The 288,358-nt window shown below is 37.4% G+C and overlaps 1 protein-coding gene across 2 annotated transcripts; it reads right to left on the reverse strand.

The window, feature by feature from the left end:
• Positions 1-18,807: 18,807 nt before the first annotated feature.
• On the reverse strand, positions 18,808-138,931 carry LOC149151323 (serine/threonine-protein phosphatase PP1-like). Of its 2 annotated transcripts, XR_016263357.1 has the most exons (5): positions 138,590-138,931; positions 53,131-53,690; positions 52,707-52,928; positions 22,246-22,361; positions 18,808-19,127 (listed from the first exon to the last, which is right to left on the reverse strand). XR_016263357.1 is itself a non-coding variant. In XM_089444237.1 (4 exons), exons 1-4 carry the CDS (start codon positions 138,765-138,767, stop codon positions 19,125-19,127), a joined length of 963 nt encoding a protein of 320 aa, XP_089300363.1. In that variant the 5' UTR covers positions 138,768-138,931; the 3' UTR covers positions 18,808-19,124. The 2 variants fall into 2 exon arrangements, 1 of the variants encoding a protein (XP_089300363.1); XM_089444237.1 differs by lacking the exon at positions 22,246-22,361.
• Positions 138,932-288,358: the final 149,427 nt, after the last annotated feature.

Below are 288,358 nucleotides of genomic sequence, written 5' to 3' on the forward strand. Positions count from 1 at the left end.
TTTCATACTCTCGATGGACCCTGCTACACGAAAAAAGAGAAATACATGAAAAAATGTGATTGCAATCACATATTTTCATGTATTTCTCTTTTTTCGTGTAGTAGGGTCCATAGAGAGTATGAAACATGGGTACTCCTTGGATGAGGAATTAAATTTTGCATCCAACGACTGCTCCTACTTGAAATTTGAGTAAATCATGGGGAGAGAAGTTGAAAATACGAGTTGAAAAAATAGTTTTTTTCTTTTTTCCCTCTAAAATTTGATGATGTAATCTAATCTTATTGTATTATATCCATAATTATTTTATAAAGGATGCCCATTTTTTATCTCAAATTTTCTCTAATGGGATATATGGGTGTCAAAAACATAACCAACAGAGGGAAAGGATGGACCAACCACAACAGAGAGACCAGAGCTAAGAAAATCCAATAATACTTTGAAATAAAATATCAAAATTGGAAGACAAGTACCTTTGAAGTGTCAATAGATCCAATATTTCCAAAAGAATCTTGCAAGGTCCCCCCCTACATTGCAGTCATGGCTCCAAGGGTAGAGAAATTGAGAAGCACAAATCAATGAAAGGTCCCTGAAGTCTTTAGGAATTCGATCATGCAACCCTTAAGTGACAGAGAGACAAAAGAGATTGAGATTTGGCTAGCTCACATCAAGCTCCCAATCGAATCAAAACCAGGAAATTCACCACTCCAACTCGAAGGATACATCCCCCTTTCAAGTTGGGACGATGTCATAAATCTAGAGAAAGCCTCTGTTACACCCTAGCCCATAGACTCCAGTTTCTCTCTAGAGTAATACTATGACTCCTTTGCGAATGAACCAGGGGGATTCCTTCACACGAAATGAAATTAACAAGACTCTCATGCAAATTACAAGTTCTAGAGACCTAGATGCCTCTTGTCATGCTGCTTCTTTGCATTTTAATCCGAATTCCTGTAGGTTCACACACTACAATAATCTCATCCAAATTGAATTTGATTAACTTCCACCAACTTGAAGGATTTAATCGCACAAGGGAAATTAAAATTTGGTACAGTCCAAAAGCTAGAGGAGCTACATGGAAATTTTTTAGGGACATGGCAAGCATGTGGTCAACATGCCCAATGCCTGCTACCTCGACCACAAGACAGGTGATATAATCATTATTTTCACCTTTGATATTCCAATATTATATGAAACAGAGGCTTTATAAAACTTTGATATGGAATGTTGAAATAATGCACCCGCAGATATTCTTCCACTGCCTTACACTTCCACTAATGAAGCTAGGATATAAAACCATGAGAGAGTGCCTTATGGTATTGTCTTCTATCCTAATAAACCATTGGTGACAAGTTGGCCATCCTCCAGGAAACAGGCCAGGTTGGCTTGCACATCTGATTCCTTATTTTGACTCCTGAGGATGTGGAAGAAAGAATTATGAGGAAAATTTTCTAGTAAGTTGAGGATTATGTTAAAAACAAGACTTAGTTGGTTGTTCTTAGGGAGCAATTTGTTGTGAAGGTATTGAATGGTAATAATGGAGTCTCATAAGATAGTTATCTTGGAAGAGTTCCTTTATTTTCAATTTGAAGCCCAAGTGGAAGTCCATACATTTCCGCCATGTTGTTTGTCTTTCTTTCGAGACCCCAAGAGTACCTAATTTCATGGTTTTCTTCGGGATTCAAATGAATCTCCCCCCCCCCTCCTGCCACCCCTAAATTCAGCTCTTGCATTTTTATCAATGTTCTTATGATCAGTTCCATGGAAAATATACATGTTTTCTCTCCTCCTCTCTCAGCATTCATGGCTTTTGGGTCTTAAACCCAAGATCTGGATCAACTGGAAACCCTTAGGCTCTTGGAACACTTCTTTGTACACATACAAATTTTCTCCTCTCGCTAGTGTTCATGATCTTTAGTGCATCCCTCCAAAGATGCCTTTACCTTTACCAATTCATCTCCTTAACAATTCTCTCTTAAGAAGATCAGTACGAACTTCTAGTAGAACTAGTCAATATCCTAGTTTGGTTAGAACTTACCAAAGAGAGATTAGATTTGCCTTTAATCACATTGATGATATAGGACTTCTCATCCTTCATTGAGTAGTATCTGCTTTTTCTCCTTATGAGCTTCTAAACACTACACCACATACATCAAGCAATACCACATCCATCTGCACTCCATCAATATAACGTTATTTTCTTATGGATATGGTAGCATTGGACAGGTGCTCTAGTCTCTAAGGTGTCAAAGAGGCTAAGGAACACTAGAACTCCAAAACCCAGAAAAAGTTTCGAGAGAAAACACTTAGAAACCTATAAATTAAATAATTGATCAATAATTAAAAAATTCCTAAGCCTAACTTAGAAAATTAATTAATTAATGGGTGTTAATTGAGAAAATCATTTTTTCTCTAGAGACTTCCAAAAAAGTGACTTGACAGAGTTTAAGATGATCTGAGCCATCGATCATGATTTGGTCTTGGTCATTGATTCTCTAGAGAGAGATTATAAGATCAAGTCAAAGGGGCTTAGAGAAGACAGTTTTTCCGGTTGTGAGCAAGGCAGTTCAAATTCCCTAGTTTGCAGTATTCAGTGAGGGCGCAGTTCAAGCCCAGGAAGAGCATTGGAGAGAGGGAGCAGCATAGATTTGGGAGCAAAGGTCCATAGGATATTTTCCTCAGTTTTCCAGTGTCAAGGAGGTAGAAAAAGAGGAGGTTGAATTATCTGCCAAAGAGGTTGATTTGTGCAGTGCCAGTTAGCTAGAAACCCCAGTTCCTGTAGCCAGAAGAAGATCATTTTAGTTTCTAGAGGTTGGATTAGTGTCTGAAAGGCAGAGTGAATTCATTCTAGAGAGACAGAGGGAGGCTAGACGTCCCAATTGGAGTCAATTCCAGGGTTGTGCAAAATTATTCCGAGCAGCAATGCAAATTTATGGAGGAAGTGTGAATTCCATATGGAGGTGTGAGTTTCCCAAAAAGAGGTCGAACCAATTGTCAAGAGTGTCTCCAATATATTTTTCCAGTAGATTGCCGAAGATTTGCTAGTTGGGCAACCAGTTGTAATTATTCTCTCAAATTACTGCATAATAATAAAAACCCTCATATGTTGCACTGATTTTCCCTTCAAGGTTTTTCTGGGGACAATTGTCCAAAAAGAACAATGTTATTATTGTGTGTGTGCGCATCTATTTATCAGTTCATGTTTTATTTCCGCGATGTATTTTTATTGGCGAAGAATTGCAACGTGAATTATTCCCTATTTGTCGTTAATAATTTAACAAAAGACAAATAGACCATTAAAGCTAGAAGAATAATTTCCCATTGTTGCAATTATCACATATAACTCACACTTATAGAAAATTTGATCTTACAATGCTTAGTAACCATAATCTTTGCACCCTTATTTTCCCATCCCAATGGATATAAGTGAGGATGGTCATGATCTTCAATTCAAGCTTGCTAACTATATTATATGGTGTAAGGGTGGCCCATGAACACCATGCACATTTTTCTTCCTAACTTGGATCTTGATATGGAAGAGTTAGTCATCTCCTTCTCTTCCTTGGAATGAATGTTCCTCGGGTTCACCTCCGTATGCAATATATTTCTTGCAATATTTCATCTATATCTTGATTTCTCTGTAGCCGTGGGTTTGAATCCATGACTAGCATGTTCTTCTTCATGGCATCCTTCTTTCAATTCCTTGGATTCAACTCTTAATTTCGCTTCCAACACTGTTGATATGACCATTGATATTAAAATGGTTACAGTGTTTTTTTGGATCTTTGCATTTAAGTGTAATTGTCATTGTCTTCTTATCCTTTCATTTCCAGTTCTTATTTCTCTCCTTTGAACCATTTTAGTGATATTTCTACTTGGAACCACTTTCTTGTTTATTATTTGTGTCCATATTCTCTACATATTGTGCTTGCAAACAATCCTCATCAATGATTTTCGGTTTAAAGAGCATTTCTTGCCTCCTTAAATGGACATGTAGACCACCTAGACAATTGAGTGTGTTTGGGTTCTTGGGTGTCTAGGTTCTTGAGAGATATACCCAACATAGTGGCTTGTTTTTATCTCAGTGGGTGTACTCTTGTACACTTTGCCCTTAACTTTTTCCAAAAGTAATGCCAATGGATTGAGTGTTCCTCTTCATACCCAATAAGGTAGAACTAGGACTTATTGAGGATTTTTAAAACCTCCATGTGGCTTTCCCATCAAGTTTGGGCATGGGCCTCTAACTGTGGTTAGGAAAATGATACCTCTTTCTCTTCTCCTGTGTTATTAACATTGAAATTGATTTCTAATTTTTGAAATCATTGGTTCAACTTAGCAACATCAATCTCACCTTAGTAGGGGCTAATGTCCACTTTTGCTTCCACTTTAAAAAAATATTGGGAAAAAGTTATGCTAAAACTTGATCGCTAGTTCTCTAGCTCCATTTTCGGCTCCTTTCTTGGGTCTTCATTGTCTCTGTAATTTTCACACGGACCATCTTTTAAGTTAGAGCTACCAACCTCCTTGAAAGGTCCAAACTTTCTTTCAAGAGTTACAATAAGGATTTTCATGTTTCGAGAGATGTCAACAATATGTGCTTCTAGTTTTGAGAATCTCTACTATGAGTCATCCCTTGGATTGTTATAGTATTCATTTTCCATGGTTAAGGTCTTGAGACTTCTTTCTTATGTCAATTCCTATATCTTGCAATTTCCTACAAAAACCCCAAAGAATATTGCTCTGATACAAATAGTATCTAAGAACTACCATGGATATTCCACTAGAACAATTCATCCCAATAGATTTCAAAATTTTATGCAAACTCTTGTTATGTGAAGTTTTACTTGAGATTAAGATTTAATATTACTAGCTTAGAGCAAAAAATATTGAAATAAAATTAGACTAAATTAAAAGAAGCTAAATCAATTAACACACAATGAACACAAGATGTACCCTAGGAAACTAGATATGTGAAAACCCAATGAAAAGGTAAGGACTATAACTTAATGGCTTCTTCTAAGTGATTAAAATATATATATATATAAAGTTGAACTCACTATGGAGTTGCCATGGGCACTATGGCATGTATGGCTTTTACAAGGTCCTTTACTTCGTCTTCTATGCTCCAATATCCCACTCCCTTGCTTTTCTCAATTATGGAACAATAAGCAATACAATAAGAATGGGAACCCTTTCTTTCCTAGCAACCCAATATTTAGAAATGTTATCATAGTTGTCCAAGGTAATGGTTATGGGTTTTGCACACATTAACTTCCAATGTTTTTACCATCTATAATCTTCTTGAAATCCCACATGTGACTAGCTCCACATATGTGAGTAATGGGTGCTAATGTGGTATTCACTTGGTACCATGGTAATCAATGAGATAGGTCAACTTGCAAGAGGCATAAATTCCTCATGTGAGCTCCAATTGAGATGATATTTCATTGTTGGAAAGCTCCCAATGTGTAAAATAGAACCAAGTGGCTAGGAACCTTGTTTACAAGGTTTTGACCCTAAGAATGTCATTTAATGCCTCAAACAAGGTTCAAAAGCCTTTGGACCCCAAAATATGAAAACATGACCTACCTTTAAAATGGCCCTATAAACTAATAGTACCATTCTCCAACCACAAGTATTAAAATAGATGACAAATTTTACATTGATCAATTTAAAATTAGTTTCCCTTATGAAGATAATAGCTTTGTTCCACAAACAAAACTCCCAAAGACAATATCATAAACTTTCCAAGCTAAAGGACCCATATCATACTCAATTTCATCCACATACCTCACAAAGATGACTATATTGAATCTACACTTAGTGATCTAAAATGGCCTCCTTACATAACCATGCCAAAGGATGGGGATTTAGATGTTCAAAGGTCTTCAATCCCAATCCTTTGCACTTCAAATCAAAGATGAGATTGCTCCAACTTTCTAAATCAAACAAAGTCTTAACCAACGTATTTTTTACTTACACTCTAACGTGGAAGAGATTCTCCCTTCTAGATTTTATCTCCTCATTTTCATATCTCCCACTTACTAACCACTAAGTGACTTGAACTAGTCTTGATCTAAACTCTCAAGTTATTCAATTTGTACCAATTCATCCTCTCCCTCATGAAATTTGTTGGTTATCAAGAACTTGTTTCATCACTTATTTGTTATGAGTCATGGAACTAGTCCCTAACATTGATCTATAGTATGCCCATTCTTTTAGCAATGTTTATATCTCATTGATGTTGTTGGTTTTCCTTCCTTCTGACAAGTGACGTTTGCATGCTTCTTTCCTCCTCTCTTCTTGTGAGTTGATTCCTTGGAGCTAATCAACTAAGCCTGTGAGGAATTCCCCTCACTCATCAACTTCTTGCCTTGAGCTTCAAGCTGCAAGGATTTCATTCTAGCATCCTCAATAAGTGCTATTAATAAAGGGATAAATTTTTCTTCCACTATGCCCATCTAGATGGCTTGTCATTAAGAAATAGCAACATATTCTTACATAATATAGCTTTAACTCCATCATAGGTGTCACCACTAAATATGTTGTTCTCATTCATATTCTAAATAAGAGCATTGTTTCGTCAATTGGTGCTTGAAACAAATACCCAATCTATTACTAATGGTTCTTTGCCTTTATGCAGCCTCCATTATTTCCCACCAAAGCTTGTCCTGTTTCATCATCTTGTGTCATTCAGAGTATATCCTTAGCGCAATGATAAAACCATGGAAACAAAATAGACTTCCAACAATAATAATTGATTTTTAAGCTTCTCAACATCCAACATACTATCATATGGGGTCTCCCAACCAAGCACTCCAACCAAGCAGAGGATGTCTCGCCATCTTGAGTCAAGAAAAACAAGTCTTTTGCTCATTGATAAAGCATGGCAACAAAATAGACTAACAATTGTTGAACTTCCATGTAAGAGGCATAAACCAAGGTATGTTTTCACCAATACCAAATGGAGGCAGTTCTTTTAGTTCTACTTTCACATAATCAAATCCCTTACCTCACTTCAACTTTAGCACAATGACTATTCATGCATATTCTCCCTACTTTGTACCCTTATGGAGAAGCAAGCTTGGAATTCTTGCTTATTTTCTTCATATGACTTTGCAACATAAGTTTTTCCATACTTGTCTCACTTTGCCTTAATGGGTCTCTACGCACTACAAATTGTTCATGAGTTTGGGTCATGCAAAAATTCCACAATGGTCAAGATAACAATAATTGTACCCATTCTTATATCAAATCATGTGAGCCAAGATCGCCCAATGGCACTCATGAACAAATTTCTCAAATCTATTATTCAATTACATACAAAACCCATGAGATCATGCAAAATGCACAAATAAATATGCATCTACCTCTAAGGTTTTAAACTAGGGAAAACCCTTGCAAAGAAAAAAATTATAGTGTTTAATTACTAGACAAAACATCAATTACAAAATGCTATGTTTTGTTGGAAAGGTGAAACCTTCAATTCTTGCAACAAAATTTACATAAATAGTTGTTAACCGCATGGGCTTGTCTCACATGGTATGTGACTTGTCTCTTTGTGTATATTTCCTTTTGCAAACTTGTCAATATTTTAAGAATGCATTTTGCACTATCTTTGTGAGATCAATAATCTTGCAACTCTTCTTTGATTCCTTCTTAACATCAAATTGAACTTATTTCCATGGGTGTGGAGCCAAACATGTGCTTACCAACTCTCCACCTCTACGCTGACCAAGAAATCATTAATGTTGGCTCCTTCACCCTAACAATTTATTGGCAACATAACAATTAACCACTTGACATGTGTTTGTTTGTCACTCAATATTTTCAATTTTTCGAATCATCTTCAACCTTCTTTAGATGTGGCCTATCGTTTATTGTCACCTAGCATTCTTGATAATCTTGTCTAGGAATCGGGTTGCCATTAATTGGGTTTTGTTGGTCCATTGAGAATGAGTCCCAACAAGTTTTTGGCTTGCTAATTTTTCCTATCTCTACGAAGTTCTACATTGTCAATTAATTGATCAATAGCGCCAATTGACAGTCAAATATTTTCAAACTTGCTTTTCCTTCAACAACTTTTTTCAACATTACCATCCTTTAATCCCTCGAGGTGCAAACCTTTCCTCAAGTTCGAGAGGCGCATTCTATAGCCCAGTGTGACCCCGATGTGTAAGTATGTCACATCCGTAAAAAATAATAAAAATAATTTTAGCTAATGTCGCCTAATCCTAAATTATATATAACTTTTTAATCTTATTAATGGACTAAGATTAATTATTAAAATATAACTATTTATTTGAATGGGTAGTAAATTATCTCATGCTTTTAATAGTTAGTTTATCATATATGTGAAGTTGAATGAATCATAAATTTATCTTTAACAAAAAAAATTACCGCGTTAAAATTCCAAATTAAGTAAAATTTTAAACAATTTTACTCTTTACTAAAGTCAATGTCATTTCTTAAATCAAAGGAAAAAGGTTAATTCAAGACAAAGAATCGAAAATCTTGCTCCAAAATCTTTTAATATTTCTTTTTAACGTAAACATTTAACATGTAACATTTTTAATATAATGCCAACCTTATTTAAAAATCAATCTAATTATTATTATCTATAAACACAATATAAATTTAAAATCTAAAGAGGTTTGGTAGATAAACAAAACTATAAATAAACTAGAGGTATGGTAAATAAATAAAACTTATTTTTATATTTACTCCATAAACATCTTTATATTTACCAAAACTCAAACAAAAAATATTTAGGTGAAGCCTATGGGCAAAATACCATTTTAATACCATGGTCAAACCACCATATTTATAAAATAGGTATGGTAAATAAATAAATATAAAAGAGGTATAAAAAGGTATGGTAAATAAAAAAAATATATCAAATAAGATTAGAAATCAACATCTAATTATATACCAAGTTTATAGGTCAAATACCATGGTAAGCCAAAGAGTTATGGTCAATAAGTAAAAATATAAATAAACATTTTTTTTTATATTTACTCCCTAATCCACTTTATATTTATGAACTTTCAAAAAAAGAGGTTTTATATAAGTGAAGCCTATGGACCAAATTATTATTAATACCATGCAAAAAAAACATTGTTTAATATTAATATTAAAATATTATTATTATTATTATTAAAATTAAATCTAATATTCTTATTAATATATTATAATATTAATATTATTAAATTTAATAACTTTAGATTAATATAACATTAAATTTGTTATATTATAATATATATTAATATATCATGATATATATTAACTCTAGATATATATGGGAGGGAAGAACAAAAATAGAGTGATAGAGGTGGAGAGATAGGGGGAGTCATAAGGGAGAGATATAGATAAACTAAAGGAGAGGGAGGGGGAATTGAGAGAGAGGGGGAGAGAGAGAGCGAGAGGAGTGAGAGAGGAAGAGAAGGGTAAGAGAGGGAGAGGGAGACAATAAGATGGAGATGGGAGAGAGAGAAGGAGAAAAAGAGGGAGATAATGAGAAGATTGGACGGGGGAGAGAGAGAGATGGGGGAAGAGACAGGGAGGTAGCAGAGAAAGGGAGAGAGAGGACTTGAGAGAGAGGAGGGAGAGAGGGATAGAGAGATGGAGTTGGAGGGGGGAGGAGGGAAGAATAAAGACATAGAGAGTAAGAAGTGGAGCAAGAGAGGGAGTGACATGGGAGAGATGGAGAGAGAAAATGTATGTTTAGGGGTGAGATAAAGAGACAAAGGAGAGGAGAGAAGGGGGAAGAGAAGGAGAGAGAAGAAGAGAGGGAGGGATAAAGTAACATAGTTGGGGAGAGACAGGGTGATGGGGGAAGAGAGAGGCTTGGAGGGCAAAGAGAGAGAGAGAAAGAGGATTGGAGGGGAGACAGAGAGAGAGAGAGAGTGTGTGAGATGGAGAAGAGAGAGGGAAGTAGGAGAGAATAGGAGAGAGAGGGAGGATGAGAGAGAGGATGAGAGTGATGGGACAAGAGAGGGGATTGGTGGGCAAAGAGAGAGAGAGAGAGAGAGAGAGAGTGATGGTGGAAGAGAGAGGGAGGTAGGAGAGAAATAGAGAGAGGAGGAGAGTGATGGGGCAAGAGAGAGGATTGGAGGGCAAAGAGAGAGAGAGAGAGTGTGTGATGGTGGAAGAGAGAGGGAGGTAGGAGAGAAATAAAGAGAGAATAAGGATGAGAGAGAGGAGGAGAGAGGGGAAGTGATGGAGGGATAGAGAGATGGAGTTGGAGGGGGAGAGAGGGAGGGAAGAAGAAAAACATAGAGAATGAGAAGTGGAGAGATAGAGGGAGTGATAAGGGAGAGATGGAGAGAGAGTGTGTATGTTTAGGGGTGAGATAAGTAGACAAAGGAGAGATGGAGAGAAGCGGGGAGAAAAGGAGAGAGGGAGTGATATAGTAACAGAGTTGGAGGGTAAAGAGAGAGAGAGAGGAAGGAAGAGAGAGGATGTGAGAGAGTGGAGAGAGGGAGGGAAAGAGAGATGAAGTTGGAGGGGGGGGGAGAGGGAGGTAAGAAGAAAAACATAGAGAGAGAGGGTGTGATAAGGAAGATGGAGAGAGAGGGAGAGACAACAGCAGGGGGAAAGAGAGAGAAGTGGGGGAGAGGGAGAGAGACAGAGAGAGATAGAGAGAGAGAGATTGGATAAAGAGAGTGTACGTTTTGGGGGTGATATAGAAAGACAAAGGGAGATAGAGATATTGATGGAAGGTGAAGAGAGGGACGAAGAGAGAGATGGAGAGGGAGGGACAAAGAGATCGATAAATATGGAGCGAGAGAATGTGTGTGTTTTGGGGGGTGAGATAGAGAGACAAAAAAGGAGAGCTAGAGGGAGATATATATATATATATATATATATATATATATATATATATATGGAGGGGGGAGAGGGAAGAATATTTCTTGCACTAGACGCATTAATTTCAGTGTAGATGGAGCTTTCTAATCCTATTTGATTGTTTGCACTAGATACAATGATTTTAGTGTAGATGTTGATTTCTAATGATATTTGATTGCTTGCACTAGATGCATTGATTTCAATGTATGATTTTTAATCATATTTGATTGTTTGCATTAAATGCATAGATTTTAGTGTAGATGTGGTGACTTCTAATCATATTTGATTGCTTGCACTAAATGCATTGATTTCAGTGTAGATGTTGGTTTCTAAACCTATTTGCTTACTTGCACTAGTTGCATTGATTTGAGTGTAGATGTTGATTTTTAATCTTATTTGATTGTTTGCATTAGATGCATTGATTTCAATGTATAATTTTTTTTTTAATCTTATTTGATTGCTTACATCAGATGCATTGATTTCAGTGTAGATGTTGATTTCTGATTTGATGTAATTGGATGTATGATGTTACATTAATTTTAAAGTGATTGGATTAACAATGTGCATTGATTTCAATGTAAGCACAAAAAATTATTGGCAATGTACATTGATTTTTGTGTTATAGTAATTCAACTTATTAATATTGGAGAGCAAGAGAGACAAGGTATGATGTTTAGTACAACAGCTCGAACTAAATATTTAAATGGTTTACGATTTCAACTGTCCTTTTCATATAATCGATATGAAAAGATGACAAAACTAATAAGGGTGACAATAAAAATAGTAGAAGAAAATAGTTTGAGATTGATCACAATAAAGACTATTTGTAATTGACTACATTCTTATTATTCACATTTTCTATCATTCAACACTATTACATTGTCACTTTGAATTCAAATTTTTTATTTCATCATTAAAGTTATTAACAATATTTATCTCAACAAATTGAGGTAACTAAGCAAATTTAAAATTAAAATAATCTCAGACATATTTAAAGACCATACATCCAAAATGGCCTGAGGGAAGAAAAAAAAAACACATACCCCAGAAGTTAAGCGTAAAGAACATTTTTTGACCCAGATAGACCATCGTCTTAATCACAAATATATTGTGCCTTTTTCTTCAGAACATTGCATTTTGGCCTTTAATCCATCAACAAAAAAGAAAAAAAGAAAAAAAAGGATCAAAGATGCATCCTAAAAAAAAGAAAAAGAAAAAAATGATCGAAGATCGAAGTTTAGGGAAAAAAATGATCAAAGATCAAAGTTCAGGGAAAAAAGGATCGAAGATGCATCCTTAAAAAAAAAAAAAAAAAAATTGATGGTACAAGGGTAGCATATTTAAAATGATTATATTAATATTAGATGTATTTACATATTATTGATAAAATTAATCATATATTCGATAGATTTTTTTTGGCTGCACACGACTGAAACCAGCCTAGATCCATCTTAAATCCAGATCTATCAAGTGCCAAGAGGGATCAAATTTCTCAAGGTGCAAACCTTTCCTTAAATTTTGCACTCAAAAAAGAGGTTTGCACCTCGAGAGATTTGATCCCTCTCGATGCTTGATAGATCGGATTTAAGATGGACCTAGGATGATGTATACATCATTATATTAGAATAAAATGTTTCAAGAAGAAATATATTCACAAACTTGTAACTTGAGAGTAAACTTATAACTTCTAAAATAAAATTTATAACACATAATTAATAGAAAAATTTATAACCCATGGAATTAATAATTAAATGTATACTATAGAACTGTAAAAGTTAATATATAACCCAAAAAAAATCATTAAAATAAGTTTTAATTTTTAAATATATTATGCCCACGGGGCATAGAGCAAGCAGTGACAGGGTGTTCTGTTAAGGCACTCGGTGGTGTAAAAGTTACCGATTCGAAATTCCGTGGGCAAAAATCCAGCTATGATAAGGCTAGTGTGCCCCAAGCCAGGGGCAATCCCCGGGTGATTTTAATGGCTTAGAAACTTTCGGGTTGTAACTATACAAGCCACAAGTTAGACGTGTTAGTCATCTCAAAACTCATATTACTCACAACTTAAGCGTGTTAGTCATCTCAAAACTCACATTACTTTATATATATATATATATATATATATGAGAGAAACATAATATCATCATGTCAAGATAATAAATCAAGTCTCCATTTTAATTCAACTACCAATCAAAATTGGGCTGAAAAATGTTTAACCGAGTTGAATCAATTGCTAAATTAATAATTAAAAATAGATCTCAAACATAATTGCAAAACATGAATGTATTTAAGAATAAAATTAAAATAAATATATGCGTGGGATGTTAAATTCAATCCTATTCTAAATGAACTTTTTAAAATTATATGTGATATTAAAATCATATTTATTTACTGTTAGGATCAAAGATATCAAAATCGAAAAAATTATATAACATCAAAATCTTATTTATTTATCATTTGGATCAAGGCTTAAAATTAATTATTAAAAGGACTTTAAGAATGTTTTTATTCATCTCTTTTCAGGATCAAAGAGTTTTTATTTGTCTACTTTCAGGACCAAAGTTTAAAGTAAATTTTGAAAAGACTAGAGGTATCGATTTGCAAGGCATCCATCAATGTACCTACCATTTCTTTATTGGAAAGATATGCAAAATAAAACCAAAAGCGGGTAGAAATTTCTACACTGTATAACCGAGTTAATTCAACATGGCAAAAAGGATTAGGGTTATCTCAAATAGGGCAAAAAGGATTACAAATTTATTAGTGTCAATTAACCAAAGTATTCTCATTTTATTGGTCTCCAAAGCTCATTCTCAATTCATAAATTTATATCAAATAAATCTGTAAATTCCATGGATTTGCTGAATTAATCATATCCAAAATTAGGATCTCGTTCATCAAACAGAAACTATACCAACAATAAGTACTACCAATTCTTTGTGAACACATGGTCAATGTGAAACCGTCAATAAGTGTTTAGGTCATCTCCAATATTTTACCTCAGATAAACAAAATCAAAGGTGCTAACAGCTACATTTAACATAAAGAAATATCATAAAGCAACTAAAACGCTAATGTATAACTCTTTATTGTTATGAACCACCAAATATTAAACATTATATTGAACATTTTAGAGCCTCTTACAATCTGGAAATATATATTTAGAGAATCAGGAAAATTAATCCAAATATTTGAAAGAACACTTCAGTGCAAAATAGAATAAAGCCACCAGCAGATTAGCATCTTTGAATAAGACCACAATCTTATCAACAAGTTTCTCTTAAAATACAAGGCAAGGAAAGAAAAGCATGCTTCTAAATTCTATGGTCCTTACCAAATCAAGAAAAGAATTGGATATGTTGAAATGTGTAACTAGGTTCGGTCTTCATAATGTCTATATAATCATGATTTTATGTATTTGTGATGTAAAGAGAAAAAGAAATTTTATTATTATTATTTTGAAGCATAGATTTCATGCTCAAGGTTATTGTATTTGTAGATCAAGCACCTATTGAGTGCTTCTAGGGCTTTGTCATAAAGTCTAGGAGTCAACAGAGTCATTCTAATATGTAAAGACCCTTTCGGGCATATTGTATCTACTCAAGAGAATTTATTTGAGTCAAAAACACCCTTCAAGACAAGTCGGCCTAGTAGTCAAACAAATTGGCCTACACAGTGACAAGTCAACCTCATGAAAGAGTTGTTTGACCTACATAAGGAACCTATATATAGAGAAGTACTCGACCTCATTAAGGAGCATCCAAGAAGTTTGATCATAAGCACAAGAAGCACATGTATGACCAGCGAAGGAGAGAAGAATAAGAGGAAGAAACCGAAGTTTTTTAAGGACTGTTTCTGGGCATCATCATTCTTCACACGTGCAAGGAAATATTGGGCACATCTTGCTGCAACATAACAGAAGTTACAGTCACCTTAAGGAGCCAAATATTGGAGTCAAAAAGATCTAGTTCCCAGGCCGAATCATCAAGGAAAGAAGTCCAAGCCAAGCGAAGAAGAAAAACACCCTAATTCTGCCCCAAACTGTCCACACGTACAAAATTGCAGGGATTTCAGAAAGGCTGAAAAGTACAGATCTGAAGCAGTGACCGAATTTCTGAAGTGAAGCCAAAATCTAGAGCATTGAAGCAAGTTTGACTAGCATTGACTTTGTGAAAGAAAGACTCATCAAGAAGAGATTTGACGTAGTCTTGGAGTGGTCTTTGTCAAAGGTCATAGGTCCTGGAATTCGTCATCTGAACATTCTATAAGAAGAGAAGTATTCTTGTGGGTTTTCCTCAAGAGGAGAGATTTTGGCCCTGGCTAGCAGCCTATATCTTGTGTTTTTTTGTCTCTTTGATCTTCATGGTTTGGTAGTTGTTTGATGATAAGAACACAATAATAATCAAGTGAAATAAGATGCTAATATCAAGTACATCAAGTTAAGTAAAAGAACATCACAAGCAATTATCAAAGTAAGAGAAATCACCTAATTAAGCTGCCCCTAGATTTCTCAACAGGAGATATAGCATACATCCTAAAAATATCCTTTGAAAATAACATATATGTTGTCTTCCACATTTCACTTCTGCCAGAAATAAGCCGAACTTCTAATTTTGAATGAAGAGCATATCATATTACTGCTAGAAGGAATTTACGACACCCGTGCAAAAGATCTTCATTCTAAACAGAGAACAAAATATCTAATTAAATGACATAGCTTTCCCATGGAAGAGTCTTGGAAAAATTAAGAAAACCCCACTTCCCATGCTTCAGGATAAAGCATCTCTACGCAGGGTTAGATCCATTCAGTTTGTAAATAAAAACAATAGTAGCCGAACCTCTGATTTTCAATCAAGGGCATATGATATTACTGCTGCAAGGAATTCTACACACCAAATGATCTTCATTCTAAACAAATAACAAAATATCTAATTAAATGGCATAGCTTTCCCATGGAAGAGTCCTGAAAAATGAAGAACACCCCACTTCCCATGCTTTGAGGATAAAGCATCTCTAAGCAGAGCATATGATATTACTGCTACAAGGAATTCTAGGCACCTAATGATCTTCATTCTAAACAAATAACAAAATATCTAATTAAATGGCAAAACTTTCCCATGGAAGAGTCCTGAAAAATGAAAAACGCCCCACTTCCCATGCTTTGAGGATAAAGCATCTTTAAGCAGAGCTAGATCCATTCAGTTTGTAAATAAAAACAATATTAATTATAGTTAATGTAAATTACCGTATGGTCATTAGGTAGGATTATAACTCTTCACACATGACACCATGAATAATATATATTCCTGCCCTCATAACATTCACCAAACTCCACGTTAAATTTTGTAGTTCTGGTCTTTGGGTGCACCACAAACTAACTTTCAGAAAAAGAACTCCAACCAAGCGTCAAATTTGCAGCACTGTACCAAGCTCTAAACCCACTTATGGCTCCAATAAGTGGACCGTTATCTAAAGGAACATCATTCAACTTGATAGCTCATGCTTCAACCATAATGCTTACAAAGCAATTTCTACCCATTGTATTCTGTAATAGCTAGTCAGTGAACCCCAAGATGGGCTGGAAACAGAGACTACTTCAGATATTCACATAATGAGTAAACTATTAAATCAGATACTAATATACATTAGAACTTTGAAGTGAACAACTGAATCAGCGGGACCTAGGAATAAGTCATATTTGCTCATTTATAGGATCTACATCCTTAGTTAAATTAAAATGAAAAGTCACTGATAACACCCGTATTTGAACAGTGAGATTCACTACACAGTTCCACCCTAAGTCACCGGATTCGTCCTAAACCCCATGCGAATCCCGAATCCGGCGAATCCAACACGATTCGGTCCGGATTCGTGTCCAAATCACAGGACACGTCGTGTCCAAGGGCGTGTCGCGATTTTCAAAAGCGTGTCGCGATTTTAGGACATGTGTCCGGTTTCCAGGACTCACTAAGCTCAGCGCGGGAATGAAAAGGGTGTGTTTGCTCATTAAAATTGTCATTTGGCAAGTGGTTTGTGCTGTTGGCAAGTGATTTGTGCTGTTGGAGCAAGGAGTAAAGCATTTTGGCAGCTTCATGATTATGTCTAGGCCCTAGTATTGATATGCTATTCATGGTAATGTTAAATTCTTAAAGTAAAAGTGACATTCTCCTTAATCTTCATTTTCATCCTTTTACTTAAATTTTTAACATTACCATGAAATGACTCAGGATGTTTGAGAGTGGTTCCGGCCTCATTGGATTTCATATGGAGAAAGTAGAATTTTAGATTTCATTCAAAATCCAGCAGACTTATCAGTTTTTCAGGATTTTAGGATTGGGGGATTGCAATGTTTCCATTGAATTTTGTCATGTATTAGGGTATGGAACTCGTATTTAATCAAGAGCACCAAACCAAGAGCTTTTGAATATGTCGCTCCCGCTCCCAAGTAACACTGTTCCTGATGATATGGGTCTGGACACCACTGTTGAGTTGGCATTGGCCAACATGGATCTCAATGATCCAATGCTAAAGCCTGTTAGATTTGATGACTTAGAGGGGTCAACCTCCATACCAGCAGATGTAGAGGCGACTATGGATACAGCGAAGTAGGAGGATGTAGAGGAGAGCAGTGGGGACCATGATGATGGGGACAGTGATGCTGATTCTGATGCTGATTGATGCCTTGAGGCTTGTATACCTGTAGTTGTTTTATATTTTCTATTTCTATTTGCCATTGGCATTGCACCAACACTACCTATGTAACACATTTTGAGTTTATGACTTAATGAGAAAACTACAGTTGTCAGTGTGTTTATCTTACTATCTTGTAGTTGTAAGTTGTCTTTCAGTTATGAATTATGAATCATGATTTAAATTTTTAATAGATTTATCATTTATGTGACCAGTACCACTGACATTTATTTGAATTTTGTATGTACTATGCATGCTAGTAACTATAGATGAAGATCTATGTTTGAAATCAATAAATTTGTATCATTAATTAAAAATTTGTGTAAGAAATATGATGATATCTAATTTTTAATACATATGTATATTTTTTAATATATATATATATATATATAATAAAATAATATATAATGTGTCCTAACGTGTCCTGTTCCGGGGGGTCAGCGTGTCCGAATCCGACACCACGAATCTCGAATCCTACATGTCCCGAAACCCTGTGTCAGGTGACTTAGGTTCCACCTATTATATCCAGTACGGTTTTATCGTTGGACCCCAAGAAGGGTTAGTTATTGAAATGCATTTTATGTATGAGATAATAATTCATTATTAAAAATATTTATTCTCTTATCTCTGTTCTTCCTCTCCTAAAGACAAACATGAATGTCAAACACATTATTTACTGATTCCCAAAGCCATAACAATCAATTAAATGACCATTTGTAGATGAATCTCAGCAATGGAAAAATGAATTTAAAGTCATCATCTCTAAGGCACAAGGGTAATGCTCCATACATTCATTGTTTTCATGTATATTATATTTCCTTGGAAAAATGATACTTTTGTCATGCTATGTACTTGCCATGTCAGAATGTTCATGTTTCTATCAATGTTGCAAACATCGGCATCCGGATCAAATTGGCAAAGGTCTGGAAAACCAAAAAATCATGAAAAAATTGGTAAAAATCAGTAAAACACTGGCAAAATTAAGATACCACCAAAATATCGGTAAAAATTGGCAAACATCGGATAGGCCAAAAAATCACAACGTTTGCAACACTGGCTTCTATTGCCATATTACCTTGAACATGTTTTGCGGAGTCCAGAACTTGCCATTCAATATATTTGATAATGGCCAGAACTCTCGAGCAATTTACTTTTCAGTAAAAAAACATCCAGGAATATAAAATGTCAAAAGCTAATTTATTCTAAGCTAACTAAAGAACTCACTGATTGCAATAGGTTAAAGCTTCATTGTTAGGGTGCAAACGTGCAAACTAAGAAGAAAAACTAGTACATGTTTTGTTTTTCCATTATTGGCAGTCTCATTGACCATTATACATAGCATGCTCAGTTAATCCCATAATATAAGCTGGTGGTGACCACCATTACAAGTTTTTGGTTAAAAAATAGAACCAAATATTCAATTGAGTACAAGCCCAAACTTACAGATTTCTGTATAAACTTACAGATTTCTGCATATATTCCAAAACTCACTTAGATACCATATATATAAATATATTGCACCATGACCCCTAAGTTGCTAGCCAAGAGTACAATCCCAGTGACTGCTATCTCTTTTTGCATCCTCGCCATTACTGCATGTAAACAAAATAGAAACGGTAACTGAATTGCACACTACAGTTTACTCTAATTCAAAAAGAATGAAAATGGAAAAACAGCTATATGTAGCAGAAGGCAACATACTATGGTTGTGGAGCTAAAAATATTTGTCTAGGGACCTTTCCAATTTTAGTAAAACAAAAACAACTCTAAGATTTCTGGAAATCACATATAGCATCCGAGTGTGCAGATTTTCAGAGTTAGTCATATTGTTGATGGGTGGAGTGTCCACTCGAAATGTTGGACATTTCAAAACCTCGGACACGGTTTATTTCCAAAAAATTCTTTCAACAGATATAGCATGTTGGATCCATTAGCCCCTCTCACAGATATTTAGATATCGCAATATCAATGAAATTAATAACTTGAAATTATCCCAAAATTGAATGAGAAATATTTTTGCTCTCTTGAACTGGCATATTTAAGTTTTTCACTGAGAACTTCACGACATTTCCTATAAGCTATTGACAATTCTGCAAAGTTTTTACTGCTAAGTTACCATATACACATGAGTAGGCATCTGATATGTAGCTCTGCATATTGGGCACGATAACACCCCAGATATGTGGTATATACATCACTGATACATATCTGGATCTAGATAATGTAAACAGATATTGGTATGACCTGGGAACCACCTGAATCTGTAGATGATACACGTCTAGGACACATCTGGTGAGATATACAAGAAGTAACGTATAATATATATATATATATATATATGAAACCTTAATTTTTTACCATTTTCAAATAAATAGAGGACTGAGGCCTTCCTTAAACACATCTTCTTGTCCTTCAGCAAATTTGAAGAAATTTTCAACTGTAAAGAGAAGCTGTGCATTTTTATGAGTTTCTGTACTTCCCTTAATGGGTTTATTAGGCATATATGCACAATTTTTTTTCCCAGATCCTACTGTTGCAGTGAGCTTTGTAAAGAGTTTTCTAAATTTGTGGGATCAGAAGGTATGGGCATAGATGTAAAAGTTGAGAGGGGTAAGGGGGAATTGATGCCATGTTATGGTGGAACTTCATGGTGAGGAAATCACACGTCCATCATTTAGCTATCAAGATCTTATAACATATGGTTACCAAAACTGGCCTGTTAGTAGTTTGGTCGAAATCTGGTCCACACTATCCTTTGAACCAGTTTTGGACCAATGTGGTAGCCAACCTGGCCAGTTCAGATTGGATTCATATCCAGAGCGGGCAGTTCAGCATGGCCTTGACCTGCACGTCACTCACACCAAAAAAAAAAGCATACAAACCAATTTGTAATGCCAATAACTTTCTAATGTTAATATTTAAATAAATTTGAATGCCAACATTAATTTAAATTTTAACATTAAAAAGTTAAACATTATAACATTGATTTCTGTGTGCTTTTTTGTGTGTGACTAACGTGCAAGTCAAGGTCATGTTGAACAGGTCAATCTGGATATGAATCCAATCTGAACCCCACGTTAACATTAGAATTTAATGTGGGATCCCAAAAGAGAACCCCAATCCCAACTTTTGGCCCATGAACCATTTGTTAGACAAGGAGTGCAAACTCCATGACAAGCCTCTCCATTTCTTTTTTACACACCCAGGATTTAATCCCCCCAGTCCATGTCCTCTCATGTAATCTTCCTTTATGATGATCCAATGTAGGCTCATATCCATATCACCTATCCCGCCTCATCTTTTCTCAATTGACAACATCAAGCAAGCAATCGTGGTCAATTGAGGCAAGCAATAGGGTTGCTGATGAGGAAGGCCTCACAGCCAAGCTCCTCAAAAAGGTATCCACTCCCTCAGCTCTCACATTGTTGATTTGTTTACTCCTAATGTTTGTTCTAGTTTCCCTTGAGTTTCATCCCAGGATATCATTGACCTAATACTCAAATCAAGCGCCAACTTGGATCTGATTAATTATAGAACAATCATGATTAGACACACCTTCTCCATGATCTATGCTATACTTCTACATTTATTGCTTTTGAATTGTTGAAATCACATGACAGAGAGAAAGATTGAATGGAACCACCAACAAACCCTAAATCAATGTGAACCATAAACACATCATAAAGAGAAAAGAAGATGATACATTGAACAAGAGAAACATAATATCTCCTGTCCATAGGCAAAAGAATAATACTAATGATCACAAATGGTATTACAAATAAGATGTGAGTTATACACAACTCATAACGTGGAGCACCTTCCCTCATTAAGGGGTTACAAACTTACAACAAAATCTAGCAACCCCACATGATGTAAAGTTAGCAAGTATCAAGGAACTAGTTTGTGCAACTCAAGAAGGCTACCCACTATCACCTCAATAGCTCTTCTCTCTCTTTAGGTTGGCTCTTCTCCATCTCAAGGGGGGCTTCTCTAAAAGGTAGGATTACTGGGCTATAGAATGGGAGCACAAGGTTATTTAATATTTAATGAAGAGTTAACCTAAAGTAAATCAGGTGGTAGTTGTAGTATACGGAATGGTATGGAAATGGAAATGGGAAAAGGACAAGATAGGAAACTGAAGGACAAACGAAATATGAAAAGAGATGGAAGGAAACCAATGCCTATCAAGCATGGGCTAATGGAGTCATAAGGCATTAGATAAATAAGAGAACTAATTGTCACAAACAACTACTTTTACGTAGGTTATATGGTTAAAAAGGGTCAGTTTACCACATTCAACCCATTAGTAGATGACAAAACTATTTGATACATTCATTTTTAAGGTGTGCACTTGAGGTAGAATGGACCTAATTTTATAATTTGAACCTTAAGTATTTGCTGGAAATATGTTGTACAAAACTAGTCTTGGAGGGCTAAGATTGCCACTCATCAATCAAATTATAAAGGTGTTGTTTTGTGGCTGTAATGTGCTTCCAAATCTGCAACTTAGTTGACAAAAGAAAGGAGAAAAAGTGCAGAAATAAAACAACAAATAAAGTAAAATGGAAAACCTCCTCAAATTGCTTTATTCCTAGATGAATAAATACATTAGTAAACCTTTATAAAAGAATGAAAACAAAAAGAATCTACAATAACATGAACAACAAATTGAAGAGCATAAATAAACCACACAAGAAAGTGGATTAATACCTCAATATTCCATTAATCTTCAAGAATGGTAGAGCAAAGGAGCTCTATCAAGCTTCAATTCCTAATCTTGATACTTCATCACTTCTCTAACTCCTAAATCTCCTGTTGTCAATTCCCTATGAAATGGAGAAAAAATATTCTTTATAGAGTGAATTAAGTCCCTCATCCAGTAAAATATATTATCTTCCTAACTAACTCCATGACAAGTCAACAAATAATAAAATATTGTAGTAGTTAGATCCATGGCTGACAATATCAAGGGGTGTGGATGCTACCTTTTTAAGAGATGTCACCCTCATCCAAAAATAGGCAATAAAAATGCATCAATAGCCTCCAAGATAGGATGCACCATCCAGAAATAGGTATTATACCAAGTCAAATGCTAAATGGTTCCACACAGAATTCATCCTCCAAGAATGGACGCATGCAAAATATAATAAAATACTCTTCAATCTAGGAGGATGTGCTCAAGGGTCTCTACCTAGAAGGTCTCACAAAGTGCCTCCTCCAAAGTGCATGGGAGATATAACAAAAAAATATTCCTCCTAGGATAGTGCTCCATAACCAACCTCCAAAACTAGAAATTGGTCCACAAGATGCATGCAACCAACCCACATGTACAAATCCCAAGGCAACCAACTCCATGAATGAATATGCAAGATGTAGTAGTCAAACCCCAAAATAATATGTGGGCAACCTCCAACAAAACAAATCTACGGAGGCAAGGGTGAATTAGGGTTTTAATCATGCCAAAACTCCATGAAATAAATAAATATACACCTCCAAGAATAGCAAGTGTCTCCAAAACTTTTCCCTTCAAGGATATGCCAAAATATAGTAAGATTGTCAATTTCCTAACCCCAACAACTTTGTTAATTACTTCCTAGAAAATCAAATCTATTAAATAACAAACACGCCTGAGATTTTAACACTTGAACAAAATATAACAATGGAAGCAAATTAAAAGCACCAATCTCATACACATGCATACAAGATTCCTTCCCTTCAGTATTTGTCGTTTTATTAACAATGATAATCTACAACATACAAGGCTCACTTCCTAAGATAATGGCCCTCTAAGGAAAAACAAAAATACAACAAATAACCTAGAAATGATCAAGCTGATCAAACCCTTGACCTATCCTTTGATCTGCTCGTTGATAGAGATCCTTCCCTTGTTGCCTCTTGCACTCTTCCTCGAACCTGCACACTTGGATGAAAGTGTTGATTTCTGGTAGCATCAGATGTGCTCTAGGTCTCAAATTTGTAGGGAGGCTTAGACACATGCATTCTCCAATACCCAGAAACCGTTTTGGGAAATTCCAGCTGGAGACAGTTTTATTAAAATAATTAATTATTTTTAATGGGACCCTAAGTCTAAACTTGGGAAATTAAAATAATTAATGGGTATTAATCTAAATTGTGGGTGTAACTTCTAGAAGAAGACGAGGATCAAGCCAAAATGATCTAAGCCATTGATTAGAAGTTAATCTGGGTCGTTGGTTGTCCAACAGAAAGATATAAGAAGAGGCTTGAGGGGCACTTGGAGAACACACAGAGGGGAGATCAGAAGTTCGATTTTTTGAAGCAAAGCAGCTGCCGGAGAGATTTTCGATAGTGATCTTTTGCAGTGAGGGGCAGGGATAGTATCCGAAGGGAAATCTTTCCTGGTCGAAGAATACTCAGCAGAGAAGGCAGAGAGAGATCCAGCAGTGGCAGTACAGAGCTAGAGAGGTTGTCGCAGGGGCCACGTAGAGCCAGCGTAGAAGCCAAGAGGGAATTTGAAAATCAATTGAAGGAATCGATTACAGAAGTTGGAAGCCAGAGTGTGAGTCCGGGAGGTGAAAATCGAATTTCCTGAGCAGCAGATTGATCAACTGAAGGGGTGACGTTGTCCCCAGAGGGTGTGACGCTGGGCTGACGCAATGACTGCACAGAGGCAGCCAAGGGCAGCTCATTCAGTGGCTGAATTAGACAAGATTTCCAGTGATAATGTAAGGTAACCTCAATTATCTTTGTCAATGATATTCTCTATAACTGGATTGCCAAGAAGGCATCCAGCGATTGTATTCAGAAATTACTATTGCATAATAATAAAACCCTCAGAGTTGCTGCACCGGTTTTCCCGCATTAGGTTTTTCCGAGGACATTTGTCCAAAAATAACTGTGTAGATGTGTTGTATCTCTTTCCTGTTTAGTTTCTTGTTTCCGCTTATAATTTAAATAGTGTAGACTGTCGTGTATTAGTTTCGATATTTATTTTAGGAAACAATAAGTAACTTGATTCAGAAATTAACAAGTAGGTGAAACTTAATCAGTTGTTGCAGTAGAAATTTGGGCATCCAAATTTTCACATGGTTTCAAAGTTGCAGGTGGAACAATAGAGCAGTGTCGAAGGAGCCCAACGCTGAAGGAAGAAGGGAAGTTGAAGTGCTGCATAAGCAGCAAATCAAATCCCTAGAGGGAGTGCGCAGTTCAGGCCAGGAGGGCAAGATTTTCGTGACAAATCTATCTCTGATGAGTCGACAAAGAGGTAGGATTTCCAGATCGAGATTTGTCAGCGACAAAGGGAGCAGTGCAGCAAAAGCTTCAACGAAGAGGGGTTCCTGGTGTGACGCAGTTTTCTGTAGGCAGTTGCTAGGCAAAAAGACGTCAGAAGAAAGAAGAGACACTTAAGGGAATTTCTTCCTCAAAGAATTCCTAACCAGGGAATTCAATTTCTCAATTGTTGAGTAGTAGCAAGGGGAAGCAGATCTACTGACTCTAGCAGGGAGTGCGTAGGCTAGCCCAGCAGCAGTGCAGAGGAGAGAGGACGCAATTCGTCATTTTTGTAGAGATGGCCACGAATGGGCAGAATCCATGGAAGAGCAGCAAATTAGATCCAGTTGCCGCAGATTTCTCACATGGATCAATATCCTTACTACAGGAGCCCAACAGAATCAGTAGCAAGAGGATCACAGTGTCAGCAGACGCAGCTAGTCATTCAAATGACAGTTGCATAACTAGTTGCAATCAATTTCCGGAAGACAATTGCAGATCTAGTTGCAAAGACAAGGGCAGTGTGAATTGCCCAGTTGCAGTATGCAGGTGCAGTTCCAGCTAGGAGATTCCCAGCGCAGAGCTTTGCAGTCCAGTTTCTAGTGCAGGAGAATTGTGTGAGTTGCCAGGAGGGAGTAGAGAGATTTCCCATAAGGAGATCGAGACTCAGAGGGACTCTAGTTTCAAAGGGAGAAACCCTATGGAGGCTAGTACTTATGGATCTGAGGAGATCATACTCATTATTGCAACAGTTGCAGTAGCAGTGTAGAAGCGTCAGTAGAGCAGTAGCAACTGCACTATGAGTATATCATATTTCGCCATGTTGGTAACCATACCTCCAGGGGTGAGGTAGGGCAATCTGGAGTTATAGCCCCAGAGAGCTACAAGTTGGGCAGGATCCTTGAGGAATCCACCTGTAGTAGCAGTGCAGAAGCATCAGTAGAGCAGTAGCAGCCACAGTATGAGTATATCATATTTCGCCATGTTGGCAACCATACCCCAACGGATGTAACTTCTAGAAGAAGACAAGGATCAAGCCAAAATGATCTAAGTCATTGATTAGAAGTTAATCTGGATCATTGGTTGTCCAACAGAAAGATATAAGAAGAGGCTTGAGGGGCACTTGGAGAACACACAGAGCAAAGATCATAAGTTTGATTTTCTGAAGCAGAGCAGCAGCCAGAGAGATTTTCGATAGCGATCTTTTGCAGTGAGGGGTTGGGATAGTATCTGAAGGGAAATCTTTCCTGGTCAGAGAATACTTAGCAGAGAAGGCAGAGAGAGATCTAGCAGTGGCAGCGCAGAGCTAAAGAGGCTAACGCAGGGGCCACACAGAGGTAGCACAGAAGCCAAGAGGGAATTCAAAAATCAGTTGAAGGAATCGATTGCAGAAGTCGGAAGCCGAGGTGCGAGCCCAGGAGGTGAAAATCGAATTTCCTGAGCAGCAGATTGATCAGCTAAAGGGGTGACGCTATGCCTAGAGGGTGTGACTGCGCAGAGGCAGCCAGGGGCAGCTCATTCAGTGGTTGGATCAGCCAAGATTTCCAGTGATAGTGTGAGGTAACCTCACTTATCTTTCTGTCAGTGATATTCTCTGTAACTGGATTGCCAGGAAGGCATCCAGTGATGTTATTCAAAAATTACTACTGCATAATAATAAAACCTTCAGAGTTGTTGCACCGGTTTTCCCACATTGGGTTTTTCCAGGGACATTTGTCCAAAAATAACTGTGTAGATGTGTTGTATCTCTTTCCTGTTCAGTTTCTTGTTTCCGCTTATAATTTAAATGGTGTAGACTGCAGTGTATTAGTTTCGATATTTACTGTAGGAAACAGTAAGTAACTTGATTCAGAAATTAACAAGTAGGAGAAACTTAATCAATTGTTGTAGTAGAAATTTGGGCATCCAAATTTTCACAGAAAGTCCTTCACCCAATCCCTCCCTAATATCTTACTATCTCACTATCTTGTGCCCAAAGATGTATCTTCTCCCTTAGCCTAGCCTTCCTTTTATAAGTTTGAGTTATTGACCAAATCCACAACCCTAAACTCCAAAGTGATTGATAGTTGACATTAGATCTCAACACACTTTATTTCCATCGTTGAGATCAACTAATTCACTAATGCAAATAACCTTTGCATTTCATTAGATTAACTAACTTTATCTTATAAAAGTCAATTACTTTAATTATTAAAGTAATTTCTACGGTTAGGGGTCAATTAGACAACTTCCACACGCCTACACACTTAGGCTTGTGCGGAAGTACCCGCCCAAGCTACTCTCGTCAAGAAAGATGACCAAGTAAATGTATGTAATGTGCCACACGTGTGACCCTCCAAGTATGCCACACGCCTCCCAATAAAAGGCTCAATAGTCACCTCCAACTAATCCTTTCAAATGTGAAAGGAAGCCAATGAAGTAAGGTGCCCAAGATATTAACTTTAATCTGGATAAATTAGAGTAATTTAACCATTGAACCACTAAACCAACCTCAACATGCGTGCACAAAGGTTAATGCTCAAATATAACCATAGTCCCCCTCCAATTAGGCACCAAGAAATTAAATCACCATCAACATATGTGCTAATGAAGGGTGCAGTATAATAAAGTGTTTTACAATGTATACAAAAGATGTTCTCCTAACAAAACCCCACTATAATAAAGTGTTGTACAATGTAAATAAAATATGTTCTCCTAACAAAACCCCACCATGATAACAACAAAACATAAATTCCAACCTAAGGTACACCAACACCAAAGGATTATTACACCAAAACTCACCGTCCAAACTTTAAAAAAAAAATTATATCACCATAAAAATCATATGTAGTACCCTCCCTCTAACTCAAACTTAGGAAATAAAAAATCAACGAGGGAACTAACACTATTAAACACATTTACCCTAGGTGTTGCCCACAACATGATACATCATTAAGTTATATTACCTAGAAAATCCCAAAAATGTAATACCAATCATTCGACCATAGCAACATCATAAGAGAAGGGGACATAACAAAATGTGAACTCATTCAATGTTCCCCATCACATGTCAACTCATGAGGGCCATGTAGAACACCCCCTCTTAGTGACACCAACATCAAACATCAAACATCAACACACCAAATCACTAGCAAACATCAACAACATCATGAAACATTTACCTACCAATGCCATCATCTAACCCCTTTGGGGGCTAGAAACATCATCCACATCCAAAATAAGCATATATAACAAACACACCATAAAGAAATAGTATGCTCCACAACCATCCATAAGTACAACCAAGGGGTGATCAACAAGGCAAGCACGCATGAGAAGACCACCAAGCAAAAAGCACAATCATCCAACCAAGGAGAAGTAAAACTCCCCCAAAGCCAAATACCTCCAAGGAGCCAACAACTAATCTCCATCAATATGATGAAAATCACAAAAGTGGAACGTCATACAATATGAGATGTAACAATAGGCTCCACCTTGGAGACATGCACTCTTCTTGGGAGTGCATGAGAACCCCATAGATCCCTATTTGAACCTATCAAGAAAAGATAAGAGCCAAGACCATACAGTGTATCAACATCCATAAACATCACATATTTATTCTTCTTTTTAATACATTTCCAATTGTTCAAAAATTGTCTATAAATATGCCAAAAAGATACATGAAAGTAAACTAAACCTCTAGTGTTAAGCTTATTTAGCCTACACTACTCTAACTTAAGGTGAAGATGTTAAGAAAAATCAAATAGTCAATGCCACCATCCAAGCATCATCTTCAACACCATGGGCCATACCTTTCTGTTTAGTAATGATCCAAAACAAGGTTAGATAAAAAATAAGGCCTATATATGTCAGGATCTCTATTAAAAAGTTGTTGCAAAATGAAATCCATTCCATACAAGGTAACTAATACAAAAATTTGAGAAAGGATAGTGATCTGTAAATTGCCATAGATATTCCACTGGACAATTAGTCACAACAAATCTAATAAAAATAGACAAATATGAAATCTATCCTATGAGGGTTAATTTTCCTTCGATTTCTAGATTTATTAATCATCGTTTTTTGCTTGTGCATGCAATAGATAAAATGCGAAAAATAGAGAATAGTGAAATGCAAACACACACCAAACACCATCAACACCAACATATGATCTAGGAAACCCTTTCGGGAGAACACCGAGCTGGAAGGTGAGGCTGCTCTGTTCTCTTTAGTCTACAATGGAAATTATGCAAATATAAAGGAGAGGGCACTCACTATGGAGTTTCCTAAGACCTATGGTCAGCGGGATGCTACAAAATACGAACCCCTTTATTAGGCTCTCTCTCTCTATCCACACTCACATACCCTAGTATGGAATAAAAATGCAAGCAAATAGAATGGAACCCCTTTTCCTCTAAGAGGCCTGGTTATAACACAACACGATAGCCAACTAGGGGTTAAATTTGACCCATTCAACCCTCAAGATGAGTTACAATTCAAACCTTCTAGAGTCTTCTTCATCATTCCCACGTGAATAACCCCTTTTAGACAAGTAAAGGGAGTTGACGTGGCATCCTCTCGAATTATGGTGGCCAAGCACAATAGATCAACTTTTAGGAGTGTAATATTCCTAAGTGGAAATTAACAGTGAATAATAAAACAATGAACTAGGAACAACAAGATAAATTAAAATCCATGTGCACAAATCATAACACCAAGAAATCTAGCAGAATAACTGAGCCATTTTATCAATGATGAGAATCTAGGTACATATATGAGTAGGAATGATAGAACCTGGGCTTGTTATGCAAGCTATGCAAAACCCGGGTGGAATATCTCGGACCCAGATGTAGAGATGGCCCCAAACTAGAAATGCACACTACCCATTAATTCTGGTGTTGGCTGCCAACTGGAACTGAAGATTCGGGTCTGAAAATTGCTCGGAATGCCCTGAAACCTTAGCCTCGGACTCCTCTCCTAAAACCCACAAAAACCCGGAAATGGTTTGGTTGATTCCGAGTGATGAGAAACCCTCCAAACGGTGTGAATGGCTCTTTGTCTAGTTGTACGCACTGCCTGTGAGAAATTTGTTACCGATGATAATCCTCCAATCCCAGCTCTGATAAATCCTCTCTAAATCAAGAAACCAGCTCCCAGAAGGCCCAACTCTTTGGCACTTCAAGCCCCCAACAACCCTCCTCCAAAGCATGCACAAGCATTACCCAATAAGTGTTGAAATATGTGTAACTAGGTTCGGTCTTCATAAATATGAAATGTACTTTTGATTCTTGTATATTATAAAATGAAAGAAGAATTATTATTGTTATTTTTGTAGCATGGTTTCATGCTCAAGGTCTTTTATTTTAGAGGTCAAGCACCCATTGAGTGCTTCTAGGGTTTGTCCTAGGGTCAAGAAGTCAAAAGAGTCATTGTCATATGAGGAAACCCCCATCGGGCACATTGTAACATGTAAAAAGAATTATTTTTGTATCAAGATACCCTCCAAGACCAAGTCAGTCTGGCAGCTAAGAAGTCGGCCTAAACTAGGGCATTTTGTCCACCTGGGAAGCCTATATATAGGAGGTAACTCAACCGCCTATGGACATCATTCATCCTCTCATCATTCAAGCGAAGGAGAAGAAGAAAAAGGCCAGCGAAGAAGGAAGAAGGATGAAGACAAGTTTTTGGGTTATTTCTCTCTCTCTTTTCACACGTGTGAAGGAAAAGAGGCTAGGGTTTTGTTGTTGTAAGATCGAACTTGGAGAAATTGCATAGAGAAGGTCAAAAGAAGGTGCATTAGGTCATCCTCAAGCCCTAGAAGAAAGAAAAACTCAAGCGAAGATCAAGGGAAGCCTTGGAAGCCCTAAATTTGCTCACTCGTGTGTAGGTCGTAGTTGTCGCAGGGGCCAAAAATTTCAGTCCTGCAGTAGACGACGAAATTTTGTAGTTGGGGGTCGTAGTTGTGCTACTCAAAGAGATTTGACTGAGTTTGACTTGGACAAATGAAGCACATCATCAAGAAGGTCGGACTTGGTCTTGGAAGGGTATTAGTCTTGGTCTAGAGGCCCTGGAATTCGTCAATTGAAGAAACTAAAAGAAGAGAAGAGATTTATGGGTTTTCCTCTCAAGTGGAGAGGTTTTGGCCCTGGCTTGTAGCCTATATCCTACGTTCCTATGTATTATTGATCTTCTTGTTTTTGGTAGTTGTTTGATGATAAGAATAACATAATAATAAGAGAAGAAGCTAATAAGTAAGAAAAAGTAAAGGCATCACAAGCAATTATCAAGTTTAAGAGAAATCATCCTAACTATAGCCCTATAGATTTCTCAACAGTAAGCTCCACGCAATGCTAGAAAATAGGAAATTTGGCCCTCAAAAATGCCTCAACTCCAGCCCTGCAAATTGTCACCAAAACTTTGTCTTCACGATAAGAAGTTTCCCAGTTTCCCTGCAATTTCCCATATCCCCCAAGTCACTGTAGCTGGCCCAGATTTAGCCACTCAAATTGCCTCCACACCCTAGTAATACGCACCTCTAAAAATCCTGATGCAATTATGGCTCAATGGAAGCCCAAAGTGGACTCCCAAAATCCCAGCTAGGGAGACACTGGAAGTTCTCCGAAACTGGGGTAGAATTTCGCTTGAAATCCCTATGCTCAACAGCACTTTAATCCCTTGCACTAAACAACACCAAGAGATGTCGAATTTCTAAATGTAATGGTCAAAAGATGAGCTCCAATGCTTCCTTGTTGCCTTCTATAGTCATGGCTCCTTCTCTCTCCTTGGTGGCCCCCACAACCCACCAATTCGTCCCACTTTTCCTAGAGGTTCGAATTGCCTCCTTTGGTGGCCCCCACATTCCACTGGAAGTTCAATTTTCCCTCTTGGTGTATAGTGCCTCCTCTTTCCAAAGCATGGGACCCGTCTACCCACTTTTCCTAGGTCAAAAAGGCCCAAAATTGTCTCCAACGCCAAAATTACAAAATTGTGCTACACTTCATCAATTTATGCAATTGGGGATATCACAGGGAGGCATGACTTTTGCATCTAAGCTCCATTTGACATGATTCTTGCACTGTTGAAAAGGTATTCAAGTGTTGTATATTATCGCAGGGTGTGACACTTATGTGGCAAAGTTTTACCCCCAAAAAAATGTCATTTAAGGCCTCAAACTAGCCCCGGAAGGTTTTTGACCACAATTCTCCAAACTAGGTCCCTTTGCTGACACTGGTGCTACACCCTAATAGCATCAAGATGGATGACAAACAATATAATGTTCCAATCCAAATTAGATAGCATGTTTCGGAAAATGTTAACCCGCTCCAATATTGACGAGGGCCGAAATATGCTCTGTAAAGCAAATACACAGTGGCCCATCATCAATTTACAAAACATCAACTACGTGTCTCTCTAAAGGCAAGTCTACATGGCAAACATCAATCACACCCTCAAGCAAAGAGGATGTAGGCTGCTCCAATAATAAACTATCTTCTATCATGCATGAGGATGTAGCATGAAATGAAATTTCAGATCTTGAAAAAAATTGTGCACACTATTTGATGGCTCGAAATGACTGTCAAAAAAATTGCATTCGATATTTTGCTGCCCCAAACAATTTCCGATACTAAAAACATGAGTTTGAGCTAAAAGATCACATGCACTTTCACAAAAATTTGAAGAAGATGGCTGGAAATTTCCAGCACTTTCATCACCATTAACATGCTCCAAAAACTGAAATATTTTTGGATTAACATGAGCAAACATAGCTGCAAATCACCATCAGAAATTTCTGTGCATGCACCTACCAAACATCAATGTCCACTAGGCACATAAGTAGCATTTTTCTCATTAGAATCATTTCCGTTAGTGTCATAGATGAGATGTCCAAAGCATGTCCAATAATCCATCACCAAACAATGGCTATTAAGCTGAAAAGTTTCCAATGTCCAATAACCCATCCCCAGATTATCGCTATCAAATTAAAAAAATTCCTTAGTTCAAAAACTTGGCTACCCTCATTCTCATGACATGAATAAATACCTACATCTAATATTTCATCACCATACAAGGGCTTCTCTTTAAAAACAACACTCTCCAAATTAACAGTTACATGATAAAAATCTGAATTTCGAAAAGAATTACAAGTTACACTACCCTTGTCTTCATGGGAGAATGAGGTGGATACTTCATGACCAATGTCTTCTACATGTGGGGCGGCAATACATTCTTCAATAAATACATCGCCCCTTTCTAAACTATAATATGAAAGTGTCTCATGGGATGGAGGACAAAGCTACAATTTATCCTCGAGTAACTTTATCTCTAATATATTTTACCATATAAGCATAAACATCACATCCCATGATAATCCCAACCAAGAGAGAACTTGAAGGATTTCTTCTCATGGACAATAATCAAACCAACAACCTTCTCTTCTAATTTAATACAAATATCAACCCAAATATATGCTTCATATAAATATGTTACATGCTCCTAATTCTGAAACTTTTTAACAAGATATATAACTGACTTTATCCATGCATTTTTTCCATTCAAAGAAAATGCAAAAATCCGGGTTACTTGGGAGTGGGAGCGAAAACGGGGAGCGGAAGCGACATTTTCAGAAGCTCCCGGTTTGGGAGCAAATCCTGGAGAGTCTTTTATAATATATATATATATATATGATATTTTGATGCATATATGTCAACAAAAACATGTAGAATGATGAATTAGATATAAAGAAAAACAAAAACAAAACAAAACAAAAAAACATAGATTGAACCATATAACAACAATCATCTAGAAGTTATAAACTTTATCAACCATGTCCACAAATTAGTAACATATAACATATTGAGTCTCATGAATCATGATTCATCAATCTTAAAGTTTCAAGCTTTCAAAATTCAATATATAACATTTATCATCATTGATCACCAAAGTTGTACTTGTAAGCTAAGTGTAACCATTACAACAAATAATATCTAACATGAAATGAAATGTTATAAAATGAAATGAAATGAAACAACTTTCAACTTTCACGAAGCATCATATTCATAATTCATTACCAATGAGTTATAATTGCCAACTTCAAACTTCAAACTTAAATTGTCATATATTGTTTACAAAAATATCATAATAAATATGAAAGAGTCAACAATTATAAAAACTACTAGAAACTAGAAAAGACAAGTAAATCTATCATCTACATCTTCCTCTTGCCACCACGAATAATGTCTAATTTCTGAGCAGGTCGTGGTGGTCTTCTAGGAGTCTCCTCCCGCACAGACCCACAACCAGAACCAGAAGGCACATGCCCTCCATGTGAGGATGTACATGGAGGCGGCGACAACAAAGGAACAAGACTTGGAACTCGAGCACTGCTACTGGATGGTGGGGGTGGCATGGTTGTTGCTTCATCTTCCTCTCTCATAAGTTCTGCTTCCAGTTCTTCAAGATGTATAGTGCCATCCTCCAAATTATCATCCTCTGGGTGGTTGTCCCAAATTTTATATGTTGGATCCTCATAAGCTCAATCACAGTAATGACTCAACAACCTCAAGTTGTTGATGGATGACCCTTTACCATTTTGGAACCTATGTCACCTTGCTAAACTTCATTAGTGAAAAATCTAAATTTAATTTGCTATCTCTGGTCGATAAAAACCTTGGTATTTTTGCAAACTTTGACCAATGTAACCTCTTCATCTAGTTTGCATTTGAGACTCAAATTGAAACTCAGATTCTTGCATGTGAGAATTTGACTTTCTAATTTGGATCTAAAACCATAGAATGGGTTCATGCATGTCAAGCACCCATCAAATAGAATGCTTACATGTCTAGGCCATCATAGTTCAAAGTTTTTGAGATCCTATTAATACACAGTGAAGAGGAGAGAACCACAGATAGTTATTCCATTGAGTAATCTGTTGAATTTTGTAGTAAAGTCAGTCTTCATAATTTCTATTTTTTCCCTTGAAATGTATAATGAATCTGTAAGACATGTTCTTCATGTCATTTTCATTGGTTAACCCTTGAAAGAATTATTTTAGACATGTTCTTCATGTCATTTTCATTGATTAACCCTTGAAAGAATTATTATTAGACATGTTCTTCATGTCGAATCTAAAAGAGAAAATTTCAAAATTTGAATTTTGAATTTTTGGCTCCAAACTAGTCAAGTCGGCTACAGTGAAGAGACACCCATTTGCAAAGACAAGACACTATATAAAGGCATTCGACCTCCTCCATAAAGGCACCATTCGATCTCACACAAGCAAGACAGGTTTCGGGCATTGAAGCAAAGAAGAAGAAGGATGAATTCATCTCTAGCGTCTATCTCTCTCTCTCTTGAACTCGAACATGTGACATTCTGGGCAGTAGTTTCTGGACAGGGCGAAATTTTGGGCAATTTCTAGACAAGCCGAAATTCTAGGCAACATATTCTGGGTAGGCTGAAATTATGGGCGAGCTGAGTTTCTGAGCATATTTTGGGCCTCCAAAATTCAACCTAGGATAGATCAAAGAGAGTTGAAGTTTGAGGCGCAATAATTTGACATGACTTGACTTGACTAGAGGGTTTCTTGACCAAGTTTGACCATAGCTTGTTGATCAGTTTGATCTCATAGTTGACTAGTAGCATTAGATGTATCTCTTGTTGAACTAAAGAATTTATCTAAGGAAAAAATTGTTGGGTTTTTCCCCCAAGTGCGTTTTCCCAGTGTAAATCTTGTGTTCTCTTAAGGGGGTATCCACTGCTACACATCATGCTCTCATCCATTGGAGCCCCGAGCAGTTATGAAGAAAAAACAATAAAAGACAAAAGGCATATGAAGAAGGGTGGAAAAAAAAAGGTCGGGGTAACTCATGTACCACGATTTTCTCCCACCTACACTTACATACCCAGGTGTGGGCTTCCCTCATTATAGCTACCTATGAACCTTGACATGTGGTCTGAATGATTCCCCTTATCCCCACTCCATTTCATTATTATATCATTTGCCACCTACCACTTAAAGGATGTACCATAGACATGTCACCCCCTTTAGAGGTTGAAACCACCTAATAGGGTCCTTGCTTAACCCCCTATTGAGCTTGGATACACTTGTACATAACAAAGCCCACTATGGAAGGTAATTAAGTGCCCCATTGATCCCATGACTTGTAAGCTTTATTACTTGAGTATTCTAATGACTTGTTGTATTGGAGGGCAAGGGGACGCATTGGATTGCAGGTTGGTCTTCATTTGGGGCCTGGTCTGCCTATACGGGGTCCTAGCCCTCCAGAGGACCACATTGGCACTTGTAGGGTGAGCATTGACAGCCATGTGCCTCCACCATAGCAGATATATTACTTCATGGATTCCCAACACTGATCATTGATTTCTCGTGTTCCACCTTTTGGATGAAGATGATGCACCTGGTTCACCATGCCCAGTCGGCTCCACACTTGCACCATACACTTGGAAAATGTTCCAGGGCCTATAGGGTGTCTCTCGCTGCAAAGGGAGGGCTTACATCACCATCATAGGCCTTACAGATGGTCTACAGGCATTTTCGATCCACTTGGAGACCCATGAGGATGTCCTTGTGCCCCCACACCCACTTGGGAGCACCATAGGTTCTTGCTTGGAAAACAAGGGGCCAACCCCTTGTCCACTATGTTGGGAGTCCATCTCTACATCATGGCACCCCTTGGACTTCATTAGGCCTCCTCAAAGGCCCAACAACTGACTTTATTGATCATTTGGCCCTATTGGGAGGCTTATTCGTGTATCATTGAGCTATTTGGTGGGCTTGTCACCAAAAGTGTTGTTATTATGCACATTCTTTTGTTTTTGGGGCTAAATTAGGCCAATTTAGCTAAATCGAATTCATTAGAGTGTATAAATAGAAGTGAGATGAATCATTTGGATCAATGTGGAAAAATTTGAAGTCAAGATTAAATTGGCAAGGATCCAAAAATTGAAAAACTCGTTAAAGTCGGGAGTTTTTTTAAAAAGTCGGCAAAATTAAAAAAAAAATATATATATATATACAAAAAAGCATTTTTTTTATTTTTTTAGCATCTAAAGTATCCATAACATCAAATAAATGCATCTCCACATAAACATGTAAAGAAAACTAATATGTAATATGTATATGAAGTCTAGTGCTACATCACATATCAAAATAGTGAATCAAGTCCTGAATCTTGAGTCTCGTCTCAGTCTCAACTCTCAAGAGTCAAAATATCAACAAAAAATATAATAAATGTATATCATGAGTCATCTACATGGCATAAAGTAGTCAGTCATTGAGATCCTCTACCCCTTTTACGGGAACAAGGAATGGCTTTTCCTTTTCCTCTAGAGGAAGAAGACCCTGCCTCTGGGGATACAAATGGACTCAGTCGTCCTCTAGAAGCCAATAAAAGAGGTGGCCTTTATCCTCTGCTACTGTTGACCATCCTAGATGGTGTCACCTCCTCCTCATCATCCTCCTCCTGCTCTGCCTCCTGACCCTAAGGCTGCTCCTCCTCCTCTACCTCTGGCTCTCCCTCCCCTGCAACTGCTACCTCCTCTACCGCTAGTGCCTCTGGATCCACATCTAACCAATCAGGGATTGAGTCCATGGTTGGCCTCTCAATCTCGACCCTCCATGCAGCAGTGGTATCAATATTGTCCAATGAGATGGCTTCCACATCAGGAGTTTTCTGAAGTTGTCTCACCCACAATCGAAGATTGTAGTAGACGTAGACCATGTCATTAAGGCGTTGGGACTCCAATCTGTATTAGGGTCATAGATTGCAAATTAGTACTTAGAAATTTTAAATATTAAAAATAATCAAATGAATTCAAAATTTTAATTTTAATTTTTTTCACCGTTGCGCTTTTTGCTGTGTATTTTGTCAAATACACTCCAGTTGCACTCACACCCAGAGGAACTGCATGTTTGGCTGAGCACTCAAATGGGAAGCTTTTAGAGATGGGGTACTCTACCACCAAGCATCCACAAGTTAAAAGAAAAATGAGAAACATAATAAACAAATAACAAAAAAAAAAAAATTAAAACATTGAAATTCTAAACTTGAAACAAACTAAAGCTTACCTGGCATTTTGGTCGTCCTATTCTTAATAGCCATGGTAAAACCAAATGTGCCACCTTCCATCCTATATATCTCCATTTCTTTAGAAATATCTTCACGTTCTTGCTCAGATGCCACCATCCTCTCAACACAAGTGAAGAATCCATCCATCACCTCGGCATCAAATCTGAAACCAATGTTTTACAACTCGGACTCGGATTCGGACTCGGCCGAGGATCGACTCGGACTCGGATTCGGACTCGGTAATGACTCGGCCGGCTCGATTTCAATGACTCGGTCGTTGTAAAAAATACATTAAATATTTATTTTTTTATAAAAAAACATTATTTTAAATATTTTAAACATAATTTTAAAGATTTTCATTCAAGTTTCCAAACACACAACATTATAATATACATGGAAGACAACATATGATCAAAGTAGGCTCATGAACCAATCCATTATATCAAAATGGTACGGTGGTACCCAATGGCAATAGTAAATACATAGTCAACTGTAGTCTGTCATACATGATCAAAGACTCAAGAGTCAAAACAAAATACAAATAACCAAGGAGGCTAGTAGCTACTGCCAGAGGAGCCAAGATCATCTCGACCAATCTCTGGATCATCATCATCAGAGTCAGACAAGGGGCCCCATGGCTCCTCCTCATCATCATCGTCTCCAACTGCAACTGTAGAAGTGGTGCCAGTACCACTAGGCTGTGCAGCAGATGCAAGCTGAGATAGAGTACAAATGCGGCTGCGCTTCTGTCGTGGCTGAGCAGAGGAAGCACCTACAACTGGAGTCCTACTAGCTGGCTGTGAGACTAAGGCTGGTGGATCGGGATCTGCATTCAACTGAACACGCTGCAGTGGATCTTCAACATCAATTTCATCAAGATCCTCATCAGGATCAAACTCTGGTAGACGACTCTCCACTACCCAATTTGATGTTGGATCAATGTCTTCCAACACAATGGGATCTGAATCAGGTCTTTTGTTCAGCAATTGGTTCCGTCTGAGCCGAAGGTTGTATTGGACAAAAACTAGATCATTCAACCGTTTTTGCTCCAAACGGTTTCTCTTCTTTGTGTGAATCCTCTCAAAGACAGACCAATTGCGCTCACACCCAGATGCACTGCAAGTTTGACTCAAAATACGAATTGCAAACCTTTGCAATTCAGGGCACTGGCCACCAAAGGCCTCCCACCATTGTGCTGCAAAAAACATAGGAGTGTAATGAATTATGAGTTAGATGAAGGCTGAAGCTCAACAAAATTACAAATTATATCTAACTTTCAAATTATAAATGATTTAACAAACTTTAATAAAAAAAGTAAAACCATTAAGAAATTGAAAATTGAAATTTTTGTTTACCTGGCTCATCTGCTTCTCTTGCAATCTTTGCTAGGTTCTTCCCAAAGGTACCTGTTGCATTGCTGAAGGATGTGACCTGCTGATGTATCAGCAACTGATCAGACTCCGATGGGACCATGCGCTCAATGCAATCAACCAGTCCATCTCTGACCTCCCCCCTCAAAGCTCCTGACTCCTTAGCTTTATAATGATACCGTGGGTTCAAAAAATACCCAGCTGCATGTATAGGGCGATGGAGTTGATTGTTCCATCTTTCATCAATGATTGCCCAAATGGGCCCATACTTTGCCACTCTATCCTTGTATGTTGTCTTTATTTGCTCCTTTGCTTGATCCATAGCCTCATAAATGAACCCATAGCCAACCTTTCCCCATCCACCAACCGCAACACCTTAACTAGTGGCTCAGCAACCTTCACAATCTCTGCTGCCTTTCTCCAAAAAGTTTCATCATGGACTTTCCTTTTCAATTCTCTGCCTTCTGGTTTGTTAGACCAACTGCTTTGATTCCAATCATCACTGGAAAACATCTTTTGCAAGTTTCTATGTTGGGAAAGCATAGATTGCAATGTCAAAAAATGTGTAGCAAATCTAGTGATGGCAGGCCTAATAATATCCTTGCCTCCAGTGTGTTTCCTCATGAGACTCAAAACCAGTGTATGATTGTAGATAAATTTTGTTATGCTTTTGGCATTATCTACAGTGTTTCTGACCCAATCTAATTTTCCAATATCCTCAAGCATGAGGTCTATGCAATGTGCAGCGCATGGGGTCCAAAAGATGGTCTTGTGTTTTTCCTCTAACAGTCTACCAGCAAGAACATAGTTAGAGGCATTGTCTGTGATGATTTGAACAACATTAGCCACCCCCACATCCTGAATAACCTCATCCAATAGCTGAAACAACAAGTGGCCATCTTTTACCTTATCAGATGCATCAACTGATTTTAAAAACATGGTTCCCTGTGGGCAGAAGACAAGAAAGTTTATGATGGTACGGTTTCTTTGATCAGTCCATCCATCTGACATGATGGTACACCCTGTTCTTGCCCATGATTCCTTGAAATCTTGCAAATACTCATTAATTGATGTAATTTCTTTCTGCAAACGAAACCCCCTTAGCTCTTGCATAGTAGGGCCTTTGAAGCCTTTTCCAGCAGCATGTATGGCCTCAAACATAGGCTCATAATATGGTGAACGAGCAGCATTAAAGGGGATATCAGCATCATACCACCATCTAGCTATGTAGTCACAAGCAGTCTCCCTCAATTCTTTCTTCCAATGGTCATCTAAAGTGGGCTGAGCAAGACCTTTACTAACTTCAGGACCATGTGCATCTGATGGAGAGGAGCCTGAGTGAGTGAAAAAACTTTTGATAGTCCCATCACCCTTCATTCTACCCTTTCCCTTATCTTGAACAGAAGCAAAAGAGGGAGGAACATAACGGAAAGGGTTTGATGCATCAGTTTGAGGGATAGAGGAAGAACCCTCAAACTCATAGTGGGGGTTGGCCTTGGCAGCCATCATTCTTTGTATCTCCCTCTTCCTCCCAATTTCAGCCTGTATCTCTTTTTGCCTAGTCTTTTCTGCATTAAATTTTTCAAAGCTTTCCAACAAATTCTTTCTAATCTCCCCAATTTCATTAGATTTACATGCAGTAATATTGCCTTTAATCCCTGCCAAGTGTTGTTTCAGCCTATTAATCCCCCCAGGACCTGACTTAATTTTCCTATGGCAAAACTTGCAACACATCTCATCATCAACCATTTCAACATATGCCCAAGCAGGATCTTTTGCTCTAGGTGCCATTTTTTGACTAGGAAAACAATCTGAAAATGAAAAAAAAAATAAAAATTGATTCAATGTTCATTTATTTGACTAAAAACACTCTCTAAGCTATCTTGATATGCACCTAAAATTTACTAAGTAAAAACAGATTTATAGAGGTGGAAAAAAATACCTCCAGGCACAAACTGCCTCCTCAAGCTTGCTCCAAAAATCAGCTCCTCAATGCTGCTCCAAATGGCTGCCCAAGAAGCTCCTCACTCCAGCTACAATGCTCCTCCAAGACTCCTCACTGCTGCTCCAAAACAAGCTCAAGAACTGCTCACTAACTCTCAAAGAAGACTCTCACTCAAATGCATAAGACTGCTGTGAGTGAAATGAGAGCATTTGGCTGTCTTAAATAGAGTTTGGGAGGGGAAATGGACCCCAAAAGCATTAAACAAATCACAATAACCCTTTCAGCTCCACAAACCCTAACTAACTTTATTAAAAAACAGCAAAAAAGTCATTTTTTTTGGGTTAATACGCTGCCACAGCCGGTTTGTAACGGTACGGCCGAGTCATGACGGGACCCGGCCGGGTTGACCGGGTCAGCTATGACTCGGCCGGGTCATTGGATGACCCGGCCGAGTCATAGCTGACCCGGTCAACCGAGCCGGGTCAAGGGCCGGGTCAAGGTGGAGGCTTGTGAAACGGAACGAAACGGCCGTTTCCGTTTCGGTTCGGCCGTTTCGTAAAACTATGTCTGAAACCACAAGAGTAAGAAAATGTGGGCTTGAGGTAGATACCTGCAGCATGAATGGGGCAATAGAGGGTATTGTTCCATCGCTCATCAATCGCTCTCCATATGACCTGTTGTTTCTCTAACCCCTCGTCTCCCTTATCTTCATAATAAGCACGAATGGCTTCTTTGGCCCTATCCATGGCTTCATACAAGTAGAGCCCATTGTGGGCTTCTCTCCATCAACCAACCGAATAACCCTTACCAAAGGTTCTGAAATGGCACATACCTCCTCTACTCTTGCCCAAAATCTTTAATCATATGAAACTAGTCTATGTATGCCCTCTCCCTCTAGTTTGCGGCTAATAGATAAAGCACGCCAATCCTGTGAAAGAAACATGCTCTTCACATCCCATATAGAATTCAACAAAGACTGAAGAGATATGAAAGTAGTGGCAAATCGTGTAATGGCAAGATGCACCAACTCTTTGTTGTTGGTGAATCTTCTCATCAAGCTAAGCACAGATGCATGATTATATATAAATTTTGTTATGCTCCTAGATGATTCAACAATATCCCTCACAAGAGGAATCTTACCTATATCCTCCAACATCAAGTCAATATAGTGAGCAGCACAAGGTGTCCAAAACAAGTTAGGATACCTCTCCATAATTTGCAACGTTGTCCGTTATGACTTTGACAACATTTCGTGGGCCTACTACCTGAATGAAGATGTCCACAACTCACATAATAAACATGCATCTTTAATATATGCAAATGCATCAACAGATTTCATAAACATTGTCCCCTTGGGACAACTAACCAAGAAGTTAAGAAGGGTCCTCACTTCTAGTCAGTCCAACCATTTGACACGACTGTGCATCCAGTGTGTTCCCATGATGCCCTAAACTCCTCTAATCAAGCAGTGCAATCAATCTTTTCATCTTGAAGAAGAAGTGCTCTCAATTCTGCAAAAGTTAGGGGCCTTGTACCCCGAGCCAACGACAGCAACAACATCAAACATAGGTTGGTAGAATGGGTTTGTCTTGCCAATGTTGAAAGGAACATCACTCCATAGAAGACACTTACTGACCAACCTGTCAACTTCTGCCTTTTCCTTTTTTTGAGTGTCGATTTATTGCCAGGTTGTGCACCAAGTGTGGTTCTAGGAACAAAAAAAAGTTGAGAAAGTTGAGGGGTTGGGACATGTGGATGTGGAAGGTGATGTTGAAGAACCACTCTCACTTCCCCCCACTCTTGAGGCCCCTACAAGTTGGATTTGTAGTGCTGCCCTGGTGTCGTTGCCCTCCTCTTTATCCATCAACGATTTAATGGCCTAATGGATGATTTCCGGAGATGGATCTGGGCAAAGGTCTACATTTTGCCCCGAAATTTGCCCCAAATGGAATTTTAATCTCTTAACACCCTCTGACATATCCTTTCCACACAACTTGCAAGTCAAATACATTTTATTGATCCCCCCAAATTCAGGTATAGCATCAAGTTCACCATATTCCCACATAGGGTCCAAAAGCCTTGGCATTTTGTTTGAAACTTTGAACTTGAATTTGAACCTGGGCACAAAAAAATGAAAAAAATTAAAAATTTCCCATCACATAAGAAGCAAACACAAATGTAATTGTTGATTTTAAATTTTAAATGCCTCTTCTCACTCACTTGAACACACTTAGATTCACTAAACAAGGGTTTGAATTTTTGTCATTTGATTCTTGAAAGTTGAAGTTTTGCTTCAATCTAGATTCTAAACAATGTTTTGATTCAAAATTCTAAGCAAAAATAAGATAAAAACAAACTAATAGAATTATAGAAAGATTTAAGAAGCCATTTGTGTAACAAAGACTAAGAGAGAAATTAAAATACAACGCTGGCAGCAGCAAATTGACACTTTGAATCTCTCACGTTGAGTAGTGGACAAATCTCCAAATCTCCACCACAAAACTAACAAATCTCCTCTGCTTGGACAATGGCAAACACATCCTCTCTCAACAAGGGAAAATGGGAGCAAAAACAGTGAAAAATGATGGGTTTTTCACTTTTCCACCTCTTATCCTGTTGAAGAATCGAGGGCAAGTAGGATTAATGTGATTCTTCTTAGCTTGATAACTATTTGTGAGGTGTTTTAATTTTTCTTCTGAGCATAGTCTTCACTTGTTATTATTAGAGTGTGTCTTCATTAGTTCATCAAATAGCTACCAAAACAAAGAGACAAGAACATACGATGTTGGCTTTCTACCAAGGCCAAAACCTCTCCCTCTTGGAGAGGAAAACCCGCACAAAATTCTTCCTATAGAGATTCCAATTTGACGAATACCAAGACAATGACCCTTGACCTTCTAGGCCACTCCAAGACCAAGACACCAATCCTCTTCTTCATCAATGTTGATATCATCATCATTGTTGCTCCATCACCGAGCTCTTCATCAACGAGATCTTCATATTGAAATATGTATAGGAGAGTTGCATGTAGATACATTGATATCATGACAGTCTCAACATGATTGTTCCTTGACTGAGATCATGACCTTTGTGACTATATTTTCATCAAGAACAAGATAGTGACTACACCTTAATGTATGTCGAGATAGTGTGTTACTCTGAGATCCTTCCATTATGCTGAGATAGTGTGTGGTATAGTAGGATTCTTGAGATCATCTTCATCACTACGATTATGACAGCACTGAGATCTGTACCAAGAATGAGACTGTGCTTACTTGACACCTAGTCATTCTTATGCCGAGAGTATCTTACTGAATTACCCATCCGAAATCACAGTGATACTTCTCCATCTCAGGTACTAAATTGTTGCCTTAACCTGAGATTCCTACACCTCCTGTACCCATCCAAGATTGCAGAGAAGTCTGAGATTTCTGAGTTTCCTGTGGTGACTTTAGCTGCCTATTTATAGTAGTTAGTCTCCCATATTTAGCCGACATGTCAATGTGAACTGATGTGTCTCTTTACTGAGCCAACATGACATTTATGTATATTTTGAGGCCGACATGGCTATCTTCTAACTCGCTTTGCTTGCAAACTTCTTTGTTCTTTTCTTGGAGATTGTGCTTGGTCTTGGAGGGTTGTTCTAGACTTGTATACATTTTACATAGGCTCATGAAGAGCTCCTTATTCATGACTTTGACTCTTTGACCTTAAATATACATCCTAAGGCTCTCAATGGGAGCCATCTATAAAATAAACCTCTTGCTCATGAAACCCATGCAGCAAGGCATAATTAATAAATTCATTTTTCTTGTTTACAAAAATCAATGTCATGAAGACCGAACCTAGTTACACTTTCTTCAACACTCCCTCTTCACTAGGGAGGTATTCATGATGGTACTTGGTCATTCTCAATTTGAAGAATTTCTCATAAGAAGAATCGGATTGGTAACCCATATGTATAGCATCATAGTAACCAACATTGTTTCCACAGCAAGGCCTTGACTGACAACTCTATCTCTCATTAGATCAAAGCAAAATGTTGGCAAGACCAATGATTATAGACACCTTCATCATTGTCTCTCAAGGTACATACCCACCCGAGTGTTCACTGAGTATGACCTTCTAGGATTATTCTTATCTTGGGTTTCCAACCCTCAAAGAATATTGGTCCTCTTGCCTACTCTTGTCTTGGATGCCCTACACATCCTCAAAGAGCATCGGATGCCAGATGATTACCCAATCCTCCATTCTTTCTTCCAAATTGAAGATAAGAATGTTGTGTTTATCTCTCCCTCTCAACTAGGGAGGATATCATGTGTCTTCATTTCTCTTCATGACCTTCACCTAGACTTACAGCTACTAGTCCTAGTCTAGTGCATGAGACATGAAATAGAAAAACACAACTGCCACTCATTTTTAATCAAGGGTGATCCAATCCAAGCTCCCTCTTGTTCAGTGACCTGTCAGAGCTCCCTCTTAGCTAGGGACTCTTTTATAAATCAGCAACTTCTTCTTCGTGGGTCCTTCAGCTGTTTGATCAACTTCTATCCTTGATGTCATGAAATTTAGTTAAGCTTCTTCCTTGTAGGGCAACAGTCATCGATCACTTTCCTCCTTAGTTCGTCATGTCATAGGACTTCTTTATGGAAAGTGGCCTTGTTCATATCTAGAACCTTCGTTTATGACTACTTATTTCTCATCATGCTTCTTCCATCCATCACATGAATGCTAATTGTACTTGTATTTATAAATTTTGTTCGAGTAGCCCTGTGTTATCCAAATATTATTCAAGAAATCAAAACATCATACTACATCAAATCATACCTTACGATATGGCTCTTCATCATGACATCTTTCTATAGGTATCAAGCATCATGCCTACATGTTGACACATCTCCCAAAGATATCCATTGTCAAGGGTCTTCATCTTTTCCATCAAAGTCTCATATCTTTCCGGGAGATTTTTCTAGTCAAGTCTTCTTGATCTTTTGGATGTTGATCGTCTTCATCAGGGTTGCATATCTCACGATCTCTTCCTTCCTCACATATTACATTCCCAATAGCTTTCAATCATAAATTCTTCATTGTAGTCAACCACCTCATATTTCATATGAGGACATATTATTGATTTCATCTAGTGCAACTTATGCCTTCCTGCATCCTTTCAGAGGAGGAGATATTTTTTCTCTTGATCATGCTTCTTAAGATAGAAGCAATGATCCATGTTACCTGCAACCATATGACATGACATTATAATATTAAACACAAGCATACATACCTTATTTTACCTTCAGGTCATCGAGGCTTCTTCCAACAGCTTCCTTGATTGAAAAGATCTTCAATCCCTCGATTTGCTTTATGTCATCACACCATCATCTCATGGATTCCATAAGTTGGAGTTCTTGTTGAAACACTTGCTTCCTCTCTAGATTAGTGAACCCTCTGATGAGGATTCCATCAAAGAATTTTTTAGGATCTTGTATTTCCCCAACTGCAGATGTTTCCTTTTTGAATTGATGTATGATGAGCCTTGTCCTAGATAACTCTTTCCTTCAATGTCCACTAAGGTTGCCAAGAGCTATATCCTTCAGTTTTTGTCTGGCATGAATTTTGTCCTTCATGATTCCCATGTTAATGTTACGAGCTCTTGTTTCTAATGCTTCCATGATGCCATGATGCATCTTATCATCATTGTCATATCTTATAACAGAAGCTTATGATAGGACCCTTTTGTGAGGGATACCATCTTACTCATAGAAGAGATTTGTTATTCACTCTTTTCTTGGCCCTTTTCTTCAGCTTCCTTCATCTATCTGGCGATATGAGCTTCCAAAATCTTTCCATAGCATTGGATCTTAGCTATGCTTTGCTTGACGACCAACCTTGCCTTTCCTTTCTTGCCTATCAGTTAGGACAATGATGATTATCTTCCTTCCTAGATCTTGTAGATGGGATCTTATGAAGATATCCTAGATCCCTTGATACCTTTTACTTTCATGAAGATCAGATTTCATCTGACCTTCTTCATTGCACTTTTAGAGAATGAGTTTGTCATATACATCTCTTTTATGTCTCCAATGTTGTTATACGAGGGGATCTTTCATAAGTATCCCTTTCCATGAATTCAAAGGAGACCTTTTCATATGTTCAATGACTTCAGCTATCTAGATGACTATGTCTATCTTCCTTTTTCATATAAGGAATTTTGATGACCCATCCAACTTTCAGATGTCCTTGCAATTATGAAGTCAGTTAACAAAACTTGATTATAGAATGAAAATATACTTACTTGTCATGTGAAGATGAAATCTTCACCTTGATGCTTTCTTGAATGATCTCCTTCAATGATATTCTTGCTTGAGCTCCCTTGTACAACTAAGTTCCAAGATTTTTCTTGAGACTTCCTTGCATTGTTCAGCACCAAGCACTGTTGCTTTCAATAATATGTTGAGATTACTTGATTCCTTGACTGTGACGGTATCATATCGAAATCAAGAATTTTGAGAGCATTGTCATGATGCCCATTTGAGATGTGGCATTGTGTTCTCCTTCTGAAATGATATTGTTGTAATGTATGAAGTGATTGTATATCCTTGTGGCTTTGATGTGATGCTCCTTGCTGGAGTAGAACCTTGCTTCAGTTGACTAGCATGAACAAAGATCTCCTTTGAGACCTTCGAGCACTATCCAATACCAAGCATTGAAATTGCTTCAGACTTAAGTCATTGAGATCTCTGTGGTATGACATAGATTGTAATGACACCCAATTTGGGGCTAGCACTGAACTTGTGAGAGGTACTGTGTTTTCCTTCTTTTGATTGTGATCCAAACTATGAGCACTAGCATTGAGACTTCACTTTGAATGAGATTACTTGATCTTGAGACTGCTTGTCGAAGACTTGATCCTTTAATCTTGACAAAACCCTTTAACTTGCTTTGATGCCCTTCTTGAAGACTTATCCTTGTATGTCTCTTTTGCTGCCCTTCCTTTGACTTCAGCACCTTAGCTCTAATACCATGTTGAAGAATCTAGGGCAAGTAGGATTAATTTGATTCTTCTTATAGCTTGATAACTATTTGTGAGGTGTTTTAATTTTTCTTCTTAGCATTGTCTTCACTTGTTATTATTAGAGTGTGTCTTCATTAGCTCATCAAATAGCTACAAAAACAAAGAGACAAGAACACACGATGTTGGCTTTCTTCCAGGGCCAAAACCTCTACCTTGGAGAGGAAAACCCGCACAAAATTCTTCTTATAGAGATTCCAATTTGACGAATACCAAGACAATGACCCTTGACCTTCTAGGCCACTCCAAGACCAAGACACCAATCCTCTTCTTCATCAATGTTGATATCATCATCATTGTTGCTCCATCAACGAATCTTCATATTGAAATATGTATAGGAGAGTTGCATGTAGATACACTGATATCATGACAGTCTCAACATGATTGTTCCTTCACTGAGATCATGACCTTTGTGACTATATTTTCATCAAGAACAAGACAGTGACTACACCTTAATGTATGCCGAGATAGTGTGTTACTTTGAGTTCCTTCCATTATTTCAAGACAGTGTGTGGTATAGTAGGATTCCTGAGATCATCTTCATCACTACGGTTATGACAACACTGAGATCTGTACCGAGAATGAGACTGTGTTTTCTTGACACCTAGTCATTCTTATGCCGAGAGTATCTTACTGAATTACCCATCCGAAATCACAGTGATACTTCTCCATCCGAAGTCCTAAACTGCTGCCTTAATCCGAGAATCCCACACCTCCTGTACCCATCTGAGTTTGCTGAGATGTTAGAGATTTCTGAGTTTCCTATGGTGACTTTAGCCGCCTATTTATAGTAGTTAGTCTCCCATATTTAGCCGACATGTCAATGTGAACCGATATGTCTCTTTATTGAGCCAACATGACATTTATGTATACTTTTAGGCCAACATGATTGTCTTCTACCTCGCTTTGCTTGCATACTTCTTTGTGCTTGTCTTGGAGGATTGTGCTTGGTCCTGGAGGGTTGTTCTAGACTTGTATACATTTTACATAGGCTCATGAAGAGCTACTTATTCATGACTTTGACTCTTTCACCTTAAATATAAATCCTAAGGCTCTCAATGGGAGCCATCTATAAAATAAACCTCTTGGTCATGAAACCCATGCAGCAAGGCATAACTGATAAATTTATTTTTCTTGTTTACAAAAATCAATGTCATGAAGACCGAACCTAGCTACACTTTCTTCAACATATCCGCGACCTAGGAAGTCTCGGCGACTTTTTGGGTCGACTCCTGATTAAATCGAGACTTTTACTATTTATTCCCGATTTTTTCGGGAATGAAGAAATTGGCAAAAAATCGGTGGATTTAATCGGCCAACCAAAAAAATCATGTTTTGGGGATTTAATTCTGATTTTTTCCAGAGATTTTCCACACTGGTTAGGGGTATCCCTCGCTCCTCCATTCCCCCAGGACCAGATAGCCAGACTCCTTGTTGGATCCAAGGACTCCTATAGCGAGCCAATGCCACTGTCACCCCCCTCACCGTCGACTATCAGACTCGGGCATTCTTCACATCATCAACCTCTAGCCCTGGACCTATTCACTTAGCCTTCTACATGATCCAGTTATATATTTGTATCCTCTTTTACTTCATTTCATTCTATCCTAGATTTAGCTTTAGCATTTTTTTAGGAATTGCATTTGCACTCCCACATTATACTCAAACTGGTTGTATCCTTCAATCCCATTGACCTACTTATGGTGATTCATTGGACATGAATAAAATTAGCTTATCTTATCTTATCTTCTCGTAGGATAAGGAAAACAAGGAACTAGTACGAGTGACTGACAACAACCAAACAAAAGAAAGGACAATAAATTCATAATAAATGGCAAGTGTTAAGTATGGAAGGACATGGACACGCTACCTCTATCAAGGCCCCCTATTCGTATACCTCCTAGATAGTGACGGAAAAGCCCAAAGGTGTGTGCACTTGACTAGAAGGAAGAGATGACCACCAAGGTGAAATAAGGAAACAAGAAAACTTCCAAGCATCATGATCTATTATCCGATTTCAAACCATGATCCTCACTTCGATTCCTAAAACATTGAATGTAAGCACTTCTTATGAAACAATGGCTAATGTACCTCGTGGTCACTAACCTACCTTCATTGGAGAAGCATGGTCATCGAGTGGGATCACTGACCAATGAGCATGTGAGAGGCATCTAAGAAGCTATTGTCTGAGGATCATGTGAAGTTGTTGGCTAGAAATCTACATCTTAGGAGTAAAACATTCTCCCAAGGTTCCCCGTGTATATGGATAGGTAACAAGCCTAAGGGATAAGAACATGTATTTCCTCCTAAGAGGTTACAGGTTCAAATCCAAAGGGGGGTAGAGTATGTGTTGATATCTGGTAGCATCGGATGTGTTTTTTTTTTTTGTGTTTTAAGCCTCAAAATTTGCAAGGAGGCTAGGACACATGTATTCCAAATACCCAGAAATCACCCCTGTGAGCATCACCCGATGCAATGAGTGCTAAGTGAACTATTCAAAAATCATGAGAAATTAGTCAGTTACGACTACCTCTCATGGAAATCGTCATACGTGAATGACTTACATAACGCAGTTGAATCCCAAAATAATATCTAATATAATGCACTGCGTAAACCCCCATACTTATACCCAGAAATCGTTTTGGGAAATTCCACCCGGAGACAGTTTTATTAAAATAATTAATTATTTTTAATGGAGGCCTAAGTCTAAACTTAGGAAATTAAAATAATTAAAGGGTGTTAATCAAACTGGGGGTGAAACTTCTAGAAGAAGACAAGGATCAAGCCAAAATGATCTGAGCCACTGATTAGAATCTAATTTGGGTCGTTGATTGATCAACGAGAGGATTATAAGAAGAGGCTTGATGGGCATTTGGAAGACACATTGAGTAACAGATCAAGAGATCGATTTCTAAAGAACGCAGCGCAACAGTTGCCGGAGAAGTGATCAAGGTGATTTCTTACAGTGACGGGCAAAGATAGTTTCCGGTTGGAGAGTTTCATGATCAACGGATACATCGCAAAGAAGGCAGAGAGAGATCCAGAAGAGGCAGCGTAGAGCCACATTGGGCAATGTAGGGCCACGCAAAGGCAGCCCAGAGCCTGAGAGGAGATCCGAAACTTGTTGGAGAATCGAGCTCCAGAGCCAAAAGTCGGGGTGCGAGACCAAGAGAGCAGAAAGTCAAAGTTCCAAAGGCAAATCAATCAGCCAAAGGAGTGACGCAATCCCCAGAAGCTATGACAAGCTATGACGCATAGCAGTGCAGTGACTGCAGAAACCGCGTAGAGGCAGCTAGGGGCTAGCCATTCAGTGGTTGGATTAGTGTTGGATCGTCGGTGATAGTGTGAGGTATATCTCACTCATCCCTCTGTTAGTCAGACTCTCTGTATTGGATAGCCAGCAAGGCATCCAAAGATGGTATTCAAAAATTACTTCTTAATAATACAAGCCCTCAACTGCTGCATCGGTTTTCCCACATTGGGTTTTTTCGAGGACATTGGTCCAAAAATAACGATGTCACTTGTGTGTTATTTCTTTCTTGCTCAGATTCTTGTTTCTGCATATTATCTAAAATTGTGAAGGCTGCAGTTGAATTTACTTCGATATTTACAGTAGAACACAGTAAATAACCTGCATGGATTAACAAGTAGGAGAAGTAATATCAGTTCGCTGCAGCAGTGATTCGGGGTCTCTCGAATTTTCAAAGTATGTACACTTCCATAGACTTTAGCAATCAAATCATTGCACAGAGGTCGGTCCTTTGTCCCACAAACAAGGGGGTGCAGTGATTCGGGGTCTCTCGAATTTTCAAAGTATGTACACTTCCATAGACTTTAGCAATCAAATCATTGCACAGAGGTCGGTCCTTTGTCCCACAAACAAGGGGGTCTCATACACCAATTTGGTGTCTGGCTTGGCTATGACCTTAAAATTAGATTATTATTATTATAAATAGACTTATTCTACTTTGCAACAAAAAAGTCAAACAAGCATAATGAACCTTCAAAATAGTGAATACTCTTTTCTTCAAAATTAGTAAATTTTATGTCATAAGCCCTGCATCTTTCTTTGGACTTCAAACAATATCAGAAACACTACTTGATCAAAATAACTAAATAAATATCAGCAAAAATTCCTCCAAACCCACCATCTTGAAAAACTCAGTGTTTTCAAAATGGAGAGACACGGATGGAAATATAAAAATAAACCACTCAACGGTCTGCATGTAAAGAATAAGATGCAATCCATTTAAACCACGGCATGATAGAAACATGTATTCCTTAAAACTTTCACAAAAGAGTTGGCTTCATTTAGTCTTTAAATATAGGAGAATTCTAGTTGCACATTTATAAGAAAGATAGCAAAGAATGAATAAAAGATGGTATACTTTGCGATGAATTTTGTTTCAATACACCTTCAATGGAAAAATACAAACAGAAAACAACGATATTTCTAGTCCAAGAGAACATACCCTATTACCACGAGGAGGAGTCCCAGCTCTTTGTGTCTCAGAGTTTCCATAACCAGCTCTTGGTTTTTTCTCTGCTGGCTTAAGAATCTGGAAAGAGCACATTAGTGTTTGATCAACACTCATCATTGCACCAGCATTGTCAAATTCACCACAATAATTTGGAGCTGAGAAGACTGTAACAAGCTGCCTATCAGCAAAAAATTCATAACCATCCTCTACCACCTGCCAGTGAGGAACTCCATCATGTATTTATACATTGACCCTTTCTACATTTTATATTAAGCAATAATTGTCAAAATATATTTTCACAGTACCTTCAATTTCTTGAAATCATATTTTTGCTCAAAGCATCACACTATGCATGAACTTATCTTCAAACAATAACAAGACAGATAAGGAAGTCCAAATAAAATTACAAGATAACCTGATGTGCACGACAAATGAGATCCAAATCAAGCTTTTGGAGAAAATCGGACACCCTGTCAGGACCAAATGTGTAAGAAACACCTCTGTCATTTGGGCCCCATCCTTGAATTACATTGCAGGGGTCTGACCAAAGAAGATCACATAACAACCCTGTATCTGGCACATCTGTAGGTCGAGGTATATTCTTTATTTGTTCCAAATTGGTCAGTTCAGGTGAAAGACCACCATGCATGCATAGGATCTTTTCATCTATAAGTGCAGCAACAGGCAGGCAGTTGAAACAGTCTGTAAAAAGTTTCCATAGTCTAACATTGAATCTGCGCTTGCACTCATCATAGAAACCATATATGCGATTTATTGAGGCACATTCATGATTTCCCCTCAGAAGGAAAAAGTTTTGTGGGTATTTAATTTTGAAAGCAAGGAGCAGGCATATTGTCTCTAGGCTTTGTTTGCCTCGGTCCACATAATCTCCCAAGAATAAGTAATTTGATTCTGGTGGTAAGCCACCATATTCAAAAAGCCGTAGAAGATCAGAATACTGCCCATGAACATCACCTACAACAGAAGTACATAAAATTAAGATTAATTTTAAAAAGGCATGCAACCGATGCTGATGAAAGGAACAATCCAAAGAAATGCAATAACTTTATAAATATTTACATTAAGGTTCCCAAACCTGTGCTATAAAGAATGGTATATAGATACATTCTTTGCTTGTGAACTTCATATGGATGAAGAAACCATAATAAAAATAGAGGAAATCCTATCAATAAGTCAGAAGGACTGCATTCTGAGTCATAAAACTATGGATGGTTAAAACTCAAGAAGGAAGAAAATATAACACTAGTTAGCCAAGGGTTAACTTCTCTGTTCTTCTGAAAGTGCTTCCTTTAAACTCAAAAGAAGCATTACAACAGGCCTGAAGAGGTTGGGTGCCTCAAGAGGCCTGCTTGCACAAGCAATCGGCCCTTGAGGGGTGAACCATTAAAGACAGGCACTTCCATTCAGATAAGCTGCTGCAACAAGGGGTACTTTTCTGTCAAAATCACCCAGAAATTGCACCTGGCCAAGAATACTCATGTGTGTCTTCAAAAGAATTGAACCTTGGTGGGTGGCCTGACATGCAACTGTCTTCTCCGCTTTACAACAACGCCATTGACTGACTTATCCTTCAGTTTTATTAAGCAGTGGAAAGCTGATTGTCAATGAGTGGATAGTCAAGAACAGAGAATGAGAACTATGATTACACATGGAGTTGATAAAGCCAAATTACTAAAGAATTGTCCATATAAAACAAACCCTTGACAGACGACATAGTGAAGTGAAAAGCTGGTTGTCAATAACAAAGTGGTTGCCAATGCACAAGACTGAACTTCGAAAAGAGTTGGAGGAATTGTTCAAATATTGATTAGATAATAGTTAAACTGAAACAAACCCTTGATAGCTGGCATAGTGCAGTGAAAAGCAGGTTTTCAACAATGAGGCGGTTGTCAATACAGATATGTGACTCAACTTCAAAAAGAGTTGGAAGTAATTGTTAAAATATTGGTTCAAAAATCAAGCTCTAGAATAGTTTCCATCTAGCAGTGAATTGCAAAATAGGGCTCCCAACCTTATCCATTCTATAAAGGCTAGTTAAGATGGAAAGGCCAAGGATACAAAAATTGGAGCTAGGTTGTATTGATAAAGGTAGGGAGCAGGACCACCAAACAATTCTTCAAGGTCCTCAAAACACAAAAGGGCTGCAGTATAAATAAATGCTTATTGAACTCACCATCGAAGAGTCACCAATCTAGCAAGCACGAGTGGTGAAGTTGCTTACCACAATGCCATGATTTTTTTCCTTCTAAATTTCCCTCCCTTAAACAAAGTGATTGCTATCCCAGCTCACAATGAAGGGTTCCCTAAAATGGTATAGGCCAGAGAGGCCACATGTGATAGTCCTCTCGGATTAGAAAAGCTAACCAGTAAAGCATTAATAGAGAGATCCCATGACAAAGCCCCTGCAATAATGTAACTCAAATGTGAGTTTTACAAAGTTAATTGGGGCTATAGTGGCCTTAATTTGTTAAAAACAAAAACAAAAAAGTTAGGTTCTAGGTGCCCTTGACCAATATGGAAAATATCATATTAATCCCTGAGCGAAATAAGCTTGAGTTTATAACCGATCAAAGGCTAATCACATAATTGAAAGCTTCATGCAAAATTCACACCACAGCTTTGCTCTTTTAAATAGAGCACATCTTTCCTGCTATGGTTAGGAATTAACACAATGGCTTTTACCAAGTTAAGGTGCATCCTAGACAATCTCATTATAATCTAGGATAGCATGGACCTGGCCTTGATCGCTTAGCAAGAAACTGCATTCACTAAAGTTGTGTTGATAAAGGTAGGGAGCAGGACCACCAAACAATTCTTCAAGGTCCTCAAAACACAAAAAAGCTGGAGTAAAAATCAATGCTTATTGAACTCCTCGTGGAAGAGTCACCATTCTAACAAGCATTAGTGGTGAAGTTGCCTAACACAATGCCATGATTTTTTTCCCTTCTAAGTTTCTCTCTCCTAACAAAGTGATTGCTATCTCAGCTCACAATGAAGGGTTCCCTAAAATGGCATAGGCCAGAGAGGCTGCATGTGATGATAGTCCTCTCAGATTAGAAAAGCTAGCCAGTAAAGCATTACGAGAGAGATCCAATGACAAAGCCCCTGCATTGATTTAATTCAAATGTGAGTTGTACAAGTTAATTGGGGCTATAGTGACCTTAATTTGTTAAAAACAAAGAAAAAAAAGTTAGGCTCTAGGTGCCCTCAACCTATATGGAATATATGATATTAATCCCTGAGCAAAATAAGCTTGAGTTTATAACCGACCAAAGGCTAATCACATAATTGAAGCTTCATGCAAAATTCACACTGCAGCTTTGCTCTTTTAAATAGAGCACATCTTTCCTATTGTTGTCGCCTGAAGTGTACACCTAAGTAGCAACGCTCAAAACAGGGGTTGTCACTCTAAATCCTTATTCGCTCCATTTAGACTCTCTCCTAGGTAAGTCAAGGGGGGTAGTCCCTAAAGATGATAATGAAGAAAAACTTGTTGGAACAACAAGTCTAGGAGATTAAGGGCAAGGCAATTATTATTAGTGTAACTTGATTATTAATTAAAGCAAGTGTGAGAGTTTATGAGAAATGTATATTAACATAAATGCAATTGGGATCAATAAGGAAAATATAAAATATAAATGTAACAGACCAGTGCCTTTGCTCAATGGAAATTTAGATACTTGCAAGTAAATAGATGTTCATAGTTACAATAATAACAATAGCACAAAAATTTAAAGACCAAGATAACCAAATATATGAGCAATGAACCTTGAAGAAACACAATTGCAAGAAAAAATGATATTTCTAGATACAATAAACTTGCAAATTATAAATTTAGCCCACAATTCCAATCACCAATGATCAACAAAGAATGAATGCAAGATCTAAGCTAATGTGAAATGCAAGATCTTGGTTGATTTAAATTAAGATGCCTAATCTAAATGAATCCTTCCTCCTAGCTGTTTTGAGGCTAGTCTCTAGAGTAAGTTGTGGAGAGAAAGCAAGGGGAAGCAAGCTATGGCTTGGTTAACGATCCCTCCCCTTGAGATCTAACCACCCGATGCCTCCGGTGCTGCAAAGACTGTGGCTCTGATGATTGCAAGGTCACCGTGTTAACCACTAAATAGGTTCTATCCTTTGCAAGCTACAAAAGAAAGGTGGTCTTAACTTTCTTTCAGCCAAGCTTAGGCTTGGAGGTGAATTTTAAGGATGCAAATGTACGATGATGACCAAGTTAGATAGCTTCAAAGAGATGAGATAATAACAATATGCTTCAATGTAAAGATGTAAACCACTTATAACCAAACTTCATTGAGATATCAACTTAGCTCACAAGGCTACAAGATTTCCAATAGCAACTCAATCAAGCAAACTTAAGATCTCTTAATGAAACAATGTTAACGATAACAACTTCAAAAGTCTTTAGTTATAGCATTTATTAGAGCATTCTTCACTTATGAGATATAGAGAATAGGAGCAAGCGAAATTTAATGGTATCAACACAAATAACTAAAAGACAAAGAGATTGCTAGCAATGATTTTCAAAATGATGAAATGCAACACTAACCAAACCATGCAATGCAAAAAATGCAATTGGGATCTAACCATGCAACTATGAGTGATGCAATTAGAGAAGCAACTATGTAATGGAATGCAATTTGGTTAAGAGAGGAGACAGAGATAGTAAGCTAAGAAAACAAGCCTATCCTCAATGCTTTGGCGAGACACAAGAGAGCAACCACTGTAAATTCAATACACTTCCAGTGCACAAGGACACACAACGATCCACCTTAGAAATGTACCAGACCTCAAGATATATCACAGTTAATTGGATCAGCCCACTGTCAATAGAAAATCAGACTGCTGTAGCTATTGTTGGAGTTAGTCAGATCAGAACTGTCACAAGTCTACAAGATTCCAGTGAATCACTTTAGGACTGTGAATATGCCTTAGATATGCCACTTCAAAGCTCAACTGCTGCAACCTCTTTTTACGTATGTATCAGTCCTTAATCAGACTTCAAATCTTTCACAAAATGTGAGCAATCATACCAGAACTCAATAACCAATTCAAATACTGAATGCAAGGCAAGATATAATGTAGATTCAAATCAGACTTTAATAGCATGTATGTTAGTCACCAAATGATGAAGACAGACAAACTAATGACCAAGCCTTAATTTTGTTTTCAGATCTGCAAATTGAAAGGAAAATAAAAAAATACATATACAAGAAAATAAAATTTATACACAAAAGGGTAAAAAGGGTTAGTAGATATATACAAAAAATTATACACAAATTTACAAATCTATTGGATCAAAGGAGTATGAGTACAACTCCGCTCCTTGATCAATAGAAAAATAAGCTCTATATTAGCAGATCTATTCGACATGCACAAACATAATTCAAATAGATGATGGAAATAAATTTTTATAGTGAGAAATAGCCAAAATCCCTGCAAATCAAATCGTTAGATAAGCCATGAAATTTAATCAGATGGGCTCTTGAGTTTTCTTGACTTGAGAGTGGGTTGGTCTAACTGAAGACTTCCCCTCACGCCCAAGATCTGAATACCTGAAGTCTCTACACACTTAAAATCAAATTATTAGATCAATAGAGGCATAGATAACAAAATAACCTTCAAAATCTAGAGATACCTGCTAGATAAATCAAATTAAAATGTTTCCCTAAAACCCATCAACTAATAGAAGATACCTGTGTAAATAGTTCATCCAACAAATGGCTAAAGAAATAATTATTTATAAAATTTATTTAATAGAATATTAAGCACATGATTCAGAAAAATATTACCACAAGAAGCAGAAGAGGAACACCACTATGAATAAACCCCAAAGACTTCTTTATTATTTCTAGAAAAATATTACAGCGGCGGAGCTTGACTCGGAGCTTTTTTAAAAAAATTTAGGTGTCAAATGAGGAGCAAATAGCTTCCTAATATAGAAAATAGAGAGATCTAGATCCCCCTCCAAGTGGAAAACGACTAGATCCAATAAGTTGCACATTTTTTACTTGATCCTAGATAATAACAACTACTTGATGCTTGATTTATGCCAAAAATAAATCTCGTCCCTTGATCTTGATGAAGAAAATCGAATTCCATAATAACTCCCTTTTTTCCTGGTCCAAAAAATATTGTTTTGACCTTTTTTCCTCAAAAAATCATTTTTTACTTAATCACCTTGGTCCATAAGCTCAATTTTTGTTAATAAATTGATTTTTTCCTTGCTAAAGGACCTTGGAAATTGGACTTCTTTTGGACCCACGAATTTTATTCAATTAACTGGACCCAAAAAATATAATTTTCTTGAAAAAATAATTATTTTCTGGTTCCAAAGAATTTCTTGCAATTTTTTCACCTTGGAATTGGGTTTGTCAATTTAATTCTTCCTTGGAAATGATCACTTTCTCCAAAATTCATTTTTCCACTTGGAGAGAATTTTATTCTCTCAATTTTAAATTTTTTATTATTTTCTAGCTAATATTTTTGCCATTTTTCTCCAGAAAACCAAAAATAAAAATAATTATTTTTTGACTCAAAATTAATTAATTTTCTAGCTTAGGATTTTAATTTAATTTAGCCAGAAAAATTAATTAATTGACACTAAAGGGTATTAATAATTTTTTCCACCCTTAAATATTTTAGCCATGGTGTCTAAATATGAGGGACCATGCACCAAAATATTTTTACATCAAGATATTACAATTAATTCAACCCTTGAAAGGGGAAAACACCTTTAGACATAGACCCTTAATAATTTACCCAATTTTGTGACACAATATGATCTAGTATAGACCAAGTGTGTTTGTAATAAAATAATTTAGCCAAATGTGCTTAAATTATTCCCAAACACACTTTTACAAAAGACTCGATATAACACTAGGACTCACCTAAGACCTTGTCAACGAATTCCACCCTAGCTTTGGGGTTTAAGCTAGAAGAAAAACTTTGTCGATTATGTGTGTTTAGAAACACACATAATTCGATGAGGTTAAAAACTTACTAGGATGAAATCCTTTGCAAAAATCCTAGGTGTTGTTACATAATTAAATGGTCATACTAGCATCATTTACAATAAACTTGCAAAATTTGGGTTTACAACCCTGATAGACTAACGAATGATGGTGATGAATCTTGGATATCTCACTGCTCGAGCATGATGGAATTCCTTTGCAAAAATGTGTATTGTTATAGGGTGGTTGACACGAAGTGGTCAACACCTACTATCGTTAGGAATTAACAAAATGACTTTACCAAGTTAAGGTGCATCCTAGACAATCTCATTATCATCTAGGATAGCATGGACCTGGCCTTGATCGCTTAGCAAGAAAGTATATTCACTAAAGTTGAGTACAAGAAAGCACATGATAGAATAGAGTGGCCTTTGATCACTATGTGAAGGACTCAAGGGGGCTAGGCATCGTTAATATACATTTCCAATAGAATGCTCCTTGTGCATGAAAAATCAATCACCTCTTGTTAGGAATGAAGCATGAAATATACTCAAAATGATATTTTGAATGCCTCGCATCATTTCCCAAAATGATGAAAAATTCCGCCATCCATAACCTGACTCTCACTCCAATAAAAGTAAAAGTTTGGGCCACCTTTCCACTTGAGAAGTATTTGAAATCCTACGAGGCTTGTAGGCTTTTCCTTACATGGTTACAACATGAACCCCAAAAGGGCATATTTGTTAAACAATACTAAAAATGGCACATTCCCATTTCAATTCAAAAAATGATTGCTCTAAAACAAACTAATTCAATTCTCGTGAACTAAAAGGCATATTCAACCAACATGGCGAGAATTCTCGAATAAAGCGTGGAAAGTGTAACGTATGATGTCCTCTACAAGATGGGCATTATCCAGCAATCCCTAGGAAATGATAGGACAACTGGACATAGAATGTTTCTTAGCAATTTCTTGAAAGTATTCTTCCAGTTGCAACATATTCCCAACCTAATAAAGTTGAGAATGTAACACAAAAGCTAAACAAGCTCTAGGGCACCAACTTGTATGATTGCATTTAGAACAATAGGTTTAAGTGAAAATGGCATACTACCATTGAGCCTAAAATACCTTTTTTGCATGGTTAGTAGTTCAGCATTTCCTAGACAATGAGGTAAGGCTCTCCGAGAATTAGATTGGAGCCTTTTAAATTCAAGTATGTCGTAGGACTAAATTAATGTTGCATAACTTTGGGTGGAAATAGAGAGCTAAAGCATTATAATTAGATTTCCAAATTTCTACGAAGGGCTGGTTATAGCTACCTCACTTACCGGGAAGAGTGAAAGGTTCAAATATATCTGAGTTAGAAGTGTTGGTTATACCTACCTTACCTAAGCATAACAAAAGGATTGGGAGCAAAGCTTAAGACCTTTCGGTGCCTTTCTCTTTTACATCAAAAAGTGAGAGGCTAGTGCTTCCTAACACACACTAATGCAATAAGGAAACTTTATTTGACCAAAATTTACACCAAAACCTTACCTAACCTTAGGATTCGGTGCCTTTCTCTTTTACATTAAAAAGTGAGAGGCTAGTGCTTCCCAACACACGCCAATGCAATAAGGAAACTTTATTTGACAAAAATTTACACCAAAACCTTACCTAACCTTAGGACTAGGACATTACTTAATCTTAGGACCAAGACAATAACTGAGCTCGAATAATACTAGGACCTTTCGCATTAGAATATTCAGCAATACTGAGAGGAGGCGTCAATCAATATTAACAATTTTTAACTTCAAAACTTGTAAATGCATCCACATATATCAAGCAAGGCACATAAATATACAAAGCATAGAGATTTTTAAATGGAAGCCGCAAACGAGAGAAAACCACTAAATTGTTTTCATAATATATATATATATAAAGAGTACATTCAAATTTATCAACACCAACTGAAAGGAAGCACCAACTCCCTGGTTTATCATCACCATCTCCCTGGTTTATCAATACCAACTGAAAGGAAGCACCAACTCCTTGGTTTATCAACACCAACTAAAGCGAAGCACCAACTCCCTAGTTTATCAACATCAACTCCTTGGTTTATCAACACCAACTGAAAGGAAGCAACAACTCCCTAATTTACCAACACCAAAGCTTGTGCAAGAGTCAATACTAGTCAAAGAAAGTTTGCCATCATGGGATTTGCTCCTTTGTCCTTCACACAAGCACTCGGTTTCCCAAATACAATTTCCTTCAACAAATGATCCTTGAACTCAGCCTCCTTATCAATAGAACTCGGCCTCAACAAGCCCAAAACAAGACTAAAACCTTCAAAAAGTGTGCCAAAAATCTTTCTAAAATAAGCCAAAAAACCTTTGCAAAATAAGCCAAAAACATTTCCAAAATAAGCCAAAAACCCTTCAAAAATGTGCCAAAATTCCTTCCCCACAAAGTCTCTCTAAATCAGCTCCTCTCCACTTCTGGTTCATGAAGTATGAACCTTAGAATTCCTTCTTTTCTTTGCTTGTTTGAACAGATCTGAATTTTGCTTGAGTTAGAGGGAGTGCTACATACCGTTGGAAAGGTCTTGGAATAAGCTTTCCAACCATTATGTTATGCTTCCATTTAAGGTAGGTAAATGGAATAAAACTGCATTCAAAGATAGGCTATCAAAATGGGGCATCAAAAATCCAAACACAATATTTCAAAATGTGTTATTTGAATATGTAGCTTTCTCTTTCATTTGGACAGCCTTTGGCATCAATGACAACTTCTTTCAACGATCTCTCCCTTTGTCATTAATGGCAACCATCATGCTCCCCCTATCTCCATGCTTCTTAATCTTTCTCTCCCCCTTTGACATCAATGCAAAAGGGTAAGTCCCCTTGACATTGTCTCTCCCCTTGTATTTCTTTGCTGAAGATTGTGCAAATCAATTTGGAGCAGAAATTACTCCCAGTTTCTGTCTAAGATACTCAAATGTCTCTCTAGGAAGTGGTTTGGTGAAGATGTCTACAATCTGTTCCTTCATCCCAACATACTCTAGCTTGATATTTTATTTTTGTGACTTGCTCCCTTAGAAAGTGAAACTTGATAGGAATATGCTTGGTCTTGGAATGCATCATTAGATTCTTGGAGATGTTTATTGCACTGGTGTTGTCACAAAGTATCGAAATAGGCTCATCATATTTTACTTGTATGTCTTGCAAGGTTTGCTTCATCTAAAGGACCTGAGTACAACATGCTACTACTACAATATATTTTGCTTTTGTTGTAGACAAGGCTACCAAAGATTGCTTCTTACTCAGTGTTGTCGCCCAAAGTGTAAACCTAAGGCACAACACTTCAGAGTATGGGTTGTCACCCTAATCCCTACTCACAACGTTCTAGCTCTCTCCCAACCAAGCTAAGGGGGGGTAGTCCTTAAAGATAGATGGAAGGGGGGAACGTGTTGAACCAACAAGTCCTAGGAGATCAAAGGGGAAGATCACTACCTTTCTAGTCAACTTGAATTATAATGAATTAGCAAGTGTTTTATTAAATGAGCAAAATATATCTTAACAAAATGAAGCAATTAAGAACAATGAGGTAACAACGAGATCAACAAATATAGACCAGTGCTTAATGAACAATGCTCGAAATATATTATATCACTTGCACAAATATGAAAAGCTTCAAGTTACTAGACAAGTAATGCTGCAAGAAGGATGTTAATATAATGAATCAAAGGATTATAAGCAACCAAAATATGAGCAATAATACTTGATGAGATCTTGCAAGGAAATATAGAATGGCCAAGTACAAGAATGGGAGATAAAACTTGCAAAGAGATGAACTAACTCACAATTCTAGGTACAATAACCAAATGATGAAAATGAGGAAGGGCAAGATGCAATTAGATTGCTTCAATGAGATCACAATTTGGACAGTATGCTTCAATATCAAGATCACTTATAACCAAGATTGTCCAAATCAGTGTTGCAAGAACCCCCCCCCTCGGGATCAAAAGGCCGAAACGCGATCCATATGAATCCGTGGGCGATCGTCGTACGAAACACATTTCGGAATTTCCGAAATGCGGGTCGGGCTGAAAAAACCAAATAAAAAATAAAAAATAAAAATAAAAATAAAAATTGTTCCTACCGTGTCGAAACCGTACAGCCCGGTCCGTGTTTCGGAAATTTCAAAACGCATTTCGTACGACATATCGGTTGTACGATCCGCAGCGGTTCCTAGTCAAATCCGTACGGATCGTGACCGCTTCGCCGAGCAGTCGATTGTTTCCGCAGCGCGGGCCACATTTTGGCTTTTTTTTCACTTTTATTTGTTTGGGGGTGGTTCCAACTTGGGTTAGGATCAGGAGTGAAGGGATTGAAAAACCCTTTCATCTCTCATTTGCTCACTTCTATTTTATGAGAGCTTGGAGAAGAGATGGGAAGGGAGGAGAAAGAGAGGAGAGACTTGAGGAGAGCTTGGAGGAGTAAAGAAGGGCTTCCATCTACAAGAGCTAAAGAGGTAAATGCAAACCCCAAACTCCCTTATTTTTTTGTCCTTTTTTTGTATTTTTCTCCTCCCTCTCCTACTCTTTCCCATTCTTTCTACTTGCTCATTTAATTGCAGGTTGTCCACCACCTATATCCATATTTCAAGATGGTGTTCTTTTGGCTTCTATGTATCATTCCACTTTTGGTTTTAATGATGGCAAGGGGGAGTAGGAATAGAAGGGAAGAAGAACAAGAGGATAGTGGTCCCCATATGAGTGACCCAATGTATGATGAGGAGGAAGGGTTTGAAGATGAAGAGGATGAACCTGAAGGGAACAATGAAGCACTAGAGGGGAAAGCTGCATTGACACCCTTGTGGAACTATGTGTCCAAACTTGAAAGGGGATAAGGTGGTGGAAGCTACATATTTTTGTGCCCTCATGGTTGTCATGGAGGAAAACCATTTAATGGTTCATATACCCATGTGAGGGGGCATCTTTGTGGGGTGATGGACAGTGATGATAAAAAAGGTGTTGTGGGGATACAAATTTGCCCAAACATTTCAGCTGAACAAAGAAGAAAATACATCCAAATAGAGGAGGTTGCACAACAAAAAAGCAAGAAACAAAAAACTCAGTATGAATCAAGTGCAACCTCTAGATTTGGTAACTCATCTCCTCGTGGTACTTCTGCAAGCTCTGGAGGTAAAAGAACAATAGGGGATTTCCTGAATGTTGTTGTGAGGGATGATGTGGATGGAAAGATAGTCTGATTTCCTTGTGCTTGCGGTGTACCATTCAATGTGCTTCGCTCTCCCTATTGGCATGAAATGGTAAACACCACCAATGAAGCCCCAAAAGGATACAAGTCCCCCAACTATGAGAAAGCTAGAACAATGTTATTAGAAAGAGAAAAAGCAAAGTTTCAAGGAGCTTTGACACGTTTTACAAATGAGTGGGTGGATTGTGAGGTATCCATTGGATCAGATGGGTGGACAAATATTAGAAACCAACATTTGATAAATGTTCTTGGTGTTTCTGCTAGTGGTGCAGTGTTTATTACATGTCATGACTCCTCCATCAGTGCATCTGCCCAAAACATTGCAGATCTCCTATTGCAATCAATCAGAGATGTTGGTCCGAATAATGTGGTTCAAGTGATCACAGATAATGCAGCAAATTGTAAGGCAACAGAAAAAGTTATTGAGCGTACTCATCCACACATCTTTTGGTCTAGTTGCCTGGTGCACGCATTGAACCTTTTGATGCATGACATTGTGAAGCATAAAGAATGTGGGTGGATTAATGAGCTTTACAAGAGAGGGAAGCAACTCATTAAATTTATCACATGGCCTACAAGGGTAAACTACTTCTATGGCACTTACTCCAAGTTACAGTTGCTTAAACTTGCAAAAACAAGATTTGCAAGTTATTACCTCACCTTTAGGCAGCTAGTGAAGGTGAGACAAGCTTTGACTAATATGGCGACCGCTAAATCATGGGAGGAAATTAACATTGATAGAGATCGTGCTAATGCAGCCAAGGACACTATTCTTGACATGTACTTTTGGTCACAGGTTAAATATTTTTTGCAAATCACCAAACCAATTTATTGCATGATCAAGTTTGCAGATTCAGATCGACCAATAATTGGGGAGGTGTATGAGCAAAGGGATACCATGTTGAGGAAAATTAAAGACATTGTTGAGCCTAGAGATATCACCTTGTACAATTATATTCGTGCAGAGGTGGAAAACGATGGGAAATGCTAAATGTTCCATTGCATGCATTAGCATATGTTTTGACACCTAAATACTATCATCCATCATGGCTTTCAACACCAGCACCTGGGGGGGGAAGCAGGAGAAAACCAAACCTAGATCCAGAGGTTCACGAAAAATATATGATTGCATTGAGTAAATTAGTCCCTAATGAGGAGGAGGTTGCCATGGTACGGAGACAGTTGAGCAACTATACGCTTAGCACTGGTCCATTTGGGAGCATGCATGCAATTAGAGATCGAGAGACTTTTTCTTCTCTTGAGTGGTGGAACATGCATGGAGGTGCTACTCCACTTCCACAGACTTTAGCATTGTGGGTGCTATCACAGGTGGTAAACACTTCTTTTGCAGAGAGGTGTTGGAGCTCTTATTCTTTCATCCACAATGTTAAAAGGAACAGGTTGAGTTTAGACCGGCTAGAGAGTTTGGTTTATGTTCATTACAACTTGTGATTGTTGTCCCATTACTGTGATGATGCAAAGCATAATAAAGACCTTAAGGATTGGGACATGAATCCAGAGGAGCCCAATTTGGAGGATGGAGTGTTGTGATTAGAGCAATTAGAGGATGCTCTTTTCCAGGTATGTCCATTATGGTATGAATTTCAAAATTCGGTGAATAAGTGTTATGTCCATAGAATTCAAATGTGTCAATTTTGCTTATAAAGCATTTCTCTAATTCCTGTTTTTAATTTTTTTGTTAACTAGTGGTATTTTGTATGAATTTTTTGAGCGATTCGAGGATGATGATGATCGAGTTGAGATGCCACCCCCATCTGGTCCCTTGGTTCCCAAGTCCATGGTTCAACACCAACAGCAGGGGGTTCATCTTCATCAGTTTCAGTGCCACAACTTCCACAGGCACCATCTTCTTCATTGCCACCACGTTGAAGCCCACCGCCACGTTCTCTTCGTGGTGGAAGGAGGAGAGATTAGTAGATATATTCACAATTTACTACTTTGTCATAGATTAATCATTAGACTTGTAGGCTTGTTGTGAATTTGAACCTTTCTGTCTTGGTTGTGGCCAAGTGGCCTATTTTGTAAACATTATTATTTGAATTTTGGACATGACTAATGTTGACAGTTGCTCACTTGCTAGATAATCTGCTTTATGTTTTATGCAAGGTTGCACGAAACGGGGAAACGGGTACGAGTTTCCGAAACGGGAAGCGATACGAAACGCGACCTCCCCAAATTTTGGAAACGGGGAAACGCGAATATATATATATATATATATATATATATATATATATATATATATATTAGGAATTTAAGAAATATGTGCAATCATAAAGCATATATGATACATTCTAATTTATTACATTATGATAAAATTGTCAATTGTCAATGCATAGACTATAAGTATCTAAATTTACATCACATTTACTCATGAATAATCACATAATGAAAATAGAAATATCCAAAATCAGCCACGAGAAATTTCTAATTTTTTGTCTCGTGGTTGATTGGGAGTCTCCTCCTACATAGTCGAATGACCTTAGTGCTCTTGATTAAATACAAGTTTCATACCCTAGTACCCTACATTCTCTTGATTATTGGGAGTCTCCCCTGCATAGAGGGCTTTGTTCTCTCGATTAAATACAAGTTCCATACCCTAGTACATGATAAAATCCAATGGAAACATTGAAATCCCCCCAATCCTGAAATCCTGAAAAACAGATACGTCTGCTGGATTTTGAGTAAGATCTAAAATTCTACTTTCTCCATATGAAATCCAATGACGGCGAAACCACTCTCAAACATCCTGAGTCATTTCATGGTAATGTTAAAAATTTAAGTAAAAGGATGAAAATGAAAAATAAAGGAGAATATCACTTTTACTTTAAGAATTTAACATTACCATGAACTGCATATCAACACTAGGGCAAACAAATGTAAGAGATCTACATTAGAAAAAAAAAAAAATTAAAAAACAAATGTTTTTTTGAGGGAAACGTGGCTCGTACGGCCTGGAAACGCGTTTCTGGCCGTACGGCCACGTTTCCGTTTCGGGAAACGTGGCCGTACGGCCGGAAACGCGTTTCCAGGCCATAAGGTACGGGGAAACGCGTTTCGTTTCGTTTCCCCTGGCGAAACGCCCCCTAGGGCCACGTTTCCTGCAACTTAGGTTTTATGTTTTATAATATGCTTAAATGTTTTATGTTTTATAATATGCTTAAAAATTTGATCTATATTTGTAATTGCTAGAATATAGATGGTTGATGCTCAAATAATTAATCATTGATGTACAATGGAATCATGGATGTCGTATCTATCTTGATTTATGTAAAAATATGCATGTTTTCATGTCTTCTACAACTAATTTGGTATTTGAGATGTTTGTTTTGAATATAAATGCAAATATATATACAGTAGATGCTTCCGAAACGCTTCGCTTCCTAGACTTTTAGAAAATGACACTTCTGCATCCTCGCTTCCAAAAAAACATCCCTGTTTCATCCCCTCTTCGTGTAACGTTGGTCCAAATATCACGACATAATTACAAGATTCCAATAGTATGGCTTCAAGAGGAGAAAAATATCAAAACGCTTGCAATCACAAAAGGATAGATACCTTAAAACACAAGATGACCAATTATGACAATACTTCAAAGAAACAATAGGAAACAACAGTTAAGATTAAATGAATTAGCAAAAACTCAAAATGCCTCTAATCAATAGTTTTCTTGATACATTCTTTACTTATTTAGATAATTGAAACAAGTAAGAATTGCATTAAATTTACAATTACTAAATGGCAAATGAGATTGCTAACAGTGATTAGGAAAGACTACTTAAAATCAAGATCGGAATTTTGGGCTATCTCTCTCTCTCTCGCGTGGATTCCCTTAGGAGATCGAAGTCTTTCTTGTCAAGTCGAAGTTGTTGTTGCTGCCAGTTGCTGGGTCAAAATTGTTGCTACAAGTTTTTGCTGCTAGATAGAAGTTGTTGCTGAAGGGTTAGCATCTACAAGAAGGAAGAAAGGGTTGACTTGGTGTGGATGAAGTCTGTGTCTAGGTCAACAGTTTTGGATTATCTAGAGGAAATTATTAAGGAAGAGTTGTTGACTAGGTTTTCCCCTAGATAAGGGTTTTGCCCTGGTTGTCCGCCTATATCTAGTGTTTATGATCTTTGTGTTATTGTTTTGATAGTTGCTTGATGAACTAAAGATAAAAGAGGAACATAAGAAAAACATAAAGTCACAAGTAATTATCTATATAAAAGAAAATATTTTTGCTTTTCTGACTTTCTAACACCAAAAAGAAAGTCAACTCCCCAAGCAAAGACATTTCAAATTCATTATGCATATCTTTTGCAAAGTTTTGACTTAATCTATCATCGTCACTTCCAAAGATGATGTCATCAACATATATTTCAATGATGATCATATTGTCTTGATCTTTCTTTATGTAGAGATTATTGTCTGCATTTCCCTTTCTAAATCCTTGTTACTGCAAATACATGTCCAATCTTGAGTACCAAGCTCTAGGGGCTTGCTTAAGTCCATACAGGGCTTTCTTCAATCTACAAACATAGTCTTCATCTTTTGATAGTAGGAATCATTTTGTCTATTCTAATTAGACTTCTTCTAGCTCCCCATTAAGAAAGGTTGATTTTACATCCATCTGATACACTTTGATTCTTTTGGAGCATGCATAGGCTAATAGCATTATGATAGCTTCCTTTCTGGCTTTTGGAGCAAAAGTTTTTTCAAAGTCTATCCCTTCAACTTGGGCATATCCTTCAAAGTTCACACACTAGCCTTGCTTTGTTTCTGGTCACCTTTCCATCTTCATTTAGTTTGTTTCTGAAGACCCATTTTGTACCAATCACATTTTTGTTCTTGGGTCTTGGAACAAGTTCCCATGTCTCATTCTTCTCAATTTGATTTAGTTCTTCTTCCATGGCCTTGATCCAATGTTCATCATTTCTAGCTTCCTCAAAGTTACTTGGTTCAATTATGGACAATAGTGATAGATGCCCTTGCTCTGGTGTTTGTGCTTGTTTTCTTCTTCTGGTTTCTACTCCTACACTCTTCTCTCCACTAATTCATCATGGTGGATGATTCTTCTAATACCAGTGTTTAGGTGTCCTAGAAGGTGTCTAAAAATCTTGTTGATTATTTGCTTATTCTTGTTCTGCCTTCGGCTGCTTCTCTTCTTAGTGCTCATCTTCGTCTTTTTCTTCCTCTTGCTTTGGTTCTTCCTCTTCTTGTTCCTCAAAGATGTGTGGATTTTTGCTTTCCTTCTTGGTCTTCAACAAGTTTGTTTCATCAATTTTTACATTGATGCTTTCTACTATCTTGTTGAGTCTAAGATTGTAGCACTTGTATGCTTTGCTTTTACATGAGTACCCAACAAATATATCTTCATCTATCCGAGAGTCAAACTTTCCTAACTTCTGGTCATCCCTCTTTATGTAACATTTGCTTCCAAATATTCTAAAATGCTTGACACTAGCTAGTCTTCCCTTCCACAATTCATAGGGAGTTTTGTCATTGTTTCTTTTGAGAAATCCTCTATTCAAAATGTGAACAATTGTATGTATTGCTTGTACCCAAAAGATATTACTTAACTTGGATTTGTGCAACAAAGTTCTAGCCATTTCTTCCACAGTTTTGTTCTTTCTTTCAACCACTCCATTTTGCTAAGGAGTTCTAGCTATTGAGAAGTGTCTTCTTATTCCATGTTCTTCACAGTAGTCATTGAATTCATTTGAAGTAAATTCTCCTCCATTATTTGATCTCAAGCATTTGATTTTCAAATCGGTTTCATTTTCAACAAGTTCCTTGAATATTCTGAAATTTTCAAAAGCTTTTGATTTATTTTTAAGAAAACAAACCCAAGTCATCATTGTGTAGTCTGTTATGAATATAATTCATATAAAAATAATAAAAGTAAATATAAATATAATAATAATGAATTAACTAATAGTTAGTTAGTTAGTAATGAAGAGGCATGTCTTAGATGACCATTCATCAAAAGGCACATGTCTAGGGTATATAAGCAGACCTTCATTCTCATTTGTAATCATCTCATATCTTACATCAATTATACAATTATATGTCTTACAATGGACATTTACGTCTTTGAAGTATTTTAAAGATTTTCGTTGCATATGACTTTTTGTTGTTACATTGGTATCAGAACCACATTGACAGATCCCGACCTTTGGCCATCAACTTATCGTCACAACTAAAGCGTATTGCTACACGAGTTGGAGTTTCCCCATTTTCGGTCAGGGCCTTGGCCACTTAAAAAAAAAATGGAAAAAATATTATAAAAAAAAAAAGAATTATTTAATTAAAAGAAAAAGAAAAAGGCTTTTGGCCATTGATATTTCAATGATTCTAGTAAAAAAAATAATCCGGTGTAAATTTTGAAGAAAAACATTCATATATATTAGAAGGTTCTACATTATTGATAAAAAATGCATGATAAAGTCAAAGGGGAATCTTTCCAAATATCTTTAAAACTATATGTAAGAGAAGGAAGAGTAGATAAGATTATCTTGATTCTTCATTAAGTGGTTTACAAGCTCGTGGTTTTAGCAACCCATGGTAATTGTCCATGGTATTTTCAAGATTAAAAAAGAACAAAAAGAATACAAAATCTCTTTATGTGAATGGTAAGTTTTACTTTTTACATGGAGAAAATTAACCGAGTCAAAGGCACATAAGTGGACATATATTTTATATTATACCCCAAAGAGGTGAATAATCACATTTCACTAGAGTTGTAACATTTCAAAAGAATAAATATATATAGAAGAAAAAAAGTCTATATAAAAATTTAAAAAAAAAAAAAAAAATATATATATATATATATATATAAGAGTTTAAGAAAAAAACATTATAATTTAAAAAAAAATTAAAAAAAGAAAAATTACCAAGGAAGGTTATCAATTCAAGAAACATGGAGCATAATTTGAAAATAATGAAGAAAGTAGTTAAGATGAGTCCCACACAACAATCACTATTTTGGACTAAACGTCCAATTTTGTTTAGACGAAATTGGGTACACTTATATTCAAAAACAATGCAATTTAAGATGCCCAAGGTGTGGAAGATTATTTAGTACTAAAGACGATAACGATAATGAGCAGATACAAATAAAACAATTGAAGGAAGAAACCCCAAAACTTCAACAAAAGAACAAAGCATCAGAGAAGAAATATAAAAATCTCGAAGATCAATTTCATGAAAAATCCACTGAAAGTAATGAGGAGATTTTGCGCCTCAAAGACCATTATCAAAAATTACTTGAACAAGTCAAAAAGTCCAAGATTAAGAAGCAAAAATTAAAGCAAGAGAACAAACGTTCTAAGGAGAAATTCAACGAAAATCTATCGAAGAAGGAAGAAGAAATTTGGCGTTTAAAAACTTTGAATCAAAGGTTATTCGAACAGATCAAAAATAAAGAAAATGATACTAAGGACAAAGTCGACAATTCAGAAAATGATGAACTTTCACGTCTAAGGAATCATAACCATACCCTACTTATGCAAATTAAGAAGCTTAAAAGTGACAAGAAGTCACTAAATGACAAGTTAGAACAACTTCAAGAAGAAGTATTGAAGTCTCTAGTCATTTCAGTCCAAGTTGAAGAAAAAGGAATAAATATCGATCCAGTTAATATCACAACTCAAGAGGATGAGAAACCAAAAGAAGTTAAAACTTATTCAGAAGTTGCAGTTCAAACAATGGACATTCTAATGATGATGCCAGCTCAACAACAACAACACCCGAATGCCACTAACATGATAAGGGAAAGTCCAACCAGAAGAACTCCTTATTGACATCTGAATCACAAGAGCAGACTTTCCAATCAATCTACGTACCAATATCACTATGAACGAAAACAATAGATTTATGTTCCCAAGAATACTAAAGTTTTCAAAATCCAGTCCGATGATAACAATTCAGTGCAAATTTCCAGTCACTGGAAGAAGAACGAAGCATCAGAGAAGAAATATAAAAATCTCGAAGATCAGTTTCATGAAAAATCAACAGAAAGTAATGAGGAGATTTTGCGCCTCAAAGACCATAATCAAAAATTACTTGAACAAGTCAAAAATTCCAAGATTAAGAAGCAAAAATTAAAGCAAGAGAACAAAAGTTCTAAGGAGAAATTCAACGAGAATCTATCGAAGAAGGAAGGAGAAAATTGGCATTTAAAAACTTTGAATCAAAGGTTATTCGAACATATCAAAAATAAAGAAAATGATACTAAGGACAAAGCCGACAATTCAGAAAATGATGAACTTTCACGTCTAAGGAATCATAACCATACCCTACTTACGCAAATTAAGAAGCTTAAAAGTGACAAGAAGTCACTAAATAACAAGTTAGAACATCTTCAAGAAGAAGTATTGAAGTCTCCAGCCATTTCAGTGCAAGTTGAAGAAAAAGGAATAAATATCGATCCAGTTAATATCACAACTCAAGAGGATGAGAAACCAAAAGAAGTTAAAACATATTCAAAAGTTGCAGTTCAAACGATGGACATTCTAAATGATGATGCCAGCTCAACAACAACAACACCTGAATGCCACTAACATGATAAGGGAAAGTCCAACCAGAAGAACTCCTTATCGACATCTGAATCACAAGAGCAGACTTTCCAATCAATCTACGTACCAGTATCACTCAGAACGAAAACAACAGATTTATGTTCCCAAGAATACTAAAGTTTGCAAAATCCAGTCCGATGATAACAATTCAGTGCAAATTTCCAGTGACTGGAAGATTTCATAGAGGATTAGTCTAGGATGGTCAAATCCATTTTCGATTCGACAATTTTATTTATCGCTCCAAGGATCATATAGCCTTGTAACAACGACGATGACAGTTCTGCAACAAGTAAAAAAAAAATATCCAACCTTTCATCAATAATCTTTGAGGACAAAGCTTTTTGAAGAGGGGCAATGTTATGAATATAATTCATATAAAAATAATAAATATAAATATAAATATAATAATAATTAATTAACTAATAGTTAGTTAGTTAGTAATGAAGAGGCATGTCTTAGAGACATGACCATTCATGAAAGGGCACCTGCCTAGGGTATATAAGCAGGCCCTCATTCTCATTTGTAATCATCTCATATCTTACATCAATTCAATATACAGTTACATGTCTTACAATGGACATTTACGTCTTTGAAGTATTTTAAAGATTTACGTTGCGTATGCAACTTTTGGTCGTTACATAGTCATCAACAAGCAACATGAAGTATTGTTTGCCATCTAGTCCTTTTGTTCTTGTTGGCCCACATAAATCAATATGTACAAGTTCCAATGGTTTTTTCGTGGAATGTTCCTTAGTTTTGAACTCAACTCTTGTTTGTTTTCCATGCTGACAATAATTGCACATAGTATTTGAAGGTTTTGTAATTCCAGGCATATCCCTTACAGCTTCCTTCTTGTTGATTTTGACAAGATTGTCAAAGTGTATATGCCCCAATCTCCTATGCCAAAGCCAACTTTCATCTTCCTTTCCCAGGCAACATCTTTCCTTTCCAATCTCATTTAGGATGTATATGTTGTTTGGAGTTCTTATTGTTGTTGCAACCAATTTCCCTGATCCTTCTTTCCTTATTTCACATTCTTTTGAATTGAAGTGTATGTCCCTAATCACACATTTGGCTAACACTTAGCAAATTATGCTTCATATCTTCAACAAGTAAAACATTTTCTGCCACCACATCTTTGCTTCCAAGGCTAACTGTGCCTTTCCCTATAATTTTGGCAGAGTTATCATTCCCAAAAGTGACATATCCTCCTTTTCTTTCTTCAATGTTACAAATCTGTTTTTGTCTCCAGTCATATGCTTTAAGCATCCACTATCAATATACCATTGACTTCTTTTGTTTTGGGCCTGTAGAGCAAGCCCACATTCCTCAACCTTCAAATCCTTCTGCTTCTTTTTCCATGTTCTTGGTCGTCCCCTCATATGATGGACAAGACCCTACCTTGTATCCCTTGAAGGAACTATCAAATTTGTTCTACAATTTCTGGCTATGTATCCAAAATTGTTGCATTTGTAACATTCAATTTCATAACTAAGAGTGCCAAAACTATTACAATTTATGTGGAAAATCTCGCGAGGTTTTTTACCATAACTGCCTTTATAGTAGTTCTTGGTATTTTCATAGCCATTTCTTTTACTTCTACCCCTTGCATAGGCTCTACAATTTATAGCCTTATGCCCAAAATTATTACAAGAATAACACATTCCAAGAAAAATATTCTGGTACCTAAGTGTAGGTGGTCTTCTTGATGGTGTTGTTCTTTTGAAGCCATGATCTTCTTCTTGAATCTTCTTCATTGTTGGTTGTTGTACATTCTCCTTTAGCAGCTTGTATTCTTCCTTCTTGATAGGACCCTTGAGTGCATCAATGTAGCTTCCTTGCTTTGCTTCATTTCCTGTCATCATAGAGCTTGAACCTTTATCAATATTATTTTGTTTATATCCTAGTCTAGACCTGTCATTGAATGGTTTTTGGTTGCTGATGATTTCATCCAGTATTCTAGTACTATTGTCAAAGTTCTATCGTATATCCTACCTCTGTAGTTCCTTCCTCAAGGAGACTATCTCAGCTTCTAGATTCCCAGTTATTCTCTCATTCTCTTCCAATTGTCTCTTGAGTGTTTCTTCAATCACTCTGGCTTCTTCTAATTGTATTTTCAGATTTATGATAGTCTATTTGGTTTCTTCAGAGTTCCTACTGGGACTTTGTAAACATTCTTTTAGTTTCTTTACCTCTTCCTTAAGTATGAGATTTTTCTTCCTTGTTCTTCTAAGATCACTTAAGGCACTAATAAATTTTTCCTCAAGATCCACTTCTCATTCTTCATGATTGCCTTCATAGTTTTCAGGAGTTTCATTATTAGTATCTAATGCCATGAAGAGCACTCTATCAGAATCATGGTCACTATCATCATCTTCATCAAATGAGCTACTATCTTCTCTTGAATAGAGACTTTTCTTGAAGAATTTTCCCTTGTTCTTTCCTTTGTTTCTTTTCTAATATTTCTTTTCTTTCTTATAACTTTCTTCTTCATCACTATCTAACCCCTTTGCAAAAGGACATTTAGAAGCATAATGACCAATTCTACCACATTCAAAACATTTTAAAGGAAGCTTACCTTTATATTTGCCAAGGCAAATTTTAAAGAATCTTAAAGTTTAGAAACAATGGTGAATCTTACTAGTCCCTAATATGCAATCTATAAAATATTTGGCTATATTTTGTAAAAATATTCAAATTTCTAATGACTTTATATATGCTCTATAAAAGTTTGGAGATTTTTAAGGTAAGAAAATTTTTATGCAATAAAGTTTGGGCGAATCATTTTTAGAAAAAAATGAAAATTTGCAAATCTTTTTTTTGAAAAAAGAATGGAAAATTAGTCCACCTATGAATATTAGCCCCTAAAATTTTCCATGATATTTGTCAGTTCATCTTTTCAACTTTCTCACAAAGTTGGCTTCTTCTTTATCATATCAATCATCACTATAGCTAGAGCTTGTTTTTTACTTTTGCTTGTTCTTCCTTGTCTTCTTCAAGACCTTGAAAGTTGCTTCTCCTTTAGATGGATTTTTTTGTTCTATCCTCATTTCATATGCTATAAGAATTTCATGTAGCTCATCCATACTCAATGTAGCTAGATCTTGTCTTTCTTCTAAAGCTGAGATTTTAGAATCAAATCTCATTGGGAGAGATCTTAGTATCTTTTGAACGATGATTGTATCTGCAATCTTCTCTCCTAGTCCTCTCATAGTATTCACGATCTCATCAACCCAAAGAAAATAAGTTGCAATGTCTTCATCTTCCTTCATCTTTAGGTGTTCAAACTGTCCTCTATAAGTTTGAAGCTTGGCCCCTTTGACCTTTTCATCTCCTTCATACACATTCTTGAGCTTGTCCCAAATTTCCTTTGTTGATTCACAATGCATAACCTTGACAAATTTTGATCTTGTCAGCCCTCCTAGAATGGCATACATAGCCTTTGAATTACTTTCATAGAGTCTTCTTCCAACCGAATCTATTGGAGTAGAAGTTGGTACCTTGTATTCATTTAGAACAGCTTGCCAAACATCAACTCCTTGTGCTTGTAAAAACAATCTCATCCTTATGATCCAAAAGGCATAATTTTGTCCAAACAATGGAAAACCATGTTTGTTGTATTTTTCTTGCTTGTTCATGAATCTTACTAAGATCTACTTTCCAGTGGTCAAATTGTTTCTAAAGGAAACCACTCTAATAACAATTGTTGGAATATTCAGCAATACTAAGAGGGGGGTTGAATCAGTGTTAACAATTTTCAATTTCAAAACTTGTAAATGCTCCACAAATATAAAGCAAAGCACAAAAATATACAGAGCACAGAGATTTTTACATGGAAACTCAAAGCAGGAAAAAACAACAGAATTCTTTTCATCATATAGATAAAGAGTACATCCAAATTTATCAGCACCAACTCCCTGGTTTATCAACACCAACTAAAAGGAAGCACCAACTTCCTGTTTTATCAGCACCAAAGCTTGTACAAGAGCCAATATTAGTCAAAGAAAGTTTGCCCTCTTGGCAGTTGCTTCTCTGCCCTTCACACAAGGACTAGGTTTCCCAAACAGAACTTCCCTCAACAAATGATCCTTGAACTCAACCTCCTTATCAGCAGAACTCGGCCTCAACAGGCCCAAATCAGGACTGAAACCTTCAAAAAGTGTGCCAAAAATCCTTCCAAAATAAGCCAAAAAGCCTTTCCAAAATAAGCCAAAAAACAATTCCAAAATAAGCCAAAAGTCCTTCCCCACAAAGTCTCTCCAAACCAGCTCCTCTTCACTTCTAGTTCATGAGGTATGAACCTTAGAAATCTTTATTTTCTTCGCTTGTTTGAACAAATCCGAATTTTGCTTGAGCAAATGACTTGAAATGCTTCTTCTTGTGCGTATTTATAGTGCATTCGGGGTCTAGACTGGGCTGACTTGCCCACTAGCTAGACTAGCTTCTGCAACTAGCAAAATGTATAATGAATATTCGAAAAATCACTTCTCCTCAACCATGAGGAGTTAGAGGGAGTGCCATATACCCCGTTGGAAAGGTCTCGGAAAAAGTGTTCCAACCATATATGCTCTGCTTCCATTTAAGCTAGCTAAATAGAGTAAAAATGCATTCAAAGATAAGGTACCCAAATGGGGCATCAAAAATTCAAAAACCATTTCTCCTCAACCATGAGGAGTTAGGAGTGCCATATACTGTTGGAAAGGTCTCAGAATACGCTTTCCAACCATATATGTTATGCTTTCATTTGAGCTAGGTAAATGGAGTAAAAATGCATTCAAAGATAGGGCATCCAAATGGAGCATCAAAAATCCAAAAACAATACTCCGAAATGTGTTATTTGAATATGTAGCTTTCTGTCTCATTTGGATAGCCTTTGACATCAATGACAACTTATTTCAACACTTTCCTTCACTCACATAAAACAAAGACCATACATTCATTATGCTCGTGTTAAGGATGACTTTCCTAGAGTTCCTGTTGCCTTAAAATCTAACAGAGGGGACTCAGAACACAAGGGCCAGACCCTATTGCAACAATTAAGTAGATTGCCACTGTCACCTCAACAATCTTTCTCCTACTCTTTAGTGGAATTTCACCACAAGGGAGGCTTCCCAAAGATCACTTAAAGAATATTCTCGGTTATAGAGTTCAAGGTGATATAAGCATAGGTTAGGTGGAGATACTCAATGATGGACAAGGGCTCAAGACTCTTTAATTAGGAATAGTGTAGCATGCACCGAGACTAGCAAGGGCTAATATGACGTAGGGTTTCTTGATGTGCAACAGCAAAGGAATACCTAAGCTCCTATGACTCAAAGAAAGGCCTTAACAAATAGTAAGATCAACAAAATAATAGAGAGAACCCTTCAATTAAGCCTCAAGTTGAAGCCCTACTACAGTTAGGGTTTGTAGGGCACAAGAATATTTAGAGAAGGATGGCGTCATCCCTCCAAAGGGGAAGTTTTACCATGCAAAAGGCTAAATTTTGAGTCAAAAGTTCTCGTCAAGATAAAACTCAAGTTTATTAACCACAAGCATTCATCCACAAGAGCCCTAAACTGATTTGGCCATAGCTAAATGCCCTAGTGGCTTGCCTTAAAATGCTTAGAAAATAGAAAAGAAAAAGTATTTTTGTTTTTCAAAGTTTTATATCAATGCAAAGGTTGTCAATACCTATTCCTACTTGGGTGATTGAGTATTTAGGGCTACTTCAAGAGATGAAGGACAAATGCTTGGAGTATTTAGGGCATTCATCCACAAGCTCTTGTTTCCACTTATACAGACACTAACTATCTTTTGTGGAAGAAGAAAAATTAAATAGGGGAAGCACACTAGTAGGTCTCCTATGGATTTCAAGGAAGATATATTCAACATGCAAAAATTATCCAAGATTTTCCATAAACAATTTGCATTTACACATGGAGTATAGAAGAACCCTACCAATAACTAATTACATGTAAAACAATGAAAAATCTGCAATAAACTTATAATTCTTCCATGAAAAATCTTCTTTCAATCCCAAAAACACATCTCCAAGATATAAGCCAATATCCAATAGCAAGAGCACCATAAAAAATCACATCTCCACAAGTAACAAGTAACACAAAAAGGCTAAGTTGAGCTCTCAAGAAGAGGCTGAAATCCAAGTCTGATGATGAAAAATAACAAGAGCGTGATCCTCAATATATATGAGGTCTATCATTCACAAATATTAGCCTAAAATCCCTATAATAAGTTTGATTTTGAGTATGAATCAAGATAGTGGGCCAACCCAATAGCTCATGATAACAAAAATATGCCACAAAAGCCCACACGTGTGGGTCGAAACTCTCCATAAGCATGACGTCATTCCCATTTTGGGCAATAAACGTTGCAAAAGTGTGTGAAAATGGCTAGGGGGATGTCCCATCATCATAATCAACTCCATCCTTGAGGAGAAGCCCCCAGAAGTGCTTCAAAATGTCTCCAAGTGTCAAAACCATGCTCTGGGTGCCTTGTGTCATCTTCAAAGGGGCTAGAAATATGACATGGCATAATCTCTTTGTAGCGTTGGGGATCCAAATGGTAGTACAAGCCCTAACTTCTCATCCTAGGGATGGTCATTGCCATCTTAACTTTGGATCAGGTTATGCCCATCAAACAATGTCAAGGCCAACCTGGGGGCATACTTGGTCTATCAATACACCATCAAGAATCTCCAACGCCAAACAAGAGGAGCTTGGCATTTCAACATCTGGGGGTGCTCTGAGGTGTCAATCATCTATTGGAGTCATCAAAGTTCCCAACGCTCAGCTCTAGAGGGGCAACGCCGCATCTGCAAGGTCATCACTGCCCTCTAGAAGTGTGGTACAACCTGGGCATCATGTGTAGTGGAGGCATGCAATGTGCCCTCAAGGCCTTTGTTGTTGTGTAAAAGACCAACTAGCACAACCATCTCAAAATCAAGAGAAAATTACCAATCATTAGGGACAATCACCATAGATGCATCATAGTGGACCACATTTAATTGTTAAGGGCATAATAATACTTCCAACTGGGATCACCTTCAAACATCTAACTAGATCAAGTCCCGTAAAAGCATTTCCTAGCTTGTTAGGGATGGCTAGATGGTCAATCTTATTAGATGCTTCCAGCCCCTAAGGGGAGGTGACATGTCCAAGGTCAACCCTTCAATTCATAGGTGTTTGTAATAATGTGGCGACGAATGGAAAATGCTTTGTGGTAAGGTGCCATGGTCATGAGACCAACCGATGGAGGTCCATCATCTTGAGTGTATACATGTATGGAGGAAGCAATCATGGAGGCATGAGTTACCCTTTTCCTTGACTTCGTTTTCCACCTGCTAGTGCACCTTTTACTTCCTTCTGATAATGCTTTGATAGGGAGCATAGATCAGGTGCCTAAGCTTGTTTTTAATGATATATACTCCTTAATGATGAGTAAGCATCTCAGTCATTAGGGTTAGGACATGCAAGGCTTCCTTCATTATGTGATGGAGCATCAAGTGCTCAAGAACCAAATGATGGCTAATGAGGGGAGTAGGGCCCATGCTAGGCTTTTGCCCACGTGCTAATTAATGTCCCAGCCATCTTTTGCATTTTAACTTTTCTTTTTCTTTCATTGTGGCCATTTTATGCTTTTACCTTTCTTTTAGCTACATCAACCTCCAGGGCAAAGTTTTTTCGCCCAAACTTAAGAATGAGAATATCAATCCCAATGAACCAATGATAGCAAACCCGAAGGATGGACATGCAATCAAAAAAATGGTGAAGAGTAGTAAGTATGGAAAGTTTATGGACATGCTACTTCAATCCAAGTTTCCCAAATAATGCCCCTCCTATAATCCTAAGTCCTCAAAGGAGGTCCCACTGGACTAGGGTCAAAAACTAACCCCCCTAGTAAAGTGAGAGAACAAGTTTACGATCAAGATCGGTCAATCATCTAGATTATCCCTTAATCCATGTTAGAACGCCCAAAACATTAAGTAAAAGCACATGATTTCAAAATGGTTAAAGTACTTGCTAAATGGTGACCCACCTTCCTTCAAGAAAAATGCCATATAGCAAGAAGTGTCTAACCGGTGCAAATGGCAAAGGAGTGTGGCATATCATCATATATCAGCAATGTAGGGTTGTCAAATGGCTATCCAAAGAAGGGGGAAATTTTCTCCTATAGGGTTACCAACTTTTTGGTGGATAACATTTGGCTCCAACTCAAGGACATGTGCTCACCATAGATTGCATGATCCATATGCTCAAACGGGGAGTTCATGAGAACCCTAGTAATCCCTAGGCACACAGACATGTTACCTGCACACTCAAATCAACTTGTTTACTAGCATGTGAATGGGTTGTTAATTGTCACCCTTGTGAGCATAAGAAATAAATGAAACAATACTTGAAGGAAAGTTAGCTAAATGCAACCTATTCTAGTATACACACCAGCATGAAGAATGCAAAAGTAGGATGCTCATACAAGAATATAATGCAACTACCTATTCTAACTTATGCTAGCATACAATACATCAACTAAGTATATTCATATAATCAATGTAGCCAACATATCATTAGATCAATATCATACCTCTTACCCTCAAGAATAATCATAAGATAAAACAAGGAAGCATCACAGTCATCTATAGCATAATAACCACATGTTGGATCATAAGGGTAGGAGGTGAGAAAATAAATGAACCATGGATCAATCTTGCTACCATGAGAAGGGACAGAGGATGAAAAGGGAGGATCCAAATTTTGCCTACATTTGCTAATTCTTTCTTCCAACCCAACTATGGAGTAATCAATGATCAATTTCAAGAATTCTTGCCCAATAGCTATCTCAGGCATACAACTCTCATTGATGTCCCTAGGGACATGCTGCAAGTGGCATGAGGAGAAAGATGGTTGGAGGACAAGATATCGACAACCAGACTGCTTATCAAAACAATCAAATTGAAAAGGGTACCAAAGTTGGCTCTGAATGTGACTGACGAATGACAACAAGAATGCCTAAAGATGGCTCAAACAAACTAACAATCATATCTTCTTGTTCATTATATGGGGTGCAAGGTAGGGTAAAATGATCATATTTTGAGAAGAACCACAGTCCTTTGCCTTTGAGTGGGGAAATTGAATTTTCCTTCAAATCATGTCGACGATTATCTTCATAAGTAGAAATGAAAACACATGCTTCGTTAGTGAATCCAACCCTCTTACTAGCATTCCCCTTATCAAGAGAACTACAGTTACAGGTTTGTCCATTGAGCATCATGCCATATTTCTTCTCCATTGTAGTCATACAATTGTCCTTCTAGGGCAGTGGATGCATTATCAAAACCTAGAAAAAAGTAAACATCCTTTCTTTGGATCGGATCATCATTACCTTCAACGAGATTATATAGACCTTCCTCAACATCACATTTAGGGTTGCCCTGGTCAAACATAAAGAAAATTTCATTTTCAAAGAAACTAAGGGGGTGTGAATACTCTTTGATTCTTATTGTCTCATAGCTACCATTATACTTACAAAGATTTTGCCTCAAGGAAATCATCATAGGTCTTATCTTCAATGAAGTTTTCTATCTCCAAATGGGCATCATTTTCATTATCAAGTTCCTCTTGGGCATCATTATGAAAGATGTAAAAGAGGCCCTTCTATTTGTTGAGAGAGAATTCATGATTTGTTGCAATTAGGAACGCCTTGTGTTGATTTTCAATGACAGGCCTATCCTCATTTCCATTTTTTGCGGTACTTTCTTCCTCTTTGTTGCCATGAGGGGCTTCAGATTCATAGTCAATCCTCCAATCTACAGCCCAAAACTCATTCGTAGTTTCATCATTTGCTTGGCCATCTAAAGGACAATGGACTTTCAAATTTGTGATTTCTCCTGGATCATCCCATTCGTCCTAAGGTATATCAAGCTCTAGAATTCCTTTGGGGATGAAGTAAAATTGTTGGCTACCCAACGGAGGGTTGCAATGCCTTTCCCACATAGCATCACATAAAGTGTTCACTATAGGGTACTTGTAGTTGTAAATAATTTCTAGAAGGAGGATGTCAGTAGTATTTTCTTGATACTTGTGCAACACCACATCAAATTCCTTCCTTCTCCCAATACATACATTCAATAGGAAATTCACATCAAGAAAATCCTCAGTTAGTTGCCTACAAAACTTCCTAAACTCATTTACACTTTCTTGAAGTGCTTGGAAGTTTTACTAATTCAAGACCCCATTATTTCCTTGGTCATTATGAGCAAGATCAGCTATGGCTTCCTTTTGTTGGGTTTCATCTTCATTCTCAATGGTGGTTTCATCTAGGATTATTCTTGAAGAGCCTAAATGACCATTTCCTTTCCAAGCTTGATTTAGGGTAGGTGTATACTTGTGAATTATTGGACCATCTTCCCACCAATTTAGTGGGTATAGGTTTGAATACTTATGGATATCCTCATCATGGCAAGCTTCATATATTTCTTGCAAATTAATTACATCCATATTAACTAAAAATAAGTGCAACTTACACCTTTTCATGATGGAGTCGCTAAGGTGGCCTTCAAATGCCTTCACAGTGGTGCTTGCCTCACCTTGCAAGCATCAAGTCTTTAAAATATTCAAAAGAAACGACTCCATTCTTTCAATGGAGTCACCGAATGAGCAAATTTATCTTTGTTTATAGGATAAGCTCAATCAAGAAAATGAAGCTTAGACTTTAGATTATGAGGAAGTTGACTCAACTCCTCCCAACAACGACGCCAACAATGTTGCCTCAAAATCTAGCAAGCCTTGTGAGGAGACTCACAACCCAAGGGCCAGACCCTACTGCAACAATAAGGTAGCTTGCAACTATAACCTCAACAATCGTCCTCCTACTCTTTAAAGTTTAGTGTAATTTCACCATAAGAGAAGCTTCCAAGTGATCCCATAAAGGATATTCTAGGTTATAGGGTTCAAGGTGATATAAACGTAGGCTAGGTGGCGATACTTGATGACGAACAAGGGCTCAAGACTCTTTAATTAGGAATAGTGTATCATGCACCAAAACTAGCAGGTTGACATGACCTAGGGTTTCTTGATGTGCAGTAACGAAGGAATACCTAGGCTCATATGAGTCAAGGAAAGGGTTTAACAAATAGTTAGATTAACAAAATAATAGAGCCAACCCTCCAATTACTCCTCAAGTTGAAACCCTACTAGGGTTAGGGTTTCTAGAGCACAAAAATATTTAGAGAATGATGACATCAACCCTTGAAAGGGTAAGTTTTACCATCCAAAAGGCTAGATTTTGAGTTAAAAGGGATCACCAAGATAAAGCTCAGGATTATTTACCACAAACATTCATCCACAAAAGCCCTCAACTAATTCAGCCCTGGATATATGCCCTAGTGGCTTGCGTTAAAAGGCTTAGAAAACAGAAAAGAAGGAAAATATTTAGCTTTTCAAAGTTTTTATCAACACAAAGGTTTCCAGTGCCTCTTGGGTGATGGAGTTTTTAGGGATACTTCAAGAGATAAAGGAAAAATGCTTGGAGTAAGTGGGGGAAGTTCTTGTTTCCACTTATATAGACCCTAACTATCTTTTTTGTGAAGGGAGAAATTAAATAGGAAAATCAAACTAGGAGATCTACCAATAGATTTCAAGGAAGAGATATTCAACATGCAAAAATTATCCAAGATTTTTCATAAACAATTTGAAATTAGACATGGAGCACAAAAAAACCCTAGCAATAAATATTTACATGTAAAAAAATGAAAATTATGCAATAAACTTACATATCTTCCATGAAAAAACATTCTTCTAATCCTAAAAGGGCATCTCCAAGACATAAGCCAATCTCCAATAGCAAGAGCACCATAAAAATCACATCTCCACAAGTAGTGAGTTACACAAAAAGGCTAATTCAAGCTCTCAAGAAGAGGCCAAAATCCAAGTGTGATGATGAAAAATAACAAGAGAGTGATCCTCAATATATATGAGGTCTATCACTCACAAATATTAGCCTAAAATCCCTATAACAAGTTTGATTTTGAGTATGAATCAAGATAGTGGGTTACAAGCCAACCCAATAGCTCATAATAACATAAACATGCCACAAAATCCCACACGTGTGGGTCAAAACTCTCCATAAGCATGACACCATGCCCTTTTTGGGCAACAAATGTTGTGAAAGTACATGAAATGGGCTAGGGGGATGTCCCATCATCATAATCAACTCCATCCTTAAGGGGAAGCCCTCAAAAAGTTCCTCAAAATGTCTCCAAGTGTCAAAACCATGTTCTATGTGCCTTATGTCAACTTCAAAGGGGCTAGAAGTATGTTGTGGCACAATCTCACTCCAATGTTGAGGCTCCAGAGTCCAAATGGTAGTACAAGCCCTCCTTTGTCATCCTGGGGATGAGTATCATCATCTGTACTCCAGATCAAGTCATGCCCATCAAACAGTGTCAAGGCCAACCTCGGTGCATGTTGGGTCTGTTGGTACATCATCAAGAATCTCCAACACAAAGCAATAGAAGCTCAACATTTCAGCATCTGGGGGTGCTCTACGTTAAGAAATCAGGCGGCTTTGCAATTGAAGTTAGATTTCTCTTTCTTTGATAATTGCTTAAGAAATTTGGCCTTCTTATTAATCTTTTTTATGTTCATATTCATCAAACAATTACCAAAACGTAAACATGAAGATCACAAGAAAAACAATGAGCACAAGATATAAGCTCCAAGCCAAGGCAAAACCCCTCCAAGGGGAAAACCCAGAAAAAAAATTCTCTTCTTATCGGATCAGATCAAAGTTTGATATCCAAGACCCATGACCCAGATATCTGGATATCTAACTTTGATTCAGATACCCCTTTGATTCGGATCCGGATACCCCTAGATCCATCTAAGATCTGCTCAAAAACATATTGCTATAAATGGAACTTATCGAACATCTAAACATGACGTTCTCCTGTACGACCATTCACCCAATGAGGGTCCCCTGCGACCATGTCATCGCTCGACCCTATGTTATGTAAAAAAATTAGTTAATTTTAGGTTATTTTTTAATTCTAGGTTTAATTAGATGAAAGGGCACGATCATAAGATCATGCCCTTTCCCAAAGGGTGTCCATGGCGGTATTTAAGCCAGGAGCCCCATTGTAATCAGACATCATCTGTAATTTATCTAATTATTAATAAATATTTGCATATCTATTTCTGCGTTCATAAGTTCTCTGCTTCATCTGGTATCAGAGCGAGTAAGATCGTTGCCGTCCTGTGTTACGCTGCCTCAGTTGCTGTGTACAACATCAAGCGTCTGCATACCCGCCGCTGTCATAGGTCCGCTGCCCCACCACCGCCATCATTCCTGTTCCGTCAAAGCCTTCCACATCCATCTTAATCCAACTGTTCTGTGTGTGCTGCCCCACTACCACCGCTACCAAATCCCTCACGCTATTGCCATCGGTCCACTCTGCTGACCACCGTCCGCTGTCCAACTGCTGTGCAATCGCCAGAAAACCTACCACTGCTGTCGTCGAAAATATCTGCGGTGATATCCGTTTGATGTTCATTTTCCTTTGAACGGTCAACGGAGGTGACCCCATCTGCAAACGTGACGTTCAGCGGAACTATCCAATATATACACAACGTATAACAGTTATTTGTATATATATAACGTGAAACATTTATTAAAACGTTAATTTATATATATTATATATAACATATATATATATAATTATATTTTATATATAAACATTTATATAACGTTAATTTATATATATTATATAATATATATATATATATATATATATATAATTATATTTTATGTTATATATAATACAGTTATAAGTTTTATATATATATTAAAATTAATTTAATTAATTAAAAAGTATATATATATATATATAATTTAATTAATTAAAAGTTATATATATATGTTAATTTAATTAATTAAATTTATTTTAATTAATTAAAATTTATATGTATAAAATTTATTTTAGCTAATAAAAAAAAAGGGGAAAAATATTTTCGCTGGCAAATAAATACACGCCTCCGCAAACCCGCTCAATGTCGACAATGACAATGGCGGATTTCCAAAAAAGGTTGTTGGATGCAGAGCAAAAGATAAATAACAACCACGACGAGGTCAGTAAAAGATTAAATGAAGTCGAGAGCAAGCTTGGGGAGCAAGCGGACAAAATCAAAAATCTTGAAGATACGACAAATCGAATAGAGATAAAAATGGAAAGTCAACATGTCCAAATAGGAGTAAACTTCAAAGAGGTCTTAACAATGCTAAAAGTTCTGTATAAAAGGTCGAATTGTACGCCCGAACAACTGCTAAAAGAAGGTGAAGAGAATCAAGAACACCTTTCGTCAGATTCAACTAAGTCCACAGACTCTCATGACAAAGTTGAATCCCCAAAAAAATCAGTGACACCCCACCAAGAAGCGAGTAACACAGCCTTTACAAACAAGCAACTCTGGGATAACTTTACCAATCAACACCCTTTTTTCGCTCAACCAGTAGCAACATACCAGCGACGGGCAAAAGTCGAGATGCCTAAATTCGATGGAAACGAAAAAAACAATGTTGCATGGATAAATAAAGCAGAAGAATACTTTGAGATATATGACATCACTGACGATGACGAAAAGCTCAGACATGCATCCATGAAAATGGAGGGAGAAGCATATAACTGGTATATGTGGTGGAAAAAGACAACACATGTCATTAGCTGGAGGAAATTTAAAGATGCATTCTTCAAAAGATTCCAAGGTGTAAAGGAAGAAGAGTTCTTTTCAAAACTCATCAAACTACGACAAAAAGGAAGTGTCGATGAATACACTCAAGAATGGGAGACCTTAGTAACACGAGTACCTGGGTTATCAGAATCTCGTCTAATTCAGTCATACATCTCGGGACTCAAAAACCATTTACAAGCAGAACTTGAGATGCATGATATTACATCTATAGAAGAAGCAAGACGAAAAGCAAAAACAGCCGAAAAGAAATCCGAACCAATATTTTGGTCAACAGCGGAAAAAGCTTATGCAAGACGAAGGATACCCCAGTATGTGGACTCAAATAATACAAGATATGTTCCACCACATCGTCGTGAAGATGAAAAATCTAATGTGGAAATGCAAAGGATAAAAAAGGGTAAATGTAAACGCTGTGGTGAGAAGTGGGACCCCAAACATAGATATGCTAAAGGAAAAGAACCAAAGAACCTATATAATTGTGAAGCAACCAATGATTCAAACAGTGAAGATTATGACGTAGAAGACACAGAAGATCCCCCAGAATTCTCACCAGAACTAGATGATGGAAGTATTCCACAAGTATCATTATCAGCTATGACAGGTATATCACAACCTCAGACTTTAAAGTTAAAAGGACACATAAAGAAGAACAACGTAGTGGTTCTCGTCGACTCTGGAAGCACACACAATTTTCTAGATGCAACCGTGGCAAAGAGACTCAATATATTTTCATTTCCCTTACCAAACATGAAAGTGATGATAGCTAACGGTAAGAAGATTGAAAAGGTGGGAAAATGCCATAAGGTTAAATTGCAGATTCAAGACTTCAGTTTAGAGTCTCCGTTTTTCACAGTACCGTTAGGAGGAGTAGATGTAGTCTTAGGTATCCAATGGCTACGAACTTTAGGTACTTATGCCGCCAACCATCAAGTACAATTTATAAAATTCAAATGGGGAGTTCAGAAGTACAAACTACATGGATTCCAAGCACCAAAAAATCATGCTGTATCATCATCTCAGATGATCAAGCTGAGTCGAAGAAGAGCACCTGCTTATGCAATACAATGTCACCAATTAGAAACGTTATCTGCAAATATGACCAGAGAAGAATCACCAGAGATTCAAGACCTACCTATGAAGATGCCGCCTAGTAGGGAAATTGAGCGTAGAACAGAAGTTAAAGCAGGGTCAGACCTTGTCAACATCAAGCCATACCGATATCCACATCTCCAAAAAACGGAAATTAAGAGATTAATCCAAAACCTTTTACAGTGTGTGACATTGATTATCTTGGAATATCTGCTCAAGTGGAAGGACTTCCCAAAGAAGACGTTTCTTGGGAGAATGAAGCATTTTGTCAACAACATCCGTCGTTGCGCATGCTTTGAGGACAAAGCATTCTTTCGAGAGGAAGGCAATGTTATGTAAAAAAATTAGTTAATTTTAGGTTATTTTTTAATTCTAGGTTTAATTAGATGAAAGGGCACGATCATAAGATCATGCCCTTTCCCAAAGGGTGTCCATGGCGGTATTTAAGCCAGGAGCCCCATTGTAATCAGACATCATCTGTAATTTATCTAATTATTAATAAATATTTGCATATCTATTTCTGCGTTCATAAGTTCTCTGCTTCACCCTATTATTCGCCCACTAAACTTCTCACACAGCGATACATTTGCTCGAGCATACCATTCACCCGCCACTTGAAGTTAACAATGCATTGTTGTCCAAAAGGGGAAGACGACACGAATGGAGAGAGATCACAAACATCGCCTTATTGCCGGGATTGAGAAGAGGACGCGAAGGTGAAGAAATTCCAAAGATCACGATGTGGTTGGGAGTTCGTTCACTGGTTGACTGGTGATTTAATTTATAGTTTACTTTCTCGACGTTAATTTATTAACTTTATGTCATAACAAAACTTAGATATTAATTTTCAATGTATAATCTTTATTGACTAACTTTATACTTGTTTTAATATATGGGTTTTTATATATTATAAGTTTATAATTTAAATTATATAAAAAAAATAATGGATTAGATTAATTAGAGCACCCTGCCATCGGAAGTTTGTTGACAACGATTTAATTTATTAAATTATAGTCTTACTTTGTCAACTTTAATTTATTTATTTTAATTTATTAAGTTATTAACTTTATGTCATATCAGCAACAACTTTAGGTTATTAAAGTAGTCAAATTAATCTTAGTTTGTGTATTAATCTTCAATGTATATACTTTATCGACTAACTTTATTTTTGTTTTAATATATAATTTTTTATATATTATATATTTATAATTTAAATTAAAAAAAAAAAAAAATATATATATATATATATATATATATTAATGGATTAAGTTAATAATGACATAAAAATGTTATATATTATTTATTTTATATAAATATTATATATTACCTATGTTGCGGGGGAGGGCTCCCCCCCCCCCCCGATCCCGCTCCGCTCCCAATCCGCGCTCCGCACGGGAGCGACTCGAGAGCGGGTCGGGAGCGCGCTCCCTAAAAAAATTTTCGCTCCCTGCCTTTTCGGGAGCATTTTGCCTTTTTTGCAAAAAAAAAAATTGTATTAATGTTCGAAACGCATTTTTTTGAAAGAAACAAATAATTTTTGAGTGGGGCAGCTTAATGATCAAGTCTAGGCCCTAGTATTGATATGCTATTCATGGTAAGTAAAAATGACATTTTCCTTAATCTTCATTTTCATCCTTTTACTTAAATTTTTAACATTACCATGAAATGACTCAGGATGTTTGAGAGTGGTTTCGGCCTCATTGGATGTCATATGGAGAGAGTAGAATTTTAGATTTCATTCAAAATCTAGCAGACTTATCAATTTTTCAGGATTTCAGGATTGGGGGATTGCAATGTTTCCATTGAATTTTGTCATGTATTAGGGTATGGAACTCGTATTTAATCAAGAGCACCAATCCCTCTATGTACCTTGATGTTAGTGACATTGGTTGTCGAACTCCTCTATCATGACCCTCCCAAAAATGTACGCATCACTCAAACAAAATCTTGACTTGACATGCTATGCTTTTTCTATCTTATGTTAATGCTTAGAGGGTGATATTAATGACAAAGATCCCAATACAGATACAGAGGTAATGACAAAGATACCTCTAGATATTAATGCTTAGAGGGTGATATTAATGAGAAGATCCTAATTTTCCAACAAGACTAAAAAATTAGACATTTCTCGTGGTGGCAAGAAGCCCAAGCATAAGAAATAGATAATAGATTTACTTCTCTTTTCTAGTTTCTAGTAGCTTTTAGAACTATTGACTCTTTCATATTTATTATGATATTTTTTTTAAACAATATATGACAATTTAAGTTTGAAGTTGGCAATTATTACTCATTAGTAATGAAGTATGAATATGATGCTTCATGAAAGTTGAAAGTTGTTTCATTTCATTTCATTTTATAACATTTCATTTCATGTTAGATATTATTTGTTGTAATGGTTACACTTAGCTTACAAGTACAACTTTGGTGATCAACGATAATAAATGTTAAATATTGAATTTTGAAAGCTTGAAACTTTAAAATTGATGAATCATGAGACTCAATATGTTGTATGTTACTATGTTACTAACTTGTGGACGTGGTTGATGAAGATTATAACTTCAAGATGATTGTTGTTATATTGTTCAATCTGTGTTTTTTTTTTGTTTTTTATATCTAATTCATTATTCTACGTTTTTTGTTGACATATATGTATCAAAATATAAAAAATATATATATTATATAAAAAACGCTCCGGGATTCGCTACGGGAGCTTCTGAAAATGTCGCTCCCGCTCCCATTTTCGCTCCCGCTCCCCGTTTTCGCTCCCGCTCCCAAGTAACATTGTATCTTTTTTTTTTTTAGACAAAGTTCGGGTGCTGTTCATTAACTGAAAAAAGATGAGGCTAAAGCCTTTACATAGGATGCTTCTGGAGCATTTTTGGGCCAAGGAATTACAAAAAGGAATTTTCCCTTGGTCCTTGCCTTAACTGGATTGCTACTAATGCTACTTAAGCTGCTGTAGATATTGACATACTGCTGTCCCCAAAATTTACATTTACAAAGCATGATTAGTCAATCTCAATGTGACTCATCTTTCTTGCTGTTGATCCTTCTGGGTCCAGATCGACATCAATTGGCTTGACACTTGAGGAGGAGGTGGCTTCTTTCTTTTCCAGCATCTTCTTGAGTGCTTCAATCTTTTCTTCAGCATGGATGCATCTTTCTTCAGCATGGATGCATCTGTTGTGCAGATCGCTGTACTGTTCATGGAGGGTGTGGACCCTATGCAGAAAAAGGTTCATTTCTGCTCTATATTTATCATGGAGGATTTTAACTTGCTCTTCCAGCCTATTCTCCAAAATGCGGACTTTGTCTTCCATCCGATTCTCCATGCTGCGAACTAAGTCCTCCAATGCTCTTTGCTGGGCTCGGACTTCATTGAATTCCATGTTCAGGTCGCGGCAGTGAAAGCAATCCTCTGGGCGCTCCATATTTTCCTTTGTCTGAGTATTAACTGTATTCTTTTGCTTTTGTCCTTGGTGTTGTCGATTCGCTTGGCTGATGGTATGGATTCTGCTAAGACTCTCTGTGGTGATGAGAGCACTTAGATGACAGCACGTTGAGTGCCTGAGACTGCCGCTAATACCTTTTGAGGATCGTTGAACATCAACAGCGCTCCCACTGTATAACAGAGTGAGAGCGAGACTTCTAAAATGCTCCACAGTCTCGCTTCTGTCCTGCTTACTAAGATGGCCTGCAAATTCGGCTTCTCTCTCGAAATTACAGTGGAAATTTTCAGATGTGAGTTGAAGCTTATGAGCTGAGGGGGTACTTAAAGAATTTCTGCGGTTACAATGGCGGGAGAGGGATGTACTCTTCCCGATGCTCCTCTGGATATTTCTGCGCATATCTTGACTGGGATCAACATTCCTGAGACAAGGACGATTTCCTGGGCTGTGAATCTTGGTTCCCCTGCTTTGAAATGTGCTTCTGTGCCGTCTGCTGATACCAATGCTATCATTCTTATCTGTGCTGACCTGTGATCCATTGATTTGGTTGCTGTGGCAGGTTCTGTTGGATGGGATACCGCGCGAGTTGATTAGATGTTTGTATTTCATGGCAGCAGTTGGATGGATACGCGATCATTGCAGCGTAGCTGGCCTTTGGGTTGGTTACATGCTTGGTTGGCGTGGTGGTCCGCCTTTTTGTTGAGGCCCCTTAAGATATGAAAATAGTGGGCTTCTTCCAGCGTTCTGTGTAAAATTTGATTTCTATTATTGATTTGTTGCAATAGAATGTTTGGTGAAGTTCGCTTTTGCTCCATGAGCCGGATGATAATTGCTGAGTCACCAAAGACATTCACTTTCTTTATGCCCAGCTTGATCACCTGATTTAATCCTTGGAATAAAGCCAGCCCTTCAGCCCGATTGTTGGATAGGTCACCCAATCCCCATTCAAAATACAAGATAGTCTTGCCATTTGCATTGCATATGATACCTCCGGCGCCTGCGAGACCAGGATTAGATTTTGAGGCCCCATCGAAGAAGAGACAATATTTGTTGCAGCTGCCCAGCCAAAGGGCGAATTCCTCCTCCTTAGGCCTCAGCTTCCAGGCTGTAGCTGTCTCTTTTGAGTTTGAGTTATCTTTTTCTTGTTCATGGGCACTGATTATGCTGCCATAATTAATCAGATTTCTCTCTTCAGCACTGAAGCTGTTGAGATTGATTTTGCTGTGGGAGCGAATGGTCACAGCTTCTACAGCTAAGTTTATAGCTTTGTGACACATGTATCTAGAGTTGTGTCTTTTGTCTTGGAACACCTTCTTGTTTCTGGCTATCCAAATGCTCCAAAGCAGTGTTAATGGTAAAGTGCTCCATATCCTCTGAGATAATTTGATCTTCTTGCTCTTCCATGGGCAGAGTTTCTTCCAATTTTGGATTGCCTCTGCTATGCTTGGCTTAGGATTCCATTCTACTCCCCCTACAGATGCTATTTCTTTCCAACAATTGGCAGCCACTTGGCAGTCCATGAACAGATGCTGTATAGTCTCTTCTGCTTGAAGACAGATTGGACACCTAGAAGGGCCTAGGATGCCCCTTTTTTTGAGGTTTTCAGCTGTTAAGATCTTACCTTTCAGAAGGAGCCAGCAGAAGAATTTAACTTTAGGAGGGGCTTCCGCTTTCCAAACCAGTCTCCAATGACTCCATGTATCCTGTGGAAAGGTATTGGCGCATAAATGGTGGTATCCTACTTTGGCTGTGTATTCAGTGCCTGAGGGATCCCATCGAAAGCTATCTCTGTCTCCCTTATGAATAGGAGCCTTGCTGTGCAATTGGTCTTTTAGAGCGATGAAACTTGTTTCCAGATCCCTTGGGTAGTTCGGCAAAGCCCAGCCAATCCAAGCTTGGGAGGAGCTTCCCCACTTGGAGATTTGGGCTAAATTCCAGATTCCTTTGTTATTTAACCAATTTATAGCTGGGATTACTTCTGCTTTGGATTCTATGGGACTCTGGCCTAGGATTCTATCTTTAGAAATGCTGATGTTGCTTCCCTCTCCAGGTACTTTGGAGATGTGCTGGGTCATGATAGGGATAATTTTCTTGCACAATTTCCAGATGTTGGAGCTGTCTCTATTGGGTATGCTTACTTCCAGGAGCTTGTGCCTAGAACTGCTGAGGTACTTGGCTTCTAAGACTGATTTCCACCAGGCAGAGTCCCCAGTGATTAGTCTCCAAACAATTTTAGCCCCGAGAGCTAAATTCAAGAGATATGGAGACCTTATTCCGAGACCTCCTTTTTCTTGGGGCTGAATGACACTTTTCCATCCAACCAAATTGAATTTCTTTTTCTCTGAATTCCCTCCTTGCCAGAGGAAAAAACGAAGGGCCTTTTCCAATTTGTGATGGAAGTTCATTGGAGCTTGTAACAAAGAAAAACGATAGATGGGGAGAGAGATCAAACCTGATTTGAGAAGAACAAGACGGCCTGCTGGGTTCAGCCACATGGTTCCCCATTGTTGAATTTTCCTTTTGATTTTATCGAGAATTGTGTTCCAAGTTTCAGTCTTCAGAGGACCTTTGCTCACCGGCATCCCTAGATAGGTGAAATGGTTCCATTCAATCTTGTAAGAGACCTCTAAGATATTTGCAATACTTTGAATGGTGTGGGCTGGTGTATTCCATCCGTATATGCAGCTTTTGCCTTGGCTGATTCTTCCTCCAGAGCAGTCCATAAATTGGTCCAGGATCCTTTTGAAGCGCCTGGCAATGATAGTCGATGCACCACCCATCAGGAGGGTATCATCAGCGAATTGGGAGTGGTTGATATTCTTTGTGCCCTGCTCAAATTGGATACCTGTAATTAATCATGTTCTCAAGTAACATTGTATCTTACAAATTTATATAAAAGCTATAAATTCGTAAATTTTCATATATTTTGATTTTTATATAAATTTAATTTTTTAAAATTATAAAAAAAAAATATGTTTGTACTTGACGTATTTTTGCCGTATCTGAAACTTGGTTTTAAAAAATCTAGCGGATTTGAATCTGAATCCGTATCCGTATCCAAATCAGAATCTGTATCCGTATCCGAATCCTGGTAACTTAGACAATAAATCTTCAACAAGAGATATGATAAGGCAGAACTTCCACAAACCCTTCTTCAATTTCGGACTTTGGCCCTCCTCCTTCTGCGAAATTTTAGAACCATTCAAGTGAATTGTGTGTGTCCGAATGAGCTCAACCCACCCTCTATTTATATTGTTCAAATGGGTTCGAATACACATGTCCTTTGGGCAGTTTCGACTTGACATGCAGGGCCGACTTGGCATCTAGAAGGAATTTTGACCCAAATTACATCTAGAAAATTAATTTCTCTTTTTCTTTACAAGAAGTCCAAATAGGACTTTGACTCAACAAATCCTAGAAGCATGAAGAACATGCTTAACTAATAAAAATAATAATAATAATAAAATATTTTTCTTCTTTTTCTTCTTTTTGCTTTTACATAAAATATACAATGACATAAGTACAAAGATCATCATGACGACCAAACCTAGTTACATTTTCTAACACTCCTTCTTAACTAGGGAGGTATTCATAATTACATAACAGGTATAAATATACTTCTCAAATTGAGATATTCTCATAAGAAGAGTCAAATTGATAAGCCATCTTTAAATATTCTCATAAGAAGAGTCAAATTGATAAGCCATCTTTAAGCATCAACATCATAACCAACATTGTCAAATAGCAACATAGCAAGGCCATGACTTGACAAGCTCTTAATCTCCACAAAATTAGAGGACAATGCTGGGAGGCATAAATATGGACACCACCATAGCCTCTCAAGGCACATACCCCAGGACTATCCTCAAAGAATATCAATCCTCTTCGACCACTCTTGTCTTGGATACCTTGTCCAATCCTCAAAGAGTGTCGGTCCACGGGACTACTTCCTATCTTGGATTCCGAATCCTCAAGAAGTACTAGTCCCAGATGCTTATCCATTCCTCCATTCTCCCTCCCCGTGCCATACACTAGACGTACAGCGGTTATTCCTGGCCTAGTGCATGACACATCTGGAGAATATAGTGTCCATCATCACTCCCTCTCAACCAGGGAGGAGATCCTTACTCCTCAAATATGGAGGAGATTTCATGCTCCCTCTCAAACAGGGAGATATCATCACAATTCTTAGCTGGTCTCATACATTATCAATGCATCGGCTACTTGTTCTTCCATGGAGATATAATTGTAGTTGCAGGGCTCCTTTATCACATTACATCATTCCTGGGCTTCGACCTTCTAAGATGTCAAATATTTTACGGAGCTAAATTCTTTCACATTTCATCTTCATGACAGGGTTTCTCGGCTCCTAAGAGCATCACATCATATCAAACTACGAGCTTCCTGGATCTTGACAATCTTCATGCAACATTGCCATCAATAGGTTCATCCATCATATTGAAGGAGTCGAGCTTCAAATATTTTACGGAGCTAAATTCTTTCACATTTCATCTTCATGACAGGGTTTCTCGGCTCCTAAGAGCATCACATCATATCAAACTACGAGCTTCCTGGATCTTGACAATCTTCATGCAACATTGCCATCAATAGGTTCATCCATCATATTCAAGGAGTCGAGCTTCCTCAAAATTGCTAACAAATGTCTTCTTTCTTTATAACAAAGTTCTGCCTCATATTGTTTAAGGTGTCATATCAGCTTTCCAACATCAATTTTGCTCTCATGCTTATCCAAGCCATCAATAGTGCTATCCACACAATCCATGTGTTTCATGATCAAACCATGCAGTTGTAGGTACATTAATATTGTTCAGCGAATTGTCTTCAACAGCTACCTTTCTAGCCTCCGCATATACTTCTGCAATATGTCTTTCCAGGGAGCCAAATCATATCTCAAACAAATCATCAGTATCGAACTTGCCAAATCATAATGGCCTTAGTCAAGGTGTCACATTTTGCTACTTGCTTCCTTTGAGGTCAACAATCCGTTACATAGTCTATCTCATATTGCAACAGAGTTCAACGTTATGCTCTTCAGCTTTCAATCATCAATATGAACCAATCAACAGGCTTCAATATCATAATCCTCAGGGTCTTTACAGCTCCCTCTTCCCATCTGAGGTTAGTAATCTTCTTGCCTTCTGATGATTTACATCAAACTACTCCTTCCATTAGAGTTTTCATGCCATACCACGTTTCTTCAGGTCTTTCTTCGGGTTAGTCAAGCTTTATATAGAATTTTTCCTTGGCCTGAACCTTGGTTAGAAGACTTATGAAAGAACAAGGAGACATAATATAAAGACAGTAGCATTAGTAATAATCAAGAAGATGTCAACTACTTATCTCTAGAGAAAGGTTGACTCCCTCTTACTCTTGAAGCCTTTTTCATCAAAGCTTGTCTTCACATCACTATGATATAATACCTATCATTTTCAAAGTTTAGATTCTTTTTACAACATAGGCAATTAGTTAGGGTTTCACTTTTCCTTTCACAGTGGAAACAATCAGTTAGGGTTTCTTCATTCATTCCATACTTTGCTAGGGCTTACAAACCCTAGATGCCAAGACCTATCACTTACAAACTTGCAAAGTTCTACATCCTCACAAGAACATTAGTTGCAAAACCCTAGATTTTTAGGGTCTTTAAGATCTGTCACAAGAACTGCAAATTTTATGCAAACCCTAGAAACTTTAAAATCAAGACTTGTCATCAAAATGTTGCAAAACCCTAATGATACTACCATGCATTTCATATGATTACAGGACCTAGTCTTCATATGCAGCATGCAAACCCATCTTCAAGACCATCATTATGACCTAGGAGTTATACGTACCTCTTTGAATTTTTACCCATCCTCTTTTGTAGAGACCTGGTCTTGTTTCTCAAGTTGACATTTATCAACTATATTCAAAAAAAAAAAAAAAAAATATATATATATATATATAGGGAGAGAGAGAGAGAGAGAGAGAGACGTTGTTGTGTGACCATAAACAAGATGTGCAGACCACTGGTGATAGAAGTGAGCCACAGTAATGATGCAGCCTTCACACAATGATTAACAATGCCTCTAAGTGCGCCACAAATAATTATATAATCCATTGCAAAGTGATTTGTTGCCAAAGTAATGCCCCTATTCGTGTGAGTGATGTCACTGTGCCATGATGTCAGAGAGTGATGCCACTACGCAATGTGAGCGATATAGTAACTCCATTTTGCAACTGTGAGTGATTATGTTGCGAGCCATAGACATAGAAACAGAGTGCAGGTCCCAGAACATATATGTATATCATAGTGTGGGAACCATGTGAAATAGTGCAAGACACACAGATAACTACTTGAGTCATATTCATAATGCGAGCCACAAAGATGATATGCATGCGACCCTCAGGATTGAAAGAACAACGAACCGCCAATGTCATTATGTTCACTGTAATGCATCTGAGTCACTGTTCAATCTACAAAACGAGACATGGGAAAGCGATCCATGCCACAAAGTATGTATATATATGCCACAATATTAAACCAGTGCGAGTGAGCATCTCATACTCTATCACAATAGGTAGGTGCCACTATAGTGAGAGGTACTATATGCCACAGAGTTATGTGAGTCAACCCAGAAATCATACGAGCAAGCCATCATAGAGATATAGAGATCAAAGAGCAATATAACATGTATTACAAAGATCTACGAACTATATTCATGAATTGTATCCACAGCGATCAACTTATTATGTCCACAGTGTTGAGAAATCCAAAAAGGTGGCAGTTAAACAATTTCTCTTATAATGACATTATCTTGTGATATTTTTCATTATTATTATTAGTTCTTTTGAATTATCTTTTCTTATCAACAAGACTAATGCCAAGCAACAAATAAAAGAGAACACAAGATGTAGGCAGGTTGTCATGGCAAAACCCCTCTCTAGGGGAAAACCCAGTCAAAATTCTTCCTTCAGTAGATTCAAGATGAGATGACCATGACACTTACAACTTAGACTCGAGACTACCTTCATCAAGTCATCCTCCTTTCACTGTGTTTGCATACCATGATCCATGTCACTGTGTTAACTTCGATTTCTTGTCACTTTGTTGCACCAAGATTTCAACACTACCATTTCATAGATACCTTATCACTATAGTTGCATTGTGACCTCCCTCTGATAGCATTGAGACTTTCTCACTGTGGTAACACCGAATTGAAGTAGCACTGCACTATGGGAGCATACTACTGAACTGTGGGAGCATAATAGCAAACTGTGAGAGCATGAGAGCATAACACCGAACTGTGGGAGCATCACACGAATTGTGGTTATACCGAAAGCATATGAACTCGTCCCTGTAAAGCCACCGAAACTCTAAAATGCCTTGTCCGAACTTGTTTATAAGATCATCGAAATTTTGTCTTGAGATGTTATGAACATAAATTGTGTAAAAATAAATAAAAATAGATAATAAATAATAATCATAATAATATAATCTATACCTGAGTTAGAGGGCTACTGCGCGCGCTGCCATCCTAGGGTTCCCTGTTGTGCAGCCACTTGGGCTTTCGACCTTCGCTCATGGCCCCTCCGGAGGCTCCACCGGAGGGGGTCGACATTCAACAGGCGTTCTCCAACCTAGTGAAATCATTGCCACCACAGCGTCCTCGACCTGTTGTTTCAAAAATTTCAAGAAGCTAGATGGCCTTCAAGAAGTTCTCTTGCCTCCTGCCCTACCTCGCATGGCCGCCCTGTCGCTGGCAGAAAAAGGACTCATTGGTCAGTTCACAGGCCTCTGGCCCTCTCCAAAAACCGTCCAGAGATGGGTTGAGAGGAATTGGTCTGACAAGATACAAGGGAAAATATCCATCAGATTTTGTGGGAAAGGATACTTCACATTTCACTTTGAATCCAAAGAAGACAAGCATTTAATTTTCAGAAACGAGCCCTATTTCATGGATTCCAGGGGCCTGTATCTCAACAAATGGACCCCTGATTTCGACCCTGAGCTCGATGTCCCTAGTGTTGTTCCGGTTTGGGTCCGGCTCCCTCATCTCCCTCTTCACTGCTGGGGGGATGATTCGGTTCGAGCCATTGGGAATGCAGTTGGCAAATATGTTGATCGAAGCGAGCCAAAAGACAACATGCAAGCCTGTGCCCGGATTTGCGTTGAAGTGGACCTCGGCAAAGGCCTCCCTAAAGCCATCAAGCTCAAAGTGGATGATTGGAGCCATATTCAGCAGCTGGATTACGAGTAGATCCCGTTCAAGTGCAAGGTATGTCACGAATATGGCCACTTTGCAAACCGATGTACTAAGCTTATTAATGTAGAGAACGATCCACAAGAGGAACAATGGGAAGTGGTTAAAAAAAAGAAATCGGCCTCCCTGGTTAAAGCTCCCCCTGAAGCAGACCCATCAGCCTCTGTAGCAAGTCATCCTTCCCCCTCTTCTCCTGCACCCTCCAAATCTCCTCCCCGTTCCCCTCCTCCGCCCTCTTCATCTAACCCCTTCTCCATTCTTTCCCTCCCTGAAAACCATCCCCTAGATCCTCCCCCCCTTGAAAGCCTTCCCCAAAGTTCTTCCAAATCCACCTTGCCCCTGATCATCTCCTCTCAGCCCCCTCTGGATCCTCCCTTAAACAGAATCACCAGGAGTTCTTCTAAAGACCATGGAGGATCTAGTGATACCTATAAGAAACCTGGTCCGGGCAGGAAATCCGCCAAGCAGCATCGGGATGAGAACGCACAGAAAGATATAGCTATGGGAACTCAGACACCTATAGAATCTTACATCCTGGGTCAACATGATAAAGAAACAGATAACAAGGAACAAGGGGGGCGAGCACCACCCCGAACACCACAATTCCAATGATAAAAATCATGTCTTGGAACAGTAGGGGGTTTGGGCACCCCTCCAAGATAGCAGCCCTTAGAGATCTTATACATCATGAGAAACCTGGAATTATTTTGCTGCAAGAAACAAAGCAAGGTCAGCAGGAAATGAATGGTATTATAGAACAGCAGAGACAGTTTAAAGGAAGCATCAGTGAAGCAAGAGGAGCTTCAGGAGGAATAGCCACTATTTGGAACCAAAACATATGGAACTGTAATTCGGAAATCATCAATCAACACTGGATCAAAACAATCTTGGAAAACAAAGAGGACAGGCAAACTGTAATCATCTACAACATTTATGTGCCCAACCATTTCAGAGACAAGGATTGTTGTTGGCGTGATCTAAAAGCCAGCATTGATGAAGAAGGGAACTCCAACATTATTTTGGGAGGCGATTTCAACCTTATCCTCCATGCCAATGAAAAGAGAGGCGGTAGCTTCACTTCTGATCCCTACAGAACGCATCTGGAAAACATCATGCAAGAATACGAACTTATGGACATTGTACCAAAAAATCGACGATACACATGGAGTAATCGCAGGATTGGCGCAGGTAACATTATGGAGAGATTAGATAGAATTCTAATCAATGTTTCGCTGCTTTCCATGTTTTCTGTTGGATACGCCAGCATTTTGACATGCCCAACTTCAGATCATTTCCCTATCACGCTCACGCTGGAAAATCATAGCAATCTTGGACCCATCCCTTTCAGGTACAGCTCCCTTTGGAACGACATACCAGCAGTAGCAGAAATTGTCCTCAGCACCTGGAGTCAGCACGTCGAAGGGTCCCCTGGCTTCATCTGGGAGTCCAAATTAAAAAAAACCAAACAGGCAATTAAAGAATGGGCCAAAACAAGCTATAAAGAACCTGAAAAGGAAAAAAAGGAGCTTAAAAACAATCTTAACAGCACGCAAAGAGCGATAGAGGAGTTTGGCCTCTCCCAAGAAAGCAAACAACAGGAAAGCGACCTCTATTCACAATTGTGTCGGGTTAAAAGAGCAGAGGAATTAAAATGGAGGCTAAAATCGAGGCAACTGTGGCTGCAGGGGGGAGACAGGAACTCAGCGTTTTTTCACAAGCAAACAATAGCTAGAAAGATAAGGAACAGTGTAAGCTCCATTATAGATGCTGAAGGTAACAGGCAAGTAAATCAGGACGTCATCCGAAGGACAGCAACAGAACATTTTCGAGACCTCCTTACAGAAACTAAAGAACAGGAGGACTATACTGAGCTATTACAACATCTTCCCACAGGGATAAGCAAGCAAATAAATGACAGAAGTCAGCAGATCGGTATGGACTCTTCAGCCTGACAAAGCCCCAGGTCCTGATGGCTTTCCCATATGTTTCTATCGAGCATTCTGGGGAATCATAAAAAAAGATCTGATAAAAATGTTAAAATGGATCCAGCGAAAGTGCAAAATAGGGGGGTACACCAACGCCACTCACTTGGCCCTCATACCCAAAGAAAACCGGCCCTCTTCATTTGCCCGATTCCGTCCTATTTCCCTTTGTAATTCTTCCTACAAAATCCTGTCCAAAGTCATTGCCTCTCGCCTCAAACCCTTTCTCCCATCCCTCATCTCTGAAAATCAAGGGGGGTTCTTAGCCAATAGACATATAGCTGACTCCATCCTTCTAGTCCAAGAAGCCATTCATTCGAGCCAGTCCAGGAATGAGAAAGGTTTTATCCTCAAACTTGATTTGGCCAACGCTTTTGATAGAGTGAGACACTCTTTTCTCTTGGCCGTCTTGAAGAAGATGGGATTCGATGCAGGCTTTCTTAACCTCATCAAAGCCTGCATCACCGGGCCATGGATCACACCTCTCGTAAATGGCAGACCAGGTGATGCCTTCCAATCCTCCCGTGGTCTAAGACAAGGTTGCCCTCTCTCACCTTATCTTTTTATTCTGATGGCTGAATCATTTAGCAAAGCGCTGGATTTCCATCAGAGGGTTGGCCTCATAACAGGAATAAAATTTGGGAATGGAGTCAAGAATATAAATCACTCGCAATTTGCAGATGACACCTTGCTAATTGGAGGGGCTTCTATCACAATAGCCAGGCGTTTCAAAGTCCTTCTGGATAAATTCATGGATTATTCTGGTGGTCTAGTTAATCAGCAAAAAAGTTGTATTTATGGTTGGAATACAACAGCGCAGGTCCTCCATAATATTGCTGCAACATTTGGGGTCTCATGCAACTATGACTGGACTCATTTTTCATATTTGGGCATTCCTGTAAGCGCAGGGCCCTTGAGGGCAAAAGTCTGGGACACTATAATTGATAAGATGAAAAGGAAAGTTCAGCAGTGGGGCTCCATATGGCTTAACCCAGCTGGTCGTCTCACCCTTCTTAAATCCGGTATATCCTCTTTGCCTTTATACCAATTTACTCTTCTTCAAGCCCCTGCCTCCTTTCACCACAAAATGGAAGGCATCCTTCACCATTTCTTGTGGCAAGGAGGGAAACATGACAAAAAGAAATTCAATTTGATTAGCTGGAAGCAAGTAATACAGCCCCAAGATCGAGGTGGTCTTGGCATCAGATCCCCCAAATTTCTTAACTTAGCTTTCGGAGGCAAAATTGTTTGGAGACTCATAACCGGCCTTCCTGCCTGGTGGAAAAGGGTCTTGGAAATTAAATATTTAAATTTTCCAAGGCATCAGCTCCTTGATCAAGACATCCCCAACAGAGACTCCACCAAAATCTGGCGCTTATGCAAAAAAGCAATTCCTATAATTGCCCAAAATACCTCCAAAATTCCCAAGGGAGGAGCAAGCATCAATATTGGAGCTGACAAAATTATGGGACAGCAACCTATTAATACGCAAGCAGGAGTCAATCCTATCCTCTCCTTTTTTGAAAGAGTTGGTATCCATCATTTGGATCAGATCTCTCAGTGGGATCCTTCATCCCTACTTTGGTCTGATTGGTCCTTCCCTGTTATACCCAATGAGCTCAAAGCTAGTTTGTCAGCCCTCCATTCTCATTTGCATAGTATAGCCCCTGTCAAAAAGAATGCTTTAGATGAGTTCAGATGGGACCCCTTTGGATCCTTATATACCATTAAGGCTGCCTACCAATTCCTCTGCACCAGCAATCATCCCATGCCAATCTGGAACCATTGGAAGGCTGTTTGGAAGTCTGAGGCCCTTCCAAAAATCAAATTTTTTATATGGACTCTTCTCAAAGGAAAAACTCTTACTGCCGAAAATCTACAAAGGCGTGGTATCATCAGCCCCTCTTGCTGCCCTAACTGCCTGGCTGCTGAGGAATCCATCCATCACCTCTTTATTGACTGCCCCTTTGCTATTGAATGTTGGGAAAACTTGTCTCAGAACAATCAGATTCCATGGAGCAATCAAAATACCATAGGAGAAATTCTGCACAAGTGGAAAAAGAATTACCCCTGGCAGCGAAGGAAGAATAGCATAGCGAAGAGGGTCTGGGATATTCTCCCCTACACCATGTTATGGAATATTTGGTTGGCTCGCAATCGAAAAGTTTTTAAGGACAAGGGTTCGACTATTAGAAGTCTCTGCAGCAAAGCAAGGGGCCTCGCCCTTGAAACCATATCAGCCAAGAACCAGAGGAATATAGACATTACCGAGCTCAGTGTGGAAGAACGAAGCTTCATTGGATACTTGTTGGACAAAAACAACAGCAGGCAGATAGGCAGCATGGCTAGTAACAGACAAAACACTGTTCCTCATAATTGGAAAATTAGACTTAAGGAAAATGAGTTTGCAGCTTGGATCCAAAATTGCAACAGGTACTGCCTTTTCTTTGACGGGGCTTCAAAGTCGAACCCTGGGGCTGCAGGAGCTGGAGGAGTGATCTTAAATGCTAATGGGGACATTGTTTTATCATATGAATGGGGTCTCGGCCACATTTCCAACAACAGGGCAGAAGCCCTGGCCCTTTACCAGGGACTTATTCAGCTTGGAAAGCTCGGTACAGATGCAGCCTTCATCTTTGGAGATTCGACGGTGGTTATTAGCTCAATGGTTCAGAAGAGAGACTCCCTCAATGTTTTCCTCCAACAAATCTTAAGTCGTTGTCACACTCTAGCTCACCTTATGCAAGATCTGCGCTTCCACCATATTTTGCGTAGTTTAAACAAAAATGCTGACATATAGGCCAACAAGGCATGTACCAGACCTCTGGGTTGTTTAGTTTGCAACGGCGTGGAGACCTATCATCATTTGCCATGACTGTGAACAGTTTTTTTCCAATCAGCTTTACAATAAGTCTATAAGTTCTGACATGATGGAAGGATTGAAGAACCACAAATCTCTCATTGTGATTAAGATATGCAGAGGGCTCTGGCGCACTCAGAAAATCCACTTGCACGAGATATCAGCCAGGCATTCATTCTTTTTTCTTCCCTCCGGCCTTTCCTCCCTTGCATCCCCGTTTCACCTTCAAGACCCCCCCTACCCTCTTGCGATTTCTCCATTATACCCTGAGATTGCCATCCTGAGCCCCTTCTCCTCCTTAATCCTTCCTTTTTCCCTTTCTATTCCTTTGATCGCTCGGAATCTGTGAACCTGTCTTTGTCTCACGTCTCAGAACCCCCCCTTCCTCTGGAATCTTTGGGCACCCGTCCTTCAGGGATCCTCCCTCCTGGAAGCATAAACCATTTGCAACGCTCAAAGAACAGCGTCCCCAAGAGCAACGCTCCAAGATCGTGCCTCGGGCCTCTCTTTTTCTCAGGAAATGACCTCATCTACTTTTTTGGCACGGATCAGCGAGGCGCTTCAATCAGGCATATCAGGCTTCTCGTCAACTATAATAGTCAGACATATCAACCATCTCAATATTGATTGATAATGTTGGGCGAATGTTGTCTTTTAGCGTTTGAATTTGTCATGATATATTTCAGTTTAGCTTTTATCTCAAAGCCTAAGTGGCAGGGACTTGGAGGATACTGTTGTTGTAAATCCTACTCTCCTAGCACCACTCGACGAATAATTATGTACTACAAGGGAGCAGTATTCATCTCCTTTTTTATTTTCGAAACGTAATATAGCAACCGATGATGTTAAAAAAAAAAAATCATAATAATATAAAAAATAATAATTAAATTATCTAATGATTAGTTAGTTAATAATGAAAAGGCATGTCTTAGAGACATGCCTGTTCGTGAAAGGGTACCTACCTGGTTATATATACAGGACATTCATTTTCATTTGTATCATCCCACAAAAATTCTTTATACAATATACAATTTACAATTACTATCCTACCATGGATGTCTTTGTCTACGAAGTATTTTAATATTTCTGTTGCGTATACTACTTTCGGTCGTTACATTGGTATCAGAGATGTTAGATCCTCTCGCTGCTCAACCACTGCACAGAGCCAGTCTGACCAGGTCCTTGGCCATTGAAATTCGTCAACATCGTTTTTGTTGAAGTGTTCCGCTACTAGAATTTGGGGTTTCTCCATATCGCCATTTAGGCCTTTGGCCATTTGATAATAAAAAAAAAAGGAGCACAAAAAAAATAAAGAATAAAAAAAAAAAAATTTGAAAAAAAACAATATATATATATTATTAGAAAAAAACAAATATAGTCCAATGTAAATTTTAAAGGAGAACATTCATATATATAAAAAAAGGTTCTACGTATTGATAAAAAGTACGTGATAAAGTCAAAAGGGAATCTTTCCAAATAACTTTAAAACTATAAGTAAGAAGAGAAAGAGTAGATAATATTATCTTGAGTCTTCATTAAGTGGTTTACAAGCTCGTGGTTTTAGAAACCCATGGTATTTTAAAAGTAAAAGAAAAACAAAAAGAATACAAAATCTCTTTATGTGAATGGTAAGTTTTACTTTTTTATGTGGAGAACATTAACTAAGTCAAAAGCTGTTAAAATTGGCAACTAGGGCCAAACTCCATGTGGGTCATCTTATTTATGGCAATTTATATTTTTCTTGGAGGATTGATCTAAAGATCATCTGATTCCGATAAGTATTCATGGAGTTATGAATTTATTTGTGTTATAAGACAATTCATCAAGGTCGGCCAGCGACCAAATAAACCCCACATGTGCTCAACGTTTTAGTATAAAAGGAGATGACTTGAGAGTCATTTCACACACACTTCTATCTTGATTTCTCTCCACTTGTCTTGGGTTTTAGTGGAAGAGAAATCCAGGAGTGGAAGCCCTAGACGTTGGAGGATAAGAAGTTGCCCTAGCTGTAGTCAAGAAGAAATACATTGCCCTAATCTAGAGGATGCAGTCGTAAAGAAAAGCCCTAGCACTATCAAGGAGGAGCCCTAAACCTATACGCTAGTCCCTACTAACGCAGACCTAAAGGCTGCCTTACCGCAGACCTAAAGGCAGCCCTAACGAAGCTATCCCAAGGCAGCTCAAGAAGAAGGAGGACGCTAATGTGAAGGGTCAAAGGGACAGTGTGGAGGCTACCCTAGATAGAGTGAAGGCTGCCCTAGACAGTGTGAAGGGCTATGTGGACAGCGGAGCCTTAGCCGCAGCATGAAGGATCAAAGGGACAGCGTGGAGGCTGTAGGGACACCATGGGGACAAGACGGTTAAGTGCACCATAAGCTAGCAACCAGACCGAGGAGAATAGAAGCAATATGCTATTGTTTATGGACGAATAGCTGGGTGTGTAAGGGCTGCCAGATGCCTTAACCAGTCACCATATAAGCAACAGTAAAGGCAGCATTGGAACAACAGTGTTGTGGACAGCAACAAAGTAAATAGGACAGTTGGGCTACATGGTGCTGCTAACTAGTGCAGCAAAGTAAATGGGACAGCATGCTACATAGTGCTGCTAAAATGCATGGGAGAGCAGTATGATATAGTGTTGCAATGTTCAATGAGACAGTTGCAAGATGTTGGGACAGCAGTGTGATGAGACAAAACAATGATGGGACAGAGATGATATTGTGCCACAATGTTCAATGGGACAGCACAATGATGAGGCAATGGCACAATGGGACAGCAATGACATTGTGCCGCAGTGGCAGCAAGCATGGACAACGTCGCACAGCATGGCAAGCATGGATAGTTGTTGAAAGCACATGAGACATGATGTATGACAACATGGTTCTACAATGGCACATGTGACAGTAGTGCAGCATAGGGTGCAGCGTGGTGTAGCACGATGAGGTGCAGCATGATGACGAGATGCAGCACTATGATAGGTGAAGGAGTCACCTTGGAGAATCAGTTGAAGCAGCATGTCTTCAACTGATCTCATGTATCATCTTCCTAGAGATGATCTATACTCTTATCTAGATAAGTCAAAGTGTTGACTTCTGTTGTAAATGTACTATCTCTCTCTCTCTCTTTGTTGAACTATTGAAGAACATAAAAGACGAATTGATCAAGGGTTTCCCCACATTGGGGTTTGTCCCTGGCTAGCACCACATCTTGTGTCCTCTTGTCTTGGCTTGTCTTCTGCGATTTATGTTTATGTTCTATCTGCAGTTTACTTTAATGCTGATGTGATTGCTAATATGGAAAAGATATTGAGCTAACTGTGCAAATTGAAATAAATTGCTTTAAGCATAGAACATACCTAAAATTAACAAAGCACGTAAGTGAACATATATTTTATATTATACCCCAAAGAGGTGAATAGCCACGTTTCACTAGGGTTGCAACTTTTCAAAAAGAAAAAGAAAAAAATATTATAAATAAAAGATATATAAAGAGAAGTATTATATTATAAAGGGGTATTTAAAGAAAAGTTCAAGTCACAAAATTATTGAAAATATCTACAAGTACAAAGCAGGTATTGTTATAAAAGGTTACATAAGGAGAAAATATCAGTTAAGAGTTTACGTTAAAGTGAAGTTGAATTAGGTTAAAATGTTTTAAAAACAATTTTAAATTCTTTGACAGGGAGCTTGGAGCATGGAGCGAGGTGACGGGGAGCTTGGAGCATGGAGCGAGGTGACGGGGAGATCTGGGTAGCTGGCGCAGGGCCAGATCTAGGTCGTAGGGCTGCGGCTAGGGCCCAGTCACGAGGGCTGGAGAATAGTTTTTCGCCTGAAGACCTCGTCCAGGTAGCAGACGCGGGCGATCGGCAGGTGTTAGCATCCCCCTGCATAAACAGACACCTGGAGGTTCCGATACGGAAGTTTTTACCACAGTCGGTAACAGAACGGGTTTTTTCGATCCGGTTTTTTACATTGTCCGACTTTCCGACAGCGACGGTACTCCCAGCACGTAACCATGGTTATTGCGGAGGAAGGAATCGACCTAAACCCGTCGATGGAAGACATACTTTCTGTTTGGGGTAAAGACCCAACTCCCCAGAATGTTGAACACTATTTCGGGCCGGTGGAAACCCTAGACCCTAGCCCGGTCAGTTCGAAGTTTGAGAAACAGGCGGTTTCGCCTTTCTCTCTGCCGAAGAGTCTAGGAAATTCCGGAAAGGCTCGCCAAGAAGCTAAGGGCGATCTTTCGAATGTTCCCATAATCCAGGAGACTACACAGAACCAGATCCTGCATTCCGGCGGCAGCAAAGGGTTTCTAGGGCTTGATGATCCAGTACTCTCAGGCGGGTTGGAAGACATTGTCATCCTCGGTTCGAAGTTAGGGCACAGTCCGGGTGGCAATGCAAGAGCTTCGGCTCCCGTCACAAGGGCTTCAATCGCGGCAGGCAGACATAATGCGAAAGAGAGAGGAGGGCCGGAACAGTTTACAAAAGCCACACAAGAGTCGAAGGGGGAAGATAGGCGGTCCGTCAAAGGGCCTCAGGTAATCCTTCAAAATTCGTCAAAGGACTATCGTTCGGAGGACGTTGCCCCCCCTCAATCCTCTGGCCCAAGTGCGAGTCATGAGAGACAGGAATCTGAAGGGTTAGGGGACATTCCCAGGGTTCCAAAAATCCCCGAGGGGAAACGGAAGAAACAGAGATTAGTCAAATCCCAAGGTGTTGAAGGAAATCTTGTCCTCGGGATGGATGTAAAAATAGAAGAAGCTCTGGTGGTAGCTGAACGCACTCTTGTTGGTAGAGTTAGAGGGAAGTCCTTCTCCTCTGAGTTCATCAAATCTTGGGGGAAGCGGAACTGGAATTCGGACCTTATCAGAGACTTTCTGGTTTTGTCTCTCCCGAAAGGTTGGTTTTCGGTCCGGTTTGAATCCAAAGAAGCGGCCGATTGGGTTTTGCAGAGAAATTGGTCTCTTGGGCACATTCCAGTACTCCTCAAAAATTGGAGCCCTATGTTCGATCCAATGCACGAAAAAATGGATGTCTTTCCGGTTTGGGTTAGGGCACCAGGCCTTCCTTTTTTCCTATGGGAGGAATCAGTGTTCATGGCGCTTGGGAACAGATTGGGGACTTATCTAGAGACGGACATGTCTTTCTTGGAGACAAATAACAGATCTATGGCCCGGATTCTGGTAAATTTAAACCCTAGTGGAGGACTGCCAGAAAAAATCATTCTTCAGTATAAGGAATTCACCTTTGAACAAATCCTAGACTATGAGTTTTTGCCGTTCCGATGCCATCGATGCCATGAATATGGGCATTTGGCAAAGGATTGTCCACTGGGAAGAAGACGACGAAGGTTTCTGCGAACGAGGGGAAGGCTGGATTCATCGCTTACATGGTCTCAGTATCTAAACAATGAAGCCGCTGCAAATCTGGAGAAGGAACCAAGGGATTCGGAAATGCACCAGGGGATCCATGTGCAGGATGTTGATTTTCAGGAACCAACGACGGATCTGCCAAAAGAAGGAGCGATTCATGAGGATGATCAAAAGGCCGAGGCTGAGGAATTCCCAGGCATATCTCCAAGCGATGTCGAGGACCATAAGGGCATGCCTTTAAATCCATCTACCTCTTCTATTATTGAAAAAAAAGGTGAATTTTTGGATAATCATATGGAAGAGGACCTGCCCAAATTTTTTCCCGAAAGCTCTGTTAATAATAAAATTTTGGTTGATGGAATGTTGGGAAACTGCATTGAAACTTGCATTGAAAACCTCTCGGATGCCATTCCTTCCCTGGATCTGAATAGTGAGGGGTGTTGCCAAGATCCTTCCCACTTGGACCAGCCCCCCCTTGTCCTTACAACCTCCGCTCTCTTGCTTCCAAACCTGTTTCCTTCTCTGCTGTTGGGGGCATTGACCCTCATCCACCGCAGTCACAGCCAGGTAAAAAGAGGGGTAGGAAGTCAAAACTCTCAGCTGCCAAAGTACAGGCTATCTATGATGTGGCAGATGGGAAGCAGCTCTCCATCACAGGGGCACTTAGAGCAGTGCAAGCCCCCGGCACTGTTCCAAAATGATCCTTCTCTCTTGGAATTGCAGGGGTTTAGCCAATAAACCCAAAAAATTGGCTTTGCGGGAGTTAGTTCTGGAATCAAAGGCGGATGTAATTCTCCTCCAGGAGACCCTGGGGAAAGGAGAAGAGGTGGTTTCTATGCTCAAAGGCCTTCTCCCAGGTTGGGTTTTCTCAGCACTGGATGCCGATGGTCACTCTGGTGGTATGGCCTTGGGATATAGGGAAGGTCGAGTAAAAATCCTGAATCAATGGGGAAGGAAACAGGCAATGGGGATTGAGTGCCAGTCTTTAGAGTTTGAATTCCCCTTTTCTATAATCAACATTTATGGGCCTTGTCAAGGAAGGATCCCCTTCTGGAATGATCTGATGGAGAGCTCCCTTGTAAAGAATAACCCTGTGGTGATGGGTGGCGATCTGAACTTTTCTATAGGCAGAGCGGAGTCCTGGGGTCCTAATGCAAGAGAGTATCCACAATCTGATTTCTTTAGGAACCTTCTAGCCTCCAACAATCTTATAGAAGCAAATTTCATCAAGCTGAAACCTACCTGGAGAAATAAAAGAATTGGAGAAGCTAGGGTGGCAAAACGCTTAGATCGCTTCTTAATCAATGAGGATCTGGCCGCTGATATCCCTTTACTCAGGCAATGGACAGAAGAAAGGGGGTCTTCGGATCACTTCCCGATCTATATGGAGCTCTCTAAGGGTCCATCGAAACCCCCCTCTCCCTTCAAATTCAATGCCTCCTGGCTCCAAGAGGAATCTTACAATAAGCTGTTTAACGAAACCTGGGTTCACCCTGTCAGAGATGCCCAGGAAAATAAAGGGTTCTTATTCATGGAAAACCTCAAAAGACTGAAAAAGGCAACAATATCCTGGGCAAAGGAGTGGCATAAGAAACAGAACGAGGATCTAACCAGGATAAATGAGGAACTCCAGAGGCTTGAAAGTATAGAGGCGGACAGTTACTTTTCCCAAGATTCAAAGGAGAAAATTGTTGGTCTGGAGAAGCTTAAGAACCAAATCCTACTGGCTAAGGAGGAAGAATGGAGGCTCAAGAGCAGGGCTATCTGGCTCAAAGCAGGGGACGAAAACACCAGGTTCTTCCACAATTATGCCAAAGGTAGGAAGAGTGCCAATACCATTTGGAGTCTTAAATCTGAAGATGGAAGGGAAGCTAAGACTTTCGAGGCCCTCTCATCCCTGGGGGTAAACCATTTCCAATCTCTCTTCAAAGATCCTGGTGAGATTACCATAGCAGAAATCATCCAAACAGCTCAAAGCTTTCCTAGCTATGTGGAGGAGGAAGAAGCGGACCAATTAATGGAGCCAGTTTCCAAGGAGGAAGTGGAAAATGTAATAAAGACTATGGCAAAAGAGAAAAGTCCTGGACCGGATGGCTGGTCAATAGAGCTATTCTCTCACTTTTTTGAGCAGATAGGAGCAGAAATCACAGATGTGGTGGAGGAGTCGAGATTAAAGGGGGAAGTCTACAGCCCTCTCAATGCAACCTTCATCGCACTCATTCCTAAAAAGGAAGCCCCTGACTCATTCGAGGACTTCAGACCTATCTCTTTGTGCAATAGTATCTACAAGATCATTGCAAAAGTGATTGCTCTCAGGATCAAACCAATTTTATCAAGGCACATTTCTCCTCAGCAATTTGGGTTTTTGAACGGAAGACAAATCCATGAGGCTATAGGTGTGGCTCAGGAGGTCCTTCACAGTGTAAAGCTGAAAAATAAGAAGGGAGGGGTAATCAAAATTGACCTCTCGAAAGCATATGATAGGGTAAGCTGGTCTTACATTCGCTTGCTCTTAACTCATCTTGGTTTCAAAGTGGACTTCATCAGATGGATCATGGGGTGTATTACAAATGTCAACTATGCTATCCTCATCAATGGAGCTGCCTCCCCTTTCTTCAAAGGACAGAGAGGGCTGAGGCAAGGATGCCCTCTGTCACCCTTGCTTTTTCTCCTAGTGGCTGAAGGGCTCAGTCAGCTGATTCATAAAAGCAAAAGGGAAGGTAAGGTGAATGGAATTGAGGCAGCTGTAAACCTGTGCATTACTCATTTACTTTTTGTAGATGATATTCTGATTTTTACTAATGGCTCTCTTAATGAACTCAAGGAGTTAAAAATGATTTTTGAGTTGTTCCTAAAAGCAACAGGAATGCAGATCAATCCTAGGAAATCTCAAATCATAGAAGAGGGCCTAAATAGAAATGACAGGGATCAGTTCAGTACATATTTTCCTTATGAAATGTGCAGCATGGACTCGCCCTTCAAGTATCTGGGTTTCTGGCTGAAGCCAAATGATTACAGGAAGGAGGACTGGTCTTGGTTAATTGCCAAGATTGAGGCTAGAATCAGTCACTGGAGCTTCAAATGGCTTTCCAGAGCAGGGCGCTTAACCCTTCTCAAATCTGTGCTTCTTGCCATTCCAGTATACTGGGTAGCGCTAACCTGGGTACCAAAAGGAATTCTGGAGAAAATAAGGAGAATTTGTAGCAGATTCCTATGGACTGGGAACAAGGAATCTACGGTTCTCCCTTGGGTTGCATGGGAGAAAGTGGCGAGACCAAAGGAATGGGGTGGCTGGGGAATCAAAAATCTACCAGATTTCAGACTTTCTTTAGCTGCTAAATCAGGTTGGCGCCTCATAAAGATGGAAAATCTATAGACAAGAACAGTGAAAAGGAAATACATTGACCCTCTTCCTCTGGAAGACTGGATCAGAATCCCAATCAAGCCTCAAAAGCATGCCTCTGCTATCTGGAAAGCCACTCTTGAATCTTTTAAGGTGATAGAGCAAGGTCTTGCATGGAAGATTGTGAACGGTGAAAAGGTAAAGATTGGAAAGGATCCTTGGGTGGGCTGCAATGAGAGTTTTGCCCTCTCCCCTGATTTGATCCAGCATTTGGATAGGAAAGGCCTTCGCTTCCTCAGCCAAGTGGAGAAGATTGGCCACTCATCCATCTGGGGGCAAGCATGGATGAATGGAGAAGAGCTGGATTTGGATCAGAGGTGGTGGAATGATTGGCATATCTTTACTCAGGAACTTATCAGAACCAATGTAAGATTGTCCGACAGACAAGATGAGTTAATTTGGGCGCATGCAGACTCCGGATCATATGACCCCAAACATGGATACTCTTTCCTTATGTCAAGGAAGGGATGGGGAGATCCGGAATGGTGGTCAAAACTGCTCTGGAAACTAAAGTGCCCTCCTAAATCTAAAATTCTTTTCTGGTGTCTGCTAAGGAGAAAACTCCCAACTTGGGACATCCTTCAGACCAGATTCATGATCGGGCCGGGGCGATGCACCTTGTGTAAAGCAGACGAAGAATCCATAAACCACCTCTTCTTAAAATGCCCGGAGGCTCAAAAGATATGGGGCGAGTTTAGGAAACTCCTGAACAAACAGTTTGTTTGGGAAGGGGACAATATCCTAGAAGTCTGGCAGAAGTGGTGGAATGAGCATCCGGATGGGAACCTTAGAAACCTCCCGCTCATCATTAGCTGGGGGATCTGGATAGCTAGGAACAGAAGTATCTTTCAGGATAAAGAGACTCCGGTAGAAATCACTGCAGCACAGGGAGCTGCCATATTCGCCAGTATTCCAGAACCAAAGGTCTCCACCTCCCATCGAATTGTCCCTGAACCTCAGATTGTAGAAGGAATCCCTTGGGCTTTTTTTGATGGTGCCTCCCAAAACAACAAAGCAGGAGCTGGAATTGTCATCCATGAATCTCCCTCCCACTCCTTAAAAGCTTCTGTGGGTTTAGGATCTGGCTCAAACAATTTTGCCGAATTACTTGCTCTCAAACACCTATTATGCTGGCTCATTCAAAGGCACACCCTCTCTATTCAAATTTTTGGGGACTCTCAAATTGTGATCAGATGGGTAACTGGTCAACATGCATGCAACAATCAATTATTAATTCAAATTCTGGGAGAGGTCCAAAGACTGAAAACAAGATTTAACAGTTTTTCCATATGTCATATTTACAGGGAAAGAAATGAGTTGGCAGACAAGCTATCTAAAGACGGTCTTCAACAGGTTCTGGGCAGTTGGCAAATAGAAGAAGAAGATCAAGGCCAAATCAGCAGATCAGATCAGCCTCCATATTATCATCCGCCTTGATCTCTGGCAGGGATTTTTTTGTCTTTTTGCTGCTATCATGTTTTCTGTGTATCACAAAAAAAATGGCTCTGTTAAAACTTTTATCAGCTACGGGTTGTTTTCCTCAGCCATGAGGAGACCCGGTTGGACAGTTTTTCATAGTCTGGTTATGTGCAAATTTGTGGTCACAAAAGAGCACAAGACAGGTTCTCATCCATTGACAGCCACAGCTCCAAAACAGGGATAGATAACAGGCAGAAAGCTATTTTTGAATCCATTTTTTGACAGGCTCACAGAGCAAATAGTGATGCTTATGCATATGCAATGTAAACTTTTTATAATCTTAATAAAAAGTTTCGATTTTTTCCTTTGGAAAAAAAAAAGTGAAGTTGAATTAAAGTTTAAAGAGTTATATACAATTTAAAAAATAAATACAAAGGAAAATAAGATATTTAAAGGAAGCCATTTGAAACAATAATTAAATATTCTTTTTAAAGTACAAAAGGAAAAAAAGCGTAAGTAGAAATATATAAAAAGAATACAAAGGAGTTTTGAAATACTAAGGATAATAGGAAATTCGATTAAAAGAGTTTTGAAGAATTATAAAAGAGAAAATTAAAAAGGCACTTTTAAAGGAGGCTTGAAGTACAAAGTCCAAAGGAACTTTAAATATATACCTAAAGTCATCTCGATAAAACAAAATGGGATCAATCATTGAAGAAAAAATGATGGAGCTCAATTCTAAAATGACGAAGGAAGAAAGGTTTTCCTATAATGGTCTTTCATTTACAGATCACAGAGTAATTACATTAAAAGGAAGTATCCAAGGAAAAGAAGTTAATGTCACCATCAACCCAAGCAACGATAAAAATTATATCAACATCAACTTGGAAAATCAGCGATTAATTCCAGGGCTAAGCATTGGTGTAAAGAAAAAAGAAAAATTGACCAAAAAGAGTACAAAATCAGTGATCTACAAGTGGCAATAGGTCATTATGAGTACATATCTCAATTTCATGTTGTAAGGACGGATAAAAACACTGACATCATACTCGGTCAACCCTGGTTTAAGGATTTGGGTACATTCATGTTAAACATAGAGAAAAAAGTTTTGACGTTTCCTTATAAAGGGAAGATTGTCACATTTTGAGACATAACAAGTAAAACAAAATCAATAGAATCTTCATTTGAAGATCTTAAGGATATCTCAGACTTGATGTTTCAAGATAACAAAAAAACTATATCAAAAAAGCAAAAAGAGTTTGAAGAAGTTATTTGCAGCAAAGATAAAGAAATTTCGTGCCTCAAATATCATCAAGAAAAACTACTCGAACAAGTCAAGAAAGCTAAAGCATCAAAGAAGGAACTCAAGGAGCGTTTATTAGAATAAGAAGAAGAAAATTTACATTTAAAGAGCCTTAACCAAACATTAGTAGAACAAATCAAGTGTTTAAAAAACGAGAAGTGTGAAGGCCAAAATAAAGTTGACTTAGAGAATGAAGAATGCTTATATCTCAAAAATCATAATCAAAATCTGCTCAAACAGATTAAAAAACTTAAGGACGAAAAGAAATCATTGACGAAAAGGTTCAAAGAACTTGTCATTAAGGAAGCATCAAATCTCCAAATGTAGCAGTCCAAACTGAAGAAACAAACATCAATACCACTAATCTCGCAATTCAAGCAAACCCAAACCCTATTGAAGTAAAAACGTACTCAGAGGTTGTCGTTCAAACAGAGGACATCCCAAATAAGGATTCAGTAGTTAAGTCAACAACAACAATGCCTGATGGAAATCAAGAAACTGCCATAAAAACGTTTAAGGAAGTTCAAACAAGAAAAATTCCTTATCTACATCTGAATCACAAGAGTAGATGCCTTAATAAATCTACAAATCTATATCACGGAGAACATAAACAGCAAACTTATGTTTCGAAAGTTGTTGAAGTGAGCTCAATCCAGCCATACGATAACTATTCACCACACAACTCCAAGGGTCAAAAGATTTCCCAAAAGATTAATCTAGGATGGTTTGATCCATTTTCAGTACGACAATTATGTCTATCGATCAGAACATCATATCGTCTTGTATCAACAAATATGAAAGATCAGAAATAAGAAGATATGTCGATCAACGCAAGAGAATTGATCCTTCATCAGTAAGCTTTGAGGACAAAGTTTTTTGGAGGGGAAGGCAATGTTATGAACATAAATTGTGTAAAAATAAATAAAAATAGATAATGGATAATAAATAATAATCATAATAATATAAAATAATAATTAAATTAACTAATGATTAGTTAGTTAATAATGAAAAGGAATATCTTAGAGACATCCCTGTTCGTGAAAGGGTACCTACCTAGTTATATATTCAGGACCCTCATTCTCATTTGTATCATCCTACAAAAATTCTTTATACAATATACAATTTACAATTACTATCCTACCATGGATGTCTTTGTCTACTAAGTATTTTAATATTTCCGCTGCGTATACGACTTTTGGTCGTTACATGAGATCACTGAAATTCTCCACAAAGATCACCAAAACTTTCTCTAAAATCCGAGCTTGTGATGGTATAATGGGAAGATCACATGCTTGTATATATAGGAGCATGTCCATACTAAATGAGCCGACATGAATCATGAAGAGATGTGTCTTTGTATTTAGGCCGACATGATATTATTTGGGGTAAGCTGACTTGATGAGGATTCTTTCAACGGCAAGGAGACTTTGACTTGATGGAGGAGTCTTCACAAATTGACTTTAACAATAACCTAAAGCCTACAATGGAGGCTTGCCCTATATATTTGACCCGAGCATGAAACCCATGTTTTAACAAGTCAATTAAAATAATAATAAAATTCTTTTTGCTTTCTTTTGACAAATATATTATATTTTGACTTCATGTACAATTATGAAGACCGAACCTAGTTACATTCTTCAACACTCCCTCTTAACTAGGTAGGTACTCATATTTACATATAATCAAAGAGGTACATGGAAGATCTCAAAACACATCATCTATGAAGAAGTTTAGGCACCACAATGTCATGGACTAGATTCTTGACCAGGGCAATCTATCCATTGGTCTCTCAACAATTTAGGCACCGCAATGCCATGAACTAGATTCCTAACCAGGGCAATCTATCCAGGTGGGAATAAGATGGACTCAAGCTTTCAGCCTCTCTAGGTACCATCAGGCTTACTTGCTAACCATCAACCCAGAGATCCAGGTGTGTGTCAGAGCTCAATGACCAATGCCACCCTTCCAACTTCGGGACCTAGACATCAACACAAAGTGTCGGCCAAATGTCCTCCCAGGCAATGCTTCACTCACAAAGCCTCAACACTCCTTGATCCAACAGATCAAAGACAACAAATCTCTCCTGATCAAACTGATCGGTAACCAGCATGCTATCAAAACCTTCGAGAGATTTACCTGTACAAACACAACCCCAATCAATAATATACTTTCACATGTACATAAACAAATACAAACCTCTGGGGTTTTCTAGACAGCTTGATGTTGCTTCTCAGCTTTTCATAGTAGGACTATCAACCAAATCTTTGACAGAAGATTCCTCAATCATACATTTTCCTTTCCTACTTCATATGCAGCAACATATTCTTCAATCGGATCTTGCTTTCCTTCTTTCAACAGCACCTCAAAATGCATTCTCCAATTTCCTTCTCTCACTCATGGCCTTCACTAAAACTTACGGCTATTAGTCCTAGTCTAGTGCATGACACATGAAGTAGAGAATCATATCTGTCACTCCCTCTTAAACAGAGAGGATCTAATTATTCCTGTACAAGGAATATTATCAACCATCCTCTTATCCTAGAGAAATTCCTTTCATTCAAGTTCCCTCTTAACCTAGGGAGATTTCATCCAGACTCCCTCTTAACTTAAGGAGTTCTACTTCTTCTTTACACATCGGAGAATCATTCATGGCTTCCACCTTCTTATCAGAGTCATTCATATATCATGCTTATCTATTAAAATTGGCAACTAGGGCCAAACTCCATGTGGGTCATCTTATTTATGGCAGCGGATATTTTTCTTGGATCCCTCTCATCGAGAGGTGTAGGATTGATCTAAAGATCATCCGATTCCGATAAGTATTCACGGAGTTATAAATTTATTTGCGTTATAAGACAATTCGTCAAGGTCGGCCAGCAACCAAATAAACCCCCCATGTGCTCAATGTTTTAGTATAAATAGAGGTGGCCTTCAAGTCATTTAAACACACTTGGGATCTCCTCCTCTCTCTACTTGTCTTTGGGTTTTAGTAGGAGGAGAGATCCTAAGGAATAACGTTGCCCTGATCCAAAGGGCAGAAAGCCGGAACTGCCGGAAATGCCGAAACTGCCAGAAAATCCGGAACTGCCAGAAAAGTCGAAAAAGCCGAAAATGCCAAAAAAGTCGAAAAAGCCGGAAATGTCGAAACTGCCGGAAAAGCCGGAATTGCCGGGAACAGCCGGAACTGCCAGAACTGCCAGGAACTGCCGAAACAGCCGGAGCATCTGTCTACAAAGGAGAGCAGCATGCAAGGGACAGCTAACTAACATTGGGACAGTTGTATGGTACTTAGCAGCAAATACACCAAGCATGCAATGTTACAGCTAGCATGCAATGGACAACTAGCATGCAATGTTACAGCTAGCATGCTAAGGACAACAAGCATGCTAGGGACAACAAGAAAGCAAGGGACAACAAGCAAGGTGCAGCCAACACATAGGTCAGGATGGCAACATGGTGCAGCAATGGCACATAATATAGTACAGTGATAGGTACAGTCATGATTAATGAAGCGTGATGAGATGCAGCGTATTGATGATGGGTGCAGCATGGTGCAGCGCGGTGAGGTGCAGCATGATGACGAAATGCAGCACAACGCTAGGTGAAGGAGTCAACTTGGAGAATTAGTTGAAGCAGCATGTCTTCAACTGATCTCATGTATCATCTTCTTAGAGATGATCTATGCTCTTATCTAGATAAGTCAAAGTGTTGACTTCTGTTGTAAATGTACTCTCTCTCTCTCTCTCTCTCTCTCTCTCTCTCTCTCTCTCTATTGAACTATTGAAGAACATATAAGAAGAATTGATCAAGGGTTCCCCACATTGGGGTTTGTCCCTGGCTAGCGCCACATCTTGTGTCCTCTTGCCTTGGCTTGTCTTCTGCAATTTATGTTTATGTTCTATCTGCAGTTTACTTTCATGTTGATGTGATTGCTAATCTGAAAAAGATATGGAGCTAACTGTGAAAATTGAAATAAATTGCTCTAAGCATAGAACATACCTAAAATTAACATTATCACATCAACTTTACTTACGATCATCTTCACCAACTTGAAGATGATGTACCTACACAACTTAGATAGCAAGTACAACCAAAATTATAGAAGCATGAAGTTAGCCATATCAAAATCTTATAACAACGGAAGCATTTAAACTTTACAAACATAATCAGCAAGAGACTATACTTCAATACTTCAACTTCTTGCCCAGGTTTAGTTACAAACCCTAAATCACATTCATAACTCATCAAGATATCAAACTCATTATATCTAGGGTTTCAATATTCTTTCAATGACAAGTTCCTTTATATAGCAAACCCTAGAAACAAATCAAATCAATGAATCTAACAACTTTCAAATTTCATATGTTAGACTCCTAGTAAGATTTCATACATATCCTAGATTTCATATATGAGCTTCAACAATCAAAACTAATCACAACATAATCAACATCATGACTAGCATCTACTAGGATTTGATGTAAACCCTATATTTCCATCTACAAATTCTCAGCAATCACTATATAGATTCATAAATTCTAGACTGTTATATATACTAGAGAATTTAACTACTACTAGGGTTTAGATGCTAAACCCTAGATTTTCTAAACAATGTCATCCTAGACTATCAAACTTTGACTAAGGCTTGTTTCCAAACCCTAGGACTCGTGACCATTAACACTTAGGTCAACACATATATCTAGGAATTCATCAGCATATCATAAGCACATCATATGTCAGGCAATATTAATATGTTAGACATATACCGACCTAGAACAGGCTAGGGTTTCAACCAAATGGACACATACCTAGGGTTTCATTCCTAGGACTCTAAATACATAACAAGGGTTTTGCTTATAGACCCAACCAAACCCTAAGGATCTAGGATTTCAATTCATAACATAGAAAACCCTACTTTACCAGAACTTCAAAGGTTCAAGATTTCAGACAACATCATTTCAACCCTAACAAGTTAGGGTTTTCATGATCATACTAAAACCCCAAACATGACATCATCAACAAAAACTTCAAATAGCATTTCTCAATAACCCTAAGCAGTTTTAGGGTTTCAGACATTAACATTAGCATACCCTTAGGTTAGGGTTTTCTAGAGAACCTGTCTAGGGTTCTATAAAATCAATTAAGAATATGAGGGTAGATTTATCAAATGATGAATCACCCTAAACAAGAATATTTATGATTCAAGGTCGCTAAACATAACGATGTTAGTAATGTAATGCAAACTTCAAAAATAAGATGATCATACTTTAAGAGAATCTTGTAAGGTGTATAGATTAAGACATACCTAGAGATATTCCTTAGCAGACCTCAGAAGGATTCCCTAAAGTATCTTCTTTGCACTAAGCCATGATCTTTTATACCTGTAATACATACTTACAAGCAAAACATGTTCTACAAAGAACATGATTTAATTTCTCAAGTTAGATTTCCTACATAACCATGGAGGATGGAATCCTATGAAAAGTTATTCCTTCTTTCAATCAAGGACTTTTTGCTTGGAATCCTAGATTACTTGTAATCCCTAGAAGATAAGGATGCATGTTACAATCTTTATCCTAGACTAGTTATAAACAAGGATGGTTAGAGATAATAGAAATCTAAAAGCTCATAAATGTACCTTTGATTTAATGGCTCATTAGATTTGTTGTAAGTGCGTCTTATTAAATACTTACTTGATTTCCTTGCATTGGTACCTTGTGCTCTTCATAGGACAGACTTCGGGTTTCCTTCGAACTGAATACTTCTTTGTAGCAGCTATTCTTAGATCCTTTTCTTCAACAAGTTGTAGACCAAATGTACTACTTCACCTATCTCTGAAGATGTTTTGCATAGGTCTGAACTTGAGGTATTCTGAAATCCTCTTTCTTCTTGACTGTGATTTTTACCAAACTCCATTGTGATATTACTTCACTATGATATTACCAAATCTTCTTACTATGATATATCACCAAGAGTCTCCACTGTAGTGCGAGTTCTGTGGTCACTGTAATGTGAGTTCATTTCTGCAATTAACCAAGACTTGTCCACTGTAATATTGAAACTATATCACTGTCTTGAGTACTGAGCACCGGACTTCCTTACTAAGTTTTACCGAAGTTCTCCACTGTGGTGTTGAACCTGAACTTCTTTTCTCTGAATTAGGTCTGAACATGTTACCTTGAGGTATACGCAAATAAGCTAGGATCTTGATTTAACTGTCATGATCTTTAAAAACTTTTGAGAATGTTTCAAAGATGTATAAGTGTTCTTCAGACTGCCTTTGATCTTGACCATAGCTCTGATACCATGTCAAGAAATCCAAAGGGGTTACAGTTAAACGATTTCTCTTATTATGACATTATCTTTTGATATTTTCATTATTATTATTAGTTCTTTTGAATTATCTTTTCTTTTCTTATCATCAAGACTAATGCCAACCAACAAATAAAAGAGAACACAATATGTAGGCACATTGCCAGGGAAGAACCCCTCTCTAGGGGAAAACCGAGTCAAAATTCTTCCTTCAGTAGATTCAAGATGAGACGACTATGACCCTTACAACTTAGACTCGAGACTACCTCAATCAAGTCATCCTCCTTTCACTGTGTCTGCGTACCATGATCCATGTCATTGTGTTAACTCCGATTTCTTGTCACTTTGTTGCACCGAGACTTCATCACCGATATTTCAACACTATCATTACATAGATACCTTATCACTGTAGTTGCATTGTGACCTTCTCCCTGTGATAGCATTGAGACTTTCTCACTATGGTAACACCGAACTAAAGTAGCACCAAACTATGGGAGCATACTACCAAACTATGGGAGCATAATAGCAAACTGTGAGAGCATGAGAGCATAACACCGAACTGTGGGAGCATAACACGAACTGTGGTTATACCGAAATCATCTGAACTCATCCGTGTAATGCCACCGAAACTCTGAAATGCCTTGTTCAAACTTGTTTCTGAGATCATCAAAATTTTGTCCTAAGATCACAGAAATTCTTCACAAAGACCACCGAAACTTTCTCTGAAATCCGAGCTTGTGGGATGGTATAATGCGAAGATCACAAGGTTGTATATATAGCAGTATGTCCATCCTAAATGAGCCGACATGAATCATGAAGAGATGTGTCTTTGTATTTAGGCCAACATGATATTATTTGAGGTAAGCCAACTTGATAAGGATTCTTTCAACAGCAAGTAGACTTTGACTTGATGGAAGAGTCTTCACAAATTGACTTTGACAATAAACTAAAGCCTACAATGGAGGCTTGACCTATATATTTGACCCAAGCATGAAACCCATGCTTTAACAAGTCAATTAAAATAATAATAAAATTATTTTTACTTTCTTTTGACAAATATATTACATTTTGACTTCAAGTACAATTATGAAGACCAAACCTAGTAACATTCTTCAACACACAAAAATACAAGAATTGCTACAAAGATCATACGAGTTCTTTCACAAAGATAGACATACGAATTCGATTAAGCGACCACAATTATGAGCCAATGTGTATTGTCAAATGAGCCAGCCACTCTATAATTGCAAGCGAGCCATTGTGGAGTCATCTGAAGCACAGAACATAGTAATAGCACTGCAGAGATGTAGCAAAGTCAAAGCAATGTAATACGATGCTAGTCATTGTAGATACACCAATGCACAACAATATATCAATGCCAAAGAGAGAGATATATGTGCTGCAAAGCAAGATCCATATGCAATAGCGAAATTCATAGCATAAACCAGCAAGAGCGATCCATAACAAGTATTGAGTCACAAAATGTGAGCGGGATTCCACAGAGAAAAGATGAATCCACTATAAAGCTAATTCGAGCCACAGTAAAATTACTGGACCCATCAATGCGAGTTACACAACCATAGCATAATACTTGCCATCACAGAAAAGATTGCGAACCTTAGGATAACATGATCAAGGAGTAATGTGATCCATTACATACGATCTCTGAAATTTTAAAGCAAGCCTGAAATCAAGGTTTATGTCATCGTTGTATCCACAAGAGATATAGAATCTCATCTGATTCATAGTAATTTCACATAAATTCGTTCAGTAAAGGCCACAGAGAGGGAGATCTTCTTTAATGAGTGAACCACAGAGAATTATAACATGTGTGGCCATGAAAACAAATGCGAGCCTCTTTTTTATTATTGTGAGCCACAAAATATATACATCGAGCGTCTTGCCACAGAACAAGTCCGATTTGAGCCATAGAAAGCATGACACTTCGAACTAAATTGCCAACAAAGTTATCTTCATGCCTCCATTTTTAAACCTTGCTCTGATACCATGTTGAGAAATCGAGAGACTTTGCAATTTAAGTTGGATTTCTCTTTCTTTGATAATTGCTTGAGAAATTTGTTGGCCTTCTTATTAATCTTTATTATGTTCTTATTCATCAAACAATTACCAAAACATAAACATGAAGATCACAAGAAAAACAATGAACACAAGATATAGGCTCCAAGCCAGGGAAAAACCCCTCCAAGGGGAAAACCCAGAAAAAATTATCTCCTTACAGAGACAGTTCAAAGTGAGATATCCAAGACCCATGACAAACCTTCTAAATGCCAAGTCAAACCCTCCTTCTGCACAATAAATCCATCAACAGCGAGAGACCAACGACAAATCTTCAACAAGAGAGATGATAAGGCAAAACTTCCACAAACCCTTCTTCAATTTCAAATTTCGTCCCTCCTTCTGCGAAATTTCAAAACCAATCAAGTGAATTGTGTGTGTCCAAATGAGCTCAACTCACCCTTTATTTATACTATCCAGAGGGGTTCAAATAGACATGTCCTTTGGGGCAAGGCCGACTTGGCATCTAGAAGGAATTTTGACCCAAATTACATCTAGAAAAATTATTTTCTCTTTTCTTTACAAGAAGTCCAAATAGGACTTTGACTCAACAAATACTAGAATCATAAAGAACATGCTTAACTAATAGAAATAATATATATATATATAGATATTGTTTTTCTTCTTTTTTCTTTTACATAAAATATACAATGACAAAAGTATAAAGATCATCATGAAGATCGAACCTAGTTACATTTTCTAACACTTTGAGGTGTCAATCATCCATTGGAGTCATCAAAGTGCCCAACACGCTGCTCTAGGGGGGCAACACTGCACCTGCAAGGTCATCACTACTCTTTGGAAGTGTGATACGACCTAGGCATCATGTGCGGTGGAGGCATGGAGTGTGCACTCAAGGCCTTTGCTGCTGTGTAAAAGACCATCTCAAAATCAAGTGAAAGTTACCCATCATTAGGGACAATCACCATAGATGCGTCATAGTGGACCATACTTAATTGTTAGGAGCATAATAATACTTCAAACTAGAACCACCTTCAAATATCTAACTAGACCAGGTCTCTTAAGAGTGTTCCCTAACTTGTTAGGGATGGCTAAATGGTCAACCCTATTAGGTGCTTCCAGCTCCTAAGGGGCGGTGACATGTCCAAGGTCAACCCCTCAATTCATGGGTGTTTGTGATAATGTGGCAACAAAGGAAAAATGCTTCATGGCAAGGTGACATGGTCATGAGATCAACTGATGGAGGTCCATCATCTTGAGAGTATAGATCTATGGAAGGAGAAATTGTGGAGGCATGATTGACGCCTTTCCTTAGCCTACTTTATCCACCCCTTTTGTGTGTTTTTTACTTCTTTTCTATTATGCTTTGATAGGGAGCATAACTCGGGTGTCTAAGCTTGTTGTTAACGATATAGAATGATTTACCCCTGGATAAGTCACCTTCTCACTCAAGGTTAGGACATGCAAGGGTTATTTTATTATGTGATGAAGCGTCAAGTGCTTAGGAACTTGATGATGGCTAATGAGAGGGGTAGAGCTCATGCTAGCGTTTTTCCTATGCACTAATTAATGACCCCGCCATCTTTTACATTTTAACTTCTCTTTTTCTTTCATTGTGGTCATATTATGCTTTTACCTTTCTTTTCGCTGCATCAACCTCCCGGGCAAAGTTTTCCGACCCATACTCAAGGATGAGGATATGATGTTGGAAATGTAACTAGTGTCGATCTTCATAATGTAATTCAAATGCATTATTGATGTATTTATCATATTCATTATTATTATTTATTTCTAGTCAAAGCAGTCCTTCATGCTTATAGAGTTTATTGAGTCAAAAGAAAAGTTATTATGAGTCAAAGAAATATAATTGAGTCAAAGTCCCATTTGAACTTCTTGTAAGAAAAAGAAAATTATTTTATCTTGAGACAAAAGAGTCAAAATGCCATCCACAGACCAAGTCGGCCCTCCCTGGACAAGTCGGCCTAAGGAGGCAGCGATTCGACCCCTTGGACATGTATAAATATAACGCAGTTTGACCTCATTCACTCACTCACTCCATCACATCAATTCATGTGCAAGAAAGAAGAAGAATCAGAGAAAGTCAAAGGAGAGAGAGTGAAGTCAAAGGAGAGAGAAATCTAGTTTTTTGCCCTGATTTGGCCACACGTGTGAGCTTTTCTGCAGTTTTTTAAAGCTGTTACAGGGCTGAAATTCGGCCTTCATTGCAGGACCGAAATTTTCTGCAGTTTGACCAGAATTTCAAAGGTTTGACGACTGTTAACATTGTTGACTTTGACTTGCTGGAAGAAGAATTGGAGGAGAGCTGACTTGGGGTTTTTGTGGCAGTCTTGGTCTTGGTATTGGGTCTTGGATATCTCACTTTGATCTGATTCTATAAGAAGAGGATTTCTTGGGTTTTCCTCCTTGTGAGGTTTTGCCCTAGCTTGGAGATTGATTTTTGCGTCCTCTTTGTGATCTTCATGTTTTGTACATTTTTTATAATTGTTTGATGAAGAGAACATAAATTTAATAAGAAGCCAACAAACATTCACAAGTAATTATCAAGTTAAGAGAAATCAAACCTAATCTACAAGCATCTTGACTTCTCAACATATGAGGGTCTCAATCCCAATGAACCAATGACGACAATCCCAAGGATGGATATGAAATCAAAGGAATGGTGAAGAGTGGTAAGTATGGAAAGGTTATGGACACGCTACTTCAATCGAAATTTCTCAAGTAGTGCCCCTCCTATACCCTAAGGCCTCAAAGGAGATCCCACTAGACTAGGATAAAAAATTAACCCCCCCCCCCACAGTAAGGTAAGAGAACAAATTTACAGTCAAGATCAGTGAATCATCCACATCATTCCTTAATCCATGTTAGAATGCCCAAAACATTAAGTAAAAGCACATGATTGTAGAATGGTTAAAGTACCTGCCGAGTGGTGGCCCACATTCCTTCAACAGGAATGTCGGATGGTGTGAGGTGTCTGACAGGTGCAAATGGCGGAGGAATGTGGCATATGATCATATACTAAGCAATGTTGTGCTGCTGTCTGACTGTCCAAAGAAGGGTGGGGGGGGATTTTCTCCTATAGGGTTACCCACTTTTTGGTAGGTAACCGTTCCCATCACAAAAGCAAGCGAAGGACTCTTAAATGGAATAAATTATTTCCAGTTATAGGGCTCATAAAGGAGTTGTGGATATTGATGTACAGCAGATGTTGGATACCTCATGCATAGACGAGTTGAAAATCACTTCCTAGTTCTCGTGTGGATCAAGTGGAACATAAATCAAGTGACTCAAACTCCCATGAAAAAAGATGAACAAATCTTTAGTTAGTCAAACACTGATCGGACCATATCTAACAAGCATCAAGACTCCATTTATGTCAGCTTTGTCCCTAAAAAATACAATATTAAAGGGAAAAAAACAAATAAATCGAGCATAGTTTCTTTGTGCTGCGATAAAGAATGGGGCCAAGTAATCGGTTTGCATAATCTATCTAAGATTATCCATCTGACCAAACTGATTCCAGAAGCAAATTACAGCACTAAGACTATTGTGCACAGTTGCCTTCCTTCCCTTCAGCAGCTCAGTGTTGAAAAAATCAGAAAACAATTGACAGGTTTCTGATTTTTCAGCAAGTGTGACCTAAAGCAAGAAATTGCAGTCAAAAAAACCATGATTTTTTGTATTATTTGTCGAACTCAGGAGTCTGATGAGGTATTCATGATAATTTGGAAAAACTCTATATTGTAAATACTTTTTCCTATTAAATTTGATCTTGGCACTCATTTTGCTCACTCAAACCTGTTGAATCCTCTTCTGCCCGTGAGAAGTTTGTTCCAATGTGAAGTTAGAGGGTAAACCCTGTGTTTGTTTTATAGCAAAAAACCATTTATGGTTTGAAGAAAAATGAAATTTTATGCAATTTTGATTACTTGCCAATTTTTTGCAAAGTCATTCCATTTTTACCCTGGTTGAGTTATTCTCAAGTACGAGTTTTGCAATACTGGGTAAGGTCTTTTACTTGAGTTAGCAAAGGCCAAGTCCTAAAACCTGAGCATAGCTTAAGTAAGGGAGTCTTTATGAGTTATGCAAATGTCCTAAAAGGTCTATCTCGACTTAGATCTATGAGGGATTGGTTATCCCAACCTTTCTATTGATGGGCTGGCTATATCAACCCTCATAATAACGAGTTGATCTGAGCATAGCGTAGCCAAAATATTTTTGCTACGTTCACATTGGTAAGGATAACCTAACCTAAGCTATGGTCTAGGTATTACTACAGCATATGAATGGAAAGGTCTTACTTGAGAATGCATGGCAAACATGAGGATAACGGATAACCTCATTATCCAACAAGAATGCACAATTGTGCATACAAAGTCAAACACGACTTTGGTTAACAAAGGATATTATCAATCAGGGATATCACCTAACTTTACTTAGTAAGACCAAGGCCTTACTTTTGCTCAAGAAAGACAAGGCCTTACCTAAGATAGATATGCTTTGGCAGGGATCTTAGCAGTTTAGGTGGAGATATATGGCTTCAAGTGCTCAGTCCTTTGTTTCCCAACAGGGAGTGTTGGAGATTGTATTGAGATAAATTAGAAAAAATAATAATCTAATTTGAAGGTCACAGCCAAACCACACATCAAATTGGTGTATGGGAGCGTCGTGTTTGCATGACAAGGGACCCATCTCCGTGCAACAATTTGACTATTAAAATATACAGAGGTGTACATACTCTACCCTCCTACGGATTTGAACCTATGACCTCTTACCAGGAAGCACATATTCTCAACCCTTGGGCCCACCCAAACTATATACAATACTATGTTTGCTTTGAAGGCCAACCATTTTCATGTTATTTAAAAGGGTAGATCTATTCATTCCTCCATTAATGGGAAGGAACCAAGGGAAATATGGAAAGGGCTTATTTAGCTAGGTTTCATTTGGTTGGGGACTAGGACTTCAGTGAGGCAAGGAGAAGCATGATCGAGATATGCTTCCTATTACTCTTAGGTAGATACTGCTAGTTATTCATCAAAAGGTAGAGTGTTATCACGGAATTTGAAACCACTATAAGCATTACGTTTCTAGAAAAATAAAATTCCTTCGCTTGGATTGTAAAACAATGTGACATATCTGTAGCATGTGGAATCTTTTAATCTTTTGTAAAGGTATATATGTAAAATGTGGAAGGTCATATTGACACTTTCAAAACTGCCCAACTACTTTGTAGATGAACAATAACAAAATTTGTAACATGGGTCAAAGTTTCAAACAATTAAAGCTGGAGGAAAGGAAAGTTTGAGGAAAAATCAGAGGAGGCGGAAACAATTGCTTGGAGAATGCAAGTAACGGTGCAAAGAAGGTTCAAGTGGACATTGTATGTTTGAAGACGAGCACCCTACTGATGCCCATCCATTTGCATTCATATGTATATTTGCTTTCTTTCGCAACAACAGTAAAACAGATAGGTGATAGCAACTTCAGTTTTGATTGAAACTTCCACTAGGGTAAAAGTTTTTAACGAATATGATTTGAAATTCAAAACATTTTTTATAGAGTTTGCATACAGTGAGTCTATTCAAATAGCAACTTATTGTACTGCCTCTTTTATGGGATGAAGGATACATCAGCTAGATGTGAAGACAGCTTTCCTTAATGGGATCATTGACGAAGAAGTGTACATTGAACAACCTCAAGGATTTGAGGTACATGGAAAGGAGACCCCAAGTGTACAGGCTTAAGAAAGCCTTGTATGGACTCAAGCAAGCAACAAGAGCATAGTATACCTAGATCGATGGATATCAGCAAAGTATGGGATTCAACAAAAGCAAACCAGATTCTAACTTATATTATATATTTTTTTAGACCATGGTTGTGGGGGAGCGGCTCCCCCCCTTCGAACCCGCTCCAGGAGCAAATTTCGGGAGCCATCCCGAGAGCGAAATTTTCGTTCCCTAGCCTTTTTTGGAATTTTTTTTTGCAGTAACATTCCAAATGCAATTTTTTTCAAATAAAATAAATTTTTAGTGGGTCAGCCTAATGATCAAGCCTATGGCTCTAGTATTGATATGTGATTCATGGTAATGTTAGATTCTTAAAGTAAAAGTGATTCACTTTTACTTGAATTTTTAACATTACCATGAAATGATTGAGGATGTTTGACAGTGGTTCCAACTTCCGACCTCATTGGATTTCATATGGAAAAACTAGAATTTTAGATCTCATTCAAAATCCAGCAGACTTATCAGTTTTTCAGGATTTTAGGATTGGTGGGATTGCGATGTTTCCATTGGATTTCATCATGTATTAGGGTATGGAACTCATATTTAATCAAGAGCACCAATCCCTCTATGTACCTTGATGTTAGTGACATTGGTTGTCGAACTCCTCTATCATGACCCTATTAAAAATGTACCCATCACTCAAACAAAATCTTGACTTGACATGCTATGTTTTTTCTATCTTACATTAATGCTTAGAGGGTGATATTTATGACAAAGATACCTATACAGATCTAGAGGTAGTGACAAAGATACCTCTGGATATTAATGCTTAGAGTGTGATATTGATGACAAAGATCCTGATTTTCCAACGAGACTCAAAAATTAGACATTTCACGTGGTGACAAGAGGCCCAAGCATTCACAATAGATAATAGATTTACATGTCTTTTCTAGTTTCTAGTAGTTTTTATAACTGTTGACTCTTTCATATTTATTATGATATTTTTTGTAAACAATATATGACAATTTAAGTTTGAAGTTTGAAGTTGGCAATTATAACTCATTGGTAATGAATTATGAATATGATGCTTCGTGAAAGTTGAAAGTTGTTTCATTTCATTTCATTTTATAATATTTCATTTCATGTTAGATATTCTTTGTTGTAATGGTTACACTTAGCTTACAAGTACAACTTTGGTGATCAATGATGATAAATGTTATATATTGAATTTTGAAAGCTTGAAACTTTAAGATTGATGAATCATGAGATTCAATATGTTGTATGTTACTAACTTGTGGACGTGGTTGATGAAGATTATAACTTCTAGATGATTGATGTTATATGGTTCAATATATGTTTTTATGATTTTTATATCTAATTCATCATTCTACATACTTTTGTTGACATATATGCATCAAAATATATATATTATATAAAAATTCACTCCCCGATTCGCTCCCAAACCGGGAACTTTTGAAAATGTCCCTCCCGCTCCCAAGTAACCTTGGTTTAGACTAATCTACTGTAATGTTCCCTATAGATTAATTACCTACGGAAGGACAAAGTAGTCTATCCAATCCTATAAGCTATCAAGGGGGAAACCCAATTATCCAATGTTTGGGGCAACATTGGGTAAATTTTGGGTCGGCTAGGGCAAAAAACCCAAATTGGGGATTGCACTTGCAACCCCTCACATGAAAGTGAACCCCATGAAAAAATCTATAAATAAAGGGGAGTTGGAATCATTTTGGATCATGAATTTGGATTGGAATATCTCTAATTTTCTTAAGCCTGAGGCTCTAAGGATTTTAAAACCCCTTCTCTTTTGATTAGTTCCAGTGGAGGTGATCCCAACCTTTCTAATCCCTTTTGTCTAGTTTCGGTGGGAGCTGATCCCACCCTACCTAGACACCTTTTTCTTGTTCTGGCACAGCATATTTCGTTGGAGTAAATCTGATCTGACTTTGGCACACAAGGAAGAATCTGTCTAAGGCTGTCCATTAGGTCCATTTCATGACAGTGAAGGTCATCCCTATTCCTAAAGGGCTACCATCTAAGCTCTCTCTACACAGACAGTGAGGACTCCTCTGTAAATTCTTTGAGTTTGTTTGGTCACCATGTCTGGCTAAGGAAGGATCACACCACAGAAATCAACCTTAAGGCACCAAGGTCAGTCCAGGCTTACGGCCCCTCTTATGAATCCACCTGAGGCACAGCAAATAAATTGTGATAAGGCGATCATATCTGAGGGACAAAGTACACAGATAGACCGCAAGGCCGCAGGGCCACAGCCATAAGGAAGCAGGGCCGCAGCCTCAGCCCTCAATTCTGGCAGCAAATCACAGGCAAGGTTGACGCAGCAAGGATCTGCTCTATAGCTCATTGGTAATCGCAGAAGGTTTTTGTCAAGCAATATTGGAAGTCCTGAGGTGCCTCACAACCACTGAATGCCTTTATGAGGTATCGGATACCCCCTTCTGTTATTTGAGATCACACAGAGCTCTAAGGCCATTTGTCATCAGCTAGGCATCAGGATTGGATAGCGGAACACCCAGACCAACCTCCGAGACCGTAATCTACTACAGCAGTAAGATCAGCATACCTACAAACCAAGAGACCACTCCAGCAGCAAGGAAACTCACGGATAAGAAGGGCCTGTCACAAGTCCTCTCGACAGCAAGAGAGTTGAAGCAACACAGCCCAAGAAAATAGTAGACAGTGAGTTGTTCGTTAATATAGCGACAACAAAATTGGATAAGCCTAGCTAGTAAATTACAGTTGGAATGCTGATCTGTTGAATATTGCAATTATAGTTGGGTTTTATACATGGTGAATTATTAACTGAATAGTTATACTGTTCATTGGGCAGTCAACCCCAACTCATTGTGGTTTATTGAAGAGCCATATTAGTGTTAGAAATCTTTTATAATGTGGTGCATCGCATTGATGGACACCTACTGTTAGATAATAAGCATTGTTGTCTCTGATTTATTAAAAAACCCTAGTCCAAGTACAACCCTAGGGCAAAAATTACCCTAGAACCCTACATCTACTTATTTTCGTGTTGTACATAGATGACTTGATTTTGACAAGTGCAAAGCAAACATGGCATCTGAGTTTGAGATGAAGGACATCGGCTTGATGCATTACTTCTTGGGGTTGGAGATTTGGTAGAGAGTCGAGACTAGGGAAATTTTTCCTTACATAGGGAAGTATGCAATTCAGGTCTTGAAGAGGTTTTAGATGGAGGATTGCAAACTTATTGTTACAACCATGATAACTAATCTGAAGAAGGTGACACCTTCAGATTCAAAGTTAGCGGATCCCACGATGTAGAGGCAATTGATAGGTTCCTTGATGTATTTGATCAATACCAAGCCAAATATATGTTTTGCAGTGAACAACTTTAGTCAAATCATGGTGGAGCCAAGGCAGAAGCACTGGGTAGCAACACAACATGTGCTCAAATATTTGATGGGCACAGTGGAGAATGGTCTAAGATATATGGAAATGGAGAAGTGAAATTTAATGGTTATTCAGACTGGGTAAGCAGTGCAGCAAACAGGAAGAGCACCCCATGGTGTTGCTTTATCTTGGGATCAAAAATGGTATCGCAGTTTACTAGGAAGCAGACTTCTGTGGCACTTAGCTCAGTAGAGGCAGAATACATGGCAGGTGGCATTTCTAGTTGTGAGGACATCCGACTTCACAAGTTACTTGCAGGATTGTTTGATTGGGAGTTGGATACAATCGTCATTTATTGTGATAATCAAAGTTGTATCAAACTCTATAAGAGTCAAATGTTTCATATCAGGTCCACGCATATCGAGATCGCATATCATTTCATACGAAACAAGGTTCGGAATGGAGCAATGAAGCTCCAGCATATTACCACAGATCAACAGGTAGTTGATATTCTGACCAAGCCATCAGCAAAAAGGAAATTTGAGCATTGAGAGACAAACTTGGATTGGTGCAAAATTCCTTCATCGTTAAATGGGAGTGTTGAGAATCATAGCTCAAATAGGAACGTCTGCACATGTTCAATATCACCATGCAAGCAGTAGTTCGAGATATTTTCAAAAAGTAAAAAATAAAAATAAAAATTGAAACGTAATTCTATTTTGTAATTCACTTTAATAAAAAAATAGAAAGTCTTATATTTAGCAATTGAGTCTAAAATTGTAACTCATGCATGATTTAGACTAGCAGAGATCTTAAAATAGATTATCCACTAAAGTATAAAGACAAAGCAAGGTAGAGGCTTTCTCACACACTTGAGCAATCGAGCAAATTGAGTGATTGAGAGGGAGAGAGACAGGGCAGCAAGGAAAGTCATTCCCAGCAGCACCCAGTCTCGTACAGATGTTTGTATAGTCATATAGACAGTACCATGTGGATTCCATACAGCAGTCGTACTTCCTGTATAATAGTGCCGCACAGAAGAGAACTATTGTTGCTGTTTTTTAGGTAGAGCTTGTAGGAGCTCAAGCTCAGGGTGATTTTTGATAACCGTGCAGAGCTGTTTTTTGGGCAACTTGCGGAGGTTTCTTGTAAGTTTGTTGAAGGAATGAAAATCTGATTTGGGGTAATTACCTGTGTGTGTATGTGGAATTAATTTTTATGTTTTCACTATTTAATTTCTAGCTATTGTCTAATTGATGCTATGGTCTGAAATTCAATTTCAGCACTAATTAAATTCAGCAGTGTATTTGTTTGATTGAGTTCATAAGGACATTAGTCACCTAGGGCTTGAAATTCTAACAGCATGTTCATCCATCCACGTCATCAAAATCTTCATCTTACACTGGAGTCTGGACGAAAGTCCCTCATCCCTCCCCTCCTCTCACAGGGGGAAGGAAATCGAATAGCGGATAAAGAGAACAAGAACATAATCAAATATTTCGTTTGGTCACCATCTCACCTCGGATTCACCCCTGTTTAAGGAGGGAGGGGGGGTAATTGTCCATCCTAATAGGTAATTATGTACTGTTTCTGCATTCTGCTATGCAAGCAATGTGTAATAATCTATAATTTTATCCAAAAGAAACTGAAAGAAAAAGAAAATCTAGGAGAAATCACTAGCTCTTCTCCTCCCAGCTCTTCAATGGGAAGAGGAGAGACCTGCAAGTCACAATCAGTATACTTAAATTTTGTATTGTTGTTTGGTTTGGCCGCAGCCTTAAATATAATCATTAACCGTTTCAGTTATAAAAACAAAACAAAAAGATTAGCAATCATTCATTGTTCCTTCAAAAAAATGATACTTGGATTAGTCAAGCGACAGCCAATAGAAGTGTAATTTACAGACATGTCAGAAAATTGGCCCAGGCCCCAAGTGGTAGACTGACTTGCCGATGTGGCAGTGTATAAAAGACAAGACTGGGATTGTAGGAGGTTGGGGAGGAAATTAAGGAAGCTAGTTAAGAAAAGAGAAGATGATTTTATTAATGTCTAACAAATGACCACAAACATAGAGAGATATATTACACCACCTAATTATCTCCTAGCCTAACCTAATGTGCCCTAAGATTTGACCTCCTCCTCTCTCCCTCTCATTAATGGCAGAATGAAGGAAGGTATTGTCAAAATTAATGGGAGATTGTATGGAGAATCTGCAAGATTGATCTGGACTAGCCTTGAAACCTTATCCCATCCACCACCCCACGCATTCATCTCAGATTCATTGGTTCTCCAGGGTGGCATCAGAGAAAGAGCATGTCATACACCTTTAAGCAAACATTTTCTGGAATTATTCCTACCCTATCTGAACTCTGAACCGCTGGTAAATATGTGAAGGGCGATGGAGTAAGGATCCCAGACCCGCAAGCGTGGTTAAGACCTTGGAGGTAGAACCCGCTGGCCATAATGCTGGACCAGCTAAGAGAAGAAAACCAAATCATCTGGGTCAATATAGGACCCAGAATGGAAGCTGTTGAGAAGTTATGGGCAAAGAATAGAGATGCTATTAACGATGGCATGGAGTCAGTGCAGGATAAGATTCGATGGTTCTGCTGCTCCTTCAGAATCTAGATCTAAAATTTGATCTCCGGACGGACAAATCTGAGACCTCTAATAAGCAGATTCGAGAGTTAAACAGCAATGCCAAGAATGAGACTCTACTCATAAACAGCAAGTTGCAGAGTATTTCCACTGAGCAAGGGATAGATGGGTTGTGTATTAGGTGAATCCATGGGGACTTAGCAACTGAAAGCCATTGTCTCCAACGATGGCTAACTCACTCCAGGGAACTCCTCTCGCTACTGCCTCTCAGCATTTCAATAGCAGAAAAGCTCAGAGAACATACTGCAACAGAGCAGTAGATTCCAAACATACAGATAAAAATTATCTGCTATCCGCAACAGGTCAATTTCATCTTCTTTAATGTTATTGTCTTATTGCTTATACTGTTAAATCGAGCAAGGCTGGAACCAGTATTAGCGAGTTGTTTTTGTTTTTCAATAAGTTGACAGACTGACAGTTCAGTCAGTATGAATGAAAAAAAAGCTGTTGGAATGAGGAATGCTACCCTCGATATTTTTTTTTTTTTTGACAAAAATCCAAATATGGAATTGATAGTGAATTTTCCAATTTTTGCTCTTATAATGATCACCTACCTGCATAGGCGAAGACTTTTAACATAAGTCCTTTCGTGTGTGTATATATATATATATATATAATTCCCTAAAACTATTTTCGCTTTTCAGTTTTTCCTCAAAAGTTAAAGGGTTGCAATCATTATATTTCCAAAATCTGCCTCTAAAACAAGTATTCAGCCGTTCCTACACGTCCGAATTCGACAATACCGAACCCCAATCAGTTATTTTACAGCTTCAAAACCATAAATAAACGTTTAAAGTATTTAGATTTGCCTGTGGAGTTGCCCTTGGAGCAAAAATGCAACACATTAGATTTGAACTCTTTTCAATTCGGTGAATAAGGTCAGTCAAACAATCCCATTAATCAAAACCACCGTATATGACAAACAATTGGAGATTAAGAGGCAATATATTTCAAATAACATCTATTGGGTATTGTGTAAAATTGTGACAAGTGATAGATGCATACCGCAGATCTTGACGGGGGCCTCTAATTCCAACAGGATGGGCTGTTTCATGAAAATGTCCTTCGAGACAATGCAAAGCTGGCGGACCTCCGTCTCCGATAATTGAACCTGCTTGCCAGGCTTTGAGCCTCTCACCTCGAGCAACCTGGTGATAACATCGTCCAAAACCTCAGTTTCCATTCAATCCTCCTGTCAGAAATAATGCCCTCCTTCCTACGTTCCTACACTTATTAGCTTATTATTAGCTTTAAATTTTTAGTTTTGCCCCCTGCCTCCTCTCCTGGTCTTTAAGCCTCCCAAAGAATTTACTGATCACGGGAAAGGTGTCGAGAGGGAATAACAGGAACTCCGCTTTGGCATTTATCTTTGGGTCAGTGATACTTTTGCTGACTATGCGTACACGTGCACTTCTCCAGTTGCCAAGTTCAATTTAAATTTTTCTACTATGTATTATTGTTGAGTTCTGTGATTGCCTTGGAAAGAGATGGTTGGGTCTATTTGGTTGGCAATATATTCGTTTTTTAATCTCTTTTTGTCAAGTTTAGTAATTTTAAGGTATTCAAAAGAAAATAGTAAATGGAATAGGGTAAATGGCCTAAGATTGTTTTTAATGATATATTGTGCAAAGGAAAGAAGATTTGGATGTGGCAAAATAAGGTATTTGTTTGAACATGTGTCTCATAAAAAGTAAAGAGATAAAAGTTTTTGTTATGGATAAATTCCACAAGCCTACTGGGGATAAGGAGGTGGGGAGAAAGAAAAAAGTATTATATTGAAGAGTTTAATTTCACACATAATCATTAACAAAAAGCGTATATAGCAGTCAATATTTTTTGGAGAGCCAAAATTCGTATAACTCAGTTAAGGACTAATTCTCATCGACTCCGTTGTGAAAACATGGGAGGAAAGAGTATGTATTTTTTGCTCTTCCGGAAAAGTGGAAACAGAAAAACATTTCATTTTAGAATATGAGACTTTCAAAGACAGCAGGGAAAGTTATGCAGATATTTTGCTAGCTAGCTCTTGGGATAATTTATTCAGCAAGGGGTTTGTCGAGAAGTTGGGAGCGTTTATTGTGAGGCTTCACAGGAAAATGGTCGAATACAATAACTAGATGGAGAAGCAATATGTCTCATAGGTTATCTTTAGCATCGTGGACGTTAAAATTATTTCTTCTTCTAATCACTTCAATGTAAAAATAAGCCAATGGCAATCTTTTGTGCAAAAATAAGTTATTAATTATACATTTAACAAAATTAACAAAATTCTTGTATTTATAAGAAAATGTGTTTGTGTGTGTGTATGTGTGTGGAGAAGCAATATGTTTCATAGGCTATCTTTAGCATCGTGGACGTTAAAATTATTTCTTCTTCTTCTAATCACTTCAATGTAAAAATAAGCCAATGGCAATCTTTTGTGCAAAAATGAGTTATTTATTATACATTTAACAAAATCAACAAAAAAATTGTATTTGTTTGTGTGTGTGTGTGTATGTGTGTGTGTATATATATATGATCTGGAGTATGTCCTAAAACCATTTTCTAAAATTGTTTTTGTTGCGCTAAGATCTCGTCTTCTTTGGACATACAAAAACATGTTAACGGCCCAAGACCAATAAGTAGTTGGTAGGAGTGAAAATTTGCACCCTTATGGACCACCAACAGGTAATTCCAGGTGGTGTTGTTTTCCTTGAGTAACAGTGATGAATCAGTCTACATTTGCGGATAGCAGCCAGTGATGGTTGTCCCCACTACTAGTTTTGATAATTGAGTTATGACAATTTTTCCCAATATCAAGGAAAAAAATATTATAATAATAAGTATAAGTATATCCTTTTTAGGTTGATAATATTTGTGTTTGTTATTTTATTTTTAAATTAGGCATAGCCTCGAGGGTTAGCTCAATTAGTTGATTTCTCGTCGTTAAAATCACCTTGCTACTGGGAGGTCACAGGGTCAATTCTCCTCAATTCTCTTAGGGTTAGGCTTTGTTAATGAGGTGATGGGAAGTGAACCATTTGGGTGGATCTACCTAGATAGTTTTCGTAGACATAGCAGTGACCAATCTCCGATGTATGTGAACCACACATTAAAAATATATAGTATACTTGTAATTAGTAGAATAAGTTCTAATTTATTTTATTTATAAAGTCCATTATGTGTTTTTTAATTGAAAGCTTTGATGAAAGAGTATATATTTATATTTTGACTATTTTTTTTGTTTCTTCTTATTTGAGTCCAATGAGCTACTTGCATTGTTGACAATTAGAACATATATTATCATTTGGGGTTCTTTTTCTATCCAAGAAAGTCAAAAGAACCAAACTCCTTCCTTAATATGACAAGTCTAACCCTTGAGTCCTCTTTCTTGTCACATCCATTGACAATATTCCATAGATGTCAATGTGATTATAGATGTATCAAAGTTTTTATATTGATGTAGCATGGTGGTTCCCCTTTAACACATCCTTGGATATTTTCAAGGATAACCTAGTTGGGTACAATGATTATTCAAATTCTTGTCCATAAGATAACGTCTCATAAATCTTCATATTATTATAACTAAGGTAATTGAACATCATTCAAGGTTTCACTTAAATTACTATTCATCACATACCTCATTATGTAAATTCAAGCCACGTAATGAGAATTAAATCAAAATAATACTTCATTTTCCTAGGTTTACCCTATTATAATATCCATTGTAGACATTGTGACTTATTTAGAGATCCTAACATTTTGAGACCTTGCATTAATTATAGTGGTCAGGTGTGTTGCTATTTTCACCATAGAGCTTATACAATTTTGAATGGAGTTTTTATATATGCTAGATTGAACTCCATCTCATAGCTCATATCTCACTACCCCATTGTGTACATTAATAGGAAGAGACACATGGATCATGCCATCAAATCTCTTAAACATTCCATAGCTCAAGTTTCAATTAGAGACCAAGATCATTGTTATGTATTACTTTCTTTTTCTCATATCTCAACTATCAAGAGAGACATATCATCCCATCTTTCCGCCATAACACCAATACGCCCTCTCAAGGCCTTTTAAGGAAATAAGGTATCTAGACTCGACCTCCAAGGTTATCAAAATCCCTCTTCCTTCAACCACCTTAAAATATTTTTTGAAATCACCATCATCTTCTACTCATCAAAAGCTTTCAAATGATATAAATTTCATCTAAATCTAAGTTCTGGACACAAAATTATGCCCATTTAAAGACCTTCCAAGAGCCATGTTAGCATTTGTACCATTGTCACATAGCATACACTTGATAATCCTTTTTCTTGTGTGTCTTCATCGTACAATTCCATGTCAACTAACATGTGGCAATCCCTACCCATATGTCACCTCCACATAGCCTCATGTGCTCTCTTAACACGTCACTTCCCACTCACATCCAAATTTGGGCATTTTTCATAATTACTTGTTATAAGAATTTATGCATTTTGGGTCCTCTGGATCCATCCAAATATGGGATTTATTTTTCTTCCACTTCATCGGTTTTTCTAGATCTTTCAAATCCTCTCCATGGTCAATGGTCAACATTTGAATCCAAGAAAATCTAAAAGTCCCACTTAACCAAAAAGTCAAATTATCGTATTTGTGTTAACTGAAATATTCACGAATCTACATCATCCCCATAAGGTTTCCACATGGGCTTCCACCTCATTGCTTCTACACCTCTAATCCACATCAAGGCTCTACCACATCAACCTACATCAACACAGGTCAAACTTCTACTCATTCACATATCCAAGTTTTTTACTTTTCGAATTTACAAAAACCCGAAAAGCCCCATTTCACACAACTAGATTTTCAGATCTTTGGACTCCACATCATCCATGCCATGTAGTACCACATCAGTCGCCACATCAACTACTTTGGCACATAGTGCCACATCAGCACATCATGTGGCATGCCCAATTAACATGCCACACTAGCATGCCAAATCATCCAAACTTGTATTGCATGCCACACCAACATGATAACATCGCACCACATTAGCACCCACCTACCCATAGAATGTATGAGTGCCCATGTGGGCTCCATGTGACTTCCATGTGGTCTGTTACACCAACATTTAGAATTGGGTTTTTTCAAAAAGGTTAACACTATAACTTTTCCCAAAATTTTGGATCTCCTACAACCTTGGCATTAGGTTTCCTCTTATGCAAAGTTCCTCCATGTGCACGTTCTACCATTTTGACCATCTAATATTTGACTTTTTGGAAAAATCCATTTATAAGGTTTTTCTAGATGTCTAGTCTTCCACCCTTGATAGATTATGATGTTTGTCTTCAGCACTTAACAAATCCCACTAGCAATTTTTATTGCACTTAACATATATTGAATTCTCTTCTTTAACACTTAAAATATTTCGAATTCCCGATTGGTGACACTTAACAAAATATGCACAATGAAACTTCCAGATGTCGAATACCTAGATCATCTAAATTTTCTAAATTTTATCCTCTTTATCCTTTTTTTTTATAGGCCCGTAGTTGTGACTCCCATTGGACCATATAATCAAGGATTGGAGTAAAACACCAATCCCCAAATTTATAAATTCAATCCCCAACTTCCTAAGGAATTCTAGGTTTTTTATAGTTTCTCTAGCCTACTCCAGGTGTTATATTTTTTATCCCGATTGGGAAGAAACTTGCCAAAGGACTCTTGATAATACAAAAATCCGCACTAGCCTATGAAAGCATCCAACAATCCTTCACTCCACAACCATTTACTAGGATTTTCTTTCGAGGAGTTAAAAGAGGTTGTTATTCATGGTTTTCCCCCACATACATGAAAATTCTCACTCTCTTCAACCAAAAAGACATAGGCATTGCAAAACCAACTAAAAGCCAACACCAACGCCTACCATCACAAGGAACACATACCTTCTAAGGCACCGACTTCAGAAGACCTCAAAGTCTTCTTATCCCAAAATAAGGATCCATTTTAGTTGATCAATAACCCAACAATCCAAACAAGAATGCAACATAGTTGTTCAATCCCATAGCTAGCCTAGTAAAGGCCAATCAAAATCACTTAAAATGACATACAAGCCCACTTCAATCCCTTCAATAAACTTTTGACTAGTTCAACAATGCTCTAGTGAACTCTTTAACACTTTGCATCAAATGTTCTATGAAGTCTCCTTCCCTTGTCTCTCTGCTTTACAACCAAGGATTTTACTTTTTCATCTAGATCCACGTCATCAATAAGACCTTTTGATCATAATAACAAATTCATAGTGTCTCTAGCCTATCTAGAGCAAACCAAGCTCCTTTGATTGAAATTCACTAAGAGTATTTCAAAACTAACCAACCATCTTGGTTGTCCAAGAAGTTGAGGGATTAACATCCCTTGCCTTCTCAACCATAACATCTTACTAGCAAAAGGGCCTATTATATCCATAAATATTAAAAATAATCATGACTAAGAATTTATCAGTCACACGCTCTTGTGAGGTATTCCATCTATGCCCGTAAATATAAAGGCATATTCATGAGTGAACATTAAAGATCATCAAGCAAGCAAGTGAATATTACATAGTCATTGCAACTAGATGTACCAATTCATGCCATGATCATGAATCACATTGACAGGTGAGCACATAAATATACATAATTTATTGTCAACATTTCTATTTCATTAAATATGATTTACTTTAGAGATTTAAAGTCCACAAGGGAACTTATCTAATCAAGATCAATAGTTTCCTGCAATTGATGAAGGGTGAGCCACTTTCCACCCAACCATAGGCTTAGTTGCCATTTTCTCAGTTGTCTACATAATAAGCACCTGGGGGGAATTTTCTCTATCAAGATACCAATCATGTAAGGATGAAGGCCATTCTCCTTCATCCATGCAAAAGATTGTATATTATCTTTCAACTTATTTGGTTGGGGCCTATTATCATTCATAATGTGTCCATTATGGGCATGCACAATAAAAAGGGAGTCCTTCTCTAATATAGTAGTTCCTTTGCACTTTTCCTTTCTTAATGCTTTTTGTGCTTAATCCAACCAAATTCCTTTGCAATTCTTGGCCCTCTAACTACGGTTAAAGACTTCAACATTGACTTCTCTCACAAAATCACGTGAATCACAATTACGTATACATTTTTGTGTCTTAAAAGGTTTTATGTTACCTTCTATTTAGAACCACGGTCTTAAACCCTTATGTGTCTCTATTTTTCTTTCCACCACTTTCTCTAGTTCACAGGTTCTCTTTCCACGTGAGGACTTCCTCTGCTCATGCTCATGGATGCACACCTTACTCTCCCCCTCACACACAACAATGATTGCTTGTGAATGCTTGTTTCCCACTATTTCCTTCAAGGGTTTCATTTTCTTTGATGGATTTCATGTTAGATCTCCTAATTGTGGTCAAATCAAAATATTTTGGCTAAACCCTAGAAGCCTTTGAATGGTACACAAGGAGTACAACCCAACTACTTCCATGAATATGGAAGCTACTACTGCACATTCCAATTTAGATATTTTCTTGGGAAAATTGACAATCTTTGACTTTATGAATATTTCGCAATCCCAAATAATTTATTAGCAAGATTAATTCTATAAATCGTTTTTTGTTGGTTTCCTTCACATGAAAGAGATCATAAAATTCATATAATTACAGTTGAAAACAAGGCTTTAACAGAAAGCAATAAAGTTTTGAAAGAGCAAATGGAATTGCTACAGGAAGCTCTCCTGATAAGGAAGACAAAATGGCAATGCATGTAGGCGAATGTGCAAAACATGAAGAAAGTACAAAGGTGGTTAATGCGAAACCATCCCGGGATAAAGGGAAAGCGGTTGCCCAAATAAACAACCATGAAGAGAAAGCAAGAGAAGAAAGGAAAGGAGATTCCACAAAAGTTTCCAAAACTTGGGCTCAAGTTATTAGCAATTCTACTAATAGGGAAGGAGAAACAAACATTTGGGTTGGCAACATGCAAGATAGAGAAAGCAAGGAAAGGCAAGATAGAGCAACAAACATAATTATTAAAGGGGTGAAAGACTATGGGAAAAATGAATGTACTCTTGACCTTGCAAGGGACTTCTTGAAAGACAAGTTGTTATGGCAAGGAAAAATATGCCAAGCATGGAGGGTGGGTAAGTTTAATGGTGATAGAGCTAGGCTCATAAAAGTCATCACGCCTAGCTTGTGTGATAAATATATCTTTATAAGCAAGAAGCATCTCTTGAGGGGTTCTCGTTTTTTTATAGAAGAAGATTTAACTATAAGACAACAAGAGGAAAGGAGGGATGAATTATTAAAGGTTAGGGAAACAAGAGATGAAGGAAAGAGAGCATGGATTTATAAAGGTAAACTTGTGATGGCGTGATTTGGACCTCCTTCCAAAATAAAGTAGCAAGATGGCAATAAAGAAGAAGCAACAAACTCTTCATCAAGAAATCAAGAAGCAAGGTCAGTAAGGGAAAGCAGGGACAAAGACTCAACTACGAGTATTGTATGTCAAAAAAAATGGCAATCAAGTCATACCTAGGTCTCCTTAAGATTAGTTTGTTGGAACTGCATAGGTTAACCATGGAGACAAGGACCTGGGTTAGGGCATATTGCGGAAGATAAAGACATAATTTTCCTCATAGAAACACATGAGCATGAAGGGTGCAAGACACCTTTGTTTGAAGGAAACTGGAAGATGGCAGTGTGGAACAAGACAAAGGACACGAGGGTATCATGGTATTAGTGAGGGAAAAATAAGGTGTTTCATTCAGTTAGAAAAAAAAGATTCAAACAAACAGTTCATTTGGTTTAAAATATCAGAAAATGGAAATCACATCAAAATTGCAACATGCTATTTTGTGTCATAAGTTTCAAAATCTACAAAAGTAGAGGGCTTGACCACAAAGATCCCTTTGCAGCCTTAAAAGCAAATATTGCAAAATATTCTCATCTAGGTGAAGTCCTTAAAGTGGGTGATTTCATTGCTAGGACTGCAAGTGAGCAAGCTAGCATTCTTTGTTGTAAAGAATATTGTTACCCTATTTGGCTTACAAAAGAGAGTAATCATCATTGGGAAAGAATTTCAAAGGACAAGGGTTGCAATCTCTTTGGTGAACAATTGCTTACTCTATGTGTGGCTTTTAGTTTAGTCATTTGTAATGTTTTGACTAGATGGGCAAAGTTCGATAATTTCACTTGAAATAATCAAAATGGAGCAAGTGTAGTAGATTATGTAATTTGCTCGCATGGTTTGTGCGAGAAGACGGAGGAAGTTTTGATTGGAGATCAGCTTTGGGACTTAAAATAAGATCACAAGCCAATTTGTTTAAGTTTCTCTTGGATTGGAAAGAAGCAATTAGAGTAAAAAACTCAGTGTGTTCAACAAAATCTCCCAAAGGGTAGAATTCGTTTGACTACAAAAAATTGTAATACCTTCAAAACTAGAGAGGCTCTTCGAGAAGGATACAATCCCAATTCACGGACTTCATAGTCACGAATTAGCACATTTAATTCAATGCGCACTTGCGGAGTGCAAAAGAGCAAAAATTAAGAAGTCTAACAAAAATTGCTTTCCGATTAATGCTTGGTTTAACGAGGAATGCAAAAAGGCAAGGAGAATGTGGAAAGAGTCAAACAAGGATAACATAAAAGCTCAAAGCTTACAAGCATATATTAAGAAAGAAAAAGGTTGATTTCATGGTTTCACAAAGGGAAGAACTGATCTTCTTTGGGAAAAATAACCCTAAACTATTTTGGAAGGAGCTCAAAACTGAGAAAGATGCAAACTAAAAATAGTATTACAACTTATAAATGGTTTGACTATGCAAGACAATTCTATGAGCAGGATCCCAAGGTTGACCCTCCTACCTTCATCAACACTGATATTGAACTCTTCACGGTGCAAGAGGTAGAGATGGGTATCAAGAAGTTGAGTGTTTGAAAAAGACTTAGTTGAACTCCAAGCAGAGTATTTAAAGTGGGGCTTAAAGGTTCTTGCACTTCACATTACAAAAAAATTCAACAACATCATACAATAGGGGTTCCCCATAGATTGGACAACTAGTATGGAAATACCTCTTTTCAAGAGTGGTGACGTCAATATTCCCTCTAATTATAGGACCATAATGATAAACCCCTTGTTTACAAAGTTATTTGGAAGCATGCTGGAAAATAAAATCAACAAGTGGGCAGAAGAAAGAGATGAGTGTGCTAAAGGGCAAGCATGTTTTAGACCTAAACATTCCATAGTTGATCATTGTATAACTTTAAGGCACATCATTGAAAAAGTTTGGGAGAAAAAGGAAGAAGCGTTTTATGGCTTTCTTGATTTCAGAAAAACGTTTGACACAGTTCCTAGGGATAAGATTTTTCACATAATGGAGGAACTTGGGGTTCCTAGACATTTGAGAACAACTGTGCATAGGTTGTATGAAGAGGTGAAAGTCAAAATTAGAACTTCAGCAGGAATTTCTGAAAGTTTTAGAAGTGATAGTGGGGTCAAGCAAGGTTACCCATTGTCTCCTACCCTTTTTGGTTTATATATCGACAAGCTTGAGGAGTGGCTAAATTACCAAGGGGGTGATGATATTCATTTGGGCAAGTTTGTTATAAGTCTTCCTTTGTATGCAGATGACATTATTATGATTGCTAAATCTGCTCTTGGTTTGCAAGAGCACTTACCATCCCTTGAGCATTTTTGTAGAAGGGTGGGGATGCAAGTAAATATTAGCAAAACGAAAGTAGTTGTTTTCTTTAAAAAAAGAAAACATAACCAACATAAGTTCTACTTTGAAGGCAACATTCTGGAAGAAGTTTCAGATTACAAATACCTCATAATTGACTTCAACAAAAATCTAAGTTGGGATGGTTGTAGAAAGAAAAGAACGTTGGGGGGTTGGAAAGCATTTTATGTTTTTCAAAATAGGTGTAGAGTGGCAAAGTTATGGGATTGGAAAACCACTCAAACTCTTTTTGGGCTTCTAGTGATTCCGGTGATTCTCTATGGTTGTGAATTGTGGGTTAGTAGTACATTCGACATGCAGTGGAAACAAATTGAGAAAATTCAAAAGCGTTTGATTACAAACAAATTCAAAATTAAAAGTGCAGTTCCTTATGCTATCTTGTTAAGTGAAACAATGGATGCTCCTGTTGAAGCAATTTCTATGGTGCGAGTCATAAGGTATTTAAAAAAAACTGAGTAAACGGAAGAGGGCAAATAACCTAAGGTTGTTTTTAATGACATATTGTGCAAAAGAAAGAAGACTTGGATGCAACAAAATAACAAATGATTTAGTAAATGGGGTATTTGCTTGAACATGTGTCCCATAAACAGTAAAGAGATAAAAGCTTTTGTTATGGATAAGTTCCACAAGCGTACTTGGGATAAAGAGCTAGGGAAAAAGAAAAAGTATTATATTTAAGTGTTTAATCCCACTCATAATCATTAACAAAAAGAGTACATAAAGGCCAATGTTTCTTGGAGAGCCAAAATTCTTATTACTTAGTTAAGGACTAATTCTCATCAACTCCGTTGCGGAACGGGGCACTGGAAAAGGCCAAAATAAGTGTGGGATGAAAGAGTATGTAATTTTTGTCCTTTCGGAAAAGCAGAAACAGAAAAGCATTTCATTTTAGAATGCGGGGCCTTCAAAGACAATAGAGAAAGTTATACAGATATTTTAGAAACTAACTCTTGGGATAATCTATTCAGTGAGGGGTTTGTCGAGAAGTTGGGAGAGTTTATTATGAGGCTTCACAAGAAAAGGGTTGAATACAACAGTCAGATGAAGAAGTGATATGTCCCATAGGCTATCTTTAGCTTCGTGGACGTTAAAATAATTTCTTTATTTCTTTCCCCTCTCATGGTTTCTCATGGTTCATGTTAAGACTCCACCTCTTCATTAATTGTTATTAAAATATAATTACAATTGTTCCAAGACTTTTAACCAGTTTACATTTACATGCCTATACACGCATCATTAACATAATTAATTACACTTACAATATTTGTGGGTGACTAAGAGCTAGGGTGTTACATCCACATAAACCTCTTATCATGTTTAATATTGTATTTTATATTTCTTGTCTCCTTGTCTTTCTCCAACTCATTTTTATGCCATGTGTAGATGTACTTACTCACTCACCTCTTTTAGATTCACTTCCCGTACCTCATTTTACTTTTCGTATATTTTCATCTTTAACTCATAGTTTATTTATTTATTTTTAATTAATTAATTAATTAATTTACTATTATTATTATTTTTCGGTCAAAAAACATGCAATATATTATCATAGCATAAGTGTAAACAAAATACATCACCACTGCAACAAGTGTCATAGGCTTAAAAGCTAGGACAGGCCTTGCTTTGAACAGTAAGAAACCTGAAGAGAAGCCAAGACAGTCAGTGTCATTGGTTATTGCCGGCACAAAAGGAGTAGAAATACACATTAAGGAGGGAGGTTAGAGGGGAACGTAGGAGGATCAACAAGGAACGCAACCCGCTCGTGCGTGTGATAGTCTATGTGTTCCACTCAAGTCTCCAGTGCACGAAGATGGTCCTTTGTGTGCTGGAGTTGCCGCCAAAGGCCTTCTACAGAGTCCATGATCTCATTCTACATATGTTGGAGGTCATTGATATAAGCAACCAATTCATTCATGTCATCATACCTCTGTTCCCTCAGTGTTTCCATGTTGAGCTGGATGTTGTTCAGCTGGGTCGCGATGGACTCCAAGGTGACCGAGCTTCGACGTGGCCCGGGGAGCGACCTGGGGACATGGCTATGTCCGCATCAGAATGGCGGCTCTCGATCGACTCAGAGTCCGAGCTAGGCTCTCCATGCTACTAGTGTTCGTCCATCCGTGGGCTGGCACCCCCCCTTCGGGCACGTCCTCATTGTCGAGGCATACAACCAACACCACCACCATCAGTCGCACCGCCACAGGGAGAGTGTTGTCTGCCCTGAGAAACACACCACACAATTCTAAATTGAATAGACCAAAATGAAATTCCACTTACAGTACCAGAGCCGAAGAGCCCTAAGTGCCAAACACTAGCACTGTAACCACAACCTGCAAGGAAGTAGGGAGGCATGCCACTGGTCCCGGGGTTCTACGAACCGCTCCAGAACTGGCACCAAAAGTCGTTCCCCCCAACAAACTAACACTCTAGTGGAGCTTCCGCAAGCCAAAGATATAGCCAAACCGAAGAGAGCTTTGTGTTTGCTCCCCACCCACACTCTCTAGCCCCGGAGTGAAATAAGCTTTCACGTCGGACAGAGAACTCTTCCCCTGGATCCCATGGCCAAGCTTTCTGTAGGTGCCAATTCTTCTCCCAACCACATTTGACGTTCTCGCCTTGTTTTGTTGCCCCAAGCCACAACCTGAGCCAGGACACAAACAACTTGCAACTCTTCCTCTCCCAACACTCTCTCCTCGTCGCCAAACGCCTTGCTAATGACCACCCTCTTGTCCCTGTATTGCATTAAGTATTGCTCACGAGGAGCGGGTATGAGTCTCAATGACCCTTCAATTCCATCGTGTGGCGCGTGGAGGCCCCTTTGGCTCCATGATCTGATACGTTGCCAACTGACCCTCACCATAATCACCCCATCGAAGATTAACTCATAACCTAAAAAAAACTATATATAAACTTACTAAATCTTTAAAAAAATATATGAAATAAGAAAGATTAAAAAACTATATATAAACTTACTCTCCGTTAAATATAAATATATGAAATTGGAAAAATTTATGATAAAAATAAATTTGATGTGTCACCTTATTCTCCTTTTTACCTTATATATATGAAATAAGAAAGAATTATGATAAAAAAAAGTTTGATGTGCCACCTTATTCTCCTTTTTACTCAACCCTAAAACGTACCATTTTCAAACTCTTTTATTTTATCCGTAGGTATATCGATTCTTTTCAAAACACCACACTTTTTCTTTATGCAGAAAATGAACCGAAACTCTACCTTCCTGAAAGCACGATGAGTTACCAAAGTACTAAAAAGATGCACTTCGACTCGTTAAAAGGATAGATGATAAGTAGAGTTGGTTTTTTTTTTTTTTTTTTTCTCCCTGGAAATTTAACCCACTGATCCGGGATCATCACTTTTTTAACCATTTTATTTGGCTTCTAATTGGGTGGGATTAATTGATGATTTAAGAAATCATAATTTAAAGATATTTAGGTAGTTAAAATCACTTAAAGATTCCATTTAAGTTAGATTACAACCATTTATATTTATCACTTGATTTGTATGGACGAAATTTCAAATCAAGATTTTTTTTTATGGCAAAGTATTTAAACAAAACATCTCATTTAATTAATTTATTTTCTAAAGCTTTATATTATCATTATTTACATATGTACAACGATCTTCTTACAAATTGTGTCACACTGACAACAACCAATATAGTCAACATTCTCTAAAAAGTTACCATAAATATTAGATTAAAAAAAAAGGGGACCTCACATAAGAAGCTTTATATTATAATTATCATTATTGCTCTATCCCAACCACCAATATTAGATTACTAATAATGATTTGCAAGAAATAATTCAATATTAAAAAATAATAATAAATAAAAATATATCCCATACAATTCCATTTTTATTTTATAATATTTTAATCAAGCCATCTAATATCATCATATTTAAATATGATTTTTATTTTTAAAAACTTTAATCAAATAATTTAATATCATCTAATATTATCATCTTTAAATATGAATTTTATTTTTAAGAATTTTAATCAAATAATTTAATATCATAGTTAAATAATGTATTTATCTAATTATATATTATGTATTTTTATTAATAAAATTTTATAATATTTTTTGAGGTCCATATAATAGATGGTGATGGAGTGTATTGTTAAGGCACTTTGTGATGTGAAAGTTACTAATTCGAAATTCCGTGAGTAAAAATCTAGCCATATTAAGGGTTAGCGTGACCCAAGCCGGGTGCGATCCCATTGTGATTTTAACGGCTTAGATGCCCTTGAGTTAAAAATTTTCAAGCCAAAGATTAAATGTGCAATCATCTCAAGACTCACACCATTTAACAAACAAAAAAATAAATTACAATATTAACAAAAATATAGTCCAATTTATTAAAAATATATAACAATACAATCTCATTAGTTAAAAAATATAATAAATAAAATGTGTTTCATATAATTTAGTTTTTTTTAGAAAGAAAAAGCTGAATATATCATATTGAGATACTATAAAAGTCCAGATTTTACAAAAAATAGCTGAAGAGCTGATAGGTCTTGATTTTTAACACATGGACTCATGAAAAAAGCATAGCAAGAAAGACAATTGATCTTTAACACATGGACTCATGAAAAAAGCATAGCAAGAAAGACAATTCCCCCACGAGGGAAGGAAGAGCAGAAACATAATAACAGATATAAACAAAAGATCAAAGATGGATACAACATAAGTCATATTCTATGTGCATCAAAGGTCATGAGCATAAATGAGACTAGATCACATGCCATAGACCATAGTTATATGTCTAGAGCACCAGAAAAACTAGCCTTAGAGAATCCCACAGCAAGGCTTTCTTGATTTGTCTTATTATCTCCCATTTCCACGGGAATGACCAAAGATCTAGCCAAAGTTTTTTTTTTGAACCTCAGATGGTATAAATATCTCTTCTTTCTACACCCCCTTCAGGAACATACAACTAGATGCATTGTTAGTTGTGAGACTTTGATAGTCGGTCACTGGCCAATTCACCTCCCTCACTCAAAATCCTTTAATATTTTTAAAAATATTGCTAATTTTTTCTATCTTACTCACTTTTTTTAAGAAAAATATTAATCACTACAGCTTATTTCTTGCTTCATATTACTTTCAATATTTTCTAAAAACTCCTTGCACTCCCGCATTGAATTTATTAAATTCATATTAATGATAATTTTTTTCAATTTCATTAACTTACTTTTATAATTATCTATCGGATATTATTAAAATTATATTACCTTATTTTATCTTTTATAATTTAGTTAACTAACGCATCATCTTTAAGTAAAATAATTTAATTTAAAAATAAATATTCTTCAAAGTGGAATTTAATTTAATTTTAAAATTAAATATTCTTCAAACTGGAATTTAATTAATTTTAAAATTAAATATTCTTCGAATTGGAATTTAATAATTAAATTACAATTTGAACTTTATAGATGTCAAAGTTCATCTCTAGACCGACACCTTAAAGAGAACATTTCCTCACACCTAAAAACCACTTTTGTAGGGGGAGCACCACTCCAAAAGGGCAGAATGGACCAAAAAAATTGAAAAAGTAATCACTTCGAAAGAATGAGAATATGAGGGACATTTATTGCCAATAAAAAAGGCATGTCCATGTACTTATAAAAGAAAAGAAAAGATAAGATAGACACATATATTCTATATTATCTAGAATCATTCTTATATCACAAGCAATATTTAAATGAAGTTGTTAAGTATAATTTACAAATTTAGAGTTAAAGTAGGAGTTATATCATTTTTTTATAAATATAATAAGGATTATTTGGATTAAAAAAAGAAAAAAATAAAATCATTTGAACGTTTATGAGATTAAAAATAGTTTATAGGACAGATTGCTTTTTTATATGGTTGGACTCTTTCAGTGTGAAGCCTCACAATAAATGCTCACAGTTTCTAGACAAACCCTTCTCTAAATAAATTATCCCAAGAGCTAGCTACCAGAATATCTACATAACTTTCCTATTGTCTTTGAAGACATCACGTTCTAAAATGAAATGCTTTTTTGTTTCCACTTTTCCGGAAGAACAAAAATACATACTCTTTCCTTCCACACTTTTTTTGGCCTTTTCCAGTGCCCTATTTCACAACGCAGTTGATGGGAATTAGTCCTTAACTCAGTAAAAAGAATTTTGGTTTTCCAAGAAATATTGGCCTCTATGTACGCTTTTTGTTGATGATTATGAGTGGAATTAAAGTAAATATTGTAATCTAGAGAAATTGGCAATTAGGTCAGTCTCATACTCGCGTGACATAGATCAATTTTGGCCACTATCACTATATTTTTGGGGGCCTACGACCTGTCCTCCTCTCTGTAAACCGGGTGACGACCGAGATTTAAACCTTGGATTTATGGATTTATACAATTTCACATCACTAATTGAGCTACTCTTAAAACTAATATATAATTATTTTATTTAAAAAATTAAATATCTTTTTAAAAGTAATTAAATTGGAAAAGTAAATTTATATAAATCAAAACATAATAATATTGTTTTTATTTTCCCTTTCATTCCAATACTTGGTAAAAGTAGAGTTAAAACAATAATGGACCAAGTAGAGTTAAAACAATAATGGGTGATTAATTACACACTGTTATAATTTTATTATGATTTGAATTTTTAAAAAATGGCGTGAGTACATTTTTATATTTGGTTGAATATTGCTCGGTATTAAGATAAAATTGAATAGAAATATTTTATTATTATTATTATTTTTTAAATTGAATAGAAATATTTTTGTTGAGTTGAGGCTTCTGTGATCTATATCAAGATTGAGAAAGTATTTCGGGGTAAATTACATAATAGAAAAATTGTCTTGACTATGAATCACACTTGTTGATTCGAAACGGGTCGAAATTTTTTCTAAAAATATTTTTTTCTTAAAATTATGGTGACTAAGCTCTTACAAGTAATTGTTAAATAATAATTGTTAAATAAAATTGTATAATTATAATAATGTTTTATTTCTTTCTTATAAGGGGATGGATAATCAATATTTAATATAATTAAATTATTATTTTTTAACTTATTTTAATTATAAAAATAAATTGAATAAATTATTCTATTAATGATTTATTTTCTTATTTCATAGATAATAAGTAAGAGTTTATTTATTTGTTTAATAAATAATAGGTAAATAAGAGTTTCCATGTGGGACAATGAAATATGAAATGTTATCTAGACCAAATTTAAATTAAGGAAATGTCAATTATATGAAGGATTGAGATAACTATACACTTTGATTTGTTAAAGGGGTAAATTATCAAGTTGTTTTATTTAAGTATTTTTAATACAATATTATCAAGAAAAATGTTTTTGTTTTTTTAACATTTTGAAATGTCTTTCCTAATTAAGAGATATGAATGTCATGTTTATTAACATGATATAAATTGTCTTTCTCAAACTTTATTGTGCATTTGTTGGGCTATTAGTATTTTTAAAATTAGATATAGTCTATTTTTAAATTCATAATGTTGAAGTTTGTGCAATCTGCCTTTGTGTCGCTAGATCTTGTGTTGTTGCCCTGCGCTATGGATCTAGATGTTGGAATAGACCATCGTCTTCATCTAGATGTAGAGGCTTTGGCCTTTCACACTCTCATTGTAGCCCTTGGGAAATCCACAAAGTGGCAACCTTCCCATTTTGTCTAAAAATTGGACAACTTTCCAAAGGTTCCTCTTCAAGGTTCTACCTATTATCATATCACTCTTGCTCTAATTGAATGAGGTTTGATTGGCCAATTTACACAAACCTAACCTTCATCCAAATTTATGGCCAATTGGGTTAGAAAAAATTGGTAGGTTTCAATAAAAGGCAACCTCACACATTATTGTATCATAAGAAATTTTAGGATATAACAACCCTAGTCAACAATTGTTATGAAACCAACTCACAAAAAGATAGAAAAGAAAGACCAACGCATTAGAAATCAGCCTCTTCGAGGGGACAACCTCCTTTACATTACACAAATGAACAATTCTTGGATGATACAAATGACAATACCTCCTTTCTATATATAAGAGTCTAAGGGGTCATAATATAATCAGAGCCGACATATCAATAATAATGTAAGGGCACAACAATAACAATAGTGGGCTTCTATGGGGCACAATAATAATAATATGGGGACTACATGGATACAACAATAACAATAATGGGCTTCTATGGAGCACAATAATAATAATATGGGGACTATATGGACACAACAATATAATAAGGGGGTTGCACTAATAACAATAAGTAGTTATACTAGTAGTATAGGGACCTAAAAAGAATCCATGTAATAAATTTAATAAAGGCAAAATAATAACCAATGTCATGGGACACGTATTCCAAGCTGGATGTTGGGAAAAAACATAGTGATGGGGATCATTTGTGATTAATTAATGGCTATGGAAATTGGCGAAGGTTTTGGAAAGGCAAAGTGGCATTTTATTTATGAAAATAATGGAAAATAGGAGAAAAGGAAGGTAAAAGGTCACAGGTTGCATGTGAGGAGGAAAATGAAGGAAAATGAAGGAAAAATGAAGAAAATAGAGGTATCATTGATAAAAAGGTTCATGAGGACCAATTCACAAACTTTTATCAGTGTGATAAGTTTTTTGTCAGTTTTAGCTTGGAGATCTCTTTTCTATTTCTCTCTCTCATACTCTTGGACACTTAGAGTTTTCTTAGAGCACTCTTGGAGGAGAGTGGCATACTCGGGATTTGGAGCAAGGAGGCAAAGGAAAAGCAGGAAAGTGCAAGAGGACATCGGGATCAACAACTACAACAGGTTTTGCTTGTAGGTATCGAGTTGTATGTATGATTCCCTTGCTAGTTTTGGCATGCATGTAGTTTCATGGTTATGATATGTCATTGGCATGGAGGTTTTCGTGGATTGACAATGGTTTTTCCTAGCCTTGACATTTTGAGGATATCCATGGTGTTGTGGTGTTCATGGAGCCTTGGTTGGAAAAACGCTATGGAATCCCTATAACAAATTGGGTTGAGTTACTAGTCTTGGAAGCGTTGATTGGACAAACGCTTTGAAGCCCTTGGTGGGCTGAGTTACTACTCTTGGAAGCCCTATAACAAATTGGGTTGAGTTACTAGTCTTGGAAGCCTTGGTTGGAAAAATGCTTTGAAGCCCTTGGTGGGTTGAGTTACTACTCCTGGAAGCCCTGGTTAGACAAACACTCTGGAGCCCAACAATAGTTGTGGGTTGAGTTACTAGTCCTAGAAGCCTTGGTTGGAAAAAATGCTCTGGAGCCCCAGACAAATTAGGTAGAGATCAATATGGTGATGGTTAGTGATGTCCGACTGTGAGGTGGAACAACTGGTGGAGGGTTGAGGCGGTTTAGCCTCTGGAAGCCTTGGTTTTAGTTTTGTTTGATTTGTTTAATGAGATCTCACATTCATGCTTGGAATACGGCGCGAGGATGATTGATTGGAAGGGAGATTTGGTTTAGCCCAATCTATGGTCGGGTGGTACGTGGAAGTCCCTGACTTGGTTGGATTTGCATATGTTAATAAGAGCTCCTTTTCCTTTGGTATATCATGAGTAAATGTGCTTGTCATTATGTGGCTTAAATAGTTGTTTAATCATTGATATTTCTATGGTTATTTGTTGGTTATGAGCATGTTTTATGACAATCTTGATGAATGGATCTCATCATGTTTTGGTTAGTAGATGAAATAATAATGAATGAATGACCTAATAGATAACAATGCAGTTATTGGAGGGAGATATCAATCCTCCATGAAGATTCTCATATTAGTATGAGATCCCTATGTCCATATTTGTTGTTATGACTTGTATATTTCATGTTTATGATCAAGCCCTAGTTCAAGTATTGTATTAGTAGCCTTTTTTCAATGTTATTTATCAATTTTAGAAGTTTCATGAAGTTCTGGTCAGTGGCCTGAGTCTTGACCTTAAAAAACAGCACAGCATCTAGGGTAGCTGGCACAGAACTGCGTGAAAAAGGCCATAGTCGCATGCATGTCTTGTTGTGGGAGCGACTGGAGGGTCTCTGTTTAGTCAATTTAGTATGTCCTAAATTGCTACATAAGTTATCAATCCGGGAGTCGTAAACTGATGAAGTGTAGTGCGCTGTATGTGTTAGACAACCCTTTTCTTACCTCACTGCTTTCAGTTTTATCTTGTTTTGGGGTTTTGTTTTGTTGGTCTCCTAAAGTGGTTTAATGTAATGGAAATCCTAATCTGTTGTTAAAGCAAAAGTTTAAGAATACTTTTCAAAGATCAAGTGTGGATGTAGAGTTGAAGACAAGGCTTATCCTCTTGCTTCTTGTGATAATTTCCAAACTTTGAACTTAGGAGATCTTAAACATGTTGTCTACAAAATCAGAACTTGAATGAGAGTGTGAATATGCAGCTATATAAACCAAACTAAAAATGAAGTACTGAAAATGAGATTACTATCTCTGCTGTTCATCCTAATTGCAAAATTGAAATCTAATAAACTGCTGCAACTTAAACCAAAAAGTAAAGAAACTGGAAACTAATGACTAGTCAATGATTTCATCCATAATCACAACATTTCGCCAATTAACTTCTAAAATGGGGTTAAGCTAAAGGCTTCGGAAATATCATCATATGGCATGAAAGAAATGACATCTAAATTATCTAATTGCACACTAATGAAAGCAAAGCCAATTACTTCATCTATAATCACAATATTTCGCCAATTAACTTCTAAAATGGGGTTAAGCTAATGGCTCCGAAAATATCATCATATAGCATGAAAGAACTGACATCTAAACTATCTTGAACAGTGAACAAATCTCACGAAGTAAAAGCATAAACAACTGAAATTGAAAACTGAGTTTAAGTAGAGGAAGTAAGTCTCAATAACACCACTTGATGCAAAAATTACACTAAGAAGCTCGAGCATAGCCAAAGTTAAAGACCTATTCTGAAGTGCACCTATTAGTGTTAGTAAGAAATGTGACAAGCTGCAAAGACATGTACAAGGTTAGAATGATTAAGATCATAAGCAAAACATGAGAAATATACAATTCGAATGAGAGAAAATATACATGAAAACTATACAAAAAGAAAAGAAGGACCTCAGCTACGCAGGGGCCCTCTACACAGATTTGGACTAGCACGCTGTTACTTCAAAACATGCTCAAACAACCATGTGAAAAACTGAGTTTTGCATTATGAAACAGAGTAATACGTCTCTCCGTTACAGAACAACAAAATAACACTATAAAAACAATATTTAGAACATCCTATTTGCATTACAAACGCTTATATTTATAGAGAAAATGGATAACTGTATCTTAGAGGAATTTCTTCAACGATAGACACGTGAACAGGTCAAAATCCGAGGATTCAGCCTCTCGGTTGCCATAAGCAGTAAATCTATGCAAGGTAGATGTTGGATTGCGTTATATAGATGGCTTGCAGGTGGCAAAAATGGATCCACGAGTTCAGGAACGACTTTGGGCTTCTTTTACGTGTAGGAACAGAGTTCTAGTTGGCATAGAATTCTCCGTTGACCTCCCTTTGACTGGGACCTTTCCTTCCGAATCTGGCTAGTTAAATAGGACCTCATCCACATGTGGACAATTCCTGAGCTGCCCATGTGTCTCATTCCTCCTCCTGACACCTATAACCTATAAAACAATGGAAATGGTTGCGGAATTGCCAGTTAGCTACGGAAAGTGGCTACATTTTGTAGCTGATAAACAAAACCTAGATCAAATAGCACACACAATGATATAATTTGAAAATCACTCAAATACACTCCTGAAATCAACATGTAACAACTTTTGATAGCTTAGGATGCGCTGACATGGGAAAATAAAAGAGAAAGGGTTTAAGAAAATGCTTGGAAGGGAGGTAGTTTTGGGGCTCAACATACCCCCACTGTGAAGATGTTGCATGTCCTCATGCAACCAAAATTGTAACTATCCTCCCTTCAATGCATCTGCTCTGAAACTTTTGCTAAAACATCCAACCTCTTCTTCTTTCTTGCTGTCACTATCATTCTAGGCTTCATCATAAGACATCTGTACTTGAGATTGATGAGGGCTCTACTCAACCTCCTATTTTTCTTCTTCAGTTTTCTATTTTTCTTATGCCATAATCCTAAATGTAGCATGGTATTGTCATGGATAACTTTGTCCAATTTGTTTTGCTCTTTTAAGGTTTCATTCTCCCTTTGGATATGTCTGTTTAAGACTTCCAACTCATAAATTTCTTGCTTCAATGACTGAATCAAAGTTTCCTGAGTTGTACCTGGCTGATTGGATGAAGTTCCTTGTTCTGTTGTAGTTTTCTATTGTTCCAATGATTCAATGAAATCATATATCTGCTGTTGGGATTGATCAATTTCTGGAGTTCTTTTCCTTGGATTAGTTTCAAAATCTAATTAAGGAGAAGGAGAATACTATGGACTTTGATCAGGTGGAGTGTTTTCTGGTGACTGATCTGGAGTTTCACCTCCCAGGTCTATGAATTGAGCTCCTTTAATTTGTGTTTTCTTCAACTTGCCCTTCAATCTAGAGCTTCTTCTTAGACCTTGTGAGATTATGTCTCCCTTTTCTATGATCTGTTTCTCCTTTCCTTTTTGTTTTGCTTTAGTTAATTGTTCTTTAAGATGAACTAATCTTTCAGAAAGCACTTGCTTTTCCTCTGAAGAAGGCTCAGGAGTCTGGTAAATGTCTTCAGTTTTCCTCTTTCCTTTCTGTTTTGCTTTTTTCCTAATTTCAGTCAATGTTTTAGAAGGCAATTCTTCTTCACTGTTTTCCTTGGTCACACTAGTAGGAGTATCTTGGATTGTTAAAGTTGTTCTTTTCCTCCTACTTCTCTTTGCTGAACTCCCCTCAAGCACTTCAGGAGGGTCTTGGAAGAAGTTCCCAACTGGGAATTTTTCCCATGTATCTTCCCTCTCTTTCAAATGGTTTTCGACCAAGATCTTGATAAGGCCATGATGGTAGAGATGAGGTTCCACGTCATTTATATTCTTTTGCACAGTAGTAGACATTTTTCTCAAACTATTCAACAAGAAGTAAGGGAGGTTGATAGTTTCATTCTCCAAGAAATTCATTAATAATCTGATATGATACATATACATGGAGCCATACTTGCCCTCGCATGTAATGAATTTCTAAATGATCAACAACAGACTACTACACTTATCTTTTAAGGCTGAGATAGGAATTCCTTGTTTAAGGATTGATATGTCCATACTTGGATTATGAAGAATGACCCTCCAGACCTTTTCATTGAAGTCCTTGTTCTTAAACCATCTCTCTCCTTCTTGTGGAAGCTCTGTGGCTGTTGCAATTGATGATTCTGTCACTGGAAATTTGATGTCTCCAATTTCAACTTCTGCACCATTGAAAGATCTTGCAAACGTTTTTGTGACCTCCTTGTGATGACCCTTGAACTTCTTAATGAACTGCAACCATCCTACCTTCTTCAATGTGCTCTTAAGCTGTAGGTATCCTTCCATGAATTTAACTCCTTCGGGCTCTGTTCTCACTATAAGACCCATTCTTCCTTCTCACTGTGAAGACACCTCTGTAAATGACAATTTTACGGAAGCAGAACGGTTATGTGCGCGGAAAATAGAAGAGGGCCATGGAGAAAATTGGTGGTTATGAAATGGGGAGAGTAATGAGCATGAAATGAAAGAGGGTTTACGGAGTAGAAATCTATGTAAACAGACAATGACATGAAGATTGTAAAAAACCTGGTGTGGAAGCGTGGAGGCAGAGTGTCACTCGTGAAAATTTGCGGGATTGAACGAAGTTTATGATTTTGAGTTCATAAAAAGGCTGTGGAGTGGAACGTCAGTGGAAGAGAGCCGTATTCAATCAACTCACGTCTGCATGATTAGCCATTTTAACAAATGTAATGAGGGTGTACGACTAAGTACGAGTTAAACTCGGAAATAGATTATGACACCGTTAGGATTAATGCGGAGGATATGGTGGAGTTAAGGCAACCATCAAGTCAAATCATTACATGTTTAGGAGTCGTGATTTACAAACTATACAAATTATCCTTTTGAAATGCTATTTGAAACGGTTTTGTCCATACCTTGGAATCATACCTCTTTCGTTTTGCTAACTTTTAATTCCCTGCCTCTGTAGGTGCTTTTCAGGTGTTGATGTCTTCAAAGATCTTCTCCTTCCATACCTGCATCTTGCTTTTTTTTTTTTTTTTGGCTAATCACTTGACTGTCACTGCAGAGTAACAGGATTATCTACGGAACCAGAATTCAGCTGCGGAATTGAAAAACAATTGTGGAAAATGGCATTGTGAATAACATATGACTTGACGAATGAATGGAAATGAAAAATTACTGTATGGATGATACATGGAAAGGCGAATATGAAGAGAAACTGAAAGAAATTTTATTGATGGAATGTGGTGGCGAGATGGAGTGAAATGAAATGAAACAAACTATGAGTGAAATGAGAGATTTTTTGGAAAATATAGGGCGTCAGAATATTCTGATTTTCGCCCTGTATTTTCTGTATAAGAATGTAAATCAGTGATTGGTTTTCAAGCTTATACATTATTATTATTATTTTTTTAGATGATGATGAAAAAACAAAGACTAGGCTGGTGGAGAAGAATGATTCTTCTTCACCAGCCTCATTGCAGAGTTATCTTGAAAGATTTTGATAAACTCTTCCTTTGAGATTGGCTTTTGATAGATCTTCAATCTATGACCATTCACAAGGAGAGGAGTTTGGTGCTCATCATTTGTTCTGATTCTTACTGCTCCATTGCTAAAAAAAAATTCAATCTCATATGGCCCAAGCCAATGAGTCTGAAATTTACCTTGAAAATCTTTGAACTTTGAATCAAATAGCAATGCCCAATCTCCTTCTTGAAACCTTTTGTCCTTGATGTATTTGTCATGCCACTTAGCTCTCTGTTGCTGAACTAGATCATTTCTTTGAACTGCTTCTTGCCTGATCTCATCTAGTTCATTCAACTACTCCAGTCTATGCTTTTGAGCTTCTGATAGATCCATTCCCAACTGAACTGTCATCTTGAAGGTTTTAACTTGGAACTCAATGGGGAGCAGAACTTCCTTCCCATAAACAAGTTCATAAGGAATGTGTCATGTTGTGTTCCTCCATGTAGTTCTGTAGGCCCACAAGGCTTCAGGAAGCCTTTTTGCCCAATCTCTTCTATGTAGTTGCATAGTCTTGGTAATGATTTCTTCAATTACTTTATTTGTGGACTCCACTTGACCATTTGCTTGCGGATGATAAGGAGTGGATTTCCTATGCTTGACCTTGTACTCTTTCATAAGCTTCTCCATTATTTTGGATGTGAATTGAGTTCCCTGATCTGTCACAATTTCCCTTGGAACACCAAAGCGAGTAAAAATATCCTCATAAAGAAAATTAACTACTATATTTTCATTAGCAGAAAATAATGCTTTGGCTTCTACCCATTTAGTGACATAATCAGTACATATCAATATATACTTTTTCCGCTTGGATGGAGGATTAATAGTTCCAATAAAGCCTAAAGCCCATTTTTCAAAGGGTTCGATGAGTACCTGAGGTTGTAATGGCATCTCATTTGAGGGGGTGAGTTTCCCTACCCTTTGGCAGCTGTCACACCTTTTGACATATTGTTTTGCATCTTTGAAGAGGGACGTCGAAAAATATCCTAAAGAAAGGATTTTATAAGCTGTCCTCTTGTCAGCAAAGTGTCCATTGCACGGTTCATCATGACATGCTTTGAGAATATTAGGCATTTCATCTTCCCCGACACATCTTCTGATCACAAAGTCTGGCCCTGTTTTATACAATTCGTTAGAAATCCATGAATATCTTAAACTATCCTTAATAATATTTCTTCTTTCTCTAGGAAATAAATGTGGAGGTAGTTTCCCTGCAACCAAATAGTTAGCCATATCTACAAACCAAGGAGTTTTAGTAGTTACTGCAAATAAGTATTCATCAGGAAACTTATCCTCTACAGGAGAGTCTTCTTTGATATTCTGAATCCTAGACAAGAAATCAGCAACTGTGTTTTGTTTCCCAGGTCTATCTAACACAGTAATATTGAATTCCTGTAAAAGTAGGAGCCATCTTGTAACTCTGCCATTAGTAATAGGTTTGTTTATCAAATATCTAATTGCAAAATGATCAGTATGAATAAAAGTTTCATAGCCTGTTATATAATGTCTGAACTTATTAATTGCATGAACAACAACTAATAACTCTTTTTTAGTCACAATATAATTTATCTCAGTGGGAGTCAAATTTTTACTTGTATAGTAAATGGCATAAGGAATCAAGTCTTTTTGTCCGAGTACAATTCCTAGAGCTGTATCTAAAGCATTGGTAGAAATATGGAAAGGAAGTTTCCAATTTGGTGCTCTTAAGATAGGTGCTTCAGATATTCTTGTTTTCAAGGCTTCAAATGCCGATTGGCAATCAGGATTCCACTTGAATTCAGAGTCTTTTGCAAGCAGTTTGAAGAGTGGAGATGCTATTTTGGTAAAGTTTTCTATAAATCTTCTATAATATCCAGTAAATCCTAGAAAACTTCTAACATCTTTTTAAAAATTTGGAATATGTAACTTGGAGATGACTTCAACTTTGGATTTGTCTACTTTAATCCCATCCCTTGAAATATGATGTCTCAAAACAATACCTTCAGTAAACATCATAAATCATTTTTCATGGCTTAATGAAAGGTTTGTTTCTTTACATCTTTTGAGGACTTTTTCCAAATTTTCCAAGGCTTCTTGAAATGTATTACCATAGACCGTAAAATCATCCATATATACCTCTACACTATCATGGATTAGATTAGAAAAAATTCCTAGTACTGCTCTTTGGAATGTTGTAGGTGCATTACATAATCCAAAAGGAAGCACTCGGTAGGCATAAGTTCCACATGGACAAGTAAATGTGGTTTTATCCTGATCTTCAGGTGCTACCTGAATTTGATTATAACCACTAAAACCATCCAAAAATGAAAAGTACTTTTTGCCTGCTAATGTATCTAATACTTGATCTATAAAGGGCAAAGGGAAGTGATCCTTCAAGGTTGCTTTATTCAATTACTTATAATCAATGCACACCCTCCATTTACCATTCTTTTTGGGCACTATCACCAAGGGAGAAACCCATTGGCTATCTGAGATTAGTAAATGAAGTTTACATTGAGGAATTTTTGGACCTCTTCTTTCACAATCTTCCTAAGATTTGGATTCATCATTCTCTGAAGTTGTCTGATTGGTCTACTGTTTTTCTCAATATAGATATGATGGATGCAAGTCTTAGGGTCAATACCTTTCATATCAGTATAATCCCATGCAAATGCAGCAAAATGTTTTTTGTAAGATTTTGGTTAGTTCTTCTTGTTGTAACTTTTCCAAGTTTTTGTTGATATTCAATGTTCTACTTGGAAAAATTTCAACTGCAGATCTGCCAAACTCTTCCATAGAGTAGAGAGACATTTGCCTTGATGACAAATATTCAATATCAGAACCTAACTGAAATTGTGTGTGATCATATTCTGAAGATGTTTCAAAATTTTCTAATGTGTTTAGGATTTGACTATCCTCACTAACTTCAGAGAGAGTAAAGATAGGTTGTATAACATCTTCATTATCGACCCATTCATTGTCTCCTACTTCTGTAATTCCTTTTGCTGGAGGATACAAAGTAAATTTCTTTGTTGAACTACCATCAGAAATGTACATGTCACTAGATCTACAACTAATAAAAGCATCAACTGTGGCTAGCCAAGGTCTTCCGAAGATGAGTGGGTGTCCTCCTGCATTATTCTTGGGAATCAAAATCGTGAAATCCACTGGATATTCCAAAGAATCCAAGGAGACCGAAATATCTTCTGGTACACCATCTAGTTTGATTACTGATCTACCTGCAAGTTGCAGTAAGGTAGGTGTGAAAAGAAGATTAGGAAGTTTAAGTTGTTCCATAGTCTGTCTACTCATAATGTTTATAACAGCCCCTAAGTCAATCACTGTATTTGGAATTTCCATTCCATTTATGTGTGTTTTGACAATTGGACTTCCTGGATCCACATATTTCTGCATGGTAATATTTCCCATCATGATATCTGCTATTTTTCCTACCAGGTGGATTCTTTTTGTGTCTCTTGGTTTCCTACCTGGTCTTTTGATACTCAACTCCTTTATTGTTTTTGCTAGAATAGGAATTTCTCTAATGGCTTGTAGCAAGGGAATCTTGATACAAACATTCTTTAATTCATCTAGGAAATCATAGTCAGGCAACAAGATTTGTTTTTCCACCCCCTGTCAATTTGTAATCTCTCAGGAAAAGGAGGTGTGGATGTAGTTACAAATTGCTCAACTATAGGAGTTGTGTGGATTGACTCTTTTTGTTTTTCTTTTTGAATGATTGGGTTTTGAAGGGATGCTTCTTCAAAACTTTTATTGACTTTCAGAGAATCCTCCTCAGAAGCATATTGATCTTGAATATCTATAGAAGGTTCTTCCTTTTCTAAAATCCTACCAGATCTAAGTTGAACATCATTAAGATCTAGAGGAACAATCATGTAGGTAGGAAATGGTTGTCCTTCTACCATGTAAGCATTCTGAGGGTTTTTGTTGTTGGGATTTGGTAATGGTTGGGCTGGTAGTTGATTTGGCTTCTGTTGAAATGGAAGCAAGAGTTGATGATTTTGATTTTGTTGAGGAGGTTGTTGTTGTGGAAATGGTAATGAAAGTTGTGGTTGTGGACTTTGTTGTTGGTTTTGTGGGGAGGATAACTCTGATAAGATGGAGGATATTGATAATATTGAGCAAATCTTCCATAGGGATTTTGTACCCCTTGTGCCCATGATTGAGATTGATACTGATTTTGAGGTTGAGGCCAAGGTTGTTGCCAAGAATTCCAATTTGGTGAGGGCTGAAAATTCATTGGATTGTTAAATCCTTGATTTTGTTGCCCTTGCCAAGGTCTTCTTGAAACAAAGCAAAGAGGTTCTACAGAATTTGGAACTACTTCCTCTTGAAAGACAGCTTTAAGACCTGGGATTAAAGGACAATCCTTGGTCTCATGACTTTCCAAGCAAATCATACGTGTTTCTACAACTTTTGCATCTAAGGGACATTCTCTTAGAGCATGTTTCTTTCTACATTTTGTGCAAAAGATGGCTAAGGCATCAACTTCTGTTTTCTGCTTGTTTTGAATTTTTATGGTGTCTAGCTGTTCACTAAGGCTCCCTAGAGTGTCAATTTTGAACTCATCAAGCATATTGCCAATTTCTACCCTACTTACTGTCCCAGTTGTAGATTTGTTTGCTCTAATAAGAGAAGGATCTCTAGGCCCTTTTCCAGTTTTAGATTTTCCTCTTGAGAGATGGACACATAGTTTTGCTATGTCACTTAATGGAAGTTGAGAGATGTCTTCCTTCCCCATCATGTTTAAAATATCTATCCATTCATCTCTAATGGCTTTCAATAAAAGGGCATTCAAGGTTTCCTCGTCTAAATTGTTCATTTTTTCTCTCTTTAAGTTGTATTGAAACCTCTCAGGAAAATCCTCTAAGTTCTCATCTTCTTTTTGCATCATTTTGAATACCTCATCCTTATGATTGGTAGGCATACAATAATCCAAGTATCTATCCAAAAATGCCTGCCTCATATCATTCCAAGTCCTAATAGATTGAGTGACTAAGAGATTGAAGGGAACAATTTGAGTTTTTGAGAGTCTTCTAGATAGTCATAGGTTCGGCATAAGACTTCAAACTCAAATAGAAATGTTTTAGGATCCTCACTTCGCAATCCATAAAAGTTTGGGAGGACAGATGGTGAAATGTTTTTCATTGTTGTATGGGTTTCCTCATCTACTATAGGGAATCCAAATGAGTTATGTCCTTCCCTATTTCTTCTACCTCCTCCATTGTTAACTCTACCTCCTCAATCATTTCCTCTACCTCTGCCTCTATCTTCCTCTGCCATGATAGTTTCCTCAGAATCTTCTGGCTCTTCTATTAATGGTTGATGAGAGAGAGTTTCTACCTCCTCTTCTTCTCTAGGTAATTCTACTTCTTCAACTGCAATAGGCTCCCCTATGGAGGTGAAGAAGGGTTCTTCTCCTAGGTCAGATTTAGTAGATGGAGTGGGAGAATCTTCTAATTCAGTTGCTGCCCCTTGAATTCCAAGAATCCTAAGGCTGGGAGTATGAGTCTGGGATGGAGGTGTATCTTGTCTATTCCTTGAAGTAGTTGGAGTTGTAAAAATCGAACTTTTTCCCTTAGCTATAAACCTTCCCTTAGAATCTCTTTCTCTATGCATGTATTTTTTCTTTTTTTTGGTGATTTTAATTGGGCTAATAATCCTTTTTCTGATCCTCCAGATCACACTAGGTGCAAGAGGAGAGCATACTCAAGAAATTATTGGACTAATAATTCTTTTTTCTGATCCTCCAGATCACACTAGGTGCAAGAGGAGAGCATACTCAAGAAATTATTAATTTTCCTTTTTTTTTTAATGTAAGAGATAGGCTACCTAGTTACACTTCCCCGGCAATGACGCCAAAATGTTTAGTCAATTTAGTATGTCCTAAATTGCTACATAAGTTATCAATCCGGGAGTCGTAAACTGATGAAGTGTAGTGCACCGTATGTGCTAGACAACCCTTTTCTTACCTCACTATTTTCAGTTTTATCTTGTTTTCGGGTTTTGTTTTGTTGGTCTCCTAAAGTGGTTTAATGCAATGAAAATCCTAATCTGTTGTTAAAGCAAAAGTTTGAGAATACTTTTCAAAGATCAGCTGTGGATGTAGAGTTGAAGACAAGGCTTATCCTCTTGCTTCTTGTGATAATTTCCAAACTTTGAACTTAGGAGATCTTAAACATGCTGTCTATAAAATCAGAACTTGAATGAGAGTGTGAATATGCAGCTATATAAACCAAACTAAAAATGAAGTATTGAAAATGAGATTACTATATCTGTTGTTCATCTTAATTTCAAAATTGAAATCTAATAAACTGCTGCAACTTAAACCAAAATGTAAATAAACTGGAAACTAATGACTAGTCAATGATTTCATCCATAATCACAACATTTGGCCAATTAACTTCTAAAATGGGGTTAAGCTAAAGGCTCCAGAAATATCATCATATGGCATGAAAGAAATGACATCTAAATTATCTAATTGCACACTAATGAAAGCAAATCCAATTACTTCATCTATAATCACAATATTTCGCCAATTAACTTCTAAAATGGGGTTAAGCTAAAGGCTCCGGAAATATCATCATATAGCATGAAAGAACTGACATCTAAACTATCTTGAACAGTAAACAAATCTCACAAAGTAAAAGCATAAACAACTGAAATTGAAAACTGAGTTTTAGCAGAGGAAGTAAGTCTCAATAACACCACTTGATGCAAAAATTACACTAAGAAGCTCGAGCATAACCAGACTTAAAGACCTATTCTGAAGTGCACCTATCAGTGTTAGTAAGAAATGTGACAAGCTGCAAAGACATGTACAAGGTTAGAATGATTAAGATCATAAGCAACACATGAGAAATATACAATTTGAATGAGAGAAAATATACATGATACAAAAACAAAATAAGGACCTCAGCTACGTAGGGGCCCTCTGCACAGCTTTGGACTAGCACGCTGTTACTTCAAAACACGCTCAAACAACCATGTGAAAAACAAAGTTTTGTATTATGAAACAGAGTAATATGTCTCTCGGTTACAGAACAACAAAATAACACTATAACAACAATATTAAGAACATCCTATTTGCGTTGCAAACGCTTATATTTATAGAGAAAATGGATAACTGTATCTCAGAGGAATTTCTTCAACGATAGACATGTGAACAGGTCAAAATCTGAGGATTCAGCCTCTCGGTTGCCATGAGCAGTAAATCTATGTGAGGTGGGTGTTGGATTGCGTTATATAGATGGCATGCAGGTGGCAAAAATGGATCCATGAGTTCAGGAACAGCTTCAGGCTTCTTTTATGTGCAGGAACAGAGTTCTAGTTGGCATAGAACTCTCCGTTGACCTCCCTTTGACTGGGACCTTTCCTTCCGAATCTGGTTAAGTAAATAGGACCTCATCCACGTGTGGACAATTCCTAAGCTGCCCATGTGTCTCATTCCTCCTCCTGACACCTGTAACTTATAAAACAATGGAAATGGCTGCAGAATTGCCAGTTAGCTGCAGAAAGTGGCTACATTCCGTAGCTGATAAAAAAAACCTAGATCAAATAGCACACACAATGATATAATTTGAAAATCACTCAAATACACTCCTAAAATCAACATGTAACAAATTTTGATAGCTTAGGATGCATTGACATGGGAAAATATAAGAGAAATGGTTTAAGAAAATGCTTGGAAGAGAGGTAGTTTTGGGGCTCAACAGTCTCAGTCGCATTCATGGCTTGTCATGGGAGCGACTGGGGGTCTAGATCAACAAAACATCAAGTTGTCTCAAGGGTTGGGCACCTAAAATGATTGGTTGTCTCCTGAAGGTTATGTAGCTACTTAGGAAGGTCAGATTGGTTTTGGCTTATCGGTTCCACTTCCTTAACTGTACTTGGGGAGTTGAATCATTTCATAGTAACTCTTCATCACATGTTTACCCCGGTGGACCAATTAGCTTGGGTAAATGTGGGAGGAGGGTGTTATAGAGAGGTATCAGAGCATGGTTCGGTTCTCCTTAGGTGATGTTTGGTACTCCTTTCTCTTTGGATGAATGTGTTGTCATGTGTACATGTCAGTTGCGTATATGTTTATTATGCTTGTATTATATGTGTTTGTTATGTATGCATGGTAAGGGACATTGTTGTTGTCATATTGCCATGCAGAAGTTGATGAGGTTGTTGTTGATATGTGTGTCGTCCATATGTTTGTTATGCATGGTACCTAGTCAGTGTTATAATTGTGGCATCATGCATGGTAATTGGGATAATGATTGAGATTATGTGTATATACTATGATTATGATTATACATGTATTGTGCTAATCTAGTTGATCTTGCAGATGAGATATCCTCCCCTAAACTACACCGAGGTGCGTTGGTTTGTTTATAATTTGGTTTAGCTGACATGATATACCTTGCAAGAAGAGAATATCAAAGATGACTAGGAAGATGGTAGACTACAACTCACAAGGTTCCCCTATAGATCATATGAGTAGCATGGCGAGGAATATTCTCCTGACATAACAGACACTTTGGGGCAGAGATAAGAAGTTGCAAAAAAGATAATGAGTGAATCATTCAATCAGAAGAGAGACTTGCTAGGGAACAAGAGAAACAAGCAGAGGTTAATGTAGTTTTTCTTTAGAGCTTGTCAGACTTGCAGAGACAAGGGCCGCTTACAATCAATTTTGGGTAAGAGGATGGGACTAATGTAGCATTTTGTAGTGTTGATGGTGCTGGAAATCCATCAAGCAAGGGGATCTCCCTGATGTGAAGTCCTAGTTAGACTTCACACCATTTGGAATAGGAGCCCCATCCAAGATATCGACCCGACTGTCATATATTCTTCTAGGTTTTCCTTAGCTACAAAGTTGAACACAAGAGAGTTATGCACAGGTAATCTCAGATCAAAAAGTGAGTATGCCTGGTGAGTGTTGAGTTGTATTTGTGTCAAGATTCTTCTGCTGCGGAGAGAAAGGAAAGTGAGCCCCTAGGAGAGAGGTAATACTGCCACCCTAGTAGAGACACACACACGGAAGACATGTCTAACATCCAGTAGAATAGTCCACAAAGATGTGACGATCATTACAATCATTACAAACATGAAATATCTATCTAACATCCAACAGAATAATCCACAAGGATGTGATAATTATAGCAACCATTACAACACATTATTAATTAGATAAGCACTAAAATAACCAAAATAGTTCAACTACTTTAGTACAAGTGAAAGAAAACATGAATCATAAATATTCACAGAACAATCTTATAAATATTCACAATCCATGCATGAAAACGTGTCGGTCATCAGGCTTCAAGTATTAAGTAAAAGTCACAAGACACATGTATACAATGAACACCACTAGCCCCAATAATGGAGCGTTACAGCCACTCCTTACTCCCCAAAAGAACTAGCTTGTCTCTCTAATGCATTGCTGGAGGAGCCAAGGTGAAAATTTCCTTTGCATGAAAAATGAGGGTGTATATATAACAAATTGGGTGATCCTTCACCTCCTACATGGCTTTTTGACTTCTCATGACTTTTCGACTTCCTACACGACTCTTCACGTTACACAGATGACTCTTAGACTTTGACTTCACCTCACATTTTCCAATATAGAATTACATAATCCACAAATGATGTGGCACGTGATGACTCGTGACAGGACATGACATGACACTGATGACATGGACTACATGATGATGTGGTAGTGCCAAGTCGTCTTTCTTGTCGCTTCTTTCTTTTCGTATTTAATAAGAGATGTATCAAATGCTTCATCTTCATGAGAGATATGATTTTTTCTTCATATCTAGCCTCCGAAGGGTTGTGAATCAAATGGAGTCTTCATGTGATCATGATCTTTGGTCTTCTATTGTAATCCATTGTTACTTCATCTTCTTTTCTAAAGATCATCTTATCTCCTCATCTCCTTAGGTGTCTTCTAGAATGTCCTCCTTCTCCATCTCCTTCTTCATCATCCTTCCATAGCATGATAGAGTTCCTGCATCCGTAATCCACTCATGACAAGACGAAAGTAGTTCGATAAACCCCTAATCTAAGATGTTGCATGATGATCCACTAACTGAGCTAGAACCAGGTGGTAGGTAGAGGGAGAGGCTTAGTGACTATGCATTTATGCAGCTTAGGCAGTCAAGGATCAGGCTTGAGCCTTGAGACTGCATAATGGGAAGTTTAGGTTTGGACTAAGCAAAATGATTGCTCAGTTGGGGAGCTCAGGGGGCCAGGTTGAGGGTTTGAACATTGATTTTTCCCTTTGTGTAGTTCTGGAAGACAAAGGAGCCTATGTGGTTGCACAATTGCATATTTCAAGGGCTCAAGACTGAGGCTTGAGCCTTGAGACTGCGCAATGTGTAATTCAGGATGGAATGTGCAAGTAGATTGCACAATTTTGAGGTTCAGTGAATAAGGCTGCAGGGTTTTGCACTATTTCTATCAACTGCGCAATTATGGAAGGTAGAGCAAACTTTGTGATTGCGTAGTTCAAGAGATCAGGGTTTTGGCTTTTAGAGACTACAGAGTGCATAGTTGGGGCTAGGCTGGAAGGATGAAATGTGGAATTTTGGAGGCCAAGGCTCGGGATTGAGCACTAAAACTGCACAATGTGTAGTCCTGGAAGGAAGGAATTGGGAATGGTGTAGTGTCACTAGGCAAGGTTGTAGATTGAGGGTTGGGACTACGCAATGCATAGTTCAGGAAGGTCAGATGGAGGCTAAGTTGTTGGGAATTTTATGAAATTTGGCTAAGTGCGGGATCAATGAAACTGATGTAAATAATGATAGGACTTGACTGTGATCACACACTTAGAGTGCTTAATGACACAACATAGATCATCCATAATACATTAACAACATACTTATCTCAGTACAAAAACCTTTATGACAACTTATGACAAGTGCAACAGTAAAGATACACTTTGTGACGACTATGATGAATCTTATGCGACAATGCTTAAAACTTTGGAAATGAGCACGATAAAGGTTTACATGGTAAGATCGACTCATTTACATAAGGAGAACCTCTTGAAACCTCCAAAACAAGCTTATGTACATTGTGCGACACTTAACATTCCAAAATATGACAAGTGCTAAAGTGCGAATGAAACTTGCGATATGCGAACAATAGTGAAAGCAACACATGCCAGGGCGAAGATAACATGAAAATGACACTAATTAGAGTGAAAGGAAGAAAAATTGGCAACCGAAAACAAGAAAACGACATTCGCGAAAACAAAGGTGCGCGAAAGTGACAGTTTGCAAAACTCACTGAAATAGAAGTACAAACGCAACTAGAAGTGAGAAAATGTTGATGTTAGTGCGCACTAACTGTCGACATGAATTGGACATTGCATAAGCATGATCTTGATGGACGGTGCTATGATTTTTCAAGCTTGCGTAAAAGAATGTGCTCATGCACATGTTGCAAACTGAGCATGTGTGAGTAAGTACCCTCGACACTTATAATCCAAGAATGGAGCTCAAAAGCATAAACTAACCAACAAGTGACTGTGGAATGACTGATCGTAAGACTTGCAGTAGGATCCAAACTTTGAGTGTAGGGAATTTTGGAGGGCGTTTATCGTAGTGACAACACTTGGTGACACACTAGTAGAACTCCAACTTCTCTGCCTTGGTCAATTATTTCATGCAAGGTTTAGTTCTTCAAGAAGTATTGATTAACCGTTCAAATTACCATGGCTTTCCCACTTACCCTGTGCATAAACATAGTCCCCTTCGTTCATTTACTCAGTTAAACAAACATAAGATCATGTTATCATGACTCTAATTCTTATTATTGTGATTGATGTGATTCAACAACAAGGGTTCATCTATCTAAGGAGCTAAGGGTGAATATATCTTCCTTTGAGCTCTAAGCAAGGTGATATATACTAAGCAAGGATCTTATATATAGTGGTTATTTGGGTTATTCCCTTATTACACTTCCCTTATTACATATGTTGTGGGTTGTTCGATAGAGTTCCTAGGGTTACTATTTCTCAAATCTTAGCTTAAGGGGAAATTTCGGATGGCTCAAGGGTTGTTATCCTAGCCCTTCCTTTTACTAAGATTATTCATTCTGATACTTGATAACTTATAAAAAGTAGCTTATTATTTGTCCTATATCTTAACCGACTCCTTTCTTTCAATATCCTAATATACTACTATATATCTCTATTTCTATTTCCTAAAGACTATACTTGATAACTCTTCTATTTGTTCTAAAGCAAGGAATAGTAGTGGTAAGAAAGCCAAGGAGAGAAGAAATGTAGTGGTTTCTATGGTTCATTCCTTGTCTTCTATTCGTTAAGTCAAGAGGGAACCTTGCTGCTTGAAATCTGTGTGTTATCAGATGTGAGTGGCTCTGGCACTTCCTAATGAAATAAGAGTGGGTCATCCGTAGGTGTTCTCCTCAATAAGGAAATAATACAAACGGGGCTAATTGTCTATTTCTTCTATGTTATGTTGGGGAAGTTACTGGAATTAGCTTATTAGGGTCGTGCGTCGTCATGCATCTAGGCATTGATTCTGGTTAGTCCTCACTTGACCGAAAGGCTATATGATCTATACTCTTATCTTACTCTCATTCCACTTTCAATAAGTTCGGAAGAAAGAATACGACTAAAAAGGAAAACTTCTTGAAGTAAGGTTGGTATAGTCCTTGGATTTTTCCCTTTCTAAAGTGCGTGTCTCGGAAGAAAGAAGTACGATTTGTGAAGATCTTGGTTAGTGAAGGAAAGTGTATCAGAAGAAAGAATACTTCAATATAGTTTGTCTGAGTTAATGTCTTGGTTAGTGAAGGAAAGTATCTAATATAAACTAAAGAGCGTGATAAGATCCCCTAAAGTTATTGGCTTGTTAAGGTATTGACCTCCCTAAAAAAGAATCCCCAAAGGGTTTGACGAGATAAAGGATATGTTCTTTGTTCTATTGTTCTCTGTTCTATTTAAAAGGAGGATATTATTTGAGTGGGTTGTGTTGATTTCCTACCACATTAAAGATAAGGAAGTGGGGCTTCCTTTGGGTTTATTCTTATGTCTCTATGATGCTTTGAGATTCCATATAGAGCCAGTCAATGTCAATAGTTCTAATGGTGAAATGATACTGGTCTAATAGACAATATATCTTTATATCTTTTGATTTCTTAGTAAATTTATGGTTTGCGCATGTTATAGAATCGTTGGTTGTTAGGTAAATGAGAAATAAGGAAAAACGAAAAAGTTTCCCATAACCTACTCTTTTATGGCCTATCAACATGGAAATCCTATATACTATAGACGAAGGTAGGTTGCATGCGGGAAACCTAGCAAGTAGGGAGGTTGTTTCAAATAGGTAGGGAAATATGTCTCTATGAACCTAGCGTATGGATGGTAAAAGCTACTGCATGAACCTAGTGTATGGATGGGAATTTCTTCTCGATGAACATGACGTATGGGTTGGGAATAACAAGCATCAGCGAAAGCACTAGAAGGTTTTAGCGCTAACATAAAGTTTGTTCACTCAGTACGATACAATCAATTTAGTTAGATGCACTATCATTGGCATTACATTTACCCACTTTATATCCGCAGTCTACTCCATAATTTGATGGAACCAAAGAAATCTCTGCTTAATCATGGAAATAAGATACTTTATTTGTTGTCGCCGAAACGATCCCTGTTTATGGCCATATTAAAACCTAAAGTTTTTATCCTATAAGCTTGAGTATGCATCTGAATATGCATTATAGATGTTATTTTTGCTACGTATGAATGAGAATTGGTGGGTGATACTACTGTGGAAAAGACTATGAAATTCCAATTTGTTGGAATTGATTCAAAATGTATGGTGTGGTAATAGGAGGGCAAGGAAGTTTTCTCCCTTCAAAAGTACAGGTAGGGAAAGATAGGGAGACTAAATAGCTATATTGCTTTACTATCTCTCCCCTTAGTCCAATAATTGATGGGGGAGAACAAGAAGCTGAAAGAGGAGATAAACTTCTTTAAAAATGATAACTCTTAGCTCAACATAAAAAACTAATCACTGGCTGAGAACGTAATCTCATTAGAAGTTGTCAGGATAGATACTATGGCATAAGAATCACAATTGAATGAGGCCAAAGAGGATATCAAATTATTCAATGCCAAGGCCTCTATAGCAGAGAAGCCAAAGGCACCCCCTCTTACCATCATCATATCAGATGTGGGGGACTCAGAAACTCCTGAGCCACAACAGAGAATAGAATATCTGGTAAGGGAGGTTGAAGATTTGAAAGAAAAGAATCAAGAGGCCATTGACCTAGCCAACAAATCGATTACCCTGGTTGATAAGAGGAAGGAGGATTTGAAAGCATAGGGCTAGAAGCTAGAAGACACCTTGAAAACCCTGGTGGATGTAACAGCAAAATTTGCTAGCAACCAAGAAGATAAATACTTTGTAAGAAATATATGAAGAAACTATAGATCATGCGAATATGAATAAGAGGTTGGAGGCCGTTAAGAGCACCATATGGGGAAGCATTAGTGAAGATGTTCCTAAAATCAACGACCACTTGTGTTACTTCATCGAGTTCAAAAACCTCTATACACAAAGTCAGAAAATACTTAGACGAGGTCAAGGCTGGTGTGGAACACAAAGCTCATGTAGTTTTTGTCATTGAAAAGTGATTAATAAGATTCCTTGCCAGGCTTTGGATCTCCTAGGGGTTAAAGATAGGGCATCTATGTCCAAATATGTTGACACCTATCATAGAAGGCGTATAAATTGGAAAGCTATCAATGACAAGGCCATATGTGCTCAAAGCACTATCAAGGGTTTAATGGATGGAATATCATCAATGATGAGCTATGGCCTATCTTCCCCATGAGATGAGAAACTGTTCTTTCATGTCCCCTGTGAAAAATGTTTCATTTCTATAGGTAGCAAGGAACAAGGCCTCCATAATGAAAGAGAAAGGGGTCCGAACCTCAACAATGGAGATCATATGGTAGATACAACCTACAGTGATAATCTATACCATTCTCAGCTACATGATCCACTCACTACCCCAATTGTTCACTTAGAAAAGAAAGAATTGGATAAATCATTTCAATTTCTGAGGGGTGGGAAGGCCATCCAAGAAGATGCGTGGTATCAAATGATAGTGGTCTATGCTTATATAAAGGGGGTCACTCAACTAGCATGGATTCCACCTTGCTAGGTGATTCCATCGCGACAACAAATCTCTCACACTTCAAAGAAGCGTTAGAAGCACTAGGAGCATAGGCAACGAAGGGAGAGGCCTAGGCAACTAGAGTTGAAATAGAATTAGTCGGAGTAGAGACCATTTAATCAACAAAAGCAATTGATAACACCAATTATTTAGTTGACCAAGTTGACCTTGAAGAATCAAATTCAGTTGATCCATATCCAGTAGCAAAGCTATCAACTGGCTTCTTTTCCCAAGAAAAAGTACCATTTTGAGTGCCACCCTGCCTAACATCCTTGTTAATTCGAGATTCATGGCCCATCCATTTCATATCCTCTCCTTCCAAAGCCTATTATTATTCCATATCTAGGAACCATTGGAGAGCTTGTTCTAACATCTCCGTCAGCACATGGGCCCATATTAGTAAAGCATGTAGAGGCAACATCCATTTTTTTGGTTAATTATCCAAGCGAAGTTCGAAAGCCAATAACAGAGGTTAAGGCAACTAGAATAGCAAGCACAATAAAGGCAATAGGAGGGGAGGTAATTCAATAGCCGGTTGGAGTTGAATCTATATATGTGACTGAAACTGTAGATCATCGAGCCCCAGATTCGGTGGACCCAGAAGCACAAGCAGAAGGAGTTTCAGTTCTAGCTTCCATACCAATTGATCGAGTTGTTTACCTTGAATCAGTCAATTATACACCACCACTATCAGAGATAGTTATAGTGCCAGTTGATCCACCAGATGAAAAAGTAGATCTAATAGTAGCGGTCGATCCTGAACCAGTTGATCGAGTTGCTTTACTAGTTGTTCGTTAACTAGTTTAAGCACTAATTTGAGAAATAATCCCGATTTAAGTAAATCCAACAGTCTCAGATCCAAATCCTATGATATTTGACCTAATTTACCAAGCAAAAGCATCAACAACAGATGAGGTTGGAGATCCGATTTAAGATCCTCCAGTTGTAGTTAGAGTTGGTCCACCCACAAATGATCCTACTTTTGACCCTGCTAAAGAAGTGGTTCCTAATCCAGTTTGAAATCAAGCAGCAATCCCACTAGTTATAGTTCCTAATCCAGTTGGAGTTCTTGTTCTAGAGCCAGTATTTTCATATGTTCCGGCAGGAGGTTATGTTTCTATTTAAGATGAAGAGGCCAAGGTATTAGAGATGACATGCGACCTAGATTAATACATTGAAGAATAAGTTAATGGCCCAGATGCAGTTGAAGAAGCATCCTCACCACTACCTATAGTAGCGGTTGAAGTAGTACCAATTTAATTGGTTTTAGATCCATATCGATATGCAATTCGAGAATGAGATAAAGACTGACCAACACCAAAGCGAGCATATTGACCTGCAACAAGGTTTTAGTTCGAGTAAGCAACACCCAAAGTGGAGAAGGCAGTAGCAAGAGCAAGGGAAGTGTCCCAACAGTAAACAACATTAGGGTAAGAGGCACCCCATATTACAGTGACGGATTGAGCCATGTCTTGGATGAAGCAAATTGGATGTTATAGACCACAAGGTTTGGCAATGCAAGGCCTACTAAAGCAAGGGCTTTGGATAAAGAAAGATGTTCTCGGTAAGGCTTTGAAAAAGTGGATAGACAATGAGAGATACTTGTTAGATTGGCCAGTTGATTCAATGATTTTGGACAACACTTACAACCATTGGAGATTTACTGATTGAGTGGGAATTACGACTAAAAAATACTTGGATTTCTGACTAGTGGGGGATCCTTTAAACAATTACAATGTAAATGAAACTAATGTGACATGCCTTCAAAAGCACTTTCAATGAAGGGGCCCCTTGGTAGTTTTCTTAGGGCTTGTTAACACTCAGGTTGTTCCCCAAAAGCTGTGAGAAAAGGGAATACGGCCGAGGTAACCACTAACCAACCTTTTAGACACAGATTCTAGCCAGTCTGCAGCTAGAGAGGGCTATCTCTTTATGATTTAGCTTTGTTTTGCAATATGTTAGGCTAGTTATGAAGTACAGAGGTTTGTTTGATTTTTGGATGGTGACATTCGGTAGAACAAGGGTGCAAAGTATGAGAAGTTCAGACCATTGGGTTAATGGAGTCAATGAAGGTGAACTGCTGGATATGGTTTCTTTGACAAAAGGAGGAACTACAGAGCAAGATAATTAATCATGGAACAACTTTCAAGCTGGAATTAGGTGAAATGGAGTCAGGGGATGAAAGGCAATTAAGAATCTTTCATCATGCTAACAGAGGGAAAGTGGGTAAATATTACCAAGGAGCAGTTAAGAATTCCTTAATTATATTCAGGGTGTAAGAACCAGGGAAACAAGAGCAGTTAAGAATTCCTGCCTATGCTAGTCCTAAAGAAAACATAAAAAATGACAGGAATTGAACACAGAGTACAGTTAAGTAAATTCTGAGCTATTCTTTTTTCCTGCAATTTAGAGTATGATATGTAAATGATATATAAAACATAGAAACAATAAAACATGAGTTAGAAAATACTTATTGATCCATGAAATAATTCAATAATTCTACAACATGGGCTTCTGCCATCAATTCCATAACCAGAGAGTTCATCCGCAAAGCATTCCAGCGATCTTTATTCAGAAGAGTTCCGAATTTTACAGCGCAGTTCCAGAATGATATTCACCAACCCTAATACTTAGATTGGGGAGGTATTTGTACAAAAAAGTTTTACAAAATATCTCCAAGGAGATAATATCTCGCAATAACTTCTTTCACCTACTCTGCAGAAGGAGTAAATGCTCTTGGGAACAGAGAGGAATGAATGCAGAAGTAGGAAATGTTGCGCTGGCCGTTTTGTTGGTGAGATGCATTGATTACTTGCTCAGCGAGTCGGTCGATGGATACTTTAGTGAACTTCCGCGCTGTTGGCGTTGCTTTCCTGGGTGCTTTGATTGACTTCCCAGCGCGATTTTTTATCTTCTCTTTTCTTCACTTTATAGCATCTGTAGCATTCTAGGAATATAAACAAAACTTTTATATATGTTTACAAAATTTCCAGCATACTCTGCCACCATTGGTCATCTGGTAATTGGTGTCTGCGCATTTTAATTAGAGTTTCATCAACATCTGTGTACCTGAAGGAAGTAGGCTGAAATGTGAAAAGATGCCTCACTTCATGTTCAATAAAAAACAGATTTTCTAAATTGTCATACAGGCTCTGTCCAGATGGAGTGCCTTCTCTCTTGCAGAACTTGATGATGCTGTGGCTTGGCTATCCACATATGTATTTAGCCTGTGAGTATAGGCTGCATGTGTCATCAGTTAATAAACTGGGTAGACCCTTTTCCTCCAAAGTTGTAAACTTCTGTGTGAAAGCATTTATCTCCATTTGCATTTCCTGGCACTTCCTTTCCAGATTTTGTATGAAATTCCTCATGGTCAGAACCCTTTTAATTATTAAGGAACCTTAATCAAATGTAGCTTTAAAAAATTAGAAGGTTAAAATAAGAAAATCTAGAGAATATATAACCTTTTTTTCATGGGAAAAAACCGTACTTCCATTCATGAGAGAAAGAAATACATTTTGCATATACACATTCACGTGTGAATTCATCAAGATGTTTGCCAAATATTGAAGTGGCATGCATCAAAACAAAATATATCAAAATAAATTTGAAATAGTGCTTACATTGTCTGTACACAATATAAATAGAGTAAAACCTACTGAGTTGTTGTCAAATAGTAAAATAGATAACAGTCACAAAAATATTACATGATATATACAATAAAAAAACTGTTGCAGAGTAGCCAAAACATATGTATGTAAGATGTCAATATCACATTAAACAAGAGCAATAGGAAGAGGCTCGTCCATATATGGTTTGTGATAAAATTGATAATGTTCTTGGTCCACAATCTCGGTCACCTACCATAACCCCTGATCCATGAGCAAACCTTCCTTAGAAAGCCTGTCAACTTCCATGCTCGACTGCCTGTAAACATGAATGTATGAGAATGAATTAAAGGAAATTTTCAATCTTTGAATATCCTCCAAAATATGATCCAGAGCAATGTTTCGACATTGTTAGATCCCATTAACCCAGTTAACCACCAATAAAGAATCACCAAAGCATTGCAGATGTTCACGTCCTTTTTCTTGAGCAAAAGTAATAAGGGATTTGGAAGATAATACTTCATCCCAATTATTTGTGCCTCTACCTAGCCCCAATTTTAAATATAAGAATGTTGAGGAGATAAATGAAGCACAAAACCTCCCATACAGTTACAGTTATTTCCTCCTCCTAACCCTCTAGATCAATTGCAATAGTATAAGACGCTTCAAGGAGTGATTTTAAGTTCATATTATTCCTTAAAACCATAGGTTTTATATTTAACTTAAATGCCTCCTTAAATGGGTTAAAATATCCCATTTTTATGTTATTTCTTGTTAGTTAAACCAATCCACAAGTGTGGGCTACTAAGATGAACATAAATTGAATTATAATTGGAATAGTTATTATGACCTATATTTTGTGCCCCTTAGCATGGAGGTGTCTACTAGACACTATAAAAGGAGTCTTATTAACTGCCTTTTAATCATCGCATCCTGCATGTTTATTCAATATTATTTATATCCTTTGCACATTATATTTATGGGCACTTGTCCCTTTTTAATGTGATGTCTCATTTAATGAATTGTATTGTTCATTACCAAGACATCATAGTTTCAAACTATTTGTTGTGTACCAAACTTTTGCTAAGTCACAATAGGCTTTATGTTGAGGACCATGCACTTCAAATCATTAAATTATGTGTTGCATTCGACACACCCCACAACCACTTTGATTTCTACATACCTTATTCTATTATATTAAATTAAAATTAATAATAATAAATTAAAATTCCTATATATATATGCTAGTTATAAGAAACAACGTAAATTTTCATGGATGGTGTGAATTATTTCTATCACATTTGAAACATATTTTGTGAAAGTATACAAAATATCGATTGCCAGCTACATTATGTGTTTTCCTGATTGTGTAAAGATTTTTTATTGTTAAGAAATACAAAGAGAGGATTAATTTCAGATCCTTAATGATAAATTATTGATGTATTCATTTGAAGGAATTTAGAAAGTCTGCATTCAATCTTCCAAAAATTGATGGACATGAATGAATGGTACATCCTTCAATTAACCTCGAATTATCTAGTAATGTACTAGTGACTTATCAAAGATGCAATGGCCCTTCTACCTTCATGTGACATTGATTTTCCTGACTTTCAACCATTATGAAAAATTCCCATGATATAGAAGCATCCATATTGAATTTATTTAGAGGCCCACCCATAACCTTGGAATGAGAAGTACAAAGTTGCATAGATGGGGAAGAACAAGACAAATAGGGGGGTCCAAAGAAGACAAAATAAAAGAGAAGAAAATAGATAGGTCCCAACAACATTTTATTCTCATCAATGCTATCTCCTTCCCTTCCAATTTATGGACTAAATGGTATATACTTTCCAATAAACACTTACAAAAATTCCATCTCTTCATTCACATTTTTATGTTAGTTATAATTAGGAAGTTTGCAGTAAACTATCGGTTCTTCTTGTTATTATACTTCTCGAAGGAAATGTATATTGTAATGAGTTTTTTGTATACCATGTATTGTTATGCATTGATCAAGTGTTTTTAACCAAAGTTTGCAAAATTCATCATTTCATGTGTTTTGGTTATCCAAAGTTTTATGCATTATCAACTTCTCCTCTTATTCTCGTGATGATAGTTGAAAGCTCAATTGATATGTTGTGCATTTATTTAAGATGGCTACCAACTGCTCCCTAATATTGCCTCATCCTCCAATTATGCCAATTACCTCTACCTCATCTTTGGAACTCTCTACACATTTCATGTGTTTAGTGCAAGGTGAGGTGGAAATCCTTGGGCTGCATTTGTCGATGGCTACTTTGTGTAGATATTGAGATGAGTCAAATATTAATATAGTTCAAGTTGGAATTATATGTGAATAAATTGGCACTGGGTCATAATAAGTAGCTACCTTATCTCTTGCTACCACCTGTGCTCCAATGTACAAAATGTTGACTTAACCTTACATTCACCTATTTATCTTGCCTCCATCTTTATTGCTTTAACTCCAACCACTGAATATTAAGTTTGAGGGGCAAATAACCATAATCTAGATAGGCACTTGTAATATGCCTAAGGCATATTAGATCTATTATTATAATGTGATAATGTCAGAGTGGTTTTTCAATTGGCTTGTGGTCAAATACATTTTTTTTAGTTGTTCCATTATTTTGTTATTGGTATTTTAAAAATAAGAGGGAGAGAAAGAGAGGGAAAGAAGAAGAAAGATATAATAAGTTTTTCAGATAATTTGTAGTATGGTGGCCCAAAATATTTGATGGAAAATAAAAAAGTTTTCCAAATTCTTTTAAAAGTGAATTTGAGGAAGTAGTAAGTCAACCAAATATTCCTTAGTTGGCATAAATAAAATGAATTTGACATGTATATGGCACAAAAGGTAATTAAAAAGGAAAAGTTTCCAGGTGTTTTTAAAGTGTAGGTGAAGAAGTATTACGTCAAATAAAGATTCCATAATTGGCATAAGTAAAGTGAGTCGCCACGTACATGGTAAGAAAAAGTAATTAAAAAGGGAAATCTTCCAAATTCTTTTAAAAGTCATGTGAATAAGTATCAATATTTATGGTGAAGGCGTTTATTTTGGCATGGAGGAATTCAAAAAAGAAAATAAATATAAATATGTCTTTACATGGAGGATAAGTTTTATAAGTAGTCATGTAAAAATGAATAACATGAAAGTATTGGTAACTTGAATAACCTAGAAAGTTGTATACGGGAAGTGAGTATAGTAAAAATATTGATAACTTCAATAACACATAAATATTAAAGTTTATGGCAAAAATACATTTTTGAAGAGGCTAATTAACACAAAGTGCATGAAATTGGGTTTACAAATGTAAAAATTAGTGGATGGAGTGACTCAATAAAAAGATAAAAAAATATATCTTGTGATTACAAATTATAGATTGTGATTGATATCTAGAAACGTTTTGATGATTTAACAAATAAACATAATTATTAACTAAAAATTCCTAATCAAGGGTTGATCACATGAATCAAGGAATGAAAAGATGAGATACAATGCAATCAATAGGAAGTTCAAGATTTCAAAAGAAAATTCAACAAGAACTTATAAGAAAATTTTTACTTGAAGGTTCATAGTAAACAACTACTTACACACATCAAGAAGTCAAAAAATACAAATCAATACAATCATAAATTATAATAGAAGAATCGAGATCTCAAAAAGAAAATATTAGAAGAAGTTGAAGAAAGTTTCTACCTAAGGAACCTTCATCAAATGTTGCTTTAAAAAATTAGAAGGTTAAAATAAGAAAATCTAGAGAATATATAACCCTTTTTTCATGGGAAAAAACCGTACTTCCATTCATGAGAGAAAGAAATATATTTTGCAGATACACATTCACATGTGCATTCAGCAAGATGTTTCCCAAATATTGAAGTGGCATGCATAAAAAAAATATATATCAAAATAAATCTGAAATAGTGCTTACATTGTCTGTACACAATATAAATAGAGTAAAACCTACTGAGTTGTTGTCAAATAGTAAAATAGATAACAGTCACAAAAATATTACATGATATATACAATAAAAAAACTGTTGTAGAGTAGCCAAAACATATGTATGTAAGATGTCAATATCACATTAAACAAGAGCAATAGGAAGAGGCTCGTCCATATATGGGTTGTGATAAAATTGATAATGTTCTTGGTCCACAATCTCGGTCACCTACCATAACCCCTGATCCATGAGCAAGCCTTCCTTAGAAAGCCTGTCAACTTCCATGCTCGACTCCCTGTAGACATGAATGTATGAGAATGAATTAAAGGAAATTTTCAATCTTTGAATATCCTCCAAAATATGATCCAGAGAAATGTTTCGACATTGTTAGATCCCATTAACCCAGTTAACCACCAATAAAGAATCACCAAAGCATTGCAGATGTTCACGTCCTTTTTCTTGAGCAAAAGTAATAAGGGATTTGGAAGATAATACTTCATCCCAATTATTTGTGCCTCTACCCAACCCCAATTTTAAATATAAGAATGTTGAGGAGATAAATGAAGCACAAAACCTCCCATACAGTTACAGTTATTTCCTCCTCCTAACCCTCTAGCTCAATTGCAATAGTATAAGACGCTTCAAGGAGTGATTTTAAGTTCATATTATTCCTTAAAACCATAGGTTTTATATTTAACTTAAATGCCTCCTTAAATGGGTTAAAATATCCCATTTTTATGTTATTTCTTGTTAGTTAAACCAATCCACAGGTGTGGGATACTAAGATGAACATAAATTGAATTATAATTGGAATAGTTATTATGACCTATATTTTGTGCCCCTTAGCATGTAGGTGTCTACTAGACACTATAAAAGGAGTCTTATTAACTGCCTTTTAATCATCGCATCCTGCATGTTTATTCAATATTATTTATATCCTTTGCACATTATATTTATGGGCACTTGTCCCTTTTTAATGTGATGTCTCATTTAATGAATTGTATTGTTCATTACCAAGACATCATAGTTTCAAACTATTTGTTGAGTACCAAACTTTTGCTAAGTCACAATAGGCTTTATGTTGAGGACCATGCACTTCAAATCATTAAATTATGTTGTTGCATTCGACACACCCCACAACCACTTTGATTTCTACATACCTTATTCTATTATATTAAATTAAAATTAATAATAATAAATTAAAATTCCTATATATATGCTAGTTCTAAGAAACAACGTAAATTTTCATGGATGGTGTGAATTATTTCTATCACATTTGCAACATATTTTGTGAAAGTATACAAAATATCGATTGCCAGCTACATTATGTGTTTTCCTGATTGTGTAAAGATTTTTTATTGTTAAGGAATACAAAGAGAGGATTAATTTCAGATCCTTAATGATAAATTATTGATGTATTCATTTGAAGGAATTTAGAAATTCTGCATTCAATCTTCCAAAAACTGTTGGACATGAATGAATGGTACATCCTTCAATTAACCTCGAATTATCTAGTAATGTACTAGTGACTTATAAAAGATGCAATGGCCCTTCTACCTTGAGGTGACATTGATTTTCTTGACTTTCAACGATTATGAAAAATTCCCATGATATAGAAGCATCCATATTGAGTTTATCTAGAGGCCCACCCATAACCTTGGAATGAGAAGTACAAAGTTGCATAGATGGGGAAGAACAAGACAAATAGCGGGGGTCCGAAGAAGACAAAATAAAAGAGAAGAAAATTGATAGGTCCCAACAACATTTTATTCTCATCAATGCTATCTCCTTCCCTTCCAATTTATGGACTAAATGGTATATACTTTCCAATAAACACATACCAAAATTCCATCTCTTCATTCACATTTTTATGTTAGTTATAATTAGGAAGTTTGCAGTAAACTATCGGTTCTTCTTGTTATTATACTTCTCGAAGGAAATGTATATTGTAATGAGTATTTTGTATACCATGTATTGTTATGCATTGATCAAGTGTTTTTAACCAAAGTTTGCAAAATTCATCATTTCATGTGTTTTGGTTATCCAAAGTTTTATGCATTATCAACTTCACCTCTTATTCTCGTGATGATAGTTGAAAGCTCAATTGATATGTTGTGCATTTATTTAATATGGCTACCAACCGCTCCCTAATATTGCCTCATCCTCCAATTATGCCAATTACCTCTACCTCATCTTTGGAACTCTCTGCACATTTCATGTGTTTAGTGCAAGGTGAGGTGGAAATCCTTGGGTTGCATTTGTCGATGGCTACTTTGTGTAGATATTGAGATGAGTCAAATATTAATATAGTTCAAGTTGGAATTATATGTGAATAAATTGGCACTGGGTCATAATAAGTAGCTACCTTATCTCTTGCTACCACCTGTGCTCCAATGTACAAAATGTTGACTTAACCTTACATTCACCTATTTATCTTGCCTCCATCTTTATTGCTTTAACTCCAACCACTGAATATTAAGTTTGAGGGACAAATAACCATAATCTAGATAGGCACTTGTAATATGCCTAAGGCATATTAGATCTATTATTATAATGTGATAATGTCAGAGTGGTTTTTCAATTGGCTTGTGGTCAAATACATTTTTTTTAGTTGTTCCATTATTTTGTGATAAGTTTATTTTGTTATTGGTATTTTAAAAATAAGAGGGAGAGAAAGAGAGGGAAAGAAGAAGAAAGATATAATAAGTTTTTCAGATAATTTGTAGTATGGTGGCCCAAAATATTTGATGGAAAATTAAAAAGTTTTCCAAATTCTTTTAAAAGTGAATTTGAGGAAGTAGTAAGTCAACCAAATATTCCTTAGTTGGCATAAATTAAATGAATTTGACATGTATATGGCACAAAAGGTAATTAAAAATGAAAAGTTTCTAGGTGTTTTTAAAGTGTAGGTGAAGAAGTATTACGTCAAATAAAGATTCCATAGTTGGCATAAGTAAAGTGAGTTGCCACGTACATGGTAAGAAAAAGTAATTAAAAAGGGAAATCTTCCAAATTCTTTTAAAAGTCATGTGAATAAGTATCAATATTTATGGTGAAGGCGTTTATTTTGGCATGGAGGAATTCAAAAAAGAAAATAAATATAAATATGTCTTTACATGGAGGATAAGTTTTATAAGTAGTCATGTAAAAATGAATAACATGAAAGTATTGGTAACTTGAATAACCTAGAAAGTTGTATATGGGAAGTGAGTATAGTAAAAATATTGATAACTTCAATAACACATAAATATTAATGTTTATGGCAAAAATACATTTTTGAAGAGGCTAATTAACACAAAGTGCATGAAATTGGGTTTACAAATGTAAAAATTAGTGGATGGAGTGACTCAATAAAAAGATAAAAAGATATATCTTGTGATTACAAATTATAGATTGTGATTGATATCTAGAAACGTTTTGATGATTTAACAAATAAAGATAATTATTAACTAAAAATTCATAATCATGGGTTGATCACATGAATCAAGGAATGGAAAGATGAGATACAATGCAATCAATAGGAAGTTCAAGATTTCAAAAGAATATTCAACAAGAACTTATAAGAAAATTTTTACTTGAAGGTTCATAGTAAACAACTACTTACACACATCAAGAAGTCAAAAAATACAAATCAATACAATCATAAATTATAATAGAAGAATCGAGATCTCAAAAAGAAAATATTAGAAGAAGTTGAAGAAAGTTTCTACCTAAGGAACCTTAATCAAATGTTGCTTTAAAAAATTAGAAGGCTAAAATAAGAAAATCTAGAGAATATATAACCTTTTTTTCATGGGAAAAAACCGTACTTCCATTCATGAGAGAAAGAAATACATTTTGCATATACACATTCATGTGTGCATTCATCAAGATGTTTCCCAAATATTGAAGTGGCATGCATCAAAACAAAATATATCAAAATAAATCTGAAATAGTGCTTACATTGTCTGTACACAATATAAATAGAGTAAAACCTACTGAGTTGTTGTCAAATAGTAAAATAGATAATAGTCACAAAAATATTACATGATATATACAATAAAAAAATTGTTGCAGAGTAGCCAAAACATATGTATGTAAGATGTCAATATCACATTAAACAAGAGCAATAGGAAGAGGCTCGTGCATATATGGGTTGTGATAAAATTGATAATGTTCTTGGTCCACAATCTCAGTCACCTACCATAACCCCTGATCCATGAGCAAGCCTCCCTTAGAAAGCCTGTCAACTTCCATGCTCGACTCCCTGTAAACATGAATGTATGAGAATGAATTAAAGGAAATTTTCAATCTTTGAATATCCTCCAAAATATGATCCAGAGCAATGTTTCGACATTGTTAGATCCCATTAACCCAGTTAACCACCAATAAAGAATCACCAAAGCATTGCAGATGTTCACGTCCTTTTTCTTGAGTAAAAGTAATAAGGGATTTGGAAGATAATACTTCATCCCAATTATTTGTGCCTCTACCCAGCCCCAATTTTAAATATAAGAATGTTGAGGAGATAAACGAAGCACAAAACCTCCCATACAGTTACAGTTATTTCCTCCTCCTATCCCTCTAGCTCAATCGCAATAGTATAAGACACTTCAAGGAGTGATTTAAGTTCATATTATTCCTTAAAACCATAGGTTTTATATTTAACTTAAATGCTTCCTTAAATGGGTTAAAATATCCCCTTTTTATGTTATTTCTTGTTAGTTAAACCAATCCACAAGTGTGGGATACTAAGATGAACATAAATTGAATTATAATTGGAATAGTTATTATGACCTATATTTTGTGCCCCTTAGCATGGAGGTGTCTACTAGACACTATAAAAGGAGTCTTATTAACTGCCTTTTAATCATCGCATCCTGCATGTTTATTCAATATTATTTATATCCTTTGCACATTATATTTATGGGCACTTGTCCCTTTTTAATGTGATGTCTCATTTAATGAATTGTATTGTTCATTACCAAGACATCATAGTTTCAAACTATTTGTTGTGTACCAAACTTTTGCTAAGTCACAATAGGCTTTATGTTGAGGACCATGCACTTCAGATCATTAAATTATGTGTTGCATTCGACACACCCCACAACCACTTTGATTTCTACATACCTTATTATATTATATTAAATTAAAATTAATAATAGTAAATTAAAATTCCTATATATATATATGCTAGTTCTAAGAAACAACGTAAATTTTCATGGATGGTGTGAATTATTTATATCACATTTGAAACATATTTTGTGAAAGTATACAAAATATCGATTGCCAGTTACATTATGTGTTTTCCTGATTGTGTAAAGATTTTTTATTGTTAAGAAATACAAAGAGAGGATTAATTTCAGATCCTTAATGATAAATTATTGATGTATTCATTTGAAGGAATTTAGAAAGTCTGCATTCAATCTTCCAAAAATTGATGGACATGAATGAATGGTACATCGTTCAATTAACCTCGAATTATCTAGTAATGTACTAGTGACTTATCAAAGATGCATTGGCCCTTCTACCTTCATGTGACATTGATTTCCTTGACTTTCAACCATTATGAAAAATTCCCATGATATAGAAGCATCCATATTGAATTTATTTAGAGGCCCACCCATAACCTTGGAATGAGAAGTACAAAGTTGCATAGATGGGGCAGATCAAGACAAATAGCGGGGGTCCGAAGAAGACAAAATAAAAGAGAAGAAAATTGATAGGTCCCAACAACATTTTATTCTCATCAATGCTATCTCTTTCCCTTCCAATTTATGGACTAAATGGTATATACTTTCCAATAAACACATACCAAAATTCCATCTCTTCATTCACATTCTTCTGTTAGTTATAATTAGGAAGTTTGCAGTAAACTATCAGTTCTTCTTGTTATTATAATTCTCGAAGGAAATGTATATTGTGATGAGTATTTTGTATACCATGTATTGTTATGCATTGATCAAGTGTTTTTAACCAAAGTTTGCAAAATTCATCGTTTCATGTGTTTTGGTTATCCAAAGTTTTATGCATTATCAACTTCACCTCTTATTCTCGTGATGATAGTTGAAAGCTCAATTGATATGTTGGATTTATTTAAGATGGCTACCAATTGCTCCCTAATATTGCCTCATCCTCCAATTATGCCAATTACCTCTACCTCATCTTTGGAACTCTCTGCACATTTCATGTGTTTAGTGCAAGGTGAGGTGGAAATCCTTGGGTTGCATTTGTCGATGGCTACTTTGTGTAGATATTGAGATGAGTCAAATATTAATATAGTTCAAGTTGGAATTATATGTGAATAAATTGGCACTGGGTCATAATAAGTAGCTACCTTATCTCTTGCTACCACCTGTGCTCCAATGTACAAAATGTTGAATTAACCTTACATTCACCTATTTATCTTGTCTCCATCTTTATTGCTTTAACTCCAACCACTGAATATTAAGTTTGAGGGACAAATAACCATAATCTAAATAGGCACTTGTAATATGCCTAAGGCATATTAGATCTATTATTATAATGTGATAATGTCAGAGTGGTTTTTCAATTGGCTTGTGGTCAAATACATTTTTTTTAGTTGTTCCGTTATTTTGGGATAAGTTTATTTTGTTATTGGTATTTTAAAAATAAGAGGGAGAGAAAGAGAGGGAAAGAAGAAGAAAGATATAATAAGTTTTTCAAATAATTTGTAGTATGGTGGCCCAAAATATTTGATGGAAAATAAAAAAGTTTTCCAAATTCTTTTAAAAGTGAATTTGAGGAAGTAGTAAGTCAACCAAAGATTCCTTAGTTGGCATAAATAAAATGAATTTGACATGTATATGGCACAAAAGGTAATTAAAAAGGAAAAGTTTCCATGTGTTTTTAAAGTGCAGGTGAAGAAGTATTACGTCAAATAAAGATTCCATAGTTGGCATAAGTAAAGTGAGTTGCCACGTACATGGTAAGAAAAAGTAATTAAAAAGGGAAATCTTCCAAATTCTTTTAAAAGTCATGTGAATAAGTATCAATATTTATGGTGAAGGCGTTTATTTTGGCATGGAGGAATTCAAAAAAGAAAATAAATATAAATATGTCTTTACATGGAGGATAAGTTTTATAAGTAGTAATGTAAAAATGAATAACATGAAAGTATTGGTAACTTAAATAACCTAGAAAGTTGTATACGGGAAGTGAGTATAGTAAAAATATTGATAACTTAAATAACAAATAAATATTAAAGTTTATGGCAAAAATACATTTTTGAAGAGGCTAATTAACACAAAGCGCATGAAATTGGGTTTACAAATGTAAAAATTAGTGGATGGAGTGACTCAATAAAAAGATAAAAAAATATATCTTGTGATTACAAATTATAGATTGTGATTGATATCTAGAAACGTTTTGACGATTTAACAAATAAAGATAATTATTAACTAAAAATTCATAATCAAGGGTTGATCACATGAATCAAGGAATGAAAAGATGAGATACAATGCAATCAATTGGAAGTTCAAGATTTCAAAAGAAAATTCAACAAGAACTTATAAGAAAATTTTTACTTGAAGGTTCATAGTAAACAACTACTTACACACATCAAGAAGTCAAAAAATACAAATCAATACAATCATAAATTATAATAGAAGAATCGAGATCTCAAAAAGAAAATATTAGAAGAAGTTGAAGAAAGTTTCTACCTAAGGAACCTTAATCAAATGTTGCTTTAAAAAATTAGAAGGTTAAAATAAGAAAATCTAGAGAATATATAACCTTTTTTTCATGGGAAAAAACCATACTTCCATTCATGAGAGAAAGAAATACATTTTGCATATACACATTCACGTGTGCATTCATCAAGATGTTTCCCAAATATTGGAGTGGCATGCATCAAAACAAAATATATCAAAATAAATCTAAAATAGTGCTTACATTGTCTGTACACAATATAAATAGAGTAAAACCTACTGAGTTGTTGTCAAATAGTAAAATAGATAACAGTCACAAAAATATTACATGATATATACAATAAAAAAACTGTTGCAGAGTAGCCAAAACATATGTATGTAAGATGTCAATATCACATTAAACAAGAGCAATAGGAAGAGGCTCGTCCATATATGGGTTGTGATAAAATTGATAATGTTCTTGGTCCACAATCTCGGTCACCTCCCATAACCTCTGATCCATGAGCAAGCCTTCCTTAGAAAGCTTGTCAACTTCCATGCTCGACTCCCTGTAAACATGAATGTATGAGAATGAATTAAAGGAAATTTTCAATCTTTGAATATCCTCCAAAATATGATCCAGAGCAATTTTCTAACATTGTTAGATCCCATTAACCCAGTTAACCACCAATAAAGAATCACCAAAGCATTGTAGATGTTCACGTCCTTTTTCTTGAGTAAAAGTAATAAGGGATTTGGAAGATAATACTTCATCCCAATTATTTGTGCCTCTACCCAGCCCCAATTTTAAATATAAGAATATTGAGGAGATAAATGAAGCACAAAACCTCCCATACAGTTACAGTTATTTCCTCCTCCTAACCCTCTAGCTCAATTGCAATAGTATAAGACGCTTCAAGGAGTGATTTTAAGTTCATATTATTCCTTAAAACCATAGGTTTTATATTTAACTTAAATGCCTCCTTAAATGGGTTAAAATATCTCCTTTTTATGTTATTTCTTGTTTGTTAAACCAATCCACAAGTGTGGGATACTAAGATGAACATAAATTGAATTATAATTGGAATAGTTATTATGACCTATATTTTGTGCCCCTTAACATGGAGGTGTCTACTAGACACTATAAAAGGAGTCTTATTAACTGCCTTTTAATCATCGCATCCTGCATGTTTATTTAATATTATCTATATCCTTTGCACATTATATTTATGGGCACTTGTCCCTTTTTAATGTGATGTCTCATTTAATGAATTGTATTGTTCATTACCAAGACATCATAGTTTCAAACTATTTGTTGTGTACCAAACTTTTGCTAAGTCACAATAGGCTTTATGTTGAGGACCATGCACTTCAAATCATTAAATTATGTGTTGCATTCGACACACCCCACAACCACTTTGATTTCTACATACCTTATTCTATTATATTAAATTAAAATTAATAATATTAAATTAAAATTAATAATATTAAATCAAAATTCCTATATATATATGCTAGTTCTAAGAAACAACGAAATTTTCATGAATGGTGTGAATTATTTCTATCACATTTGAAACATATTTTGTGAAAGTATACAAAATATCGATTGCCAGCTACATTATGTGTTTTCCTGATTGTGTAAAGATTTTTTATTGTTAAGAAATACAAAGAGAGGATTAATTTCAGATCCTTAATGATAAATTATTGATGTATTCATTTGAAGGAATTTAGAAAGTCTGCATTCAATCTTCCAAAAATTGATGGACATGAATGAATGGTACATCATTCAATTAACCTCGAATTATCTATTAATGTACTAGTGACTTATAAAAGATGCAATGGCCCTTCTACCTTCATGTGACATTGATTTGCCTGACTTTCAACCATTATGAAAAATTCCCATGATATAGAAGCATCCATATTGAATTTATCTAGAGGCCCACCCATATCCTTGAAATGAGAAGTACAAAGTTGCATAGATGGGGAAGAACAAGACAAATAGCGGGGGTTCGAAGAAGACAAAATAAAAGAGAAGAAAATTGATAGGTCCCAACAACATTTTATTCTCATCAATGCTATCTCTTTCCCTTCCAATTTATGGACTAAATGGTATATACTTTCCAATAAACACATACCAAAATTCCATCTCTTCATTCACATTTTTATGTTAGTTATAATTAGGAAGTTTGCAGTAAACTATCAGTTCTTCTTGTTATTATACTTCTCGAAGGAAATGTATATTGCAATGAGTTTTTTGTATACCATGTATTGTTATGCATTGATCAAGTGTTTTTAACCAAAGTTTGCAAAATTCATCATTTCATGTGTTTTGGTTATCCAAAGTTTTATGCATTATCAACTTCACCTCTTATTCTCGTGATGATAGTTGAAAGCTCAATTGATATGTTGTGCATTTATTTAAGGTGGCTACCAACTGCTCCATAATATTGCCTCATCCTCCAATTATGCCAATTACCTCTACCTCATCTTTGGAACTCTCTGCACATTTCATGTGTTTAGTGCAAGGTGAGGTGGAAATCGTTGGGTTGCATTTGTCGATGGCTACTTTGTGTAGATATTGAGATGAGTCAAATATTAATATAGTTCAAGTTGGAATTATATGTGAATAATTGGCACTGGGTCATAATAAGTAGCTACCTTATCTCTTGCTACCACCTGTGCTCCAATGTACAAAATGTTGACTTAACCTTACATTCACCTATTTATCTTGCCTCCATATTTATTGCTTTAACTCCAACCACTGAATATTATGTTTGAGGGACAAATAACCATAATCTAGATAGGCACTTGTAATATGCCTAAGGCATATTAGATCTATTATTATAATGTGATAATGTCAGAGTGGTTTTTCAATTGGATTGTGGTCAAATACGTTTTTTTTTAGTTGTTCCATTATTTTGTGATAAGTTTATTTTGTTATTGGTATTTTAAAAATAAGAGGGAGAGAAAGAGAGGGAAAGAAGAAGAAATATATAATAAGTTTTTCAGCTAATTTGTAGTATGGTGGCCCAAAATATTTGATGGAAAATAAAAAAGTTTTCCAAATTCTTTTAAAAGTGAATTTGAGGAAGTAGTAAGTCAACCAAAGATTCCTTAGTTGGCATAAATAAAATGAATTTGACATGTATATGGCACAAAAGGTAATTAAAAAGGAAAAGTTTCCAGGTGTTTTTAAAGTGTAGGCGAAGAAGTATTACGTCAAATAAAGATTCCATAGTTGGCATAAGCAAAGTGAGTTGCCACGTACATGGTAAGAAAAAGTAATTAAAAAGGGAAATCTTCCAAATTCTTTTAAAAGTCATGTAAATAAGTATCAATATTTATGGTGAAGGCGTTTATTTTGGCATGGAGGAATTCAAAAAAGAAAATAAATATAAATATGTCTTTACATGGAGGATAAGTTTTATAAGTAGTCATGTAAAAATGAATAACATGAAAGTATTGGTAACTTGAATAACCTAGAAAGTTGTATATGGGAAGTGAGTATAGTAAAAATATTGATAACTTTAATAACACATAAATATTAAAGTTTATGGCAAAAATACATTTTTGAAGAGGCTAATTAACACAAAGTGCATGAAATTGGGTTTACAAATGTAAAAATTAGTGGATGGAGTGACTCAATAAAAATATAGAAAAATATATCTTGTGATTACAAATTATAGATTGTGATTGATATCTAGAAACGTTTTTGATGATTTAACAAATAAAGATAATTATTAACTAAAAATTCATAATCAAGGGTTGATCACATGAATCAAGGAATGAAAAGATGAGATACAATGCAATCAATAGGAAGTTCAAGACTTCAAAAGAAAATTCAACAAGAACTTATAAGAAATTTTTTACTTGAAGGTTCATAGTAAAAAACTACTTACATCAAGAAGTCAAAAAATACAAATCAATACAATCGTAAATTATAATAGAAGAATCAAGATCTCAAAAAGAAAATATTAGAAGAAGTTGAAGAAAGTTTCTACCTAAGGAACCTTAATCAAATGTTGTTTTAAAAAATTAGAAGGTTAAAATAAGAAAATCTAGAGAATATATAACCTTTTTTTCATGGGAAAAAACCGTACTTCCATTCATGAGAGAAAGAAATACATTTGCATATACACATTCACATGTGCATTCATCAAGATGTTTCCCAAATATTGAAGTGGCATGCATCAAAACAAAATATATCAAGATAAATCTGAAATAGTGCTTACATTGTCTGTACACAATATAAATAGAGTAAAACCTACTGAGTTGTTGTCAAATAGTAAAATAGATAACAGTCACAAAAATATTACATGATATATACAATAAAAAAACTGTTGCAGAGTAGCCAAAACGTATGTATGTAAGATGTCAATATCACATTAAACAAGAGCAATAGGAATAGGCTCGTCCATATATGGGTTGTGATAAAATTGATAATGTTCTTGGTCCACAATCTCGGTCACCTACCATAACCTCTGATCCATGAGCAAGCCTTCCTTAGAAAGCCTGTCAACTTCCATGCTCGACTCCCTGTAAACACGAATGTATGAGAATGAATTAAAGGAAATTTTCAATCTTTGAATATCCTCCAAAATATGATCCAGAGCAATGTTTCGAAATTGTTAGATCCCATTAACCCAGTTAACCACCAATAAAGAATCACCAAAGCATTGCAAATGTTCACGTCCTTTTTCTTGAGAAAAAGTAATAAGGGATTTGGAAGATAATACTTCATCCCAATTATTTATGCCTCTACCCAGCCCCAATTTTAAATATAAGAATGTTGAGGAGATAAATGAAGCACAAAACCTCCCATACGGTTATAATCCCCCGCCCCTACGAAGCCCTATTGAAATACCCCCAAGGAATTCTCACATCCATATTTTTAGTGAGCACAGGGCTACCACCAGAACACACCTTAGATTAAGGGTAGCAGGAAAGAATGGTCGCTTCTTCAATAATTGTTTTTTTCAGATAGGAAGAGATGCTTTGAAAAATTTCCCTATTCCTTGCAGAGAATGTATAACCTATAAACAAAGGTGACAAAATAGAAAACAAAGTTATAGATGACAGAAATTAATGCCTCAAAAACAACCGCAAGCATCATAGAAAGAGAATCATGACTTATAAGTAGAGAATCAAGTATTGATTCGAAAAGATATCACAATGCAGTGTGGTTAAGAATATCGTGAGAAGTAAGATACCAAGAGAAAGATGGACAAAATTGTTTCAAAATCCTAGTCAAATATTGCTTATGGAAGTAAAAGAATAAAATACCAGGATATATTAATATTGAAAGAAGATTTAGAGACACCCATGGATGTGAGAGACTCAATAAAGTTTTTAGAAGTTGAAACTATAAATAAAGTGACTTCAGCAAAAAGGGCAGAACTAAAGATTAGAATGACATTACTAATGAAGTCTTATCAATGGAAGAGCATCCATAAATTGAGTTCAAGAAACAATTTAGCGAAAAGCCAACATGCACAGACATAGTGATGGTTGAAGTTTGATTCATCACCATTGATAAAGTCATTGATAGATAATTGAATACAAAAATACCAAATATCAACATTTTGATTCATCTATATTAGTAATAATGTAAACCAATGATTAAGAAGGATCAACTTATCGAGCTACCACATTGGAAATCTAAATACATAAAATATAGCACATAAAAATCAACATATCAATGTTAGAAATGTTCCTACATATTAAAACACTTGAAGATTAATACATTTTGAAGTCGACAACAAAGAAGACTAAATTCAAACTCTTATCATCAGAGAGTTCGAGAAAGGATACTTTTAAGTTAGATTTATTCCTTTTTAATGTGATAATATTGTTTAGATATTTGAATATCATATGTCATCATACCCTCAACCTTATCAAATAAGTGACAATTACAAGAATTTGGTTCTGTTGAGATTGCAACAAGATGATGGAGCTTAGTGAAAAGAGTCGCCTTCACTAAGTGGGCCCGCAGGCTAATTTTGGCGCAAGTCTATTTTTAGACATATGGATCATGTCTATGGATTGCAGGTTGCTGTTTATGGATGATTGGTCAAGTTGGGAAAAATAGATGGACTTCTATTTTTGGTCACAGTGTGAGTGATCACAGTGTGAGTGATCAAAGTCTATTTTTAGACTGGCTGTCAAAAATAGAAAAGTCAAATATTATTATCTCATAATAATATTTGGACTATAAACTTGATCTTATTCTCTTGGAGCACTTCAGTTTGAGCTACAGAGGTGGCACATGCAGCTGTCAGAAGGAAATACGCTTTTCTTATGAGTCAGTTGAGTTGTTGCATGCATGACTTCAGTTAGAACTCAATCAGTTGAGTTTGGTGGAGTTGATTGTGGAGTTGATGGAGTTGTGTTCAGTTTAGCTTTGTTAAACTGGTTGTATTTAGTCTAACTGGCAAATAGACTAGAGATGAGTTGGGTGAATTAGTTATTAATTAATTCACAAGTTATTAACTCATAATACAACTAATGAATACATCAGTTAACTCAGTTGCATGTCAGTGCATGTTCAGTTCAACAGGGACAGGTGGTAGAGAATCAGATTGCTATCAGTTGTGACTATAGTTGTGCACCAGATCTTGCACAATCAAGGGATTGAGTATGCCAATGAGTTTGCTCACGTATTTGCCCACATTATAGCTTGTGCTCACGTCCAACAAAGAGTGAGTGACTATTTTGCAGGTGAAAAACGAGTTTGGTGAGCCATTCTCATCAGTTCTTGAGCAGGTATTGAGCAGTGGAGGCAGGCAAGCAGTGGAAGAGATTTGGAGATCAAATCTGAGCTGTATTGTGTGTAACAGAGGTGGAGATACTTGTGAGAAGTATTATGCTGTGTAATGTTACATGACTCAATCATTAATATACAGATAGTTGGGGTTTTTAGCGAGATGCTTTCCCCGGGATACATACTGTGTTAATGTGTGAATGCTCTTGATGTTTTATTGTTATTGATGCTGCTATATTGATGATCAACGTAGAGGAGCTTATGTATTGTGTATGTATTCCGCAATAGTACATGATCAGGATAATCTCTGTTGAATATGTGTTAAATTATTCAAAATTTCTACAGGTTCATTATATCAAAATAAGTTTTTCTTACCTATGCTTTCAGGGTAGAGCATTTTTAAGTAGGAGAAGATCATAATATACATAAGATATATTAGATCTATCATCATAATGTCATAAATAAATATAATGTCACAATAGTCATATGTTAATTATTGTGTAATGTAGTCATTAATACATAATAATGATAAGACACACCCTTTATCAATGACATGATTTATCACCTCTATATGGATTTATACACATGCTCATTGCATCTTAAGAACATGTTAACTAACAATCAATACTAATTATTTACCCCATAAAAAATATATGGATTCATCTTTATTATAATGGATTCTCATTTATAGCGACCAATAAGTTCACTCCAATGAGGCAAAAGCAAGGGGCATGACTTATCACTATTAATGTTACATGAGAATTGTCTTATGACTATTATTACATGACATTTATTTATCACATTGTGATAATATATATATATATATATATATATATATATATATATATATAATATTTTAAGTATATTCCAGTGCCAAATAAAACTTTCACAGTGGCTTTTAAGGTAGCCCTGACTTTATATTACAACATTCCCAACAACAATTAGTAACGACAATAGGAAATATTAATTAAGATTTTTCATGTTGAATGATGCATGACCCTTGTAAGTATATAGGAGAGTAAGCTAGTGAGACATAAAATAACAAGTTATTTAATTTCGTAAGTCGAGTTTTTAAAATCATTTTTTGAAAAAAAATCAATGTATTATGTATACTTGTGGAGTCATTGAGCTTTTAGGAATGGGGGATTGAGGTTTTACTCTCGAAAATATTTTATGCATCTCTAGGGGTTGTCCATGCTTTTAATATGACATTCATATGAGCTTCTTCTTTCTCCACATACGTTATGGGTGAATTTTTTAATAGTTATCTTATGTAAATTTTAATTCCTATGTTGCGTAAAAGTGAGGCATCATCAAGCATATACTTACCCGACCATAATCTCTTTTGTAGGGTTCCTTTCTCCTTATTTCCAATAGACCATTCCACAAGGCAATGCTGGAATAGGTGCATAATCAAGGTTTGAAATAAAAACATTTATATATATATATATATATATATAGAAGGCAATATATTTCATTAATAAAAACAAGATTTACATTAGGACTACAAGCCCAAGCATGCCCATAACCAGAGTGTGGGAAACATCAACCATCATCACTTTCCATACCCGTAAACATATCCAGAGAAAACCCCAACAAGAAATACATTTAGTTAAAACATCAATCATCCTCACAGCCAAAGCCCACCACCATCTCAGACAAAGAGAAACATATTAGGAAAGACAACCATTTCCTTCCAAAAAACAAAAGGAAAATGACCGTATAGTTATAGAAACCTAGCTTCGGGCATAAAAATGCTTGCAATCCCACCAAAGGTCAACATAGAAATTGACAATGCCCAATTTCCTACACCAAAGCATTGCAAAAACAAACAACCAGAAAAGGAACGAGGAGCCAATATACCAGACCAACTATAAAGAATGACATACATATAAAGAGACTACGACAAATGTACTGCAAATATCTGATCATGTTAAACAAGTGTGCTCCCATAAAACACACCCAATTCGTCCATCTTGCTCTAGATATTCCAATAAATGAGAGCCATAAAAACATTAACAACCTCATAACCAGTTTAACGAAAGAAATCCAAAATTGTGATGTTATGTTTTAGTCCTAATTAGACGTGATAAACGTAAGGTCTGGAGTACCATCAATTGGTGTACTGGTTAGGTCTCCAGGAGGGTCAAGACAATTCCCTAAGGCAAAATTTGACACTACATAGTTCTCCACACGACTCAAGTGAGAATCAATATCATTGGAGCATAACCAAATATTCTGTAAATGCGCTTAATGTCTTCCAGTCCTGAAAAAACATTATAATTGTCGACTTGCTTGTCCTTGAATACCAGACGTAACAAAGTATCCATTTGTTGGTGCATAGATAGAGAATGCAAGAAATGAAATCTCCTTTTCCAAAATCTTCTTAGGTCTAGAACCCATCTCAGACCATCTACTCCAATTTCTGAGTCAGAATGATAGGGATGATCCCCAAACTCTTGTGATTCCAACAACAAAATCTCCCTATGCGCTTCAAGGGGGATTGAATCAAAATAATAAGCCGCTGAATCCTAGGAGAATGTGTGACTACTTTTAATCGTTACATGACCAACACCACCTCTTCTCCATTCACTGAGGAGGAAGCATGGTAGCTAGAACAAGAGAACAACACAAAAGAAGTGGCAAGCTATGGGATAAAAAACCTTTTTTCCCCTAATGTTATATGGATGAGATAATGTTATTGGAGTGACTACAAACTATAGTGAGTTTGATGAGGTGGAGGACATTAGAGAGTGGAATCTTGAGACAAGATTTATCTTCTCCATCAACTAGCTTTCTTCCTATATTGTACAACCCTATTGCAGCTCAGGGGTCCATGGGGAAGAAGAGTACTCAAGGAGTAGGTTAGAAGGTCAACCGACGAGTCAACGATGTTCGGTCAGGGATGATAAATCCTTCACACTGGTACGTGGATAGCCATAAGGGAGTGCAAGAATCAACAAAGTTGAGTCGATTCTCCATCCTTTCGATGAATGGTACTTTGGATTACATAAATTTTCACTACATGTTTATTGTATTGTGTAAAATTATATAATGGAATTATGGATGAATTGACCTTGAAGTGTTATGTGTTTTGCATATTGATGTGATTTATTATGTGATTCGCTTATAGTTTTTGTTTATGGATAAATGATTGTCAAACATAAATTCTTAATTTGTCTCATTCCTAAAATACAGTGTCTTAGAATTGTCTCTCTCTACTTCATTGAAATATATATATAGTGCCTTGTATTCCTTAATTGCTTACTTACCCATGTTCCATGTGGTTAATATAATTAAACAAAGACAAATTGTGGGTAAATGGCATTATAGGTGGTCCTTACACTTGGTACCAGAGCCTTGTTCACACTTGGGCATACCTCTTGACTATGCCCATAATTTGAAGTCATTGATGTGATATCTATCGCTCTTGGAAAATTTGCTCTTAGAGAACATAAGGTCCACGAGGAATCTTCAACATTTGCGGAATTAGACCCCGCATGTGTGTATTGCAAAGGCTTTTGGATCTTCTTCTGGATTACTCAGATAATAATAACAATAACAACAATATTGGTTGCTTGATTCCAAAATTGAGTACAAGTTTTCAGCAATAGTCTGCTTGGCTATGGTCTGAATTAAATCTTAAATATTCCAAGGATCACTGGAACAATGTGTCGGTCAATGCTCATACATTCACAATTGTTTGAGCTTTCTTTTTGTTAAACATCGCCCATAGTTTAAAAAAAATATCATACAACTTGTATTATTACTTTAATCACATATTTTATCAAATAGTTTAAATGAATCAATTAAGGGACTTGTCTTCCATTAAAACCGAAAAGAAGAACCATAAATCCTTGGTTCTCTCCTTATGTCCATGGAACCATCCTACCCAACTAAATTACTTCAGAATAAAATATTATCCTATACCAATGTTCTCTAAACTAGAGATGAATCTGTATGAAACAAATCTAGTTTATTTTATTTAATAAGATCATATATAAACAAATAAAACACTACAAAGAAAAAGTATAGGTGACTCTAAGCATTCTTCATAGATAGAATAAACCTAATCAGCTTTTTTCAATGTATTCATTCTCAAATTAAATGAAGTCATCACTACCACCTTCATCGTCTTCGTCGAGACCACCGACAATACCTTCATTGACCACAAATTTTTAGGTAATTCACCCTAGGCCTTGAGCCATACTGCCTCGTAGTGTTTTGATACCATTGTGAAACAAATTTCGTTGTTTAATTTGTGTGCAAATAAAGGATTAATCTAGCATGGTTTTGATAAAGATCATTTGCACTCCAATTAGTTGGAAAGGTTATTGCGTCTTCCTTTTGTTTTGTACGCCAAAATTATGACCCATCACTCGTTAATATGCTATGAAATTATGTCTAAGGTTAAATTTGTTTTTCTTGCATTACACCTATCCTTTCAAGTTATGAAGTAGGTATTGTGGCTGATTCTATGGAGATATTACTTGGAAGGCATATGAAACAATCTTTAATGGTTTATATTGGTAAGGTCCTCTGGTCTAAAAGAAACTACATCAAGAAATTATACTTTTTTTCCATTCGAGTGCTGAAGGAGATTTTACAATAACAAAATATCAAGCTTCCATTTAGCATCACCAATGTATGTAATGAGCTCATCGAAATTACATCCTTCTCAATTAAGAAATTGCAAGGGAATGAGAATGGTTCATAAGCACATGTTTATGTATCAGTATATTTGCTCAACGAGTCTCATCTATAATTATTATGGACCACTCAAATGATATGTGGAAATAAGTAGAACTGCCTTCTGAAAGTTTGCTCATAATCCTGATGAATTTCTTGATATACAAGTTCAAAATAAAATGAACACCATTATTTTTGGGCAATCGTCCTCGAAAAAATCGAATTCGGAAAAACCAGTGCAACATATATAGGGTTTGTATTATTAAGAAGATTTTTTAATACAACTAGGGTTCCAAATCTGGCTCACCCAACAGAGAATAAACCCGATAGTTGTACCTCTATCCAGAGACAGATGAACAAACCCCACAGGTGACTGCACTGTTCCCAGTGCTGGGTAGCGATGGATGCTCCAAGCTCTGTGCTGGAACTGCGTCACCTCCTCTAGGAGTTGCGTCACTGCGAAACTGTGTCATTGCGTCAGAGCTCTCCCTCTGTCACTACGACACTGCGTTAGAGCTCTCCCTTTGTAACACCACATTTATAAAAAAAAAATTGGTTTATTTCAAGTAGCCTGCAAGACTAGTATGGCAAGAAGAAAAACATGAATTTATTCCTCAAAAGTTGTTGACCCCAAGACTAAAATATCATGGTGTCTTTTCCCAATAGTGTTGTATTCCCATATTTTGTTTACTCCATAGTTGACCATTTGTTCTCCCAAGAAGTCACTGACAACAATAAAGGTCAATATGCAGAGTAACAACCTTAATACTAGTGCTAAAGGACCTTGGCAGCTCATGAAGGTCAATATGTAGAGTAACAACCTTAATACTAGTGCTAAAGGAGCATGACAACTCATAAATGTGAAAAATATATAAATATTCAAATTTGAGTGTCTAGGGGTATTGGGACCAAACCTTATTGAATTAGTTAGACCATTTAGAGTTGAAGGTTTTTTTGTTTTTGTTTTTGTTTTTAAATCCACTTTGTGCCCAATTCTAATATGAGGAAAACATTGGGACAGTGTATAAAATGGACACATTTTGCGGATGCATTAAATGTAATAAATTCCCCTTTTACTGGTTGGCCAACATGTGGCACAGATGTGTGGTCTAAATCTTACATTTCTAGAGTGACCAAATGATTTTATTGCACCCACTACATTTTCATTATGACTACTTTTCAAGCGTAGGTTAGTTTACCTTGGAAATGTGATGACAGTGGAAATTCTACTCCCAACACAAATTCATTCCAAATGTTTATGGATATATTAATGTTTCCCTTTGTGAATATCACATCCTCTAAAGCATACACATGGGCTCCTTTTTCATGAAGATAATTGGTTTCACAAGTCAATATTCTCCATTTTATCCTTGCAAAAAAAATGTGTTTTTTAGAATTCATGACCTTTTATGTTGGATTATGAGTGAGTAAGGTGATTGTAAACTGGGGGGACACTATGAAAGCATAAGATTGAAATCAAAATGTATATGAAAAGTTATGTATGTCCATTGATTATTGCTATTGTAAATTGGGGGGGGGACACTGTGAAAGCATAAGATTGAAATCAAAATGTATATGGCAAGTTATGTATCTCCATTGATTATTGATATTGCCTAACAAATGTCAATAATCATGGAGTTGTCTTGAATGTGCGAAATGCACAGGTGTAGGATAAATTGAAACAATTTGGAAAGTGCAGCCCACCCCAAAAGAAATATATTGGTTATTTCCTCTAAATATTGCTCAATAGAAATCAATTATTGACCATTGCTTTATATTATTTTTATAAAAATTGATAATTTCATCTATTTTTTATGCAATTGCATACTCTTGAAAGAAATGTTTAAGATATGAGATTATTCATGGTTATCATTTATAATGACCAAAAAATTGTGTAAGTATATATATATACTTACACATTGGTTTTCTAGACAAGGGGATTTGTGTAAGTATATATATATATTTAATCTTTCTTACCCATTAGTTTTTATAAGGAGATTGAAGTGGGGAGAGATATTGTGGTAGGATTTTCAAAGGTTTCCAAATGTTGTCATTTTTTTTGAAGGAAAATAAATTGATTGGATATTGGTATGGACAGGTTTTGTGGAAGGATTTTTAAGTTTATCCACCCTAATTTTTTTTACACAAGGAAACAAATTTGATTGAATGCCAATTTGTGGTGACATTTGTAGCGTTTGAAGGTGATGTTTAGAACCTAGATTTGAAAGACAATAATTTTTGCATGCATTAAATCCATTAGAGTTGTCATCACTATGAGCATAATTTATTAAAAGAGTGCGAGCTAAATTATACTTCTAAAATTTTCAGGATTGTTGTGCATTCCTTGAAGATATATTGGCAGCACCTTTGATGTAGGAAATCTTATTGATACGTTATAAGTATTGTTCGCTAAGTGGACCTTGAATGATTGAAGGCTCAAATAACTCAATGAATGTGATTTTGAAATCACCATTGTAAGTACTCGTTCACTCAATGACCTTTGAATGTAAGAGAAAATGTGACTAAAATACCTCAATGAATATGAATTTCAGATTAAGTTATTGAAGGGAACGAAAACAAAGTTGTGAATACATGATAATACACAAGAAGAAATGTAATTATTATATGTTTATGTAAGAATAATTTTACTCAAAATAGTAAGGATGGAAATGTGGAATAGCATACCAAGTTTGTAAATGTCATACTTGCATACACTACTTGTAAGGCTTCACATTAGGGGATTTTTGAGGTCTAAAATGGGCCTCCTAAGAAAAATGTACAACCAAAATAAACTTTATAAGAACCAATAGGATTCAAGATGATCATGTCAACCATGGGGGATGATTCACCATTTTTTGAATAAAAAAGTACAAAGATTAAAAAATAATAAAATAATAAAACTACCTTTTCAACTTGTATTTTCCGTTGATCTTCCTAAGTTTTTTTACTCAAATTTCGATCGAGAGTACTCATTGGATGCCAAATTTATTTCCTCATCCAAGGAGTACCCATGTTGCATACTTTCGATGGACCTTACTACACAAAAAATGATAAATACATGAAAAACGTGATCCGCTCGAAATTTGAGTAAACCCATACAAAGATAAGTTGAAAATACGTGTTGAAAAAATAGTTTTGTCTTTTTCCCCTCTAAAATTTGATGATGTAATACAATCTTATTTTATTATTTCCACTATTATTTTATAATTTCTTTAGGAGGCCCATTTTAGACCTCAAAAATCCCCTAATGGAGTTGTCGAGATAGTTATGAAGGAGGTAGTTTGGCTTAATGGAGTGCTAAAGTGGATATTATATGGTAGAAATAGTAAGTTATTTCTTAAAAGAGTGTTTTAGTGCATGGAAATTTAATTAAATATCAATGCAACCCATCACCTACAATTAAACATGTAGAGAGAGTAAATTAGGTTTCAAAGATATGTTGCAAATTACATATGACATGAAAGCAATCAAATGGGAAGGTACACTTCTTCTTAGTTGAACTCAAATAAACTAATGGCTTTCAACATCAATTAACATGAATCTTTTTGAGGCAATGTATAAGAGATTGTAATAGTCCCGTTTGGTTGTGATGGTCTATCCAATAAAATTTTGATTAGGCCAAATATGCTCAAGGATATGTAAAAATAGGTTGCAAAATATGGATAACATTTAAAAGAAACTCATAATTTTTTTGTAGTGTTATAGGTTTCATAAGGGGTTTGTATTTTTCGAAAATGTGCCCTTAGGCATCAAACCAAGAAAGTTTCTTTAAAGCTCAAGAATGTGTTGTCACTAAGATGCCTTTAGTTTGAGATCGAATAATGACATATACTAACCTTACCTTCTAATTCCAAGGTGAAAGTTTTTTTCATGTTTCATTACTAAAGAAATATGTTATTGATTGATCTATGATTTAGGGAAGATTGAAGGGTCAGCTCTAGGGGTAATATATTAGGGTGTATGTCGTCTTAATTTTTTTCATTAAATAAAAAAATGCTTTATTGATCTAAATTATGTTATTATTGATCGATCTCTAAGTTAGGTGGGACTAGAGGGAGAGTCCAAGGTGGAACTTATCCACATCTTGTGTTAAATATGTCACATTGGTCCAAAATCAATTCATAAGTTAAGAAAAGGTCCAGTGGAAATTAATTGTTCCCATATAAAAGAACCCATTGTGAAGAGGAATAGGCTTATTAAGTATTGTTGGCAACTACATCGATCCTGAAGGTGTCAGATATGGAGCAATAATTTTTGGTTTCCACCAATGCCTCCAAGGAAGGACTTAGTTGTGTACTAATGAAAGAGGGAGTAATATCGTATGTGTGAGCAAACACCTAAAGCATGGTATGCATGAATTAATGAATTATATGAATGAAGTCACAATTTTAAAGAAATGTTGCAAATCTAAATACGATGTAAAAATTAGTACAAGGGGAGGATTATTACTGAATATATTTAGGTTGATTTAATTTTTATAGGTAATGTTAAGTCTAATATTGAAGTAGTGAATAAATACATACAAAAATATTTGAAGATTTTTGGTATTGGAGTATTAGTGAGAATGAATTTTCCTATCCCCATTAAACTATGCCAAGAATCTAACTAAGATATCCCAAATGGAAGATTGTGACATGGGCATCATACCAATGAAAAGTGGGCCAATCAAGTTGATACAAGGAAAACAATGTGCACATCATTGCAAAAGGGTAACTTGACCTACCCAAGGATTGAAAAATGTGTGGATACATGGAAAATCTCATTGGGAGTATAAAAGGATGCTAAGATATTTGAACTAAATATGGAGTTGGGGATTGAAATTTTCATGGCTAAGAGATAATTTCTATTTAATGGATACAAAATTTTTGGGTCTTATACATGTACCTCAGGGAATTGACATCTTGATTTATGTTTCATGCTGATTCCATTATTGGAGTAGAAGAAGCAACATGCAATTGCTTTATCTTGAACATATGCATATTAGAGATGTGCATTGTATGTGATAGATGATAGAGTTGGATTAGGGGATTGTTGAGATAATGATGATTAGAAATATTGACACTTATAATTGCAATAGTCTTATGTTCAAATATGTGACATCTAAGAAATTCAAGAGTATTGTTGCTATTCTGAGTGGTTGAGATTGAGTGACAGGTTTTTGGAGCCTATCATATAATTGTATGGTTTTTGTTACAGCATAATCATATAATTGTACTAATGATATCCTTGTTAAAGAAGGTCTTCTATGTGGCAATTCCTAGACTAAGAACCATTTATTGATTGAACCTGAGTGGTGTAAGTGATGTAGTTGAGATTAATTCCCAAGAGGCATTAATGCACCTTGATGTAGCTCCACTGTACATGTGGTTTTGAGTTAATGGTCACTCACTATTTGTGCATTCTCTTGTGAGATATTTCACTGTGATAGATGTTAAACATATATAACTATGATGATTTTAATTTCATATGAAATCAACTGTGTTAATATATGAGAAATATACTTATATAGTTGTAGAGATTTTGGTTAACTTACTTGAGGATGGTGTTCATAGTCAATTAATGTGTGCCAAAGTAGTCCACATTTTTTGCAAAATGAAGATTCTTGTAATGTATTTGGCATATCCTCATACATTTGTACATTTTTTAATGACATTATGTGCCCTAAAAGTATTGGCATCCAGAATGATAAAATATAACGATGGGGTTTTTTGTCAAAGTGTGCAACACATATTCACCCAAAACCATTTAAACACTAGATAAGGAAGGTGGTTAGAGCTAACAAGTGAATATGATGTCGATATTACTTACATAAAGGGAACCATAAACAGGGTGGTAAATTCTTAAGTAGGAGTCTCAAATATTTAAGTTAATTCCCTAATGGAAAAAACTGAGGGAAAATTTGCTCAATTAAAAAAGAAAAAAAAAAAAAAAAAAAAAAAAAAAAAAACGAGGATACTTGATACAGTGAGGATATAAAGAGTTTAATAGAGGATTCCAAGGACATGCATAACTATCTTCCTTTCCTTGCTTATTACAAGGACTTTGGGACGAATTCCATTGTTAAGAGGAGGTGTATGTGGTGCCCCACTCTAGTTGATGTACCCTAATATGATATCATCCTTGATACATTATTCATTGAGTACCTCAAGTTGAAGATCTGAATATTTGAATCTTACTATGAGTGGATGTGATAATAATTGTTTTTCTAGTTCGATGTTATGATGATAATAATTTTGATGGATTTTTTTATGACTATGTCTAATCGTATGATGGATTCATTATGTGTTGTTTACATCAGTCTTTTCTCACAATTACAAAGATGTTGATGATTGTCATGATGATGATTTAGTATACAAAATTATATTAGCGATTAATATTATGAACGAAATATACTAAAGATCATTGAGTGTGGCAGGATAGCACCTAGAAGCACTTACATGTGATGAGTTGGAAACATTTGGTTTGGTTTGTTAGCACTTGGAATTCACCTAGGCTGAGATAGACAAACTCTCAAGGCTACATCAAACCATTTCACCTCGTAGCTAGCCCTACGAGGTATGAGAAGGCTCTCTCGGGTCAGATTCGGTAGATCTTTCAATAGGATAAGCTGACCAATTAGGAATAAAGATTTTAGGCTAGTAAATTGATAGGGGGGTTGATTTAATGATTTTTGGGGTTTTTGGTGGCAATTGGAGGGAGTGCAATTCAGGGTGCGGGGATTGAGCACAGTTTTTGCAGGGGATCTTTGGGGCAAGGTAGGAGTGAGCGCTGATGCCTTAATCTGAGATGGATGATCAGGGATGATAGAGGAGGAGCTAAAGAGGGCAAACAACCATTTTGAATCCTCTCTAGACAGTAGAAAACATAAATATTGAACAAACTAAAAAGCTGAGCATGTCAAAGCATGAATTCAAACTTTACCACTTCATCTGTCCAATTAGAAGCAAAAGAGAGATGTGGAATACATAAACACACTTACAATAACATGTAGAGAACACACCATCAACACAACAATCCACAAGAATCCACAATGATGTCTGCAAAACCCTGGCCTTCCTTTTCCTTAAATTGCAGTAATAGAGGTACAATATGCAATAATACTTCTCCCACAAGAGTCCAACCATGAAAATGAGCAAGAGAAGGCATAATATAGACCATCTAACTCCTTTCCCCACCTCTAGGGGTCGAGCTCAGCTTCCTAGGAGCATTTTGAACTAATTCTAAACTAAGCACTAGATAATAGGCAGTCAAACAACTTGCCTCTATTACTTAGCTAACTCATCCATGCATTAATTATTCACTTTTTACATCAAGGAAGCTTCTAGAAGGGTAAAGAGAGATAAAATCTATCAATGTGCCATGAAAATTATACATTCATCCATCATCTACAAGTAAAAATCATCAACCAAGGTGAAAACAGTGTTTTCTGGCCTGAAAAGTCAAAACTGCCAAATTCAGCTCGAGTGGTCGCGCCCCCTGCTCGAGTGGTCGCGCCCCTTTGCAGCAACTTTTGAGTGGGTTCCAGTTGTCCAAATCAAGTGCAAGATGGCTCATTGGAAAGCTCTGTCTGTCTAATTTCCATCCCAAGTGGAATTTCTGGATTTGGAGTTGATTTGACCCCTCAAAAGTCAATTCTCCCAAGGTCACTTTCTGCAACTCAAAAAGTGGGCAGAAAGTCATTTTTTTGATGTATTTTGAGCTTTTGGAGGCTCAAATCTCAAAATCAGGCTTCTCCCAAGTATAGGTAATTTTAGTCTTTGCATACCCTTTCCAAAAATGTCAACTTTTTGCAATTCCGAGCAATCCTCACGAGTGGTCGCGCGGGGGGTGAGACCACTCCACAGGCAAAAACCTGTAAATTTCCAAAATGCTCCAAAACTCTCAAATTTTTTTGATTTTGCTGCTGGATGAAGGCTAATGAGTACCATGGTGAGTGAGGGATGCCTCAGCCAAGATACGGAGTGGGTTTGTCCTTTTCTTCTTCTTCCGGGCCTCTGACAGCTTCTTTTGGAGAATTTTCATTCTTGCTTTGCAAACATGTAATCTAGCCCAGTAATGTGTCCTCATGTTTCGGAGCAGCTCTTTGTCATGGTTTGCCTTCTCCAACAATCTCTCCAAGCGAAGATTTGCTTGGATGAGCAATGACTCCCTATCAGCGGGCAATGGGTCCCCGGGCCTCCTGCGGTTCAAGCCTCTGTTACCGCGGATTCTCCATAATTCATCCAGCTCTTTCTCCGTCTCTAGCTGTTTGTTCTGCTGCTCTAAATAAGTGATAGTCCACTGAGCCATCTCAAGCTTCCGCTGCAACACAAGGTTCTCCTCCTCTCTCTGCCTAATGAGCTCATAGAAATCTGAAGAGGAAGGAGAATGAGCATCAAGATCAGTGAAATCAGGATGTGCCTCGCCAACTGCCTCATCCTCAACCATGGGCTGCTTGCCCTCTCGTACTGCCTCTGCTATTGAAGGATGCGAGGCCCCTTCCACCTGGTGTGGAGATAACACTCGCTGATCTGAAGAGGATGACGAGACCCCTTCCACCTGCTGTGGAGAAAGTACTCGTCGAGCTGCTGCAAATAAGGTCCTATGACCTTTCTGATAAGTGACCCGAGGAGAAGAAGCCATATGTCTCGGAATACTAGCCTCGGGCTGATGTGATGGCCCTCCCTCCTCGTGAACTGCCTCTGGCTCTGGCTGTGGCTGTGTGAAGAACTCACGGGAGATAAAATCTGCCCAAGAAATGCCCTGCTGACTCAGCTGATGGGAAACAACCAGCTGGATGAGACCATGATGACACAAGCTCCTGAGCTGCTGAGCTGGGGACTGCCTCTGAAACATAGAGACTATCCTCTGAATGTCATGAAAGAGATAAGCCGGGATGTTCATCATCCTCACCCTGGTGAAGTGCATCAGCATGCGGATGTGACAAGCAAATACCCGTGAGAATCTCCCCTCGCATGTGAAATAGTGCATGATAAGCCGCATGATAGGAGCATACTCCTCTCGGAGGAATCTGAAAGGAAAGTTCCCTGACAAGTTGTGTATGTATGTTGGCCGGACATATGGCTCAAAGTAAACAAAATCCAGCCACTTGCGCTTTGGCCACACCTCACCCACATTGGGTATCCCGGTAGCCTGTGAGATGGCTTCTGGAGAAAGCACAAAATTCACCCCTGCAAGGGTGACCTGCCCGTCATGAAGGTGTAGGACAAATAGCCGGGCCAGCTCCCTATGATGCTGAATCTGTGACAGCCTCTCGCAAAACTGATAGCAAGCCATGTGCTGAAAACAAGCCACTGCCAATGGGCAAGCCTGCAACTCTGCCAATGATGTGGGCTCTTCCCTCTTGTGATGACCACCCTTACCTCCTTTGCGAGGCCTCCGCTGTGTCTCAATCTCAGTGGATGAAGATCGGTCATCACCTTGCTCATTAGTCTCAGTGGTTGACATGGTGTTATTGAGCAAGGTGGAATAAATAAGTCAAGATGACTGCTGCCCCGCCTGCAAAATGCTGTGAAGTATGCTGTTTTCAAGGGGAAAAATCATGAGGGAAATGTTAGGGGAGGGAATTTACATAAGGAAAGGGAAAATATATATATAAACAACAGGGAATTTCGAAGGAAACAATCACACAATGTTAAACATGTCATTCTATCTCTCATCATTTGCAAATTAATACTTTATTAGGGAAAATTTGTATTTTGAGCACCAAGGGAAAGGACAATAAAAATCTCCATCATGGAGGAAATAATGGCATGGGCACAGGGGAATAGGGTAGCATCAATGATGTACAAGTAACAGGCTGCTCCTTTGCTTATTTTGTCTTTTAATGCCTTTCATAAGCATACTCTGTTTTTGCACATGTAAAAATGGCCATTTGATGCTAATGGAAAACAGGGTTTTGGGTATTTGATTACAAGGGGAAGAGAAGGGTTGCTGTGATTATTTTGCAATGGAAGGGAGAGGGATTGTATCAAGGGAATTAGGGGAATGAGGGGATATAGGGAATTAGGGTTAGGTAGTAATGAAACCTATTAACAAAGTCTGCCAACCAATTTTCACAACAGCAGTCTTTCAATAGTGCTGGCAGCTTCATAATTGCATTTGTCATGAGTGAATTAAGGTTTCATTGCATGTTTTGACAATAGGGAAGGAGATTCAATTGCATAGGGAGTTTGAAGAAGGGATAGGCAATTGAATTGGGTTTTTCATGAGGGGAATAGGTAGGAAAACAGAGTCTAGGGAAAGGGAGATGATACCATGTTAATGCACAAACCCTAGCACAGCAAAACTGCTCCTTTTTTATAGCTAGCAGCTGGTACATTTGATAAACTTTGTCATGATTTTCACACAGCTTCTAACCTTTGATATTTACAGCAAGATGACATTTTTCTTTTGTTTTTTATAAGGCTATGCAAGTTATATTTTTTACTCTGTTTTTGTGTGATTATAAGCATGCCTTGTCATCATTTTCTTTTCTTTTTGCTATATTTGTTTTCATTCTTTTGCTGTGCAATTTACATATATACTTTGCTGTGTGTAATAGTGTAGGGTTTGGGCATGATGCATGGTAGAAAACTAGGGTTTGAAATAGGGTTTAGGAGGGGTTAGGGTTTCATGGAATTTGGGGTAGGGTTTGAGTATTTTCTTTGCAAATGAGATTAATGAAAATGACACTCTAACACATGTGATTTTATATTGGGAAAATAAATGGAGGGAAATAAGGAAAAATTACCTTGAAAAACAAACAAACCATCAAAGCATAAGCTTGCAAAAACATCAATCACTTAACCTATTTTTCATTAATTTCTTGCATGATATTTATGACCATAACCCTCCTTATTCATCCATGACACAATCATAAATATGTGAGGGAGGCATACCTTGAAAGATCCACGAGCAAATTCGAAGAATTGGCGAAGTTTGGGTGAGTTTTGGTTACCACAGGACGAGTGGTCGCGCCCCTCGATGGAGTGGTCGCGCACCCTTGGAGTGGTCGCGCACGTGTATTTTTGCAAAGGAAATGAGCGCTGGAGTGGTCGCGCACCCTCCAAGAGACTGGAATTTCTACAATTTGCCCAGATTCGCCCTCTAATCGCTCTAGCTCGTAAATTTTTGCTCCAAATGCACAATGAAACTTTGCAAGGAGGGAATTTACCTTTATAGGGTCATTTAAAAAAAAAATTGACTTTAGAAACCCACTTTATAATGTTTTCATTTTGCATTCTCTTTTAACACTGTTTTGGAGTCTTTTGTCCTGAAATTAACTTTTTGATGCTTTTGACTCCGTTCTTTTTGCAGGTTGACCATCTGATGGACTGTGGGAAAGGAACTAGGGTTGTTGCCGGCACTTTTGCAAACTTTTGAAAATTTCTTTATTTTTACAAATTTCTGATGACCTTGGATTTTAAAAACAGGGTTTTTAAAACCAAGGCATAAAATGAACTGTAGATGATAAAAAATAATAATGAAACATATGTACATACCTCCTTCTGGCTTGCTGGGCACTTACTGACCATGACTCATGAGCTTGCAGTGATTTTGACTCAAAACCCTAGACCTAAGACCATGGGACCTCAAGACAAAAAAAAAACAAAAACAAGTATGACTCAATTACATTGTGGTATGACCTGATCCAGCGAAGCCGAGAAGGGAACAAAGACCAGCTCCTCCATTCAGTGTTATGGCATGCCTAGTGGGATGCAAAATTTGACACTGATGAGACACCTAACTATGCATATGCAAAGAGCTATTGATCACTGATGGAGGGCTCAAGACCGACACTAACATTGGCTCCAATGGGGATGGCAGCTCCTTGGAGGTGCCAAGAACCTCAGACCTCTTGGGAGAGCAGACCAGTGCTTTATTCATTGGGCAATGGAGTCAACTAGTACAAATATAACCATACTCAAAAAGACTTTATTTGACTTTGACTATAAACTGAAAACTCTCAAAGGACTATGACTCAAATAAACTGACTTTTTGCAGAAAGTAAACAAACTGAAAATCCCACACCAACCAATCTTCATCCTTGGAATTATAGCCTTCACTTCGGGCCCCAAACCATGAATGAAAGATCAGTTCACACTTGTTGTAGTAAAGTAAAATGATATATACAATGAAGATGATTTAGAGCAGCATTGCTCAAGCATGATATCTCTTGAGAAGCCGGCCATTCACCGACCCACCGGGACATTCATCACCATTCAATTCTTTGAGAATGAAAGCATTAGGACCATGATATGCAGCAATCTTATAAGGACCTTTCCATAAATTATCAAATTTACTGTGCTTACCTTTGTCCTCGTTTCGAGCATCCCATCTCAAAACAACATCCTCTAGCTGAAAATTTTCCAACTTTGCCTTCTTATCATAGATTTTCTTGATACGTTCTTGCAGCTTTAAAGAGTTTTGGAGAACTTCTTCCCTTGTTTGCTGTAAGTGGACCATTTGATTGATTCTCCGTTGCATTGGATCCATATCTTCTCCCGTTTCTTGAAGTAATTTCGCGACCGGTACACTAAGTGATGTTGGAAAGACTGCATCAACTCCGTAAACAATCTCAAATGGCGACATTCCAATGGACTTCTTTTGGCTCACCCGATCAGCCCATAATGCATTGACCAACTTCTTGTGCCAACTTTTCTTGTTAATTTCCAGCATCTTCTTGATAATGTTCACTAGTGACTTATTTGATGATTCGGCCAGCCCATTACCTTGCGGATGATAAGCGGTGGAGTGACCCAAGCTGATGTTGTACTTATAGCAGAAATCAACCATCTTATTGGACTTAAAGGCAGCTGCATTATCTGTGATTATTTTGAATGGACAGCCGAAACGTGACAAGATATTAGTTTCAAGAAAAGAGATAATTACCGAATCTGTGGCCTGCCGAGTAGGAATTGCCTCTATCCACTTTGTGAAGTAATCAGTGGCAGTCAAGATCCATCTATGCTGCCCGGACGAAGCTGGGTGGATTTCACCAATGAAATCAAGGCCCCACTGCTGAAATGGCACACTAATCTCCACCGGTTTGAGAGGCAATGGCTGCAACTTTTGTTTTCCTTGAAATATTTGGCACTCATGGCAGCTCTTTACCGCTTTGTACACATCAGAAAAAAGAGAAGGCCAATAAAAACCAGCTCGCAAAATCTTGTTGGCTGTAGTTTTCCAAAATAAATGACCTCCACAGTCACCTTTATGGAAGTCTTCTACCGTCGCTTTTGCTTCCTCTTCAACCAAACAATTTAGCAAGATGCCCCCGGGATCTTTCCAATACAATGCTGATTTCATAATGCAAAATTTAGCAGCCTTTAATTTCAAAGTCCTTGCTTTATTTTTTGACATTCCAGGAGGCGCGGACACATTCTGAAGTACATACACTATATCAGCATACCAAGGAGAATTAATAAAAATATCTGATACCTGAACCGCTGAATTTTCTCCTTCACCATCGGATAAGGCAGCGATCAAGTTGATATCAAGGGCGTGAAGGTTTGTTTCAGCCATTAGTTTAGCAAGTCCTTGTCCTTTAATCAGCTTGGTGGGCTTGATTTCAACATCATATTCCAAGAGAGCAGCAATCCACTTACCTCTCCTACCTTCCGGCTCTGTTTGTACCAAGACATCCTTTACCGCTGCACTAGGAACATAAGCTAATACATGAGAGTGAAGAATATAAACCCGGAAATCTTTCAATGCCTTAATCAGGGCCAGCGCTTGTTTCTCAATGATGTTATAGTTTAATGCCCCATCTCTAATGATCCGGCTGAAAAATGCAATTGGCCTTTCAACACCCTCTCTTTTTTGCATTAATACTGCTGCTAATGTATGCTCGGAAGCAAAAGAAAACACAATGAAATCCTGAGTATAATCAGGGCTGATTAAGGTCGGGGCTGAAGACAAGATTACCTTGATTAAATTGAAGGATTTGACTGCCTCCTCGGTCCATTTGATCTCGCTGTCCTTCCGAAGCATGTTGGTCATTTCTCTAAGGTGCTCTGCAAGATTAGGAATGAAGCGGCGCAGAAAATTTAATTTACCATTAAAAGATTGTATCTCCTTCTTATTTCGGGGCTGCTCTAGCTGCTGAATTGCCTCCACCCGTGCGGGATCAATTCGTATACCGTCTTTGGAAATGATATGTCCCAGCAATTTACCTTCACTCATGGCAAAAAGACTCTTTTTTGGATTTAAAGAAATGCCATATTTTCTGCATTTTTGGAACACTTTAGTTAAGTGAAATAGATGCTCCTCATCGGATTTGGAAAATACCGTTAAGTCATCAAGATATACAACTAAGAATATGTCCTTTTCATTGGCAAAAGCCATATCCATAGCTCGCTGAAATGTAGCACCTGCATTCTTCAAACCGAATGGCATTTTAGCATAATGGAATGTTCCCCAAGGCGTAGTGAAAGCTGTCTTATCACGGTCATCCTCATGGACTAAGATCTGATTGTAGCCGGAGTATCCATCTAGCAATGACATCTTTGAGGCACCCACTACCCGCTGCAATATGTGATCCATCTTAGGCAGCGGATAGTTGTCCTTTAGCGACACTTTGTTTAAATTTCTGAAGTCTATGCACAAGCGAATCTCACCGGTCTTCTTTCTCACAGGCACTAGGTTGGAGATCCAATCTGAAAAGCGAATGGGAACTATGATTCCGGACTTGTAGAGCCTATTGACCTCTTTCTCAATCAAAGGCAGCAACTTGGGATTAATCCTCCGCAACTTTTGCCGAAAAGGCTTTTGATTTGGCTTTATAGGAATAGTGTGCTGGATGATGCTTGTATCATATGTCTTTAAATCTGAATAATCCCAAGCGAATACATTAGAAAATGATGACAACAATCTAATGTATTGATTCTTTACCTTGAGTGGCAGAGCCTTTGATAATTTCACCATCTTTGGATGTTCCGCTGTCCCAAGGTTCACATCTTCCACACCTTCTTCTGTTGGCATCAAAGTTGGCTTGCGAGCCACATCATCTTGATCAAAAAGTTCTTCTAAAGGAATCAGCCCTTTAGGAATATGATTATCTTTCAGCTGCAAAACATCCATTTGATTAACTCCTTCAGGCTCCATGTCTATTGAAATTTCTTCAAATTTACCTTCTCCATGCAAGAAGTCTTTGATTTCCTCATCATCCTGAAAGACTTGCCAACTCCTTTGGTTGTCCGGGATTGTAGGGCGATGCTTTACATAGATTTCAAACTTGTTGCTCGAATTCATTGGTATTTTCAAATTGCTTGCTGCCCTGGCCAATGCATCCGCAACTCCATTTTGTATCCGGGGTATGCATGTTAAAGTATGCTCTGAAAACCGCTTCAAAATGTCTAGAACAGCATTGCGATAAGCCCGCATACGAGGATGTTTAGCTTGAAATTCCCCCTTTACTTGTTTGATCACTAACTCGGAGTCGCCATAAACTGCTATCTTCTTTGCTTTTAATTTCCGGAGGATTTTCAAACCAGCTATAAGGGCCTCATATTCTGCTTCATTATTCGAACAATCAAAAGCCAATTTATAAGAGCACACTTGTACCTTGCTTGGGACTTGGTTAGGGACTGAAAACGGGCTACGAATCCATACACCTATGCCAGCTCCATCGCTGCCCACTGCACCATCAAAATCCATGGTCCAAAGACCATCTTCATCATCGTCCAAGGGCTGCACTTGTGATGTTGTTGCAGTCATGACTTGCTGCTCATTTGTTTCGGCAATTGACTTTATGACAGCAGTCCTTTCTTCACTGTCCGTTCTCAATACTTCCCTGAAATTTTCTGCCATGCCTGGGATGTCTTCTATCTGAACTAATTGACTATCTACCTCATTAAAATTATCAGCAAATAAAACAAAGGATTCTAAATCTGTTTGTACATAATTTACAGGATGATTTACTGGCTTTTCCTTGCTAGTAATCATATACTTCATCTTTTGCTCTCGGTACACCTTTCTCATTTGGCCAAACACCGGAATAGTGGCATATGAAAAGTCCAGCTGTAAAGTACCTTTAAGTTTTGATCCCCATGACCTTGAAAGGAGCATACCAAACCTTGGAGGAATGTCCGCCACTACCACATCCATCAAGAGATTCTTTGCGGGAATTTGATCCAAGCTAACAACCAAATCTTTAATCAAACCGATGCATCTAACTCGGCTGGAATCAAATGAATATAGATCATGGTAGTTACGAGTTATATCAAGTCCCAACTTCTCCATTATTGCCTTGGGCATTAAATTGTGTGATGCTCCCGAATCGAACATAGCATTATGAAGCACATAATCATGAATTCTTAAGCTGATATAGAATGGCGGGACATCGCTTTCCGGAGACTCACCGTTTAGAGCTGGCCCAAAGATTAATTCCGGCTGATCATCCTCCACATTTACCGCATCTAACATTGGATCAGTATTGAACATCTTAGAAATTTGTGCTCTGTAGGTAGTGTTCTTCATGACTTCTGTTAGTGGAATGGACAATTTCAATTTCGAAACTTCGTTCTCAATGCTGAATGCTTGACTTTTCTCAATTTCTTTTGCCGGATTATCTCGTTTTTCTGCTCTATCTTTGGGTACATTTGATGGCTGATCCATCTTGTTTGCTGGAACTGTTTGAGTTGATGGGGGATCCATAACTTCTTTACCCTTTTTCTGTGGAACAGCAGCACCATTCTTTGCCAAATTTTCTGCCCTCTTTTGAATTGGATGTATGGGAACTGTCCGGTTTCTCAACTGTCTCTGCTGGCCTTGTTGAGCTGATAAAGCATGTAAGTAACCTCTTTGATACTCTTCTGACTCTTCTTGAAGTACAACATCATTAGATAGAATGTAATGCTCATCTTGAGGTGTATAAGCATTACTTACCAGCTCTTCTTCTTCCGTGATGTAAGTGGGCATATCATCGGGAGTGAAAAAATGATTTTCTTCACCAGGACCTTCACCCTCATCTTCAGATTCTTGAGTGACATAGTTTTGCTGAAATGGGGGTTGGATCGGTTGCTGCACTGCTGCCTCTTGTGCTCGTGTTTCTCGCTGTTTGATCCTATATTGGGGCTGCTGTTGTTGGCCTCTGAAGTTTGGATTTCGAACTTGTGTTTCCGGTTTGCCAAGACTGAGATTTTGGAGTGCCTTTGACACCTCTTCCATTTTCCGAATAACTTGAGAAGTGGATGGCACCTCCTCCTTGATTGTGACCTTCTTTTCCGCTTTCATTCTTGCCCTTTTATCATTCAAATTAGCCTCTACACTTACTGCAATTTTCTGCATTTCCTCCAAAGTAGGAGGATCTCGGTCCCGTAGTGAGTAGGCCATCTCCGGATCGAAACCATCCGGGAACTTAAGCAATGCGGACTTTCTTGATGGTTTCAAATCATCGGGTATAGCGTTATACACTGAATTAAATCTGATGATATAATCTTGAACCGACTCACCCGGATTTCGCTTGAGGTTGTTGTACTCGGCATTGATTTGCAGCGGGTCTTTTCTGATTTCCCATCGGTCCAAGAATTGATCTTCAAGTGCTTGCAAGGTGGTGATGCTGTTAGCTGCCAACCCTCTGAACCATTTTCTTACTTCTCCGGCAAATGTCTGCACGAACAACCGCATGGTAACATCTTCTTCATCTAACTCATATAGATCAAAGAAAGTGGACATTTTATCGACATGTTGCTGTGCTGTAACACTTTGTGGAGCGCCATCGAACATGGGAATTTTGCTTTGGTAATCAGCAGGCATATCATGAAGATTAGCAGGCAATACAAGTGGGGCAAAACGGGCTGCCATTTTTCTAGGTAATGTGGGTCTTGGAGTAGCAGGCGGGGTAGGTGTGGCAGTATGAGGAGTAAGAGGAGGAGAAGTAGTATGTGAAACCGAAGGCGAAACAACTGTAGATGGGGGATGAGTAACTATGGGAGTGATGGCAATATAAGGGGGATTTGCCTGTTCATGCGCCGTGATAGAAGATCCGATATGACCAGAGATATTTTCAAGGAAATCAGCAAGAGTTGTAGCTTGTATACGTGTCTGGAGATTCCTCAAAATGAAATTTTCAACTAATTTATTATGCCTCTCAAATTCAATAGCAACTGCAAAATCAGGATTAGGAACTAGAGTAGCAAGTGCACTTTCAGATTTAGCTTTAAACAACGACAACTCAAAACTTTCATCGAAATCAAGATCTTCAAGATATTCAAAAATAGCTGGGCATGAATTAGATCTAACAATTGGTCTTGGATCAGTAGCCAGCTTGTTTTCGCGAATGGGCTAGGAAAGGAAAAACCGCTCAGCCGTATGGAATCTCTTAGCCTATCATCCGAAGCTTAGAGTCCATAATGATACTGGGATAAAGATGTCACTGAAGTGAGAGTTTCAGAAGCTCACGGAGATTGACTGAAGCAGCGTTTATCTACTAACGCTGATGTAAAACAAGAGCGTGTTCAAAGGCTACCTGGCGTGACTTCAGGCTCCGTCTAAGACTTGCGAAACTCACACATCAACACACAAACAAGTTTGTTCTCCCCAGTATGGTCGCCACTATGTTAGCGCTTGGAATTCACCTAGGCTGAGATAGACAAACTCTCAAGGCTACATCAAACCATTTCACCTCGTAGCTAGCCCTACGAGGTATGAGAAGGCTCTCTCGGGTCAGATTCGGTAGATCTTTCAATAGGATAAGCTGACCAATTAGGAATAAAGATTTTAGGCTAGTAAATTGATAGGGGGGTTGATTTAATGATTTTTGGGGTTTTTGGTGGCAATTGGAGGGAGTGCAATTCAGGGTGCGGGGATTGAGCACAGTTTTTGCAGGGGGATCTTTGGGGCAAGGTAGGAGTGAGTGCTGATGCCTTAATCTGAGATGGATGATCAGGGATGATAGAGGAGGAGCTAAAGAGGGCAAACAACCATTTTGAATCCTCTCTAGACAGTAGAAAACATAAATATTGAACAAACTAAAAAGCTGAGCATGTCAAAGCATGAATTCAAACTTTACCACTTCATCTGTCCAATTAGAAGCAAAAGAGAGATGTGGAATACATAAACACACTTACAATAACATGTAGAGAACACACCATCAACACAACAATCCACAAGAATCCACAATGATGTCTGCAAAACCCTGGCCTTCCTTTTCCTTAAATTGCAGTAATAGATGTACAATATGCAATAATACTTCTCCCACAAGAGTCCAACCATGAAAATGAGCAAGAGAAGGCATAATATAGACCATCTAACTCCTTTCCCCACCTCTAGGGGTCGAGCTCAGCTTCCTAGGAGCAGTTTGAACTAATTCTAAACTAAGCACTAGATAATAGGCAGTCAAACAACTTGCCTCTATTACTTAGCTAACTCATCCATGCATTAATTATTCACTTTTTACATCAAGGAAGCTTCTAGAAGGGTAAAGAGAGATAAAATCTATCAATGTGCCATGAAAATTATACATTCATCCATCATCTACAAGTAAAAATCATCAACCAAGGTGAAAACAGTGTTTTCTGGCCTGAAAAGTCAAAACTGCCAAATTCAGCTCGAGTGGTCGCGCCCCCTGCTCGAGTGGTCGCGCCCCTTTGCAGCAACTTTTGAGTGGGTTCCAGTTGTCCAAATCAGGTGCAAGATGGCTCATTGGAAAGCTTGGTCTGTCTACTTTCCATCCCAAGTGGAATTTCTGGATTTGGAGTTGATTTGACCCCTCAAAAGTCAATTCTCCCAAGGTCACTTTCTGCAACTCAAAAAGTGGGCAGAAAGTCATTTTTTTGATGTATTTGGAGCTTTTGGAGGCTCAAATCTCAAAATCAGGCTTCTCCCAAGTATAGGTAATTTTAGTCTTTGCATACCCTTTCCAAAAATGTCAACTTTTTGCAATTCCGAGCAATCCTCACGAGTGGTCGCGCGGGGGGTGAGACCACTCCACAGGCAAAAACCTGTAAATTTCCAAAATGCTCCAAAACTCTCAATTTTTTTTGATTTTGCTGCTGGATGAAGGCTAATGAGTACCATGGTGAGTGAGGGATGCCTCAGCCAAGATACGGAGTGGGTTTGTCCTTTTCTTCTTCTTCCGGGCCTCTGACAGCTTCTTTTGGAGAATTTTCATTCTTGCTTTGCAAACATGTAATCTAGCCCAGTAATGTGTCCTCATGTTTCGGAGCAGCTCTTTGTCATGGTTTGCCTTCTCCAACAATCTCTCCAAGCGAAGATTTGCTTGGATGAGCAATGACTCCCTATCAGCGGGCAATGGGTCCCCGGGCCTCCTGCGGTTCAAGCCTCTGTTACCGCGGATTCTCCATAATTCATCCAGCTCTTTCTCCGTCTCTAGCTGTTTGTTCCGCTGCTCTAAATAAGTGATAGTCCACTGAGCCATCTCAAGCTTCCGCTGCAACACAAGGTTCTCCTCCTCTCTCTGCCTAATGAGCTCATAGAAATCTGAAGAGGAAGGAGAATGAGCATCAAGATCAGTGAAATCAGGATGTGCCTCGCCAACTGCCTCATCCTCAACCATGGGCTGCTTGCCCTCTCGTACTGCCTCTGCTGCTGAAGGATGCGAGGCCCCTTCCACCTGGTGTGGAGATAACACTCGCTGATCTGAAGAGGATGACGAGACCCCTTCCACCTGCTGTGGAGAAAGTACTCGTCGAGCTGCTGCAAATAAGGTCCTATGACCTTTCTGATAAGTGACCCGAGGAGAAGAAGCCATATGTCTCGGAATACTAGCCTCGGGCTGATGTGATGGCCCTCCCTCCTCGTGAACTGCCTCTGGCTCTGGCTGTGGCTGTGTGAAGAACTCACGGGAGATAAAATCTGCCCAAGAAATGCCCTGCTGACTCAGCTGATGGGAAACAACCAGCTGGATGAGACCATGATGACACAAGCTCCTGAGCTGCTGAGCTGGGGACTGCCTCTGAAACATAGAGAATATCCTCTGAATGTCATGAAAGAGATAAGCCGGGATGTTCATCATCCTCACCCTGGTGAAGTGCATCAGCATGCGGATGTGACAAGCAAATACCCGTGAGAATCTCCCCTCGCATGTGAAATAGTGCATGATAAGCCGCATGATAGGAGCATACTCCTCTCGGAGGAATCTGAAAGGAAAGTTCCCTGACAAGTTGTGTATGTATGTTGGCCGGACATATGGCTCAAAGTAAACAAAATCCAGCCACTTGCGCTTTGGCCACACCTCACCCACATTGGGTATCCCGGTAGCCTGTGAGATGGCTTCTGGAGAAAGCACAAAATTCACCCCTGCAAGGGTGACCTGCCCGTCATGAAGGTGTAGGACAAATAGCCGGGCCAGCTCCCTATGATGCTGAATCTGTGACAGCCTCTCGCAAAACTGATAGCAAGCCATGTGCTGAAAACAAGCCACTGCCAATGGGCAAGCCTGCAACTCTGCCAATGATGTGGGCTCTTCCCTCTTGTGATGACCACCCTTACCTCCTTTGCGAGGCCTCCGCTGTGTCTCAATCTCAGTGGATGAAGATCGGTCATCACCTTGCTCATTAGTCTCAGTGGTTGACATGGTGTTATTGAGCAAGGTGGAATAAATAAGTCAAGATGACTGCTGCCCCGCCTGCAAAATGCTGTGAAGTATGCTGTTTTCAAGGGGAAAAATCATGAGGGAAATGTTAGGGGAGGGAATTTACATAAGGAAAGGGAAAATATATATATAAACAACAGGGAATTTCGAAGGAAACAATCACACAATGTTAAACATGTCATTCTATCTCTCATCATTTGCAAATTAATACTTTATTAGGGAAAATTTGTATTTTGAGCACCAAGGGAAAGGACAATAAAAATCTCCATCATGGAGGAAATAATGGCATGGGCATAGGGAATAGGTTAGCATCAATGATGTACAAGTAACAGGCTGCTCCTTTGCTTATTTTGTCTTTTAATGCCTTTCATAAGCATACTCTGTTTTTTCACATGTAAAAATGGCCATTTGATGCTAATGGAAAATAGGGGTTTTGGGTATTTGATTACAAGGGGAAGAGAAGGGTTGCTGTGATTATTTTGCAATGGAAGGGAGAGGGATTGTATCAAGGGAATTAGGGGAATGAGGGGATATAGGGAATTAGGGTTAGGGAGTAATGAAACCTATTAACAAAGTCTGCCAACCAATTTTCACAACAGCAGTCTTTCAATAGTGCTGGCAGCTTCATAATTGCATTTGTCATGAGTGAATTAAGGTTTCATTGCATGTTTTGACAATAGGGAAGGAGATTCAATTGCATAGGGAGTTTGAAGAAGGGATAGGCAATTGAATTGGGTTTTTCATGAGGGGAATAGGTAGGAAAACAGAGTCTAGGGAAAGGGAGATGATACCATGTTAATGCACAAACCCTAGCACAGCAAAACTGCTCCTTTTTTATAGCTAGCAGCTGGTACATTTGATAAACTTTGTCATGATTTTCACACAGCTTCTAACCTTTGATATTTACAGCAAGATGACATTTTTCTTTTGTTTTTTATAAGGCTATGCAAGTTATATTTTTTACTCTGTTTTTGTGTGATTATAAGCATGCCTTGTCATCATTTTCTTTTCTTTTTGCTATATTTGTTTTCATTCTTTTGCTGTGCAATTTACATATATATTTTGCTGTGTGTAATAGTGTAGGGTTTGAGCATGATGCATGGTAGAAAACTAGGGTTTGAAATAGGGTTTAGGAGGGGTTAGGGTTTCATGGAATTTGGGGTAGGGTTTGAGTATTTTCTTTGCAAATGAGATTAATGAAAATGACACTCTAACACATGTGATTTTATATTGGGAAAATAAATGGAGGGAAATAAGGAAAAATTACCTTGAAAAACAAACAAACCATCAAAGCATAAGCTTGCAAAAACATCAATCACTTAACCTATTTTTCATTAATTTCTTGCATGATATTTATGACCATAACCCTCCTTATTCATCCATGACACAATCATAAATATGTGAGGGAGGCATACCTTGAAAGATCCACGAGCAAATTCGAAGAATTGGCGAAGTTTGGGTGAGTTTTGGTTACCACAGGACGAGTGGTCGCGCCCCTCGATGGAGTGGTCGCGCACCCTTGGAGTGGTCGCGCACGTGTATTTTTGCAAAGGAAATTAGCGCTGGAGTGGTCGCGCACCACCCAGGTGGTCGCGCACCCCTGTGGAGTGGTCGCACACCCTCCAAGAGACTGGAATTTCTACAATTTGCCCAGATTCGCCCTCTAATCGCTCTAGCTCGTAAATTTTTGCTCCAAATGCACAATGAAACTTTGCAAGGAGGGAATTTACCTTTATAGGGTCATTTAAAAAAAAATTTGACTTTAGAAACCCACTTTATAATGTTTTCATTTTGCATTCTCTTTTAACACTGTTTTGGAGTCTTTTGTCCTGAAATTAACTTTTTGATGCTTTTGACTCCGTTCTTTTTGCAGGTTGACCATCTGATGGACTGTGGGAAAGGAACCAGGGTTGTTGCCGGCACTTTTGCAAACTTTTGAAAATTTCTTTATTTTTACAAATTTCTCATGACCTTGGATTTTAAAAACAGGGTTTTTAAAACCAAGGCATAAAATGAACTGTAGATGATAAAAAATAATAATGAAACATATGTACATACCTCCTTCTGGCTTGCTGGGCACTTACTGACCATGACTCATGAGCTTGCAGTGATTTTGACTCAAAACCCTAGACCTAAGACCATGGGACCTCAAGACAAAAAAAACAAAAACAAGTATGACTCAATTACATTGTGGTATGACCTGATCCAGCGAAGCCGAGAAGGGAACAAAGACCAGCTCCTCCATTCAGTGTTATGGCATGCCTAGTGGGATGCAAAATAGACACTGATGAGACACCTAACTATGCATATGCAAAGAGCTATTGATCACTGATGGAGGGCTCAAGACCGACACTAACATTGGCTCCAATGGGGATGGTAGCTCCTTGGAGGTGCCAAGAACCTCAGACCTCTTGGGAGAGCAGACCAGTGCTTTATTCATTGGGCAATGGAGTCAACTAGTACAAATATAACCATACTCAAAAAGACTTTATTTGACTTTGACTATAAACTGAAAACTCTCAAAGGACTATGACTCAAACAAACTGACTTTTTGCAGAAAGTAAACAAACTGAAAATCCCACACCAACCAATCTTCATCCTTGGAATTATAGCCTTCACTTCGGGCCCCAAACCATGAATGAAAGATCAGTTCACACTTGTTGTAGTAAAGTAAAATGATATATACAATGAAGATGATTTAGAGCAGCATTGCTCAAGCATGATATCTCTTGAGAAGCCGGCCATTCACCGACCCACCGGGACATTCATCACCATTCAATTCTTTGAGAATGAAAGCATTAGGACCACGATATGCAGCAATCTTATAAGGACCTTTCCATAAATTATCAAATTTACTGTGCTTACCTTTGTCCTCGTTTCGAGCATCCCATCTCAAAACAACATCCTCTAGCTGAAAATTTTCCAACTTTGCCTTCTTATCATAGATTTTCTTGATACATTCTTGCAGCTTTAAAGAGTTTTGGAGAACTTCTTCCCTTGTTTGCTGTAAGTGGACCATTTGATTGATTCTCCGTTGCATTGGATCCATATCTTCTCCCGTTTCTTGAAGTAATTTCGCGACTGGTACACTAAGTGATGTTGGAAAGACTGCATCAACTCCGTAAACAATCTCAAATGGCGACATTCCAATGGACTTCTTTTGGCTCACCCGATCAGCCCATAATGCATTGACCAACTTCTTGTGCCAACTTTTCTTGTTAATTTCCAGCATCTTCTTGATAATGTTCACTAGTGACTTATTTGATGATTCGGCCAGCCCATTACCTTGCGGATGATAAGCGGTGGAGTGACCCAAGCTGATGTTGTACTTATAGCAGAAATCAACCATCTTATTGGACTTAAAGGCAGCTGCATTATCTGTGATTATTTTGAATGGACAGCCGAAACGTGACAAGATATTAGTTTCAAGAAAAGAGATAATTACCGAATCTGTGGCCTGCCGAGTAGGAATTGCCTCTATCCACTTTGTGAAGTAATCAGTGGCAGTCAAGATCCATCTATGCTTCCCGGACGAAGCTGGGTGGATTTCACCAATGAAATCAAGGCCCCACTGCTGAAATGGCACACTAATCTCCACCGGTTTGAGAGGCAATGGCTGCAACTTTTGTTTTCCTTGAAATATTTGGCACTCATGGCAGCTCTTTACCGCTTTGTACACATCAGAAAAAAGAGAAGGCCAATAAAAACCAGCTCGCAAAATCTTGTTGGCTGTAGTTTTCCAAAATAAATGACCTCCACAGTCACCTTTATGGAAGTCTTCTACCGTCGCTTTTGCTTCCTCTTCAACCAAACAATTTAGCAAGATGCCCCCGAGATCTTTCCAATACAATGCTGATTTCATAATGCAAAATTTAGCAGCCTTTAATTTCAAAGTCCTTGCTTTATTTTTTGACATTCCAGGAGGCGCGGACACATTCTGAAGTACATACACTATATCAGCATACCAAGGAGAATTAATAAAAATATCTGATACCTGAACCACTGAATTTTCTCCTTCACCATCGGATAAGGCAGCAATCAAGTTGATATCAAGGGCGTGAAGGTTTGTTTCAGCCATTAGTTTAGCAAGTCCTTGTCCTTTAATCAGCTTGGTGGGCTTGATTTCAACATCATATTCCAAGAGAGCAGCAATCCACTTACCTCTCCTACCTTCCGGCTCTGTTTGTACCAAGACATCCTTTACCGCTGCACTAGGAACATAAGCTAATACATGAGAGTGAAGAATATAAACCCGGAAATCTTTCAATGCCTTAATCAGGGCCAGCGCTTGTTTCTCAATGATGTTATAGTTTAATGCCCCATCTCTAATGATCCGGCTGAAAAATGCAATTGGCCTTTCAACACCCTCTCTTTTTTGCATTAATACTGCTGCTAATGTATGCTCGGAAGCAAAAGAAAACACAATGAAATCCTGAGTATAATCAGGGCTGATTAAGGTCGGGGCTGAAGACAAGATTACCTTGATTAAATTGAAGGATTTGACTGCCTCCTCGGTCCATTTGATCTCGCTGTCCTTCCGAAGCATGTTGGTCATTTCTCTAAGGTGCTCTGCAAGATTAGGAATGAAGCGGCGCAGAAAATTTAATTTACCATTAAAAGATTGTATCTCCTTCTTATTTCGGGGCTGCTCTAGCTGCTGAATTGCCTCCACCCGTGCGAGATCAATTCATATACCGTCTTTGGAAATGATATGTCCCAGCAATTTACCTTCACTCATGGCAAAAAGACTCTTTTTTGGATTTAAAGAAATACCATATTTTCTGCATTTTTGGAACACTTTAGTTAAGTGAAATAGATGCTCCTCATCGGATTTGGAAAATACCGTTAAGTCATCAAGATATACAACTAAGAATATGTCCTTTTCATTGGCAAAAGCCATATCCATAGCTCGCTGAAATGTAGCACCTGCATTCTTCAAACCGAATGGCATTTTAGCATAATGGAATGTTCCCCAAGGCGTAGTGAAAGCTGTCTTATCACGGTCATCCTCATGGACTAAGATCTGATTGTAGCCGGAGTATCCATCTAGCAATGACATCTTTGAAGCACCCACTACCCGCTGCAATATGTGATCCATCTTAGGCAGCGGATAGTTGTCCTTTAGCGACACTTTGTTTAAATTTCTGAAGTCTATGCACAAGCGAATCTCACCGGTTTTCTTTCTCACAGGCACTAGGTTGGAGATCCAATCTGAAAAGCGAATGGGAACTATGATTCCGGACTTGTAGAGCCTATTGACCTCTTTCTCAATCAAAGGCAGCAACTTGGGATTAATCCTCCGCAACTTTTGCCGAAAAGGCTTTTGATTTGGCTTTATAGGAATAGTGTGCTGGATGATGCTTGTATCATATGTCTTTAAATCTGAATAATCCCAAGCGAATACATTAGAAAATGATGACAGCAATCTAATGTATTGATTCTTTACCTTGAGTGGCAGAGCCTTTGATAATTTCACCATCTTTGGATGTTCCGCTGTCCCAAGGTTCACATCTTCCACACCGTCTTCTGTTGGCATCAAAGTTGGCTTGCGAGCCACATCATCTTGATCAAAAAGTTCTTCTAAAGGAATCAACCCTTTAGGAATATGATTATCTTTCAGCTGCAAAACATCCATTTGATTAACTCCTTCAGGCTCCATGTCTATTGAAATTTCTTCAAATTTACCTTCTCCATGCAAGAAGTCTTTGATTTCCTCATCATCCTGAAAGACTTGCCAACTCCTTTGGTTGTCCGGGATTGTAGGGCGATGCTTTACATAGATTGCAAACTTGTTGCTCGAATTCATTGGTATTTTCAAATTGCTGGCTGCCCTGGCCAATGCATCCGCAACTCCATTTTGTATCCGAGGTATGCATGTTAAAGTATGCTCTGAAAACCGCTTCAAAATGTCTAGAACAGCATTGCGATAAGCCCGCATACGAGGATGTTTAGCTTGAAATTCCCCCTTTACTTGTTTGATCACTAACTCGGAGTCGCCATAAACTGCTATCTTCTTTGCTTTTAATTTCCGGAGGATTTTCAAACCAGCTATAAGGGCCTCATATTCTGCTTCATTATTCGAACAATCAAAAGCCAATTTATAAGAGCACACTTGTACCTTGCTTGGGACTTGGTTAGGGACTGAAAATGGGCTACGAATCCATACACCTATTCCAGCTCCATCCCTGCCCACTGCACCATCAAAATCCATGGTCCAAAGACCATCTTCATCATCGTCCAAGGGCTGCACTTGTTATGTTGTTGCAGTCATGACTTGCTGCTCATTTGTTTCGGCAATTGACTTTATGACAGCAGTCCTTTCTTCACTGTCTGTTCTCAATACTTCCCTGAAATTTTCTGCCATGCCTGGGATGTCTTCTATCTGAACTAATTGACTATCTACCTCATTAAAATTATCAGCAAATAAAACAAAGGATTCTAAATCTGTTTGTACATAATTTACAGGATGATTTACTGGCTTTTCCTTGCTAGTAATCATATACTTCATCTTTTGCTCTCGGTACACCTTTCTCATTTGGCCAAACACCGGAATAGTGGCATATGAAAAGTCCAGCTGTAAAGTACCTTTAAGTTTTGATCCCCATGACCTTGAAAGGAGCATACCAAACCTTGGAGGAATGTCCGCCACTACCACATCCATCAAGAGATTCTTTGCGGGAATTTGATCCAAGCTAACAACCAAATCTTTAATCAAACCGATGCATCTAACTCGGCTGGAATCAAATGAATATAGATCATGGTAGTTACGAGTTATATCAAGTCCCAACTTCTCCATTATTGCCTTGGGCATTAAATTGTGTGATGCTCCCGAATCGAACATAGCATTATGAAGCACATAGTCATGAATTCTTAAGCTGATATAGAATGGCGGGACATCGCTTTCCGGAGACTCACCGTTTAGAGCTGGCCCAAAGATTAATTCTGGCTGATCATCCTCCACATTTACCGCATCTAACATTGGATCAGTATTGAACATCTTAGAAATTTGTGCTCTGTAGGTAGTGTTCTTCATGACTTCTGTTAGTGGAATGGACAATTTCAATTTCGAAACTTCGTTCTCAATGCTGAATGCTTGACTTTTCTCAATTTCTTTTGCCGGATTATCTCGTTTTTCTGCTCTATCTTTGGGTACATTTGATGGCTGATCCATCTTGTTTGCTGGAACTGTTTGAGTTGATGGGGATCCATAACTTCTTTACCCTTTTTCTGTGGAACAGCAGCACCATTCTTTGCCAAATTTTCTGCCCTCTTTTGAATTGGATGTATGGGAACTGTCGGTTTCTCAACTGTCTCTGCTGGCCTTGTTGAGCTGATAAAGCATGTAAGTAACCTCTTTGATACTCTTCTGACTCTTCTTGAAGTACAACATCATTAGATAGAATGTAATGCTCATCTTGAGGTGTATAAGCATTACTTACCAGCTCTTCTTCTTCCGTGATGTAAGTGGGCATATCATCGGGAGTGAAAAAATGATTTTCTTCACCAGGACCTTCACCCTCATCTTCAGATTCTTGAGTGACATAGTTTTGCTGAAATGGGGGTTGGATCGGTTGCTGCACTGCTGCCTCTTGTGCTCGTGTTTCCCGCTGTTTGATCCTATATTGGGGCTGCTGTTGTTGGCCTCTGAAGTTTGGATTTCGAACTTGTGTTTCCGGTTTGCCAAGACTGAGATTTTGGAGTGCCTTTGACACCTCTTCCATTTTCCGAATAACTTGAGAAGTGGATGGCACCTCCTCCTTGATTGTGACCTTCTTTTCCGCTTTCATTCTTGCCCTTTTATCATTCAAATTAGCCTCTACACTTACTGCAATTTTCTGCATTTCCTCCAAAGTAGGAGGATCTCGGTCCTGTAGTGAGTAGGCCATCTCCGTATCGAAACCATCTGGGAACTTAGGCAATGCGGACTTTCTTGATGGTTTCAAATCATCGGGTATAGCGTTATACACTGAATTAAATCTGCTGATATAATCTTGAACCGACTCACCCGGATTTCGCTTGAGGTTGTTGTACTCGGCATTGATTTGCAGCGGGTCTTTTCTGATTTCCCATCGGTCCAAGAATTGATCTTCAAGTGCTTGCAAGGTGGTGATGCTGTTAGCTGCCAACCCTCTGAACCATTTTCTTACTTCTCCGGCAAATGTTTGCACAAACAACCGCATGGTAACATCTTCTTCATCTAACTCATATAGATCAAAGAAAGTAGACATTTTATCGACATGTTGCTGTGCTGTAACACTTTGTGGAGCGCCATCGAACATGGGAATTTTTCTTTGGTAATCAGTAGGCATATCATGAAGATTAGCAGGCAATACAAGTGGGGCAAAACGGGCTGCCATTTTTCTAGGTAATGTGGGTCTTGGAGTAGCAGGCGGGGTAGGTGTGGCAGTATGAGGAGTAAGAGGAGGAGAAGTAGTATGTGAAACCGAAGGCGAAACAACTGTAGATGGGGGATGAGTAACTATGGGAGTGATGGCAATATAAGGGGGATTTTCTTGTTCATGCGCCGTGATAGAAGATCCGATATGACCAGAGATATTTTCAAGGAAATCAGCAAGAGTTGTAGCTTGTATACGTGTCTGGAGATTCCTCAAAATGAAATTTTCAACTAATTTATTATGCCTCTCAAATTCAATAGCAACTGCAAAATCAGGATTAGGAACTAGAGTAGCAAGTGCACTTTCAGATTTAGCTTTAAACAACGACAACTCAAAATGATGTGGGCTCTTCCCTCTTGTGATGACCACCCTTACCTCCTTTGCGAGGCCTCCGCTGTGTCTCAATCTCAGTGGATGAAGATCGGTCATCACCTTGCTCATTAGTCTCAGTGGTTGACATGGTGTTATTGAGCAAGGTGGAATAAATAAGTCAAGATGACTGCTGCCCCGCCTGCAAAATGCTGTGAAGTATGCTGTTTTCAAGGGGAAAAATCATGAGGGAAATGTTAGGGGAGGGAATTTACATAAGGAAAGGGAAAATATATATATAAACAACAGGGAATTTCGAAGGAAACAATCACACAATGTTAAACATGTCATTCTATCTCTCATCATTTGCAAATTAATACTTTATTAGGGAAAATTTGTATTTTGAGCACCAAGGGAAAGGACAATAAAAATCTCCATCATGGAGGAAATAATGGCATGGGCACAGGGGAATAGGGTAGCATCAATGATGTACAAGTAACAGGCTGCTCCTTTGCTTATTTTGTCTTTTAATGCCTTTCATAAGCATACTCTGTTTTTTCACATGTAAAAATGGCCATTTGATGCTAATGGAAAACAGGGGTTTTGGGTATTTGATTACAAGGGGAAGAGAAGGGTTGCTGTGATTATTTTGCAATGGAAGGGAGAGGGATTGTATCAAGGGAATTAGGGGAATGAGGGGATATAGGGAATTAGGGTTAGGGAGTAATGAAACCTATTAACAAAGTCTGCCAACCAATTTTCACAACAGCAGTCTTTCAATAGTGCTGGCAGCTTCATAATTGCATTTGTCATGAGTGAATTAAGGTTTCATTGCATGTTTTGACAATAGGGAAGGAGATTCAATTGCATAGGGAGTTTGAAGAAGGGATAGGCAATTGAATTGGGTTTTTCATGAGGGGAATAGGTAGGAAAACAGAGTCTAGGGAAAGGGAGATGATACCATGTTAATGCACAAACCCTAGCACAGCAAAACTGCTCCTTTTTTATAGCTAGCAGCTGGTACATTTGATAAACTTTGTCATGATTTTCACACAGCTTCTAACCTTTGATATTTACAGCAAGATGACATTTTTCTTTTGTTTTTTATAAGGCTATGCAAGTTATATTTTTTACTCTGTTTTTGTGTGATTATAAGCATGCCTTGTCATCATTTTCTTTTCTTTTTGCTATATTTGTTTTCATTCTTTTGCTGTGCAATTTACATATATATTTTGCTGTGTGTAATAGTGTAGGGTTTGAGCATGATGCATGGTAGAAAACTAGGGTTTGAAATAGGGTTTAGGAGGGGTTAGGGTTTCATGGAATTTGGGGTAGGGTTTGAGTATTTTCTTTGCAAATGAGATTAATGAAAATGACACTCTAACACATGTGATTTTATATTGGGAAAATAAATGGAGGGAAATAAGGAAAAATTACCTTGAAAAACAAACAAACCATCAAAGCATAAGCTTGCAAAAACATCAATCACTTAACCTATTTTTCATTAATTTCTTGCATGATATTTATGACCATAACCCTCCTTATTCATCCATGACACAATCATAAATATGTGAGGGAGGCATACCTTGAAAGATCCACGAGCAAATTCGAAGAATTGGTGAAGTTTGGGTGAGTTTTGGTTACCACAGGACGAGTGGTCGCGCCCCTCGATGGAGTGGTCGCGCACCCTTGGAGTGGTCGCGCACGTGTATTTTTGCAAAGGAAATGAGCGCTGGAGTGGTCGCGCACCACCCAGGTGGTCGCGCACCCCTGTGGAGTGGTCGCGCACCCTCCAAGAGACTGGAATTTCTGCAATTTGCCCAGATTCGCCCTCTAATCGCTCTAGCTCGTAAATTTTTGCTCCAAATGCACAATGAAACTTTGCAAGGAGGGAATTTACCTTTATAGGGTCATTTAAAAAAAAATTTGACTTTAGAAACCCACTTTATAATGTTTTCATTTTGCATTCTCTTTTAACACTGTTTTGGAGTCTTTTGTCCTGAAATTAGCTTTTTGATGCTTTTGACTCCGTTCTTTTTGCAGGTTGACCATCTGAGGGACTGTGGGAAAGGAACCAGGGTTGTTGCCGGCACTTTTGCAAACTTTTGAAAATTTCTTTATTTTTACAAATTTCTCATGACCTTGGATTTTAAAAACAGGGTTTTTAAAACCAAGGCATAAAATGAACTGTAGATGATAAAAAATAATAATGAAACATATGTACATACCTCCTTCTGGCTTGCTGGGCACTTACTGACCATGACTCATGAGCTTGCAGTGATTTTGACTCAAAACCCTAGACCTAAGACCATGGGACCTCAAGACAAAAAAAAAACAAAAACAAGTATGACTCAATTACATTGTGGTATGACCTGATCCAGCGAAGCCGAGAAGGGAACAAAGACCAGCTCCTCCATTCAGTGTTATGGCATGCCTAGTGGGATGCAAAATTTGACACTGATGAGACACCTAACTATGTATATGGAAAGAGTTATTGATCACTGATGGAGGGCTCAAGACCGACACTAACATGGTTAAAATAACATATTATTGTCTCAAAAATTTCAATTTGAAATTCTATGGTGAATTCTAATGACATGATAGTGGTTGTATGCACATGTTAGTTGCTAGGTCGAATGACTCACACATGGGTGATGGGGCTATACAGATAGATAGAATTTCATTGGGGGGGGGGGGGGGGGAGGGGGAGGGAGAGAGGGTGCATTAGCATCCCTGATTTCACCCTCTAGCACTTCGACCATGACTTGGGTTGGAAGGCGTTGGGATACCTCCACCTTGAAGATCACGACGTCGTGTGGGTAACCCTAGATTGGGTCGCTCACGAGGATTTTACTGGGGGTGTGTATCAAGGTGAATTCCTTGATCCCCATCATGATTAGTCTCAATATAGAGGGAAACATGGGAGAGGATAGCAATATCCATCATTGCACCTAGATCTTCCCCTTGTAGTCACTAGAAGATTGAAAGGAAAGCAATGTCACACCCTTGGAACTTCAAGGGAAGTTCTTGAAGGGCATGATCGAAGTGGCACCCTTGGCATCAAGAAGAAATTGTTTAGTATGGAACCCTTGGAACTTCGAAGATAATTTCTTCAAGGGCACGACCGACTTGGAAAACTTGAAATCAAGAAGAAACTACTAAAATATAATCAAGATATGAAAATCCTACTAATTCACATAAGGTGGTAAATGAGGTTTTAGAACCAAGGTATTAAATCAAGAATAAAATTCGGGGTAAAGGGAGAATAAGAAGAAATAAAAATATTGTACCACTTGAGAACTCTATCCTTCCCATGTTTGGAAAATATTAGGTAGATAATGTGCATAAGTATTTTAATAAGCAAAAGAGGAAGGGAAGGGACATAGAGTTAATTAGAAAGATTGATCCTAAATTGTTTAACCTCATTAAGAAAAGAGGGTGGTGAATGCAAATAAGGAATAATAAATTAAATTAGAGAAATTTAAATTCATGAGAGAAACTCCATGTGGCAAGAGCCAACATAAGGATCTCCAACTAATAGTCAAATTGAGTTAAACTAGGGTGTAGTTGGGGGACCAAATCTGAGACCTACTAGTTGGCTTTAATGATGAACACATATCAAGAAACATAAAGGGGGAATCGAGAGATAATTAGGAGAAGAAATAGGGAGTCATGTTGGGGTGAGGAAACATATCATTTTTAAATTAAATTTTAAGTAAATAATTTTGGTGAACCATGTTAAGAGGGTGCCACATGGGAGGGTGAATAATCAAACTTTTGGATTAATAAAAATAATTACTTATACATGAAGTGCCAAGTGTCACCTATGAAGCCTATTATAAAATAAGGGGAAGCTATGGGAGAACAAACCCGTTTACCCCTATTGTTGGATGGATGAGATAATTTTATTGGAGTGACTGCGAACTATAACGTGGAAGACATTAGAGAGGGGATTCTTGAGACAAGAGTGCTCTTCTCCATCAACTAGATTTCTTCCTCTATTGTAAAGCCCCATTATAGCTTAGGGGTTTGTGGGGAAGTGTTGACGATGTTGAATCCCACCAAAATATAAGGGAGCCCCCCGATATGAAGTCTCAATTAGACCTCACACCCTTTTGGTATAGGAGTCCCATCTGAAAATATGTCCCAACTGCCATTTACTTAAAGATTTTCCTTGGATTGAGCAATTAGCATGACAAAGTAGCACATATTTACTTTTGAATGAGCAAGAAAGTATGGCTTGTGAAATGTTCAATTGTATAATTTATCGAGGTTATTTCACTGAAAGGAACAAATGTGAGCCATCAAGAGACAACTAGTAGTACTAATCTAGTAAATACACACAAATATATGTATGAGAGAGTCATTAGACATGAAGCGAAACAGTTCACATAGATGAAACGATCGTTATAACAATCACAACACACTTTCAATAAGATAAGCACCAAAGCCATCGAAATAGTTCAATTTCCTTAGTACATATGAATACCAACATACACCGCAAACAACTTAAGAATAGTCTTAGAACATCCATAATGTATTCATGAAAGTGTGTTGGCTCGATGAGTTTCAAGTATTAAGCAAAATTTCCAAGATACATTGATACAATGAACGCCACTAGGTCTAATAATGGAATGTTAGAGCCACTACTTGCTCTCGAAAAGAACTATCTCTATCTCTCTAATGCCTTGTGGGAGAAGCCAATGTTAAAGGTACTTTATTTGAGTAATGAGGATCCTTTTTTAACTAGAGGCATGACCTTTCATATCCCTGGGGTGCACAATTCATTGATTGATAGAAATAAGAATAAATATTATTAATTATTGAAGGAGGTTTACAACCATGGAAGGCCCTATCTTAAATACAACCTTGGGTGCCTCTTGGTGAATGGGCATGATCTTTGATCATGCCCTTTTCCTAGTTACTCATTAATTACAGACTATTTAATTTTATATAACATTACCTTCCCCTTGAAAATATGCTTTGTCCTCAAAGAATATGTAACAATGAGTGTTATTGACGAAATACTTTTGTCTCTCAATAAGCTTATTCTTCTAGTAAGTCCTTCCACTTGATCAGGTATTCTTTGATTACTCGTGATCGTAACTCCTTTTCCCTAATGGATATGGTTCCTTCTCATTCTAGAATGACCCTTCCTTCATCATCTAAGGTTGGAAGTACTTTGTAAACATTTTTGCGAAATATATCAACAATTTGTTTTGTTGAGTCTAATTTCCTCATTCAAATAAAGTGAGCATACTCAGTGAGTCTGTCGACTACTACAAGAATTTTATCCTTACCATCAGACACAGGTAAACCTTTGATAAAGTCCATTGATATTTCTTCCCATTTCTGATTCGGGATATTTAAAGGATGGCATAGTCCAGGTGTCATAATATTTTCATTTTAATTCCTCTGGCATTTATCGCATTCAGCTACATATTTCTGAATATTGTTACTCATTCCCTTCCAAAAGAATGATTGGCGTGCATTATAGTAGGTTTTAAAGAACCCTACATGTCTGGCTGATAGTGAATCATGTGACTCCTTGAGAATCTTGGCTTTAAATTTGGAATTTGAATTCAGATAAATTCTTCCCTTGTACCATAGAATATCATTCTTCCATTCAAATTTTGAATTTTGAGGAAGGTTATTGATTATAGCACTTGTTTCTTGATTTTTTGCATATTCACTTCGAATCTCATTAAGCCATTCGAGAACAACAACCAAAACTGTAAGTAATGATGGTTCTTCGTCCTTCCTAGACATAGCATCAGTTACTACGTTATCTTTCCCTTTCTTATGTAATATATCCATGTCGAAGGTAGTGATTTTTTGCATCCATTTTTGTTGTTATGTAGATAGTGTTTTTCTCATGGAGGTGATGCTGAAGACTATTATGATCATTTCCTATTAAGAAATTACTTCCCAAGAGATATTGTCTCCATTTGGCTAATGCGTGCATAACAACAAGCATTTACTTGTTGTATGTAGACTTGAGATGTTCTTTCTTATTGAGATTCCTTCTCTCAAATGTAATCAGGTGTCCATCCTGCATTAGTATTGCTCCTATGCAAAAAACCTAAGCATCACACCCAATTACAAATGGTTTTGAGAAGTATGGAGTTTCCAATACAGGGGCATTAGACAAACTTCTTTCAAGTCTTCAAAACACTTTTCTGCTTCATCATTCCATCGAAATGAGTTCTTCTTTAGAAGGCTCATTAGGGGTGCGGTTATATGGGCATAGTTTTTAATAAATCTTTGATAATACCTGGTTAATCCTAAGAATCCCCTTAGCTTGGAGATATTAACTTGTTTGGGCCATTCCCTTATAGCCTTGATCTTATTATGATCCACTTTTACTCCTTCCTTGGATATTATATGTTCGAGATACGATACTTCTTCTTTCCCAAAAGTGAATTTGGACTTCTTGGCATACAACTGATGTTTTTCTAATACAGTAAGAACTTTCTCCAAATGTTGTAGGTGCTCCTTCCATGTTTTACTATAAATTAGAATGTCATCAAAGAGTACTAATACAAACTTCCTTAGATATGGGTGGAATAGCTCATTCATAGGAGCTTTGAACGTTGATGGTGCATTAGCTAAACTAAAAGGCATTACTTTAAACTCGTATAGACCTTCATGTGTTCAGAATGCAGTTTTTTCTTTGTCTTCCAACCTTATTCTGATTTGGTAATACCCTGACCTTAAGTCCAATTTTGAAAACTATTTATCTCCATGTAGTTCATGCAACATTTCATTGATAAAAGGGATTGGAAACTTGTTTTTAATTGCTATTTTGTTTAGTCCTCGATAATCGATGCATAATCTGAACGATCCACCTTTCTTTCGAACTAATACAACTGGAGCGACATACAAACTTCTACTTTTTGTGATAATGCCACATTTTAAAAGATCTTGGACTAATCTTTCAATTTTGGATTTTTGATGATGTGCATATCGATACAGTTTGATGTTTATGGGATTTGATCCTGATTTGACTGCCATTGTATGCTTGATTTCTCTTTTTGGAGGTAACTTCATTGGAAGATCTTGGAATACTTTTTCGTACTTTTGAATTAGCTCTTGGACTTTCGGTGCTTCTTCTTTTATCAGATTTGAAGTTAACATTTCTAATTGATGACACTGTACTAAATAAGCTAGTGCTCCCTTCTGAATTATTTTCATCATCTGGGATGATGATACAATTTGATTTTTAGGGGGGTTGGAATCCATATAACTTGTATTTCTGCCCTTCCCATTTAACTTTTATAAATTGCTTCTCATGGTTGGCAGAGTAAGTGCCTAGGGTTTGAATCCATTGGATACCTAGGACCACATCCTCTCTTCCTAATGCTATAATGTAGAACAGAGATTCCATATTATAGTCTTGAATTTGTAATTTTACTTTATGGCTTTTCCCTACTTTTTCAATTTTCTTACCATCATCTACGATAACCTTCATGTTGGTCAGGGGAAATGTGAAAATGTTGAGTCGTTTTGCCATAATTGAGTCCAAAAAGTTTTGGGTGCTACCTGTATCGATCAAAACCATTACGTTTCTCTTCTTTATTGTCCTTTTAACTTTAATGTCTGGTGATGCGACATACCTGTCATGGCCGATAATGACACTTGCAAAATATTCTCGTTATCTAGTTCTGGAGGAATTTTGGAGAATCTTCGATTTCTTCTACATATGAGTCATCATTGTTTGAATCGTCAGTTTCTTCACATTTATACATGTTCTTGGTTTCTTTTCCTTTAGCACACCTATGTTTAGGGACCCATTTTTTGCCACAATGTTTGCACTTTCCCTCTTTCATTGTTTGCATTTCCAAGTTAGTTTTTTCTCCTTCACGAAGATGTGGTGGAACATATTTTTTGTTATTCGTGTTCACAACCTGGGAAAATCTTCATCTCAAATATACTCTTTCAACTTTTGGCCACTGGATCTTTTCATGCTTCTTTTCAACATACTTTTCCTTTTGTCTTGCTAATTCTATAAAAGTGATGTCATGAAGCTCAAGTTCATCTTGGAGATGGGGTTTACATCCCGTGGTGTATGATTAAATGAGATGATTTTATGATAATCCAGGTACTCGTGTAGCTAAAGTTTCCAATTCTCGAGTGTATTCGTCCACATCTCCTTTTTGTTGCAGTCTGGTGAGTTCCGAGAAGAACTCTTCTTCCTTAACACCTTGAAACCTTTTAAAGAATGCATTTTTGAATTTCCTCCAACTGATATCAAGTGTCATTCTTTTCCACCACATATACGAATTATATTATTTGCCTTCCATTTGCATGGATGCATTCCTGATTTTTCGTCATCATTTTCAATACCGTAAATCTCTAAATATTCTTCTGTTTTATGAACCATGCAACACTGCACTTCTTGTTATCGTCGAATTTGGAGAGTTCAAGTTTTTCTCTTTGTTGATATGTCGCAACCGCTGGAGTAAAGAGAGGGTATTGATTCACAAGTTGGATATTTGAGAATTGATTCCAGAGCTGCATATTTTGAAAATTTGTGTTACTATTTTGTTGATGGGGTATGGACGATGCTTTTGGAGACTCAGGTTTCTCATGTGAGTCTGACGAGTTTGATGAATCTGGAGAATTGAGATGTTGAGTAGCTTCATTATTCTGGAGTATTTGATCGGGTGTAATCTTCAACTTATCACAAATACAAGTCAACATCACCATTGCTTGACTATGATTTAGATTCACCATATTTGAAAGGATTGCATGATCCCTTTTAAATTCATTATGGTTATGCTCGAGTTGACTCTCTATTCTCTTTGATGTATCCTAGAGCGCCTTGATTTGTTCGCCATGTCCGGTCACCTTAGTCTCAAGATCTATCAATCTTTTATTGAAATCGGCCATCGACATTGATGAAGCCATTGATCGAGTATGTGGTGGTGTATATTTATCCAGCTTAACCCCCTTCTTTAACTTGAATATATATATATATATATATATATATATATTAATTTAATTAATAATTAATTAACAACTTTACAATAATTATAATTAATTAATTAATTATATTATTAATTAAATACTATCTAATAATTAATTACTATAACTTTTGTCAGGCTAGGAGGTAACTCCTCAAATGAGATTATTATATTCATTTAGGCTGTTCATTATTATATACATGAGGGAGTGACTGTTGAGTTTCACCTCCCGATGACTCTCCATTTTCTCTATTATTTATTTACACTATTTACAATTGTTCACCCAATCCCTATGATTAGATGTCAACATTCCCCCCCTTAATCTAAAGGGATGTTGGTGAGTCCAAGCATTGTTCTGAATCTTTCAAGCTTTTCTCTTCCAAGCACTTTGGTGAAGATGTCTGCAATCTGCTCATTAGTGGAACAATGGCAAAGATGGATTGTTTTGGCCTCAACATGATGTCGAATCAGATGATATTTTCTATTGATGTGCTTCGTTCGATCATGAAACTTTGGGTTATTGGCCAACTTTATTTCCAAGGTATTGTCAATCATGAGTGGAGTCAAATGTACTTTTTTTACTTGCAAATCTTCTAGAATTTTCCTGAGCCACAGAGTTTCTTTTGTTGCCTCAACTATTGCCACATATTCTTCCTATGTTGTGGAATTTACTAGAATTGATTGTTTACATGATCTCCAGGAGACAGCTCCTGATCCAAGACTCATAGCATAACCAGAATTAGATACCCCAATTTCTTTGTCTCCATTGCAGTCTGAATTAGAGTATCTAATGAAGGTGAAGTCGCCCACTTGTGTATACTTGAGTCCAAAGTCTTGAGTTCCATTCAAGTACTTTAGAACTCTTTTTGTAGCAGACCAATGTCCCTCACAAGGCTTTTGCATAAACCTGGAGAGGATTCCAACAAGAAACGAAATGTCTGGTCTGGTAGTAGTCAGGTAGTTGAGACTTCCTACAAGCTGTTTATACTTTGTTGTATCCTCAAATTCTTTTGCTTCAATGGATGTGAGCTTTAAGTTTTGTTCCATTGGAGTAGTCAGAGGATTGCATTCAACCATGCCAAACCTGTTCAACAGATCTCCGATGTACTTCTTTTGAGAAAGGAATATGGACTTCGGATGTTGAGTTACTTCAATACCAAGATAGTAATGAACATAGCACAAATAAATCATTTCAAAACCTTTCCTCAATTCCTTATTTATGGATGCAATGTAGCTCTCATTGTTCCTTGTCATAAAAAGATCATCTACATATACCACAATATATACAACTGTTTTGCCAACTTTCTTGAAAAACAAAGTTGCATCATCAAGATCATAATGTTTGAAATTGAGTTTCAGAAGATGCTTAGTTAGTTTTTCATACCAGGTTCGCAGTGCTTGTTTGAGGCCATACAAGGATTTCAAAAGTTTGCATACTTTATGTTCATGTCCTTTCACAAAAAATCCTTTAGGTTGGGGCATAAAAACATTCTCTTTTAGATCTCCATTCAAGAAAGCAGTTTTTACATCCATTTGATGGACTTTCCAACCATTCTGAGCTGGTAGGGCAAAGAGTGTCCGGATGGTAGCCCATTTTGCTGTGGGGGAAAAAGTATCCTCATAATCGACCCCTTCCTTCTATGCAAAACCTTTTGCCACAAGCCTGGCTTTATGCTTGTCAAGTGAGCCATCAGCTTTATACTTGTTCATGTAGATCCACTTGCAGCCAATTGGTTTGGTTCCTAATGGAGGATCAACAAACTTCCAAGTCCCATTCTTTATCAAGGCATCATACTCCTTTTGCATTGCTTCTTTCCATTCATCATGAGAAGTAGCTTCTTTTAAGGAAGTTGGTTCAAAATCTGTAGAAAAATTCAATTCACAATCATAAGAAACATCCATATCAACAAGGAAATCAGAGTCATTTACATCACCTCCATTTTTCCAGGTTGAGTTTCTAGTTCCTATCTTTCCAACCTCATCAGGATGAACACTGTCAAGTGTCTTTGTCAGCCACTTTGGGGGGCCTTTTTGAGATGGTTCAGGTTGCTCAATTGATTGAGTTGGGACTGAGTCAAGATTGAGTCTCCCAATTATGTCAATCACATCACTCAAAGTATCACCCGTTGTTGGAGTTTCGTGCAGGGATGAGAGTGCTTCAGAAGAAGACTCCATAGGTTGATCTAGTATAGGAATCCCTCTTCAATATGTGGAATATGATTATCAAATTCTTGAAATGATTTTGCATTTGCGAATCTATCCAAGAGATCAAGTTGCTGCTCAACAACATTATCAGTTTTGGATGATTCAAGAAGATTACATCTATAGATACAACAAACTTTCATTGACTTCATCATAGAGATGGTATGTTTTGGAGGTGTTTGAATACCCCAGGAAGATACGCTTACGACTTCTTGCACCAAGTTTGTTTCTATGTACCTTTGGTATCAAGGAATAACATGTGGAACCAAAGACCCTAAGATTCTTTACCGAAGGAATGTGTCCATACCACATTTCATAAGGAGTCTTCTTTATAATAACATTAGATGGACATTTATTTTTACATATATAGCACATAGAACTGCATTAGCCCAAAACATCAATTTTAAATTTTTGAAAAACATCTTGGAGCGCACCATATTTAAGATTGTCTTATTCATTCTTTTAGCTACTCCGTTCTATTGGGGATTATAAGGCACAGTTGTTTGATGTTTGATCCCATGTTGGCGAAGATAGTTTTCAAATTCATTTGAAGTGTATTATTTTCCATTATCAGTGCGAATAGAGCCAATATGAGATTGTGCATCATTTTCAATCCATGTATGAAAGTTATTGAATGTTTGAAAATCATAATATTTGTTCTTCAATAAATAAACCCAACACATTCTGGCGTAGTCATCAACAAATGTCATCATATATTTATTTCCATTTGCAGAAGGAACAAGCATTGGACCGCATAAATCTGAATCAATGAGTTCAAGTTTTATATGTGCTCTAGAATGTGAATCATGAAAAGATTGTTTGCTATGCTTTCCTAGAATGCAAGCATCACATTGCTTAAGTTTCCTAGGAACTGTAGGCAAACCAGTAACACCATTTTTCTTCAACAAATAGAGGCTGTCATAGTTCAAGTGTCCAAATCTAGCATGCCATAATAAACTTAATGGAAATGTACCTTCATCATAATGAGAATTGTATGAGAAATTTTGTGCACGAGCAGAGGTACCTTGCAGGTTGAGAAGACTTTATTATTATTTCCCTATCATGACGAGTGAGTAGTTTGATGCTTTTCTTACCTCAACCTTACCATCAAACATGTGAATGGAGTGTCCTTGCTGGTGGATCTGGACCAAGGACAACAAGTTTCTCCTCAATTGTGGGAGATATAAAACATGACGCAGAAGAAAGTCTGGAAGACTAGGCAATTTAAGCCTAATTGTGCCAAGCCCTGATGGTTTGAGTTTTGATTTGTCTACAAAGTAAACTGCTCCATAAGCATTGTCAGTAAATTCTTTAAAAAAATCTCTTCTAAAAGTCATGTGGCAAGTTGCTCTTGAATCAAGCAACCAATCATTTTTCCAAGAAGCAAGTGAAGCATTAAATAAGTCTTTATTTACTCCAATATTACAGTATGCCACACCATAATGAGTGGATTCAGGTGCTTTACCTTTCTCTTTATCATTAGTTTTACCATTGGGTTGGTTTCTTTCCTACTCAATTCTGTCCCAAGGCAACTTGCATGTGGATGCATCATGTGATCCATCTCTTTTCAAAAATGTCAGGGAAAAGGGCTACAACTGTTGGTAGGGCAGTGGGGTGTCTGATGGTCAATGAAAATAGAGACAATGATCGGAGTTTTTGCACTCAAAAGCAGAATCTTGGGGTGAATTATGGGGAATGGAGTCGAACCAGTTGAAGTGGAATCGAGACGGCTTGACAAAAGAAGGGAAAATGGTGAGTGTGACTTATCAGGAATGGAGTCGAGCTAGAAAAAGAGGAATCAAGATGACTTGAAAATGGAAGGAGAATCAAGATGCCATGACAATAGAATGGACGTAGTCGTGTAGTGGAGTGGACATAGTTGAGCATGTTAGAGTCGGTTTGGTCAGCCCTCCGTCAGAGATCAAAACTCTTTGTGCATCTAAGTTTTAGGTGTCCCGCTCCATTCACTCACCTGCATTTCGCTAGGGACATGCCATGATCTGACGGAGAAAGTCATGCTAAGTCATTTTCCCTCATGTCTGGCTCCTGCTGGCTCAGGTCTTTGTCCATAATCACCGAAGCTCATGATAGTCCAGGTCTGGTTCTTTACAGGACAAAGTCATTTTTTATGTTTGGGTCTAGGAATTCATCAATTTGGTCTTTGAAAACATGTCCAGAACAAGCCATGCAGGTCGGAGGGAGGCCTTACAGAGCTATGGTTCAGAAAGCTTCATCATCACCTGGAGAGACATCGACTCTTCTTCAAAACTCTGTTTTGAAGAAGAGTCAAACATGGTCAATTATGACAAATTTTTTTCAAAAAATCACCAGTTGACTTTTCAGATGTAGTTATGATTTCATGGCCCACTGCTCTGTCGTACAGTCCCTGCAAAGAGGTGCCGAAAATTTCATCATTTGAGCCAAAATGTCAAAGGGAAAGTGAAAATCAGTGTGTCTAAAGGTCAATGAAAAAGTGCAAAACTCAACATTAGAAAATGGGTTTTTCAAAGAGACAAAAACCAAACCCATATCCTCCAAGGCTATTAATACATGTTTTGACCCAAACCAAAAGCATTGTGCTCTTGCAAGACTTGGAGAAAGCATTTCAAAGGTGTGAAGGTGATATTGGGGAGTTTGAGTGATTGGAGGCAGGTTTTGGGAGTGCGCAGCGCATATAACCAGGGGCGCGGCGCACTCACCGGGCGCGACACACATGCAGCCAGCCCGCTGTTGAAAGAATACATGGGTGCGACGCGTACAAGGCACGAGACGCACTGGGAATTGCACGCGGAGCACATAGTCCAGCGACCAAGAAACTTCAAATTTCGGAGAAAGCTAGCAAATTGAGAGGTAATCCCTATGACATCGCCTGCTCATCAAGTTTTTTCAAGGATATGGTGTTTGTGAAGGGGTTGAATGTCACCCAAAACGCATAATGTCACCCATGAGAAAATCACCAAGAAAAACGAAAGGCTGGGATTGTAAATTTGTGTTGATATTGCCAAGGTTTCACCCCACTCACCTATTCCCCTCACCTATCATTTTTCCCATCCTCCCTTGTCATTTTTCCTAAAACCCCTGCCCTAAGTCACTACCATACCCTCCCCCTATTCCTCCACTATTTGGTTAACACAAAATCACCATAGGACTAGTCTATTGGGCAAGCAAAGCCGTGGGAGAGGGGTGTGTGGCCCAAGAGTCAGAGAGTTAAACAATTAAGAAGAAATTTGAGGGTTTTCATTGCGCGCGGTGCACACCTCAGGGAGCGCGGCGCACTCATGGTGCATGGCACACACAGGGCCCGCCCACTGTGTAACTACAACACTGGCGCAACGCATAACCGGCGTGCGGCGCACTGGGCATAGCGCGCGACGCACAGAAATTTAAAGCCTAAAAACTATTCAATCTCCCTAAAATTTGTTGGAGGCTCATCAATTTTGAAAGGTAGGCCACCTACCTTAGTTCTTGCACTAAAATTGAAAAGGATAGCAGGGTGATAGGGGTATAAATCAAGTGCAAACATTTTTATAAAGCCAACAAAAGAAGACACAAGGAAGGCATAATCCTAGGGTTTATGCTACAATGACAAGGCTGCCTATATATTTCAAACCCTACCCCATCAACCCCATACCCAAAACTACCCCTAAATCCCTGATAAATTTCTCCCTTTAAACCCCTATCCCTATTTCATCATTCCCCTCCTAATACTTCCTGTTTTATTGTCCCCTTGGTGGCAGATTGTCAGGGCAACTACCAGCTTCAATGGAATTCAAGGGTAGCATAAAATTCAGGGTACAAACAACAATAATGGCATCAGAAGTTTCATCAGAGTATGAGGAGGAGACCCACAATGACACAGCTTCAGGAGAAAGGGCCCAAAGGAGACATCACTGGAGTGGCAGACATCTTAGAGACGAGCCAAACACACTCACCGAGTTGCAGGCATGCCCTCTTGCTATGTCTTGTTTCCAACACTTAGCATGTTTTGAATTTTGTCAGAGGGTGGCAAATGTCAGAGTTCATCCCGAGTTGGCCCGAATTTTTGCACTTCACCTACGTGGAGGACAGTCTATCTTGGCTGGGGTCACTTTCACACTGACACCCGAGACCATATCAGTGGCAACAGGTATACCAAAAATTAGAGAGCAGTGGCACAAAAAGAAAAAGGTGGAGAGGCATCATTATGAGCCTTACATCAAAGACAACTATTTGAGCCAACTCACGATAGTGTTTTCGTTCAGATTTCTGAAAGATGAGTATGCCCCGCTCATGAAATTGATCATGAAGTACTTCAGTTGCGAGGGGAGGTTTTCTCGCCTCTATGCCTATCACAACAGGTTGCTCATGCAATTTACTAGGGTGTCGATGATGAACCTCCCATTTTTCATCTACGGGAAAATAGAGAGGATGAGGAACTTCATGCAGCACAATACCCCTCGACAACAGCTCAACAGTGTGTATCATTTTGCCCTTATCCGGATTTTGGTAGACCATCAGTTGGGATTGCAGGGTATTGCTTGGGAGGACTTCATCTCCCGTGACTTCTTCAGCGCTCCACAGGTGGTTTCAGAGGCAGAGCATGAGGTAGGGGGCCCATCTCATCAGTATGAGCGACATGAGACTGCCACTATGCCAGTATATATCACCTATCAGAAAGGCAGTAGACCCTTATTTGCAGCAAAAAAGTGAGTGTTATCTCCACCCGGGTGGAAGGGGCCTCACTTCCGACATCAACACCACAGGAGCAGGGTAAGGGTAAGGAGCCAGTGCAGGAGGAAGGACCATCAGGTGAGCGAGAGACCGAGTTTGTTCTCCTCCAGGATGATGAGGCAGATGCTGAACCAACAAAGGAGGAGCTCATAGAGATCATCTAGGAGTAGCAGTCAGTGATTGACTCCTTGTCCCTTGACTTAGAGAGGGCCAAATGGAACATGAACTACCTGGAGTAGAGAAACAAGCAGCTGGAGGACCAGCAGACGATTATGGAGCTTCAAAACATTCGTGAGCATTGCCAAGCTGCTCAAAGGAGAAGAGTTCAGCCCACATCACTGGAGCAGGTGATCAATGAAGATCGGGAGGCCTATCTCGAGATCAGGAACATGTAGTTGGAGAGGCTGCTGGACAAAGCCGACCAGGACCTTGCTCTATTGAGACATATGGCTTTCCGTTACAGGGTGCGAAACATGAGTGCACAAGCCCGGATTAGGAGTTTAAAAGAAAAATTAAGGAAAGCAACAAGAAGGGAAAAACGGGAAAAGAGAAAGATAGGATTAGAATCTTGGCTGAGGCTTCCTTGGCTGAGCATGGCACCCCATAGAGAACTTCCAGCCCAAATTTCAAAAAATTTGGGCAAATTTTGGTCACAGGGAAATTTTTTGGGCAAAAAATAGGGATTTTCTCCCTGTTCTATGGCTCCAATGAAGAAACGGCTTGCATATTTGGATTCAGCATCGAAAATTATGACTACTGGTGTCCAGGCAAGAGATTTGGGTAAGGTTTGGGTCTCCTAAAGGTCAAAAAACACCCAAAAATGGCCTCTTTGCCACTTTTTTGACACACAGAAAGTAGTCTTGGGAGAATGAAGATTTGGAAGGGCAAATGAGCACCAAATTTGAAAATTCTAGTGGGGTTAGAAAGTAGACAGGACAGGCTTTCCAACAAGCCCACTTGGGCACATTTTGGACACCTGAAAGTGCCCCAAAACAGGTCCCAAAGTAGCGTGATGCACAGAGAAAATGGCGCGACGCACAGAGGAAAAATTGCCAATTTTCTTCCGTTTCGCGAAATTTCGGTTTGCAACTTCTCAAAGTGGGCTCGGTCATCTACACTTCGGTTTTTTGGCACCAAAGGGGGCATTTAAAGAGTTTTTTCTCCAGATTGGCTTCTATCCAAGTGGTGAAGGAAGGCAAACGGTCACCTAATGCCAAATGTCATGTTTGCAGCGCTACACCTGTAGCTGATGGTTGGCTCTCCATCTCCATTTTGTAATGATTCGAGTAACTTACCAACCCCTGGGCATTTTATCTCTTCCTCACACATTCTATATATTGTATGCAAGTTATTTGCAAAGGGTTGGTTCGCTTGTAACTTCTGGGAGACTGTGGGAAAGAAACTTTGTTTCTTCACTGCATATTTTTGACAGAGAATTAATGAAAGACATCGACTCTGTTTCATGAGATTCTTATGGTTGTGAGTGTAGCAAATGTGTCTCTTATGTTTTCATATGTATTTCGTTATGTTTCATAATTCAATTCATGTTCATTTCCAGAGAAATTTTCTGAGTGAGATTAGGTAGAATTCAATTTTATTGCTCTGTCTGTGGGAAAATTTCATGTTCAGTGTTATTCTTCTATTGAAAAGGATTCATGTAACTATGCCATTTTCACATTCTTCAGCAATCTATTCATGCTGTGGTACCTCAAACTAAATTGTTACACTTTCCGCCTACCTTGCCTCACGGAATAATATGTGCCTTTGTATTAAATTCTCTGTTCTTTGCTGAGCGCCGGTTCCATAACATCCCAGAAGCTCGGTCATTCATAAAATTGTTTCCAAAATCCCTATTCACTTACTAGCCTAAGGTAAATATTGCATTGTAAGTCATCTAAGACTGTTTTTGATCATCTATTCACTGAGCGTGACTCGGAGAGAGGCCTCTCCTGCTCTGGTAGGGCTAGCTACCAGACTGAGCGTGGGTTGTGGTTACCCTAATTTTTGCCTTCCTTCAGCTTGAGGCAGATTTAGGTGCTAACATAGTGGCGACTCCACTGGGGACTAATTCGAAATCAAATCCCCTTGTTTCATAATAATTCTAGGCTTCCGGATGATGAGCTTAGGATTGGAAAGCTTGAGTAAGTTCGTCGTGTCCTGTGATTTTTCTCAATAGCACGCTGGCTTCGAGGCGATATACCAGAGCCAATCCAGACCCGGATCCTCCTCATATTTATGAAAAACCCCAATTTGATCCCAAGACTCCTTCGTCAAGAAAGCACCATAACTCCCATCTTCAAATCCCATTCATGTCCCGACATTTTTGAGTATCTTGAAGAGCTTGAGTTTGACGAACGATTTGAAATATCACTGTTTGAGTCTAAATCTGAAAGGGCTGTTGATTATACTGTCCCCAATCCACAATTTCTTGTAGACCTTGAAACAGAAAGAGCTAATAGATTAATTGATAATTACATTGCGACACAACCCCAAAATCCAATTGCAAGCCCCTTGCAAACTGTGCACACTCCTCCAACACCTCCAAGACCAAATCCACCAAGAATGATGGCTGCCCATTTTGCTCCCCTTGTTCTGCACTAAGTTCTAGATGACATGCCAACGGATTATCAAAGAAAAATCCCTTTTTTTGATGGCACTCCTAACAACATTACTGCTCAACAACATGTAGAAAAAATGGTAGAGTTTTATGAACTTCATGAGATTGATGCAGAGAACGTGGAAATGAGGCTCTTTGTACAAACATTTGCAGGTGATGTGAGGAAGTGGTTCAGAGGTTTGACGGCTGCAAGTATCACTACCCTGGCTGAACTACAAGGACAATTTTTGAACCGGTGGGAAGTGAAAAAGAATCCCCTTCAAATTCTGGCCGAATATGAACAAATCAAACGGAATGCCGGTGAGTCGGTCCAAGATTATTGTGTTAGATTTAATGCAGTCTACAACGAAATTCCAGACCATCTAAAGCCACTTGTGGGACTAGCCATGATGAAGTTTCCAGATGGTTTTGATGCTGACATGGCGTACCAATTAAGAGAGAGAGAACCGGCTACAATGGAATACATGTAGAAAATTTCGGTCAGCGTCGAGGCAAATCTGCTGTCCAAAAGAACTAGAGCGAAAGCAGAGAAGAAAACCACTGTGAAAGAAGAATCTTCCTCAATGGATCAGCTTCTCAAAAAGGTAGAGCAGATGCTTGAAAGGGTAAAACTTGATAAGCCAGATCCACAAGTTAGGAATCCTAACTTTCGTGGTCAGCAGCAGCCACAATATAGAATAAGACAAAGAGATTAGCAAACTCAAGAGTAGACAGCACAACAGCCGGTACAAACACCCTTGCAGCAGAATTTTGTGCATGGACTGGAGTCAGATGAGGACGGGAATGTAATAGGCGAGGAAAACCACCTCTTTACTCCAGATGAGCTGCCTACTTACATTACCGAAGAGGAAGAATGTGCAGTGAATTCAGCTGCACACCAAGACACTGATTTTATTCTAGCTAGTGACACCGTGTTGGAAGAAGAATCAGAAGAATATCAAAGGGGGTATATGAATGCTCTGTCTGCACAAAAACAACGATATTCACTTAGAAACAGAGATGTGCCGGCCAAACCAATTCAGAAGAAGAAGGAGGGTGAGACAACAAAAAATGATTCATCAGCTACACAAAGAAAGGGAAAGGAGGCGGTTGTTCCGGAGAGTAGCAAATCAAAATCAACAGAACAACCACAACAACCAGCCACATCAAAAGAAAAGGAAAGGAAAGAGATCCCAGTTAAAGAGGTAGAAAGAACTCTCGCTTTTAGCCTAGAGAATGAGATTTCTAAGTTAAAGGTATCCATCCCCTTGACTGAAATAATGGAGAACAACAGTTATAGAGGACAGATTTATAAAATGTTAAATTTGGACCCAATGTCCGACATGGTAAATGTAGAAGATGATCAGCCTGAAATGATTTTTGGACCAGCAACAAATGGTGAGTCTCCTGATAGCGATGTGCCACCCTTCTATATCAGTTTACAATTGCATGATTTTGTGTTACACAATGCCATGTTCGATTCCGGAGCTTCTCACAATCTCATGCCCAAGGCTATCATGGATAAGCTTGGTCTGGACATCACTCGGCAATATCATGATCTCTATTCATTCGATTCCAGTAGAGTAAGGTGTATAGGACTCATCAAAGACTTAGTTGTGAGTTTGGATTAGCTTCCTATGAAAAATGTTCTGATGGATGTGGTGGTAGCAGATATTCCTCCAAGGTTTGGCATGCTTCTTTCCAGGTCTTGGGTAGCGAAATTGAAAGGGACACTACAGCTGGATTTCTCCTATGCAACAATCCCGGTGTTTGGACAAATGAGGAAGTTATATCGGGAACAAAAAATGAAATATATTATCACAAGCAAGGAGAAACCTATAAATCATCCTATTAATTATGTACATACAGATTTAGAGTCTTTTGTTTTTTTTTTTGTTTTTTTGTTTTTGTTATTTTTTTGTTTGTTTGTTTTGTTTGTTTTTTTTGTTTTGTTTGTTTGTTTGTTTATTTTATTTTATTTCATTTATTTATTTTTCCAGATAGTTTAAATGAGATAGATAGTCAGATAGTGGAAGTAGATGACATTCCAGAAATAACAGAAAATTTCATAGAAATTTTGAAGAAAGAAAGACAAGAAAAGCAGGAAAATGTTGGGCAATCAGCTGAAAGTACTGGATAGCAAGCAGACAAGGCACGACAAATAGAGTTCCAGCACTTACTAGAGGAGGAAGAAGGCTTGTGGACCATGGATTTCAATGGAGCCGTAGGGAATGATGGCACTGGAATTGGAATTTGGGTACGCAGTCCTTTCTCCGCCAAGCATGAGAGTTTGCTCTTACACGCTGGCCTTTGAATGTTCAAATAATGAAGCTGAGTATGAAGATCTGATTGCTGGCCTGAAGATTCTTAGAAAGTTGAATGCAAAGAGGATTTCGGTATATGGCGACTCCGGGTTGGTAATAAAACAGGTCAGAGGTGAGTATCAAGCAAAACATCCTAGGATGCGGGCCTATCATAATGCAGTTTTAGATATCTTGAAGCTATTTTCAGAATACACCTTGACATGTGTGCCATGTATACAAAATAGTATTGCTGATGCTCTTGCCAAGGTAGAGAGTAGCTTGAGGATCCCCATGAACTCCAACAATAAATTTGAAATCCATGTCAAGCATCGTCCAACCATTCCAGACAATTAGAGATATTGGCAAGTGTTTCAAGATGATGAGGAGATTAAGGATTTTCTGCTCAACAAAGGCAAGTTCAAAGAAACCTTAATTGATGTGGAAAACGATGAGGGCAAAGGGAATGGTACAGATGAAGTGCAGATCAATCAAATGGACGTATTGCAGCTGAAGAATAACAACATTCCTAAAGGCTTGATACCTCTAGAGGAACTTTTTGATCAGGATGATGTAGCCCGCAAGCCAACATTGTAGCCGACAGAGAAGGGTGTAGAAGAAGTCAACATCAGTACAACTTCCAATCCAAAGTTGGTAAAATTGTCCAAAGCATTACTGCCAAAGATCAAGGACAAATACATCAGTTTGATGGCTTCATTTGCAGATGTATTTGCTTGGGATTATTCCGATTTAAAGATCTATGATACAAATATTATTCAGCACACAATACATATCAAGCCCAATCAAAAACCATTTAGACAAAAGCTGAGGGGGATAAATCCAAAGTTGCTACCATCTATCGAAAAGGAGGTAAACAGGCTGTATAAGTCAGGTATCATTATGCCCATCAGATTTTCAGATTAGATATCTAACTTAGTGCCTATACGCAAGAAGACTGGTGAGATCCGCCTATGCATTGATTTCAGAAATTTGAACAAGGTCTCCTTGAAGGACAACTATCCACTGCCCAAGATGGACCATATACTTCAGCAAGTAGTGGGGGCATCTCGTATGTCACTGCTTGATGGTTATTCCAGATATAACCAAATTCCTGTCCATGAAGATGATAAAGACAAGACAACATTCACCACTCCATGGGGAACCTTTCACTATGCCAAGATGCCCTTCGGTTTAAAGAATGCAGGTGCCACATTTTAGCGGGCAATGGAATTGGCTTTTGCAAATGAGAAGGATGTGTTTTTGGTGGTGTACTTGGATGATTTGACGGTATTTTCCAAATCTGATGAAGAGCACATGCATCACCTAAAAATTGTCTTTCAAAAATGCAGGAAATATGGTCTATCGCTGAATCCTAAGAAGAGCTTGTTCGCCATGGAGGAAGGAAAATTACTTGGGCACATCATTTCAAAGGATGGCATTCGTATAGACCCAGCACGTGTGCAAGCAATTCAGCAAATCGATCTGCCTAGGAACAAAAAGGAAATACAATCATTCAATGGTAAAATGAATTTTCTGCGTCGTTTTGTGCCTAATCTTGCAGAACACTTAAGAGAAATGACCAACATGCTTAAGAAGGATAGCCAGGTGAAATGGATAGAGGAGGCTGTAAAATCTTTCAACTTAGTCAAATTGGCCCTTTCTTCAGCTCCAGTTCTAGTTAGCCCGGAATACACTTAGGATTTCATATTGTTTTCATTTGCTTCTGAGCACACTATGGCAGCGGTATTATTATAGAAGAGAGATGATCATGAAAGACCCATTGCATTCTTCAGCAGGGCTATAAGGGATGCAACTTTAAAGTACAACATCATTGAGAAGCAAGCCCTGGCATTGGTGAAGGCATTGAAGGATTTCCGGGTGTATATCCTACATTCTCACATTCTGGCCTATGTTCCAGGTTCCTAATACTGCTGTAAAAGATGTTTTAGTGCAGACCGATCCGGAAGGGAGAAGAGGCAAATGGATTGCAACCTTGCTGGAATATGATGTGGAGATAAAGCCTACAAAGCTGGTCAAAGGATAGGGGTTGGTGAAGCTAATGGCCGAATCAAACTTGTATGCATTGGACATAAATCTGATCGCTGCCATGTCCGATGAGAATGAGGAAGGAACGTCAATTCAGGTATCCGAAATGTTTGCTTTGTCCCCATGGTATTCAGATATAATATATGTGCTAAAAAATCTATCACCACCGCTCGACATGACTAGAAACAAAGCGAGAACACTCAAATTAAGGGTTGCCAAGTTTTGTATTTTGAATTCTGCACTGTATTGGAAAGATCCCGGTGGCATTTTGCTAAATTGTTTGGTGGAAGAGGAGGAAAAGAAAGTCATGGAGGATTTCCACGGAGGAGAGTGTGGTGGTCATATTTTTTGGAAATCAACAACGAACAAAATTTTGAGAGCAGGGCACTACTGGCCTAATTTGTTTGCTGATGTACATAAGATGGTCAAGCGCTGTCATAAATGTTAAATTTTCTAAGGAAAACAGAAAGTACAACGTTTGCCACTTAAGCCTATTGAGGTGAGCGCTCCCTTCTAGCAGTGGGGGTTGGATTTCATTGGGGAAATTCATCCCGCCTCTTCCGGACAACATAGATGGATCCTTACAGCGATAGACTATTTCACAAAATGGATTGAGGCAGCCCCTACCAGACAAGCCACGGACACGATAATCATTTTATTTCTCGAAAATAACATCTTGTCTCGCTTTGGTTGTCCAAACAAATTAATCACTGATAATGCAGCAGCTTTCAAATCGAAAACGATGGTAGAATTTTGTCATAAGTATCACATAATTTTGGGTCATTCAACTGCCTATCGTCCGCAAGGCAATGGATTGACGTAGTCTTCGAATAAATCTTTGGTCAAGATAATCAAGAAGCTGCTGGAAATAAATAAGAAGAGCTGGAACAAGAGGTTGGTCCATGCGCTTTGGGCAGATCAGATCAATCAGAAAAAGTCTATTGGTATGTCACCGTTTGAGCTTGTTTATGGAGTTGACAAAGTATTCCCCGCCTCTCTTGCTTCCCCGATGGTCAGACTTCTTCAAGAGGCCGGCAGTGAAGAAGATCCCATGCAGAGAAGGCTGAATCAAATGATCCACTTGCAACAAACTAGAGAAGAAGTTTTCGAGAATACATCCAGGTTGCAGGAGAAGATAAACAAAATCTATGATAGAAAAGCAAAAGCAGAGAAATTTCAGTTGGATGATGTGGTGCTGAAGTGGGATGCAAGGAATGAAGAGAAAGGCAAGCACGGAAAGTTCGAAATTATGTGGAAAGGTCCGTTCAAGATTGCAGCATATAGGGGTCAGAATGCCTTTCTTCTGAAGGAAATGAATGGGGAAGATTGTCCGGGAGGGCCGATCAATGGTCGGCTGCTCAAGCGGTATCACTGCTGATCTATTAATGCTGCTTCCACTATCATTGTAAATACCATTTTTATTTCAGTTTGGTTTCAATTTGTAAAGTTAGTTTTTGAGTTATTTCGATGTCAAGTAGAGCCAATTTCTTGGTCATTTCAGTTTTATAAATAAGTCAGAGTCCCGTGTTGTTTATCGAAATGATGACTCCATAGCCCAATGGACAAAAGGCACTGTCTAGCTCCTCCAGGGATCTGCTATTCTTGGCACCTCCAAGGAGCTACCATCCCCCATTGGAGCCAATGTTAGAGTCGGTCTGGTCAGCCCTCCGTCAGAGATCAAAACTCTTTGTGCATTTCAATTTTAGGTGTCCCGCTTCATTCACTCAACTGCATTTCACTAGGGAAATGCCATGATCTGACGGAGAAAGTCATGCTAAGTCATTTTCCCTCATGTATGGCCCCTGCTGGCTCAGGTATTTGTCCATAATCACCGAAGCTCATGACAATCCAGGTCTGGTTCTTTACAGGACAAAGTCATTTTTTATGTTTGGGTCTAGGAATTCATCAATTTGGTCTTTGAAAACATGTCCAGAACAAGCCATGCAGGCCAGAGGGAGGCCTTACACAGCTATGGTTCAAAAAGCTTCATCATCACCTGGAGAGACATCGACTCTTCCTCAAAACTCTGTTTTGAAGAAAAGTCAAACATGGTCAATTATGACAAAATTTTTTCAAAAAATCACCAGTTGACTTTTCAGATGCAGTTATGATTTCATGGCCCAATGCTCTATCGTACAGTCCCTGCAAAGAGGTGCCTAAAATTTCATCATTTGAGCCAAAATGTCAAAGGGAAAGTGAAAATCAGTGTGTCTAAAGGTCAATGAAAAAGTGCAAAACTCAACATTAGAAAATGGTTTTTTCAAAGAGACAAAAATCAAACCCATCTCCTCCAAGGCTATTAATACATGTTTTGACCCAAACCAAAAGCATTGTGCTCTTGCAAGACTTGGAGAAAGCATTTCAAAGGTGTGAAGGTGAGATTGGGGAGTTTGAGTGATTGGAGGCAGGTTTTGGGAGCGCGTGACGCATATAACCAGGGGCGCGACGCACATGCAGCTAGCCCGCCGTTGAAAGAATACACGGGTGTGGCGCATACAAGGCGTGCGACGCACTGGGAATTGCGCACAGCGCACACAGTCCAGCGACCAAGAAACGGTGCCAAACCACTTCAAATTTCGGAGAAAGCTAGCAAATTGAGAGGTAAGCCCTATGACATCGCCTAGTCATCAAGTTTTGTCAAGGATATGGCGTTTGTGAAGGGATTGAATGTCACCCAAAACACATAATGTCACCCATGAGAAAATCACCAAGAAAAACGAAAGGTTGGGATTGTAAATTTGTGTTGATATTGCCAAGGTTTCACCCCACTCACCTATTCCCCTCACCTATCATTTTTCCCATCCTCCCTTGTCATTTTTCCTAAAACCCCTGCCCTAAGTCACTACCATACCCTCCCCCTATTCCTCCACTATTTGGTTAACGCAAAATCACCATATGACCAGTCTATTGGGCAAGCAAAGCCATGGGAGAGGGGTGTGTGGCCGAAGAGTCAGAGAGTTAAACAATTAGGAAGAAATTTGAGGGTTTTCATTGCGCGCGGCACACACCTCAGGGAGCGCGGCGCACTCATGGTGTGCGGCGCACACAGGGCCCGCCCAATGTGTAACTACAACACTGGCGTGGCGCATACCCGGCGCGCGACACACTGGGCATAGCGCGCGACGCACAGAAATTTAAAGCCTAAAAACTATTCAATCTCCCTAAAATTTGTTGGAGGCTCATCAATTTTGAAAGGTAGGCCACCTACCTTAGTTCTTGCACTAAAATTCAAAAGGATAGCATGGTGATAGGGGTATAAATCAAGTGCAAACATTTTTATAAAGCCAACAAAAGAAGACACAAGGAAGGCATAATCCTAGGGTTTATGCTACAGTGACAAGGTTGCCTATATATTTCAAACCCTACCCCATCAACCCCATACCCAAAACTACCCCTAAATCCCTGATAAATTTCTCCCTTTAAACCCCTATCCCTATTTCATCATTCCCCTCCTAATACTTCCTGTTTTATTGTCCCCTTGGTCGAAGATTTTCAGGGCAACTACCAGCTTCATTGGAATTCAAGGGCAGCATAAAATTCAGGGTACAAAAAACAGTAACGGCATCAAAAGTTTCATCAGAGTATGAGGAGGAGACCCACAGTGACACAGCTTCAGGAGAAAGGGCCCAAAGGAGACATCACCGGAGTGGCAGACATCTTAGAGACGAGCCAAACACACTCACCGAGTTGCAGGCATGCCCTCTTGCTATGTGTTGTTTCCAGCACTTAGCATGTTTTGAATTTTGTCAGAGGGTGGAAAATGTCAGAGTTCATCATGAGTTGACCCGACTTTTTGCACTTCACCTACATGGAGGACAATGTATCTTGGCTGGGGTCACTTTCACACTGACACCTGAGACCATATCAGTGGCAACAGGTATACCAAACATTGGAGAGCAGTGGCACAAAAAGAAAAAGGTGGAGAGGCATCATTATGAGCCTTACATCAAAGACAATTGTTTGAGGCAACTCACGAGAGTGTTTCCGTTTAGATTTCTGAAAGATGAGTATGTCTGGTCATGAAATTGATCATGAAGTACTTCAGTTGCGAGGGGAGGTTTTCTCGCCTCTATGCCTATCACATCAGGTTGCTCATGCAATTTACCAGGGTGCGGATGATGAACCTCCCATTTTTCATCTGCGGGAACATAGAGAGGATGAGGAACTTCATGCAGCACAAGATCCCTCAACAGCAGCTCAACAGTGTGTATCTCTTTGCCCTTATCTGGATTTTGGTAGACCATCAGTTGGGATTGCAGGGTATTGCTTGGGAGGACTTCATCTCCCGTGTCTTCTTCAGCGCTCCACAGGTGGTTTCAGAGGTAGAGCATGAGGTAGGGGGCCCATCTCATCGGTATGAGCGACATGAGACTGCCACTATGCCAGTATATATCACATATCAGAAAGGCAGTAGACCCTTATTTGCAGCAGAAAAGCGAGTGTTATCTCCACCCGGGTGGAAGGGGCCTCACTTCCGACATCAACACCACAGGAGCAGGGTAAGGGTAAGGAGCCAGTGCAGGAGGAAGGACCATCAGGTGAGCGAGAGACCGAGTTTGTTCTCCTCCAGGATGATGAGACATATGCTGAACCAACAAAGGAGGAGCTCATAGAGATCATCCAGGAGCAACAGTTAGCGATTGACTCTTTGTCCCTTGACTTGGATAGGGCCAAATGGAACATGAACTACCTGGAGCAGAGAAACAAGCAGCTGGAGGACCAGCAGACGATTATGGAGCTTCAAAACATTCGTGAGCATCGCCAAGCTGCTCAAAGGAGAAGAGTTCAGCCCACATCACTGGAGCAGTCGATCAATGAAGATCGGGAGGCCTATCTCGAGATTAGGAACATGTAGTTGGAGAGGCTGCTGGACAAAGCCGACTAGGACCTTTCTCTATTGAGACATATGGCTTTCCGTTACAAGGTGCGAAACATGAGTGCACAGGCTCAGATTAGGAGTTTAAAAGCAAAATTAAGGAAAGCAACAAGAAGGGTAAAACGGGCAAAGAGAAAGATAGGCTTAGAATCTTGGCTGAGGCTTCCTTGGTTGAATATGGCACCCCATAGAGAACTTCCAGCCCAAATTTCAAAAAATTTGGGCAAATTTTGGTCACAGGGAAATTTTTTGGGCAAAAAACAGGGATTTTCTCCCTGTGCGTCGTGCCACTGGCGCGACGCTAAAATTCTAGGGCTCCAATGAAGAAACGTCTTGCATATTTGGATTCAACATCAAAAATTATGACTACTGGTGTTCAGGCAAGAGATTTGGGTAACGTCTGGGTCTCCTAGAGGTCAAAAAACACCCAAAAATGGCCTCTCTGCCACTTTTTTGACACACAGAAAGCAGTCTTGGGAGAATGAAGATTTGGAGGGGAAAATGGGCACCAAATTTGAAAATTCTAGTGGGGTTAGAAAGTAGACAGGACAGTCTTTTCAAAAATCCCACTTGGGCACATTTTGGAAACCGACAAGTTCCCCAAAATAGGCCCCAAAGTATCACGACGCACAGAGAAAATGGCGCGACACACAGAGGAAAAATTGCCAATTTTCTTCCGTTTCGCGAAATTTCAGTTCGCGACTTCTCCAAGTGGGCCCGATCATCTACACTTCGGTTTTTTGGCACCAAAGGTGGCATTTAAATAATTTTTTCTCTAGATTGGCTTCTATCCAAGTGGCGAAGGAAGGCAAACGGTCACCCAATACCAAATGTCATGTTTGCAGCGCTGCACCTGTAGCTGATGGTTGGCTCTCCATCTCCATTTTGTAATGATTCGAGTAACTTCCCAACCCCTGGGCGTTATATCTCTTCCTCACACATTCTATATATTGTATGCAAGTTATTTGAAAAGGTTTGGTTGGCTTGTAACTTCTGGGAGACTGTGGGAAAGAAACTTTGTTTCTTCACTGTGTATTTTTGACAGAAAATTAATGAAAGGCAGCGGCTCTGTTTCATGAGATTCTTATGGTTGTGAGTGTAGCAAATGTGTCTCTTATGTTTTCATATGTATTTCGTTATGTTTCATAATTCAATTCATGTTCATTTTCAGTGAAATTTTCTGAGTGAGATTAGGTAGAATTCAATTTTATTGCTCTGCCTGTGGGAAAATTTCATGTTAAGTGTTATTCTTCTGTTGAAAAGGATTCATGTAACTATGCCCTTTTCACGTTCTTCAGCAATCTATTCATGCCGCGGTACCTGAAACTAAATTGTTACATTTTTTGCCTACCTTGCCTCACAGAATAATCTGTGTCTTTGTATTAAATTCTCTGTTCTTTGCTGAGCGCCGGTCCCATAACATCCCAGAAGCTCGGTCATTCATAAAATTGTTTCCAGAATCCCTATTCACTTACTAGCCTAAGGTAAATATTGCATTGTAAGTCATCTCAGACCGTTTTTGATCATCTATTCACTGAGCGTGACTCGGAGAGAGGCCTCTCCTGCTTTGGTAGGGCTAGCTACCAGACTGAGCATGGTTTGTGGTTACCCTAATTTTTGCCTTCCTTCAGCCTGAGGTAGATTTAGGTGCTAACAGAGCAGAGAATTGTCAGGACATATGGTGCAGATAATGGTTGGGAACAAAAAAAACAAGATCAAGATTGTATGCAGTGGAGTAATACATTTCTATGTGATGCCTTGCTGAGAACCAAACTAGCTTTGATACGAACTAGGGCGCACAATTCATTGATTGACAAAAATAAGAATAAATATTATTAATTATTGAAGGATGTTTACAACTGTGGGAGGCCCTAGATTAAATACAACCCTTGGTGCCTCTTGGTGACCTTTTCCTAATTACTTACTAATTACAGACTATTTAATTTTATATAACAATCCCCATGACTCTTGGACTTCATACATGACTTTTCAACTTGTAATGTAACCTTTGGACTTCTAAACAATTTTTGAACTTCTAAATGACTTTTAAGTTCCACCCTGACTTTTGGAATTCTTTATGTCTTTTGAACTTCTATACAGGACCTTTAGACTTCTCCATGTGGCTCTTTTATCCATATATTACTGTTGGACTTCCAAATATTTATATTAATAATGATTACAAAATTACATCATCATTTCCACATCATCATGTGGCAATATCATGACAAGTCATTGAAATTGATGACTTGGACACATGGTGACTTGTGATATGGACTTTCTTGAGAGGTGATAATGCTGCCACCTATGTCTTCAACACATGATGAATATTTCTCATTGTTGTTTCCTTCCACCCTCCAAAGGGTCTTGAGATTATATGGAGTCTTTATCGATCACTTTGATCATCAAGATCCAATGTTCTTTGACTTGTCGGATCATGTGTTACTTTGTCTTTAAATGCTTCCTTATCTTGCTCCTCGTTCATGTTAGGCCCCTATACTACTAGTGTAACCCCTTATTGTTATTAGTACAACCCACTTATTATATTGATGTACCCATCTAGTGCCCATATTGTTACTATTGTGCCCCATAGAAGCCCACTATTGTTATTATTGTGCCCTTACATTATTATTGTTATGTCGGCTCTAATTATGTTATGACCCCTTAGACTCCTATATATAGAAAGGAGGTCTTTTCATTTGTATCATCCAAGAATTGTTCATTTGTGTAATGTAAATGAGGTTTCCCCCTCGAAGAGGCTGAATTCTAAGGCGTTGATCTCTCTTTTCTATCTTTTTGTGAGCTGGTTTCATAACATTTGGTATCAGAGCTTTAGATTCTAGGGTTTCACTGCTCCAAACAGGTCATCGTGGCATTTTCACTATAACTTTTTTTCTGCGATGTTTCAGAAGCTAAAAAAAAACCCATTTGAGAAGAAATCACGCTGAATCTAGGGTCCGAATTTTACAGTTTTTCGCACTATATTTGTGGAGATATGATCTGAGGAAGTTGGTCTTTTTGCAGACTCCTGAATTACATTCCAAACAGGTGACCTGGGGAAAATCATCATAACTTTCTCTTTGAGCATCGGATTGAAATTTTGTAAGAAGGTACAGAAAGAGGACAGACTGCAGTTTCTTGTATATCTCTTTTAGATCCAAAGGTCGAAACATTGACACGTGGCACTTCATACAAGTTTTCTCTTCTGGAAAGGTATATAATCAGGTCATTTTGGGAGATTGTGCATAACTCTTTCTTGGATAATCCAATTTGGATAAGACTAGTGGCATTGGAAATAGGACACAGAGGGCTACTACAGGTTGCAATTTCAGAACTTAAAGATCTGAAAGTACAGAGTTACAGTTGTTTCAAGATCGAGCTCCTAAAATCAAGAAAAAGCAAGATGAGGAAGTTTGATGGCAAGGATCCGGTAAATTGGATACTTTTTTAGAGAAGATTCTTCGGCGAAAATCACATGGAAACTCATTTGTCGACGCGTTTCGAACCAACTAGTGTGGTTCATCGTCAGGACAAGTTGAAGAAACATATCCAGTCCAGCAAGTTAAATAGTCCAAGCAGAGACTCCAACAGCTACAAAGGATTAACGGCTAATTTCTGACTCTAGAACCCAGGTTAAATTATTTCATTATTTTAATAATATTAATATTATTTATAACCAAGTAAATATGAATTAACGGTTAGTTTTTTAATAAAACTATATATATATATATATATATATATATATATATATATATATATAAATCTTAATTAAAATAATAATAATCGGTTAGGAATAATAAATTAAATACTAGGTTGGTATAAAAGTTAATTAAATTGTTGTATATTAATTTGATTAAAATTAATTATCATTAATATTTACTATTTTTAATTTCATAGAACTAAGGTGAATTAGGTATAAATAAACAAGATTAAAGGTTAGTAATACCTATATTTATTTAAATTATGTATATATATTTAATTAAAATAATATGTATAAATTGACCAATGGCTAATATAAGGACCATGGTCAAATTAAGTTATAATGGGTGAAAGTGATTAAAATTAGGGTTAATAGTTAGTTAGAAGATAATATTTAATAAACAAATTAATGGTTATTAATACCTATATTTATTTAAATTATGTACATATATAAAATAAAATTATTCTTAATAAGTTATAATGGGTGAAAGTAAATTAGTTAAAAGATAATATTTAATAATTTGAGCTACTTCGAAATCAAAAGGAAGGTAAGACTAAATTATATTTATATAAAAATATAAATTATTGGTTAGTTTTTAATTCATTTATTTCTTTACATTATTACTTATATATATATATTATATTAAAATAATAATAATCAAATGTAAAGGTTATGATTAATAAAATAGCTAACAGGTTAGTATAAAAAGTTAAATTTAAAGTAAATTATTCATTATATTAATTATTATTATTAATTGCTATTTTATTTAATGGAGTTAGGTACAAATAAACACATAAACGGTTAGTAATTCCTTTACTCGGGCCCTGAGGATCTCGGATAAGGAGAGCTTTGAGAAAGAAAAATCCCATCTGCTGGATGTTTTCGTGGAGAATGGTTACAGTGGATACATGGGTCAAAGGGCTTTCCTTAAAGCTTCCAGGAATTCTCTGGCTAAAAGAGAACCGAAAGATCGTGTTCCTGGTGTCCATCTCCCGTATGTTCAAGGGACCACGGATAGAATTGGTAGGATTCTCAGGAGACATAGTATCCCTATTTCCTTTAGGCCCCTGAGCACCATTCGTATGTCCCTCAGATCAGTAAAGGATCCCATCGACCCTAAGGATATGAAGGGCGTTTATATGATCCCTTGTTCCTGTGGGGCCCCCTATATTGGGGAGACTGGTCGCTCCATTAATCAAAGGATTAGCGAGCACGCAGCGGATCTGAAACACAGGAGATCTAAGTCTTCCGCTTTGGCTGAGCATGCTGAAAAAACCAATCATCATGTTTGTATTGAAGAAGCCAGTGTGATTGCTAGGGTTTCGCAGTTCCATCATCGTAAATTCAGGGAAGCGCTTGAGATTGAAAAGAGACCAAGCAATCTCAATAGAGAGGATGGTTGGAAAGTCAGTAGGTGTTGGATCCCAGCCCTCTCCTCCTAGTCCTCTGTGGTTTTTTTTTTCTCTTTTTTTTTTCATTATTTTTAAATAGCTCATAATTAATAAATAATATCTTTTAAACAGACTATTAATACTAATAATAATTACTTCACCTATTTTCGACCATGGTCCTTATATTTGCATATTATTATAATTTATTTTATTTTAACAAAGAAATAATTTTATTCATAATTTAAATAAATTAAGGAATTACTCACTGTTTATGTGTTTATTTGTACCTAACTCCATTAAATAAAATAGCAATTAATAATAATAATTAATATAATGAATAATTTACTTTAAATTTAACTTTTTATACTAACCTGTTAGCTATTTTATTAATCATAACCTTTACATTTGATTATTATTATTTTAATATAATATATATATATAAGTAATAATGTAAAGAAATAAATGAATTAAAAACTAACCAATAATTTATATTTTTATATAAATATAATTTAGTCTTACCTTCCTTTTGATTTCGAAGTAGCTCAAATTATTAAATATTATCTTTTAACTAATTTACTTTCACCCATTATAACTTATTAAGAATACTTTTATTTTATATATGTACATAATTTAAATAAATATAGGTATTAATAACCATTAATTTGTTTATTAAATATTATCTTCTAACTAACTATTAACCCTAATTTTAATCACTTTCACCCATTATAACTTAATTTGACCATGGTCCTTATATTAGCTATTGGTCAATTTATACATATTATTTTAATTAAATATATATACATAATTTAAATAAATATAAGTATTACTAACCTTTAATCTTGTTTATTTATACCTAATTCACCTTAGTTCTATGAAATTAAAAATAGTAAATATTAATGATAATTAATTTTAATCAAATTAATATACAACAATTTAATTAACTTTTATACCAACCTAGTATTTAATTTATTATTCCTAACCGATTATTATTATTTTAATTAAATATATATATATATATATATATATATATATATATATATATATATATATATATATATAAGTTTTATTAAAAAACTAACCGTTAATTCATATTTACTTGGTTATAAATAATATTAATATTATTAAAATAATGAAATAATTTAACCTAGGTTCTAGAGTCAGAAATTAGCCGTTAATCCTTTGTAGCTGTTAGAGTCTCTGCTTGGACTATTTAACTTGCTGGACTGGATCTGTTTCTTCAACTTGTCTTGACGATGAACCACACTAGTTGGTTCGAAACGCGTCGACAAATGAGTTTCCATGTGATTTTCGCCGAAGAATCTTCTCTAAAATTGATATGGATCACAGAAGCCTTAACTCTAAAATTGGATACTTAAGATGGAGCAATATTTTGATCTACATGGTGTACCACTATTACAAAAGTTATGTATTTCATCTTCATATTTAGAACCGGATCAATTTTTATGGTATGAAGGGCTTTGTTCTCGTAAACAACTTGTTACGTGGTCAATTTTCACAGAGGAAATGATAGCACATTATGAGGATACAAAGAGCAACACCTTCTTTAGAGCAACACCACAACAATTGGAAAGAGTGAAAGGGCTTTGTGACATAGTGGAAAGCAAAATTATGGAAACCAGGAAGCATACCCCTCACAACTATAAAGATGGAAGTGTTGTTTCGCCTAGCTTTCCACAACCTACAAGGGTTACACCACAACAATTGGAAGAAAAAAGAGAAAAAGGGCTTTGTTACAGTTGTGATAGCAAATGCACTAAAGGTCATAAGTGTGCTGAGAAGAAATTATTTTACATAGAATATGAAGAGGAGGAAGAAAAGGATCAAGAAACATAAAAAGAAGAAGATATACGCCTGGACCCCACCCTAGAGAAAGAAGAAATGAATCAGACGATATCTTGTAAAGCATTGGCAAGAATTACCACTCCTCAAACTCTCAAGATAGAAGGACATATCAAGAAGAAAAAGGTGCAAGAAGTGAAAGATCACATCGAGAAAGAAGAAATGAATCCAACCATATCTTGTAATTCATTGGTCAAAATTACCACTCCTCAAACTATCAAGATAGAAGGACATATCAAGAAGAGAAATGTTCAAGAAGTGAAAGATCACATCGAGCATCAAGAAATGAATCCGACCATATCTTGTAAAGGATTGGAAGAAATTACCACTCCTCAAACTCTAGAGATAGAAGGACATATCAAGAAGAAAAAGGTTCAAGCAGTGAAAGATCACATCGAGCATCAACAACAAGTTCTCCAACTTTTGAAGGATAACGCCACTTCGGTGCAAAATCAAATGAAACAACAGGTAGACCAACATTGTAGTGAATTTTTTTTGATGTAGGTGATTGGGTATATTTACTGCTACATCTCAAGCAAGCTATTTATGAGAAGGAAATGTTGGCAATACTACATGCACTTAAAAAATGACGACCTTACCGAATTGGAAGACTCTTCAAGGATGAGGATGTGGAAGCATTGTTTTGTGCTATTTCTATTATCCAACCAGATTGGATAAACGAAGCAAGGGATGAATGGAAGAAGGACGAAGAAGTATGGCCACTTATTCAAAAGTTGCAAAAGATCCCAATTCAAACAATATTGCCAGAAATTGAAGAGGAAGGAAAAATCATATTGGAACCTGGAGCAGTCACAAAAACAAGAACCCGACAGCTACGAAATCGATCAATTTCAGAGTATCTCATCAAGTGGAAGAACTTACCTGCTGAAGATTCCACATGGGAGGACAAGGATTTTATACAGAAGCATCAAGAACTACTCAAGCGTTGAGGACAACGCTTTTTGAAGGAGAGGGACATGTTAGGCCCCTATACTACTAGTGTAACCCCTTATTGTTATTAGTACAACCCACTTATTATATTGATGTACCCATGTAGTGCCCATATTGTTACTATTGTGCCCCATAGAAGCCCACTATTGTTATTATTGTGCCCTTACATTATTATTGTTATGTTGGCTCTGATATGTTATGACCCCTTAGACTCCTATATATAGAAAGGAGGTCTTTTCATTTGTATCATCCAAGAATTGTTCATTTGTGTAATGTAAAGGAGGTTGCCCCCTCGAAGAGGCTGAATTCTAAGGCGTTGATCTCTCTTTTCTATATTTTTGTGAGCTGGTTTCATAATAGTTCATCATTGACATGTTGTTCTAAAAGCACATGCAATTAATATCACTCATGGAAAGTAGACATTAGCCAAAAAAATATCTTATTCTATCATGTTTCATGCAAACTTTCTAACTATGATTCATTAGTGTGCTCATGAAAGGAAGTGGAAGATTTTGGGTGCAAGAAGCACTGCGAGGAGGCAAGGAGTTGTATGTTGGCCACTAAAGATGCACTATGTGTTTTGCTAAGAAGAGGAGGTATGATGAAAGGCGTAGAGCACGTCACAAGAAGAATGAGAGCTCATTGTGGATTATTAATGCAATGTGCACTTAACTAGAAAGACTTGGGCACAAGGAGAGTGTAGGTTGCAATGTCAAGGCTCAAGGGAGGCTTATCTGATCATTGTTGGTGTGTTGTGTGCTTAACTAGGAGAGAGGGAAAGTCTGGTGCAGTTTGGAAGAACAAGGAGGGTATTGATTCTTGAGGGTGCGTTGTGTAGTTGGAAGGGAGGTAGGATTGGGCGTAGGGCATAGGGCACATTCTTAAGAAACAAGAAGGGTCTGACTAAGCCTTAAGAGTGTGTAATGTGCTCTCCTTAGCCTAGTGGGCAAGCTTGTAAAACAAAAAATTTGTCTAAGTATCGAAGGTGAGTATGGAGAAACACAATGAGTTAGGAGTAAAATCAAGTGCGAAACATACCAAATCATCAGTAAACTTAGATAGGACCCAATACTAAGAAATATACATCAAAACACCAGTTTACAAAAACTCTTCAAGTATAATAGGCAAAGAATGTGCAATTGTGACCAAAAGTGTCGTTTTGTGACTAGAAAATGTACTGACTATGGAGTGCATGATGGATGTTCTTAATGATGCGAAGACACTTAGCAAAGAATGAGACACTTAAAACATGTAAAATATCTTGAAATGACACTTGATGATCAAAAGCTACACTTGGTACCAAAATTTGAAGGTAGAAAATTTATGGAGGGTGTTGTAGCAACAAAAACACTTGGCGACACATTGGTGGAACTCCAACTTCTCTATTTAGGTTTTATATTTAAGTGAAAGGCCTCAGTCTTTCAGGAAGTATTGATTTTACATATAGATTACCCTAGATTTTCCACTTATCTAGGTTAAATATATAGTCCCTTCGTTCCTTTCTTAACTTCAACACATTCACATAAGATTAGTCATACCTCAATTTTTTTGATAAAGGAGAGCATAATAAGTATGTCGATCTTTGATATAATGAATTCCCTGGTGTTTCTCCACTACCAGTGAGCCTGGTTAGTACCCCATTAGAGTCACCTCAAGGAATCACAAGCATTGCTTAACTACCAATGAGCCTGATCAGTACCCTGACTAATTTTCTTGCTTCACCTCTCTGCGTAGGAAGCCTTTCTCTTCTTCACCCTTTATTTATTTTATTTATAGAAATGTGCTTAAGCACTTATTTATTTTTATAGGTGGAAGAGAGAACCTGACTTATTGAGAGAAGAAGAGGTTGTTTCCTTGATTAAGGGATTTGAAATATAATCAAAGTTAATATGCTCGTTTAAAGTTTTTCTCCTTTCCCTTTTCTACTTGGTCAAGTTGACAGGTCAAAACACCATTCAATACAAGGATGAGTTAAGAATGAAGATTCTAATAAATATACAAGTCTCATAGCTCAACCAAAGGCTTTCTATCTAGAACATATCATATTTTCTATTCAAACATCATAGACTTTAATGACATGAAAACATATTGGAGAAGAAGCAACATATAAACCAAGCATCGTGGTTGTCACAATATTCATTCATTCTACCATAAAGAGATTTAAAACCACACACACTTTCACACAAGGTCTTATTTATGTACAATGACCAAGACAATAGGAGGACAAGATAAGACATAACATGACACAACAAACAAATGACGGATAACAGATGACAAAGAAAGAAAATTGTACAAAGGAAGGCAACCTAGAGTTGTTGCTTAAAATAATGTTTGAGGTCTCAGTGGTTAATGGGAAGAGGGTCAGCCCACCCATATAAATATTTCAACTTGAAAGAATTATGACCGAGATTTTCTTTGATGGTAAAGGGGCCAATCCATAGAGATTGAAACTTTGTGTGTTTTCCTTTCTCTTCGTGGGCTTTATCCCACTTCAATACTAAGTCACCCACATCGAAATTCTTTGTCCCTACATATTTCTTATCGAACTAGCGCTTGATATGGTTTTGGTGCATGACAAATATTTCTTTGGCTTTGAGCCTTTCTTCCTCAAGTTTAAGCAAGGTATCTATCCTACTTTGAACCAGGAGACATGGTTTTCCTTGAGACTCTTGGGAAAGTTACAAGGTCAGAAGATACAAGTTTGGTGGCAAGATAACTTCTTTACCATATACGAGGAAGTATGGAGATGTTTTAATAGAGAGTCTGGCCAGTTCCTTTGTTCAGAGAAGACAATTTCTTGATTATGCAAATTAGATTTTTATTAGTCGATTCTCCTAAGTCGTTTTGTTAGGTCCCTATACTACTAGTGTAACCCCTTATTGTTATTAGTACAACCCCCTTATTATATTGTTGTGACCATGTAGTCCCCATATTGTTATTATTGTGCCCCATAGAAGCCCACTATTGTTATTATTGTGCCCCTACATTATTATTGTTATGTCGGCTCTGATTATATTATGGCCCCTTAGACTCATATATATAGAAAGGAGGTCTTGTCATTTGTATCATCCAAGAATTGTTCATTTGTGTAATGCAAAGGAGGTTTCCCCCTTGAAGTGGCTTATTTGAAGGCATTGATCTCTCTTTTCTTATATTTTTGTGAACTGGTTTCATAACATTTGGTATCAGAGCTTTGGATTCTAGGGTTTCGCTGCTCCAAACAAGTCATCGTGGGATTTTTGCTATAATTTTTTTTCTGCAACGTTTCAGAAGCTAAAAAAAAAACCATTTGAGCTGAAATCATTCTGAACTTCGGGTCAAAGTTTCAGAGCTTGTCTCACTATATTTTCGAAGATATGATCTGAGGAAGTTAGGGTTTTTGCAGACTCCCGAATTACATTCCAAACAGGTGACCTAGGGAAAATTGTCATAGCTTTTTTTCTGAGCATCAGATTGTTATTTTGTAAGAAGGTTCAAAAAGAGGATGGCCTGTAGCTTTTTGTATATCAGTTTCAGGTACTAAGGTCAAAACAATGAGACGTGTCACTTCGTACAAGTTTGCTCTACTGAACTAGTCTATAATCAGGTCACCGTGGGAGATTTGGCATAACTCTTCCTTGGAGAATCCAATCTTGATCAGACTTGTGGGGTTAGAAAGAGGACTCAAAGGGCTACTGTAGGATACAATTTCAAAACTTGGAGATCTGAAATTACCAAGTTACAGTCGTTTCAAGATCAAGCTCCTAAAATCAAGAAAAAACGATATGAGGAAGTTTGATGGCAAGGATCCGGTAAATTGGATACTACAAATGGAGAAATATTTTGGTCTACATGAGGTTCAATTGTTACAAAAGGTACATATTCCATCTTTATATTTAGAACCAAATCAATTTTTATGGTATAAAGGGCTTTGTTCTCGTAAAGAACTTGTCACTTGGTCAATTTTCACGGAAGAAATGATAGCACATTATGAGGATACAAAGAGTAACACCTTCTTTAGCCAATTGATTAATCTCGAACAAAAGGGTTCAATGGCAAAGCACATTGAGGACTTTCAAAATTTGAATATAAGGGTAAACGATATTCCAGAGAAGCAAAGGATTGATGTCTTCATAGGGACTTTAAAGGATAACATTCAACATGAGGTTCGTCTTTGGGAACTTGATTCATTGGAGAAGGCATTCAGGTTGGCAAGAAAAATTGAAAGCGAAATTATGGAAACAAGGAATCACGACTATAATTGTGGAAGTTTTTTTTCTCCTAGCCTTCCACAACCTACAAGGTTTACACGACAACTATTGGAATAAAAAAGAGAAAAAGGGCTTTGTTACAATTGTGATAGAAAATACACTAAAGGTCATAAGTGTGTTGAGAAGAAATTTTACGCAGATTATGAAGAGGAGGAAGAAAAGGATCAAGAAACATCAAAAGAAGAGGATATACACCAGGAACCAAACCTAGAGAAAGAATAAATGAATCCGACCATATCTTGTAAAGCATTGGCAAGAATTACCACTCCTCAAACTCGCAAGATAGAAGGACATATCAAGAAGAAAAAGGTTCAAGAAGTGAAATATCACATCGAGAAAGAAGAAATGAATCCGACCATATCTTGTAATGCATTGGCCAAAATTACCACTCCTCAAACTATCAATATAGAAGGACATATCAAGAAGAAAAATGTTCAAGAAGTGAATGATCACATCAAGCACCAAGAAATGAATCCAACCATATCTTGTAATGCATTGGAAGAAATTACGACTCCTCAAACTCTCAAGATAGAAGGACATATCAAGAAGAAAAAGGTTCAAGCAGTGAAAGATCACATCGAGCATCGAGAACAAGTTTTCCAACTTTTAAAGGATAATGCCACTTTAGTGCAGAATCGTATGAAACAACGGGCAGATCAACATCACAATAAAAGAAGTTTTGATGTAGGTGATTGGGTATTTTTATGGCTACATCTCAAGCAAGCTATTTATGAGAAAGAAATGTTGGAAATATTACATGCACTTAAGAAATGGCGACCTTACCTAATGGGAAGACACTTCAAGGTAAAAATCGATCGTGATAGTCTTAAATACTTTTTAGAACAGAGATTATCTTTAGAAGAATAGAAAAAATGGGTCACAAATATGTTGGGTTATGACTTTGAAATCATCTATAGAAAAGGGAAGCAAAATATTGTTGCAGATGCACTCTCAAGAAAGGATGAGGATGTGGAAGCATTGTTTTGTGCTATTTGTATTATCGAACCAGATTGGATAAATGAAGCAAGGGATGAATGGAAGAAGAATGAAGAAGTGTGGCCACTCATTCAAAAGTTGCAGAAGATCCCAATTTAAATAATATTGCTAGAACTTGATGAGGAAGGAAAAATCATGTTGGAGCCTGGAGCAGTCACAGAAACAAGAACCTGACAACTACAAAATCGATCAATTACAGAGTATCTCATCAAGTGGAGGAACTTACCCGCTGAATATTCCACATGGGAGGACAATAATTTTTTACAGAAGCATCAAGAACTACTCAAGTGTTGAGGACAACACTTTTTGAAGGAGAGGGGCATGTTAGGTCCCTATACTACTAGTGTAATCCCTTATTGTTATTAGTACAACCCCCTTATTATATTGTTGTGCCCATGTAGTCCCCATATTGTTATTATTGTGCCCCATAGAAGCCCACTATTGTTATTATTGTTCCCTTACATTATTACTGTTATGTCGGCTCTGATTATATTATGACCCCTCAGACTCCTTTATATAGAAAGGAGGTCTTGTCATTTGTATCATCCAAGAATTGTTCATTTGTGTAATGTAAAGGAGGTTGCCCTCTCGAAGAGGCTTATTTGAAGGTGTTGATCTCTCTTTTCTTCTATTTTGTGAGCTGGTTTCATAACATTAATTTGATGCATGCTTCAAAAAAATACCATATTCTAATGCAAACTCATAAATTTTCAACAAAGAAAAGTAAGTTGCATTATCAAAGACAAGCTATGTTGGAACGCCGAACATGGTTATGATGTTCTATTTCAAAAATTGAATGAATTCTTGGTCATTGACTTGTCTTAAAGGAATCGCTTTAGTGATCAAGTGAAATAATTTATTGTTTTTAGAATGTACAGGTGTTGCTTTGACGTATGTGGATATATCTCACCAATAACATCTAGTCGCCACTATTGGAAAGGTTCCTACACTCCTATTGGTAGTAGTGGGGCAACTGACTTTGGGTCTCGACCAACACATGTTTGGCAAGCTAGGAAGTTTTGGGCATAAGCATGAGCATATTTAAATAAAGTGGACTAATAATAACCATCCCACATTACTTTATGCATAGTTGTATCACCTGCAAAGTGTCCACTTGTTGGTCCATCGTGCAAGTCCTTTAACACCCTTTCTGTATCTTGAGGCTTTATGCATCTTAGCAAGACACCACTATGGTGCTTTTGGAAAAGAACTCCATGTATGAGATAATAAGATAGATATTTAAGGCAAATATCCCTCTTCTTTTTATTCTTTAAATGTGTACGTAAGATGCCATGTTCTAGATATTTTTCATATATTTGAATACTAAGGCGTGGTTGAACTCATCGAAGGTACTTGCTCAACATTGTACATTTCTATTTTCTGTTCCGATCCTGAAAGTTATTCTTCTGGAGAATCTCTTTCTTTTGTTGCGAGTCTACAAAGGCCATGGCCCTTAATAGTATGAATTGGCTTGAACTTAAGATCATATTCCTATAAGCAAGTCATCTAATTTTCCCTCTTCTCACCTAGCTCTTGTTGCACAAAGAGTGTTCCGACTGTTGGATGAGACACATATATAATCGTGTGAGCTTTAAGGAGATAGGGCCTAAAATGCTTAACTTACTTATACACTACATATGCTTGTTTATCAATGGTCATGTTATTCAATTTTGACCCCTATAAACCAACAATCATAAAAAATATAGGTCGTTCATTTCCTTCATTGTCCTTCTGTGTTAATATGGTTGCAATTGATGCATCATAATCAGAAAGTATATAACAGGAAATCCTTGCCAAATTCTAAACTATATAATGTAGGAGCATCGACCATAGCTTGTTTGATATGGGAAAAAGCATCTTTCTCCCTTTTATCCCATTTGTAAATTGCATCTTTCTTTATCATCTCTTGTAGTGGCTTGACAATCTGTGCATAATTGAAGATGAACTTGTGTAGGAAATTAATCTTCCCCAAGAAATCTTGCATCACTTTCTTGTTCACAAGAAAAGGGATTTGAGTTGTAGTTTTGACCCTTTATGGATCAAACTTCATTCCACTTTTATAAATGGTGTTCCCTAAGAGAGTACCTTATAACACACCAAATATGCTCTTTTTGGGATTAAAAGACATCTTATATTTATGTCATAGCTCGAACATCTACTTTGAATGACACACATGGTTTGATCCCTTCTTTGAAAATACAGTTACATCATCCAAATAGACTACTACACTTTGTCTACGTAAGCCACAGATTGCAATGTCCATAGCCCTTTGAAATGTAGCACCAACATTAATAAGTTCAAATGACATGCACCTAAAGGAAAAAGTTACCCACTTTGTCCTGAAGGTGGTATTTAAACGATCTAGTTCTGCTACAATAACTTGATTATATCTGGAGAATCCATATAGCAATGAGAACATCTCTGACCCAGATACTGTTTGGAGTATTCATTCCATAAATGGCATTAGGTAGTTATATTTATCTGATACGCAGTTGAGCTTGTGAAAATAGACACATAGGCATATCTCACTGGAATTTTTCCTGACAGGGACCAAATTGGAAACCCAAGTAAAATGTATTACTTTAAAGATGATCCGAGCATCTAGTAGCTTCCTTAACTCCTTTTGGATCAGGGGCTCAACCATTGGATGAAATTTCATAAGCTTTTGTTGAAATGAATTCACCCATTCGTTAATAGGAATGACATTCTAGATAATATGTGTTTCAGATGTATTTAAATCATCATACATCCTTGCAAACACATTGTGATACGACTTAAAAAGACGACTAAAATCCTTTTGTTCTTGTGGAGAACAAAATGTACCGAGGTTCACATACTTTGGATCGTCTTTGGTTCCCAAGTTAACTTTTTCATATGATAATTTTGAGCTCTGAGTCTTAGTGTTAACTAGTCCTCAAAAATGGTTTTGCAGGTCATAGAGTTATTCCCGAGACACCACACCTTCAGGTATGGTATTCCCCTTCGATGTTTCAACTGCTTCCTACAAAGCCTTCTTGTGATCATCTTCTTCAATGGTCACATCTTTAAACACATTTGCATTGGCAATGAAATGTAGTATTTGTTGGTATTAATTGAAAACATGAAAGTTAGTTATGTTATGAGGCACAAATGGCTTATAAATAATTTCTATAGAAAAACCATCTCTTAAAGGAGGCATCCTAACAATTGCATTGTCTAATGTATCTGTAGCAACATTAGAAACTATAGGAACATAAATAATATTAAATACTTTAAAATAAGAAATAAGCAACCATACCTCTTGCTGGTAGTTTTTCAAACTTGGTGAGACACAATGGATAGTATTCCATACCTAATAGGTTACAACATCTGAATCACCAATTATCTTAAGCACCTCTACCTTGATTTCTATGGATTTATTTATTCGCAAAATGAGTGATTCATACTTGGTGGTGTTATTCGTGCACTCAAACTCCAAATGGCATGATTAAATATACCTTTTTTTATTCAGGTCTATGAGGACACAACTAGCTCTAGAGCCAGCTTGAGTCTTAGAACCATCGAAATATAGACTCCATAAACCAGTAGTTACTAATCTAGTTCCTATATTTCTACTATGTACATCTATATTACAAGATTCATATGCACTAGTTGGACTACAAGGAAGGAGCTCCAACTGTGTATCTGATGGGACAAGTGATGGTTGCACTTGATAACACCTATGATCAACCTCTAAGAAAGTATTTCCAAAAATAACGTCTGCAAATCCAACTAGCTCATTGTGTCCTTCAAGTGGTGTCACAATGTACTTTATATAAGGCTCAATTTCTATTCAAATTTGGTTGTTTTTGCCCTTATACAGAAGCCATAAATGTGTCTACTCTATTGAAAACATCATTGTAGCTTACTGGACCAATCTCTACTCAAAAGTAAACCATAGGCTTCAATAATGTCCACAACAACAATGTTGATGCATTGGTGTACTCTATGATCTGATGGTAAACAAGTGATAACATTATTAAGTTCACCAATTGCCTAAACTAGTGATCAGTCCAACTATATGATTTGTGCATCGGTTTTGTCCCATTTAGAATTAATTTTCTTGGCAATAGAAAAAGGCATTACATTTGTAGATGCACTGGAATCAACAAAATGATTAATGGAAATTATAATTAAAGATTTCAAACGTTAAGAGAAAAGGGGGGCAAAGAATGTTAGTATTTAAATTTATATCATTAACTACTGATTCGAGAAGACCAAGAGACTTACCAGACACAACTTGAGAAGAATAAACTTTATCACCTAATAGAGTTTGTGATGAGAATGTTTAGAGAATCAACTCATGTTGGCTGTTATATTTGTGAGCTCAAAGATTGAAATATTGGCATGAGCTCTCTTCATATCCTCAATGATGTTATAATAAATACTTTCATTTATAACAAGTAGTGCTGAAGTATTTGGTGGTGTAGCTTTGTTAGAAACTTCTGGAGTGACGAATTTGTCCTTACTATTCGTGGAAGTGCTTTTGGAAGGGAGAGCACTTCCAAACTTGTTTTGCGTACTCTGAGCTGGTTTAGTTGGTGGTAGAATCTTTCTTAACAGTCATTTATTCAAATCCTGCTAAAAAATTGGTCCTTTTCTCCTCAAATTATATTATTGGCATTAATTGAGTGTCCAACACCCATACTTTCCTCATCTGCGACAGGTTCATTTGTTTCTTCAATTTGCTCATTACATAATGGGTTTCGTGGATATGGATTATGACATCATTTCATATTCAGATCAAATGCCCTTGGCTCAACATTATTCTTATTTTATTATATACTCTCCAAGTAAATCTCGTTTCCATGTGATTCCATACAAAGATGACGAATATTTGAATTGTTCTATTGTTACAAATAAGCCTAGGATTTTCTATCGATGCGTCTAACATCTCGTCCCAATATAGCGCCAATCCAACAATTAATTTATCTCTTATTCTGGATTGACAATAGTGTATTGTGTCGATATAATTCGTCCATTCACAATAGAAATAGATATCTTAGGTTCATCGTTTATCAGTGATTCTATCCAATCATGATAATTCTGTCGATGGATCATTTATTCATAACCTAGATTACTTTATTCTGGAATGGTGGATCGAAACTCTACATATTCCAATATGAACTGACAAGTGAATTATTTGGTCATTCACGTAGGTTTTTGATCCCTCCCGTTCGTTAATTAGATTGGTAGGATTTACCGGTTCATATTGAGTAACCTCGCATTCCACTTCGATCGTATATATCCTCAATATCTATTCGCAATATGGGTTGCTAACTCAATGGTAGAGTACTCGGCTTTTAAGTGCAACTAAGATCTTTTACACATTTGAATGAAGTAGAAAACTCGTCGATACCATCGGTAAAGTTCGGAAGACTACGACTGATCCTCGAAGTATAATGAACGGAAAAAAAAGCATGTCGTTCCAACATATGATCTTTATGATACCTGATATTATTTCTCGGGTACCTGATTGTATTCGATCAGGACCTGATCTGATTTAAGGAATCAAATGGGTGGGAAATGTCTATTATATACCTAGATGGATGTATAATATGCTCATCCTTTCGGATCAAATGTGATAATTGTGAATAGGATTGAATCAATTCGCGGTTAAGTCGAATGAGTCAATGGAGAAAGCTATATGACTTGAATCATAAGTAGACCCAGAGAAACGAGCTTCTGTTCCTCGTTCCAATTAAGCGAGCGAGGAATTCCCTTTACTGATCAGAAGTTAAGAGCAGTTTAGTACCCAATATCGGGAGGTTTTCCCTGAGTAGATCAGGGATTTATACACTCACAATGAGTCCTAAATACTCGAGTATAGATGTGTAAGATAAATAGTGTACTGACCAGGTTTATTAATTCCATGAGTCAGGAGAGCGATTGGTTGCTAGGATAAAAGATTTTCGTTCTTCCTCATGACGAATGAGATCCTTGGGTAGTAAATCTATAGAAGATAGAATATTGATATCCGGATATATCTCCTTTTTCCTATCTTGTTCCGACTAGATCGCACCATGTATTTTCTCAGAAATAAAGAGGTTATTCTCATGAACAAGGGCCATAGCTGAGGGTTGAAAATGGATGAGTTCCATAGATGCGGAAAGGAAGATAGCTTTTGGCAACAATGCTTTTTATATCCACTCTTTTTTCAGGAAGATCTTTACGCAATTTCTCATGATCATTATTTGGATGTATCAAGTTCCTCCAGACTGATGGAACATTTAAGTTCCAATGATCAATTAAGTTTCCTAACTGTAAAACGTTTGATTGGTCAAATACGTCAACAAAATCATTCAATTGTTTTATTCGTGAATTGCGATCCAAATCCATTAGCTGATCGCAAGAAGAGTTTCTATTCTGAATCGGTACTAGAAGCACTTACATTGGTCCTGGAAGTTCCGTTCTCTATATGGTCAAAATCTTCTGTGGAAGGGATGAATGAATGTAAGAGTTTCCGGTCGATCCATTCAATATTTCCCTTCTTAGAGGATAAATTCTCGCATTCAAATTCGATATTAGATGCACGAATACCCTATTCTATTCATTCGGAAATTTTGGTTCGAACCTTTCGTCGCTGGATCCGAGATGCTCCCTCCTTGCACCCATTACGATCTGTTCTCTATGACTATAGAAATAGTCCAAAGAATTTACAAAGATCAATTATTTTCGTCCCAAGAGTAAATACGAGATTCTTCCTGTTCCTGTTGAATTATTATGTCTGTGAATGCGAATCCATTTTATTTTCCCGTCTTAAACGATCCTCTCATTCACGATCGTTGTCTCATGGATCTTTCCCTCAACGAACTCATTTTCATCGAAAGATAAAACATATTATCATTTTTTCTCGTCGAAATTCACTGAAAAGTATTTGGTCGTTGAAGGATCCTAAAATTCACTATGTTAGATATGGCGAAAGACCTATTATAGCTATAAATGGTGCTGATCTCCTAGTTAAAAAATGTAGATATTATCTTCTAATTTTTCGGCAATTTTATTTCCATCTTTGGTCCGAACCGTATAGGGTCTGTTCTCATCAATTATCCAAGAATTGTTCTTCTTCTCCAGGTTATTTTTTGAGGGTTCGGATGAACCCTCTTTTGGTCAGAACCAAAACGCTAGATGAGTTATTCATCCCCGTTCTTATTACCAATGAAATGGATCCAATAGTTCCGATTGTACCAATAATTGGATTATTGGCTACAGAAAAATTCTGTGACATATCAGGGCAGCCAATTAGTAAATTGTCTTGGACCAGTCTAACAGATGATGATATCCTCGATCGATTCGATCAAATTTGGAGAAATCTTTTTCATTACTACAGTGGATCCTTTGATTGAGATGGTTTATATCATATAAAGTATATACTTTTATTATCATGTGCTAAAACTTTAGCCTGTAAACATAAAAGTACGATACGTGTAGTTCGGAAGGAATTAGGTCCAGAACTCTTTAAAAAATCGTTTTCAAAAGAACGAGAATTTGATTCTCTGCCTTTTTCATCAAAAGTGGCGGCCCGTTCGCAGAGAGAACGAATTTGGCATTCAGATATTCCCCAGATAAATCCCCTAGCTAATTCCTGGCAAAAGATACAGGATTTGAAAATAGAAAACTTATTTGACCAATGAAATGCTCTTTGAGTAATTGCCTCGATTCAGAATCATTTTTATTTTTCTATCCGAGAACTAATAGGAAATAGATACATTACATGGGGAAAGCCGTGTGTAATGAGAATTGCAAGCACGGTTTGGGGAGAGATTTCTCGCTCTTACTGATACTGAAGAGCAGATCATCCACTCCATCCGACGAGCTCCGGGTTCGAGTCCCAGGCAACCCGGATCAAATTTCTGATAGGTACCTCTGTGCACTTATTCTGGTTCTGGATCTAATCAAGTTTTTTTTAATATTTGTTTCTATTCACAGGGAACGAACTATCGCACTACGGGTTCTCCAAAAAGGTGATAAATAATTGATATTCCACTCATATAAATTTATTAATAATTTGGTTCCAGAATTGCGTTGCACTTCGTTATAGCGAAAAAAAAAAATACTTATTCGATCCTATCTGTTCTCATTCCAATTGATCTTCCATTTCTGGAACCAGGAATAAATAATTTGATGGAGTATCTAACCACAGATAGATCTATAGAGTGTGGAATATATCTAAAAAAGATAGAGTCTATCTAAAATACCTCTATATTCTATCCATATAGTATAGATTCAGTATCTATCCCGTTGGGATAGATATTTAAATTCCATCCCAGATATTGGTTGACATTGATACATGGATCATATTATATTGTAAAATAACAAGCCTTATGCTTGGGAGCCTCTGATGATTTTATAAACGAAGTTCTGACCATGACCGCAATTATAGAAAGACACGAAAGCTCAAATTTATGGAGTCGCTTCTGCGACTGGATCACTAGCACTGAAAACCATCTTTACATTGGATGGTTCGGCGTCTTGATGATCCCTACCCTATTGACCGCAACCTCTGTATTCATTATTGCTTTCATCGCAGCTCCTCTAGTAGATATTGATGGTATTCGTGAACCTGTTTCTGGTTCTCTTCTTTATGGAAACAATATTATCTCCGGTGCCATTATTCCTACCTCTGCAACTATCGGTTTGCACTTCTATCCTATCTGGGAAGCAGCTTCCGTCGATGAATGGCTATACAACGGGGGTCCTTACGAGCTAATCGTTCTACACTTCCTACTTGGTGTAGCTTGCTATATGGGTCGTGAGTGGGAGCTTAGCTTCCGTCTAGGTATGCGTCCTTGGATTGCTGTTGCATACTCAGCTCCTGTTGTAGCTGCTACTGCCGTTTTCTTGATCTACCCTATTGGTCAAGGAAGCTTCTCTGACGGTATGCCTCTAGGAATCTCTGGTACTTTCAATTTCATGATTGTATTCCAGGCTGAGCACAATATCCTTATGCATCCATTCCACATGTTGGGTGTAGCTAGCGTATTCGGCGGCTCTCTATTCAGTGCTATGCATGGTTCTTTGGTAACTTCCAGTTTGATCAGGGAAACTACTGAGAATCAGTCCGCAAATGTAGGTTACAAATTTGGTCAGGAGGAAGAAACCTACAATATTGTGGCTGCTCACGGTTATTTCGGCTGATTGATCTTCCAATATGCTAGTTTCAACAACTCCCGTTCTTTACATTTCTTCTTAGCTGCTTGGCCCGTAGCAGGTATCTGGTTTACCGCTCTAGGCATAAGCACTATGGCTTTCAACCTAAATGGATTCAATTTCAACCAATCTGTAGTTGACATTCAAGGCCATGTAATTAACACTTGGGCTGATATCATTAATCGTGCTAACCTAGGTATGGAAGTTATGCACGAACGTAATGCTCACAACTTTCCTCTGGATCTAGCCGCTATTGAATCTATTTCAATAGGTGGATAATACTCTGATGGATTGTTATCGTGTATTGCTTAATTGAAGCATACCAAGCCTTTCATTCATTTTATTGAAAGGCTTGGTATGCTTCAATTGTTTGGTGTTATTCTTCATACTTCTTCCCATTCCATCAATAATGGATATGTGCAGTTCCCCTGCATCCAGCAGGAATTGAACCCGCGAGTTCGCCAATTATGAGTTGGGCGCTTTAACCATTCAGCCATGGATGCTGGATAAAGATCATCAACATATTCATTCTATAATATGAGTATAGACTCAGATCTAAAATTGGGTAGTTCGGGATTGGGACCCATTTACATTCTTTCTCTCATACTTGATTCATGTCAAATATTCTCAATAGACATTCAAATAACATTTCATTGAATTAATTTGATAATAAGCCATACAACTTGTTCGAGAGTTGAGAGTTAGTCATCAATCTTGCTTTGATCCCCTATCAGAGGTCACCGATGACCCACATAAGAACAAACGTTAGTTCATTTTTTATTCTTGGAAGAAATGACTGTAGATAGATAAATTGGTTTTTCCAGGGCGGACGTAGCCAAGTGGACCAAGGCAGTGGATTGTGAATCCACCACGCACGGGTTCAATTCCCGTCGTTCACCCATAAAAGAAGATAAAAAAAATCGGACTGGATCCGATTCGTTGTCATTTTCCTTCCTATTTAATTGAAATAAATTATATCCATGGGACATAATGGTATCGGTTGGTTGACACGAGATTTACAATTATATGAAATCAATATATGCTATAAATATTCTATTTATTGGGATAAAACAAAAGGGAGAGGTAAGGGGGGGGGGGTTTCAAATAAATGAAAAAAAGAAGAAGACCCTGGATAGTCAAATTGGAAGAGATACAAAGTTATCAATTTCTATGCAATCCATGGACCAAATCCAATTTGATTAGATTGTTAATTCAAATCCTTTCACGTCGGGAGCGCCTTATAAAGCTTTTTGATCCTAGAATTCTCAGTACGTTTCTTTTACGCGATCTACGGAAAAGCAATCCATATTTTTTGGTCAAAGGTATAGTAGTACTTACATTATCGATCATCATATATCGCTTCAATCATCAAAGTAGTATGATTGATAGAAAAAATTTCTATTGATTAAACTCTTCCCTATCCATAACTTTATGGAACTTGGAAATGAAACACCGGAAGAATATTTAAAGCCTTTCACTCAAAATTGGTTGAGATTTCCGCATCTTTTACTATCTTTCCAATTGAAAAGATATTACAATCGGGATTTTGATCCCATTAGTTTAAATTCAGGATATGGCAAGAACACGAACAAGAAGGATGAGATTATCTTGAAGAATCAAGGACCGAGCGAAACTCATTCGGAAAATGATGAGAAAGATATCATTTGAAGATCGATTCAACTCTTAATTCAACCGAAAATGAGTATTGGAAACCTGAAAAATATCTTTGTGAAGATCCATTCACAAGGAATAAAACGGAGATTGAGCAACGAAGAAAAAGATTAATTCTTTGGGATCTTTCTTTTATTGAAAGAGAACAAACAAAAATAGAATCGGATTTGTCCTCAAAGTGTTTATCAAAAGATTATCCAATCTCTTGGGCGAAAGAATTATTTACAGAAGATCAAAGATATACAGAAGAGAATTCCTTTCCTTTGGAGAGGAAAAGATTCATTGAAAATTTTACAAAATCAATTCGCTATTCTTTTTTTTACATATTGCCAATAGATGAACTGTGTATGGGTGGTCCTAGTGCTACTAAAAAGCCCATTGAAGATTTCAACTTATCCAAAAGGTTATTTAATTTTTTTTTTTTTTTTTCCCAAGATTTAAGGGATTCAAAATCCTATTCATTAATGAATAGGATAGTTGATCTATGGAAGATCAAAACATATTTTGAAATTGAAAATCCTTCCTTGAATTGTGCTATGCGGAGTTTTACTCTACCTTGGAATCTATTTTCTGCATTCTGTGATCAAAGCAAAGGAAAATACATATTGCACAAAAATTGTTTGGAAATGACAGATCAATTCACTCTATCAATAACTAAGCCTAGTCAGGTTCATGATAAAATTTCATTTTTTATTTATTATAAAATGAATCCATTATATGAACTCAACAAGAATGGATCATTGAGATTGGATCGGATCTTCAATCACAGAGAAAAATGGAAGAATCAATCTTTATGGGTCCTACTCAATATTATTGATAAAGCGGATGATTATTTAGATCAAATAATCGACAAACAATTGAGCCAAATCGATTCCAAAAATTGCTTGGAGATAGGAACTCCCTTTAACAATTATAGAACTGAAGCTTTGTGTTGGTATGAATCAATTAAGTATAACATTGACAACAGGTATTCAAAAAATTTATTAAATAGATTCTATTTTATAAATAGGCTCAGTCGCAATTTAAAGGATCAAATTAGAACAAATTTTATAGAAAATAAAAATTTAAATAATGTAACGAAAGATACAATTGACCGGCATTCATCATGTTGGAAAAAAATTAAGAGAGAATGGTTCAACCATTCTATTATTCGAATTGATAAACATATCAATCGGAATTTGAATGTGTACAAATGGTCCAATCAGACCGAATACTTTATGAAATATTTGAAATAGGTTTTTTCTAAAAAAAACTATTTTAAAATAGTGTTCGATCCAATTGAATTATGTACTAATACTAATCAAGATTCAATTGGTTGGTCTGTGTTTTTATCCCTTTCTGAAAGTACTGTAAAGATCTTAAACTCGAAGTTCGATATCATTTCGAACTTAAATTCTAAGTTCGATATTTTAATTTCGTTTTTTGATTTTGCATTTCATGGGCTCCAAAGTATGAATTATAGACTATTAAATCAGTTGTTAGATCCAATTGGTACTCTAATCGTTCGTTTAAAAAAATTTAAAACCTTTCTTTTGTATGACCATAACCTTTCACAA

The sequence above is a fragment of the Pinus tabuliformis genome, chromosome 9 (genome assembly GCF_031772625.1).
Source record: "Pinus tabuliformis cultivar Carrire ecotype Pingquan chromosome 9, CPIR1, whole genome shotgun sequence".
NCBI classification, from domain to species: domain Eukaryota; kingdom Viridiplantae; phylum Streptophyta; class Pinopsida; order Pinales; family Pinaceae; genus Pinus; species Pinus tabuliformis.

What these genes read in the sequence shown, in the direction of transcription:
- LOC149151323 (XM_089444237.1), bottom strand. Translation starts at nt 138,767, where the DNA reads ATGGAAACTGAGGTTTTGGACGATGTTATCACCAGGTTGCTCGAGGTG. An exon ending in GGCCCCCGTCAAGATCTGCG is followed by an intron (nt 53,691 to 138,589) that starts GTATGCATCTAT and finishes CTTCTGTTGTAG; the next exon opens with GTGATGTTCATGGGCAGTAT. An exon ending in TCATTTGTCGTGCACATCAG is followed by an intron (nt 52,929 to 53,130) that starts GTTATCTTGTAA and finishes CCTCACTGGCAG; the next exon opens with GTGGTAGAGGATGGTTATGA.